The 268,717-nt window shown below is 38.8% G+C and overlaps 12 protein-coding genes and 2 long non-coding RNA genes across 19 annotated transcripts; 7 read left to right on the top strand and 7 right to left on the bottom strand.

Annotated features, from left to right (window-relative positions):
- Nucleotides 1–48,737: 48,737 nt before the first annotated feature.
- On the bottom strand, nucleotides 48,738–50,166 carry LOC138131782 (uncharacterized). The gene is made up of 2 exons (XM_069048987.1): nucleotides 49,649–50,166; nucleotides 48,738–49,601 (listed from the first exon to the last, which is right to left on the bottom strand). Exon 2 carries the CDS (start codon nucleotides 49,594–49,596, stop codon nucleotides 48,835–48,837), a length of 762 nt encoding a protein of 253 aa, XP_068905088.1. The 5' UTR covers nucleotides 49,597–49,601; nucleotides 49,649–50,166; the 3' UTR covers nucleotides 48,738–48,834.
- Nucleotides 50,167–85,474: 35,308 nt separating this feature from the next.
- LOC138131703 (carboxypeptidase N subunit 2-like) lies at nucleotides 85,475–104,855 on the bottom strand. Its single transcript, XM_069048878.1, has 2 exons — nucleotides 104,000–104,855; nucleotides 85,475–89,839 (listed from the first exon to the last, which is right to left on the bottom strand). Exons 1-2 carry the CDS (start codon nucleotides 104,615–104,617, stop codon nucleotides 88,688–88,690), a joined length of 1,770 nt encoding a protein of 589 aa, XP_068904979.1. The 5' UTR covers nucleotides 104,618–104,855; the 3' UTR covers nucleotides 85,475–88,687.
- Nucleotides 104,856–137,313: 32,458 nt separating this feature from the next.
- Nucleotides 137,314–186,655, bottom strand: LOC138130385 (uncharacterized). 2 transcript variants are annotated; one of them, XM_069046829.1, is made up of 2 exons: nucleotides 186,495–186,655; nucleotides 137,314–138,598 (listed from the first exon to the last, which is right to left on the bottom strand). In XM_069046829.1, the coding sequence occupies exon 2, from the start codon at nucleotides 138,595–138,597 to the stop codon at nucleotides 137,371–137,373; it is 1,227 nt and encodes a 408-aa protein (XP_068902930.1). In that variant the 5' UTR covers nucleotide 138,598; nucleotides 186,495–186,655; the 3' UTR covers nucleotides 137,314–137,370. The 2 variants fall into 2 exon arrangements, with proteins under 2 accessions (XP_068902930.1, XP_068902929.1); XM_069046828.1 differs by lacking the exon at nucleotides 186,495–186,655 and adding an exon at nucleotides 138,649–138,823.
- Axs (Abnormal X segregation) lies at nucleotides 159,803–179,622 on the top strand. Of its 2 annotated transcripts, none has more exons than XM_069046827.1 (10): nucleotides 159,803–159,927; nucleotides 160,544–160,696; nucleotides 167,198–167,409; nucleotides 167,464–167,857; nucleotides 171,810–171,985; nucleotides 172,930–173,088; nucleotides 173,435–173,642; nucleotides 173,697–173,917; nucleotides 173,967–174,581; nucleotides 179,365–179,622. In XM_069046827.1, the coding sequence occupies exons 1-10, from the start codon at nucleotides 159,861–159,863 to the stop codon at nucleotides 179,431–179,433; spliced, it is 2,274 nt and encodes a 757-aa protein (XP_068902928.1). In that variant the 5' UTR covers nucleotides 159,803–159,860; the 3' UTR covers nucleotides 179,434–179,622. The 2 variants fall into 2 exon arrangements, with proteins under 2 accessions (XP_068902928.1, XP_068902927.1); XM_069046826.1 differs by lacking the exon at nucleotides 179,365–179,622 and adding an exon at nucleotides 175,481–176,551.
- Nucleotides 186,656–191,463: 4,808 nt separating the features above from the next.
- LOC138131000 (periostin) lies at nucleotides 191,464–214,375 on the top strand. Its single transcript, XM_069047749.1, has 5 exons — nucleotides 191,464–191,782; nucleotides 210,395–210,889; nucleotides 210,939–211,148; nucleotides 211,830–212,315; nucleotides 212,368–214,375. Exons 1-5 carry the CDS (start codon nucleotides 191,611–191,613, stop codon nucleotides 212,682–212,684), a joined length of 1,680 nt encoding a protein of 559 aa, XP_068903850.1. The 5' UTR covers nucleotides 191,464–191,610; the 3' UTR covers nucleotides 212,685–214,375.
- LOC138131003 (PITH domain-containing protein GA19395) lies at nucleotides 213,167–214,203 on the bottom strand. Its single transcript, XM_069047754.1, has 4 exons — nucleotides 214,021–214,203; nucleotides 213,848–213,969; nucleotides 213,693–213,797; nucleotides 213,167–213,643 (listed from the first exon to the last, which is right to left on the bottom strand). The coding sequence occupies exons 1-4, from the start codon at nucleotides 214,201–214,203 to the stop codon at nucleotides 213,433–213,435; spliced, it is 621 nt and encodes a 206-aa protein (XP_068903855.1). The 3' UTR covers nucleotides 213,167–213,432.
- LOC138130999 (ankyrin-1-like) lies at nucleotides 214,287–218,807 on the bottom strand. 2 transcript variants are annotated; one of them, XM_069047747.1, is made up of 2 exons: nucleotides 218,657–218,807; nucleotides 214,287–218,602 (listed from the first exon to the last, which is right to left on the bottom strand). In XM_069047747.1, the coding sequence occupies exon 2, from the start codon at nucleotides 218,595–218,597 to the stop codon at nucleotides 216,261–216,263; it is 2,337 nt and encodes a 778-aa protein (XP_068903848.1). In that variant the 5' UTR covers nucleotides 218,598–218,602; nucleotides 218,657–218,807; the 3' UTR covers nucleotides 214,287–216,260. The 2 variants fall into 2 exon arrangements, with proteins under 2 accessions (XP_068903848.1, XP_068903849.1); XM_069047748.1 differs by having other exon boundaries at nucleotides 218,653–218,793.
- Nucleotides 218,784–219,243, top strand: LOC138131006 (uncharacterized). Its single transcript, XR_011159690.1, has 2 exons — nucleotides 218,784–218,866; nucleotides 218,977–219,243. It is a non-coding gene; the product is annotated as an uncharacterized lncRNA (long non-coding RNA).
- A 315-nt stretch (nucleotides 219,244–219,558) lies between these two features.
- Nucleotides 219,559–223,283, top strand: SP555 (SPRY domain-containing SOCS box protein SP555). 2 transcript variants are annotated; one of them, XM_069047752.1, is made up of 3 exons: nucleotides 219,559–219,701; nucleotides 220,347–220,457; nucleotides 222,105–223,283. In XM_069047752.1, exon 3 carries the CDS (start codon nucleotides 222,172–222,174, stop codon nucleotides 222,922–222,924), a length of 753 nt encoding a protein of 250 aa, XP_068903853.1. In that variant the 5' UTR covers nucleotides 219,559–219,701; nucleotides 220,347–220,457; nucleotides 222,105–222,171; the 3' UTR covers nucleotides 222,925–223,283. The 2 variants fall into 2 exon arrangements, with proteins under 2 accessions (XP_068903853.1, XP_068903852.1); XM_069047751.1 differs by lacking the exon at nucleotides 220,347–220,457.
- Nucleotides 223,284–223,411: 128 nt separating this feature from the next.
- Nucleotides 223,412–224,742, bottom strand: eIF3h (eukaryotic translation initiation factor 3 subunit h). Its single transcript, XM_069047750.1, has 2 exons — nucleotides 224,614–224,742; nucleotides 223,412–224,503 (listed from the first exon to the last, which is right to left on the bottom strand). Exons 1-2 carry the CDS (start codon nucleotides 224,689–224,691, stop codon nucleotides 223,565–223,567), a joined length of 1,017 nt encoding a protein of 338 aa, XP_068903851.1. The 5' UTR covers nucleotides 224,692–224,742; the 3' UTR covers nucleotides 223,412–223,564.
- Nucleotides 224,743–225,004: 262 nt separating this feature from the next.
- Nucleotides 225,005–225,950, top strand: SelT (selenoprotein T). Its single transcript, XM_069047755.1, has 3 exons — nucleotides 225,005–225,163; nucleotides 225,213–225,342; nucleotides 225,389–225,950. The coding sequence occupies exons 1-3, from the start codon at nucleotides 225,009–225,011 to the stop codon at nucleotides 225,710–225,712; spliced, it is 609 nt and encodes a 202-aa protein (XP_068903856.1). The 5' UTR covers nucleotides 225,005–225,008; the 3' UTR covers nucleotides 225,713–225,950.
- Nucleotides 225,951–226,106: 156 nt separating this feature from the next.
- On the bottom strand, nucleotides 226,107–257,644 carry vkg (viking). The gene is made up of 11 exons (XM_069047746.1): nucleotides 257,486–257,644; nucleotides 232,174–232,368; nucleotides 232,073–232,117; nucleotides 231,740–232,024; nucleotides 231,437–231,688; nucleotides 230,610–231,390; nucleotides 230,070–230,553; nucleotides 229,900–230,015; nucleotides 227,205–229,851; nucleotides 227,044–227,158; nucleotides 226,107–226,991 (listed from the first exon to the last, which is right to left on the bottom strand). The coding sequence occupies exons 1-11, from the start codon at nucleotides 257,567–257,569 to the stop codon at nucleotides 226,536–226,538; spliced, it is 5,460 nt and encodes a 1,819-aa protein (XP_068903847.1). The 5' UTR covers nucleotides 257,570–257,644; the 3' UTR covers nucleotides 226,107–226,535.
- On the top strand, nucleotides 247,273–250,248 carry LOC138131005 (uncharacterized). Of its 2 annotated transcripts, none has more exons than XR_011159688.1 (2): nucleotides 247,273–249,716; nucleotides 249,772–250,248. It is a non-coding gene; the product is annotated as an uncharacterized lncRNA (long non-coding RNA). The 2 variants fall into 2 exon arrangements; XR_011159689.1 differs by having other exon boundaries at nucleotides 249,766–250,248.
- Nucleotides 257,645–257,833: 189 nt separating the features above from the next.
- On the top strand, nucleotides 257,834–268,333 carry Col4a1 (Collagen type IV alpha 1). The gene is made up of 12 exons (XM_069047744.1): nucleotides 257,834–257,986; nucleotides 258,394–258,436; nucleotides 261,181–262,056; nucleotides 262,106–262,348; nucleotides 262,402–262,623; nucleotides 262,677–262,979; nucleotides 263,026–263,493; nucleotides 263,546–263,929; nucleotides 263,981–265,955; nucleotides 266,010–266,528; nucleotides 266,576–267,297; nucleotides 267,347–268,333. Exons 1-12 carry the CDS (start codon nucleotides 257,967–257,969, stop codon nucleotides 267,602–267,604), a joined length of 6,033 nt encoding a protein of 2,010 aa, XP_068903845.1. The 5' UTR covers nucleotides 257,834–257,966; the 3' UTR covers nucleotides 267,605–268,333.
- Nucleotides 268,334–268,717: the final 384 nt, after the last annotated feature.

Here is a 268,717-nt window from a genome sequence, read left to right as displayed (position 1 = left end):
AGATGTTAACTGTTGAACAATCCGAGTTGCTTAAGCTGGGAGGGTGCGGCGGTGTCACGGATTGTGCCCTTTTGATTTATTAATCGGCGGGAGGGTGGTTTTGATCGAAACTGAAGCCGCGTTCACACGGGCCATACAATATTGCTAAACCATCAGATAAATGGGACGCGCAATCACACGAAATTAGCAATCTGGGTGATGCGATAAAACGCCCCAGTCGATGCGCCCCCACTCTAATAAATTAATAACCGACGAAATATTATGTGCATAATGAAAGTGGCTCCGAAACAGATTTGGCCGAAGCTGGCCTCTAATTGGAGGTAATATCGCAGACATTCCTCGACGTGGCCAGAATTTAGCACAAAAGCTGCCCAGGCATAAATTTACATGTTACGTATTTATTAGTCGGAAAATAATGACTTTAAGGCAATAATGCCCTGTTAATTAAAATTCTAAATTAATTATTGCCGGGCGAAGCCTTTCGTTCATTTAGCTTAAGGTATAATAAATAGAGCGATTAAATTAAATCGTAATTAGTTATAAATGTTAATAACGGCCGTATCGATCCGGGGGTAGGTCGAGCACCCCCTTAAACCCGATGCATGTCTGCATTAACCGTTAACTTTATATGCGCTTTAACATAAACGCCTTGATACCCGTATAAACTTTGGCGTAATCTCAAAAGAAGAAAGCTTTGGAGCTTAAAGCTTCGACGTTTCGAACCGTTTCGCGCGAATATTCGGCGGTGCTTATCTTTATTCATCTCGTTTTCGGTGTTTTTGTTTTTCGGAGTAACCGGAAGTGATGGGTTCGTCTGTTTTAATGATTTATCGCCATGAGCGTGCGTCGCTTGAAGTTTGACCAAAGTTGGGCCGCTTTTTATGGCAACTATTAATTAGTCGGGAGTTGCAGCCACATAATAAAGTAATGTAATTTTCGACGGCAGAAGTTGCAAGCTAATTATCTACTTCAACTTCGCAACTAGCGCAAGTGAAGGGTGGTGTATCGCACTCGGTGGACCGGCAGATACTTCAAGAATTATTCGCTGGCTTAAGCGACCGAAAAATTCTAATTAGCACGAAATGAGATTGTGTTGGGGTGGGCTGGCAATTAGGGGCGCTTTGTGTTGCGTCCGCGGGGTAAAATATTCGCCCAATAAAAATCGTGTTTTTGCTTGCTTTTTAATGAAGGGGAGAGTAAAACGTGCATGATGTTTAAATTAAAAAAGTAACACAATTATTTTTGGCCCACCACCGAAGGAGAAAAGGTAATGTATGTTTCTTGTATGTTTGTGTTTCTCTCTAGACTTAAATATTGAACACAATTCTACTAGACTTTCACTGGTGTATAAATAATGTATCCAAAAGTGATGTAAGATATATATTTTCACGTTATCTTATCAGCAACAGGTACAAAAACTAAGTATATGAGGAATGGAAATACATTTTTTCGCGTGATATCTTCAGAGTTACAAATAGACAATTTGTAAAAAAAAAATTATAAGAATTAGTTGAATCATCACTTGCGGAGGTATTTTGTAAAGATGCAGTTCCTTTCCGTCCGGATTCCGGAATTTTCAACCAAACCATTAAATTGTAAAACACAACCAGATGCAGAGATTCAAACCTAATTTGAAAGCACTAAGCGGGTAAACTGTTATGGATTATTATGGAAAAGATTGTTTATTCTTTTTTAATTATACTTGTTTGTTTGTTCAGTTTAGCAAAGGTTTGTTTATTCCTCTTCATTCCAGCTGTTCAGCTTTTTATTTTCCTAATTTTTTCACACTCGCGGGTATAACGTAAGAAAAATCTTGTTCTAAATTTAGACATAAAAAGTTGCTCTTTCGCTTAAAAAACAAGACAGACGCTTTTACATCACTGTATAGTAACTACATAATTATCATTGCTTTCAACTGTGGTTTTGTAATAGAACTTGTTGTGAAGACTATAAACCGTTTGAAAGATATTGTACAGTTGCGGCCGTTGAAAACTCAGACACTTTGAAAACGCCAAACTTTCGGCTTTGTAAATGGAATTGAAAGTGACGTTTCTCAAAATGTCGCTCAAACATTATCCACATTAATTTCTCTCGCAATGGCTCTTATACTCACACGCTCCCTCAGTCAAACACATTTTTGCAAATCAGATAATTGCGGCATTTCAAAAGTTACGCGCGATTGTGCCCTAATATGTCAAATACTGACACTGACTTTATAATCCTTGATGAAAATCCTGTTTACGCTAATCAAATTTCGGAATTTATACAGAGGTTTGAATCTTTCCTGTCTGAGATTTCAACGGCCGCAACTGTACATAGGTACAGTCTGATTTTGAAAGTTTGCAGATATTTTAAACCTAAGGTAATACGTGTTAAAAGAAGGCAAAATAACCCAACTTTCATTATTACAGATATTAATGGTTTACAAATGAATCAGTTTGTTTGAGAACCGCTGAAAATTTTCAAATTTGGCGGGCAACCTAAAATGTCAAGTATTTCTGTCATTCGGGGTTATGTTCCATTTTTATCGTTTCATCATGAATCTTATTTAGAAAACAACAAAGGCTTAAACAACAAAGTAAAAAGACTGTAAATGTGAGTAAAAGCATAAAATGAAACATCAAAGAAGTTGCTCAAAATGCCTGCCATCGTTTGCAATGGAAGCTTCAGCACGACGTCTCCAAGAAAGGCGAACTCGATTCAGAGTGCCTCTATTTTGACGAATTTCCTGAGCGGCGTTTTGAACTCGCAGCCATACCTACTGCAAACTGAGAAACTCTCAGGTGATTTGAAAGACGCCGAGTAGTTGTTCGTGGCTGATTTTCAATTTCGTGAAGAATTTCTTCTGCAACTAAAATGCGATCTTCTCGCTGGCGGCCGAGATCGCGCTTATTCATTTCGAAACGCCCGAAATCGCGAAGATGCTGCACAACGTTTACCTATAACTATAAAGGTTCGTGCGTTTGGGAAGTATTCTTTGAGGAAACCTTTCACTGTAGAGTTGCTGTGCCATAAATCAAAACTATATCGGTTTTCTCCAGGTTGGTGAAAGCCATTTGTGATTTAATTTGAGGTTAAGATTGAGGTTCTTGTCAATGTGACTTAATTGTGAATTAAATAACAACAAAAATGTCTACTGTGATTTTTTTACACATTTTTTCATAAAATTCAGTGGCTCCCAAACTTTTTCTATAAAATGTTTAGCCCCTTTCCTCTAAAAATGTCAAGGTTTGTATAAGGCTCAATAGTTACCTATTCTGAAGTTCAAACACTGGTTAAAATATCTGGACAACTTTCAAATTTTGTATTTTGTATTTATTATAGACATTCAGATCATTATTTTACGGACCACCTGAAGATTATCTGAGATTTTTTTTTGCAAAAAATACCCGGTTTAAATTCTTTTACTAAAAAAATAATCAAAGAAATATATAGATTTTTGTTCTCTACATGCTTTTTTATAGTTTTTTCTTCCAGTCAACCAAAAATTCATTTCATTTTACAAAGTTCCTTTCCACAAATATCTTTTACAGCAATTTTTGGTAGACTATTTTATTCTTTGTGTTTTATTCTACCTAATCCTTCTTTTTGTTCCTTCTTATTTGTTTTGTTTTCCTAATTTTTATACGAATCTGACAATAAGTATGTAGAACTTATTCCATCGAAATGTACACACCATAAAACTGTGTCAGAAACCGCATTGAGCTGGCGCATGCGCATTACCTTCCCATTCAACAGCGGCGTAATGTATGTTTTTGGTTGTTTTCATTGTGTATCATCTGAATTGTTCTTGGTTTTTAAATTTATTCAGGTGCTATTAGTAAAAATCTTTCAAGTTTGCTTTGAAAAAACATTTGTTTTGTTGCCGCATTATAAAGTCGACAATTTTTTGTATAAACATTTAATATTAAAAAGGTACGCCCTCTATTTTTTACGCGCAGTTTTCTAACTCCTCCCCATGTACGGTCGGTGGACAAATAAAACTGGGACACTTAAAATTTAATCTATGTAAATCAGACCATTGAATTGTCAATATATTTGTCAGTGTCTATATAATATGTCATAGCAAAGTTAACCTATTTGTGATAAAGCCGTAATTAAACCATGCAAATTTGTAAATTTTGACTTATGTGATTGTCATTTTTGTCCCAGTTTTATTTGTCCATCGACTGTACATCTCGATGAAACATCTGCTTTGAAAGTGCTCTTTTTTACTTTTTTTCTGGTTATTTTTTTCATCTCCTAACTGTATTGGATGTGTTCAATAAAATACTTTTTAATTTATTATTTATTACCTATATAAATTTGTATTAAGTTATAATAAATCAAATATGTAATACAAAGTGAAAAAGAAAACCAATTAGAGCAGGCGTTGCAAATTATCGATCGTGTCGTAGCGGAATCCTATGGAAATAAGCGTTCAAGGCATGGGCTTAGACATTTAATTTACCAGCTATATTGCCTAACGCAACGCCACTGGTAAGCAGATTTTGCGTTGAACTGTCAAAAAATCGTCAGTTTTAAAGCAAGGGTGTTGATGTTAACCTTGAAAAAAAGTTTTCGATTTCGGCAAGTTTATGGCCGTTTCCTGTAATTGTAAGCAACGATTATCCCGGAATAAGTGGTAAAATGAGTTTTACCAGTGAAGATAAAGCATTAATTATTAATAATTAATTAATTAATAGTAGATTTTTCGAGAGGTAGGCAACCAATAAAATGACTGTGTATAGCAATATGTGTGCGATTAAGCCAAGACAGACGTTTCGATAAAATAAAAGATGAGGAAGCACTCTTGATGATTTGTTTTCTTGTTGATCACTCTCTACAATGCAATAATAAAATGCGAATAATAATTTTGTTTCTCCTCAACTTTTTCCGTAATTTATATTGCTTTATTGTTTTTATTTTCTCTTGTAAGGCTAGTTTTATTTATTAATTTTTTTAAATTTTTACCGTTTACCAATAAACACTTTGTGAAACGTAGTAGAGTTATCCATATTTAAACGAGAAAGAAATATGATAGATACAGAATTTATTACTTCTCTTTGTGTTGCTAAATTATTTTATTTGTAAGAGATATCTCAATTCAAATGACAAAGAAGAAAATCACATAATTCTTTCAAGTTATTTTGTGCAGAGAGAGCATCTAAGAACAATGACACTTTATTCCAACACACTCTTTGGCGTTTTAAGTCCTCTATCTCAAACGCATCCCTCTAGCAACAGCAGCAACCCCAACCGGCCAGCAGCCCCAATTAGCCCCTGAATCGGACGAATTGATGAACAAAGAGACATCTCTGCCGATCCTGACCCGAACTCGGTGCAGATTAAACGTTTAAACATTAAAACAACACCAACTCGCAAATATAACCCTCCACTAACAGAATTTACAACAATCGCTCTCGAAACGTGCGCACCTCGCATCCGGTAAATCGCGTCCTTATCTTTAATTAGCCGTTTCCGGTCGATCCGGTCTGAAGTATCGGAAGGTATTTTCAAATTAGCATGAAAGAGCCATAAGCGAGCGTCGTCGAGGACCGAACGACGCGCACTTAAACCTGGAAGACGACCGTTCCGGAGTTTTCGCCAGCGCTCCGGTCCGATTTGCGGCCGGCGCAAAAATCCACGGCGAGGCGCTGCAATCGCATCAATGGTATCCGTGGGGTTCCCCTAAACAAACACTTCGCGCCGGATTTGCTAATTAATGAACGAAACAAAGCGACCCGTCTGATTGGGCGCCGTTCACAATAACTGATTTCTATTTGGGGGCGTCTTTAAATAGATTTCGAGTGGGACAGGAATAGGTGGAGAGGCTCGAGTGGTTCTTCCAGAACGAGCAAAACTAAATATAAGTGGCGCCGGAAAAACGTGAACAATTATCTTTGTCGGGGTGATAAATTATGGACGTGTGCGAAAGCTCCCTCGGGATTATCGAGCAAATATTGCACGCGGCTGCTACAACCTAACGGTATTCTAATTACCGCATCAATTAATCCGAAAGACACCAGAGTAGTATCTGCAAGTGCGCAAATTCCGGTCCAGCCCGGAATTGATCGCGCCCCTCCGGATTAATCACGATTCCGGTTAGTTTTCTGTTTTGGGGTAGTAGAGTCGGACGTGATGGCGTTAAACGTGTTTACTTCTTCGGCGTAAACAACACGTTTAAAGGTAATATGGGCGGAAGATTTATCTGGGCCACGGGGTAGAGTGAATAATGGCAGTCACGTTCAGGACTAGTGCCTTGTTTAAGAAGTGATCAACTAACACATTTTGCTAATGCGCCCTTAAAGTACGTCAAACCTTAATGACTCGTTTTAGGAGACACATTCAGGGCCATCGTTAACACCGAACCCGTTAAGGGTCACGATCAAATGTACTCAGAGGGAAATAAAATAATCCGGTTGATAGGCCTGAAAAACGGCACGCATTACCGGAATTTTTCCGGAGTTATGGCGTGTCGCGCTTGAGTTATCGCCGCAGAAGAATTGTTCGCTCCGAATGGATAATGAAAAAAGTAACAGAATTAATTGGGCGTCGAAGAACGCCGAAATATCCATCCCGGATCCCTTCCGGATCGCGTCCGACTGTGCACATAGACAAAACGGAAATTAATCGCGGAATATTTCTTCAGCAATGTTAGATTAAACGAAAAGGACAATGCGGAACTTCCGGTCTTTGCGCAACATCTGGCCGACCCCATTTTAATTAACATGGCCGGCCAATATTTATAATGATTAGCCCGAGTTAAACGCGCAACTGACTTAATTAGAGTCCGGAGCAGGTGCTCGCCTCGATGAAGACGTCGCCCGGATCCGGCCGGACCCGAGACGGATAAGAATCCCCGGAATTTCATTTCAATTAATAAACCGACGACATCAAAGATGAAACAATCTCGACAACGGAGCACTCCACCTCGTTTGACGAAAATATCATAAAACAAATCCGGGAGCAGTTTAAATTAATTTGGAAACAAGAGTCGAGGGACGGAAGAAACTGGAACAAAGACGGACAGAATTAGAAGGAAAGTCTCGACAGGCGAGACTGGAACTTTAATTGGGGCGTAAGCAAGGCCGATCGGGACGATAATTAATTGCGATTAATTAGGGGCGCTAATTGCTGCCTCTGATTGGACTCGATTTTTCACACAAAATACTCCACGAGATTCGGGTGCACCCACGTCATCATCCGAGGAAACACTCAGATATAGTGTCTATAAATGAATGTGGGATCCTAGTAGGCGTTGAAAGTTTGCCGACTCTTCGCAACCCTCAGAACAAATTGGTTTTACTGATTGCCCAGCTTGACAAAATAGGTGCTTTACGAAGAAAATGAAATAAAAATAAAATTATGAAACGCAGTAGCTTCACCAAAAATTTGGCTCCACCTCTCTTTCATTTGCTTTGTTTAAAAAATTATTTACCTATAATGCTGTTACCTTTGATTAAAGAATTTTTCTTTTGTCTGGAGTAATTAGCTTAAGTTAGATTTCGTCCATTTTTTTCTATTTTCTGTGTTTGTTTCTTTTGCACAAAGGCATTATTGTTATTATTATTATTAGTGGTGGCGGCATGGTGCGAGTGGTGTGAAAACAACTTTTTCTTTTGTTCATTTTAACTAATGGTAATGGTAACGGTAATGGGAGCTCACGCCACCGAAAGTCTCTGAAAAAACGATTCTGTGGGGATATAAAGACTAAAATCTATAATTAAGATGCCTTTAAGAATGTAAAGAAACGACTAGAAATAATTGTTACAATACCTATGGTAATAGCAAAACCCGCAATGAAGTTTTTCCCATTAAAAAAAATATAGATCTGCGCAATTCACTCTCATTTTTTTTTTTGTGATTTGTGCCAGTAGTGTATTTTTTATTACTCTTATAATTAATGCAAAAAAGAATTTAATTTGAGTGGGTTAAAAATTCCCAAAAATCTCCTCGTGGAGTTTTGTGGCTGAGTAGCCAGTGCCGGTAGCGCTGCAGTCGCGATGCGTTCCCGACAGCGGCACCTCAGACACCTCCCCTCTATCGCCAAACGAAAATGACATTTCTTTCGTTTCATTTAACAAATAGTGTTCCAGTTTTGCGCGAATCTGGGCCAATCCCGCGAACCTCGCGCAATAATAAATCCCTTAATAACCGTAAATCTCCATCTTGTAATATCACGCTTACATCTGTCCGATTCGGAAATGCGATCGGGCCCCATGGGCCGCGAATATCGAAACGGAATCGTAATTGGATGAAGTTTTTTATATCTCCGCTCTCCCGCGCCCCCTCCGCATGATTAAATTACTTTTACCCCATCATGTAAATTTGAAGAGCGGTGTAGTTGGTGTTCTACCCGCTTATTTTACAGTTCATAAAAAGAGAGGGCGGCGGCGGGGCGGCGGCAAAAACAAATTTGCGAAATGGACCGGCGGCCGGATGTACGAATTTTTCCCATTGCAGTGACGGACAAGAAGCTGGGGACAAATGCGTTTTGCAGATTGGGAGTCCTGTAGGTGCGACTCGCCGGATTAAATTGTGTCCTGGAAATTGGGGCGGCATCGGTGTCGATTCGAACGGGCGGCACACGCGTGGCGGCGGAGATGAGCCGAGTTAATGACACGGTTTATTACGAGACGCCCCCGCAAAAAATCGCTTTCGTCTCATTTGCGATTAGGGGCGAAGAGCTTTGGGCATATGGGAAGGACAAAAATTATTTATTCAGCAGTTTCTTAAGCAGGAATTGGGTTTGAGGTTTGGTGCGGACGAGTTCTTTGAGAGTCAAGGCAGAGATATTAAATTTCAATTAGACTAATCCTTGCGATTGATCAAAACTTTGCGAATCTAATTAAAAATGAATCGGAAGATAAAATATTACTTGCTTTGAGCAACGAGTAATCCCTAATCGATATCTACGTCAGGTTTCAGGTCTCGCTTGGCTGGAAAAATTCGGTATTTTTTGTTTCTTATTACGTCGTTTCTCCATTTAATCATTTTTGGATGAAATCGAAACAGTGCACTGCGACAACTTTTATGATTTGTCGGTTTAGCTTGTTAAAAACATAATTTATTTACTCTGGACGCTAATAATTTAGTTTTAATTAAATTTTACCTTGTGAAGCATTAATGGAGAACTATTATGATGCATTACCGATGTTTTATGGCTGCAATATGGTTTATAAAATAACTAACATTTTGTTTGATGTACGAGACAAAATTGAACACGATTAAAATAAAAAATAAAAAATCTTTGAAGGTCTTAAAAAGGATGGAGATGTAGAGGTCTTGGATTTTCTCATGGGCTATGAGTCATATCTGCGCCACAAACCGACCGGAAAACATCATCATTCATTCATTAATTTCGTCTCTCTCTCATCTATTTGTATGTATTTGAATTTGAAAGTAGTCGACGTTTTCTGTTTTCATTTACAGATTTTTCCAAGGTCACAGCCCATGAGAGAATCTAACACATACTCGTATGGTACATAAATGAAATAATGAAAAAGTAATTAAAAAAGAATTGAAAAAGTAAATACAAAGAGCAAATAAAAATAATGCTGATGGAAAGAATATGTTTATTTTTAAAATATAAATTTTTAAGGACATATTTGATTGTAGACAGTCAAGACAGGAAATTATAAACACCGTTAAAAGAGAGAAATAAATGGAATAGACAGGATATCAAAGACAAAAAGACAAGAAAGATATTAAAATGTAATTAATATTAGGCTGAATATGACAAAGATAAAGGAGTTTTACAAAGGAGATTAAATTAAAAAAAAAAGAAAAGTAAAGGAGATAAGGGAATAAAATTGAATAAATTGAAGAAAAAATAAAAAATATACCGAGACAAAGAAAAGAAGATGAATTTAAGAAAATTAACAAACTGGGATAAAGATAAGAATTGTCAGAAGGAAATATAGTAAATAAAATACTCGACGATGATTTGTTATAATTTTTTTAAGACCAAGGCAAAACGAGATGAAATAGATATAGCCCTGTAGAAGAAATGGAAAGAAAAAAATCTGTTTAAAGAGAAAGAATAAAACATTACAAAAAGAAAATGTCAAGAAATGAAAAGTGTTATTAAAAATGTTCTATTTAAAGTTCTCTTTTTGAAATTTCTATAAAGATCCACAAGAAACATGTTAAAGCTAAGAAAAGAAACAAAATGTAGAATAAGAAAAGTAGAAATCCAGAGAACAACTTTAAAAAGATAAAAAAGTATCAGAATAATAATAATTTGAAATAGATTTTGTGAAAAAAGAGTGTATAAAAAATGTGATAGAGACTGTACAGTCTAAAGAAGGAAGTAAATAGTGTTCATATGTAATAATTAAGGTATGAAGGATATGTGTGTTGGTAAAAACGTAGAAATTAGGAATAAAATTAGAAGATATAAAGTACCAAGAAAAATAACAGTAAGGAAGGAAAAGGAATTATTTAAATCAAAATTACTTTAACTTAAAATGTAAGATAAAATAAGAAAGAAAAATATCCATTTATCAATTATTATTATTCTATTGATAATGGATGGTAATATGTAATGTATAGTTTTCCCATTTATAATTTGGTTTTATGGCAGTGCAATTGTAATTATTAGGGGCTGGAGTTGTGGTTTTGGCAATAGTGAAGATATTGTAACCTGGTCAGACAACAGACCTTCTTTTACAGTTCTAGGATTTATGGCGGTAGTTGCCTATTGTCGGGGTATTTAACTCCCTGACAACAGGGCTGGTAGTAAAACCAAATTAGAAATGGGAACACTATAATATGAGGGCCACATGCTAATTTACTTATCATTACGGATATTTCTAAGTGGTGATAATTCCTTTGAAAGGCAATTTTTTTAGATTATTTATTTTTACTCTAGACCCACTTTTACATAACATTTCGAATGACAATGTAACGGGAATTCCCCTGGGCGGTCACCCAACAATGACTGTGACATTGCTTAGCTTCACTGATGCAATGATAATAGTGTTTCCATAGCAGTCCGGCCGCCGTATTGTTGTTAATAATACTATTACTACGTCTGCAATATGGTTAGAAAAACGAAAAGGTAAAATGTTGTCACAAGACAAATTAAATAAGTATTTCAACAGAATAAAAAGAAACAACGAAAAGAATATAAGAAGAACTTTTCGAGATAGATGTTTGAAGAGAACAACTATACCGGGTGATTCACCAGTAATGAGCCCGACGGAATTAAAAATGCAACCCACAATACATTTGAACCGCGTCCACATCCAGCTTTACGTTCCAAATGTATTGTGGGTTGCATTTTTCAAATCCGTGGGGCTTGTGATTATTCGTATATTATATTCAACGCTAGATCTATAAAGAAAGGGACAAGAGAAATACAAACAATCAAAAGGAAAAATTGTATTATGTCATGTAAGAAGAAAAAAAGAGGAATTTTTGGTTGAAAGAAAAAAATATCTGTAGGAGAGAAATAAAACCGATTCATTCGCTAAGAAAAAAGAAAATAAAACATTTTCAAGAAAACGGTGTTAGGAGTTGACAATATTCATAATATTTTTCTTAGTACAAGGAAATACCTTGAAAGAATTAATTTTTTCTTCGCTGAAACATCTTATATCGCGCGTTCAAATGAAATCGTGGGCTGGAAAGGCGTTGGACACCGTCAATAAAAATTTATTTTTATTGTTCTGCTTTTTAAAGCATAAATTAATAAATTGGAGCATGTTGACAACTGACCCATTGCCATCTAGAACACAAAGCCTTAAGGCAGCAATTGTTTTTGATCGTGACGTCACAGTAAAGGCTTCATCGAAAAACGAATTAAAATTTAATAAAAACATTAAAATTTTAAGTCAGCACTCTTTTTTTTTTAGTAGAACGATGTGTTTAGGCTTTACAATTACTGCCTCGTGGAGTAAAATGCCATTAATGACGCGAAAATTGTCATTTACAAGTGAGGTTAAGTTTGTGTATTTATTGTTTTTGCGTAATTTTTACTTTGTGAATCATTTAAACAACACCAAATCACAACAACTGCCTCTTACATCTCTATTACATGTGTAGCAAATATTTTTTCAACTAAATTGTGGGTACTTGCAACGACTTACATTCTTACAATCACGGAAATGTTGATAGGGTTTCAACGTTCGATGAACAGTAAATACTAAATACCCTAGTATCAACTGAAATTATAATATACTCTTGCCACCAAGCTTTTACTTATCTCACAATTTTCAATCTTCCATAAGAATGATTTAAAACACGGTATTTGATACTTTCTGAAAATGTAAACAAATCTTGACGTTTGGTCTTCCTCGTGACGTCACACGCTGTCTGGCCTGGTTAACCTAAAATTTAGAGTCGAATAAATCTTTCTTCTTTTTCTTTCTTTGCAATGTTTTACATTAAAAATAGGATAACTTAATGATTCCTATTCTCGAAACAACTATCTAAGGGCTGAAAACAAACATGTTCAATTATGTCCCGATTAAACATAAACAAATGTCATTCGTGTCAAACGGCGGGAAATTCAAACTTTGCACTGTTCTAAACGGCTTACTTTTTCCAATGCTTACTCAGCCCAGGATTTCATTTTGCTCATCTATCAAATGTTGGCATCAATAATTATCCGCAGCAATGACACCAACTTTTTAATTCCTCCCTCTGTCCATTCCCTCCTGTCAAATTAGTTTCCGCGGTGACTCTTCATCCCCGAAAAAAATAACGTGAAGATGAACGCGAACGCGATGACGTGAGGAAGGTGGTTCGCGGTGAAAATGAAGTTGGTGGCGCGGCCCGCATGATTGATGCGTCGCCTGTCAAAAATGGCCCGGTGTTGGCATAAAATTCGTTGTAGTTTCGCACGGATTAAAAACCGTCATATTTGAAACTGTGCAAACTCCGGATAAATCCGGGGAATTATTTATGCGTCGGCGGTGATCGCGTTAAGCCAGTTTCGAAACAGAACAAGGAAACTCCGTCGGCAATTAAGTTTTTTCCTTTGGAACTAGTGTCCGCGCTGCATTTTTATCGCGACAATTCGTGCCCCGAGTTCATTATCATAAAGTCGCGACGTAACGAACTTTGAGAGCTTTTTGGATATTGTTTTGTTTTTAATTGGGGCACTCCCAGCCGATTCCATTACGAATGCAAGGCGGCTTCTTCCATTTGGAGCCGGATTGCATCTGCAGGAACTCCTTTCCGGTGACTTACGGCCCGGAGTTCCACAAACGACACACTCTAAATCACATTCCGCTTGATTAAAATATATTATACGGCAGGTTCTCATTCAAAACAGTCATCATTCATAAAAGCTGCAAGGAAAGCTCCGTCTTCCACGCAGATGAATATATCTCGCGTGATGTATCACCCAGAGGTCTAAAAATATTGCGAAATAGCTCCAATTTCCAATAAGTTGGGCACGTTTTGATTAATGGCGCGCCGCTTTTTCTTGGACTCATTGTTCCGGCGCTGTTTTAATGAGTTCACTCGACTAATTCGGCGGATGCGCGTTTGTCGCCATTAAATTAAACCCAATAAAGGCGTCACGTACGGCGCACTAAATCGAATTCGATACGTGCATGAATACTGCAAAAAAGGCAAAGTTATAGCGCGCGAGGCGTGAATAATGGCGGTGCCGGGCGCCCCCCCTGGACGACTCCATCACCAGGCAAAATCATAAACATCGATCCGGACCTTTCGATCCGGTTTTTGAAAACCACCGTTCTACCGGATTTTTCCGGTGTCAGCGGCGCCACGTCTCTTTTTGGTTAATTGAATTTCTTGTTAATTAAATTAGAGAGACGTTCTCGACTCTGGAGATTTATTAATTCTCCGTTTGATTGTTTTGTTTGGTATTTTCTCGAAGCAGTCTCATCGAAAATGTTTAATTAAGATTTCACGAGCGTTTATTCTTTAATTTCCCGGACAGGAAAAGGCGCTTTCCGGGCCACTTTCGGTGGCGGCGGACGTCCCTAATTCCCCATTTTCCGCCCAAATTATTCAACGCAAGAGTTGCCACCGCCGATTCTGCTGCGGTTGTTGCCATCTTGAGCAGTCGCACGCCGCCACCGGAAATTAACTTCGACAGATCCAACGGCGGGATGATCCAGGGATTTTCTTGGGCACATATTTGCAAAAGTTTTCCTTTTTCTTTTCGACAATGCTTGGTTGCGCTCTGTGCTGGATTGCTCACTTGCCCCAAAATCAATTACCCGTCGCTGCTAACCCTCAGCATCTATTTGTAGAGACATTCCGGTCCCGACAACTGATAGGTTATTTGTTGAGTTCCGAAATCAAACACAGATGAACTTCCACAACAATATCGGGATCGAGTCTGAACTCCATTTCAAACTTGACGGAAACTATCCGATGATGAATGTTGCATAACGTCTTGGCATTCGATTTTCGGTGTCAAGATCTCGGACCTCAAAGGCATCGTCTTTTTGGGTTTCCGCATCAGGTCGCGCTTCACGGAGGTTAATTTTTCCATCGGGTGGGATTGCTTCGGTGATGCCGCCCCAGTTACAACTCGGCGATTTATACAGATCTCGGGATTAATACGGCAGAGCGAGGGTCTTCTTCCATTCGCTTTAAAATCAACGATGACAAGACCTACTAACAACGAGGCCTCCCTCTTAAGATTTATAACCTCCGCTTCTGGTGTGTACTCGCGACTACATGTACTCGCTGTGTATTATGTTCAATTTCGAGCGTGTATGTTGCCGGATATAAATTTGTTGGGCTTTGTTCGGGACGGGTGAGCTAAGCACAAACGAGAGATACAGGATGGCCAAGATTGTTGCCAAATTTATCAGCAATTGTCGTCGCTGCCAGACGACACGAAGTTTAACATAACAAGAGATGGAGTTCAAATTATTATTTAAGCTTTAAATTGCCCAGCAGAAATAAATTCCAACATTTATACTTGACGTAAAAAAAAAAAAATAGGAACTGAATGTCTCTCTGGAAGAAATTTAAAAAAGCGTTTTATAGAGTTTGTTTTGGTAAAAAAAGGAGAAACTGAATGTCTCTGTTTTTTGTTGCCACCAGGAAATTTTTTTGGGAAAATGGTGGATGCGCCCGGAAATTTTAAAAAGTTTAGTTTCTTTATAAACTAGGAAAATCGAGAAACGTGTTCTAAAGTATGTTGCATTAAAATCGATCCAGACAGTTTCAAGTTTCTGTGTGTTTCTGTGACTGAATAAAATTTATGAAGCTATTTATCTACCAAATAATAGAGATACAAGCTACTCCCATTTGAAATAGACTGTCTGATTGTTTTTTCTCTCAAATTTAAATAGTTTGTTGTTTGTTACAACCGAGAAAAAAATGTCTATTATTTAGTTAATAAATGATGATTGATGAGTGTCATAAATTTCTATTTATTCATAAACTAGAAAAATCGAAGAACTATGTTTTCTGGAGAAATTAAAATAAATCAAGGAAATTTCATGTCGTCGTTTCCAATAATAATCGTAATGATAATTCAATATCACAAAACTGGTGAAGCGTCGAAGATTCTTTTGAAATTAGAAGCAATAACAAAAATTTTGTTAAGTAAATCTCAAATTAGCAAAAACAGCAAAAACAACTTCACACTTGTAAGTAACAATCGTGCCTTCAAATAAATTCGGAATTAGAGTAGGCTGTGATTTACATTTTTTATCTATTAACGGTTGGTAGACTGTTTAGTATTGACAGTTCTCAATAGTTTAATGTTACGATCAGAATAAACACGTGTACTGTCCTGTCCAAGGTCACTACTATATTGGGTAGTATGCATAATAATAAGCATTTGCTTATACTATATATTTGTCTTTTTCTATCTAATAGAGTCCATGTATTTCTATCTCTCACAAATACAAGTAAAAGCATTTGCTAGTGGCTTATGCATCTGACCCAAAGTCTAAAAATTGCATGTTGCCAACTTTACAATAAAATCACAGCCTACTCTAATTCCGAATTTATGTGAAGGCAGGGTATACAGGTGTATCAGAAATACGTGTGTTAATTTTAACCAGTGAAGGAACTCGGAACTCGCCAATTTATGAAACTTTTCTCTATAAAATTTTGCAAAATTCGCAAAAGATTTCCACAATTTTTTGTGTAAATAATTAAAGTATGTCTCAATTCTAAATTTTCACCAATATTGCATTTTACGTTGGAAATACAACCGGCAACACTATTTGGTGAAAAATGCGTCAGATTGTATTTGTTAGGTTATCTGTCAATTTCCGTTTTTACAACTCAAAATTTTAGAATAAAGGAATAGAACGAAAACCTTTTTTAAAATGCAGCAAGTAGGTAAAGTCCATTCAAAAAATAAAAAACAGGTGGTGACCTGTTGCTTTAGGTGGGTAAAATTTAAAAAACCCTAGGTAGACATTTTTTCATATACTCGAAATGTTTTGGATATGGATTGTCAAACTCAAGGTCGCTTAAAACTTATGATTGAACTGTACATTACTGAGATCTGTCATAAATTCCAATAACCTTATTGGCGCGCCTAGTTACTTTTGCTGGTAGTGCCAACTTAACGACAAGTCCCCAGTCCACATCCATAACGTTCCGACTGTACTATGTTAGTAACTATAAATTATGACATTTATTTGATTCAAATTAAAATTCAATTGCTTTGAATTTCGTTCATATTGTTTTATTAGCAGCACGTTTCATTTATTTATTGATTCTTATTTTTACTTAAACAGGCCCAGAAAAACAAGACACTTAATAAACATTTAACCTCAAAATTACAAGTGTCACCAAATTTTACACTAGACAGCGCTGCCGATAGTAATTATCGAGGAAAATGCGACGTTGGTGGTTTTTTGATTTTTGAATGGACTTTACCGTGTATTTATTCAGAGTTTAGTTTCATCACAATGGATTCTCTATTTATCTTTACCTCTTATACAAAATTTAATTCTTTTTTGATTATTTTATCATAAAAGTTGCCTGGAAATATTTTTTTGTTTAAACATATTTTGTATCCACGACAAATTACCAACCTAATTCATTTACATATACAAGGTGATTCACGAGGAATAATGAATAGAAAATGCAACCCGCAATTCATCAGGAGAAAAACCCGGACATTTACCGCTTCGATGTCCGGCTTTTTGTTGCAATGTATTGTGGGTTGCATTTGCTATTCATTATTCCTCGTGAATCACCCTGTATATTTTTTAATTAAATTTATTTCAGTGTGACTGAATAAAATTTATTACGCTATTTTTATCTATCAAGACAAATACACGCTACGCCCATTTAAACTAGACTCTTTTATTGTTTGTTCTTTGCACTGAATTTAAATAATTTGTTGTTTGTTGTAACCGAAAGATGGTTTATTATTTAGTCCTTAAATAGCAAATGTGCCGGGAAATTTTCATATTTTTATTTCTTTGTAAACTAGAAAAAAGAACGGCGTCTCCTAGATTATGTTATCAATCGAGAAAAGTTCAAATTTCTGTTTCCTATAATAACTTTGTTATGAAAATAAATAGACATGAATAAAATGATTTCTTATATTAGTTGGTGAAAACGCTTTTTCGTTCTTGAAATCGTATCTGAACGATAAAAATTGTCCGACGTCTTTATCTTGCCTGGTTAAAAAGTTACGAGAGGGGGAATTATTTACGTCCTCACTGTATGTAGAGTATGTGTAAATCTACTTGTTGCAACAATGTACCAACTTAAGTGCTGGGATTTCATTTTTTGTGAGGATTTAATTCCCGATCGAGAGTCCATTTTGCAGCTCTTGTAAAGCTCTGTTGACATGAAAATTCGATCTCTCAATTTGCACGCTGTACAAGTAGATTGCACTTATTTAGGAAAATGTATGGAATATTTATTCGTAGCTTTTCTTTGTGGAGGTCCAAGATCAGGCTGTATGTTTAGTTGCCTACCCATTCAGTAATATTTTTGGTGACATATTTAGTGACTGATTCCAAATTGTTTTGCAAAGCGTTCATATCAATTAACTATTGGCTGCAGTCTAATGACCACTTTACAAATGACTTGAATCGGTTTAAACGGTATGAATAGGATTTACAACGCTTTGACAACGCAATCACCAGATAGATAGGCAACCGAACATACAGCCGAACAAATGACCTTGACTTCCCTCGTGAACCTCCATAAAGAAAAACATGGGACTGTGTGGTGGAAGTGGCGCTGGGTATCGTCCAACGTTGTTAAATTATTGTGCATCAGCATCTTGCAAGTTTCATTGGAGGCAGCTCATTTCTGAAATAATTTGAAAGTTTCCATTCTATTTCTATGTTTTTCTAAGTTGTGGAGAAACTCTCTTCAACAAAAAACACATCAATCTTACTCCCAAACTACCGCACAATACCTTAAAACTTCGCCGTAACCCTCAAACGAACTATTTAATGCAAAATTTCCACTTTACTGTACGGTGTAACTTTGGGTATCTACAATTCCTAAATTATGCATATCAGAATATAACCAAGTTTCCAGCAAGGCAATAACATCAGACACACATCTTCTCGAGACAGAATAAAACTTTATACCTTAAGTTGCGCCACCGTTTAGATCTAGATCAAATAAAAGATGGAGTACGAAGTGCAAAATCCTGAGTGAAAAAATCAATTTGCGTTTTATTTTCCTTTTGTGTTTACCAGTTCTTGTTTTTTCAACTGGCCAGTCTTTGTTTTGCGTCGTGTTTCGTCGACAATTTCCATTAGCTCGTGACTTTTAACTTATGCTAGTGTAAACACGACCGTATCGACATCACTGACCAGAACTAAAGGATTAGCGGAAGTGGTTGGTGCATCTGTATCGCGTTTCCGCAACCGCAATTTAGCTTCACATCAATTTTATTGTTTATTTCAGTTCATAACACACGGGGGCTTTATCCTCTGACATATTTGTATCTTCAGGTTTATTTTGTTTTTCCTGCAAGTTTCAGCGTGTTTGCGTATTTCGGTCATTTATTGCCTGCTCGGTTCATTCTCGTAGAATTTATACTCGAAGACTTTTGAGACATCCTTTTGCGAGTGCGTGGATTTTTTCTTTAATTTTGACCTGGCCGGCGGTTTTATTTATGTAAGTTATGTAAGAGATAAGTTTTTGAAGTTTTCGGGTAACAAGTTTCGGCCCTGGACGATACCTTCGCCGAAAATAAGACGTCGAATCTATAATAAATTAGGTGTTTGCCCGGTCGGACATAAATTCCACTTCCAAGGTCATAAAACCTGGGTACTAAACCGCGTTTCAAGACAAGGCAGGTGATAAAAAGTGGGAATATATGTACGTAGGACATGAAGACGTTAAAGTCCGGCCGAATGCGGCCGGAATTTCCCAAGCATTAACGAATATTTGATGGAATTTCCCGGGAAATTACAACGGGAAAAATTACACTCCCGATGGAGATAACGGGCTTTCACGGCTGCACTCGGAAATTTTATGCGGCCGGAGTTAATGTGCAGCATAAAGTTCGACGGTGTCTTTTGTATGCTCTTCGGGATTAGATCGATAGTGGATGGAGAGCACGTTTGATTGGATAATCGCAAGTTTGTTGTTTTAGGCGGGGATCCGGTAAATAAATTTCACGGCGGAAATCTGAACCGACTCGAAAAAGTACACTCTTAATCGGGGGCTTATCGGGATGGGGTAGTCGAAAGGGTTGTACGCGGCGATAAGGGCTGAGTAATTGTCGCGACGAGTTCCGCTTTTTGTAGCTAACGAATTAGGATTCTTGAATCAAAAAGTACATCCCTTACGAGTACAGCCAGCGAATTGTTTAGTTATATTTTTGTTTAGATCTCTGTCACGAATAAATTATTTCTGCTATCGGGAATCTATTTTCCCAATAATCAACTTTAAGTATTGTTATTTAAGTTTGAAGCAAATACTAAATGAAGCGAAACAAGAGCAACTTGTTTAGTTTGGATGAATGTGTTATTTTAGGTTTGGAACGCAGGGCGTTGTTTACTTTGTTTGAATCAAAAATGAATTTTTTCCTAAACTTTTGTTGCATTGTAATGTAAAAAACGAATTGTAGATTGAATGGAATTAATAAATGAAAAAAAGAAGTGTTTTTTTTCTGTGATTATACAGGAAGTGAATTGGGGAGCTCCATCATAATACATTCCATATTTGTTTTTGTCACAGAATTCGAATTTGAAAAATAAAGAATAAAGAGCAATTTGAAATAAAGTTGGGTGGAAGCATTTTTGGTTTAAAGACACGATAAATCTTCAGCCTGAAGTACTGACAGTTACATTTTTCTTCTAATTTCTTTCAGTGGGACGGAATAAAATTTATTAAGCTATTTATCCATCAAGTTAGACAAATACAAGCTACTCCCATTGAAAATAGACTCTTTGATTGTTTGTTTTTTATGCTACATTTAAATGGGTTGTCAGACCAAACAAAACCCAGAGTATTTACGCTTTTCTCCAGGTAAAAAGCAATAGAGATTTTTTTTTTTTTTTGATGTAATGGAAGAGAAATTTTCCATAACTTTATTTATTAAGCAAGGCAAATGAAAAAATAAATTTGTCAAGTAATACAAATACAAGCTACTTCCATTTATTATAGACAGTTTGATTGTTTGTGATTTGTAAAATCAAACGAAATACAGATAAAAACATTCATACCGTTCTCTATGTAAAAACGTCGAATTGCAAATGGTAAATGTTTTACAAAGGTTTTAAAAATACTTGTTAGATTATTATTGTGTAGCGAGCTGAAAAGAGATGCATGTTGTAACTGCAAATAGTGTGTGAATATTGTTCTTTGGCGAGTAACAAAAATGGTGGATGCGCCGGGAAATTATTTTCACGTAATTGTTAATAGAAAATGAGAATTCGTAAAATATAAAAGTGTGGATTTTATTAAAGTTGAGATTTTATCGATTACTATATCAAAAATATCAGATAATCAAATGCCACTAAGAAAAATTGGCCGAGCTGCTGAAAAATCTTTAAAAAAGTCCTTTTGTAGATTGGACAAACGGTCAGTTTTTTTGTGTTGAACAGAGATGTGTCACTTGACAAAACATTTCTAGTTGCCACGTGCTAGAAAGTGGTGTTGAAAGTTAGCACCACCACAAGCAATATACAGACTGTCCATAAAAGAATGTAGGATCGCAGGTGGCTCTGGAATTTGAATTTGCCACCTCGTTTAAATTCATGAAATACTAATCGCAAACTGTCAAATATTCACAAGCTGTCAGTACAAAGCCAATTTAACCTCATTTCCGCTTTCGAAGTCCTGCTTTGTCGTTTGTTGCATTCCTGGTCTGCTTAGTCTTAAAAAAAATCAGCATGATTTTGTAACCTCGCAAATATTTTAAAAGTAATTGCTAAAATGGTAAGATAATTTCGAAAATAAGAAAGTGAGAGTGAGAAAATGTTTAGGGCAAAATGGAGCACACTTCGAGCCATTGGGTCATATGCATAAACCATTAGCAAATGCTTTTACTTGTATTAGTGAGAGATAGAAAAACATGGACTCTATTAGATAGAAAAAGACAAATATATAGTATAAGCAAATGCTTATTCTTATGCATACTACCCATTGCTTTAATTTTCATTGTTACTTTTTTAACTGAGTCACTGATGTTATCTTCTTCTTAAGTGTACAATAAATACCTAATCTGTTGAGAGCGTTGAGACCTATCAATAATGCATTTCATTATATTGTTTTTATTCCATTTTCTTTATAAAGTATCTATTTTGTCAAACAGGCAACCATTAAAACCAATTTGTACTGAGGGTTGCATATCGTAGATCATACTAACATTATTCGATTTCTGGTGCAAGAGTCGACAAACTTTCAACGCCTACCAGGATCCCACATTCACTTATAAACACTCTGTTTTATGTATTGATTTCACAAAAATGTTTTTTTTTAGAAAAAAATTAAAGCTGATATGTATTTACTTTATCCAAGAAAAGCCTCCAATTTTACTTTGTAAAAAAATGTGTGATGTACTTTTTTGTTGTTTATTTTAATCAGCGTAGGTTTATTTTTAGATGCCTCTTGGTAAAACTGTTTCGTGAAGCTTTGTTATGATACTCCCACACTGAATCACCGGTTAGAGTGCCCAGAATATTTTTTTTTTGTATTTATTACTGACACTAGTTTACACAAGTGCTTTCGTGCTTTTGTGCTTGGATCTACCAATGTTGCAGCTACACCAAGAGAATGATTAATGTTTGGATAAATAATGAGATATGTAGTTATAATTGCTCTAATAACAACAAGAAAACTCAAATTATCTTCTCTGAAGACTGGCAGAGCGGTGTTTATGTATTGGTATAATTGGATGCAAGTTTCATTAAGTCTCCTTGAATAACTCTTCAGTAAAGATTTAATCGATGATAGATGTAGAATGTTGCATCAATAATTTCTACGTTTAGGGTATTGGATGCAAATAGGAAAAGTTGGTAGTTAAAATAGACAAAACCGTCTGGTAAAACGGCGTCATAAATTTGCTTTAAACATGGCTTTCGACACTGTTTGCGAAATCCATTGTCGATAGAAAAATTTGAAAAGGGAAATAAATCCGCGTCGACGACACTTTGATTGGAAAAACGTTCAGTGAAGTAGTAAACAAAAAATCAAAACACAATAAACCTTGCAGCTGAATAAATCAAAGACGGACCTAAATCATCCACGCAGCTGTCCTAATCTCCGCTCGAGGATCGATTAGCGAAGAGTTATGTCGCAGGATTACATATCTGGACGTAACGAGAGTGGAACAAAGCGTGTCTGTGGCCATAAAATCGTCGATTTAAAGCGAAACTTTGCCGAAACTGAATGAAATAAAACAAAGTTTCACGGGGGCAAGCCGAAACTTCCCCGAATTGATGTTCGTGTTGACAACGATTTTACTTGGTTGCGGCCCACGCGCTCACCGTGCGGTCTAATCATCGACTCTCCTCCGACCGGCCACGTGTGCGCTTTTTGCAAAAAATCCGCCGACGGCGAGCTGTCGTGATTTGCACAACTTCCAGCGAGTTAATTGGGGAAAAATGGCGGGGGAAGATTAACGCACGTGGAATGCCCTCCGGGATTGCGAAAGTTTGCCCTTATTCCGTCTCTGATTATTGCGAAATGGCGTCCTGTTCATATGTGTGGTAAATGGATTTGGCCCGGGGCGAGGCGCAGAGATGTTTGGAAAAATTGCAAGCCGGGACGATTCGCTGTCAAGGATAATTAATATAAGTAGAAGCCGCACAATAGCTGCACAATTAAAAACGAATTTAACTGTGCGCTGGGATTGTTTTTGCATTAAACGGAGTCGGTGTGTTTAAAGTTAAATTGGAAATTTTTAAATTATTATTTGAGTTGGAATTGTAAAAGTTTCGAGGAAGCGAGGCGCGATTAAGGACACCTGGATTTTAGCATTGTGACTTGGAGGCGAACCGACGGCCACAAATGGGCTCCCGATACTCTGAGAGGTATCGGCTATTTGGAATTGAAAGTGGAAGCTTCGCGGCATTAAATTAAATGTTTACAAGAACTAATGAAACATTTGCGGAAGGAACAAAGTGATCGCTGTGTCTTATTTTTTCAATCGTAATCAAGCGATGAACGCACTCCAGAGTCAGTCCGACCAGAAAGAACATCACGACTGTGTTTGCAATGCAAATACAATCTTTCTTTTATTGCCATTTTCAAAAAACCTCAATTAATACTCGTATTAGAGAAAAAGTATTTCTTAGACACCCTTAATGAAAACGGTAATTTTACGTAGACAAGTGCACGAAAAGTAACTCTTTTTCGGACGCTGACCGTGACGCCATCTGTTAGCCTGTTTAGTAAGTTAGCAGCGCAACCGACAAAACCGATAATTGTCACCATAAATCACCTGAATAAGCAATTGTATTGCAAATAGTAAATTTTTAGTTTTGTTGGCAAACTGATAACAAACACTATAAAAAAATTGTTAATATGTATTAATAAATTTATCTATTTGAAAAAGGTAGATACAAAATAAATTTGTAATTTTTCCAATGATGTCTTTTGCTTTGTAGTTCGTGCGGTCGCCTAAAAAATTTAATGTGAACCTCTGCCAAAAAGTGCTACGCCTCGGCGAGAAAACGCAGACTCGGACAAAAAAAGATGCACTTTTGACCTTGATACACAAATAACTATTTTATGGATATGAGTAGTGACAAATTGAATTTAAAAAAATCGGCATCATTTTATCTTTAGCGTTAAGTAAATTGCAAATAGCGCTAAACTTTGTTTTTGGTGGAGGCGCCGGGATATTTATTTACGAAAAATGGTTATTTCTCTCAGGGTTTCAGTGAGATTATTATCATCGTAGTGTTTTATGGATTTAGTAGTGACAAATCCAATGCAAAGAACCGGATCTCTCTCTCGAATTGGTTAAGAAAATTGCAAATATGTTTTGCAAACACGCTGGAAACGACGAGATATTTTTGTCATCAAAAATAACGATATACTTGTTACTGTTTGAAGTAGATCAAATTTAAAGATTCTGTAATAACAACTTGAATGCATGACAAGCTGGAAACATACAGGGTGTAACAAAAATAAGTGCATTTATTTTAACTGGTAATAGTAGGTACTCATCAATTACAACTTTTCTAAATAATTTTTTTTCGAAAAAAAATTCTGAAGGGTTTTAAAAATTAATCTAAACTTGCAAATTCCAAGAAATTTTATTTAGAAAAGTTGTAATTGATGAGTACTATTACCAGTTAAAATAAATGCACTTATTTTTGTTACACCCTGTATATTTTACAAAAGAGGTGGAGGCATTTTTTTTTTGTAAAATTGACGGTATCTCTCTTAAATCTAGATAGGTGAATTGAATACAAAAATGTGTACAACTTTCTCTCCAAAAAATTCGTGGAGAAACCGGCAAATATGCTCTTGGATATTTAAAAAAATTAAAATAGCAATATATTTGCAACCGCACGATAAGGTCCAGAATATTACCGAGAGAAAGTAAGTGCAAAAAACTGGACGTCTTTATTCTTGGGATTTAAACAACTCCAAACACGTATTTTGCTAATTAGCAGAAGCAGAAGAATATTTTTTCAAAAAAACAAGCGACATTTTTATCAGATCTAAATATATATTGTGTTTTATACATTTTATTGTGGTGTATTGAATGCTGAAAGCACATGATCCTATCTCTAATACTGGTGAAATACATAAATATGTTTTGCAAAAATGGTGGAGGCGCCGGGATATCTCAAAAATATAATTAGCGACATCTGTGAAACTAACCAACTGCAAACACGTATTTCTAAATTAGTAGAAGCAGAAAGATTTTTTGTTTTTTTTTCCACCAGACTGGCTGATCCTATCTTGAATGGTGGTAAAATCTTCAAATATGTTTTGCTAAAATGGGCCGGCGCCGGAATATTTTTTGTGTTGGATTCTCTCATGGACTATGACCTTGACAATATTTGCGCTAAGATATGCGCAGATATGACTCACAGCCCATGAGATAATCCAACATATCTACTAATGGTGGGGCATCATCTCCAAGGAGAGAATATATTGGGAAATGTATTGCTGCATTTAATGGCCCAAGGTAAATGTAATATGTTTAATGTAATATAGAAGGAAGAAAATGTACGGGCTATTTGTTATACTATCTATAAAATGGCGAATTTATAAATCATAAAAATGGCGAGTGCATCAAGTAAAGGTGAAAAACTTGATAGATGTCTTCGTTATTTAATGGGTGAGATGACATCTACAGTGTGTTATGGCGATGTTGACGACACACAGCAATATTTTATTTAGACTTTTAACAACCATTAAACGAAAAATGGTGAATGCATCAGAGAATAAAAATTGTTCATGTTCAAGGAAATGAAATGATCTCATTAAAAGTAAGCTCAAGTAACATTTAACCCCGAGATATTTTTACATTTTTTTCGTGAAATACGCAATCAAGCCGTCGCCAGACAAACCATCCCACTCGATTTTCCAGTGGCGTTAATTTGAAATTCCCAATTAAATTCCGCAAGCACTCGACTATTTGCACACTCGTTAATCGCTTATCCATCTAATTGTTAATTTGTTGTTCATGGAAGGAATTTTTCCGTCACACCTCCACATTTCGCCCTAATCAAATTTCCCATTGATTACCCGATCGGAACATTAAAAAACACTATCGAGAGCCGAACCGATCCATCACCCTCCCGTCTGCTCACATCTCGCTAACTTTTGAGTGATGCGCGAGTCCCGTCGACGCAAAGAAAAATAAATAATAGCGAATGATTCAATCATCATTTGGATGTTATTTTTGGGAATCGACGCCTTACAAGTCCCAACTTGTCCGCCTCTTCGGGGACGGGTTCTGTTTGTTGCAGAAGGAGAGCCGAAAGCAACAAGGATGATGAATGGATGGCGGCGTAAGTTGACGTTTGTTCCGGCCCTGGCGGCTTGTTTGTGCCCCAGCTTAAAACTTAGACAGCCACTAATGAAACGACTACTTATCTAAGATTTAAGCCCCTAGTCCAAATAATAATAACTGATCTGGGGATGTGAGAGCTAAAGGATATAACCGGATCCGGACGAAAAACCCCGCCCAGACGCTTCCACACAAAATCCTTTTTCATCCTTGATTATTTCCACTCATAAACGAAACTCGCACTGGAAACGCGTCCTTTTCCAATTCGAAATGTATCAGTCATGATGAAAAACAGGGCGCGAAGCGAACAGCAGGATAAATTTCTAATAGCGCGCCTGCCCACCCTTTACTTGTTTGTACCCTATGGTGGGATTTTATACTAATTCGAAACATCCTGATTGAATTGCCGATAGGCTCGCTTTGTGGTGGTGCTTTTTTGTTCCGGAAAAAACAAAGCATGTAACGCAATAACTGACGAAAAATGTAACAAATTTGGCCCGAAGCTACACCAGATAAATGCGGATGTGGACGAGTCCAGCGCTGTAACGAAGGACGAATTGACCACTGAAAGTTTAATTGGGAATTTCCAATAAACAAATCGATGCACCACGCAGACCAAAAATTCTGACAGCTTTTTCAACATTCATTTCCAAAAAGTTTTCCGATTTTACCTTAACTGCGACCACGAGAATGTTTTCATTTAATTAACATTTTAATAAATAGAATTAATATTTTTTTGCGTTTGAAATCCTCCTCTCTTAATTAATATTTTAACAAATGGGATTTTTTATCGCTGGATCCATCCACCTGATGAATAAAATTTTATAGGGACGAAGGGAAATTTATCTCGACGCTGAAAATTGTTTCTGTTTTTCTACCTTGAGCCATAATAAAAATGTAATTAAATTTCCCATCGTTGGACGCATAAAAGAGAATTACAAAGTGATATTTTTCAATAAAATAAGCTTCGACGTCGCGACACCTTTTATGACATCGAAATAATTTTCCTCAGTGTTTTTTGATGAGTTTTTCAATCTCATCGGATCCGTCATTCGCAGAATTCAATTATGTATCAGCTCCGCTCTTGAAATACTAAGCAGGGTGGCTTTAATAAATTATAAGCTTGTAGTAAAAATTTCACGAGATATATTTTTTGTCGTGAACATCATTGGTCCTAACAAGCTTCCCTGTTTGAGTCGTCAGTTTCAATTTCTCTGTTGTGCTCTGTTATTTGGGAGACGTCTGTTTGGCTTCTTCATTTCCGTCAAATCAACATTTATCGCCGTGTATATATTAGCGTCACGTGACGGCGTCTCGCCGCCTCCGCCGCAAGAAGCGTTTCCTTTATTACATCGGATAAAAAGTGACAGATATGACAAATCGTTACCTAGTAAGTTAATCGAAGCAAAAAACGGTATGCAAATCGAAGAGTTGTAAGCTTTTAATCCGGTGACATGACCTAGTTTAAATCCGGCAATAAATCACCCCCTAATTGTGTTCTTGGGCGAGTCTCTCCTTGGCGGTCGAAAAACCCCGAAAACAAACCGTCCCTCATCAAAGGGATGATTGATCCCGCGGCGGCCGATTTTTAACCGCCACAATAAACAAAACTACCCCGGCCGAAAAAGAGTAGTTGCCTTGGTTACGTGCTTTATTACACAGAGAGGGCTGTCCTTTTTGTTGGGAGCGCAGCGAAATAAAGGCAAATGAAGTCGGACGAGCCAACAGAAGAAGTCGCGTAATATGGGAATTTGTCTTTATTACAAATGCCTGGGGGGCAGGTCTAACGGATGGTGTCCATAATGCCGACGAAACCGGATTAATTTTTGCCGCACGCAACTGTTGCTCCGGACACGTCCGGACAAGGAGCATGTCCGGAGTTTACGTTGCGATTTGAATAACGAAATTACCAAGTTAAAAGATTCCGAGTTCAGGTCGGGCTCGAGGGCTGCTCATCCGTGCAGGGATTGCGAAGTTAAAATCATCGAATTTAACTCCGGGGATGGCGTGAAATTAATTTCATACCCGACTGTTATTTACGTTTAAAAGGGTGTACGTCAAAAATAAAATTCAGAGCTGGCCCGCGGATAAGGATTTTACGGGAGGGTTTGGCCAACTTTTTCAAAGCGAAAACTGTTTCTTGGCGCTGCGATTCGGTATCAAACAAAATTTCGAATGATAAAGGGCGATTGGAAGGCGGCAGCAGGGAGGGAAAGGGAAATGTAAATAGGGTGTTTTTAGATTAATCCAATTTTAAAATAAAAATTTAATTCAAGCTCCGAATGCGAAAAGTTTAACACAAACATTAAGATTTCAACAGTGTAATGAGTGAATCTAAAAACTGGCTCACATTTTAAATGTGTCCAACAAAAGGCACAAATTGTACGGTTTTAGCTCTAAAATAAAAAATGGTGGATGCGCCGAGATATTTTGAAATAAAAATATTGACGTCCCTGTTATGATTTGTGGTAGATCAAATAAAAACTGCATTTTGTACCTCCAGTTTTGATAAATCTACTAAGCTGTAAGATTGTATTTCTGGTATTTCTGGAAAAAAGTACAAATTCGTACATACAGTCGCGGACAAAAAATGTAGGACAATGTTTTTTCGCTAATGTAAATTTGCTTGCCCTTTCTATGGTTACTATGAAAATATTTATTTATTTATTATAGTAACCCCGGGTTACTCAACTGAATTTTGGCTAAATTTCTTAATAAGACTTGTCCTACTTTTTTGTCCGCGACTGTACATACCTAGTTTCTTCTATAATAATTTTTTTGTATCAGATTAAATTCACAAGCTGTTTCAAGGATTTTATTTTGATCAATCGAATACAAAAAACTGCATTACTCTGTTTCCAACGCTAATTGAGACATTTGCAGATTTTTTTTTGGAAAAATGGTGGATGCGCCGGGATAGTTTTTACTACTATGTACTAAATATCTCTCTTATTATTCGAGTTGGATCAAGCGGAAGAACTGCATATCATTTGTCAAGTAATAAAATAATACAAGACCTAGTTTTTTTTATAAAATGTATCTTGAGCCAAATTAATTTTAAAAGTTAAGTTTCATAGATTTTATTGTGTCGAATCGAATTCAAGAAACTGCGTGACTCTATTTCTATCATCAGCGGAGAAAATTGCATAATTGTTTTGCGAGAATGGTGGATGCGCCGAGATATTTTTAAAAATAAAATTATATCTCGATTACTATTACAGTTAGATGAAAAAAATAAACGCGTTTTATACATCCAATTATCACAAATCTTATGCCATGTCTGTTTCTATAATTAGAGAAAAAATTTACAAAAATGTCAGCACGTAGTTTTTTTAATAAGATTCGTTTTGAGCCAGATTAAATCTAAAAACTGTTTTATAAATATTATTGTGACGGAACGACTGCTAGAAACTGCGTGATTGAATTTCGACCATCAATAGAGAATTGCAGAATTGTTTTACAAAAATGGTGGATGCGCCGGGAAATTTTTTAAATACAAATATGAACTGACGTCTCTGTTATGATTTGAGGCAAATCAAATAAAATAAACGCATTTTGTACGCCCAGTTGTGATAAATCTACTGAAAAAACTGTAAACATTGTAGTTCTAGTATTTCTGTATTTAGTTTCTTCGATAATAATTTTTTTATATCAGATTAAATTCACAAGCTGCTTCAAGGATTTCATTTTGTTCAATCGAATACAAAAATCTGCATTACTTTGTTTCCATCACTAATCGAGAAATTTGGAAAAAAAAATTAGAAAAAGGTGGATGCGCCGGGATAGTTTTTACTACTACTAAATATCTTTCATAACTAAATATCTCTCATATTATTTGAGCTGGATCAAGTGGAAGAACTACATATCATTCATCCAGTAATAAATCTAGTGCAAGAACTAGAAGATTATATTTTTAGCATTAATGGAAAAAATTACAAATACCAAACCTAGTTGTTTTTTTTTAATTTATTTTGAGTCAGATTAAATTTAAAAGCTAATTTCATAGATTTTATTGTGACGAATTCAATACAAGAAACTGTGTGACCCTATTTCCATCATCAGCGAAGAAAATTGCATAATTGTTTTGCACGAATATTAAAAAAAAAATCCATATCTACCTTAGTATTAGAGCTAGCGGAAATAAAAAAAAAACGCGTTTTATGCATAAATCTGATGCAAGAAACTGCAAGGTTGTGTTTCTATTATTAGTGAAAAAAAAATACAAAAATGTCAACACCTAGTTTTTTAAATAAGATTCATTTTGAGCCATAGTAAATCTGAAAGCTGTTTTATGAATTTTATTCGAATGAATGCTAGAAACTGCGTAACTGAATTTTCACCATCAATAGAGAAAATTGCAAAATTGTTGTACAAAAATGGTGGATGCGCCGGGATATTTTTCAATACAAATATATATTGACGTCCCTGTTATGATTTGAGGCAAATCAAATTTAAAAAAACCCATTTTGTACGTCCAGTTGTGATAAATCTAATCTAATGAAAAAAAAACTGTAAGATTGTATTTCTAGTATTTCTGGAAAAAAGTACAAATTTGTAAATACATACCTAGTTTCTTCTGTAATATTTTTTTTTGTATTAGATTAAATTCACAAGCTGTTTCAAGGATTTTATTTTGATCAGGAATACAAAAAACTTACTTTGTTTCCACCACTAAACGAGAAATTTGGAGAAATGTTTTTTTGGAAAAATGGTGGAGGCGCCGGGATAGTTTTTACTAACACTAAATATCTCTGGTTTTATTCGAGCTGGATCAAATGGAAGAACCGCATATCATCAGTCAAGTGATAAATGTAGTGAAAGAAGTATGTATAAGAATAGTATTAGTAGAAAAAATTACAAATTAATACAAGACTTAGTTTTTTTTTGAGTCATATTAAATTTAAAATCTAAGCCTCATAGATTTTATTGTGACGAATTCAATACAAGAAACTGCGTAATGCTATTTCCCTCATCAGGGGAGAAATTGCATAATTGTTTTGCACGAATGGTGGATGCGCCGCGATAGTTTTTAAAATAAAATTTTAAAAACATCCAATTAGGGCAAGAAAGGTTGTGATCATACATATTATAAGCGAAAAAAAATACAAAAATGACAACACCTATTTCTTTATAAGATTCGTTTTGAGCCAAATTAACTCTAAAAGCCCTTTTATAAATTTTATTGTGACGAAACGCATCCTAAAAACTGCGTGACTGAATTTTCACCAGCAATGAAAATTGCAGAATTGTTTTGCAAAAATGGTGGATGCGCCGGGGTATTTAAAAAATAAAATTATCCTTATTTCCAAGAAACAGAACGACTCTGTCATTATTTAAGAAAACTGCGTAATTGTTTTGCAGACTTGGTGGATGTGTCAGGATATCCTTGTCACCATTTGAAATATTTTTTGAAATACGTCATCTTTGTTATTGCCTTTATGAGCTAAATTTTTTCTGAGGTTTATTAAATCATACAAAATAATAAACATAAATGTTAAATGTATTTTACGCCATATCCAATTTTTTTAACAATAAGTGTGAAGGTTTGTAAATCACCAAGCAAGGAATAAAAAGTTGGGAACATTTTTTGGTAAGGGGCGTTGGGCGAGAGAGATGAAAAAGTGTAGTAAAAAAGCTGTTTAAGTTGGTAGTAATGGAATTGGTTTCCTGGTTCAGCAATTAATCCGAGCGCGAAAGAAATTCCCCCTGAAATGTAATTGTAGTAAATTAGTGTCAACCGCCATTATCTAATGCGTTAGTTGTCAGTTTTTGAAGTTGTGGGGCAATTTGAAATTATTTTATTCGTAAATGGCGTCGTTCCGCGCCGCCCCACGGCAACAGCGCCGAGCCTTCAATTACCCTCTCGAGTTTTTCACGTTTTCCGTAATTAAACAAATCGCGACATGAGACTCCGGTAATATAATTGACTGGAAAGCTCCTAATTAAAAGTAACTTTTAATGACGGCGTCGAGACCTAATATCCAGAAAAAAATCTCTCTTCCAGCCGGCGAATTATTACAATTATTACGGCTCGAACTTGGAGGCGGCAGAATATTTCTCGGCGGCCGTCCCCGATGAATAAATAAAAAACCTGGAAATTAGTCCGTGTACATCCACATTTCGTCCAATTTTATTTGCAGCTGAAACACTCGCCATAAATATTCATCAGCCGGTTAACATTTAACGGCGGCGGCGGCGGCGGTATCGGCGCTTCGAATTGTTCCTTTTACTGGTGATTTGGGCGAAGTTTACCTGTAATATGGACGTCTAGCTGGGGCCCTGGTGTCGTCTCAAGTCTGCTCGTCGCCGAACTGGCCCATCGGGGGCGGCGTGACCGGAATCCGGCCGGGAACTAATATCGAACAAGATGCATAACTCGCTTCACAATCGCCGCCCCCAATTAAAATTCGGCCTGCCTTAAATTTAATGCGGCCTATTAAGGCCGCCGTCGTTTCTTTTCACGAGCCGCTTTATTTGCCTAAAGAGACTCCGACTCACTCCTTATATGATAATTTTTCTTTTATTAGCCCCCATTCGGGTGCAATATCCGCGCTGACAGGGTGCGTGTGTATCCTTAAAGGAAGTAAGAGTCCTTCAGTGGAACTCTGCATACACAGCATCCACGCACCACTGTTTTAAAGTATCCTGCGGGGATTCCTTAACAGCTGGATTTCTCCGGGAATGCTGTTATATCTCTTTTTATTCCGGGGGATATTGTTTCGAATAATGCCCCAGAAAGAATATTTCGGTGATTTGCATATGTTTCGGGACCCTCCCGGAATTCCACCCGAGACGTGAGCGCGCCCCGATCGCCGTTTAATGAAAAAAATCCGCTCGCGACGAGTCCTTTTGTTTTTTTGCTGCTGATGGGGTCCGAATCTAATTTGAATGTGAATGAAACGTAATAACGTCAGGAGCGGTCACTGTGCAATGATTTAGATTGAATTCTGAGAGATGACACATCGGGTTAGGCCGGACAAGAGGGATTTGGGGAATAATTTCAACAAACCCTTTGGTGTGACGTCAGCTCGAGGACGCTGTATTACCATATGTTTGCGTTAATCCGACCTAAACCGGTCGTTTTGGACGCGTCAAAAAAATTCAGACCTACAGACAGGACGAGGGTAACGAGAAGCGAAAGATCCTGCGACCGTTTTTGACTAATTCCCAAAAAATAAACCGACTGAGTTTTTAACTGCGAACGAGCAAGGGAGGGAAGGATTATTTTTTTCACGGGACTGAAGCAGACGGAAGGCCGCGAACCTTGGAAAAGATCATTTAGAAGTCGTGAAATGCGGGCCCCAGACGGTCCGCTTATTTGTCTAGGTTCCGGAGTGGTCTCACAGGCGAGACTGCCGTTTCTTCTCTTTTTTAAATATTTAATGTGATTTAAATTATTCTCTGCAAGTTCGACCAAATCTAAAAATTGCCTTTTATGCCTTAAAATGTGATAAATTAAACGCAAAAAAACTGCATGACCCTATTTCTACCAATCTATAGAAATTTTCCAGAAATGGTGGATGCGCCGGGAAATTTTTTAGTAAAACTGACGATGTTTAGTGGTGGAAAAAAGGAAGTACATATTTTTTTTTACGAAAGTAACGATATTCTTGTGACCCTTTCATCCAGATCCAATCAAAAATTATGTTTGCAGGATTTATTACAAAATACAAGACAGCTGTAAAAATAGTGGAGGTAATTTCGTGTCCATACATTATGTTATTAATTTTTTTCACATATTATATCCCAAGTGCAAAATTTCTTATCGGAAAATACCAATTATTAGCAAATAAGAGCACGAGACGAAGTCGACGGCTTTTATTTGAGAATAATTGGTCTTCTGACCGAATAATTTATGGATGTTTGAGTTCATTAGCAAAAAATTTGCCGATATTAAAATTTTGCACGAGGGGTATACGGCTGATTATTTCCTGAATAGAATGAAAACAAACGCATTATTTCCAAAAAAATCAGGTACCGACATTTTTTATCCGATTATTGCACAGTGTGCATTTTAGAGAAATTTTATCGGGTTATTTTTTGTTTTCTCGTTTTGATTGGTCAATATTTGTCACGCAATTGGTAGCTAAACATATGAAGGAAATAATCTGTAGAAATAACATCTCTCTCATTTTTCCAGATAATCTTAATCTACTGACTTTATTGTAAAGAATCAAATGCAAAAACTTCATTTCTAACATCAGCTGAGGAATTTGTATAATTGTTTAGTGAAAATGGTGGATGCGCAAATTTTATTTAAAACGAAATTTCTGTTACGATTTGAGCTAGATCAAGTCTAAAAACTGTGTTATAGGTTTCATTGTGACAAATGGAACCAGAAGAAAAGAAAAGAAAACCATAATAGACATATATTTTGTAAAAATTGTAGAAATGCCAGAATATTTTTTTAAAGTAAATGATATCTTTCTGTGTTTTTAAAATTGATAGCAAGAAACGAGAATACTTTATTTGTAGCATTAGTTGCGATAATTCAATTTATTAATAAAGGAAAAATTGGTTAAATTATAAAACGTAAATTTCACCAAATTTATTAATGCTAATCAAAAATGGAATATGATACTTAATAAAGCGGCAATGGTCAATCAAACTTGCAAATTTGAGCAAAAAGTAATTGTTTCTATTAGTTTTCAAAATTTTTCTCGAAAACTCAGGGTCTGACTTTTATACACCAAAAAAAGCGTCTTGAAGAGAGCAATCCAACTGTGTAAAATTCAATGGAATGGCAATGCCCAAAGAAATCTGCAAATTTAAGCAAAAAGTAACCGTTTCTTTTCAGTTTTTTCATTTTTTTCGAAAACTAAGATAGTTGGAGTCTTGAAGAGAGGAATCCAACAATGCAAAATCCAATGGAATACGATACTTAATAAGGGAGCAATGGTCAATCAAGTTTACCAACTTGAGCAAAAAGTAACCGTACGTTTTCATTATTTTTCTAAAAAAAATTTGTTTTCTTAGTAAAAGTGACATTTGTATTAAATTTAAAAGGTGTGTTATATAGATTCTATGATGATGGAAGGAACACGCAGGATTACATGACACTATTTCTGTATTAATCGAAAAAATGAATGATAAATGAATAAATAAATGTTATGTAAAAATGGTGGATGCGCCGGGATCTATCAAATAAAATTATCGATATTTTAATTAAAATTTGAGCTAGATCAAAACGGGAAACTGTATTTTATTGATCTAATTGTGGCGAATCGAATGTGAAAATTCCAAAAAAGTAAGAATACGTATTTTACGAAAGTAGTAAATGCGCCAGAAGCTTTTTAGATTAAAGTAGTGACATCTTTGTGACTCTTTGAACTTGAGCAAGCCCGAGAACTGTGAAAATTGTGACGAATGCATTGCATTATCTGTATATGGTGGTTATGTATTCTTTTATATATAAGAGTCTCTGTCATTTTCGAAGTCGTGGTAAATCTAAGAACTCTATTTTACAGGTTTTATCGTGATGAATTGAAAAAGAAAACTTCATTTCTAACATTAGCTGAAAATATGATTGTTTTAAAAATGGGGGATGCGCCGGGATATATTTTTCTAAAAGTATTGATATTTTTATTACAGTTTGAGCCAGATCAAATCTAAAGATTGCCCTTTGTGAGTTGAACAATCATAAATCGAATGCAAACTACTGATCAATTTTATTTCTAGAATTAGTGGAAGAAATTAATTATATTTGAGTTGCCAGAAAATTTATTTCAACGAAACTAACAATATCTCTGTGGCAGTTTGGGCCAGGTCAAAACCAAAAACAGTATTTTTAGTTGTGATTAATGTGAACTCATTGCAAGAAATCGCATAATTCTGTTTCTAACATTAACTTCGAGCATTGCATAAACATTGTACGAAATTGGTGGAGGCGCCGGGATATTTTTTTCTAAAATTATTGCTATTTTTGTTACACTTTGAGGTACATCAAATCGGAAGGCTGAGTTTTATAAAGTGAATTATTACAAATCGAATGCAAAATTCTATAATTAGTGTAAGAAATTTCAAATATATATTTTTCTAATTCAGTTACGAAAAGTAACCATTGTGATATGTCATTTTAGTTGTCAAACGTGCTTCATTTAATAACTCGTCAAAAAAGTGACATTGTATTATCACTAGTGTTAAAAAGTGACATTATATTATCACTAGTGTTAAAAAGTGACATTAGTATTATTATCCCGGAAAATTATTGAAATAGCAGATTTAAACAGGATTTTAATTAGAATGTGTGCTTTTCGTAACTAAATTAGAAAAAAATTTGTATGAAACACGTAGCAAAATGGCTATTTTTTGCACACGACATGTTGGATTACGAGTGTCAACGAGTCATGTCTAGTGCAAAAAAGACGCTCATTTTGCAACTCGTTGCATAAATAGCTATTTAGTGGTCAGAAAATGTATCTCAACGAAAGTAATAATAATATCTTTGTGAAAGTTTGAGTCAGATTTAAACCAGTAACAGTGTTTTTAGTTGTAATTAATGCGAACTAATTGCAAGAAATCGCATGATTTTATTTCCAACATTAGTTTACAGAATTGTCAAGTATTTTACAATTTTGGTGGAGGCGCCGGGATATATTTTGACTAAAAGCAATGATATCTCGTTTCTCATTTGAGCTGGACAAAATGTGAAAACTGTGTTGTAGAGATCTAATTATGATAAATCGAACCCAAAAATTGACATGAGTACATTTGCAGTATTAATTGACAAAATTGTGTAAATGTGTTTCAAAAATGGGGGAGATGCCAGGATATATGAACGGGAATAAATTGAAACAACTGGATTATCTGACTTAACGGACCACATTTTGGTTGCTTCGTTGTGTGTTTGTTACAAAATTTTTCAAACTGAGAGTCAAGATGCTCGCCTAAGAATCAATTGACAAACTCCCAGCCCTCTAAATGCCACTTTATCCTCCACCCCCCCTTTAATTTTTAGCGTCCCGTCTCCCCGCAAGAAAAATATTTTCGCTCTGTTTCAGCTCTTACCAATCGAAATAAAGCGCTTTGAAATCCACTTACCACTGTGGCGTTAAACGTGCCCATCTCTTTTGATCAAATTTTCATGTCATCTTGTCGTCAAAGTGTTTGGCTAAAGAGTCCTTCTCCCACTTTTTAAGTGATTTGGAGTTGACTCTTGAAAGTTTCACACTCCCCTAGAATAGTAATCGTAATGTGGCCAGAAAATATTGGAATTTTGTGCAAGGAGGCGTACACGCCATGCAGTCTCCTCCTGTTGCATAAACCATGGCGCAATCTCTTCAACCCTCTTGTATTTCGTCCGTGTCCTCATCAGCGCCGCGACATTATTTAAATAGCGCCTCGACATGTGTCTGTGGAACCGTTCAAACACAGCTAACGCTCGCCTCGATTACGCCTGGAATAAATCCGGAAATCCGGGATGATCCCGTTTTGGAAAAGTCCACTCGCGCCCCAATTTTAATCAGCGTGCCGAGCTGCGAATTGCGGTAAATCCACCCCTGTATGAACAGCTGTCGTCGCGCGACGTTTTAACTTCATTACACGCGCTCCGTTGACATGTATTCCCGGAATAACTCCGGATTGTTTATTTTGCACGGAATCGGAATTAAAAGTTGCGAATTCCGGGCCAAGCCGCAGCCCCCGAATTCCGGGAGTTTTTCCGGTGCAACAACACATATTACGTGTCGAATCGACAAATGCGAATGTCGAAATATTTCAGAAGGGGTGCGCTATCAATTCTGCACTTCAAGAATTCGCTGCACGTCCGTCACGCCGAGCAGCGGTCAAATAAGCCAAAACCCTGACTGTTCAACTACAATAATAGAGCCGTCTCGGAATTTAATATCACCATAAAAATACCCGAGCGCACCTGCACCCCTTCAAAATCGAAACCGACGAAGTCAGAAACGAATTTCAAGTAATTAAGACGAGTGGATGGGTTTGGAGGAGCGGATGCAGAGGCGGTGGGGATTTGAAACCGCCCCAGAATTGCACTCAACACGTCTGTGGTCTTGGCACTGTTGAATAAACCTCTTGCAGTGTGTTTACGACAGTGCACTGCACTGTGAAGACTTTATTGGGTTTAGGGCTCAGTAACTGTGTAAGGTGGATTACAGGTTTTATTGTCGTTACCATTTCGAGGATTTGGATTGTCACAACTCGCTGGATAAATTACACGTTTAATTAAAATTATTTCAACCTCAAGCCGGGGTTTGCTGTTTCAAAGGAATTGAATAAAAATGGTGGATGCGCCGGGAGAGATTTTTAACACCACGAAACAATTAATTTTTTCCATTATCATTGCAAAAATTGCAAAGATGGCAATTGAATCACTAGTGAGGAAAAAAGATTTTCTCACTAGTGAGCAAAGTGAATGTTTTGCGAGTTTGTCGATAGAGGGCGCCAAATATGTTGTACTGAGAGTTTTTTAAATCTGGTTTTAAAATACTCTTTGAATTTAAATAACTAAAGCTTTTCTTATTTTTGACTTATTTAAAATTTTAACCTGTTATTTAGATTTCAATTTTACGTACTCAGAAGCGGACGAAATGTAACTTTTTTTCGGACGCTGACCGTGGAGCCATCTGTTGGTCTGTTTAGTAAGTTAGCAGCGAAACCGACAGAACCGGCAATTCTCCTGTCACCATAAATGATGTAAATAAGTAATCGTATTGCAAATAGTATATTTCTAGTTTTGTTGGCAAGCTGATAAAAATTACTATAAAAAATTGTTAATATTTATTAATAAATTTATCTATTTGAAAAAGGTAGATAAAAAATAAATTTGTAATTTTTCCAATGATCTCTTTTGCTTTGTAGTTCGTGCGGTCACCTAAAAAATTTAATGTGCACCTCTGCCAAAAAGTATCTTTTGTCCTGGCCTGTTTTCAAGCCTCGGCTGCGCCTCGGACAGAAAACCCAGACTCGGACGAAAAAGATGCACTTTTTGGCTTTGATATACAAATCACTATTTTCAAAATCGCTGCAATAAGTTTTTTTTAGGAAACCAAGCTTCATCACTAAAAAGTTTTGTTTAGGGTTGGATATAATCATCATTCAGTATGCAGCGGGTTTAAAAACCCTTTCTAAACCTGAAGTCTTTGTGCCGGACCACCAGCTAATTCTTCCAATTCAGAAATCATTCGGTAAGGATGTAAATGTAGATTCTTTTTTGATATTGTGGTTTCCACAGAATGATTCACTTGCTGAGATAAATCCCGAAGACAAGTTTTTGGATTATTCTTCATAATTGCTTCAACTGCATTGACAATTCCTGGAGCAGGTTTTGTTGGCTTTCCGCTACCTCCATTTCTTGTTATGCGTCCAGTCCGCCGAAACAATTTCACAATACGATGTAAACACTCCAGAAATTATTTGTAATTAACGATAACTTCTGGAAACTGAAGCTGAAACTGTTGCAAACAATGCTGCACTCCTCGATCGCTGTGAAAATAACTTCATAAACACTTTTTGCTCAGTTGAGTAAATAATTTTACTTTTGATAAGAACTTGAAAATACGACGCTGAATGAAAAACAATGACACTGACACGATACCTATTAAATCTAGAATGTTTACTCCTTTTTTCTCACTCCAGGACGGTGTAAAACCTGGATTTTGTTTAAATTAAAATTAATGTGATGGAACTGGGAACCTAAGTGCAATCAGTTGAGGAGCAGAAGAGAGAGCTCCTTGTCATGTTTGTTTTATTTTGGAATAAATTCGGTGCTGCATAAAGTAACATACACGTCTTTCATATCCTCTCAGGCGGGCACATAAATCGCCTATCTATTTGACTTTCAACTTATAAAATGCAGAAACGTCTCGGTCGTAATATGGTCGGAACAAGCAAACCGACGTTCCTTATGAGCTATTTCTTAATCGAGATAAGGATGGTGCGCCTCAAGACGTCCATATCGAGACGTCGGCTGCATATTGTGCATAGTTCGGATTCGCGAGCAAATCTATGAAATTGGACGCATCGCCCGGAAAATAGCCTGGCACACTAACCCCCATAAACTTATATCTAAAGACATAACCTCACATAAAGTCTCATGAGTGTCTTTGCAGGTTATGTTTATGTCATCCGGCAGGATCATCACGCGAAAATATTACGTGTACTTTTACATTTTTCGGTGGAACGGTGATAAACGAGCCAACAACTGAAATTGGATTACGGAAACGTACGTAGGTACAACGTCGGAATTTACCTTGCGCCAAATAAAAATTGTAAACAAGTAAATCGCGTTTGATCAGACGGTTTTTGCTCAGTTTCCTAGGTTGCCACCACTGTTCTGCAAGAGATAACTTCATTGCGAACAGGCAAACTAACAGAAAAAGAGAAAACTCAACTGTATTGACAAGAATTACTTTTTTTTTCTTTTAAATGTAATAAAGCAACTTTTTTTTTCTCGCGAAAATAGAAGGAAGGAAGCTAGTCCTGTCAAATTAAAATTCTGCTGGCATTAATTATATCAGTGCCGAACAAATATGCAACTGATACAAATATTATACATTTATGCACTCATAGGATTGCCGCACTCGCCTGCAGCTCATGCGGTCAAACTTCTCATTCTTAAAAATTGTACTTTATCTTTAAGCGGTCGAAAATCACGCCTTTGCGGCGCGAAACGGTTCAAGTGGCTTTTTTTTGTGAGCGCAGTAGAAATACACAGTAGGTCTTTTTGTGCTTCGCCCAGTTGCGACCTTGATTTCGTCTCGGTCTTCAATCTCTGGACTTACCACAAAAAGACTCACTTCTACTCTTAATGATATAATCTAGTGTATTGTAGTTGTGCTAATTTGGAGGTCAGAGACGTTCAAAAAGACGCCGCGAAATGTTCCCATTTCAATTGATTTACAAATTCGTAATTTTTGTGTACTCTTTGTACAACTAGATATTATTTTGTATTTTTTGGGAGACAATCCTTGGCGGTCAAAATTTCCATCTGCCTCGATTTCTTGAGCCGAGGCACATTAAGTACAAACTGGCACTTCACTATGCATCATTTCGCTGCATGAGCATCCCATAAAAGCTTGTGTAAGGCGAAGACGGGTTTTATTGTAGGTAACGCGACAGTTTTAACTGTCTCGAACATTGTTGTTGCATGTTCCCGGGGCAGAATCGACTAGACAAGCAAAAAGACGCCAGGAATATCCCAGTTTCTATATAAAATTGTGACAGCTTTATTCCAGGTCCAGGCGTAGGTCAGTCGAGGGCGAGAAACTCAATATTGCTTCAATAATTCCATTTCCGACTACTTCCCGTCTGTTCTTCTTCATATCCATTCAGGATGGCCACATTATATTTTATTTCAAAAGCGCGGTATTGCTTTTGAAATATTACATCTGGAGTGTGAATGCGCGGGGATAAACTCGCCGACACGATTTTGTTAGGGCAACGGGGGCGGCGTAATTGGGGGTCGGAGGTCGGTTGATTTTAACGCTGCACTTTTAGTGCAAATGGACGGAATTTAAGTCGAGGCTGGCACGTGACTCGTTAAAAGGGGTGACATGTGGACGAAGCGGGATGCGAAGACGCTTTTTAGGGTGACAAGACTGGGGGTTTGCTGACCTGTTTTAAAGTCGCACTCAAAGAATAAATAACCAAATGACTTTTTTTTTTTGGTTGTGTGTTGTAAATTAATTGTATGAGTAACTAAGAATAAAAAATTAGATTTGTCGGTTTCGTCGCTAACTTACTGAACAGACCAACAGATGGCGTCCATAAAAGTGCGTCCGAAAAATTGCGTCCAAAAAAGTGCGTCCGAAAATGAGTTACTTTTCGTCCGCTTGCGAGTAAAATTACCGATTTCATTAAGGGTGCCTAAAAAATATTAAAAATTCACAAATAAATGTTTGCAGGGGAAGAAGCAAAGAAGAAGCGAAGCGAACAAACCGAGAACTGTAAAAATTGAATTTAGTATTTGGGTTTGAAATTTTGGTTCGAGAAAGATAAATAATTGGAAGATTGTTATTAAAAGTGACGATGTAAAATATTTGGGGGAACAGAACGAGAAGTATTTTAGTGGAGGTGGCACAAATTTAGAAATTTTTTAGGAGAGACGAAACCGTAAAATTTTCTGTAGCCGTGGGCGGAAAACAAGCAGTTGTAGACATTGCAAATCTGATAGAGATAAATGTAATAAAAATTCTTTTTTTACTTTCAAGAAAACATCACAACGGAAGCGGATCTTGACATCCAGTTTGTTTTTTGTGTCAATTCGGAATAAATTGGTTGAATTTAGCGTCGACAATCCGTTTTTGTAACTGTTTAATAAAAGTATAAAAACTGAACGTAAAGAGTTTTCGCAGTAATAAGCGCTTTATGAAAATTATAAAACAGAATGAATGGAAGTTTGGGTTATTTAAGCGACAATCACGCTCATATCTCTGTTATTAAATCTTGATGTCATCACAGTTTCCATCATCAATCAGCTTTAATAAAAACCCCCGGAAGAGCAACGACGTCGTTTCCTTATTTAACAGTCAATTTAATTTTAAAAGAGACAATAAACAAGGAAATTGAAAAATTTTCATAAATTTCCTGCAACTATTTTTCGATGGGATTTCACACACAAGTCCTGGAGCGATCCGTCGATAATTCCAGACGAACTCGCCGTCTTTTTGTGTCGCAGCATACTCGTGTTTAAGTTGGATATGTAAGCATTTTAAATCAGGAACAGGGTTCACCCTTCTGCAACAATTCCGCCCCCGGAGACAGCGGCAAAGCCACAACAAACGATTTTTTCCACCCACATTTTCTTGTCGCTCTTTGTGCGGCCGCATTTCACAAATTCCCTCTCCGAAAATTATAAAATTCTCAAAAGGGGAAATTTGGACGCCACATCCATCACGTCCGTGCCATCTTTTTCGCAAGAATTGACACCGGCGGCTAATTGACGCGCAAGACAAGAAATTAAATTTGGCCCTGGCAGATGGCGCACCACGACAAAGCCCACCCCCCCGCCCCTTCGATTTGTCCGGGGCCGGCGATGAATCAAAATTTTTAATTACCCGGAGTTAAGGAGCGGCGCGGCAGAACCGGCATTAAGCCTTTTAATAACTCGGGAAAGAACATTCCGTATAAATTCCTCCGAGTGCCACGTAAATAAGTGGGGCGGCATAAACTTCTAATCTTCCGTTATAATTTTTCGGGAGAGTCTTCCGAATTGGCCGCACATTTTAATTTCCTCCGGTATCGCGCATAAAGAGGTTAAAAATGAGTTATTGTCTCCGTGCTCCGGGCTGAAAGCTGTGCTGCGGCTGTATATTCCATTATGCTAAATAATGCAACCCCACCGTTCTGTCGTAAATAAGGGACCTGTTCGTGATTTAGTGGTTGGAAAAATGTCGCCGCTTCTGTCTCGATTTTTTCGCCAATCGAAGTTGCACTCATGCGCGCTCAAACCGCCTGCATGGGGGTGCATCGAGTCAGCGCTGAGGCGGCGTTCCGGAGAAATCCGCTTCCCGACTAAGCCCATATCGGTCACACGTGTCCCCGCAAATCTTTAAATATTTAACAAATCTTCTCCGGCCTTTGTAAATCTTGCACAAATCTCGGCGGGACCGGCAAATACATAAAAATAGAATCGGACGGCGAGCTCGACAAATCTCGCAAATTTGCCCCGGATCCCTCTGTTTTTCTCCGGAGCTGCTCCGGAGTTAATTTAGGCGAGTGGAGGATTATTACGGCCTGTCTGGCGCGTCTCGCACCGACTTATTGCGAGATTCCGGGCGCACCTATTTTGCTATTTTTAATTTATAACGACTTCGTGCAGCACCTGAAGAAATGAGAAATAACTTAAAAACATGCAGAAAAACGTAATATGACAGGAATTTGTAGAGAAACTAATATTGAGGAACAGGAACGGTGGGATAGGGGAAGTGTCGGTTGGAACAGCTCCTGCGGAAGTGAGCTGGAGAAGAGAGGGAATCTCGGAATGGATAAAAATGTTGTTTTTAAATATTACATTACAGCAATAAAGGAAATGTGTTACTTAAATAAGGTTATTAAAGTGAATTATTATTGAAATAAAACGTGGAATCTCAAGGAAATTCTGGTTCAGATTTGACAGTTGTAATTAGAGCATGTTGACACCTAACCTAACATTTATAAACAAACATTTTTTCAGTTTTTTTCTTTCTTTGCAGTCTTTTACATTAACAATAGAATAACTAACGACTCCCATTCTCGCAGCAAATACCTAAGGGCACCCCCCTTTGCTGAAAACAAACATGTTCAATTATGCCCCGATTAAAGATAAACAAATGTCATTGGCATTGCCATCTAGCTAGAACACAAAACCCACAGACAAAACCTTTATGCAGCAATTGTTTTTGATCGTGACGTCACAGTAAAGGCTTCATCGAAAAACGAATTAAACCTCCAGAATTTAATAAAAACAGTAAAAATTTTGGTTAGCACTCTTTTTTTTTAAGTAGAACGATGTGTTTAGGCAATTACTGCCTCGTGAAATAAAATGCCATTAATGACTCGAAAATTGTCATTTATAAGTGAGGTTAAGTTTGTCAATTTATTTTTTTGCGTAATTCTTACTTTGTGAATCATTCAAATAACACCAAATCACAACAAATGCTTCTTACATTTTAATTATATGTGTAGCAAATATTTTTTCAACTAAATTGTATTTACAACAATTTACAATCACGAAAATATTGATAGGGTATAAAAATACTTGCCAGGTTTCAACGTCTTTTGCGACGTTCGATGAACAGTAAATACCCTGGTATCAACTGAAATTATTATATACACTTGCCACCAAGCTTTTGCTCTCACAATTTTCAATAAGAATGATTAAAACACCGTATTTGATACTTTCTAAAAATGTAAACAAATTTTGACATGTCACAAGCTGTCTGGCTGGTGTTCTAGTTGGCAATGTCATTGGTATCAAACGGTGGGAAATTCAAACTTTACAATGTTCCAAATGGTTTACTTTTTTTAGCGCATACTCAGCCCAGGTTTTCATTTGAACGCATGATACAGGGTGTTCCACAACTGCCGCCAAAACTTTTAAGAACATGATTAAACATGCTATACTGAATAAATAAATTATATTATCTAAGTAAGTCATAAAATTATTAAAAAGAGAAGAAGGCGTTCTGAACTTGAGATGTCTTATTTTTAACATTTTTTCTGTCATCAGAATGGAAAACTTTCGTGATAATTTACTTCTCAATGTTAACACCATTTAAAAATTAAAATTCAGCTCCACTCTCTTTGTTTTTATTCGACTCAAGTGAGTTGCTAGATTAAAAAAGAATATTGTGACAACAGCTCCCTCGGTGAGGTGTTGCTTTGTTAAACGATTTTTGTTTTGAAGTAGATGCCATCAGTGCCTCATCATTCCCAACTTGTTAACCTTTGAAACCCTGACAAAACCTCTCAAAACATCAACTCGCTGTTATCAAAATTGTTCAACAACAAACCGAACTAGTTCCAGTTCTAGTTCCATTGCCACAACGTCGATCGTGCATTGAAATCCAGCATTTGCATAAACGACTTAATTACATCTCTTGTTGTGAGAACAGAACAAGCACCACATTCCACCTCATTGGAAATTATGTAGCGCGCAATATTAGCGCAACCAAATACGAGTAGAGGGGGCGGCGCACATTACCATAAAAATAACTAGGACGAGACAAAACTTAATTGTGTCTGGAATCGAGTCAGGAACCGGAGCGGTAATTAAGGAAAGTTTTAAAACGTCTCAACTGCCCGGAGCCGCACCTCTCCGCGCTCCGGAGCGTTTTGCAAATTCGCAAAAAACCCGGAGCGCGGGTCTGTTTGCACATATGCCTCGTTCGCCGTATATTTACGGCGAAATTCGATTTCGCATTCCGGCCGGATCAAATCCTGTTTAAACGTAATGGCAAAAAGTGTCTCGCATATTCGCCATCGATATTTCCGCTGGCGGAGCTTTGATAACCGGAGCCCGGAACGCCGAGCGGCTTCTCACGTGTCCGAAATATGAGCATGTTTAATCCGGCTACGGCAAAAACAGAAACACTGTCGAGCGTGACTTCGGAGTGGGTGGTGGGAAAAGATTCGCCGAATCCTGACGGTGGAGTCGAGCCGGAAGAATTCTCCCGGAGAAATGGAAAAATAATGTTTGCTCTTGCAGATAAGTCGGAAAAAATGCGGAGGGCTGCGGATATGAATTGCGTCTGACTGCGGGGCGGTTGGAAGTATCACCCAGCGGCGATATTTATCGGAGTTTTAACTTTAACAAGATTATCCGGGAGGTTTAGTCAAAGGAGCGTTCGAAACGGAACTGTCAATAAGCTCAAAGAAGCGCTATCAATCATGTTTTTAGTGGCGGACGCAGATAAAAAGTCACATGAAGAAGAAAATAAAGAATATCGGGGTAGGGCACGGGAAAAAGTGACGGACCACGGCGCAGATTTCGATAACAGAAACAAAGTTTTTCAACAGGACACAGAGAACTCCCCCAGGACGCTACAAATGCGATTTATTCCCCCTTCAAGCTTTCGACTCTTATCGTTTATTACGGTTTAAAATTACACAAGTGGTCATTGTGCTAATGAAAATTTGAAAAAAACGCCAAAAACAAATACATTACGAAACGAGACAAAAATACAAAAATATTTAAAAAATATTAAAACAGAGGATCTGAGTGAACATCAATTATTCTATTCGCACAGAACACAATAATTCTGTTGACTCTCATCTATCCACACAAAAAATTCCTCATTGACGCCACACTTCTTTCGAGACTCGTCCACTTTACTCCACTTTTCTTAGTCTCTTGCTTCTACGAGGAGTCTGTTCCTGTTGTTCTGCAGCGCCCTCTACAGTCACGTCTTGTCCATTCGTTCCTTGGGTACTGCCGGAACTGTACTGCTCAACATCTCCTGTCTTACCACTAGAATCTGGACGCTTTCTACTAGAACCTCGACGGGTTCTACTAGGGCCTGGATGACGCCTACTAGGGCCTGGAAGCTCCTCGCCGCTCTCCACATTTTCTGGTTCTTCAACAGCCTCGGATTGACTGGTACCAGCACTGGTGCCTTGCTCAACGTCTTCTACTGTGCTACTAGGACCTGGACTACTAGAATGTGGACGGCTCGCGCTAACACCTGGACGCTTTTTACGAGAACCTCGACGGTATCCAGTCGGGCCTGGACGTCTTTTACTAGGACCTGGACGGCCTTTACTAGAACTTGGACGACCCCTACTAGGACCTGGACGACCTCTACTAAGACCTGGACGCCTTCCACTGGAACCTCGACGCATTTCACTAGGACCTAGACGGCTCCCACTAGTACTTGGACGGGTTCCGCTAGGACCTGGACGGCTTTCACTAGAACCCCGACGACTTCCACTAGGACCTGGAAGGTCCCCGTCGCTCTCTTTATCTTCCGATTCTTCGACATCCTCGGATTGACTGGTACCACCATCATCAGACTGACTTCTCTGGGCCTCCTCCTCCATCTCTCTCTTCTTCCTCATTCTCTCTTCATATGCATCAACGATTCGCTCAGCCTCCAGGTAATGCTGGTAGAGACAATATAAACAACCCTTAGCCTGACAGCGTTGGCAGTAATCTCGACGACAGACGTTACATCTGCAAGATCTTCGACCCAATCGTCTGTTGCAACGAGTGCAGCGAGTACGTCGTGGTACATCTTCTTCTTCTTCCATCTAAATCTACAAACTTTCTTGTACCAAGACTAAATTGCAGAAGAGTTTACTCAGTGTGGACAGCTGTGAGTCGACTGACGGAATGGCGACCAAATAAGGTGAAAAACTTGCACAAAAAGAGAGCCGAAGAGATTTGTTTATCAACGTCTTTGTTTAGTTCTTAGAAAATAAAAAAATAACAACGAAATGCAAATGTAAGGTATAAAATATTTAATTCTCTGATAACTCTAATTTAGTGAGGAGTAGAAAGCACGTTTCTTCAAGAATGTTTTGGTTACGTTATTGTGGAGTACTGGTAGTACTTGGATGAGAAATAAAATCGAAACGCAAATGTGTAAAATATTTTATTTAGAGACGAAGGAGTCGAAGAAGCGAGTTTCTTCACGAGTGTGTTGGTTTAATTTTTGCGAGGTACTGATAGTACTTACCTCGGAAAAAATAAAAGAATTGCAGATAAGTTACATAAAATGTTTTATTTAACTTAAGTGGAGTAAGAAACGGTTTCTTCAAGATTGTTTTGGTTACTTTTTTGTAGAGTACTGGTAGTACTTGGATTAGAAATATAATCGAAACGTAAATGTGTAAAATATTTTGTTTAGACAAAAGAGTCGAAAGAGAGACTTTCTTCGCGAGTGCGTTGCTTCATTTTTTGTGTAATTTTTTTGAGTACTGATGGTACTTCGGAACAAAGTAAAAACGAAATGCAAATGTATAAAATACTTTATTTAGTCTAAAATAGGGAAAGTGATGGTTACCTTTCACTGACAGTAACGAACGCTTTCGGACAAACACTGACTAAAATGTTAGGAGTACCTAATAGTTATTTTGTAAAACAAGTCGCTACCCGTGCAAAATTTGACTAGATTATGCAAGTTAATATTCACTAAATCCACATAATAAAAATCTTGATCCCTGAGTAGTTGGCAGGACGACGTCACAACAAATATGTCTGTGGGGTCACTGGGGTTCTTGAAAGACACTTCATAAAAGAATTTACGAACGAATCTCCTGTCACCATTGTAACACACCTTCCACTGTCCTACACAATCCCTATAGTCGAAGCACTGGTACACTTGAAAGAAATGATTGAACACATGAAAGAAGAAGAAAAACTTGTACTTGACACCACTGTAGAACCTCTTGTAAAAATCCTTCTGGTAGAACTCCTTCCTGTCGATAGTGAACACCCTCCCCGGATGCCTCTTCTTCACGTGCTGGATCTGCTGGCTCTGCGTGTCGCCAACCCAGCAACACTCCTGGAGGTCCCTCAACGGACACAGCTTCACCCTGTGAACGCACTTCTCCTCGTGTTGGCGCATCTTGCATCTCGGCACGTCCGTGAAACACCCCTCGAACCTGCACGGCACCTTCGCCGTCAGTATGACGGTCTGCTCCGCCCACACGTCCCGGTAGAGAGTGTCGTTGCGGCCGCAGTAGGGGCAGCAGCTGAAGGGGCCCAAACACTGGGTGCAGATGAAAGAGCGGCAACTGCCGCAAGCCAGGATGGGGCAGGCCATGAAGCGGCCGCAGTTAACGCAGCACACGCTCCGTGGGGCGACCTCCATTTTCTCTGAAATGTATCTTTTATTAAAGTGTTTACACCATGAGGGAGTTTACCTTCGGGCGAAATCTGCGGTCGAGTAATCGGAATTATTGGACTGAGGGAAAAAGTTATCTCGCGGCAAAAACGCAACGAAAGAAGTGTTTAGGAGTGAATGAGTCGGGGTTTTTGTGGGGACGTTTCATTTTGTAAATGCCCTGGCTTCAAGAAGGAGCGGGTCACTCCAGGGGGGGCTCAGGGAGGCAAAAAAATATATTTTCACACAAAAACGCCCAAGAAATGAAGCGCGTAGGTATTTAGGAATATTCCTATTTGTCCTTGGGGTGAAAATTAAATCTGTAAGTTGCATTTAAATGCGACAATGGGAACGGAAAATGGAAAAATGTAGGGTTGGAATTATAATAAGGCTTGTCTTAGCAGATGCAGGCACTAAAATGACAGATAAAACCCGTGGAATGTTTGTGTTTGTTATACCATTTACTGTCAGATTAAGTCGTGCAGTTCTGGTGTAATATTTTATTTGTCGTGAGTGTATCCAGAGCAAATAAAAATTTGGAGCGTTGTTTGCAGAGTTAGAACTCTTAGAAGTATTGAACTTGTTTCGTTTCACTAAAATTTCAAATACACCAGTAATAATGAGCCTAACGAAATTTGTGATGCAACCAACATTACATTATGTAGATTATTTCATTAATTATTAATTATAACATTAATTATTACAAATGACGTTTGGTTGGTATCAACTAAAATTACTAGGTGCGCTTCTCGGGATTTTTGAATTTTTTGTTCTGGCGCCAATCGTCAAACGTGACAGGTAGATTTATACAAGTTATAAATTCAAACATTTTACTGAAAGAATAAAGAGTTCACAAAAGAAACGGACATTGCTTTCGGCAAAAGAAAAAGTGTGTGTGGTTAACTGCTACAGTGAATTGGAATTTAATAATTATTATAATCTTTTAACAATGTTTTCCATTTTCTGGAGTATAACCTCACTCTTGGCATTTGACATACGTACAGTCTCAGCAAAAACAGTAAATAGGTATTTTTTTACATTTTTTAGCGGTAGTCACTGAATTTTTAAAAAATTTGGAACTGACAATTCACATCTATAACGATTTTACCTTAAGAATAATCAATCAAGACACAAACTAAAAAATGATGAGGCACATGTATTGCTGGTTGCATCACAAGTTTGTTAGGCTCATTTATTATTCGTGAATTAAACAATGAATGCACAAGAGATTGGCTTGGAAGGTTTTAAATTTTAAATTGAAGAGTCAGTACCAGCTGTTCAGAGTAAAGAACGTCGTAAAGAGGATACAGGTGGTTTATTATTAATTTTCTGTCAAAATTAATGTCTGGGAGGTGTTATTTATCAAATAATGGCCGTTCATTGGCCATTATGTGGCATATATAAAATTCAGTGAAGTTAAGTGATAAAATACCTCAATAAAAAGGGTTTGTAAGAAATTTGTGAGGATGTGAGATAAGGAGTAAATGGGGGAAGTGTCTGAGATCTCAGATTGTTGTGTTACAGCAGACAGTTCACTTTTGTGAATTTATTTTCAATCTTAATTTTCCTTTCTAAAAGATACAATGAAGGTAGGAGGAAAATAATATGACCTTTAAAGTAAAATATAATATCCTCTGTTCGGAGCTTATTGCCCCCGGCCATTCCTCTTGTCGGAGGAAACGAGACACTTTCCTCCCTTGTCATACAAGTACATATTCTATGGGCAGCAGCCCAGACAGTCGCATAACGAGAGCGAATGTTCTCATTTTGTCTGTCCCTCATTGACTTACTCCTCTCAAATTCAGTCTGGAGGAAGCTGGAAAATGAATGAGTAGACGCCAGCGCTTTGAACCAACTGATACAAAGATAAACGGTCTCAGAGACACTGTCAGACCAAGAGTCATGTTTCTCTGCAAGATCTCCTGTCTTGGAACGATAGCGTTCCTGGCGCGTCAACACCACAGCGTGACAGTCTCAGACGAGACACTTCGTTTAAAAACTAGCTCCTCGATTGAGTCGTTTGACATTTGTGAAAGGAAGTCCCGGACGAAATCCGGGCCTGGAAGAGCCGTCTGACTAAAAGCTGCAATTAATCGAATTAAGTGAGCATTCGTCGGATGTCCCGAAGATAGTTCTCACAGAGGCGGTCCGTTCTGATGGCTTAGAGCTAATTCCGAACATGCACTGTGCAAATAGATAAAATTGACAGATCCCCCCCGGGGAGCCGACCCCGCCGCCGTCTCCATAACTCACCGGGCAAATCCCTATCCGATCGGAGGATGGTATGGGCAGCAGTGCAGCCGCCTCTGACTCTCATATGATTTATATTGGCCCATAAGCCTGAGCCTCGAGGGCGGCTTCCTGATAACAAGTCACCTCGACAAGTCCGAGAAGGCAACAGAATCAATCGAAAACAAAATTGATTGGGGTAGGAGAGTGTGAATTTTTTCGCGATTAGCATAAGGGTGGATCAATCCCTTTGATGCCTTATAATAGCTCATGCGACAAACCGTTCTTCTTAGTAGCGAAGTTGAGACAAAAGGGGTTGCTAAAAGGAATCGCAAATGTCCCGAGGGACCTCATGCGTGGCGCGGTTTGACTCCCGCTTTGTCACAACCGAGGAAATTTTGTTAATTAATTAGCGGCGGACAGAGCTTTTGTCCAGAAAAATCTGGACCCACTTCGAGAAAGACGTAATTCCCACTCGAATGGGGTAAGGGAATCTTTAGGAACAATTTACGCCCCCGAGAAGTAATCGACTTTTATTAGCCTGAAAAGATTCCGTGTATTGCGATTTTGTGCTGGGAAAATGCGGTTTTGATTGAAAATGTCACAAAAGAAAGAGATTTCCTACGTCTGAAAGAAAACAGCGGTTTATATGTCAAATACAATCTTCGACTCGATGAAATAAAATTTTTACTTTTTTCCGAATTGTGCGACCGGATCGGGACGGATCAATCGCTGAATATTTTAAAAACGGAATTGGAGTGTTTGTTGGCAATTGATTTGCAATTACTCAGGAATCCAGTTCTCTCGACAGATCCATTAAAGTTCCTGCAACAACGACTGCAGGATCTGAGGCCCACACAATCTGTCAGTTGAAAAACTGAGATTGCAGCTTTGGTTCCTACGAATAAGAGTCGCAGGAAGCGCATCTTGTTATCTCGGCAAACTATGCTAATATCCTGCGAGCGGCCGTCCTTCCGCCCGAATTAATTTGGTCTTTTTAATGAAAACACAAAGAACCATTGGAAAAATTTACACGCACGTCTAAGACTAAGATTTTTTGGGAGAGGCGAGTTAAGAAGAATTTTATTTGTTGCCGCATGACAGCGTCTGAATACCAAATAGTTGAGAAGCCGGGCTCGCTACTGCGGCTGAAACTTATGAAAAAGTCCATAATGCCCGTTGAATACGAATTTTCAGTTTCTTCCCTATTGGTTTTTATCGGCGTTTATTTGTTCCGTGTTTCGCTTTTAATTCGGTGAATATTCAGACGTGGCGGTCGCCGGGGAGTTGTTGCCGATAACGATAATAATTATTTGTTGATGGACGTCGATTATCCGGGGAGGTGAGTTGGGGACACGTTCTTGAGAGTGTCTTCGAGCTAAGACCATTTCGTAATATTGCAATCGGGTCAATTACGGTGAGTTAGTTGGGTATCACATTCACTGGGGAATCATTAGAGACGGACGGGACGCTGACCACAGGATCACTTAGGACGAGGACCTTTGGGAAGGTGACTATTGATTACATTCATATCGAGTTACCCGACTGGAGCGACTAACTTCTCGAGAAAACATCAATTAAAGGGTATTGTCGCAGGGACAAAGACGAATCTCCGACGACCTAAATTTTGTTACCATATCACGATACAGTGATTCCTTATTGAAATAATCAAATGATTTAGATATATAATATAAAGATAATAGAGATGATAATGATGACGTTGGAAGATAGTAGATAATACAATTTCCGCATTTGGTGGCTAAATTTGCGCCAGAGCCGAGGAATTTTTTTTCCATTTCTCCACCAAACACTCTTTAACTGTGGTAGAGCGAAAAATCATGATCTTATGGAATCTTCGTTCGAAGATGTGTCATGTAGACCATCTGTGATGTGAACGTTCCATATTCCGTTCTCTTTAAATCAGAACTGATTGATAATGCTTTAAAATGGCATTTCTCCCATCCCTTTCTTTTTCCATTCTGCCCCTCCTTTTCCATATCTCTTTCATCCATACTATCTTCCTTCCGTCCTTATTCAGTATTTCTCCCCGTTCAATTGTCTCCCTCTCCTCAGAGCACATTCTCCACTTTCTTTCTTCTCCTTCCGTCCAATATCTGTTTGCTCTCTCCTCGTTCCCACATCTAAATCTCGCCATCATTTTTCTCTCTTTTGCACTTTTCCTCCCTGTCAGACACTTCTCATACTCCCTGTTGATTCTCTCGCTTCTTTCTTGCTTGTCCGTGTCTTTGTCCCTTTCACTCAGCTATACATTCATCCATCTTCCTTTTGCTCTCAATCTTTTCACTTCTTCACTGCATGCCCGTTCCTCCTGCAGTAATTCTCTCTCTCTTGCACATCCGCGCTCTTTTTCTTTTCTCTATAGCACTCTATAGCACTCTTCCCTTCCATCCATTTTGTCCTCAAACATTGCCGCTGTCTTTCCCGCTTTCACTATCAGCCTATTCCTCATGCACTCTTCCCTCTCAAATATTTTTCTTGCACTCTCTCTATCCTCTTGGTCCTTCCATCTCAAGATCTCTGCCCCGTACATCAATGCACTCGCTATCATGTTCTCAAACATCATAATTCTCCTCCTGAAATCACCTCCACACTTTCTCTCTCCTTCCACTCATTTTCTTCACTCTTTGTCTTTCTCTTGTTATTATTTTCGTCTTCGCAACATTCACTTCTAGCTTTTTCTTCCTCGCATACTTTTCCAGACCCATCACCATTTCTTTCATTCCTCTCTCACTCTCTATCACTATTACCAAGTCATCGGCAAACTCCAGGCTCCAAATTTTCTCTCTACCTGCCACACTCCCCCGGGCTCGTGCTTTCTTTAACATTTCATCCATATGCGCTATATATTTCGTAAATAGCAGAGGGCTAAGCAGGCAGCCCTGTGTCACTCCCTTTTCATTTTCTAATCGACAAATTTATTCAAACCGTAAGCTTCTACCTTGAACAACAATCCAGAAATAAGAATCATTTGAATTGCAAAAAATGGTGGATGCTCTGGAAAATTTATAAAATGAATACAATATCTCTGTTGTTTGTAGAGATTTGGACATTTTATTTCGTAAATTGGCTTCTTGAGGAACATAACAAAAAAGAAGAAGAAACCGCTTATCTCTATCTAGAATGGCATCTCAAGATCTCTGCCCCGTACATCAATGCACTCGCTATCATGTTCTCAAACATCATAATTCTCCTCCTGAAATCACCTCCACACTTTCTCTCTCCTTCCACTCATTTTCTTCACTCTTTGTCTTTCTCTTGTTATTATTTTCGTCTTCGCAACATTCACTTCTAGCTTTTTCTTCCTCGCATACTTTTCCAGACCCATCACCATTTCTTTCATTCCTCTCTCACTCTCTATCACTATTACCAAGTCATCGGCAAACTCCAGGCTCCAAATTTTCTCTCTACCTGCCACACTCCCCCGGGCTCGTGCTTTCTTTAACATTTCATCCATATGCGCTATATATTTCGTAAATAGCAGAGGGCTAAGCAGGCAGCCCTGTGTCACTCCCTTTTCATTTTCTAATCGACAAATTTATTCAAACCGTAAGCTTCTACCTTGAACAACAATCCAGAAATAAGAATCATTTGAATTGCAAAAAATGGTGGATGCTCTGGAAAATTTATAAAATGAATACAATATCTCTGTTGTTTGTAGAGATTTGGACATTTTATTTCGTAAATTGGCTTCTTGAGGAACATAACAAAAAAGAAGAAGAAACCGCTTATCTCTATCTAGAATGGCAGTGAAGAAAATTAAAAATATTTGAATTTGAAAAATGGTGGATGGCTCTAGAAATTTTTTAATAAATATGACAATGGCTCAGCCATTTATTGAGCTAAGTTGAATCTAAGATCTATCTCTTGTACATTTGTTTTTGACGAATTTATAGAAAGAAAACGGAAACCGGAAAAGAAGCCCAAAGAGGAAAGTCGCTACCGAAAGAGTACAAATGGGTAGGCCAATGGGCAAAAAGAGAAAAGAAAAAGGGAAGAGCTACCGGGGGAATAATAACAGGGGTGAAATTGGGGATCAAAGAGAAGCGACAAGAAAAGGCAGAAGAAGAAGGATGCATGGAAAGGAAAGTTCACATAAGCAATAAATGGTGGAAAATAATGACAATATAAAGTAAAGAGGTGAAAACAACAAGAACATGTGTCGAAGACGCAACGAAATAAAACAGGGAAGAATGTATGCTCATGGGAGGGGACTTCCATGGGAGAATAGGAGAAAGAGGAGTAAGAAATTGAGTAGAGGAGAGGGGGGAGGGCAAATAAAATCCAAAAACCAGCTGGAAAATGCAGAGGGGAAGAGACTGATGGAATGGAACGAAGAAAATGGATGGAAAGTGTTGAACGGGGGCAAACAAGGGGACGAAGAAGGGGAATAGACCTATATAGGTAGCAGGGCGAAACAGTGATAGATTACGAAATAGTGAACGAAGAAGCATGGGAAAGAGTAGAAGAATTCAGAATAGGAGAGAGAGGAGAGTCGGACCATCTCGAAATTGCTTTGAGGAAGCGAAGGGGAGGGAAAGAACAGAGAAGGAAAGGGGTGGGGGATACCAACAAAACTGTTTATTTTTATTTTTTTGGAATTGCTGTTTTGTTTAGAGAAAATGTAACCAAGAATCGGAAAGCCAGTAGAGCAAAATAAAGCATTCTACTACTATTATAAAGAAAACGTCTCTGCTTTTGTTAGTAATGGAAAAAATAAAAAATTGAAGAGAAAAAATGGATCATGAATGTTTTAAAGATTATTTCCTTCATGTGCTTAGCTTAGGATTGGAAATAATGCATTTGGTTTCATTCTATTCAGGAAATAATCAGCCGTATACCGCTCGTGCAAAATTTTAATATCGGCAATTTTTTTGCTAATGAACTCAAACATCCATAAATTATTCGGTCAGACCAATTATTATCAAATAAAAGCCCTCGACTTCATCTCGTGCTCTTATTTGCTAATAATTGGTATTCTGACCTCATTTATGCACTTGGGATATAATATGTGATAAATATAATGTCTCCGTCATTTTTCGAGATATCTCAGAACAAAACTCTGCAATTATAGATCTTTTTTTGGTTAAACCAATGAAGGAAACCGCAGGTCTCTGCCTCGAATAACAATCGAGAAATGAAAACTATTTGAATTACAAAAATGGTGGATGCGCCGGGAAATTTTTAATATAAATCTGAGAATATCTTCGTTGTTCGTTGAACTCTGGCAGAACTAAAAAGTGTTTCTTGTTGACTTTTTTATGACAAGTTTAATTAAAAAAACAACACGTCAAGGACTTTGTTAGTAATCGGAGAAAAAAAAATCACAAATGATGGCTGCGCCAGGATCTCTTTTTTTAGGAATGTAATATCTCTGTTAGTTATTGGTGTAAACTAGCCCAAGAAACTGCACTTTCAGGTCTTTTATTGACTGATCCAATCACGTGAGCCGCAGGTCCCTGCCTCAGAAAGCAATCCAAAATAAATATTATTTGAATAGCAAATATGATGAAAGCGCCCCGACATGTTCTGTATAAATACCGTAAGAGCAAAAAAATGCCATCAAGGATAGCTGTGAAAAAGAAAGTGCGTGTCTGTGATTAAGAAATTCGTCATGCATTTGTGGAATAAACAATTACTCGTATAGGTATTATTGCATTTTTTCCCTGCAACTTACAGTGCAAAAGCGCATTATGGACTGTGTCATAGCTATCCTTGATGGCATTTTTTTGCTCTTACGGTAGTATATCACTATCTTCGTTGTGTGTTGAGCAATATCTGATCTAATCTGCTTTGCTTCTTGACAAATTTATTAGAAAAAATCAGGTCCATTTGATTATTACTTAATTGTCGTTTGGAGATTAAAAAAAAAAATTAATTTATTACTTCATGTTTTAAACGATGACAAATTTTTCACATTGCACATACCGCCACAATACCTATTGTAGCTTTTTTGCTTTTCTTCTTTTCAAAAGCATTTCAAAACTCCATAGTTTTATCATCGAGCCAAGCTATGTATTTTGTTTTTCTTGAAACCACTTTTTAAAGCCTAAAATTGTATGGTTATCGTATTGTTCTATCCCAACGTCCTTTGGTCGTTAAAATTAAAAATTCTATTCCTTTCCGTCAAACTTAACGCATAAAATGGTTTAAAGATCATTCTCTCGTGCTTTTATTTAATTTTTTTTATTTTACCAATTTTTTATAACGCAAAATTCATAAAATCCTCAACAAGAAACAGTTTTCTGATTCGTATTAGCATTTCGGACACTGTCCTGTCCAACGCACTCAAATTTTTTATTGTCCCAATTTTCGCCGAAAATAAATCTGTCATTCCCTTATTTGGACGTAGTGACTTGAAGTTTTATTTATTGGAAGCGATTTTCCCGAGCAATTTTCATAAATAAGATCCACTTCTTACCCAGATATCTATTTTTTCCCCGCACCAGTTAACCTTCCTAGCCGCAAGCCCTTTGTCTCATCCCCTCCAATAATTTTGTGATTTTACATTTAACTGGTAATCTTTATGCACGCCGGGTCGTAGTAAAAAATTCGGATTGTGTATTCGCAAACGGCGCTATTTAATTAAGTGTGAATTTGTGTATGTCGCACACAGCAAAAATGAAAAAGCACTTAACTTTCCGCATAAAACCGAGTCGCAGCATTTATTCTCCCGGAAATTCCGGGCGCGTTTCTTATCTCCTTAACACTTTTCTTACATGATCAAACAAAAACTTTAAAGAGTCCTCGTGCAGCGCCTCGCAACCTGCCCCTGTTTAAAGACAATCAAGCAATTTTGCACGTTTTTAGTGCGAGGTTCTGTATTACAAAGTGGATATTTAAGGCGGACGGGCCGTTTCCAAAGCTCCCAAATTAACTAATTAACAGCGAGCCTTGTAAAACGGCGACTTAAAATTCCGACTGTGCCCCCGTTTAACGCCGGTGCAGGGGCGAGGACGAGGAGGGTCCTGCGGAAAGGATAAATTCGAAATATATTTTTCCGGATTGATGGGAGAGACGCAGCGGCGCCTTGCAACTGTACGAGGGAATAAATAGCCGGCGGTACGGAAGCGACACCGGATGAGGGTAGCGAGGCTAAAGACACGAATGCACAGAAACAAAGTAGTTGTTGGAGGATGGTTGGATTTATTCGCAAACACGGCTCGCTGAAATTGCCAAAAAATTCCGATAATAAGTCAGATTTATTGGAGGCCATGTCTGGGACCTCTTGCGATAAACGCGCGCTATTTTACACCAGACTGCTCCATTTCGGGAGCTACGTGGCACCGATAAAGTGAATATGAAGTGGTGGAGATGCTCCAAGACATCGGCTCCATATACTACCAAATATTGCCTCTTTCGTGTAAAACCATGATTTACTGGCCCAACAAAAATTACTTCAACTATTTTCCTTTGAAAAACGCTAAAAGGTCTTTTATCTTGCTCTCGATGTGAAAATAAAGAAAGCCATCCCTATTTTCACAAAATAGTCTGATTTTGGAAGTTGTGCAGATATTTTAACCTGAGGTAGTACGTGTTAAAAGAAGGCAAAATAACCCAACTTGCCTTATGATGGTTTACAAGACAATCAAAGGAACCACTGAATAATTTAAAATTTAGCGGGCAGTTTTGACGTACCACCAACCTAAAAAGTCAAGCTTTTATGTCATTCGAGGTTTGTGTTTGACTTTTACCGTTTAACGCTTAAAACAACAAAGCAAAAAGATTGTAATAAAACTGTGAACGCCCCACTCGTCAGTCTGCAGAGTAAAAGCGCGAACAACACAAAAAGTGAGGTTAGATTTAAACAGCTGATCCGTGATCTGTAATCCGTGGTGCATTTTAAAAAATGGAAAGGGCATGTTTACATGTGATGTTTTATTATTATTCTGCATGTTTGCACTTAGGAAAGACGAAAGAAAACTTCAGTACAGTATGAGTAATATATTAAGTTTTATTAATACAGACGGAATAAAAAATGCAACCCACAATACATTTTCGAATTTCCGAAAAAGCTGGCTATTGAAATTAAAATATCCAGCTTTTTTCGGAAATGGCTAAACACAAGCAAGAGATTATTTAATATGTACTCCTATTTAATGCATGAACAAAAATTACCTCTGTATCATTTTCGATGTTTGTAATTAGATTCTTGAGGCACGCACTCACTTCACAAATTAAAAAAAATCAACAAAAAATCGCAACGGAACAGATCAAAACAGCAACACGATCAAAACGAATAACTTTTAAAACCAGAGAATCGCAAAACAAAGATGAAAAATCGCAAATCTAAATGCTTAAACCACTTTGACAGAACTGACAATTTCAAATTTGAAATGTCATATAATTTATTTTTCACGTGGGTTTCATAACAACCAATGAGAATCAGTGGCGCGAATGCTTCAAGATATTACCAACACAATCTATGACACTTTCTTAATATTTTAATGTTATGGTTTGGGGATTTTGTTATCTAAGGATATTTAAAAAAATGCATTCTATCAGTGGACGTAGTCTACCTATGTATTTTATATTTATAATAATTAATGATATAATTAAAAATGTTTGAATGTTTTGTTATACCTATAATACAAAAATTTCCGATAATAATGCGGAATCTGGAAAAGTGCCCCGGACGCTTGCAGCGTTATATTATTTTAAAAATTAATGAGTGATGTATTTTAAGTCTTTGATGTTTTAAACACAAATTTCTGCTTTCCATTGTGTTTTATTTCCACGTAAATTAATTCTTTTTTAAAATATGAAATAGGTAGCTTTAAGTTTTTACTGCTATTGCGCAACTTTGGTGACTAGCCAAAAGCTGTGACTATGTTGAAGTGTGCACATTTAGAGTTCTTTTGCAATTATTTTCTTAAAATGTGTGAATACAGTGGTGAAAGTGACAATGAAGACCACCAAATATTTTACCAGAAATTCATTTAGCACTTTCTTTATTTATTGCGAATGTACATAAGTGTGAAATATAATTTCCAAAACAAGCCCATAATATTGATAAATACCAACTAGTAATAAGGTAATAAAGATAGTGCAAAAGCAATTTACAATCGTTCCTCCATATCAAAGGAAGTAAAGATGTAACTGAGTCTTCGACGTATTTAAAGTTTTTGTTAATACAATTTTCAAAGAAGCAAACTCCCCTCAATTTACTTTGGTTGATTTTTTTGTTCCTCTTGTATTTGCTGTATCTACTTCCATAAAGTAATTTGCTACTCTTTCTTAAATATATGCACTAGTAAATACGTTCTTTGTAAACTGCCATTTCATTACTTCGTTTTAGTACTTTGCCTCTGTTATCCAGGAAAATCGTTACTTAATGGCAACGTAAAACCAATTTAAATTTCCTATTATTCATTTTTTAGAAGTTAAATATCTTGCCTCTCGATTGTCGTTAAATTTATAATGTGCTACTTGTTTAAAAGAGTATTCCAAACTGTTTTCTTTTGCGCTACCTTTCTTTTAAGAATTTTTTATTAGATATAACATCAAGTTTTCTCTACATTTTTTATATTTAAGAACAACTACCACCTTTAGAAAAAAATCTTTTGTTTATATCTCAATCAACTTATTAACTTCTTTCATCACTGCTCCATAGTCTGGAAAATGAGTATGTAAAATATAATATTTTTAAACAGGTCTTAAGGACAGCAGTCTCTTGCAGCAGGAGCGTCATCCTCATAGAACAAACTCACTTCATCTTGATTTTACACTTTCTAAGCTATCGTATTAGATGATAATTCATCGATAAACAGTTTTTCTACGACAGGAACACAATCATTCACCGAATAAAATTAAAATTGAAACTCCTCACTTTATTCACCTCCTTTGACAATATTCCATTTCCTGTAGTATTGTGTGCCGCCTCCTCGAAAACCCCGCACAGACTAATTCTCCTTGCCTTCTACTTTCTCAAAAACATCCGGTTCCTAATAATAGGTATGCATCTTGCCCTAAAGTTGGAAAGTAATTTTCAGTGTTTGAGAGTTTTGCTAATGCAATTATACCACAAAGTTTGAATGTATCGAGTCTTCGACGTATTTAATTCTTGGCTTCAGATTTCCCCGAGCCACTTAATTGATAGCACGTGATTTCCTCCTGTTATTCTAAAGCAATTCAAATATTTGCTTTAGCCATCTTGAAAGCTTCCCATACCTGAGACGCCCTTGATAACCTTGTCACCCTTGTCACAACAACCTAACGAACCACCCGATAAAATAATCACGCCACATACGTCTCCACTAGACCCGGCTAGACGTGACACAATTAAGCGAGATCAAAGCGATCGCATTGCTCGGTCGAGCGAACCTGCAGAATTGCTGGTTGCATAAACCCATTTAAATTTTATTGGCGACGATTATTCGCGATTCTTCAAGGGATTTCGCGCCCCGGGCGATCCAGATTGATATTATTTAATAAAGTGTCGACGCAATAATCTACACAAAGCGCCGGTTTTCGCGCACTTAGGGCGAAATTGCGTCTAGCCTAGAGTGAATTCCTGAAACGGCTTGAAAATTCCTGATGTGTGATTAGTTCTGGAAGTTATTATCAACCCGTTTCCAATTAGATTTGGCGCGGAGCAAGCAAACACATAAATGTCTGCGATTTGATGGTTCCTCCGGAATTATTACATGTGCTGTATCAGTCTAGTAGTTGGCAAATAATTCGGCTATAAATATTCATGAAGGAGTGTTGTTCGGAGATTCCCTCTATCAATTAAAGTACACGAGGGGAACAACAACCTACACTGACCTCCGAGGAAGGCTTATTTGTACCAGAAAATTCAAATAACACAATGCAAAACAGTAGCACAATTAAAAATACAAATTTAAAAAATGTTTGATGGGTTTGAGGTAAATCATTTAATAGCAAATAACAGTTTTTTGATTCATTTGATGCAATAATAAGGAATTCCTGGGAAGAAAATTTCACAAAGGCAATTTTAACAGACATGACAGATAAGTAGGGTTATGGTGAAACGGCCGTGAAAACCACAGGTGAAAACCTGCATTCGATTATGACAGATAAGTACATTATTTGCACACCAATAACTTTTGAAATTATAAAGCAATTCAAATTTTGCAGCCGCCAATTCAAAGATAATTTTATTCACTACAGAACCGCACATCACAAATTATAAATCTTATCATGAATCTCGCACTAGGCAGCTTCAACTCTGCGGCGTCATCTGAATTATTTGTCTAGGTGGCGTCGCGCCATGACACTTTCTAACGTCAGTATCGCGAAAACTATTAGTCTAAACGAAATCTTGGATATGACAAAATTTGTTCAGAATTTAACAAGCTACAAAAAACATTCAAGTCTTTTTCACGTGCGTAATTTTTCCATCAGCATCGCCGTTTCTTAGATTTGTTGTTTTGCGTTGGAGCATGTTGACAGCTAACCTAAAATTTAGAGCCAAAAAGTTCTTTCTTGTTTTTCTTTCTTTGCAACGTTTTACATTAAAAATAGAATAACTTAACCATTCCTATTCTCGACGCAAATATCTAAGGGCACCCTTTGCTGCAAACAAACATGTTCAATTATGTCATTCGTGTCAAACAGCGGGAAATTCAAACTTTAGACTGTTCTAAACGGTAAATTTTTCCAACGCGCGATATAAATTTGCAAGAACACAAAATAACCTCAAATGAGTTTTTAGATGGGACGTTATAAATCGACCTTGTCCTTGTGGCGCATTTCGCTGCCCATTCCAGATGGACATCGATCTTGCGCAACCAAGTGTTTCAAAATTTTGCAACTCTGTCTTACTTCACCAGCGCAATAAAACTCTCCGTAAACATTTCCCGATTTGAAACGGAACTTCCTTTGCACTTTGAGCCGGCGTTTAATGAAACATTCCCTCGGCTACATTTGTCAGCGACTCCTGAAGACTCTGGGATTAATTGTCGAGTGGCAACCATTCAATAACTCAATCTATTAGTCAAATTGGAACGATAAAAATTGTGGTCGGATTGGACCGGGCATTAATCACCGCCTCGAGTATAAAGTTGGACATTAAAGATCGTGTAAATTTCTTCCGGGCCATTAAAATTCCCCGGATTTTTTGTCCGCACATGCACCGATCGAAAAAAGTTCCGATAATTCGTCTAGTTTTACGCTTTAAACACGCTCATCGCCGCGATTACGGCTCCGGGAGCTTTATTAGCCCTTGTAGGAGTTAGCGATGCTCAAATGGGTTTTTTGAATGGAGGGATTTCGGTTTGAAAGCTCGACGAGTTGGAAGTCTTCTTGAAATGATTTCTGGCGGGCGGGGCGGCCGAATTAATTAACTAATTAAACGGGAAACAACACCACTGCAAACGGGAAAGGGTTTAATCTCAGAAATGCTGGATAAATTAAAATATGTCTCTTTATCATAACATTCATATCTCCGGAATTGCCAAAACGGTTTAACACCGAAGAGAGAAAAATTATAAATTGAGCTGGGGCTAAGCACTAAAGAGAATGTATTTAATTAATTTTAATATAACAGGACGCCAGTGAAGAGGGGAAAGAATACATACTGCGGAAATAAAAAAATTGCGAAAAAATGAAAGTATGTGTAAAAAATATTATTTATGACTGAAATGGAAAGTAGAAATAAAGTTGAGAAATCTTGTTCGGGTCGGACTTAAAAAATGGCAGCGGCAAAAAACGTTGTGATATTTATGCGTCTATAGAGAGATAATTTCTTTGTTGTGTAAAATTTGATAGGGGAGACTTGTTGCGTGGTTTTAACAAAGGAAAAAAAATGTGTGTAAGTTTGAAGTAATTTAAGATTTATGAAAATGTGCGTTAGAGTTTTCTGGAGCAATTTAAAAATCTATTAAAATTGATGACGTATCCGTAGCCGGAGCCATTATTTACCATCCCGTGACAGCCCATTCGTAAAACAAACGAGCAGATCCAGCCTAAGCGCCCCAAATGAAGTAAAAGCCCAAAGAAACGTAAATTATTCATTTTAATAATAATTGTTACTGCATAATTATGGCCGGGAAAAATAATTCGTTGCCGCCTCTGTCCATTAATTTAATTTGAAATTTGCGTGTACACGAGTTTCCGCAAGCCCCTCCGTCCATTTTTCATTCTCCCCCGTCATTATAATAATCTCCGGCGATCATCGGATGTTATCATATCAGAGGATTGTTGTTTTTTCGGCGAACGTTGCGCTTTGTCCCGCTTGATTAATTCGACGAGCCTGCCGAAATTCTAAATATAAAATCGTTCGAACGGAGCGAATCGGCAAACGCTGCAGCCCCAATTACAAGAAACAGAAGCGGGGACGCCGCGGTGGGATCCTCGGGGTGGGCGCAGGAGATAACGACCCACGAGGCCCTACCGTACCATGCATGAGAACTTAATAACATCGAAAGAAAATTGAATCTTGATTTATGGCCTTATTGATTCCGATTCTATAACTACATTAAACTAATGCAAAACACGAAACGAACAACACAGAGGACAGAGGTTCGGGCTGTTGGTAATTTATGGGCGGAAGGAACGATTGGCGGGTTTTAATTCAGAGGAGGAGGTACAGCCCGCGGTCTCCGTCATAAATTAAAAAACAACATCAGCCTAGCTGTTTGAACATATTTACAAAAGGTTTACAACGAGGCAATTTTCTTTGTGTTTCCGCCCTGCCACAACAACATCATCAAAGACTATTTGATTTTTTCAACAGGCGCTAATTTTGTAATTACAATGCGAAAATCTTTCAAGAGATGCTGCCTAAATGGAAACGAATGCTTATTTCGTTGCCCTCCGGTTCTCCAAGATTCCCCCAGCAATTTCCACTAATTTAATATTCTAAAGCGATGATTCTCGAATAATTCTCGCTTCCTTTTTCTTGGATTTCTATTATGGTGTAAAGAATTTTTTTACAAAAACGAAAACACTTGTCAAAACCATTAACCTCGTTAAAACTTCTACTCTTTTCACTTTTCGTCTAGCACTTTTTAGTGTTTGTTACATTCAAGTGCTGCGGAATTTGCCACCTACAATACATAGTGTAACAATGTTATTAACGTGATTACTTGGTTGCCTGAAAACAAGGGGCTTCCGAAAAATTTAAATTAAAATTTAAAAAACATTAATTTTGTTTGTTCATTCGATTAAAATTTAATTGAAAAATTAAAAACATAAAACATAGCACAAGAAAAATATACGTAAAGTCTAATCAAAAAACATCTGGGCTGTCAAAATAAATTGCAGTTGTTAGGTTGGTTAAATGACTAATTATTTTCATATTGCCCGGCAGGTATCTATGGTTTTTTGATATTTCAAACTAGGTAATCATTTGTTTAAATTAACATTCCCACTGCATTGTGAAAACCTAATTAAAACTGATTGGCTAACTATGATGGGTATTAGAGATGTTCCACTCAGAAATATTATATCTTTAGCGGAATCTGACTCAGATATAGAAAGCGATTTTCAATTTTGGCTGTTGTTTAGTTTGTTACCTGTTTTCAGTTTGTCGAGTATCACCTTCTGTTCTTCTTTGTGTTTTTATAAACTTTATTAAATTGCTCTAGTTCTTTTAGTTGCCGCATTTCGCTTCAAGTGTTCAACACATTTTAGTTCAATGATTCAAAAGGAAAACATAACCTAAATATATTTTGTAACTACCGGGTGATCAAGAAGGACTGTTTAAGTTGGCAGTACAATTAAGAAAATTTTTTAATTCGGTTATTTATAACACTGCAACCGGATATGTTTTGTTGGTTTATTTGACAAATATCTGATGTAGGTATAGCATTAACAACGACAAGCCATCAACAACCGAAAGTTACTGCTGTTATACGATTTAAAATACAATTCAGTGTTACCAACTTAAACAGTCCTATTTGATCACCCCGTAGATATTGACGTGGGTACACTCTAGCGAAACATGTTTATAGCAAAGTACAGTCAAAACAAACATTTTATTTGAAATTTAATTTTGACAGTCCAAGAGTTTTTTGAATTTACTATGATACTTTTTTAGTCAGTGATGTCTAGTTGATGTGCATTTTTTTTTACACCTCCTGTTCGAACAATTCTATTGATTGTGCATCTAATGCGGATCACCAAAAACGTTTCCAAGATTTTATCGTCGGGATATGTCACAAGGAATTCATTCTTGGAGGCGACACTGAATATCTTCACTCGTTATTGTTGAATGTTCCATTTAGATAATAGGACGTTGTAATAGATGTATCCTGTTTCAGGGAATAAACCATTTTTATTATTGCTAAAGCAAGAGGGTGTTAATGTTTAGATGTAAAAGAATACATCCTTCTTGCTACCACAACTAATGTTTTGCACAGGACGGTATTAGAAAAACTCTTTTGCTGCCTTGACTAGCTCAGAAAGAAAACTGAAACGCGACAAGTTCAAGCTGTCAAATATCAATTTTACAAATCCAAAAGAGACCCCAAATTCATACGTATGTCATAACCTAGAGGAAACGACGATGTAACAATCATTTATGTAATTTTATTGTGTCGAACTATGTCGACCCGTTAAAGCCGTCAACTGTCAAGTGTAAAATTATTAAATGTTAGCGTCAGTTGTGAGTTTGACGTCTGTTAGTTGTTTTGTTTCAGATTTTCTTCACTTTTTCTATATTCTAGTTACTTTTCATCTTACAACAGTCTTTATTAAGAACCTGTCATTAACAGACTTACATAACCTCTGTTTTTCTATTTGATACCACAATATACTGCAGATCGACAAAAACCAAATATATTTGAATTCCACGGGACTTTTAATATACGTTTTTTTATAGACACTTTGTAGTTTTAACATGATTGTGGCATTTGCATTTGGAAGTGAAATGACTTTTTAGGCCCCCAAAATATTAGTTCGGTAATAATTGTAATATTTATGCCAGTCAGACGTGAAAGTGAATTGTATTGAAAATCTTTTTTTATGATTTTGTCCTACTTTGTTCCAGTTGTTTACTTTTTTCGCTCCTCTAAACATTTCTTGTGCTATCAATTGCCATCCTTACAAATGCTCTTTCACTCTGGTTTGTTGACCAACAACTTTACTGCCTGTAGGGTAGTAGAAACTACGCCAAGAACAATAAACGATGAACCACCGTTTTATCTCTCCCGGCGCATCTACCATTTTTGCAAGCAAAGGAAACGCTTTACAATTCTTTCTTCCTAAAGATTCAGAATAAAATTTTCTCTGCAAATTACGATAAGGTTTGTAACACATTCTTTCAAGAGAGCCCTTAAGTAAATAACATAAAGCTAGATATTGACGCAGTAAATATTCAGATTTACCTTCCCAGTGTATTGTGGGTTGCATTTTCAATTCCTTCGAGCTCATTATCACTTGTAAAAACCCTGTATATACAAAATATTTTTTTTACAATACAACAAATTGTTGTTGGATACCATACATTTCCTTAGGCGCTAACTACTTCTTTTTTAATTATATTTCCCAAACACTTAACGAATAAAAACCACCTGGTAGGAAATTTGGTGCATGAGAAGAAACCACATTTAGAATTAACTAACACTCTTGTTAGAAAATACATGAGTACATATAATTAACAAATTATATTTCTTGACTTTAAATGCTTTATCAAATAATTTGAAGAACATAGTCTCGCCTTATTCATCTTTTTTACTTTTCACCGGAGGAGATAACGTCAGAAGTTTTCCCAACAAAGTCCGCCACCATTCAACCTCACTTCCTTGCAACTTATCGGCACAATAATTCTTATCACCGTTTCACTACAAAGCTTCCCTCAGTCTTTCCAAAGCTTGCACTTCGAAACAGAGATGAAAGAGTAAAACGGCATGAATAAGTAAAACATTTGATTTGAAGCAGTGTCAATCTTTGTCCAGTCGTTAGCAATCCCGTCGATTTTCGCCTTTGCCGTCCACCCGTTTCGATTCTTTGAAGTCGCGCCAATTAATCAGCAGGATGCGATCCTGCAGCTGCATCGCAGTGCATCCGAGTGAAGCGAGCGCTCTCGCCTAATTCCGATCCGAGGAGTTGTGCAAACACTCCGATAATAAACTCTAATCCGGATCTTTCAAGCCAGCGTCCCTGCGTAATAACGGGAGCAATTCCAGACTCCGAAATAAATAAGTAAATAAGGAAGAGGCCGATAGAGATCGCGGGGTCCTGTTTATGCTTGTGTGTCCTGCCAGATAAAGGTCCTGCATTTGTTGCGTCGTCAGTCGGGAGACAATCGATAGTGATAAAATTCAGGGGCACGCGGCGCTGGGGGTGGCGAAGGCCGATAAAAGCGCGCAATTTTTCCCGGCCCATCTGTGGAAGTCCTCGACGGAGCGAAGCATTTCTTGCGCCGCATAAATAAGAGTTTCGCGGTAGCGGTTCCATTACGGCGACAAATGGGCCCCACCCCATTCCTTCTGATTCTCTTAGGATGATTTGTCGCCGGAGGGGTTATTATTCGCCGATGAATTCGAACACCGCCGGCGACTTTTTCAATTTTCTATTGGCTTTTGGCGACGGCCGAGACCATCTTGTTTCGTACATTTGCAGCGTGCACGGCATCGGAGAGCTAAATCAAATTTTCGAATGCGCGTTCGTTCCTTGCGAATATTTCTGCTTTTCACCGGGACCGAAATGATATACGGGCGAATTCAGATGTATCCAGGATTTCGCGACGGGAACGAACTTGCATCCGGGGCCGCAATCGGGCGCATGCAGAGAGGACGGCGCAATATGGTGGTTCCCGAGATACGAAATTAAATGGATTGTTTGCTTTGCAACGGGAATGGCGAAATTGATCAAAATTTTTCCTGGGGACGCCGGATTTGACGCTTATTCTTTCATACTCGAATGTTTAGATTTTACGTCTTGCGTCACATCTTCCACTACCCTCTGATCCTTAATCTAACTAAACCACAATCCAATTTTATTTTGTCGGTGTTGTAGATCCTAATAAAAAATCCTCCAAAGAACCTTTACTACCTCGAGAGAAAGTACAGTTGTGTACAAAATAAAGTAGTAAATGTTTTTTCGCTAATGTAAGTCTGTCTGAAAATTTACTCTTTCCTTGGTTACTATTAAAATATTTATAGTTTATTATGTATTTTGTGTTGCATAATTTTATCATATTAATTCAGTTTTTTCTTGCCAGTGTTGGCCCTTAGTCCTCACTTAGTGCAACTTTATGTTGATTTTTCTTCAGACATCCCCGCTTTAACTACATCACTAATACGTACCATGATAATGTTATGACTTTTTTGACAAGTGTCATATTTAAACTTCACATTTAGAGCCGGTTGCAATCAACTAAAATTTAGCGAAAATGTGGATCAACACTTGTCCCATTTTATTTTGTTCACAACTGTAGACATTTTCTTACTCGTTTTGGTTTTTTTTTCCGAAAAAAAAAATACATTTTGAGTAAAATGAAATAATATTAATCGTACAACATTATTAAAACTGGTTCGAAACCATGATTTATTTTGACTTATGAACTGCCATGTTTGAATTTGACAGTCAAGTGTACCAACATAGAATCGTAAATGTGTTGCCAACCGAACAAAAATATTTTCAATAATTAAACATCACCCAGTACACACTCTATTTTGATATATTTTCAAAAAGCTATTTAGATTCTGTACGTCATGACCTCATGACAAATCCAAAATCATCATTAATTAATATCGAGAATTAAAATAACTACATAAATCGATTAGCTGTGTCAGATATACGACGTTAAACCTAGAATGACCAAATCAATAATACCAACTGATAAATTAATGTGTCAGACAAACGGTATCATCTAGATTAATTATGTTAATGTATTTGTTATTCGTTTTTAAAGTAAATTCCCTTTGTGTTGTAAAACTTACTGTAAATTAATTAGTAGTGCAATGTTTGCGTTGCCAATTTGTAATGAATTTATTAAATTATTTTAGAATTAACCAGCTTGTTCTGTGATTATATGAATGAATATTATATTGGGTGTAAATTTAAATTTATCCTCAAAGTAGGCGTTGAAGAGTTGATTGTGATCGCACCACGGATTACAGATCACGAATGAGTTGTTTAAATCTAACCTCACTTTTTGCGTTGTTTGTGTTTTACTCTGCAGACTGACGAGTGGTGCGTTCACAATTGACTTTCAAGGCTAACTTTGAGGAGCAATTTAAATGAACACCCGATATGAATATTTTCTAAATTTGACATGATGTTCTGTAATTCTGGTTCTGGATATTTTCTGACATGAAGTGTAATAAATAAGAATTAATTTGGTACGATTGCAATAAACCACTTTATATAAAAATATAACGACGACGACAGAAAGCTATTAGAAAACAATCAATCAAGTTCCATCATAATCGATTAACAGAGAAGAAAAGACATTTCAAAAGAAATCTCTTAAAGCCGAACAATTCTTCAAGAATCTATGATTTGATAAAGAAAAAATTCGCAACAAAACAGTTGGATATTGACATATTTTTTTTTTAATTAGGCAATTTGTGAGTTCTATCGACGAAAATGGAATTTTTTCAATGTAGGTATATTTAAACAAGGTTATTATTACTATTTTTCTATTTTGCATTATTTTTGACACAAATATCGGGCATTGAAATGAAATCCTGGGCTAGGAAGGCGTTGGAAACCATCAAGTCTTTTGCTTTTTTAAAGTGTGATAGCTAACCTAAAATTTATAAACAAAAAATCTTTCTGTTTTTTTCTTTGCAATGTTTTACAGTAAAAATAGAATAACTAACGATTCCCATTCTTGAAGCACATATCTAAGGGCACTCTTTGCTGAAAACAAACATCATGTGCCGATTAAACATAAACAAATGTCATTCGTGTCAAACGGCGGGAAATTCAAACTTTACACTGCTCCAAACAGTTTACTTTTTTCAACGCCTACTCAGCACGGGATTTAATTTGAACGCATCATATTTATTTTACTGGCGTTCCCTTAAAAGCATCAACAAGAACCTGTTTATAAATTCCTAATATACATTTATTACACAACAGAAACCTAAATATTTGTCTTCTTGACAAAATACAAGTTCGAAAACAGGAGTTTCATTTTTGATATTCATAATTTTTTAACTTGCAATTTTTGATTTCGTAATGGATTTTAATAATTTAAATATTAATTATAATTCCATTTTTTGCTAAAATACCATTTTTGATTTTTAATTTTATTCGGTTTATTCCCATATCATTATTTATGGATTACCAATTTTAAGGGAGAATTTACCCTTAGGGATTCATTTGTTATTTACACCAAGTGCGTACCACAGACTTAACCAAATGTCTTTAAACGCATTTCGATAATTTGAAAGTTGTCCAGACATAAAATCTTTCGAAAAGTTTCAAACTCGTATTTTTTTAATGAATTCTATTCCATTTCGTACTTCTCTGACATTGTTTTGATAATAAATCCAATTATGCCGTTTTTGCCTCTCCGAGGATATTTTGGGGAACGTTTCCCTCCGAATCACTACCGGAATCCATCCTTCCCAAAGTCGTAAAAAAACACACAACCCGGGAGTCTAAATATAGGGTTTACACAATTTTGGTAACGGCAAATGTGCTTACTTTCATGTTCGAATTTTGAGAAACTGATTCTTCAAATAAACAAATACTTTTGTGTTAATATCTGAAAACTAACACTTGATTGATTCATTTATTATAAATATTCACCTTCAAAAAATGGTTTTTACTGTGTTTGAAAAAATGTTTTCATTGTTATTTAAAGAATTAAAACAAACATTTTCCTAGTCTAATGTATATTTTCAATTTGTTTGTGTTTTGCAATGAAAGTTGGAATTAAATAGATATTTATCAATTGGCAAAAACATTTTTTTTTCATTTTTGTAATGACAAATGAACGTAAATTTGACAAATATATTTTGTGCGCCTGAATAATTATTTGTCTACTGAAAGCTATAATTCACGATAAAAATTTATTGCTATTCGATCATACAAAAAGTAGCAAATTAATTAATGGCTATGAAAAAATGAACAAAATATTTATAATAAAGCTCCCACGGGATAATAGTTCGGAACAGCGCTACAAACAAGTGCGAGGCAAATAAATAATTTTTATTGAACAATTTTAATTAGGGCGTGGCGGTTCGAGTGTTATCAAGTGAAAAATTCCAACTCCCAAATTTCTACTTTAATTGACAGCAGGTGGAGTCTTTCTGTTATTTCAACACAATTCAAACATTTATTCAACCCCTAAGCAACCAAAATTCTTCTCTGCTGTTGATTAGCTCCAGTCGAGGGCTGCTCTTGGCAGAAATACAATAACATTAAAAGGAAATAGAAATTATAAAGAAACTGACAGCTTTCCACTTCCAGTAGTTTAATTAATGAAGTTTAATTAAAATTAATCCCAAAGTTTCTTCGAACAAATTTCACATAGGTAAATATAAAAAGGGGTAGTGAAAAATGCAAGAGAAAAAGAAGAGAAATAATAACAATGAAGAGTAAAGTTTAGTGTGTTGCAGGATGCGTCCCCAACTCCACCATCTTGGTGGTTTCGTGCACACGGTTCAAGTAACGACTTGCATTAAAAATTACTGAGCTGAATTTTAATTAACTCTGGTCCAATTACGAGTCTTGTCGGTGCAGTGCAGGTGGGTACGACAGTCGCAGCGTTTATAGTTCCTCGGGGAAATCCCCGAATCGGCAAGATGTGATCGCTCAAGTCGGCAAACTTGCCCCATTTTCCAAATTCAATAACTCAAAAATAGGCCCATCATGAGTCACTTAATTTCGCCGCGAAAATAAAATATATCAAGGCTGTAAAAACCGGGGGCGAATTTTATGAATCGTAAAGCTAGCAAATAACGACCGAGCCAGGTGAATTTGTGATCTGCCGCCGATGCGGGGGCGTACATTGTCTGGAGACGACTCTTTTACGCCAGGGATAATTTCGTGTTTACCACGTAATAATCTAGCGCGGGGGCGCCCTGGTTATTTAAAAACTCTGGATTATCTTGACTCGGAGTGGGGCCCGTTAAGACTTAATCTGTCTGGAGAGGGTGGAGTGTCAGATTGTTGTCTTTATCGGCGTTCTGTATTCAATTATTGCGCGAGATGGCGGCGGGATTTCCGGGAGTTTATTGCGGGGCTCATTAAAATTGTAAGGCGAAAACTGCGACACGTCTTACCTGCTGCCGGGGTTAATAATTTAGGCTGGACCCGTGCCAGGGTCGTCTCGGGTGGAGATAACTCGGGACAACAATAACAGTGAGAGATTGGGTAAGCAGGAGGGTGGGGCAAAAAGAAGGAGTCTTCTAGGAGAGAAAAATCGAAGAAAAATTAAAAAGCGATTGAAAGGCTCGTTAAGTGTGGAAGTTGGGGGGAAATAATGAAATTTAAGTTTTAATGAAAGTTTGAGGAATTCCAGAAAAATTTTAAGTTGGCAAGATTGCGCTGCTATAATTACATACTTTGCATTATAAAGTTTTAAAAATTTAAAAATTCTTTACCATATTTGAGTCAATATTGTTCTATGCATATCTACAGTTACAACATAATATGGTAATAATTTTTTAATAAAACATTTCTTAATGTGGAATATAACATTTCTTGTCAATTTTACTGATAACGGGTGTTTGAAAATTTAACTGGCCAACCAAGAGTTCTGTGCCAAAAAAAAAATGCGAATCAGGGGAGTAAGTACTTCAGAATATGATATACAGGGTGTCGCAAAATTAACGTATTCCAAGTCGGGGGTCTTGTAGGGCAAAATCTCAGGAATCTCGAAAAAATAAAATAAAAAATATAGGGGGGGTCTTTACAAAGATATATGGGTCTGAAGGTTCAAACTTTTCATCATGTTTTCTTCAAATAAAAAATAGAAATGGTTGACATTCATTTTGAAATATGGTGCGGATGATTATGTAAAATATTAAAATATAAATGAAAAGACATTTCTTGAAAAAACAGCGCTATCTCGAAAAAATAAAAGTTTTATTTTTCCAATTTTTGTTCAGAAGGGAAGTACAACATAGCTAGAATATTAATCAGGTTCTTTTGAACAAATATTGGCAACTTTGATATTTTTTTCAAAGTGACAGCAATTTTTTTAAAACATTTTTACTTGGTCAACAGGATGTCCCCTACTAAGCCCCGAACTCGGAATACGATAATTTTAAGACACCTGTATTTTAGCAAAGTGACAAATAACAAAATTATTACCAACTTTATTTCATTGATGTGAATTTTTATCTTCAAAGAAGGTTAGTCCTATTGGTTTCCTACACATACACCAAGTTTCTCCGCGTGTAAAAAGGACTCAACTCAACACAACTATTTGTTTCCTGCACTCCATATTTGCATGTTTTATGAATTCAGACGTTCTGTCTTATAAAACCAAGCTTCATCAGTATAAAAGTTTTGTGTAGGGTTCTGTATCATGATGAAACGTGTTTAAAAGTCATTCACAAAACTGAAGTTTTGTGTCGAATCCATTTAATAGTTCCTGAATAGAAGTCCTGCCGTAAGGATATAAACATAAATCCTTTTTTAATATTGTGCGGCACGTTTCCACAGAAAAATTCACAGGTAAATGACGAAACAATTTTTTGCTCAGTTGAGTAAACTATTTTAGTTTTGAAAAAACAAAAATAAAATAAAACAAACACATTTTTTGAGGTTACACTGGAGAATCGACGCCCTCTAAGTTACGACATACGTGACAAAAACAAAAGTTTTGTCAGAGGGTTCTTCAAGAGAAATTTATTTAGACGCACGATATTATTATAAATGTTCATGTGAGAACTTTGTTGATTTACTTTTTCTTTTCTTTATTTCTTATTTTATTGGTAATAAAAGAGTTTTATGTTTGTCGTCGATGTTTTCCTACTCGAAACTTTTTTGTCCAGCACACTTTATATTGCATGTGGTGGTTTATTTAAATTCTCTATTTTTAGAGTACTTACGTAAAAGAATATTTTTTCGTAAATGTCTAGTAACTTCATACAGAATGACGAATTGTGCTGAATAATAAAGTTATTTTAGTAAAATTTTACATATTTATTTTTTTACTTTTATCTTAACATCTGTTCTGTTAACGAAACAAAAATTATACCGTAATTGTATCCTTTTCATAATTATAATGTAATAATGTGATTAATTAGACAAAAATTTAAACTTTTAAATGGTAGTAGTCATTTGTACATCAAGGTCGCGAAATCATTCTTTAACGTACTGAGGGAAAAATTGTCGCCGAGGCCACTTGCGGCCGAGGCAGACAATCTCGAGGATGTTAAAGAATTTCACGGCCAAGGTGTACACAACATTTTTTGTGCAATGGAAAATTTATAATTATTATAAAAGGAACAAGCAAATTGTACTTCACAATATTTTCAATATTTCTTTTTAAGATTTTTTGTTTTCCTTCTATTTCTTTTATAGTTTTCTCTTTTTCTATCTGAGTCTTTTTATCGTCGACAATTTCTTCCATTATTTTTTATCATTCAGTCGATAAATTTCCATCACCGCCTCTTGTGTTATTTTCGTCGTAGTCACCTCTTTGTCGCTCGCCCTTCCATTCGTCTTCTTCTGCCGTTTGCTCCATTTTTCAGTCCAGACCCGTGCAAAAGCTGCATCAATTAATTCTCCCCGACGAAGGTGCGGTTTGACTCGTTGCCGCCGCCGATGCAATCTGGCCGCCCCCGTGAAGGTGCCGAATTTGTGAGTCGGGAAGGGCGTGAAACATGAAATTCTTTCCATAAAACAAAGGATCAGGCCGTTTTGAACGGATTAATTAGTGACGCTGAATTCTGACGTGAATACAGAAACGTCTGCGGAATGAAAGGGGACGCGTGGAAAAAATGGAAGGGGTCGGCGGGCGGCGGGATGCGGGCTGACAAAGCCCCGGATCGTTTTGTGACGCGAATATTCGGAACATAATGAAATAAAAATCGTTTGAGTTGAATAATTCCTCCGGTATTGTCCTACAAAGGCCCATTGTGATAATTCCATTCCGTCGGAATACAAATTATCGTCGGCGGACTTTTAAAAACAGATCGACGTCGCTCTTCCGCCGTTAATTCCGGGATCTTTGGCCCGGAACTCGCGATCCCAATTAATAAATCGCGCCCTAACGACGTCTGTTTGAGATTTTTATTAACGGATAATAAAGCTCGACGGCGATTTTTCAGGAGGGGCCGCCCCTCGCAGCTTTTTCCCGATGTAAGTAAATAAAGCGCCTCCAGGAAATACATTCCGAGTTGGCAGTTTATCTTTGCGCATCCAGCTCGTCGGGTGTTACTTGTACCGTGAAGAGCTGGATAATTTTTCGAAGGCTTACATTTACAAGCGAAAATCCGGCAATTTACAGCCCCGTTCGGTCCTCATCTGGCCTTTGTGCCGTCGCCGCATCTCGAAACGATCATCGTTTTTTATGTTTGCAACATTCTTACAACTTCCATGACTTATGACGACGCTACGCAAAATAAAACGACAAGATCGTTCGACTTTTTATTATCCGAAGACTCGCACGGGGGTGGATCGCCCGGACTATTATGGGGCCGGGGGGATCGCGCCCTCCGAGCAATCTGACGGCGACAACTGAATTTCATTCCTACATTTGTTATTTTGTTTATGAACTGCACTTTTCGCTTTGTGCAGCTCTTGCTTTTATCAAATAAAATCTTCACTTGCAACGTTCTCGCGAACTTGCTCTCGCTTGATCCCAGCTTGTCAAAAAATTATTGGCCCGGCGCCTCCACCATTTTTCACAACTTATTTTTCATTTTTAGCTTATTTATTTTTAACATGCTACTCTAGCTCCCAAAATAAAAATCCACTACCCTCGTGGTTAAATTCAATAAACGCTCATTACATTTCTGTACCTGTCACCTTTGAATGATCTCGTAATCCAATTGGTTGACAATATTTTAGAATATCTAGAAAACGGAAATTATTATATTGCGGTCTTTTTAAATCTGACTAAAGCTTTCCATTTTCTCAACATAAAATTTTCATGTGCAAACTCCTTTTATACAATTTTCATATCGACAGAGCAAATAGGATTTCGCACGGTTTGCCTCAAAGTTTGTTTGCTATATTTGTTAATTAATTATTTGTTAAAATGTCTTTGAAACTGTTAGACTACATTCTAAGCAAGTGACAGAGTGTGAGATGAAATAGAGCAAGGAGGATGCAACTGAAGTAACTTAGTCTGAAACAGGAAATGAGTTCTAATTAGGAAATTGTTTCTGAATAGAGGTAGATTCTAAACTATTAGGTTTAGATACTTAGTGGTAAGAAATAAGAGTGAATACGATTCTTAGATGTTATATGTCAAGTACTGTGGCATGAGCATGCCAATATGATCAGCAATAAAATCTCGAAGAATATCTTTCTTGTACCTAATAATTTTGTAAGCGGTAATAAAGAACTGAGAGAATTGAAAAGTACCTATTTAAATTATTATTTTTCTTAGATTGTCTTATTTGGTGCTGAAATGATTAACTTATCACTATTTTTTTTTCTTCAGTTTACCACAAATATGCTTGTTTATATTAAATATCTTAATACAGGGTGATTCACGTAGCCTGTTCGTTAGAAACTTTCTCATTTTCCAAAATCCTATGAATATGAAAATTGGTAGCCGACCGTAATGGACTGCTCCTACTTCAAATAAAATATTTTCAAAATGGCGACACTTCCAGAAATCGACGCCATCTTTGTTTTTTTAAATGGAAAAGTCCCATTTTGATTTCAAATTTCGATTCTAAGTTAAATTTTGAGTTTAGAACGTCCTTTTGTCAACACTTATCTGCCATAGTTTTTGACCTATGTCATCTTTTTCGCAAAAAAGCGGGGTTGGAGGGCTTCATTAAAAAATTTATAACTCCTGAACCATTGGAAACGCAAAACTGATTTTTTTAAATTGAATTCTTAAAGGTTTGGCCGATCTTCCACGCCACTAGTGACATTTTTTTTATGTTTCATATGCCTACTGCAATTTTTCAAATTTGGTAATCAAAAAATGTCGAAAACTTCATTTTTTCAAATGGCAACTACCATTTCTGATACCAGATATGAATGTAAAATTTAATTTTAAGGCCACTTTTATTAACATTGTGTAGGCCTATTTCCAGCCGTTTTGGCGTAATTTCTATTTTTTGAATAAAATATTCTTTTTTTTTATTAAGCAATTGTTTTATTTGAGTTTTTATTAAAAAATCGCATTGCGATAAATAGTAAATATGTGACAACAAAATAATAAAAAATAAGCAAAATAACAAAAAAATACATTGAGGATTTTCGTTAAAATATTTTTTTGTTAGTTAATTTTTTTTATTTGTTTATTGTCTTGCTTTGCTTTTGATTTCTTTGGAAGGAAATCAAATACACAAGTGTAGATTTTACTTTATCTTTTAAATATTAACTAAATATGTTAATAATAACAAAAAATATTGTATAAATAATTAATTATTTTAATAATTAATAATTCCTCAGAGTTTGTTTGAACTATTCTGAACATATCCTTGTTTTTTTTTTCCTTTTATTTTAAAACTTTGTATTTTATTTACTTTTGGTTCCTCTATTTTATTATACCACTAGAATTATTACTTTTTTGACATTTAAAATGTGTCCTATTTTATTTTTCATTTCCAAGTTCTCAGTTTTTCGTTATTCCTTTTCCTACGAAAAAATTTTACTATTTTATAATAAATATTTCATTATTCCTTTCCTTTCTTTATTTAGTGTTCTTTCAGGGCTTATTCTGTGCTACTTTACAATTTTTATTACGCCCTTTCATTTCATTTTTTTAAATTGTCTTTGCTGCCGAGAAAATGCCTTCCTTCACTTTATCGTAATCTCTTTTGTATTATCTATTTTTTATTTCCATCATTTTTAACAGTCCATTTTGTTCTTTTCATTTTCTTTTCTACTGATAGAGTTTTATTTATCTTTTAATTATGTCAATGCAAAATTCATTTTTAAGTAGGTATTTATTAATGTTAACAACAATGAAGGACTAAATTCTGCAGCATTACTTTCTTATAAATCACTCAATTAGTACAAAAAAGTTTTTGTATTTTTTTTTCCTGTTTGTTTTTTCTTCTTTGTATATTATAATTATTTAATTATTCCGATTTTCTTCATTTATTAATGGTTTTCTTTCTTTCACACTACTTATTTTTTTATCTGTACAATATCTATTTATTCCTCGTTTTAATTATTTTATTCTTGTTTTTTATTATATCGGGTGTTCATTTAAATTTGCTCTCCAAGGTGGCGCTGAAGAGTCGATTGTGAACGCACCACGGATTACAGACCACGGATCAGCTGTTTAAATCCAACCTCACTTTTTGCATTGTTCATGTTTTAACTTGTGGTTAAGTTGGCACTACCAGGAAAAGTAACTAGGCACGGTTATAACTTATAAGGTATTTGGAATTTATGACAGATTTCTCACTAAAGTACAGTTCAATCATAAGTTTTAAGCGACCTTGAATGTGACAATCCACATCTAAAACGTTTTTACTATATGCAGACTGACGAGTGGTGCGTTCACAATCCACTCTCCAACGCCAACTTGGAAAATACATTTAAATGAACACCCGATATTTTGACACTGACAATGATCAAAACATTTGGCAACAGTCCAATAAACTTTCAATTGTTTTTAATAGTTTTTATTTTGCATCAAGGATTTTCCATCTTTTTTAATAATCAATTTTGAATGAATCAGTCAGACAATTTACATTTTTTTTTTCAATTCTTTCTCCTCCACATTCTTATTTTATCTTCTTTATTTCAGTGTTTAAAAAATTCATTTCCTTTTTCTGTCACACTATTTTTCAATAATCGTCTGTTTTCTTGCTTTCTATTTTTTTTTTGTTGCTAAACATTTTTTTTCTTGTCTCTAAATTACTATCTACTTTTCCAATCTTCCAATCCCATTTTGTTTCTAACCCCCTATCCTATTCAATTCTCGTTCCCATTTTCAACCATTTCACTTCTCCATTTAGTTAAAATTTACAAAATAATTTTTCCGACTTTATATCAACTTCAAAAAAAACCTCTTCAACTGCTGGTTAAAATGAACAAGCTTGTTCCTTTATAAAGCAAAAAACACAGCGAAAGCAATGTCAACACGTTTCAGTAAACAAGCGGAAAGTAATCAGAGATATTTGTAATTCTGTTTAAAAGAGAAATAAAGAACTGGCGCAATGAAGTTTTATTTTGCAAATTCGTCTCGACTAAAATTATATTCTGCTTCGTGCCTAACGAACTTACTCCGACGCATTGTTGCAGCTCCGTGATGCAAATATTTTAACAGCTTTGGAGAAATGCAACACCGAAAAAAAAAACTGATTTACCACATATTTAAAATTATCTATTCTTTCACCGCGATTTTGTACATTTATGTGGCTTTTAGTGAAATTAATCTCAAAAATAAATTGGGCTAAATGTACAACAAAAAAAAATTTTTTATTAAAAAAAAGTTTCGTTCGACTGATAAAAAATATATACAGGGTGTATCTGAAATATGTGTGTTAATTTTAACCAGTGGAAGAACTCGCCAATTTATGACACTTTTCTCTATAACATTTTGCAAAATTTCCAAAAGTTTCCATAGACGGGTATACATTTGATGATTTTGATTGCAAATTTTCAATCTTTTTGTGACGCTTTTTCGTAAAAAAATCAAATAGAAAAACGTTTCATTTAACAAGCTCCGCTACGTGTTAAAATTAACACACATATTTTAGACACAACCTGTATATGTACTTGTAAATGAAAAATGCACTTTTGCTGTGTGCAATATTTTTCTGACTGTCCCATAAATATTCCATGAGATGCAGGTGCGGACTTCCAGCTGGCACGTCCATTACTCCAATCCCTTCTTTATCAGAGTGCACTTGTGAATTTCAATATGACCTTTCAGCTTCATAAATAAGAAATCATCGCAAATGCAGTTCTTACCCCCTTCGAGAAGGATCAGAGCAGCTCGTCATTTTCGTTTCAAAACCTGGGACTTAATCACGTTAGAAGATTTTTCGTTGCGGGAGCAGCGTCACCGCCCCTTTCTAAATATTTTCAGGGAGCGGCGTCTGTAACAATAATAATTATAACTTCTAATAAAGCCATGGCGGGCTCAAGCTCCGCTTAGTATGCATAGTACGTGGTCTTCTGGCTTGAGCGCCTCTAATGAAATTGTCACCAGTGTTTAACGGCTCTGAACCCTTTTCCGGACACGAAACTTTCCGCTCCGGTCATATCTAAGAAGTTCCGGCCGACAATAACATTAATTAATATTCCCCGGACAAAAATCTGGATTGTTTCAATTACGCTCCGGGAGCGCTTATTACTTGACGATTTCCATAATAATCGCGTCCTGCGGCTTTTTTCCCTGTTTCGTCCTGAGCCCTCGTAAATCGACCCGAATATATTACACCGTTAATTGCGCAATTAAAAGTTTTTAATAGTTAGTCCCTTGATATATTTTTATTGAGAGACGGGAAATATCCGGGGCCGGGGCGAGGGAAGAAGAGGCGGGCTAAAGTAGTAACAGTTTATTCGGACCTCCTGTATAATAGATACAACTTATGTTACAAATTGCTATAAAACAATAACGTTACAATAAACAATGAACATTCATTTAATATAAACAAACGATGGTCCCATTGAAACAAATTGATTTGCATGGGGGCAACAAATTCGAACGACGTTATATATTTGTTTAAATAATAATAATCATCGCTGGACAATTTATTCGTCCGGTTTCGAATCGGAAACAATTTCGCTTTGTGATTAAACGGAATGATTTACGCCACGTCAAAGGTAATTTCGTGTGACAGTTTTTGTTGCGGGGTTTACTGCGAACAGTTTGTTTTAATTATTTATACTTGAACGACTGTTGCAAAGCCCGGCGATAAAGATAAAACAATAGGAATTTCCTGTTTATAGATAATAAAAAATAAATAAAATCTAATCCATCTGTAACGTTCGCTTTGCAGTAATATATTCTTCGCTTTTTCGAATTTAGACCATATTGTTTTTTTATTGCCTATAAATTGCATTTAGGGGTTCTCGACGGAAGAATTTCAGATGCTGCAGACGTAATGGTCCCTCTAAGCTACCTCCACTTTATCTCCAAATTAATAAATTATAACAGAGTTGCAAAAGAAGCAACGAGGCGATTCGAATCCCAAAATTTATGTTGGAGAGGGGTCGGATTCTCTCATGGGCTGTGACCTTGGAAATATCTGCGCGAAGGCGGAGCGATAAACCAGTGAAAACTGAAAACGTCGACTATTTTCAAATTGAAATACAAATAGACGGTTTGTAGCGTCTACTTAAGACCGATATGACTCATAGCCCATGAGAAAATCCAAGACCTCCACCAAATTTTTAACAGAACAACAATATAATTTCATAACTATTTAGTGTAAAATGAATAAATTATATCATTCAAAACAAGGATAAAAATCACTGTAGGGCATTCGCACAACAAATTTTTGTTGTATTTATAACACGTCAGGAAGAACGAAATATTTTTCAGAATTTTTGTCAACATTAATTAAAAAATCAATTTGAGACGAACAAATAAGAATGTTTCGGCAAGAATCAATAGTGAGAGAGAATTCTTATTGAGAAATTTTGTCTGGGTTGAAACTTTATTTCTTGTGTAACTAAATTACTGCAATGCGTTTTTCCAACTTCCTTGTTCGATGAAAATATTTGAGAAGTTTCAAGTACTGCAGCTCTCTGGAAAAACATCAAAGGTTTTCTTTAATTAAGAACAGCAGGTCTACGATATCATTTACATTCAGTTAACTTTTTAATGTAGTTTTGTAAAATATAAATAGTCTTTCCAGAATTGTAGATTGGAAATACTTTCCAAATAATTTTAAAGTGACAAGAAGTTGTCAAAATTATTCAAATAATTCTTTCGCTAGGTTGCAGAAAACAATGCAAAGTATACTCGAAATATTTTGGATATGGATTGTCAAACTCAAGGTCGCTTAAAACTTATGATTGAACTGTACATTTGTGAGATCTGTCATAAATTCCAATAACCTTATTGGCGCGCCTAGTTACTTTTGCTGGTAGTGCCAACTTAACGACAAGTCCCCAATCCACATCCATAACGTTGTAATTAAAAATAATTAGAGACTAAACACCATTCACGTTGTTTTGGCATAATGGGAGGCTATGATTTATTTTTTTAACGTTGGACACACTGTTTGATTTTCGTCACTAAAATGCTTGACATGAAGACCTATCAAAATTGTTGCTGAATTTCCGATGTCTGAGTATTCTTCTAGTAAAACTGGCAACAATGCACTAGACATTGACGCTATTTATAACCTCAAACTTTTACTACCAAATTAATTGCAAAATTTCCATGGTCTCCCAAAATAACGTGACTGCATTTTAACTGCAATTTATTCTGACTGTAAAATAAAATTGATTTATAAAAAAAATTAATTTGAGCTTTCAAATGAATGTGATCAAATGCACTAAAGGAAATCAACAGTTCTTCTTCTTCCTAAATCTTGAATCAAAATTAAAAAAAATAACAGACAAATTAATTTCGAATATTGATCAGATCTCCAATATCTAAAATAATATTCCAATAGATAAAGTTATTCCTGTTAATACCAGAGGAGTTGGCCATGGGAGAGATTTTCAGGATGGAAGATCTAAGGGAGATATGGGGGAAATATAAGGATATTCGGAATGGGAGATTCAATGGAGAGCTATCTGAGATGCAAGGAGATCCGAGGGGGATAGAAGGAGGCCAGGAGGAAATGTAGAGGGAAGTAGAGGGAAATCCGGGAGAGATACAGGCCCAGAAGAGGTAGAGAAATATTTTGGAAAGATACAAAGAAGATATAAGAAAATCCATGTCAAACATTAGAAGATCCGGGAGAGATACTTAAGGCATTGGAAATCTTGAGGAGACTCAAAGAGATCTAAAGAGGTAGAGGGAGGTCCAGGAAAGATACAGGGACATTAGTGGAAGATACAACAAGATTCGGGATAGGAGAGGAATGGGAAATAAAGGGAGATTTGGAATGAGAGATGTAGAAGATATATAGGGAAACCCAGATGAGAAAGCAGATCCGCGAGAGATAGAGGAAGGTCAAGGATGGAAGATTTAGAGGAGATGCAGGATACAGATACAGGAACAGTGAGAACGGTGCAATGAGTTCTGGAGAAAATGCAAAAAATTCCAAATGACATACACGGGAATCTATGGGAGACATTTTAACAGAGGAAATCTCCGGTCCTGAATTTTTTTTCTTCTAGATAATACCTACATATTTAAATAAATTTACAACGAGAAAATTGCTTTCTAGCGAAATTTTATTGAATTTTTCCTTAGAATTTAATTATCTGTCATATTTTTCCAGAATTTTTGTCTTTTTTATGTTTATTGTTTATAGTACATATTATTCTGTAGAAATCATCACATACTGGAATCTTTCCAATTGATATCAATCATGAAATTGCAACTCTTCTTTATTTAACTTTAGTAAATAATATCTAGATAATATTATGAAGATCAAATTTGAATAAACTTAAATTTTTCCATAAAAAAAGAGGAAAATTTTATTTAGCTTGGCAATAATTTCCTGCAATACTTTGTTGCGTTCGATTTAAATTGTTGCCATCCTAGTTTTGTGATAAAATCTGGATCAGCCGTGGCACTAAACGAGCTCTTTTCCGCATGTTCCTCTTTATCATTAAAATCAATAAAAAAATTTAATAAAAAGGAACCCTGAAATAAAAGTATCAAATTTGTTAAAATTTCTCGCTGGAAGCTACGAGACGGCTTTGTTTTCCTTTTGTCTTGAAAAAACAGCGGAATTTTTATGTAGGAAGCGAGTTTAAAATTAAACCGTTGTTCATTCGGGGTTCGCTTAACCCCAATAAAAAGTATACATCCTAATAAAGAATAATGTTTACAAGGACCATTACGTCTGAACACCGCATTACATCCACATTACGTCAGCGAATCCATCGAGGACCTGCCAGGCCGCAATCCCTTCCATATTTTTTTGTTTCTTTATAAACAGCGCGGCGGTGGCGTTGCCAAACAGACAAAACCCACCCTGCAAATATTGACAGTTCACGTGACTGACAACCGCCATGTTGAAATTTTCGGGATGCGGTTTCTTTGAACCGGGATCAAGTCCTGGCAGGCAAGGTGGGCCCCAGATAAAGAAACAAAAAGAGAAACGGGAATTCGGTTTGTGAATGAAAATGTGCTCCAAATACCCTTTTGATAATGAAAGGGATGAAAAAACATGGGAGTTTCTTTATAAAGTAGGAATAATCTTGATCAGGCCTCTTATCGTCTTCTTGTAAATCGGCAGTGGAGCGGGCCCCTTTCGGGGTATGTAATTTCCCTTCGGCTGCACACGTCTGCCTCGGAGGCGGCGCAAATCCTTCCGTTGCAAAAATTAATAACGCGCGGGGGCGGCTTCGACCACCAAGTTTGTAAGCGACGACGCACGCCGTCGTATGTTATAAATAACACAGTTGGAGAACATTGATATCTTCTTACGGTATATGTACAAGTAGGTACTTTGCGATCATGCAAAAATATAATAGGGGGCGGGCGGGGGCGGTCGACCGACGGGGCGGGTTTCTTCGCCGCAGGTTGTAAAAGCTGCAGCGTTTATTATGGGCGTAAAATGGGGATGAAACGGTATTTCGGACAAAATACGTGCCAAAATTTTACTATTTAACACAATAAGTTGCTTAATGTGGGAGGTAACGTGGTTTACGATGCGGATTTGAATTTTTCCGGTGGAAATGCGATTTCCCAAAGGAACGGGACGAGAGTTTCGTTAATGTATTTTTGGGGGGCTCTGACCACGTCAGCAACATTATTCAGGGAGTAGCGATGCTTGCGAGAAAATTTTCTTTTCATGGAGGTCGGCAAAAAAATTACATTTGCCTCAAAATTCAACACAATGAAATTACCCTTCAAATATTTAAGTATAATTTTTTCATCTAAGAAGTTTACACAAACACGAAAAAAAAATTAATTAATAAAAAAAGGTAATTTTACGTACTCACAAGCGGACGAAAAGTAACTCTTTTTCGGACGCTGACCGTGGCGCCAACTCTTGGTCTGTTTAATAAGTTAGTAACGAAACCTACAAAACCGATAATTGTCCTGTCACCATAAATTATGTAAATAAGTAATTGTATTGCAAATATGTAGTAAATTTCTAATTTGCTTGGCAAGCTGATCAGTGATAACAAATAACTAGGTATAAAAAAAATTGTTAATATGTATTATCTAATAAATTTTATCTATTTGAAAAAGGTGGATACAAAATAAATTTGTAATTTTTACAATGATGTCTTTTGCTTTTGTAGTTCGTGCGGTCGCCTAAAAAATTTAATATGTGTCTGTGCCAAAAAAGGCTTCTTGTTCTCCCATGTTTTCAAGCCTCGGCTGCGCCTCGGCCAGAAAACTCAGGCTCGGACGAAAAATATACACTTTTTGGCCTTGATTAGTTTTCTCACACAACAACTTATTTTAATCAAAATATTTTTGGATCGAGAATACATTTCTATTTATTTAAGGTGTGTCGGAAAACTAGAGTAAAAACATTTTCTGAGATAACTGCCTCGAGCTATGTATTCCTCTAATAAAGAACAGGATCAAAGTAAGGAGAATTTGTTATTACAGTTGTAAAGATACAGAAGGGTAGTTTGTCGTTTATTGTCTGTTGCGCTGAAAGCTTTCACTGACAAATGAAAAACTGTTTATCAACAAATGTAGCTTCAGTTCCTTTCAGCAGTCTATCTTAAGAAGCAATTGATAGGATCGAGATGAGAAGTGTAATAGTAAAAAATATCGCGCGTTCAAATGAAATCCTGGGCTGGGAAGGCGTTGGAAACAGTCAATTGTTGTGTTTTTTTAAAGCGTAGATTAATTGGAGTATGTTGACAGCTAACCTAAAATTTAGAGCCAAAAAATCTTTCTTTTTTCTTTCTTTGCAATGTTTTACATTAACTTAACGATTCCTGTTCTCGAAGCAAATATTCTAAGAGCACCCTTTGCTGAAAACAAACATGTTCAATTGTGTCCGGATTAAACATAAGCAATTGTCATTCGTGCCAAACAGCGGGAAATTCAAATTTTACACTGTTATAAACGGTTTAATTTTTCCAACGCCTACTCAGCCCAGGATTTCATTTGAACGCAGGGGGAGTCGGGGTGACGTAAGCACACGCAAGCAGCTATTCAAGGTGAAGCGGTGACGGTCAGTCGAGGTGCTCGGCCCTAAGAGTGGTGTTTTTATATGAACAAGTGCACTTTTTTGCATTTTTTTTTCGCTTAATTTTTGACAACACTTTAATCTTAAGACATAAAAAATGTGTTTCATCAAAAATCTGATTTTTAATTTTTTCACAAGTGTCATCTGGTGAGATAGTACTTGTTTACCTGTTTTTAACAAAGAGCTATTTGAAAATAAAGGTCAGAGTTTATTTTTGTAATTTTTCGCCAAAATTTCAAGCGTAGCGTGCTATCTCTTTCGAAAGAAATTCTTTAGCATCTGAGTGGTATTTTATGCGTCCCGATTTATCCCCTTCGCCTAGTTTAAAAAACTGTGCCACCCGCGCTTGGTCCGCATCCGCCCGCCCTTAGGCACTGTGATTCACTATGTTTCGTCAATAAAAAATTCCGATTGATATGGTCGAGATGGCGCCATCTCAAGCCGATATGTTTTCACCATTACGAAACACACGTCAGTTAGCACAGACAACAACAAACACCACCACCACCGCCGCCGCCTCGTCCCCAGGGCGAAGTTTCTTTTATTGCGACCGGAGATTTGAGTAAACTTCAAATTCCCGTCCCGTTCGGCAAAGTTTGTGTATCTTTCTTGATCTCGTCTATGGTCGAGACCGACACTTTCCTCTCGGTCAGGTCCAGCGGAAACTTGAAGCTGATCTCGCCCTTGGCGAAAATGGCGATGGGGTGGTCCAGGCTGTTCTCCTGCATCTCGGCGATCCTCTTCTGCTCCCTTACGGAATTTCTCGCACGTCGTCGCATACACGAGCAAACTACGAAGATTATGCAAACTATGAGGAACGCGAGCAAACTCGTTATTCCCACCGCCAGACTCACTTTGTTATCGCTTAAGGAGGAAGCGGCGTCTTCATCCCCCGAGTTTTTACAAGCCGTTAGTTCCTCCGAGCGGAGGGTGGATAACGAGCGGCCGCGGAGCTTCCTCGGCGAGGCACACGTGAGATTCTTGAGCGAGTCGGTGCGGTTCGCCCGGAGCACCGCCGCCCCCATCCGGCACGCGCTGCACTGCCACGGGTTCGCCCCGAGGATCGCCCGCCGCAGGTCCTCCACCCTGAAGACCAGCGCCTCCTCCAGGCCCGTCAGTTTGTTGTTGCTGGCGTCCAGCTCCGTCAACTGCCGCGGCAGCGCCGCCACCCCCAGCTCGGTCAGATTGTTCGACGAGACGTTCAGTTTGCGCACCCTGTCTGGGACGAACCCCCGCGGCAACTGTCTCAAGTTCATGTGGGCGATCCCCAAGTCCCGCACGTTGTACGCGGTGGTCAAGATGTTCTTTATCACGCTCGAGGTGAAGGCGTTCCCGCTGATCACGAGCCTTTGGAGGGTGTCGGCGACGTGCTGCAACGCCACCATCTCGATGCGGTCCAGCTTGTTGTAGCCGATGTCCAGATCGACGAGGCTGGACAGGTTGAGGAAGGCCGTGTTGGTGATCTTGGCCAGGCGGTTGCGCGCCAGACACAAGTATTTTAGTTCTTGTTGGCGAACGAAGGTCTTCTCGAGGACCACGGGCAGCTGGTTGCCGTCGAGTTTCAGCGTGTGGAGACGCTTCAAGTCGCGGAACTCGTCCGAGGCGATGAACTGCATCTGGTTGTTTCCTAGGTCGAGGTGCGCTAAGTAAGGCAGCAAGTGGTAGGTTTGGGTGTTGATGCGGCGCAGGCCGCAACCCCGACATTCCAGAACCCGCAACTCCTGCAATGTAAGATACGGTTTAGATCATAGATGCAGAACGTGAACGCTCAATGTAAATGTTTTATCTAACATTTGCCACTTATACAGGGTGTCTCAGCTAAGACTTTCCAGCCTAATATCTCGGTTGTTTGCCAACGGATTTTTATCAAATTTAAAATGCAGATATTTTAGACCGTGAAGTTTCAATAAATAATAATAAAATTACCTCAAGTTAAAAAATGTAATTTTAACTCATGTTTTCTTTATCGAAAATTATGCGCGATTATTATTAGATTGTTAAACATTAAAAAATAGGGGTCTACACAAACTATTAAGTAAATCACTTGTCTGATTCAACGAAAAGATTAGATTTTGTCGTTAAAAATTTAATGTAAAATTTGAAGGTATTTGAGCAGTTACCTTTTGAAACAATTGATGATTAATTGCCAAGCAACATTTTGTACACCCTTTAAAGTCTGTCAAAATTGGGCGCGCTCTATTAGAAACGTCAAATTGTGAAAATTTATTGAAAATACTCTAAAAATAGACTACAGCGGCAGAAATTTCAATATTGTTGAAAAAGGAAAAAAAATTTGCCTATGGAGAGTGTCGTAATAACTTCAATGACACAGTTCGTTTTCTCGTGGAACACTATCCAAATGTAGGCTTTACAAAATGTAAGGTTAAGAGAGTCGTCAATTTATTTGAAGACACAGGAAGCGTACCCGAACTAAATTACCTTGCTAAAATATCCCGATCGTGTTTTAGTCCTTTATGGAAGAATTAAAGCATCCAGTATAATAAATTACGTCCAAATGTTGTATTTAACTTTGTAAGTGTTTGTAAGGTTAGCAAGATAAACGTCAAATATGTCACCTGCGCTTCTGCGAAAAGGGATGACCAAAATTCTGCAAAATTGCGCGTTTGTTTCATACGCGTCTACGTTTTTACATTTGCAGCCACGTTTAACACAGTTTTTTGCTTTTTTCTTGCAAACCAGATGTCTTTCAAGGGCGAGTTTTTCCCTACAGCATTTTTTATTGACGATAAATTTTCTATGTAAATCTTAATTGATTCAACATTTTAAAAAGGCATGTAAAAATTACGTTTTTAAGACTTGGATGATTGCATTAATGGGATTTTATTCTTCACCGTCTAAAATATCTGTATTTTAAATTTCACAAAAATCCGCTGGAAAATAACTGAGTTAGTAGGCTCGAAACTCTTAGCTGAGACACTCTATAGAGTCATAATTGTTCTCATTTCAGAACAGTAAAGTGGTCACGCGTGCGTTATAAGTCATAACATAACTCACGTGTGAATTATTTACATACAGTGATCTATAAGTCACGCGTGAATTATAATTGCAATTGTTGCAGTTGTTGGATAAAATTTTCTATGCCACTCATATGTCATGTTCTATAAGTTTTATACCGTGAGATCGAAAAAAAAATAGAGTTGGCTGTGACCAAAAATTTCAGTTGGCAATCAGATGTCAGTCTTAAAAGTTAGGTTAGTGATTTTGAGAACGTTAGAATCTTGATTTTCATAAAGGTGTGAATTATGTGTGACCTGTCGGTTGTAATCTTTTACATGATTACATGATCATTCTTATTATGAGGAGCTCCAATCGTATTTACGAACTAGAGTAAATTTTCGAAATGTCTGCCTTCAGCTTTTGTTTTTTATAAGACCTCATATTTGCACTTTTCTTAATTCTGATATCGGAGATGCTGTTTTCTTGCATTCGATTCATCACTATAAAACATGTTGTTTCGTTTCGACCTAGTTCGAGCAGTATTAAATGTTGATATAACTAATTGGATGAAAAAGTTTCCACGCAACTACGATTGTTTCATTTACAAAACATATATTTGCAGTTTTTATAAGCTGATGTTAGAGATTCATCATAATAACACAATTTTAAAATTTTATTTAGCTCAAGAAATAACGAAGATGTGGTCGCTTGTAGTAAACAACTATCCCGGCGCCTCCACCATTTTTAAAAATATATAATTTATATTTTCGGGATAAAGCAATGCAGCTTTTTCTCTTAGGCTTGTCATATTAAATTAAATAAATATTTTATTCCTGTTCCTATACAAAAGTATTTAAAGTCGTCAGAAAAGAAAACTATATAAATAAATGACACTAATACCACCAGAGACATTAAATGTATTATGTTGTTGATTATACTAACAATTACACACAGTTAAAACGTCGGAAAAGTTATCATTCAGGTATTCCTCCACCGAGTAAAATGATTTCGCAAGTAAGTATTTTTCAATTTTCATCTTAAACAGGTCTGGAGACATCTTTCTGAATACATGAGGTAACACATTATAAAATTTTATTGAATAAAAGTTAAGACCGTGTCTCGATCTGTTCAATCTGAAAACGTCGAAACTGTAGTCGCTTTTCCTTGTGGAATAGTCATGAAAGGATTTTAACTTTTTATATTGATCAGGATTGTTTTTGATATATTGCAGACATCTTAATATGTATAAACAAGGGAGGGTAAGAATTTTTAATTTATGAAAATATAGGCGACAATCTGTGCGATATCCTGTATTTGCCATTATTCTTATTGCTCTACGTTGGAGCTTAAACAAACGTATTGAAGCGGGAGAATGGCCCCATAAGGTAATGCAGTATTGTAACTGAGACTGTATTAAAGCAAAATATGCACTTCTTAGCGTCTTTTGTGAAACACAATTTGACAGATTCCTCAGAAGAAAAATATTTTTACAAATTTTGCTTGCCAGGTAATCAATATGTTTATGCCAGAGTAAACGTGAGTCTACGAAAATACCAAGAAATTTAGCGCTTTCAGTTTCATCATTTGAGATTTCTGATTTTTTCAACGTAAAACTTACGTTAACTGTTTTTTCATTATTCAAATGCAATTTATTTGACAATAACCAGTCTCGTACCTTGGAAAGAATGCTATTTATTTCTGAATTTAGTCTGACAGCTGATGCCTCTGACAGACCGAGAGTAGTATCATCTGCATAAAGAACTGTATCAGCTTGTGGAATATAAGATGGTAAGTCGTTAATGTATATCAAAAAAAGAACGGGACCGAGGATGGATCCTTGCGGAACCCCGTGAATTATTCTAGATTTTTCTGAAAAAACACCATTTACTTTTACTTTTTGAGTTCTATTACTAAGGTACGAAGTCATCATGGAAATGCTACTAGAAGAGAACTTATAGTAGGTATCCAAGTTTTTTAATTAAAATATCATGGGACACCGTGTCAAACGCTTTACTTAAGTCCAAAAATATTGCTTTATAATGATTGTTATTTTCAAAAGATCTGACAATATTATCAATAAAAGAAAGCACTGCACTGGATGTAGAAAGACCTCTTCTAAAACCAAATTGAGCATTTACGATTTGCAGAAGTAAGAGTTTTTCGAAAATTTTTGAAAACACTGGCAGCAAGGAAATAGGACGATAGTTTTTGCAATCATTTCTATCACCTTTTTTAAAAATCGGTGTTACAATAGATCTTTTCAAACAGTTTGGGAAAATATCTGTTCGGATGCATTAATTCATTAATTTAGTGATTGTTCTTCACCATCTGAAGTACACCACCATGGATATGATTGATTCTTGTAAAAGAGGAGATAGTATTGAAACCAGGTAGACGAGCAGTGTTCATCTGATCAACAGTCAACCAATGTTCGCAAAGACATATGCAGTCCACTTTTTTATGGTTGAGAGAAGCTTCTAATAAGTTCATTTTATTTCTGAGACACTGTATGTTGTAGAAAATGATTTCAAAATTTTGATCACTTTTTATTATGCTGCCAGACGATCCGATATTTGTCTGTTTCTCCCTTAATTGCTATTTATTACTAATATTCGCAAACTTCCTTTTCTGTGTTTCAAGAATTCTAATAAATGATGCACAATTTCTATCCCATGCTTCGTGATCAGTGTTTAGTTTCAATTTTAATTTCTCATTCGCATTTGTACAGTTTACACATTTTTTTGTGTTGTTTTTACATTCCTTCAACACGTGTTTTTCGCTGCATATAGGGCAAGTTACTTCACCTTTACAATCATTCGCCTTGTGTCCATATTTATTACATTTGTAACATCTAAAAACTCCAAATTCCTCATAGGCCTTACATCTGGACCATCCAATATATACTTCTCCTTCAATTAATCTCTTATATACAAGTTCATTGCTTTCCAGAATTATGCTAAATCTCTTGTTTGAAATTTTGCTTCTATATATTATTTCCATTTCTGAGTTTTGTTTATCTAATTCATTTTGATTAATAATTTTTTCAATTAATGTTTTATCCATCTCACTATTCTCCTGCTCATGAATTCCCACTATTTTAATTCTGTTCCTATGCAGACGTTTTTCCGAAACTTCGTAATTTTGTCCCATATCTTCTTGAATTTTATGCACTGAGTGCAAATAAACACGTCGTCACCCATGGCGACTCACTCACTTAATAATTCAGTCTACAAGGTGTAATTTTTGATTTAACTTTTAACTCTTACGCAATAACAGAGATACTGGTTTTTTCATAAATAATATTCTAATGCCACCACAATTTTTACAAAACATGCATTTACATTTTTCTCAACTTCGATTTGTTATGCTTAATTAAATCTGTAAGTCACCTCTTTGTATCTACCTCACGCTGTACACTGTAATTGGAATATCGATAATTTTAACACAACGAATTCCTATGCCTTTATCCTTTTTACAAAATATACAGGGTATTTCACGAGTGATAATGAGCCCGGCGGAATAGAAAATGCAACCCACAATACATCAGGAGGAAAAGCCGGATATTTATCGCCTCCATGTCAAGGTTCAGGTTCCAATGTATTGTGGGTTGCATTTTCCATTCCGTCGGGCTCATTATCACTCGTGAAATACTCTGTATATTTGCAGTTTTCTTAAATACAGCTGCAGATACAGTGTTAAGCAGGTCTTTGCATAAAATTTGTTACGATTCAGTGTAGAAAGGACAGTTTCTGGTGATGCTTTAACTCAAACAATAATATAGATTTTTAGTGGAAAAAATATCCCAGCGCTTTCACCATATCGCAAATCATATTTCAGCTTTCCAAAACGAATCCTAGAGCTAGAGCATTGCAGGTTTTAGCATTCGATTTGTCATGATTCAATCGATGAAACACAGTTTCGGATTAAATATTGCCGAAACAATAATAAAGATATCCATATTTTTATTAAAACAAATATTCTTTTGTCTAGAGCACAAATAGCTTTACTAGTCATACACGTTTTTGCATTACAGGTTTCTTTAACTGATGATAGAGATAGAATCATATTTTTTTTTCGTTTCATCGCTTTCAAATTTATGAACCGTAATTTTCAAATTTTATTTAGCTCCAGAAATAATGAAAATGTAGTCACTTCCATTTAAAGAATATTCCACTGCCTCCATCATTTTTGTAAAACATAATTTATACCCTATTCACGCTGGATCCAGCATTACTAAATTCACATTATGTTGGTTCACTGGATGTCACTATTTACAAATCATAATCACGTTGGCAAAAGTAATATATTATGTTATTAGGAGCAAAAATGAAGTTTTATATGCTGAGACCAAAGCACATACAACCATTTTTGCTCCGAATAACATACAGGGTATCTTAAAATTATCGTATTCCGAGTTCGGGGTTTAGTAGGGGACATCCTGTTGACCAAGTAAAAATGTTTAAAAAAAAAATTGCTGTCACTTTGAAAAATATATCAAAGTTGCCAATATTTGTTCAAAGATACCTGATTAATATTCTAGCTATGTTGTACTTCCCTTTTGAACAACAATTGGATAAATAAAAATTTTATTTTTTCGAGATAAAGCTGTTTTTTCAAGAAATGTCTTTTCATTTATATTTTACAATATAATCATCCTCACCATATTTCAAAATGAATGTCAACAATTTATATTTTTTATTTGAAGAAAACATGATGAAAAGTTTGAGCCTTCAGACCCATATATCTTTGTAAAGACCCTCCCTATATTTTTTATTTTATTTTTTCGAGATTCCTGAGATTTTTCCCTAAAAAACCCCCGACTCGGAATACCCTGTATACTATTTTTTCTTCAAACGTTCATAACAAATTATTGAAGAAATGTTAAGAAACCAGATTGGGTGGAATGATAAATTAATGTAGCTCGTTTTGAAAAGCGTCACTATGTCAGTTTTAATTTGGATAGATTTTGTTTCTTGATTAAATTTTATTGATTCACTTCAGCTTTCAATATGTGAGATCCAGAAAGGATTTTGTTAAAATTTGAGTTATGAATAATTTCAAATGATTTAGCTAGTTTACTTTATCTGCTGCTCGTCAGCGGAGATAATTACTTTATCTGCCGCTCGTCCGCTCGTCCGCTCGTCAGCTCGTCAGATGGCAGATGGACACTTTAGCATTATCACTCCAGCAGTATGTCATATTTTACTGACGTTTGAAGAAAAATAAAATTATTTTACCTTGAAATACCCAAGCCATCCTGAATTTATTTTATATTTTCTCAACTAATCATTGAAATAAGGCGTTGTAGTTTTTTTTTATTTGATTTGACTTGTCAGAATTCATTTTTTAAATTTAGTTTTTAGATTTAATATAACTGAAACAAAAACAGAGACATTGTTTTTTTTAATAGAAAGATATTCTTGGGATTACACAGTTTTTACAAATCATATTTTTGCACTTTCTCTACTAGTACTAGAGACAAAATTATATGTACTATTTTCTGGATTCTATTTATCATTTCGTTAAATCTGTAAAAGTTATCTCTTTTTATCTAGCTTTACGTTGATAGAAATATTCACTATTTTTACAAAATACCTCTATATTTTTCAGTTGTCTTAAGTACTCCTGGAGCAGATTTTTGCAATAAATTAGTCATAATTGAGTCCACAAATGGCAGTTTCTTGAATTCTTTTAACTTGAAAAATAACGAAGATCTAGGAATTTTAAAAGAAAAATATCCCGGCGCCTCCACCATTTTTGTAATTCATATTTTAAATTTTCAAAATTGATCCTAAAGCTTTGATTCGTCATAATTTAGTTTATAAAATACAGTTTTTAGATTTGATCTAGGTAAAAAAATAACGGAGAATTATTCAATGTTAATTATAAAATCTCCCGGCGCCTCCACCATTTTTGTAAATTATCTTCCAATTTTCTCGGCTAATCCTAGCAGTAAAGCGGTGCAGCTTTTTGCATTCGATTCATCATCATTCGATTCATAAATTGCTGTTTTTCTATCTAACATATCATTACAGCGATATCGATAATTTTAAAAAATTATATATTTCTACATTAAAAAATTAATACAAATTTGTAGGAGAATATTTCTTCTGCGGAATTATCGAAACGAAGCAAACATGTTCGTGTTAAACTCCTCACCGTCCCCATTGTGATTTATTCAAATCGGCGGGGTTCCGGGGGCGGCCATCAATCAACAGTCAACCGTCGACGTCTTACAGCTAAATTTGTTATTAGCAAGTCCAAGTTTGTAAATAAAGCGACAAACTTAGACACGTTTCGATTGTTGTGAATTCTTTCAGGAGCTGTCAGCTCGTCGGTGACGCCGTCGCGCTCAATTAACGCTCCCTGGAAACTCGGGGGGTCGTATTTAGTTTTATCATCGCCTGCTTTGCAAACTTGGAGGGGCGTTTTAATCCGCATTGGGAAATTCCCGCGATTCAGGTATTCAACGCGATGATGAATTAAAAGCGATCTGATGAAGCCTCGATGAAAAGAAACCCTGTTTTGTCCCGGCCACGCGATTTTTCCGGCACGGTGTCCAGGCCGCTCCCTGGGGATTAATAGCGCAAGTGGGGTTGATGCATCACTCTTCCGGACAGATATCATCAGTTATTACAATTACTGTTAAAGTGTGTTGGAAAATGGATGGTCGCGGGAATTTATAACCTGCATTAACTTAATAACTCCACATAACGAGGGCTTTAAGTAATAATTAGAAAGGTTCATTTACGTGGCGGAAGTGAACGCATCGGTGGCGGCGAACCTTGTACCCCGTGGCATTAATTTTTAAGGCACGCGGATAATTCGATCCGAAGGCGGCGGAGAATGCGATGAATAAAAAATGTCGCCGCCGGTAATGAGTCGATGTTTGGCGAGTAATTTAAGGGTCCCGGAAAGGACGATTTTACACAAATTAAAAAGCAGCGACTCGATTTTTATTAAGATGGGGACGAGCAATTACCCCCGAGAGGATGAAAAGGATGCGCGAGGATTCTCCTGCACACGGATGAATAATTGACGAGGAGCGGCTAATCTCAGGACGTGAGAGCAACTTTTTCCTTGGGAAAGTTGCCGACAGGAATAATTAATTTTTGTTTGTTTATTGGAGGATTAGCGCGATTTATGCCGCAATTTTCGGCTGCGGAGCCCCTTCGTGGGGATTTTATGAAGCTGCGGATTGTTCGATCTGTCAAAGGTGGTCCAGCCCCGAACTCTGATTTATTTTATGTGGGATCAAAATGTTGCCAAAGTGCCAGTTTCAGTGATTCCGCACACTTTGTCCGGATCTCTGTTCGTAATAAATCGCACAGAAACGATTCAATTTATTTTATTAATGCCGGTTTTGTGTATTATATCTTCGATTTGCGGCGTTTACGCGGGGCGGAACCAGATAAGGGTGGGAGACGCCGTTTGTCGCCTTTTTTAATTTGGAGAGTAATTGGTTATGGGACGAATAACGGGGGATTGATGAGGAGACAAATGTTTTTGTCGTTTGCCAGCGCTGACGCATTTTTCTCCCACATTCCCGCGTAAGCCTGTTTCATGTCATTTGTACAAATGAGATCAAAGAGGATGTGTCGAACAAAGGAAATATTGACCGACGCCGCGAATCGCACCTATTATTGAAAACAAAATGTTTTGTTATCGCATGAAAAATTCCCGATGGCTTTTATGTCTGTTGGTGTGAGGCGTCGTAAAAAAATATTGTTTTATCTTAACGGTGGATGACTGCTTCCATTACTGTTCGCTATCGCGGCTTCAAACCTTTCACTCACATCAACCGATGTACAAATCGCAAAAACTGCGCTCCCAATTTATTTGCCATAATTTTTTTTAATAATACACTTGCTAAGAGATTTTCGTCTTTTTCCTCCTTTTCGTCCCATTTCAGATGAAATTTACAATGCGCCTCGTTCAAATCTTATTGTTGCAATATTTTGCCTCAACGTTTTCCCTCAAATCCGGCACTTTTGCAAAACACAATTTGTCACAATTTTTGCGTTTGATGTGGAAGAAACACGCTTGTGTTTGGTTTATTACCGCTGTCACAGCGAATTGTCGTGAACACAATTTCAGATTTGATCTAGTTCACAAGTAATGAAATTTTATTCAGCTGTTTCTGATACATCGTCAGAGTCAGTCTTTTCTGAAACAAAAACAATGTTAAAATATCTTTTTATACATGGTGATTCACGAGTAATAATGACCCCGACGGAATTGAAAATGCAATCCACAATACATCTGGAACGTAAAGCTGGATATCTACCGCGTCAAAATACAGATTTACGTTTCAATTGTATTGTGGGTTGCATTTTCAATTCCGTTATTACTCGTGAATCACCTTGTATATTAACTGATATGATCGATGCAGTTTATTGCATTCGTTTTATCATAATGCAGAATATGAAACGCAATTTTTAGACTTGCAAAGAAAGAAAAGAAGAAAGATTTTTTTGGTTCTAAATTTTAGGTTAGCTGTCAACACGTTCCAATTAATCTACGCCTTCCCAGCCCAGGATTTCATTTGATAAAGCGATGAAACTTTCTTGTACTCAATTTGTCATCATTCAAAGCAGAATTGAAAATGCAACCCACAATACATTTCCAAAGTGAACGTGGCTAATTTAAATTGTTTTAAAAATAAAATTATGAATCCATGATGACTTTGCTTCCAATAATTTTATTTGTTACAACTGACATTTACGAAAACGTTGAAATACGTCGATTGGAACGATGAGAAAACAGACATGATCCTGATTTATGGCGAATGTAATAAAAATGCTTCTGTCGTTGCGCGTTTATGCAGACAATAAACAATTTACGAAACTGCACAGCTAACTATGTTTTATGCTTTTTAAATTAAAAGAGAAATACCTACGTTAACTTTGCAAATGTATTGTGGGTTGCATTTTCAATTCCGTTGGGCTCATTATCACTCGTGAAATACCCTGTATATCTTGGGATTATTAAGATAGAATTTACAAAATTCATTTACAACATGGATATTTTTATATTTTGTTTGAAATGATGGAAATACTAAACATTTTCCTCAATTTTTATTTTCATAGATAATATTTATTGCCATAAAATGCAATATTCTTTATTGCATAATAAAATTGATAAAACACAGTTATTAGTTTTTTAGTATAAATTTCCCGGCATATTTTACATTGCATTTAAATATTTGTAAATTGTATAAAACTTCGACTTAAAAAGAGATTTGTTTTTATTTAATTTCAGTAAATATAAAGGGTTTAAATTTATCAATTAATTAACGAAAGTTTATTGCATAGAACTATATGTTTTTTTTTTTGTCAAATTTGCCTCTGTGCTCGTCTGGTTGTTGGAACGCAACGCATGATATTAAAACGCGATTTGTTGAGCAGCAGTGTTTTATAGAAATTTTATGACATATTATATCTTTAGTGTTAGGTTCTTAGCATCCAGTAAAAATTTTTCATAAACGAGAACATCCATAAACGAGATGTAGTCAAGGTCTTTTATTTGATAATAATTCTCATTTTGGCCCAGCGATTTAGTAAGGCTTGAGTTAGATCACACGAGGTGTTTATCTCAGATTAATTTCCATGTACATCAAACGTACGTGTTCAGCCAATCAGAGCGCTTGATTTCATCCAATCGAAAATGTTTATCGTGATAAGAACGTCCTACTACTCATCTGTCAAAAGTGATTAAAATTGCATGCTACTCCTGTCACAATCTCAAATTGTTTGTTTTTAATAACTGCACTGTAAATAAATAATTACCTAACGTTAAAGTTTGTATTCTGGAATTAATTTACCAAAAATAACACGACCTAATTTTTAATATTTGTTAAATTTTCCAATTTTCACTTAAACATTTTTGCTTTAGAGAATTTTACTCGTTGTTATTCAAGGTTAAACCCTCAAGCTAATGCTCTCGGGCCTAACCAGAATAAAAATACCAAAATTCAAAAATTGAAAAATTTATCCGTTAAAAAAATTAGGTCTTGTTATTTTACCTAGCACGAAGGATATACCTACTACTGATTATTTATTGAAAATATCACAGGTTAAAAACTACGACACATTTCACTTCTTTTTAAGTGAACTAACGTCTTTAATGTAAACTATCTTTTTAACGTAGGAATTTATATTTCATAAATTTAAGATATTATTTGACAATTTATTTTGTCCCCTTAGCAAATCCTGATGGTCAATGGAGCCGTAGAGCAATATTTTAGCAAATCCCATCTACAGAGCATTTTTTATCAAATTATATCCTCGCTCAAATTAGTTTGATGTGTCATTATTTGTCTTGAAATGCTTATGACTATGAGTTAAATAAAATGATATATCGGTGTTCATTTAAATTTCTCCTCAAAGTAGTTTGAGAGTCGATTGTGAACGTACCATGGATCACGGATCACGGATTGACTATTTAAATCTAACCACATTTCTTGAGTTGTTTGTGTTTTTACTCTGCAGGCTAACGAGTGGTGCGTTCATAATCGACCTTTCAAGGCCAACCTTGAGGAGAAATTTAGATGAACACCCGATAGTTTATTTATTAGAAAAAAATTAAAAATTTTAATTGGATATGTCAGTATGAGCTCTGTAAAATATAGTTTTGAGATTTTATTTATTTGGTTAAATACTTGTATTTGTCTATTTTCAGTTAATACAAGATTTTTTTTTAGATCTGATTTATCACTCATATCCCAAGTGCAAAATTTTTTATCGGAAATTTTTTTGCTAATGAACGAAAACTCGACTTCGTCTCGTGCTCTTATTTGATAATAATTGGTCTTCTGACCTCATTTATGGATGTTCATTAGCAAAAAAACTGCCGATATTAAAATTTTGCACGAGGGGTATACGGCTGATTATTTCCTGAATAGAATGAAACCAAACGCATTATTTCCAATCCTTTTTATTCAAAATAATTTAAAAAAAATTCAGTTACCGACATTTTTTATAAGATTATTGCCCAGTATGTATTTTAGAGAAATTTTATCGGGTTATTTTTTGTTTTCTCGTTTTGATTGGTCAATATTTGTCACGCAATTGGTTGCCAAACACATGAAGGAAATAATCTTACTAAATAAAAATAACTTATTCTTGTTAATTGTTTTTGTACATTACCATTTTTACGATAACAAAGAAATATTTAAACACTTTTCTTACACTTATTTCTCATTCTCTCATTTATCCTCTGATCAGTTTATTGCGTTTACTGTCTGCAAAATGCAATTTCACTTGATTGCACTTAATAAATGTAAACGATTTTTTCAACTGAATTCTCCATCATAAAGCTCGTAAAACAAGGTTATTAGACTTGACCTAGTTTCTCAAGCAGATGTTTCTCGGCGCATCCCTATTTTTTGCAGTTCATTATTTATAAAATCTAAGCCTTAGCAAGGTTTTTAGTTTGTAAATTTATTAATACAACATTTTATTTAAGTTTATTTTAATTTATTACTCGATTGGGGTGATGCAGAGGTTCGCATTAAAGCGAAATTTTAATTATTTCTTCGCTTAAATTTTCCGTAAAAAATAAAGGGCCTTCAAATAAATTTATATTTAGAGCAACCTATGGAAATTCAATTGTTTGCAACATTTTTCCAGCGTAGAAAATGACAAAAGAAACGTCTGACATTTTAACGAAATAAAATTAGGTTAGAAAAGATTTTTAATTTTTGTAGTGCATTCTCCCTATTTCCCCTCCACGGAATATGACAAAATGAAATTGGGAAAAAGCTTACTATGTAACCTGTGTAACTCCGGAGAATAATTGGTTACCTACAAAAATTACTTTACACTGTTAACAGAATTAGAATGTCGCCTACGCCTACTCTAAATATATATTTATTTGAAGGCCCGGTATAATATGACCATTTTTAATTACAAACAATAAGCTTTATAAATTATTGTCTGAAACAATTTTTACCACAGCCATTTCACTATAATTGTTTCAGATTTTCTAAACTGACGTAAATACCAAAAACAAATTTTCAGGAATTTTTATAGACTGATCCTTTCCTGATCGTTACTGAGCGAAAGTGATTCAGACAGATACCACTTATCGATTTGTCGTAAGTTAAGACAAGATTTGAATTGGCAACAGTCTGGCTCTCTCCCTTAAAAAGCAACTTATTGGAACCAATACCGTTCAATTTTACGAGCTGAGCTAGTCGGTCTGTAAAATAAATTCCCCCTTTTTATTAAAATCCATAATTAGCATGTCGAAATATATTTATGACATTTTTTCCAGACCGAAATTAGTTCCATTTGTTAGCCGTTGCCATATTTTATCCGCTCCGAATGAATAGATAGCTTTATGTCTCTTTCACATTCGATAATTAACACAGTTATCTGGTAATTTACGGAGCAGATAGTTGATCATTAAACCGTTTTCAACGGACACAGAACACCGCTCGGAAAAAACGTAACATTTTTCCCTCTCCTCATTTCGTTATTTTAATTTCAGTGTTTACTGTGCGCATTTTGAAACGAAACGTTTAGTTAGACAAAACGTGAAATAAAATTCGTACTAGTTTCTCTGGAGGAAGAATTTGTTAGGACAACTTGTGCATCGATGCAAAGTAAACTGTTTTCTCTATCGCTCCATTGTCAGTTTCATCGAGCTTCATTTTAAAAACAGTTCCGTTTCTGTGCGTTGTTTTGTACATTATTGACTGCACAAAGCCTTTCTTGGCAATTGCCATGCGGGACTTTCATCCATATTGCATTAAAATAACAGAAGGGGAACCTCAAAGGAAACAGATTCCGGTTCGCGAGTTCGGAGAAGAATTTACGATAACAGTGTCAGGTGTAAACAAAGCATTGTGTGCCTGATTCGTTTTCCTTGTTCGGTGAGTGATTGACAGTCCCCAACAAGACAACCCACTGCCCACTTACTGGAACGTCCTTGAACACTTCTGGGTCGAGTTCTTCGAATTTATTCCCACTAAGTTTGAGCACGTGAAGCTTGCCGAGCTTCAAGAACAACCTAGGCACTAACTCATCGAGCAAATTCCTCTGCAAAGTCAATATCCTTAACTCGGTCAAATGCTTAAAAACACCGGTCTGCAAGGTCCGTATCCTGTTATCGTCCAGATTCAACTCCACTAGATTGACGAGGCCGCGGAAGTTGTGGTCGAGCACTGTGCCGATGCTGTTCGACGCCAGGTCCACCACCTTGAGCGAGGGCACGCCCCAGAAGGGGTGCATCCCGATCTGGTGCACGCTGGACCTGCGGATGTGCAGCTCCTCGAGCTTCTTCAGGTGCTGGAAGATGGGGCCGATGGTGAGCGAGTTGTGGTCGGAGGGGGGCGCGCTGATTTCCAGGATCTCGGTGCCGGGGTCCAGCTCGGACGTGGGGATGGGGTCCACCATGCCCCCGCGGTTGCACAAAACCTTGCGACGGCCCTTCTCAGTCACTTTGCACGTGCAGATGGACGGGCACAGAGCGTTGCTTGGTGAACACAGCCATAACAGTACGAGGCACGACGACAGCTGCAGCCAGCACAAAAGCATCCTGCGACAAACGACACAGTCAAAGCAAATCTACCGTCTTCAATACTTAAGATAATTATAGGAGTTTTTTAAAAATGGTGGAGGCGCCGGGATAAGTTCCAAATAAAAATTACAATTTCTCTGTTGCCATTTCTGTTAGATCAAACAGTGAAAGTGTGTCTCATAAAGCTAAGTGTGGCAAATCGAATGCAAAACACGGCATCGATCTGTCAACTGTCAAATTTGTAGAGCCGTCAGTAAATTTTTATTAACACGAATGACGATATCTTTGTTAATTTTTTAATTGGATTAAATTTAAAAACAACATTCTGTAGCGTTCGTTGTGACGAATCTAATACAAAAAACCGCATGACCCTATCTCTGACATTAATTGAGAGACTCGTTAATATATTTTGCAAAAATGGTGGAGGCGCCGGGATACATAATTAATACAAATGGCGATATCTCCGGTACCGTTTAAGCCAGATCAAATTTAAAAAGTACAATTTGTGGCTTTAATCATGACGAATTGGGCGCTAGCAATTTCATAACCCTCTCTCTACCCCTATTTATGGAATAAAAAATTCGACACAATCCTCGGTAATAAATGTATGTATTAATATAATTATTTTCAGCTCTGCAATTTCGTGCAGACGCCTTCGGCATTGTCAGCACCGCATTCAACATGCACTCGCTGCAGGACGCCATGTTAATCCAATTGATATTTCAAGAAATCAAAATTTGTTCGCAACGCTCCGTTTCTCCTTCCGCGCCACGAAAGGGTTACAAACGTCAAATAAATTTAATATAAATTCAATTCCGATGGTTTCGCTCGACATTTCTCGTGCAGCGGAAAATTGGTCGCACGACTCCTGTTTGCTTTGTGCAAGTTCCAGGAAGGGCTGAAATAATGCTCATGCTAATTCGATTTCGGCGGCGAATTTTTGTTGGAATCGGTGAATGGTTGCGGCTTTCATATTTTTTTCAGTCCGTTATTAAGTTACCGTCGAACTTTTATATAATAGAGTTCCTGAACCGCGACCGAGAATTCGTTCGATAAAATTTTCTCAACGAATGAAACTGGAAAGTGTAGTTAATCTAGACTTGTCTGCGCTAGTTTGCCAGGCTAGTTATGCTGACAGGAACCATTCGATGAATTTACAAGAGGATCTTGTCATTTTAAACTTCTCAGTGGTCTTCGTTGCAAATCTTGACAAGAAATTCTCAACTAAATTGACAAAAGGACTTCAAGCTTCTTCTTATTTTTAAAAAACACTTTACACTCCTATTACGACGTGATTCACGTCCACATATCGAGTCTCTCTCGAAGATTTAAAAAGAACTTGTTTCCACCTTGGAAGAATTTCAACACTATTTTTTGGTCTCGTCTCCACGTAACAAGTCTTTTGTGTTACCGTCTCCGCTTTAATCCAACCAAACTTTTGTAATTTGCTCTGAATCGAACCGATTCTATTATCCATAGTTTACAAAAAGTCAAAGTTTATTTCAATTAGATCACATCGATAGGAACATGTGCCAAAAATCCAGAAATTAATTTCTCCGTTGAAAGAAGTTACATATCTTTAAAGGGTGTGCCAGCCAAGCAGTCGAGCAAACTTATTGAATTGGGTCAATCGCTGTGCTTTAAAGTTTGTCTAGTCTAATAAAAGCAATGCAAACCATTTGAACTTTTAACATTAGACTTCTCTATTAAAGACGCTTTTGATTCATGCACTTTAATCAATGTTTTCTAGAGACGTTTGTCACGAATGTGCTCACTGTTCATTAAAGAATGTACCAACAGTGCTTGCAACGTCACGAAAAGAACAAATAATCCAGAGGGAAATATAATTGTGAATTTCTGCACAATCGCCTGTTTTACTGGTTGCCTATCCATCAAAAGTTATTTATCAAAGTAAACATCTAAACCGACTTAATATTAACTTTTTAAACAATGTGGGTTATCAAGTAAGTAGACCAAATGTTAGCTCACTTGCGCTATTCATATTTACTTTTATTTCACCTCGTAAATCGCATCAAACATCCTGTAGAACATATCCCAAGATGTAAAGACAGGTTATGGTGTCGAATTTAATTCACATGAGAGAGTAACTGGAGAGATCTGCATTACCGGCTGTTTCATTGGTTGCCTATCTCTCAAATATAACGTGTCGAGTGAACATGACAGATTAATTTCTCTGTCTTAAACAATGTGTGGAGCAAATATTACTCGTTGCAATATTTATACCTATTTGTAATTCGTCTCGTAAATTCCCTGATAAACCCCTCGACGTCTCACGCCTCAGATTATCGCATCAAACGCCCCTCAGCCAACTTATCCCGTGATGCACAGACGGAATATGGTGTCAGATTTAATTCAGGCGTCGCGATAGCGTCTTTATCGTCGTAGCGGGCCCAACAATTTTGCCAATCACCTTAAGCACCTGCCCTCGTAACCTCCCCCAGATCTTAATCGCGCAATCCCGCGCGCTGTTTGTTCTGTTAATCCGACTATAAAGCAAGGCGCTTAAATAATGTAAACTCGTGTATTATTTCGCGAATTTGTTGGCCGACCTAGAAAAGTCGTGCCGTAAAAAATCGCCTCTCATTGTTCTTCCTCATGTTTACTCCCAGGAATTAGGCAGGCGTAATCCCTCGCCGTCCCAGAAAGACCGCTGATAAAAACGCACCGAATTTGTGCAAAAGCAAAGGGCGCAAACCGCTGCAGTCAGTGCAAGATGTTGACGATTTGTGTCGTTGTCGCTTCGTTTTTACCGTTCCTGGTCTGCGGCCGCCACATCACGGGCCAAGTGACTCTGGACCCCGAGGACGCAGTGCGGTTGCTCCAGAACGGGACCCAGAGTCGAAGGTACCAGTCGTCCTGTGCCCCCAGGACCTCGTCGGTTCTGGACTACGGGGGCGGCTACGGAGATCTGTGTTGCAACGAGAGACAGTACAGCGATTATCAACTTGTCAACGAATTGATCATGGTCGAAGAGGTGACTTCTTGTGACAGTTACGTGAAATGGTACGCCAGTTTGGACGCCGAGACTATCACATCTGTCAGAATTGTCAACGTGGGACGGGACAGAGGGTACTGCGAACAAGTGAATTACTCAAGAGGCGAGGTCTTGGTGATCGTGAAGGTGCCGGCGTACACCTATCCAGTAATGTTCATTGAAATTTATGGTTATTAAATTGGTCGCTAATAAAATGTGAGCCCGAATGATCAAGTCTTATTATCCTTTAGCAACGAATAAAAGAAACACCGCGGGAAGTCTGAGAGTTGGATTAGCGCATTTATCACAATTTACGCCTGTTTCGGACTGATTTGCCGGTTTTTTTTCATTAGGTTGGCGGAGGCGGCTCTTTAAACTTGCCAGAATTGGGGTAATTTATATTAAAAAATTCGGGGTGATTAGTCATGATCCTTCCGGCAGCAAGTCGCAATTAAAGGATGAGCAAATAAAGGTTTAAATGTTTGGGAGAGGTTCAGTTGGGCGTTTGGAGTTATTTTTGGTTACGAAATCCTATCGGTAATAGTAATTTTTGGCCTCTTCATCTCTAAATGACATTTTTACACATTTTAAACAGCTACGGTATCTTGATTAACTAATCAAACTATCTGTCATTTTACCGCACGGAGTGTGTCTAAAGTCTAAACAAGGTTGGTAGAACTGGAATGCGTATAATAGGTTGCCTCGTTGAAAACTGGGGGGCTATGGCCCCTACAACTACGGTATGGTACTGACATCGTGGTCCAAACTTGGCATTTAAAAAGTAACCAGCAGAGTATAGTTGGTTGCATATATGTGCATTAAAAAAATAATTTTAATTATGGCCCCTACAACTACGGTGTATAAATCAATAAATCAACACTTACCTCGCATAAAGTCCATTCAAAAAACATCTGGACTGTCAAAATCAAAATTGCAGTTGTTAGGTTGGTTAAATTACTAGTTATTTTCATATTTCCCAGTTGTCATCTATGATTTTTTAATTTTTCAAACTATTCATTTGTTTAAATTGACATTGCCAAATCAATTGCAAAATTATTTAAGTGTATTTTGTAAAAAGGTTAAAATGGAAAGTTCAAAACGAACTAGGGTGGTTCTATTGCCGCGAGAGAAGAAGGAAATAATTATGAGGAACAAAAAAAAAGTGATATTACAAACTTGTGCCAAATCCGCTCCAGTATTGTTAACTAATAAATTGGTGTTCGTTCTTGTGATACACAAATCAAAATTTTGCAGATAAGTGATAATCAAATGTTAAATAATTTTCCTCCGATTCTGAATAAATGAAACAGATTAGTTTATTATGGATGATTTTGGTTGTTGTTTAATTTGTTACCTGTTTTCAGTTTGTCGTATGTCTTTTATAAACTTAATTAAATTGTTCCAATTCATTTATTTGCTGCATTTCACTTCAAGTGTTCGAAGCAATGAATGATTTAAAACATTTTTAGTTCAATAATTAAAAATGAAAACATAACCTAAATATATTTTCTAACCAGATTTTGATGTCGGTACACTCTAGCGAAAATTTCTTAAGCTAGTGTGACACGATACTAAAATTTCACAGAAAATTCTGTAAAAATGACAAAGACAGACTATGATCCTGATCGTTCATTGGTCTTGATCGAGGGTCTCTCTCATTTTGTAACAAATTTTCTACAAAATTTAGCATCCTTTGGCAGCATTTATACCCAAGTACAGTCAAAACAAGCATTTTATTTAAAATAAAATTTAATTTTGACAGTCCAAGAGTTTTTTTAATTTACAATAGGTATTCTTGTATTATTATTTAAATTTCTTTCTGTAAGTTCCTTGTGTGGTCTTATTAATTCTAACCACGATGCTAAGGAATTTTCGGGATTCTGTATAAGGTAAATCCTTTCTCATTTCTATTTTTACAACTAGTAATGAAACGACTGCGGATTTTTATTTAGAATGAGTGGTTTTATTATAATAATTATTTTACAACGCAATGACAGTATGAAGTGACAGAATAAGTAATCAAATTTAAATCATAGCCGTCTTTATTGATGTCATAGTAACTTCAGCGCTACCAACCATATTCTGGGTCAGCCAGATATCGGTACCGTAGGGGCCATACTGGAGGGCAAGAGGAAAAGTAACTCGTTCGAATAGAACACAAGCTCCGTGGGGTTTATTAGGCGGTTTTTTGGGTTTTCGTTTTATTCTAGTGAGGGAAAATCTAACGATAGAATCTGTCGTCAAAATTTAGTGTATTATGACATCCTCCTAAACGCATATCAGTTCTACCAACCTTGAGTCAAAAGTTTGATGGCGCCATCTTGTGGTGGTGTCAGTTATCGGTGTAATAGATAACTTTCTGCCATTTCATTAATCAAATGTCAGTCTTTGACAGGTTTTGCAAAATTATTGATTGCAACAAATTTTTGTTACATTTTCTTAATCTTCGTATTTTTCATTCACCTTGACTCTAATCCTCTGCTATCGCATTTTCCAAGTTGTTACGTTTATCTTATCTCCGAACTGAACACATGAAAAGAATATCGTGCAGCCAAAAGACCCAAAACAGGACATTCAAACACGGAAAACCTGTTGCTTGAAAATTTTCCGCTATTAATCATCGTTTGCTTTACAGTACGTGCAAAAAACCTATTGTTCTTGTACAAGTTTGCTAAGCAGCGCATTCTTAATCTCATATGCCTTTCAGATTAACGCGAGAGCTTACATTATAAGCACATTCGCAAACTTGGCCCTCGACAATCAGAACAACTCTGGAATTTGATCTCTTCCGCTGCATTTATCAGAACCAGAACGAAACAATTTGTTGCAATTGTGTTTGTTTGAGCGCCCCGGTATCAATATTTTGTGGAGTGATTAGATAAATTCGGTTAATTGAAATGGCGTTTGGGGGAATTTGGTTTTTCGTGGAGGCGAGGCCGACCGCCCATAAGAGCCGGCGCTAATGGAGCGATTACAATTTGAAATAATAGTTGTGCGTTTAAAACAAAGTTATAAAATTTAATCTCGTGCATAAAACTAAGTTAATTAAGCGGGCTCTAAAGGGGCTACACAGTTATACTCCGCGATTATTTTCGAGAGTCTGGAATAATTACTTTCGCAAATTTATCGTCAGTGCTGGCGTAAACAAGTTGATTTCGATTGCTTCAGGCGGGATAGTTGCGTATAAATATTGACGACCAACGGGAACTCGCTCCGTTTTATATTCCCTTCAAACTTATCGAGTTTGCTTTGCTGATATCGTAACTGCTTAAATGCCTGATTCTGTTTTTCAATTTATGAAATTCATTCGAACTTTTACATATTTATGGGGGCGTTTAGCGAGCGCACGAAAGGGTACACTGCACCCCTAATGCTTTCGCCGATCACCCCGAGAGCCTCGATGGCTGCACCCCAGGTAATTCAAGAGCTCGATTGGAAAGCTAGATGTGTGACGATCGCTTTGTTAATGGCGACTGATAAAACAACTCTCTCGATCTTGATGGTATCACTTCGTTATCAAAATTTCACAGCGAGCGGTGGCGGTGCTTACGGACACGGCACGCTTCCTTGATTACACCGACGGGTGGCGGCGGACTTGACGCACCCTCTATTATAATCACGGGAACTGCGGAGTGCTCGTAAATTTTCATATCGGCGACCATCGTTACGAAATTATAGGCGCAAGATGTAAAATTTACTGACACATGTTAATAGACCTATCTTTCGTTATTAATCTGGAGCGGGGTTGTAATAATGGGGTCGTAAAAATTTTACTTTTTATTGAAACGAGTTTTATTTAAAATGGCAATAACGGCTAAATTAAGAGATACTAAAAATAATTAAACGAAGATTTATTAATTTCGCCGGAGGGTTTAGGCGAAATTTTATTTGGAATTTAAGGGTGCACATTGAGTGTCCGCGCTTTGGGGTCGCACAATATTTTTATTCAAGACAGTGGAGTTCGATTTTTAATATGAAATGATAGGGCAACCGAAGGACAAGATATTATTATAAAATTAATAGTGTGAACATAACCTACAAATCTTTGCCATGTAAAACACCGTTTCGGGCTCGAATTTCACCTCAATAATTTACAAAAAACAATTGTTTTCCCCCGTTTGACATTTCATTCTTGGAATTTATGACACAGTAGCAACAGTTTATTAATAATCTAACATAAATTTGTATTTATATTTCGAGAGTGATTAAATTTAAAAATAGCTATCGCCTGTTATTAACAAACAAGTCTGCTCCGAATTAACATTTTAATGCAGTTTAGTGTATTCACAATTCTGAATTTACTGTAAACAGATAGAATCAACTGTGTGCATGATTTGCATGAATTTGCAGCAGCAATAAGTTGCCAAAATGAAAAATCCCTGCATAATCAGCTCGATATCGGAATTAATTTGTAAAATTTGTTGGCGGAAAATCGCATCCATTTCTTCCGCAAGACGTGCATTCCCGTTCTAAATCGGCGAAACTCCGATAAAAACCCTCGCCTCATTACCCCCGTCTGATTTTTCAGAGGGAATTTCACCGGATCGACTACAGATGATTAATTAAATAACTGTTTTTCGTCTGGGCGCATCCACCACCCCCACGCCATTAGCCCCCGTCGCGTGTTCCCGCCGATAATCCACTCTTCCCCGGCAACTTTTAACACTCTCTCATTTTGCGGCGGCGTAAGTGATAACCGAGCCATCCCGTTAAATCAAACCGTGACCCGCTTCATTATTCGTCACGATTCAGATGAAGTTGTCGTGCTTCGGCTCAACTAAAGAAAGTTAAGACAACAGCAATTATATTTAATGGCGTGAAGTTCCGCCATCGCCGGAACTAATGGGACTGCACCTGCCGTAAAAAGCGGTATCGGAATCGTAACTTTTATTCGTTCGGTGGCGGAGTGGGGAGCTATTTCAATCGAGCTACTTGAGGCGCCGGAGGCGGCGGAATTTCCACATTCTAATGAAATTCCGTTAATAATGAAGGTGGCGTCTCGAATTCGGGCCGACATGTAGGCACTTGTTAAGTTCGGTTATTATCATCTCCATTTGCGAGCACTGATCTGGGAAAAGGTTCGGCTTGAAGTTGCCGTTTGAAATTTCATCCCTCTTCGCTCCATTTTTTTATTTTAAATACATCAAAACGACGCTTTCGTGTCTCAGGTAGAAATCTAATTCTCATACATTATCATCCGCATCTCACCAGTTAAAAGAAACAAGCCTCGAGCAAATGTTCGCTTCACGATTTAAACGCCGTATCTTGGGCCTGAAGTGAAATAGTAATAATAGGAAATGGGATGTAGAAATTTTCTTCCTCAGTTAAGGGTCGAAGATGTGGCCTAGGGACTAAAGAATATTATTTTATTATTCTCTTAATGGCATTGGACCTCGTTGTGCAAACTCCACATCCCTGCGAGAATAATGTCTTTATGGCACTTGTTGCGTCATCAAATGTTACGTTTATTTGTAGAGTAAAAACGTACCAGACTTATGAAATTAAAATTACAACACATAATGTTTTTTAATTTGGTAAATAAACCAGGTCAAGTGTAGAAGCTGTGAGGCCTTCAAAGGTAAATTACAATTTTAAATATTATCGTGATAAATTTATGTGATAAGAAAGAATGTAAGGAAGAGTATACAAAACAGAAGAATTTTGTTTGAGCAGCGACGCAAATTTATAGCTTTCTTGAAAAAATACTTGAGGACAAGTTTTTCAAAGCAGCTTTAAGTTTCTTATAAGGATTTATGGATGTAGCGGAATAGTAAAACTTGGGCAAAGTTTGTGATTAGTGTCTCTCAAAATGACATTATAAAGATTAGGTTTAAAATCTCGGTTTCTACATCGATGATAAAGTCAGGCAATAAATGTCTTACGATAAAATATCGTAGAAAAATATGTTTTCTAATTTGAACCAATTTGAAATGGAATTATGATGATTAAGGTGTGCGAAAATAAAGATGGAAGAAATATCTTCTGAGTTTTACATAGCGGTTGAATAATTAATTAAATGGTAAAAAGAAAAAAAAAAAGAAATGTAAGTAGGGAAGCAGTTGAATAAGAACAAAGGATCTAATAAGAAAGAATTGTCTCGTCAACTGTGTACATTAATAAGAAAATCATGAATAAGATTAGGAAACACTAAAGCCCGAAGAGTTTTCTCAAAAAGAAAATAATTCTACTTTTAGACAAAAGCAAATTTTTAGAAGAAGGTAAAAACCTTGCAACCGAAACTAGGGGAAATTGCATTGTAAGGTTGGTATTTAATGACGTAGACAGACGGAAACGTCAACTCACTTTAAACAAAATGGACGTTTAGTCATATCACATTTGCAATTGTAACATAAATTCTCATCAACGCAATAAATAAGTAATTTTTTTATAAAACGAATAAGAATACAATGCAAAGAGGTAAGAGTAATAACAGGACCCTAAAAATAATAATTATTGTTGTTTTTCAAGTAAAGAGGACGAATTTGTTCAACATGTTGCGTGATCGTAGAAAACGCAACCGACGCTTTAAATTTTCTTAATCTAGTAATCAGCGCGGAGGGTGCTACCAACCCAATAGTAAAAAAGTTACCAGTGTTAAATTATTAACTTTTTGGATTTTATCTTTAAATATTTTTGAGTTATCCATTACCAAATATATTGTACAATGAGGGACATGGAATCCTGGGCAGTCTGTTATTGTCATTTCAAAAAGTGTCAATGTAAATGCACCTTTACCGTCATTATGATTGATATTTTCAAAAAAACTGTCAAATTAACTTAAGCTTGGTTATGAGTAGCTAAGGTATGGTTTAGAAATTTTGACAACTGAATGACACATCTGCCCAGTTTTCCGTGTCCCCAATAGTAGGTACCTTAACTTTTGCCGCATACGTTAGGTAAATAACAAATTCTGTCCTCCGTCTAAATTTACTGAGTTTTCATTCATCAAAATTGTCTGAAAACAGTGAATTCCTGCCTAGGTAAGAATACCGAAACAGGAATTTTTAATGAATGATTTTAGGTTGGTGGCACTGAGTGTCAGTGACATGTGCAATATTTGTACAATTTTCTAAGTGTGAAATATTGATGTTGGGCAAATTTATATCCTTTATCGACAGCGATTGGGGTAAGGGTTAACAGCCCGACTGGAGTCCTCGTAAGGACCAGGTCGACAACCCTCATGGACAACTGGCGACGAGTTAAGAGTAACAGCAAGAACGACGACGGTTTTGAATATTTGAAGATTTCATTGACTTTTGTGGTGTCACAGTCGCTTCCTGGATCCTTTATGATGCCAATGGAAGAAAAATAAATTCCCTATCCGGTAATATTTTAACAAGAATGATTATGTTTTTCTTTGAAAAAATTGTCGGACATTTTGTGTATTACACGACCAGAAACTGTTTTGCAAGTGATTGCACTTGCAAAATGACAGTTTCTGACCTTGTGATAGTTGGATGTCAGAATTTTATGGCCACAGCAAAGATAAAAGAAAGGAGCTGCCAACTTTATTAATTCAGATTAATTTTTCGACACATCTACAGAGGATTTAGTTTATTTAATAATTTAAATAATGTTTTCGAAGTAAATAAAAAAAAATGAGCCCAAGGCTAAGAACAAAACAAAATTTGGCTGTCAAATTTGTTGCGTCAGTTACGTCACTTGAATCTTTCTTGTGGAGTCCATAACCTCCAATGAATCGAATTTCTAAATAATATTTTATTTAAATGTGGATTTATTGATCCATTGTTGATTTGCCGACATCATTTTGTTTTTATAAATATTTATGAAAGAAATATGTATTTAAAATGGAGCAATTTTTCTCGAATTTATATTTGTTTCTTAAAACTTAAATCACAATCAAATCAGAATTTGAAGTTTTTTTTGCAATTGTAAAATTAATTACATTTCAATTTGTTCCGTTTTTTCGGTTTAATATAAGCTTATTTTTTTTAGAGTTATTACACAAATTAAGTTACAATTTTCTAATTATATTTATAAATAGTTTATAGGAAAAATTTCAATCAACGCAAATGCTTAATAAATTTCACATATATTAACAAATGTCGATACAGGATTATTACAAATGTTTACTTCATCGTAGCAGCCTGTGATTTGTGGCCTACGTATCGATTTGCCGCCTGTTCTGAATATATAAATTTGACAGTTGCCAACTCGTACTTGCAATTTTGCAGTGGTCATTATTTGTCAGTTTTCAAAGTGTTAATTACGGTCAAGGCAGTAAAAGACCTTTTTCAAAACTACCTCTTCCAGCACATTACTTGTTGCAGTAAATATTTTTTACATCTAAACGTAAACACCCTCTTGCTTTAGCTACAATAAAAATGATTTATTCCCTGGAACGGGATACATTTATTGTAATGTCCTATTATCGAAATGGAACATTCAACAATAATGATGGAGTTATTCGACGTCAGCTTGCAAGAATGAATTCCTTGTGAAATATCCCGACGTTCAAATGCAGAAAACGTCTTTGGGGACCCACATTAGATCAATTCGAACTGGAGGTGTAAATAAAGAAGTATCGACTGGAAGGGCTTCACTGTCTGAAGAAGTTGTCGGGAATTCAATCAGAAATACAAAAATCAGAAAACAATTTTCATTTCTTCCTGTGAAAATGAAATGAAATGCGATTCTATTTCCCACTTAAACTGTCACCTCCAAATATGTGAACAAGTATTTCAGAACTTTTGTACATATTAATTATTAAACACAACTTCCTTCGAATTTATCCTCATTTCACAACCCAGACAACTGGAATCTTCTTTCGTTGTATTTTCGCCCAGAATGACATCATTTAAGCTCATTAAATATTTTACAAGCTTCGCATTTTTTATTTAACTTGTAAATTGCTTTCTTAACACCTCACTGCTATTTCAAAACCTGATTGACCTAATTGCTCATAAATAAATAATTCCAAACGAACATGACGTGACAACACCTGGGAACATTTTGCTAATCCACCTTGACAAGGAAAATGTGGCGTCCCCACTCTCCTTGCACCAGCTCCACTCCGAAAACAAACACATGTTGTAAATACCTGATAACCAGTCCTGTAGTCGCATTAGCAAGTCAAAGTTTTCCAGTTGGTAATTTTTGCGACAGCCTCCCCTGAATATTTCTCTTGGCAAAGCAAATAAAACGGCGAGAAATTAAAGAGGTCGCGTTTTGTTATAAATATAGTATAAAACTCGTCTGGCTTATTTCAACGCGAAAAAGTTTAAAGGAAAAGACTTGTTAAGAAGCAAATGCTCTCCGAAATATCGCCAAAAGGAGGAGGTGTGAGTCGGAAACATATTTGGGGCTCAAGAGTCCGACAGACCGCAGAAGAATGAGAGATTATGAATGTGAATTAATACAGAATTAAATTGCGTCTTTAATTAAATTAAAAGGAAATGTGGGAAATTTTAAAGCCGTTGAGCTGCGGCACGCCTTGAAAAATTGTAAATTGGAAGAAAAGGGAAAGAGTGGCGCCGAAGTTATCTTTTGAATAAACAGCGAAAATCTGAAGAGATTTGGCGACACTTTGTATCAAAATCTGTTGGGTAAATATTGTACTAAGGTATTATAGACATGCTTTGTGATAAGTAAGTACGTAAATATTTTATTTGGAGTGACTAATTTGTGCCCCACATGTGCATTTGGGAAGTGTTTCCGATCCGAATGACAATTAGATCTTCAGTTGTGTAAAACATGACCCCTCGATACAGTTTTATTTGAAAGTTGGGTCAGAAATCTTGGAACTTCGAACTATAAAAGATATTTATGGCACGAGAGCAATTCGGAATTTTTCGCTCATGTTTGTTCGCAAAGTTCATCTGTGAAATCGTCACGAGCAGTGTGAAAATGAGACGGTCATAAATATTCCGCGGAAGTAATCAGTACATGCATATTAAACCGTCCGTCCCCTATTACATTTTACATGGTGATAGGACACGATTAATACCGCGTCGTGGCCGCAAATCAGCAAATTCAATTCCAATCTGGACAATCAATTAACCGGAAAAACCGAACCGGAGTCGCGTGACGATTTTTCAACCGGGGCCGCAGTACGAGTACGGGATGAAAGCGCTCTCGTTGTAAATAAGGGGTTAAGGAGAGGCTAAACACGGCTGTTTACACTTCATTCACCCCCAAATAATGAAGAGTTTTCTTGATCCGGGCGAAGGAGAGACGCCGAGAAACCAATATAATTCAGGCGAAGGACTATTTATCAGTGCATTAATTGAAAATACGGGGGCGCCTCTTAATTCATCCGGGTCTTTTCGCTTCTATATTTACCGGAGTTATGTGATGTTCGTCTGTTCCCAACCGGAACTTCGCCAATAAAGAGGGAAGTTTGCGAGTTAGGCAACCAATAATACAGACCCAGCCACGATCTCATCTAATTTTCAAACGGCCGTGTTTTATTTACCGCCCCTCACGCATTCTTATTTCGAATCGATACAAGAGGCGGCGGAGTCAACAAGTCGGCCCCCAAGACACCGGTACGCTAAACCCAATTTGGCTCGGTTTTATTTTGCCAGGTCCGAGTTTATGAGTTCACCTCTCATTACGTTTTCGCCGCCCCCGGATATTTTTTTGGAATTATTTTTAATTCGTTTTATCCGCGCGGAAATCCGGATCATCTCCGGAATCGTGCTAGTTCTCAAGCAAGATGTGTTTGCTCTGGATGTATTTATTCGATGCAGCTTTAAACGGTTAAAAGCTGAAAGAAATGCGGTAAATATTTAAATGTTTCATGGGATTTGCGGTCGCGGATGCGAGACTTGTTTGTTCAAAAATGAAATATTATGGATTGATCGGTAAATTTTAAATTCATAGCTGAGTAAATACCGACTGGTTCATAACCTGCGGCCCCTTTCAGGATTTTATTTCGGCGAAAAATTCGCTACGCATGAATTAATTACGTTTAAAAATGTATTGTTATGATAATTCATCTATGAAATGAAACAAATCACGGTTCGGATTTATTTGCACAATAAAAACGTGTTTTGCGTGATTGGCATCGATCACCCTTCCAATATTTTTATTACATTTAGAACACTCGGCAAACGCTCGTTGTTTGGATTACGTAAAAATCCAAGCGGGCAATTAATTCGCAAAAACTGGTAATTGGATTGTCGTAATGCTGGGTTTTAGCAATAGCTTTCAGGTAAAAATAAAATATGCAAGTTGCGAGTGTAAAAAATTTAGGAGCGGACGAACTACGGAGAAAAATGACGAAATTAAAATGGGTTGATGTTTTATGCAATTTCAATAGAGCAGCCTGTATAAAAACAAATTCAACTGAAATGAAAATAAATGGAGCTTCCATATCTCCAAGCAGCAGGGAAAATAATATTTTTGGTGTGACATTGTCTGTTGAAAAATTAAACTGAACAGTGCGAGTTTACTGTTGTGAAAGAGTAATCTTGGGGAGAAGTTCTCCGGTAAAGTAATAATACGAGTATCTTATTTATTAATTTTTTTAATTAATGGTGTTTAAGAAGTTTGAATTTAAATTATGCATAAAATCATTAACATTTAATCCTCGCCATTTTTACATGAAGTGAGATAAGCTGAGGCAAGATTTCCTTAATTTTCAAAGTTAAATTTTACACTTGAGAAATTTAAAGTTGGTTTAGGCGAATCTGTAGATTATCAGCTTTTTCAAAGATTTAGACGGTGAATTAAGTTTCGTCTTTACAAGTTCGCTGTTTCAAAACTGAAACTTCATTATCAATTGTTTTGTAGCGTAATTATCGATTCGTAACACCGCTGCAAAGTACAATGAAAGTTTTGGGGGGGCGCTAATCCCGGCGCATCCACTATTTTTCCGGATCAAATTCAAGAAATTAAGATTCTTCGGAGATTCGTGAATTTTTTCTTGTACATTTGACCTGATGTCGAAATCAGATCAATTATCAGAGACATTGTTTGCTTTGGGATTAGTGTAAATAGCAGTAACTAAACAAGTCTTTTCTGCCACAGAATGTAATAAATAAGAATTAGTTTGCTAAGACTGCAATAAACTACTGTATATAAAAATATTAACGACGACAAAAGACTATTAGAAAACAATCAATCAAATTCCATCATAAGCGTGAAGAGAAGACATTTCAAAAGACTCTCTTAAAGCCGAACAGTTCTTCAAGAATCGATCATTTTATAAAAGAATTTTAACAATAAAACAGTCGGATATTGACATATTCTGTTAAAAACTAACAATTCGTAATTTCCACCGAGAAGCGAGATAAATCAGTAAGATGAAAAAGAAATGCTTTAGGAACCCTTAATGAAAACGGTAGTTTTACGTACTCACAAGTGGACGAAAAGTAACTCTTTTTCGGACGCACTTTTTCGGGCCGTGGCGCCATCTGTTGGCCTGTTTAGTAAGTTAGCAACGAAACCGACAAAACTGATAATTGTCCTGTCACCATAAATTAAAGTCCATTCAAAAATCAAAAAACCACCACCTGTTGCTTTAGGTTGGTAAAATTTAAAAAACCTAGATAGATATTTTTTCATACTATGTTGGTAACTATAAATTATGACATTTATTTGATTCACAATAAAATTCAATTGCTTTAAATTTCGTTCATATTGTTTTATTAGCAGCACGTTTTATTTATTTATTGATTCTTATTATTTTTACTTAAACAAGCCCAGAAAAACAAGACACTTAATAAACATTTAACCTCAAAATTACAAGTCTCACCAAATTTTATGTAAATATTATCTATTCACTTTGATTGTGACCGCAACGGAAAAAATAGTAGGCGCTATTTAGCTGTGTGCTGCATAAGTTTTACACTAAATTTTTGTCTGGTGGGGTGAATGTGATGTGAAAATGTCAAAATTGTCAAAACTTGACTTTGGTGGTAAAGCAACATCTCAATAGGCCGTATCACACCATTATTAAATTTAGTCATGACACTAATTACGATGGTGACGCATTTATCTCTTTCTAGCACGTTATAATTGCATAAATCTATATCGTTTTATGTTTATTTTAATCACGATTTTAGTTATCGGCAACTTTAATAACGGTGTCGTGATACGGCCCAGTATTTATCAATATTAATAACGGAAATTAAAATTTGTACTTGGAGAAACTAAAAACATCTGTTTGATTCTGTGATCACGTCTGTTGAAAAGTGAGGTTATGTCCAGGTACACATCATTCAATGTCAAAACCTCAAAATCACCTAATGCAATACTCGATATAAATGAAGAATGAAGGTAAAGAGTCAATTTGGCAGTTAGAGAAACGTCTGTCTGATTCTGTGATCACGTCTGTTGAAAAGTGGGGTTATGTCCAGGTACAGATCATTCAATGTCAAAACCTCAAAATCACCTCATGCAATTCTCGATATAAATGAAGAATGAAGATAATGAGTCAATTGGCAGTTAGAGAAACGTGAAAAATACCTGGGAATTACTAAAGGCAGAAGGCATGAAACTGTTACAACACTAGCCAAAATGTACAACAAAATAGCACAAATAGAGTTAATTTTATTGGCTTTGTGAGTTGTTTTCCGTTGGTTTCAATAAATGTCTCGAAACAAGTGAATATTCACCGTTTGGCCTCAACTTTGGGAAGACGACGTGCATTTTCTTTTTGAATCCAGAAATTTCGTACCAAAACTCAATTTTGTAAATATGCGCACACAGTTTACGTCGAAAAACGTTTGCCCCAGGCGTAATGTCAGCGAGACGTTTCTGCCAAAATGGCGCCTCCGAGAGTTGCCAACTGCGATTGGATTTAGTGTTATCTAAAATTCCCTATTACTAACCTACCAACTGAAAAGTTACTAGGAACTGGTCACAATCAAAATGAATAGATATTAAGTAATTGTATTGCAAATAGTAAATTTCTAGCTTTGTTGGCAAGCTGATAAAAAAATACTATAAAAAAAAATCAAATATGTAAATTTCCAAGGATGTTTTTTGCTTTGTACAGTCGCGAGCAATAAATTTTGGTCGTTAAGGTCATTCGTTGACGCAATCGAAAATTCTCCATTGTAAAACAGTCGTAAATGTCATAAACCTATCATCATGTTGTATGACATTAATTGTCATTTTGTTCTCATTTTTTTGACACTTTGTTGACATGGGCATAATCAGGCAGGGAAATTTTTTAAATTTGTGGCAATCTAACCAAATTTTGAAATGACATTGACGACCAAAATTTATTGCTCGCGACAGTAGTTTGTGCGTTCGCCTAAAAAATTTAATGTGCACCTCTGCCAAAAACTGCCTTTTGTCCTCGCCTGTTTTCAAGCCTCGACTCTTCCTTTTCTTTTAGAAGGAGACTACTTAACTCATTGACTTCTTGACAGAATGTCTTGATAACTTGTTACCGCGTTTCCCAAAGAACGTTTAGGATGTCCGTATCGAGAAATGATCGTCCTTGTTGTTTAGCCATTTTAGAGCTCCCAGCAGACCCTTGTTGATTAATACAACAGGAGTGAGATAATCCCGAATTCTGTGTAACTCGTTCCGTGTTAATATTTTGTGCAGATCAATAACCCCGACCGTATTTTTGCTGAGTCCCATCCGATTCCAGCAACTCGTCTTTAAGCAAACACCACCGTCTCCACCATCTCGCGCTCCCCCAAAAAATCGCCCCCACCGGATCCAACCCCCGATAAGCGAGTGCGACATCACAACAGGCCGAGCTGTTGGTTTACGACTCTTCGGTCGAGCAAACAGACCGCGATAATCTTTCTGTAGGCGGGAACTCGATGGATGCGACCGCCGGGACAAAACTGGCGCTGACCGCACCGCCGTCCTGTTCATATTTAAAGCGGCCGCCCCCATTCGTTACCCCGTCCGTCGCCTATTTTTCAAAGCGTGTAAAATTTCATTACCGCCCGCAAAAAATCGCACAAGCAACTTATTAAAAGTTCACCCCTTGCAATTAAGCAAGTTCGCGCTCACGCGTGATTAGAGCGGGGCTGCCCCGGGGGCGGCTTTTTACATTCATTGCTCCGGAGTTATTGGCGGGCGAGCAGGTTTAGCATCTTTTTTGGGCGCTACAATATAATCTCTATACCGATTTGCTATAATTTACTGGAACGCCACACAACTGAAATTGCGAAAATTTACTAAACAACCCTCGCATCTCTCTCTAATGGCCTTTGAAAAATGACGATGTTTTAAATTTTGTTTTCACGGCCTCGCATGCTTTTTCCGGCTTGATGTACTATTTAAATTTAAATAATGCTCCCCCAAACTGTTCAGACATAAAAGGAACGTTCATGGATGGGAATTCGCCATTTATAAATTTATTAACTTCTGTGGGGGAAATTAATTTCCTTTGAGCCTCACTAGTTCGAAATTCGTTATTTCCCAAAGTTTTTCTAGACAACCCACCGAGATAATAACAAATCCACTTTTTCCTCCTCAAAAACCCACATCGCTAATTCGCATAATTAGCGTCAAACCCTCAAAGCTCCTACCTTTACCTTCGCATTCCGCGATTAAAACCCTGAAAAGATCTTTCAGCCGGATGCATTCGTGAGTGTCTTTCAGTCAAAACGCGTTTCATGAGCGGTTTAAATTATTCACGTCGCTTCTAAATTTTGTTCAACGACTCATCTCGCGGTTGTTTGAGTGTCCCGTAATAAACTGGTCGGCAATCAGACCACAAAAAATTACATCCGAGGCAGGGTAAGTGTCCATAAATGTCGCCGAACAAGAGGTGGAGTTGTAATTTTTGATTAAAAGGCATAACGCGGATTTAATGCGCGCCACTAAGATGATTTTTAAGTGTCGTAAAGCGCGCTTTCAAGTGGGCACTAAAAGGTTTTATTTGACCTTTTCGCGATTTATATTTATCACGGCCTGCGAAAAAATTCATGACGAGTCCATTCGCGCTTTTGCAATTTTGCAAATTTATAAACGACGCTGCTGACTTTCTTTTTGCTACTTCACCTTTGTTCCCGACCTATTCATCTTCCAACTCCAATTTATTCCACGTTCAGGTCACTCTATTTGCTCCAACTAGCACAAAGTCTCATGTTTTCATAATTTTATTTGACTCGCGTGTTTGCCCACTTGGATTTAATCAACCGTGCAAATATAACAACAAAACAATTTATTTACTAATTAATTAATTAATTAATAACAATTTCAATTAGTAGGTGAAAAAAGCTTTGTAAACTCGCGAACTGTTAATAAATACGCCCTTAAGGGGACCCGGTCCCAGTTTTACGATTTCCTGATCCAATACCGTAAAAGATTCACCGATGGGAAGTTGATGTCTCTCCCGTAAAATGCGTTAGCGCCGAGAAATTTTATTAATACATTTATGTAGATTCTTTGGCGATTTTACATAAGAATACCGAAGTGCAGTAAAAAAGTTATTGTCGACAGTAAAATTCATGAAATTTTAGTTATCCTGAGAGCCGGGAAGGTCTACGCATCGGAGTTGGTTCGAACTCGTGCGGTTCTTCCATTTTCCGTGACTAATTGGGTGGCAAAGTGCTCCACACAATGGTGCCTCTTCCCGGCTTGGCAAAGATACGGCTCAAGTGCGTTGTTTTGCAAAAATACACAAGGTTTGATATTGGCTCGAGAGTGATGTGGAGGAGTTGTTCGATGCAGATAAAATAAACTGTAGTGGGACATTTAGGAAAATGGGGAGAACCTCGTTATGCAAAATCTTTAAGGGCGAGGATCGGCTTGAACAGGGTGTAAAACACATCAGAGGTAGATTTTTTGTGTGCAAGATAACGGCGCAACTGACACTGGAAAAGTGTCGGCAACTCGATGATGCCAAACTGATGTAGTTTCGTAGGTTCACTATTTCGCAAGTTAGGAAAGTTGGGAAATTTCTGGTGGGTATTATGAATATGTTATGTCGTCGCTCAAGTACAGAAATTGTTCGATAGAAATATCGAAAAGTTGGTGCGAAAAAAACGCGGCAAGTGTTGCCCACAGCTTCTGCCCGGTCCTTAACAAGGAGAGTCCTTTAGCAATTGTGTTCTGAACAAAATTCTGCAAGAGGGAATTTTTTGATCGACCGAAACAAGAACTTTGCTCCGCCTAGAATATACAGGGGTCTTAAAATTATCGTATTCCGAGTTCGGGTCTTAGTAGGGGAGCAAGTAAAAATGTTTAAAAAAAATGGCTGTCACTTTGAAAAAAATATCAAAGTTGCAAATATTTGTTCAAAAGTACCTGATTAATATTCTAGCTGTGTTTTTTTACTTCCCTTTTGAACAAAAATTGGAAAAATAAAACTGTTATTTTTTCGAGATAAAGCTGTTTTTTCAAGAAATGTCTTGTCATTTATATTTTAATATTTTACATAATCGTCCTCATCATATTTCAAAATGAATGTCAACCATTTATATTTTTTATTTGTAAAGACCCCCCCTATATTTTTTATTTTATTTTTTCGAGATTCCTGAGATTTTTACCTACAAGACCCCCACTTGGAATACGTTAATTTTTCGACACCCTGTATTATTGTTATAAATAAAAATAAATTTACAAAAATTCAAATGGCATTATTTTTATGTCTTAGGAAGTCTACCAAATAACGGATTTAATTATTTTTCTCTCCTTAAGGGACTGCTTCTATTCTCCATTTGTAAATTCAACCTCTTTTGAGATTGTTATTACGACTACAGACACGCGTTTTACTTTCTTAATTGCGTCATGAAAAACTTCATAAAAACCCAATTTTAAAACATTAGGTAATCCTCCAAGGAAGAGATATTTAATTAGTTTTCCTGTCTTTCCCGGCGCCTCCACCATTTTCAATGCATCGTTTTGTTCAAACGAAATCCTGGATTGAGTAGGCGTTGGAAAAATTAAACCGTTTAGAACAGTGTAAAGTTTGAATTTCCCGCCATTTGACACGAATGACATTTGTTTATGTTTAATCGGGACATAATTGAACATGTTTGTTTTCAGCAAAGGGTGCCCTTAGATATTTGCTTTGAGAATAGGAATCGTTAAGTTATTCTATTTTTAAAGTAAAACGTTACAAAGAAAGAAAGAAAAGAAAGATTTTTTGGCTCTAAATTTTAGGTTAGCTGTCAACATGCTCCAATTAATCTACGCTTTAAAAAAGCACAAAAATTGACGATTTCCAACGCCTTCCCAGTCCAGAATTTCATTTGAACGCGCGATAATTTGTTCCATTGTTGTTTCAAAGTCAAGGCGCGGGATTTTTTTATTCGGGTATTAAAGGATTATAATAGTTATTTGTGTATCAAGGCCGAGTTTGAGTTTTCTGACCGAGGCGCAGCCGAGGCTTGAAAACCGCCGAGGGCAAAAGCCATTTTTCCCCAGAGGCGCACATTAAGTATATTTTTTAGCTTGTAAAATCTTTCCGTGTAAAAGATACAAGAAAAGTCCCAATATTTTTCTACTTCATTTGGCAGCTGGTCTATAAATCTGCAACGTAGGCCACGAGCAGATGTATCAACTTTCGCTCGAAGCTCGTATAATAATGTCATCAGGGCCGCTTAATTTTTGCGTCTATAAATTCTTCGTCGTGTTATCTGGGAACGTTGCCTCCTAATACATCTTGTACGGCGCGCGTGCGAGAAAAAATTTCCATAAGAGGCGCCCCCTGGAAACGCTCGCTCGCCTCGGGAGTGTATCGGCATTAAGGAGCTGTTACGGCAATTTAATTTTCTTTGAGCGACGAAATCGTTATCAAAAATCAATGCGGCACGTAGACAGGAATAGATTCGTTTTAAAAGGAGCGGATAAGGAGCGTGTCCTCGCCCCGATCCCCACTAACCCTATGATGGATTATACGTCCCGCGAGTACGTAATTCCCTTATCGAGAGGACATCTTCCACCCTGCGATCATATAAAACTCGAAGGAATAATGTTGTCGCGGCGAGCGAGCAATAAAAAAAAGGAGGAGGCTACCGATCCGCACGCCACTCTTCCCTCTAATAAAACAGGCGATTTTCCTCGCCGGATTCGGCTACGACACGCCCATTTTTGCCCAAGGAAGTCGAAACGTCTGTCCGTAACGAATTTCTTATTCATATCGTCGCGACCATTATTATTATTGTGACGGAGCTTTCGCTAATATTGCCACAATCGACAAACTGCATTATGCATAAGACGAAATATTAATACACGACATGCTCGATTTCCGGTAAACGCGTCGAGACGGCTCCACTTCGATGGACGGTGCATTTTTTATTACCCCAGAGGATCGGAAAAATTCAAATGCGCACTCGAGCGATTGATATTTTTAATAGACGACGGAGGGACCACTCCATCGCGGATACCTGCTGACGCAACGCAAACCAATCGAATTCGGGGGCGGCGAAGGCCACAGAAACTCACTTTTATTAATCGCACCCCATCAGTCACACATTCCTATTTTCGTCATTTGAACAATCCCTAATGGGGACGCCGTTCCATTACCCCTTCTGCTCCACGTAAAAAAAAACAATAAAATTAACACAATGATATTACTCAAAAAGGAAGCTCTTGCGTCGGAATTCCCCTTCCAGTTATTTAAAAAAAAATAAAAAGAATTGATATGTATGCAACCAGACTTGCAAATATGGTGCGAATTGCTGCTGGTTTCTCTAAATAGAGCTACACTGTGAGCAAGTGCAAGACGTGCGTTATAAATAACTTTAAGGACAACTTTTACGAGGAAATGTTTTGAACATACTGTATAATACTTATTTTAAATGCAGGTGTTGCGAAATGAAGCTCTTTAGATAACGTAGCCACGTCATTGTTGTTATCATAATGGATTTAATAAACGTAACTATCAGGAATAAATAAGAGTCAATATTATTATTTAAAAATGGTGGAGGCGCCGGGACAATTTTTGTTTAAATTTTTATTTCAAAACTAAAGCAATTATAATTTCAATATTTTATTACGTTTTTGAAATGAAAACTTCTTTAGGCGCACCACATACATTTTATTCCCGGGCAGTGAATTAGTTTCATGCGACACAGTAAAATCGTTCGCAGATCAGCGAAAATCGTTCGCAGCACGACACGGCAAGCTAAAATCAAGGGAATCGAGTTTTTGGCGGAGCGAGCGAAAAACAATCGACTGTGCGTCACTTGTCAATTTTAAATTTTCATTGTACGTTGTGTTGTGACCTGATTGACCTCAGTGCAGAGCTGCAGGAGTAACTGTATATATATACAGGATATTTCACGAGTGATAATGAGCCTGACGTAATTTAAAATGCAACCCACATTATATTTCCGAAAAAAGCTGGCTACTGTCATTAAAATGTCCGGCTTTTTTTGAAAATGTATTGTGGGTTGAATTTATTATTCCGTCAGGCTCATTATCACTCGTGAAATACTCTGTATAGTTTTATATAATATAAACGCTAAAAACACGACGAATATTGTAAGTTTACAGATGAATGTAGGATTTAATACGTTATTCTCAATTATATGGCTTCAACAATTCATCTATTGGAAAAATTTGTGTAGCAAAATGTGAAGAGGAAAATGGACAAATTATTATAATACAGGGTATTGGTATTGCTATGAAAACTTGTGTTGTGTTCAATATCATCGTCAAGAAAATCAAACTTAAACATCCAAACCTAACCTCACAAATTTTGCTAGAGTGTACCTCTAAAACCGGACGTATTTGCAGTTTCTATTGAAAAATACAGATTTTTGATGTTTATTTAAAAACAGCATTGGATTTAAATAATATTAATTATTTATGCCTTGCTCCTTATTCCTCCTAGTCGTCGATAATGATATATTTTTTGTAGAATAGGTAGATACACATTACCTACTTAAAATCAGTAACGAGCATCATAGAAGTTTTCTTCTGTCGTGCTGTCTTAAACACACACTCTTTTTTTTATTAATTTTTCGGTAGATATTTGCATGGACAGAAGAAAAAATTAATTTCATATGTTTGAAAGCAAATAAATTAAATAAGGATTACTTTACGTCGTTCGCTTTTGGCATGCCATCAAGCTGTACTAACCCCGTAAGAAGTAATGTCAACAAATCGTTATTCGTTTACTCTGAAGGCTGAATCTTTCGCAAAACCCAACAGAGAAAAACACGTTTTAAACTGATCGAATCAAAACGCAAACACACGCGAGCGCCAAAACAAGCGAACAAGCGGCGTGAATTTGATGGTCGTTAACAACAAACGCATTTTCGGAAAAGCACAGCTGCACCAAAACACACACCCATCCATGAATTATAGATATGGAGCAGCAATTTTATGGAGTGCGTCGTGTATAAATTAAAATCGCCTGTTTTAATCGCGCACTTTTAACAATTCAGCAAACGTTTCATAAACTAGTTAGAGAAGTTTTTAAATTGGATTCAGCAGCGGAGCGCTTTCAGTCAACTTCAGCCGAATAGTCATCCTCTAATTGAGTTGGTAAAGGTTTCAGCGACCACTGTAAAAATATCAATTGGATGAGTGAGCGTTTCAATTTTTCGCCGGACTCTGGGGTAATGAAAAATGCACCGCCCGACAACGGCAAAGTGCGGGAACCCTCCCCTGAATTATTCTCCGTGTCCGCGTCAAAAATTAAACCGCCCCAAAAATGTCGCTGATTCGCAATTAAAACCGCACTCCAGACGGTTACGACCGCGGAGAGCCGCACAAGTCTCTGATTTGTGGTGCACCGTCTTCGTTAAACCTGTTTTATAGTTTTCCGTAATGACTGAACATGTGTCAAGTCCCAACTACTTAATCTCTATAATTCAGACGCTCAAGAGAACTTGCCGCAACTTCGTCACGTCATTAAAATGCAAATACACTCCTCGAAAATTTTAATTTATCGACGAAAACAACCAATCGGTTCCGGTCTCGCGGATATTTCGGGACTAATTTCGGCGAATCATAGATTTCACAATGAGGAAAAATTGGAGGAGCTCATTTCGTATTAAATTCGTATCGGGACGGAATTATCCGGCTATCGGGACAAAGCGAATTGTTCTTTGGGATCACAATCTGAAATAATTTCGTCTGCTGCACTCATCCAGACGCTGTAGTGGTCTGGTAACGATGCAGCTCCCGGAAATTGCATGGCAATTTATTTAAAGTGAGTTTCTGATTCTCCACTCGAGATCCATTACGAGATAGCAGAGAAAAATTCTACGAAATTAACAGATAACACAATATATAAACGTCAAACTGCTGTCAAATTTGGATTTAATTTGATATGTATGCAACACAATATACACACACTGACGTTGATTTTATTTTCATGGTTTTACACTGGGATTAACGAATTGTAACAGTCTTTGGGTCGTAACAATTGAAGCTACGGCTTTGTTATGGTGTAGTAAAAAGAGGGAAAACATATTTGCTATTTTTCTTTGGGCGATGCTGCAACCAGCAATACACCCTGCTTTGTCAATATACACAGTGAGTCTCTCAGCGTACGCGAGGCGGCCAGCCTGCCAGCCCTCTTTATTAATTCTCTCTTTTGTTTGATTAAATTTCTCGGAACTAGACAGAATGCCAATATTTATTTTGCAAAGAAATGCCGACTCAATGGGATTTTATGAATTTCGCTTAAGAAATGGGCTGAAGACCGAGTGTCTAAATTAGAGCCGCTCAAGACATTAATTATTTATCGGCGGCAATTTTAACGCAAAAATAACAGTTTTGCGGTGGATTATTCCAAATTCCTTCGTAAGATAATATGTGGAACTATCCAATCGGGCCCACAAACAATTTAATTAGCGAGGGAAATGATGAAGTTGGGAAAAATCTAAACAGGCGGAGGCCTCCCGAAATTTTAATTAAAAGAGGATATCGAGAAAACTGTCTTGGAAGCTATTAAAACTTTGCGAGATCCTTGAAATCCTTTCTACAACACTAACTTGACCGTTTGGATTTTTTTTAACGATCAATTTTTAATAAGCGGCGGCGTAACGAGACTCCAGGATTTTGTTGTCGCCGCCCCTCGGGATAATGAGGATTAGTGTCGTTTAAAATGTAGTCGCGCCTGGAGCTCCAGGAGTTTGTAAAATTGTCTGGAGGGGTCCAGTTTTTTTGGGAAAAATTCTGGCGCCAGGGAATTTATTGTGTCCGGAAAAATCCGGAGCATGGGGTTACTTTTTGGGATTGTCGTTACCTTATGGGTAATTTTTTGAGCCGGTCAGCGCCGCCAAAGTGTCCCCAAGTCGTCCGGTTCGCCGCACTCGTGCACGCACATTTTCCCAGTCAGCCACTGAAAGTCACATCGCGCCGTTTTCAGCACCCGGCGGTCGCGCGAGGGGATGGTTTCAGGGAGGCATCGGACATGGTTGGCGCTTTCAGCAACACTGAAACTCTTGGCCCGTTTCAAACAGGTTCGCCTGAACTAGGCAGTTGCAGCGCGCAACCGTTACCTGCGCGTTGCCGCGGCTGTCGGAGAAAAATTTTTGCAAAATTTTTGCTTTAGACTTAGTTTCGCCTAATTGGGATCAGCTCGCGATTAGGTGATGTTGTTTACACGGCGCACTTGGCTGAATAATGCGGCTAAGCGGATCCCTGCAGGATTATCCAGGATCGGGGCGAGACTTCTTTTGCGTTCGTGATTAGAGGGTTTGTTTATGGATGGAGATGGTCGGTGTCGGGATGGGCCGGGGCTTGTCCCACCTTGTTCGACAAGATTGATCGATTCGCCCGAAATTTGCAAACAAAGTTTTTGTCTCTGACAATGAGATATGAACTTTCGAAACAAGGGGAATGGAATATCGGTTCGGCTGGAAAAACTTAAAGGTCGGGTTTCGAGGGCTTAACGCTGTTTTGTAATCTGAAGTCGTAACTTCGGATAAGCATTTCAAAATATTCGGAAAAATTCCTCACGAACGCCAGTTTTAAGCGCTACAAAATAAACGTGTTCCCCAAACAAACAATCATTTTTTACAACACTGCACCCCAGGATTTGTCTATTTTTTCTCAGCTACTCTGAATATTGTACAATATCAAAATAATATGAAAAAACAAATACATATTTATTTATTCATGACAAATTTAACATGATTTTCTGTTGAAAAAAAATGTTTCCAAACAAAACAGTTCTGAAGGAAATAAATTGAGAAATTGTTTCGATAAATTCTTTTTCTTTGTTATTAGCTTTCTGATTTACAACAGTTAATTTTGCTTGAATGTGTAAACAATTATTGTAGCAAGTAGACAAATAACATCGATACATTCTCTAGATTTATAAATAACACGCGATGTAAATAAATTCAGTTGTGATATCCTTTTGTGATAATAACCTTCGTTTTTATTGACAAAATCACATAACCTAAACAGTATGTGACGTCACATATTGTTTACCTTCAAGTGCAATACATGGGAGTAGCATCGAATCTTTGTATAATCTGTTTTTTTATCAAAGAACCACCAACACCGCAATTCACACGCAAAATAGATCTGGCAACATTATACACTTTTTACCAAGGGTGAAAAATCTCATCATATAAAAATTGAGGTTATGTAGAGATATTAGCAGTCTTGATTTGAGAGTTTAAGGGTCTGTTATGAACTTATGACTTTGACAGTGTCAGATTTTTCGTATCTTAGCTAATTCAGCTAATAAACGTCAAACAACTGTCATTATTAATCAATTTCTAACGCAAAAAAAAAACAACTGATTCTTCATTGAATCATACTTTCGTAATTGTGTTTTTAATAACGGAGAATGGACATACAGCGCTTTTGTTTTTTTGGTCGAGTTTCGCCAAAATTTTCTAAATTTAAATTGAAACAGGTATATGCAACCAAAAATACTTCAATGTATGCAGAGCATCTGAACATCTAGATTTGGAAAAATTTTCAAAGGCTTCTGTGATCTAAATAATTGTTGATCGCACGATACTTTCATTTATGAAGAACTTTTCAATAATCGTAGATTGCTCGTGGAATTAGCATTTGTTAGAAAATTGAAGGGTGCTGGAGAAGTCCTGACGACGTTTTTCGTAAGCAAAATAAGTACCTACCAGATGAATGCCAAAAATTTTGGCATTGCTGAAGCAAGAACGTCGAGTCAAATGTTGACGCAAATTTCTTGAACTGTCCGAATGACCTGGAAGCTTTTTCCTTGAAAAGTTGCCAACTGGGATGAAACCTGGAAACATCAGCATGATCCAGAATCCACACAAGAATCGGTGACCATCAAAGAAGTTTAGGTTAAAGCAAAATTTTGGGATTGTGATGGGATATTATGGATTAATGGTTAAAGGCAAATGTTGCGCGGTGAGTGGCAATTATAATGAAAAGCTCATTTTTCGCTTGAGGGAAACTATAAAAAAAAACTCCAGGGAGAGATTTTGTCGCTTCGCGATGTCCCAGCTCAAGTTGCAAAGCGTAAAATGGAAAACAGGATTTTGACAAATCAGTCATCCACTGTGCAACCCTGATTTAGCCCCCAGCGACATTGACTTATCATAAAATTTATGAATACCTTCGAATCGGAAATGTTTTGCTTACAATGAGCACAAAAACTTATGTATGTTGTACTAAATAATTTTTAACTTTTTGAATTTTGATTTTTTTCCAAAATTTTCTCATCAAATAGTTTTCCAATTTTCTTAGTGCTACATGATAGTTTTTACTTTAAATCAATGATTTAAGGATAATAAAATAATAATGAAAGTTAGGTTATGTGTGACAAAAAGCATATACTAAACTAAAAAGATGATATACTTTTGTAAAATAGAGAGAAAACCTCGATCTGCTTGCCAAATATTTTTGAACGCCCGTTATTTCGACTTGTGATACATGTAAAGTTCATTGGATTTTCCTCGTCAAGGTCAAATTATTTAATTTTTTGGCAGTGTGATATTTACTTCAAAAATATTTTAGTTGTTAGAGATATTTTCATATTTCATGGCGGAAACAAAAGATTGAGAAATGTCACAAATTTGTATTGTCAGTGTCAAATTTCTCAAAGACGTTCGTGATTTCGACAGAAATGTAGCAAATTGGCAATAAGAAAGTTATTGATCGTCGAACTAGAGAAATAATTTGTAATACGTTTGATTATATGAGAATAACTTTTCCTTTTGAGGCACTGACAAAAATTGGTTTCCTTAGAATTTGTTTTTTCAATCTATTTAGCGAAAATTTAAATTTACCTAGACATTCCTTTTTACGACGTTTATGAGAAATTTGACACTGACAATACATTTTTGTGACATTTCTCAGTCTTTTGTTTCCGCCACCAAATATGAAAGTACCTCTACCACATAAATTTTCGTACATAGTTGCCACACTTATCCACAATCATTTTGGATCACCAATATAATATACTCCTTTCAGGTTAAGTTATTAACTTAAGCTTTATTACTTTTTCCCACTACGTAATGATCTTCAATTTGTCGTCATTGCATTGTAATTGCTGATCTATTGATTACTACTTAATTAAAAGCAATTTTTTGTGTTATTTGCTTGACTGATCAATACTTTTGTAATCTAATCCATCTTTGTTTTATTTATTTGCATTACCACTTGTATTACTTCCGTTCTGTTTGCAATATTTAATTTATTTACATTTACATACCTAACAAAGCTATTGAACAAAATTTCGCTATTTTTACAAATTCTCATTGAATGTTTATTTTAAACATAAAACATGCTACACTGTTTATGTTTATTGGAATAATCTATTTATTTTTGCAATGCAGTTGTGGTTTTTGCACAAATCACACAATCATATTGACTCTTTATCGTAAATATGACAAATGAGAGATTTACTTTTTTCGAATCCTTTATTTTATTGCCAAACGCTTCCTCTTCACACCTCGATTCAGCGTAAAAAATATTAAAACCAACACCCGAAACGTCATGATTTTTAATTAATTCTCGCATCCAATTAAAATCTGTTTCTTTTTCATTTCCGTTTTCGCATTAAAAATAAAAGCATTATATATGTGACAAGGCACTAGAGTGTGTCGTTTCATTCCGAATATAAATCTGCATGAACACAGCGAGGGCAATAATTACACGAGGGACGAACGATTTCCCCAGAATCACTACCGGACTACATTCTTTAAAAATTCGTTAAAGCAAGGGCAAGCGTGCTTACTCTGACCTCTTGATTTTGAAAAAGTGTAATTTTTATTTTAAGAGTTTTTTCTAAAAAGTTAAAGAAAGAAAGATATGTACACTTCTGGAGCAAGTGGTCAGGAAATGACATTTTCTTCTCTTATCATTCAAACAATTATTTTTAAATTTGACCATATTGTATTTCCAGGTTTCATTCATTCATTTAATAATGTGCTTTTAGCCTCAGTGTTAATTATATATTTCGCTTGAAAAGCCGCAGACCTAGCATTTATTTATTTCGGTGAAATTGTATTCAAACTGGCTCAAAACAGTACTGGAGTAAATATTATGCCAAGAATTAAGTTAAATTATTTATTATTTACCCAAATATTATTTTACTTATTTATTTTTCGTAATTTTTGCTCTTTGATTCTTTTTTCAACTTAGCACCCTCACGATTCCACGATTTCCCTTATTCTCATAAATAAACATTCGGCTCCTGATAACCAGCGAAAAATTTGATAGATCACCTCATTTATTCACAAACTAAAATTGTTTTACATAACATATTCGCACGTCCACTCCTTATCTTAATACGGTGTGACAGCGCCATTTAAAAATTAAAACCGACTGGTAGAACAGAATGACGTGTTGTATTTCGCCCTCACGCGAATCCCTTCCGGTGGAATTATTTTAAAATTTCTCCCCGCGCCGCCCCCGGGCCACATTCATTAACTTAAACTCCAATCTAACTTCGTTAGCCGCCATTAATATTTATGGGAGTTGCACAATAGCTTCGATTAATAGAGAAACACTAATCAGCCCTTGGAAAAAGCGGACTGAGGGGCAGATCAAGGCGAGTTAGCGCCTTTCTTAATTAGTCACGTACATACGTCATTTCCGCCTCCGACGAGAAAAAATAGAATTAGATGAGATCTTTTTTTCTATTTTTGCTCGTTACGATTTTGAATGGGGACGATTTCGGTTATAATGGGGTGATTACGGGATGAAAGAAGACGTTAAAGTGGGGGCGGTTCGCCCATAGCTAAATAAAATTAATGGAAGTCCACTCGACTCGAGTTTTAAATTACTTTCGGGGTGGGACAGGTGGGTAAAAGTGCATAAAAGCGTCGGAAGTAGTAATTATGCAGCAGGACTGAGGGCGTGATTGCGATATCGAAGGACACGACAGGATTCTAATTGAATGGGTTGGGGCAAAGGATAATAAAAATACTTGGCGGGGTAATATCACGGAATTGCGGTGGGTGGGGTGGTCGCTGCCACGATCGGAAACTTGCACGCAATTTCAACTTTTAAACAACAATTTTGGCGTTTATCTAGGAGAATGCGCCCTTATCGGGGGTTGGATTTAATGGCGCTATCTCCGTTGGTGTCGCCGATTTTGTAACAATAAACCAGGAGTCGGTCGTTATAAAAATTATCCGATAGCGACGTGATTACAGAGGGAAATAAATATGGGAGGGGCGAACACTGCAATCGGAAACTTGTCCAGGATTAATGTAGCACATGTTTTGCTCGCTGATTTTGCTGCCGCGAGGCACTCGGCTGCGCCTCGCGCTTGTCACCAAGCATGAATGAGCTTATGAATTATTTCCAAAAAGTTTTCCGAGCTCATGAATATATTTTTTGTGTTGCGAATAATAATTGCCTAGGCTGTCTTTTGAAGCATTAGGCAGGGAACAATTTGCAAAATTGTAAACAAAAGCAATCAATAATTATCTCTTTACATAATTTATGGTGACAGGACAATTATCGGTTTTGTCGGTTTCGTTGCTAACTTACTAAACAGACCAACAGATAGCGTCACGGTCAGCGTCCGAAAAAAATACTTTTCGTCCGATTATGAGTCCGTAAAATTACCGTTTTCATTAAGGGTGTCTAAAATTGTTATTTGTGTATCAAGGCCCAAAAGACCAACAGATGGCGCCACTGTCCATGCCTTGAAAAGTGCGTCCGAAAAAGTGCGTACTAAAAAGTGCGTACGAAAAAGTACGTCCGAAAAAGTGCGTACGAAAAAGTGCGTACGAAAAAGTGCGTCCGAAAAAGAGTTACTTCTTGTCCGCATGGGAGTACGTAAAATTACCTTTTTCATTAAGGGTTCTTAAAAAATGATTTATCGTTAGCGTGCCTGACCGAGCCATTATAATGTTTTATTAGTAGAGGTTGCGGTAGTTTTGGAAAAGTTGGAGCGTACACATTGTAAAATGTATACATCAGAAAGTATACACTTGTTAATTAATCCTCACAGAACGAAAACAGTTACAAAACAAGTTGCAAAATTGAAATGTATTGTTCAAATTTTTTACCTGTGAAACACATTCACGCGCTGTCTATTCTCGGTCAGTTATTTAATTTGTTCCAGTGGTTTACTTACCGTCAAAGAGCAACAACAAGCTGGCTTGGGGCGTACTTACCAAAATAAGAGGAAATAGTAAAAATGGTAATCGTGAGCGACTCGTGCCAGGAAGCAAAATATGAAGCTTGTAAGTATCGATTGGTCCTTGTCACGTCAATTTCCATCATCGGAAAGAGCATCCCAACAAGGAAACGTTTGAATACAATAAATCCGGAAGCACTTTGACGCGAAACGAATAAATCCAAACACACCGACTCGATTACTTCCAATTTGCGAAAACCCAGTAATTAATTTATCTCGGTCAAATGCGAGAATAAGAACGAAGCGAGAGTGTTAGAAATCGGCAAATGAAGCGTGCACAAGTTTTTTCAAGAGAATTTATTGTCACGAGTACATGAAATTCGTCAATTCGAGAACAACAAGTCCCTCAGTTCGAGCACGTCTTCGCGGAGGACGTTCCTAAACTCCTCGTTCGTGTTATAAGATTCTACGATGCATCTCCCCCTCTCCTCGAAGACGAATTTCCGGAAACTTTCCTCCGACTTCATCGCATCTCCATAAATTTCGTCGGCCACGAAAGTAAAAGAATGATCCACAATCGCATGAACTTTTCCAACCAACTTGAAATTATCGCAAGAGCGAACGAACTCGCTCTTCGGGGGGAGTATCTCAGGATCTAAGCCGGCCCTCACCAGCGCCGCGCCCAAGCTGTCGAAGTAGTGACGGGTCAAGGCCGCGTAGTGCTGGGCGCGCAACTCGCGACTGCTGTTGGTCATGAGGAACTCCGCCACGTCCAGCTCCAGAGGGCCGTACTTGATTAGTTGGAAGTCCACGAGTTTGGTCTCGACGGGGATGGTGTCTTTGTACTGGTGCAAAAAATTGCTGGTCCACAGGTCGTTGTGCAGCAGTCCCGAAATCAGACCGACGGTGGGGCTGTCGTCGGCCAAAAGCTCCAAAAGCTTCGATTTGAAGGAGGCGTGGGTTATGTGGGTCTCGGGGATCAGGTCTATCAAAGCAAACACTCCTTCGATGGAGCTTTGCATCCATCTGGTAGCGATCGTTTCTTCTTTGGATGCGAATTTGTCTTCGAGGATCTGGGCGTTGTCGTCGACCAAAGAGTACTTTCGCCCCAGCGCTTTGCTTTTCTTTGTCTCGTAGATGAGGCCGGCTGCGTGGAGCTTGGCCACGGTCTCCAAGCAGCGCTGGCAGTGCTCTAGGTCTAGAAGTCTCCTCTTGGGAGTACCTTTGTAATGTGCTTTGGACAAGTCCTCCAAAACCACCACACCTGGTTTGAAGAAATAACCACGAGGGGCGAACGAAGTGTCGATACCCTCCTTCTCAAACTCCTCCAAGAGATTATAAAAGAAAACTTCCTTCTCGTAGATTTGGACTGTTTTGGAGAACTCGACCATCATAGGGTTGGTACTTAGAGTCTTGACGAAGAAGTCGCACTCGTGTGGTTCGTCCTGGTAAATGTATTCGACTCGGAGGGTGAAGTGCTCCCCCACAAGTCCTTGCAAAGGATTGTGGAACGGCAACACTCGGAAAGAACTTATTTGAAATGATGTCGTTTTGAGGAGCGCCTCCAAGACTTTTTGGCAGTCGTCCTGTTCCAGGATAGCGTCGGCCATGCTGCAACAAACCAAGCCAACTTACTCGCCTCGTCCAAAAATGCAACTTACTCGCGCAGAAAAATTGTTCGCAGGTTCGTCAACCACTGAACCGATAAGAAATCGCACGATTTACTATCGAAAATCCGATATTGACATAATGATAAGTCTTGGATTAATCTTAGTGAAAGTGTGCAGTACAGCGTTGTCTGTTTTACGTCAACTGGTCTCGGCTAAATGACTCGTGAAGAGTTAATGAACGAGTCTTGGGGTTTCCACTCTTTGTTGTACTTCTGCGCTGCCAATTAAATTGTTGCTGGCGCGTCACTAAAAAACTATGTTTATTGGGAATCATTCGATAATTTTTTCAAGCCGATAAAGCGTATTGAGTTAATCATTCGTGCCAAGGCCAACCACAGGTGGTCGCAATGTATCAATCCAAGTGATTAATTACATTTTGTTCACAGCGGTGCCAACACGAAGTGGGTAAAAAATTGTGCCATAGATAAGATTTTTAGATTTGATGTGTTGATGTTTACGCAATGTGACGAATAACAGCGAAATCATGTTTATTATAGATATTATGATGCGATCTTTATCTTGTTCTGTTACGTTATATGCAATTGATTTAAATCAATTTAAGGTGAGTCTCATTTACTCACTGTAAATTCATCACAGACTTGTCTTTCTTCCAAATCTCTTTAAGACTAATAAATTGCGTGCTCCAATGCCAAAGTATTGTTCAGCTCTGTTTTGTTCGACCTTGACCTTTTATGAAGTGATGTTCCAACAAACTAGATTAAATTAAATTAAAATAAATAAAATATCTACGAATAATTAATATATTGAAGTGATCCCTAATTGTTCTTTATTCTTTTACATTTCATGAGTTATTTATCAAAGATTTCAATTTTTTCTATTCCTGCTTTGAACGAATTATTTTCACTTCCTTACTGGCAGCCTATAAGGACAATATTGCACCTTGTAAGCTCTTTCTTTTCTACTCTTAATTCACTGAAAGGAAACCGTTCGACAATAATTTTTATATTTTACTAAGCTAAACCTTGATACTTGTAACTTTTTTTTTTTTATAAAATTGTCTTCCCCTTTCACCATATTGGCCTATCAGGTACCTTGCGGTCGACTAATTTTTTTCCCTTTTCCCTTTGGTGGTGCGGCGGGGCTCTGGGGTACTTTAGTACTAAAAAAAATATGTGTTCCCATTAAAAAAAAATTTTTTGACAGTTCAGCCTTGAAGCCCTTAGGGCTATACGGGAATTTATTAGGCCTTTTTGTAGCCTATTCATAACCATTTAATTTGGTGTATAAATAATTAAAATCCTCCAATAAATAAGAGACTTATGGACTCATATTTTTTTTTGGGGGACACCCTGTATATTTTGTTAAAAGCAAATTACTTCCTTGCAATATTTTTTCGTTTTAAAGAAACACAAGACTAAAGACAAAAATGTTACATGTGAAAGGGTCTCAACTGGGAAGGTGCTTAATCATAAAGAGTTGCAATAAACATTTTATTTGTTCATTTTATTCCATATAATATTTTATCGGCAAATATAAAGCTGAATTAAATTATAAATAATTATTTAGTTAAGCAACCCTAATTTTTAAGAAACTTCTCAATGTATCAAATAATAAATATAGACTGTCTATAAAAGAATGTAGGATCGCAGATGGCTCTGGGATTTGAATTTGCCACCTCGTTCAAATTCATCGCAAACTGTCAAATACTCACAAGCTGTCAACGCAAAGTCAGCTTAACCTCATTTCCGCTTTCGAAGTCCTGCTTTGTTGTTTCTTGCGTTCCTGGTCTGTTTACTTAAAAAAAAAGGTTTTTTCCAAAGCTAGATAATTTCCGATGATGTTACAAAGGTATTGTCTGTTTTTATATTGAAAATCAGCATAATTTTATAACCTCGCAAATATTTTATAAGTAATTGCTAAAATGGTCTTCGCACTTGAACAGAATAAGTTCATTACAATATGTTATTACCGCAAGGGTGTTAAAAGAAACGGAGAATGGACAAACAGCGTTTAAGCTTGCAAAGAAGAATTTTTAGCCAACTACCCGGACCAAAATGTTTTAGAAAAGTCCCTCGCAGCTCACATACATCGAATTTTTAATAGTTTTGTTACTACCGGTAATGTTGAAAATGGGAAATCCAGGTCGTCACAAGGTGATTGAAGATGTAGTTGAAAACATATAAGATAAATACGTAATTTGTTGAGAGTGTTGAGACCTATCAATAATGCGTTTCATTATTTTATGTTTATTTCATTTTCTTTGTAAAGCACCTATTTTGTTAGTTAGGCAACCAGTAAAACAAATTTGTTCTAAGGGTTGCATATCGTAGATCATACTAACATTATTCGATTTCTGGTGAAAGAGTGGGCAAACTTTCAACGCCTACCAGGATCCCACATTCATTTATAAACACTCTACAATATCAATAAAGAATTAATTCATAATGTCGGGAGATATTTTCATAAATTGACGGCTTAAGAGAAATAGATAAACAACTGTAAAACATGTTTGCTAAAAATATGCTGTACATATGAAAATTAATGAGTTAAAGGAAATTTTTCTAATTATAAGTAATTAAACAAGTTGCGATCTATGAAAATAGATGATAATTTATAAATAATTCCTCTTGATGACATAATTGTATTTTTTTGTTCCTCAAAAACAAATGGTTCAATGTTTTTGTACAAAATGTTTTGAAAACATCCATAACAGCATCCCTAATGATGGGGGATGTTCTGTTTTCTTTGTTTACTTATTTAAAGATTTCTCTTGCTTTTAATAAACATACATTTTTTCAATTTCAATTTAAATCGATAAAGGCCAAGTTATTAAAGATATTTGTCAGATCGTAGTTGCCTCTGATTTGTGGTAGATTTCACAGACCATCAACAGAATTAAGACTTTCAAAACCCGTATAAAACATGGGAGACACTGACAACACTAGCGCTGCTCTAGCGTTAGGCCAAACTAAATTACCGAATCTACTCCTTAATCCGATCGGGAATTTCCGTTTAAAAAGAAGGTTGATTTGAATATTAATTAATAATGTCATCAGTAATTTTGACTTTTCTAATTTCTGTCAAGGTTTAGTCAATAAATTTTATAAATTATTCTACAAAATAAATTACTCCAAACCAGTACCTTGAGATAATTTTTCGTTATCTTTTTATTTGGTAAGTTATCTTTTTTTTTTTGAAAAAGTACGAAATATGGTTTTTCAGATCGCAATTTTTATTTTATTTATTTGGATATGGGAAAAATTAAACATAAATGCTTTGTAAACAACAAGATCGGCGATAAAAAATAAACATTTTAAATATCCAAAATTAGAAGAACAAAGGAAACTATGGATAGAAGCTTTAGGTAAATGTTGCACCACCCTTCAAAACAGATAATGCCTTTATTTGCGAGAAACATTTTAGCAACAATTTCTTTGCTCAAAAAACAAAACTTCATAAATACGCCCTGCCGTCGATTTTTCTTCGTGAAGACAAACAAACTTCAATAAATAATGTTAGACCAGCTGAACAAATTGAAAATTCTACGATTACTGAAAATCCCACTGTAGAGAATCTAATCCTTCCTGTTATGCCCAAGGCCCAAAATAGACACCCAACAAAATCTTCTAGTGTGTTGCAAGTACATACTTGAATGCAAGAAAGTTAGTAGTCGTACTTCAAAAGGTAGAAACTTTTATTATATGGACCGATATCAGCGAAAAACAATTTCAAAATTAAAAAATCTTTTGCACGATTCTAAAATTATCTCCAGAAATTTTAGAAGTTAACGCAAAATCAAATTATTGAACTAAATCCACCCTTCAATTCAGTTTCACTCGCCTTAAACTAGCCCACTCATGCCCAAAAAATCCCAATTTACACACAAACTCGTTTAATGAACTACTAATTTGTTGTATATGTTAGAATTTGTATTAAAATGTTTAATACTTATTTAGTCGTTTCTATTTTTTTTAAATAAGTATCAATTTAAATCAAATTGAAAAAAAAATAGGCAACTAGGTATACAGAAAGTCAGATTATGCAACTTGTTATACATTAATTTGGCCTAACGCTCGGGCAGCGCCACTTGAGCGCGTCTCCGAAAATGTAATCCCACTTGACAGTCTTACTATAGTTTAATTGTCTGTGGTAGATTTGTCGCCTCTCCTGGATCTGTAAATTTGATGTTTTACACATCGTACTCTTCTCATTTTGCAGTTTTCATTGTTTATCCCTTTTCAAACTGTTAATTACAGTGTCCTGAATTGATCAAGGCAGCAAAAAAGTCTTTTTCAAGACTAATCGTGCATGACATTTATTGTTGTAATGAGAAGTAAATATTTTTTACATCTAAACGTAAACACCCTCTTGCTTTAACGATAATAAAAATGGTTTATTCCCTGGAAAAAGATACATTTATAGTAATGTCCTGTTATCGAAATGAAACATTCAACAAGAACGAGTGCAATTATTCAGTGTCGATGTGCAAGAAACGATACCTTATGAAATATACCGATGTTCGAATGTCTTTTAGTGGCCCACATTAGACGTGTAATCAATAGATTTGTTCGAATTGGAAGTGTAATTAATGAAGAAAATATTAACTGGAAGAAGTTGAAAAAGTTGTCCTTGGAGAACACTAGGTACAGTTGTTTTTGTAACATGTCTTAGCTTTTGGCATTTTACAATAAAATTGAAAATGCAACCCACAATACATTTCCAAAGTTAACGTGGATAATTGTTTTTTGATTTAGAAAACATAAAACATAGTTAGCTGTGCAGTTTCGTAAATTTTGACATAAACGTCATTCGCTTGTTTAAATGAAATTGTGAAAAAACGAAGAGTTTTTGGGAAAATGTTTATTGTCTGCATAAACACGCAACGGCAGAAGCATTTTTAGTACATTCGCCATGAATCAGGATCATGTCTCATCGTTCGAATACATTTTAATTGGGCATTTTATCATTTTCGTAAAGGTCAGTTGTGACAAATAAAATTATTGGAAATCATGGATTCATAATTTCATTTTAAACAATACGATATTTAAAATAGCCACGTTAATTTTGGAAGTGTATTGTGGGTTGCATTTTCAATTCCGCCGGGCTCATTGTCACTCATGAAATACCCTGTATTATTTAGAAACCCCTTGTTTTAGGCAACCAAGTAATCATACCAACTACATATTTATATTTTTCTATTTTTATTTATAGGTTAACTTAGTGAGAATGCCGTTTAACGTCATTTGAAGCAAAATCAATTCCGTTCTAATTTTCTTTGAGATCAACAAACAATTTTTTTTGACACTTGAACAAAAAAAACATATTTTTCAATTGCCATTTCGGTTTAAAAAACGTCACTTTCACGCGCTAATGCGAAAATAACTTTTCTTTTCCTACAAAGGAATTTGATCCTTTAAATAATCAAACGAAAATTTGGAAACTTATCAATAATTAAGAGCGTTGTTTGTAAACAAACAATAAAAATAAACGTTCATTACCTTAATTAGGACTTTTTTACGATTTCAGAATCAGATATCCTTTGACATTTTACAGAACTAATTATTCAAGGAAACTTGAGTGTTCTTTAATAAATATTTGAACGTTCGTAGAAAAAATTTCGACTTCGAGAAAAAAAAATTTAAAAACCTTTCTGAAGGTTGTAATAATTATTTGATTGTTTTTGTTCGCATCGGGCGTATCTGTTGGCTGTAGAGAAGTGAGAATAATAAAAGTAAAAGCGAAGCGTATGGAAATAATGAGTTAATTGGAAATTTTCAGCATGACGGTGTCTTTTTCCCAATTCCCAAAGTTCGCAGTGTGGGTTTTGAGCCGGGTCTGATATCCACTATAAATCCCTTATAGATTATGAGATAAATGAGGATACAAACACAAAGCGATCGTGTACATTAACTTATAGCCTTAGGATATTAATTAGCGTTTAACGTGACTTTAATAACTGAGATAAACCGAAGAGAATCCTCCAAACTCGAAATGTTGCACAACAGCCACTTCCGATAATTTCGATAAATCGACGTCGCCCAAAAAACGCTTTTCCGAAACCCGGACCGCGCCCTCGACAAATGAAAAAAGTGAAAGCGGGAGACAGCGCGAAAGCTCGCGTTCCGAAGCTTTTTACAAATTACTTTTAATTCTTGGAGATAATGGAGGTATTAAGAATAAAATTCTTTAGGTTTGTCTGGGCGCATCATATTCGCCACTTTATCTTTCACGCTCCAGAAAGAAACGGGACCTCCGAACGAATGTTTTATTTAATTTGAAAAGTTTGCACCGTTAAATCGCGCCGGATTATTATACGGCATCACGCTTGATAATAACTAAGTGGATGCGTACAATAAACGCAACCTTTTGCGGTTGCGTTAACACACCCTATAAAATTACAAACTTCCTACATTTACACGTCATAATCCTTACACAACCTGAACTAATCTGGGGGAGACGCGTCGACAAAGGACTCACAGAGCTCCCCTCCGACAGGAACGCCGGAATTGGACTCGACGTCCTTATTAAATATCTGCGGCGGGACGGGTCCTGCGGGTCGACGGCGGGTCGGTGCGCGTCCTGCGAAAAAATCCGCCGCCTCCGGGGGCGAATAGAGCTTCCGCGCGTCGCGATCCCCGCCGCGGGGGTGTTACTTCTGTGGGAGGACGGCGGGAATTGTAGCGTTTGAGGTATAATAATTGTTTGGACCCTTCGGCATTCACGGACGAAACAAGGGGTGCGCCCAGATAACACTAGATGTAATTGCCGGTACGCTGGATCTGTCCTGTTATGAAATCATTTGAATTAGGGGGAATAGATTCGGCTTTGTCCTGATCTAGCGCGTGGTTTTTAACAAACCGCGCCGTTTCTTTCGTGACAAGTGAAATGATTAATAGATCGCGTCGGGGGAAAATTTTCTTGTGTGCTCCCACAGATAAGCAATTCGAAATAAGAGGAAAAGAAAGCGCGCTTCAAATCATCTCGGCAATATCTCTTATTTTTTAAATAGGACCAGGTTTGGGGCTTTGTAATGGAGCAAAAGCGAATTTACGATCGCAACGGATTGGGATGTTTTGTTCGCAAATTAGTGAACGTCTTGTAGTTGCTGAGGATGCTGCTTTAGTTGGAGGGGCGGAGATGCGATCAAACAACAATAAACGTTTACTTAATAATAACAGGGATAACAACAATATACATTTCATGGGAGCTGGATTCGGTTGGGAATGTATCACTTCTTCCGGAATCTGGAGGGAAAGCAACGAAGCGGGTTGCTAGATGGGAACGGATATTTTCTTGTCGTTTCTTGTTACAGCGACCAGATTTAAAAATTGTGTTTTACAAAGTGTGTTGTCGCGAGTGCAACAAAAAAAAAAAATGAATGTGTAACTGTGACACTTTACGAAGAAATGCACAACACATGTCTTGCAGATTGCTTTGCCATCACCCAAAAGACAAAAGTGCTTGTTGCCGTAGTACTAAAGTCCATTCAAAAATCAAAAAACCACCAACGTCGCATTTTCCTCGATAATTACTATCGGCAAGGCTGTTTAGTGTAAAATTTGGTGAGAATTGTAATTTTGAGGTTAAGTGTCTTGATTTTTGGGCATGTTTAAGTAAAAATAATAAGAATCAATAAATAAATGAAACGTGCTGCTAATAAAACAATATGAACGGAATTCAAAGCAATTGAATTTTATTTTGAATCAAATAAATGTCATAATTTATAGTTACCAACATAGTATGAAAAAATACGTTAGTAACTTTTTTTTTGCAAAATGGTGGATGCGCCGGGAAATATTTTAAACAATCCTAGAGTCTCAGACTATCTAAGGACTGTACATATTTTATATTCTTTGGTAAATTATACTTCATTGGCTTTTCAATCCACGGCCACGTCCATGTCAGTTCTGCAAATGTATTGTGGGTTGCATTTTCAATTCCGTCTGGCTCATTATTATCACCCGTGAAATACCCTGTATATTAATGCACATGCACAACATCCAACACCAGCAACAACACCGAAACCAGGAACACGTTAAGCCGCTTTCCTCATTCACTATTTCCAACTTTACTATGCACATGTCAAATTAACCTGAGTGATTAAATTAACATAGTGGCCAACAACTTTCCAGACAAACACAATATTTGAAATTTAAATGAAATTTTCGCCTGCATTGGAATCGTGTTCAATTATTATCGAATAATATCAGGCGTTACGACGCAAAATGAATTACAATGTCACTTGGAAAACAAAAACTTTAATGTAACGTGTCTTTCCTTTTCATTCTTCCCACCAAACCTGTAATCATTGGGAGCACGCGATGTCGGAACCGTGCACAAGACATTTTTATGCACGATAGAACAATATTTTTCATTAGTTTTTCCTGTGCGCTGATGCATCGATCATTTCCAAAGAAAGTAAAAAGTGCTGTCGCCCCAGTCGTATCTACCGAAGTTTTATTGCGTGCGATGGGCAGACTGCATGGATACGTCAATCAGAAATAGATGCTCAATTCAAATTTGCATGTTGTACAGTCGCAAGCAATAAATTTTGGTCGTCAAGGTCATTCTTTGACGCAATCGAAAATGCTCCATTGTAAAACAGTCGTAAATATCATAACCTATCATCATGTTGTATGACATTAATTGTCTTTTTTTTTGACACTTTGTTGACATGGGCATAATCAGGTTGGGAAATTTTTTAAATTTGTGACAATCCAACCAAATTTTGAAATGACATTGACGGCCAAAATTTATTGCTCGCGACTGTACAATATGGCGAACAGTAATTTTGGTTTATTACATTTAGCGCAGTAGTCAGGGAATCCTGGAATTAAGGATTAAAAGTAAATTTGCATTTAAAAAATATTGTAAAAAGTATCAGACCTATCTGATAAAAATAAATCCAATGAATTCGCTAAACCGTTACAATATTATTTTATACTGAGCCAGGCGGAATTGAAAATGCAACCCACAATAATTATAAATCCATGATGGCTTTGCTTCCAATAATTTTATTTGTCACAACTGACATTTACGAAAAAGTTAAAATGCGACAATCAAAATGTATTCAAACGGTGAGAAATTAAGCCGAATGAATAAAAATGCTTCTGCCGTTGCGCATTTATGCAAACAATAAGCGTTTTCCCAAAAACTTTTCATTTTTTCACAATTTCATTTAACCAAGCGAATGACGTTTCTGTCAAAATTTACGAAACTGCATATAATAGATAACCATGTTTTATACTTTTTAAATCTAAAACAAACATCCACGTTAGCTGTGGACATGTATTGTGGGTTGCATTTTCAATTCCATCGAGCTCATTATCACCCATGAAATACCCTCTACAATGTAAGAATGTGACAAAAATATTTAAGAAATGATACAGTTGGCTGTAAAAAAAACGGAAAATGAAAATATGTAAATTTCGTTTTGTCAAGGCGGTCTCTATTTTAAAATAGAGAGCGCCTTGGTTGTTTCCATTTGTCAATTAATTGTCTACTTGACAATACCTGTCAAATAATTTTTTTAAATGTCATTGAATTTTTACCATAAATCTAACTTATCTCTAGTAAACAGTTTTCACTCTACGAAAAAATTGATTGTAGAAATGTGTCAATTTCAAGGGCGGTAAGAAGAATTAATCAAGTTCCGTTTCGCTACGATGCGTTAATTGAGCGTGTGGAAGTGCGGCAACGTTGAAATCACCTGTACAAGTGAAACCACCCTCTTATTGAAGCGTTCTCTTGTAAAGTCACATTGCAAAACCTCTTCTTGTTTTCGTTGTTCTCATTTAGATATAGTCAGTGAAAATGAAAAAAGTGGCCCTTTATAACCTTATAAGACGAACAGAATTAACCTCAAACTGTCACACATGACGTTTCTGTGCATAACTCTCAAGCTGTGAAAAGTGTTACAGTGTTGTCATGTTTAAACTCTCTAGAGGGACTGGAATGTCAACGTTAATAATATATAATATTCGTAAATTATAATATACATAATACATACTTCCGTTTTGTGCCGATATTTTAATCACATTTATTAATTTACATCGATGAATAATGGTGCTAATATTTTCTTTTAATTATTTTATTAAATAGAATTCTGAGTACGTTCACTAACACAATCATGTTTTGTCACATAAATGAATAAATTCCGAAATAAATCTAACAAAATGTTGGCAACATAGAAAATACCTTCCTGCAAGCAAATAGACAATTTTGTGTCATTTGTATTTACGTTTAGCACACGTAGAATTTATTCACATTGAGTTTCACCTGTCAAATTTATGTCACGTTGCAAACCTGTGCCTCCTTTCCTAGTAATTTTTCGATTGTTATGTTGAAGCAAACAATTTGACGTCCCTAATTGTAAATGTTTGACGTGTGAAATAAAGTTTAAACCACGAAAAGAAAGGTGAAGATTTTATTAAACGCTTATTTTAAAATTACGCTAATTAAATGTAGCTAAAAAGTGAAAAATACCTATCCCGATTCTCCTTTGAAATCTGTCATAACTCAATTATCATAGCATCCTCTTGGTAAAATCTACGTAAGACGTGTTTACTCAGTTATTATTTTGCTCTCGTAAGTTTGAATTAAAATAGTAAAATCAATTTTTAAGCGCTCAAGGAATTACCGCTTCTAAGAACAAATAAATGTAGACAAAAATGTGATATTTTTTAGATTTTTGTCCAAAAAGTTTACAGTTTCTTTTTAGAAAAAACTGTGATGTGTTGCATCTGCCCATATCATTGTCAGTGTAATCCAATTGAACTGGAATTACTCGCTATTGAATTCGAACTAAAACAGATTATTCGAGTCCCAAAGCTCCTATAAATGACTGCTGATAGTTTGCACATTAAATCCACTTAAAAACTATTCTAACTACAGACAGATCCTCATTAAAAAAAAATAGAAAGCAGCCAATACTAAAAATGGTATGTTTACCTTTAGAGTAAAGTGTAAAAAAATTTGATCCTCAACACGAGTTGCGCGATTTTTTGTATTCTTCAAAAAGACAGAAGAATAAAAAGAAGAAACAGTGATTTTTAAAAATTTTTCTTGTTTCCTGTAATTGCATTTTTACACTTGATGGCCATCAATCTAGGCTTTCACCTTTTCCCACCCTTGGTGAAATTTTAACGACGAAAGAATAATTTCGTGGTCTTAAGAACTCATCTCCCGATAAGGCAATTTGCTCAGTATCAAGACCGCAACCTCCATTATTACATTTGTGTTTTTGCACGAAATGAATTAGACGACAGCGGCGCCCATCCCAAATCCTCGTTACATCTCCGTCGATCTCCAGATAATCCAACGGGAACAAAACTGAAAAGCTGAGTTGATTGGTTGCGTTTTTTCCTTGTTGCGTTCGGGGATTAACAGGAAACGGGGTCATCGTCACGATATGGTGATGCGTTTGAACAAGACAATGGCCCGCGCCAAATTTCCACAACCCTCGACAAGAACAAGGAAATGCTAATAACCGTGGACCGTTATCGATTTTATCAGGGGGTTCCGCTGGATCGCTCCCGAAGTGCGATTCGACCTCCTCCAAAGACGGATAACGTGCCCACCGTCCGGATCACGAACAATCACTGATAACCGAACACAAAAGATTGATTGTGGCGTCCGCATTGTGAAAACGGCGCTGTTTGCAGACGTCGGAGGTATGCAATACTAGCTCTGTTCGTTATTGTCGACGAAACAATGCTTAATATGCTGCCGCAGACGGTATTACGGATGATATTGTTCGGACAAGTTCACGTGTGCTCTTGTTATCACCGCAAATGCAATCGTGCGGTAATTGCGCCGCGTTCTTCAAATAGCACAGGTGCGGGACTAAATTCGCTTGTCCAACTCCTTTTGTGACTGGCTGACTCTTGATATGCAAATCCGCATCGATCGCACGCGGGGGGCGGCTCCAGTTAATTAACTTCTTAATAACAATAACTCGATCAGTGAAGTTAAGCAGTGTCGGTTGCAGTCAGTGTTTGGATGGGTGGTCGCACCGTTGCAAGTCAATACTTTTTATTTTTCGCTTTTTTCGGATGCTTGAACTGCTAAAAATTTTAATACGCCAATTGGAACATGCTTCTAATATTATTTTCAAGTTTTCTAGTCAACATAATATGACAGATGAATATTTGCTAAAATGCAATGATATTCAAGAATTTCATTTAACACGGTAAGAATAATTATTAATCAGTTATGCAAATTTTAAAAATAAACACGTTATTAAATTCTCTAGAAAATGTAAACAAAATATGGTGGAGTTTGTTAATGATAAATAATGTTCGTGTGTTTGTTTTGTTGGTTTATAATAAATGACATACCCATTTACATAAATACAAATTCATTAAATGTAAAATGCATACATTTGCTTAAGAAAAATTATGTAATTATGTAAATTTGTATGCAATACATATTACACGTACAAGCCAGCTTTTCATTGGAAATGTATTGATGGTTGCGTTTTAAATTCTGTCAGGTTCATTATCACTTGTGAAATACCCTGTATACTTAACCCAAGGAAAAAAAAACATAGATGACATTTTGGAACAGGATAGCGCTCGAGCCCACATTCCCAGCTTTCGAACCCTCTTTAGCGCCCTTTGGCAGGCTTATTTTCGCAGTAAACATGGAAGCACGCCATCGCCATCTTGTTATGCTTTCCTGCTTAATAATTGATAGGTAGTGCGCGCCTCGAGTGTCGAATAAAATACGGCGAAATATTCAGCAGCGCTAAGCCCCCCTGAATAAGACGTAGCAGGAACATCTATTAAGGTTTATCTGCGTCTTTAAAGCTCGACGGTAGTTTGTTGTAGCGTAAAGTTGTGGTAATTTTTCCGAGGTTTACAGTTACAAACGTAAATCCAACGATCTCGCAGGCGTCTCGAGTACGTCCTCGCCGAACAAAATGTACGTACGGCGGCGCAATTTGAATTTAATACCGGCACCGTTGGAGCTTGGCGGCCACTCGAAAGCTCGGGGGAAAAATGTGCAAGCGACGATTAATCATTCCGGCGGTGATGCCGCCGTGATTGTGGCAAAAGGGAAACAATTCCGCGTCTTGATGATGTCGTAACGCGATGCAGCCGAGAATATGTTCGCTGTTATTAAAAGGAGAAGTGAAAAGTGATGGTCGGTGATTTACGCGCGGAATTAGCATAATAATATGCCGGCGAGATAGGGCGATGAAGACCGGAATGTGGGGCTGGAGATACGGCAAAAATGTGGAAATGTGTTGCCGAGATTGTTATCCGAAAAAATTCAAATGGAAGATTTCTCGCGGATTTTCAGACTTTTGTTTTTCAGTTGGGACGCTTCTATTTACCCCAGCTGGTGGGGTAATGTATTTATTTCTCTAATCATCCTCAAGAAAATGTCAAAGTGTTTTGACAGATCAGGCGGTCACACCCACTGTAGTGTTTTGTTGGTTGCATACCCACAAAAATCCAAGATGTCTCCCTTGTTTTGAATACCTTTACTTGCTCTCCATCGTGTCACAAGTTTCCACAGTCATATTTAAGTACAACTGGGCCGTCCCCAACCATCCGCCGCCGCCGCCGCCCCCGTCGTCAAGACATATTGCTTTGCAAACTACACCCCATGAAAAGTTGATCGTCGTTCGAAGTTGTCTGTGTCCGAACGGCAGTTAATAAATAAAATCCGTGCTGGCACCCTTATAAATAAATCGTGCGAGTGTTTTTACGGTTTTTCCTGCTGATAACCCGACTTAATATTTACCTTGTAGCTTTTTTATGTGTTTGTGCAGCCTCGTCGTTTGATCGAGTCGCTTGAATCCTGTTCCCAATGAAATCAGCTGGATTAGACTTTTTCATCGTGTGTCTTTTTTACGAGTGCGTTTATGACGGCATATTTCGTTGTTTTTGCGCCGCACGGAAGCCCCGCCGTCCCCGCTCCGAAGCAGATAAATCGGTTTATTTTGCAAAAGACGAGATTAACTCGGGCGCTGATTACGCCTCCTGTATTGTTTGGTAAATGAGCTGATCAGCATAAACGGACGCTTTGTTTTCTTCTTATAACGGCTGACGGATAGTTCCGATAGATAATTTCGTCGGGGGGATTACACGTCGGGAACGTGGTAGTTTTTCTCCCGTCGCTGAATAATATACGAGTATACCGCTCAGGGCCTGTATATTTTGGGATTTATCTCGATGGGGGCGCCAGGTGCGCCACCCTTGAAAAAATTTCACACAATCAGTTTAATTAATATCAGCGGAATTTGTTTACGAAAACTCCGATAATTGGAGTCGGTTTTAATTGAATTAATTAAGCGCTGAAGCAGCTGCGGGAGTTGGGACTTGGCATTTTTAACCTAACGACATAATCTTCACAATCCATCCGGAGCTTTCTTAGATTACGACAACACTTGTCGACTCGACTATTTCTCATTTGAGATAAAGGCGGCATCTGAAAGACGCTTTTCCGCTCCAACAATCAAATGCTTTTAATAGATTTCACTTGGTTTTTACAACTTCCGGGGAGATTTTTCTTCTATTATTTTTCCGGGAAGTTTGCGTCCCGATACACCCAAAGCTCGAACCGTTTGAAATTTTTAAAACGGTAGCGGTTGTAAAAATCTTGATTGGAGCAGAGTCAAAGCTCGTATCGGCGTGTTTAAACCGGTATAAAAAAGTTGTTGCTTGTTGGGCCAAAAATTTACAGTTTCTGATTAAACTGAATGGTTGCTGTTAAATCGAAGCTCGTAAATAAGTTTATCGATTGGGGGCTGAGTCGGCTTGACGTGTATTAGCGGATTAATTAAAAATTTACTAGTTTTCGAGAGAATTAAAATGGACGATGCGAAAAGCTGGATGCGCCGGAAAAATCGCTAATGCGGTCGCTGCACTTTTGCTCTTGTTCGGGCTTATTTCATTACTTTTTGTTTTAATTTTGACCGTAGCGTTTTTACCGCGGTTTTGTTGTAGACGAGACGAGATAATTAACATGATTTGCAAGCCAGAGAGCTATTTGTTTTTAATCTGTGCGGAGAGCAAAAAATTTGGAAAATTTCATTTTGCATAAACGATTAATCGGCGGCAAAGCGGCCAAAATTTTATGCAATAAAAGCTCGTAAAAATGTCCCGACCGGCAAAGGCCTTAATTGATTCATCAGTTTTCACATCGAAGCTAAATTAATCTTTGGCGAATTTTGATTCATTTCCCCGATTGAAAAATTTGTACTTTTTCATCAAAACAATTTGGGCGAATGAAAATGAATAAGCCGATGGAAAAAAATCTCCACGCAAAAAATGGAAGCTTTTGTGGGATTTATACATTAATGTTTTTACTCAACTATTTTGTTATGTTTCTTCTTGTTTCTATTCACATGTATTTGATTTTTTTTCTTCTTTTCTGTTAATGCTTTAACTACTCTTCTTTCCTTCCTTCTTTCTGAATGTAAAACTTTTTTAAAACAAGTCGATCAAAAATGGTGGATGCGCCGGGCGCAAACCATTGCGCACCAAAACCATCAATTAAAAAACTTTAACTTGACATAAGAGCCCAGACACAAGTTTTATAATGTTGGATGCACCCAAAACCCATAAATAATAAATGCGTGGGGAAAAAATCTAATCCGCTGTGGCATCCCCTCCGCCGTGCAACCCTCCCTAATTACATCTCCAAATTTACAGCAGCAACCCCATAAAAAGTGTAAGGGTGAAACATAGTTTCCCGGAAACTTCCCACAAACACGATCCCGTTTAAGGACGAAACATCTGCGGACGATTTGTGACAAAATGGCTTCAAGGGAAATTACTCTCGGCATGAAAAAGCAAACAACTAGTTCCTTGCGGGAAAAATGTATCTCCGGAACGCTGACGGAATCGAGGATTCTTAATTCCATATTGTCTCCCTCGCCTAATGTCTGCGTTTTCATTTGATTATCCTTGTTGTAATCTAGGCCCAAGTGGCAGGATCCTGCAGGTAGTGTAGTCACGTTGGGGCGCTTAGGCGTTCTGAACTGCATCAAATTTATCTCGTCTTAATTTAATGGTAATTATGCCGTTGTAATCGGCCATTAAAGAACGCCGAGAAGGTAATAAGGCTGAAGGGGATTTCGGCGGAACCGTATTTTGCTCCGGTTCGGGATCTTTGTGAATTTTGTTTGGGGTGGATGCGCAACATATGTTCGTCGATCGCGCGGGGAAATAATGTGGCATATTCCTCTTTGTCGAATAAACATTTTGATGGGTGTTTCGGCCCCACCCCCATAAAAACAAACAGCGGAGGGTCCGGTAAGACTCGACCGGATCTCGTAAAATCAAACGTAACCGGCTTAACCTGTCGAATAAAATTCGTTCGGCGGCCACAATTCGGCCCCTCTTCCAGAATCACACGCTCCATAACCGTATCAATCGCAGTTCGGTAACCTAAACCGTAAATTGAGGGGTCATATAGGCAGGCATCAACTTTACCGGCTTAAGTGGGGTTCATATTACTAAAATGAAGCGTCTCCTGGCCCACTTTTGTCCCGGAGAAAGAAGTGATTGAATAAATGAGATTTTCACAAACGGTGCGGTTACTATAAAAGCCGATGTATTATTCATGGTGGCGTACTTTTTTTTCGTCGGGGGGATTTTCTGTCTCTCAACTTCTACTTGCTCCAAACACTTTTCGGTTTGTTTTATTTATGGAGTTTTTCCACATTTTAAAGCCGTTTTATTGCGATGGATTACTTGTACGGGGCAATTTATTACCCTTCCTAATCATAAAAATTTACTGGTCTGGATATTGTTTAATTTTATGGCCGGCCAACGGTGTGGTTGTTTATCATTTCTGGAGGGAGGCGATCGATGGACCGACCTCAGATGCCACAATACGCGTACTTCACTGAAACATTTCTTAAAGCGAGTAAGCGACTGATTCGTCATTTTTAAAACTAAAAAAAAAGAGTATGTGCTTAAGACCGCACGACAGAAGTGAAAACATCTATGATGCTCGTTACTGATTTTAAGTAATATGTACCTATTCTATAAAAAATATATCATTATGGATGACTTGGGGGAATAAGGAGCAAGGCATAAATAATTAATATTATTTAAATCCAATGCTGTTTTTAAATAAACATCAAAAATCTGTATTTTTCAATAGAAACTGCAAATACGTCCGCTTTTAGAGGTACACTCTAGCAAAATTTGTGAGGTTAGGTTTGGATGTTTAAGTTTTATTTTCTTGACGATGATATTGAACACAACACAAGTTTTCATAGCAATACCAATACCCTGTATTATAATAAATTGTCCATTTTCCTCTTCACATTTTGCTAAATACACAAATTTTTCCAATAGATGAATTGTTGAAGCCATATAACTGAGAATTACGTATTAAATCCTACATTCATCTGTAAACTTACAATATTTGTCGTGTCTTTATCGTTTACATGATATAAAACTATACAGGGTATTTCACGAGTGATAATGAGCCTGACGGAATAATAAATTCAACCCACAATACATTTTCAGAAAAAGCCGGACATTTTAATGACAGTAGCCAGCTTTTTTCGGAAATATATTGTGGGTTGCATTTTAAATTACGTCAGGCTCATTATCACTCGTGAAATATCCTGTATTTATATACAGTTACTCCTGCAGCTCTGCACTGAGGTCAGTTAGGTCACAACATAACATACAATGAAAATTTAAAATTGACAAGTGACGCACAGTTGATTATTTTTCGCTCACTCCGCTAAAAAACTCGACTCGCTTAAAACTAATTCACTGCCCGGGAATAAAATGTATGTGGCGCGCCTAAAGAAGTTTTCACTTCAAAAGCCATTGTGACTCTTCTGTAAAACGAAATTCAGCGAATCAAATATCTGAGTAAAAACAACCAATTTATTTTGTCTTCAAACGAATTGTTTAAAATATTCATCAGAGTAGACAGTTATAAGAAAGTGAAAAAAAATCAAATAAACTAAACCACCACAGTAAAGTCCATTCACGGTGGATTTTCCTCTCAAGGTCAAATAATTAAATTTTTTGGCTCTGTAATTATGTTTTGTAAATAGTGACATGCAGCTAACCAACATAATGCGATTTAGCAATGCTCAATCCAACCTGTACGGTGTTTACCTGCATGTCACTATTTACAAAACATAATTACAGAGCCAAAAAATTTAATTATTTGACCTTGAGAGGAAAATCCAACGTGAATGGACTTTACTGAACATGAGAGAAAATTTATTTTCTGATTCAATTTCAAACATAGCTTTGCCATTCTCGTAATAAAGAAACCAAAAGACCGAGAGAAGTCGTAGATCAACGATCACGTCCCATCATTTATAAACTGAAACATAAATATTCCACGCAATCTGACTTGTCCTCAAAAAAGTCCCAGATTAATCCTGTTAGGATCACCTAAAAAATGAATAAACAAATACGTTTTTCATCGTCTAAGAAATGCCGCTGAATTTGATGAAAAAATTACTCAAAAAAATCATAGTAGACTTGTCATTTCATTCAAAATTAAGTCATTTTGACAAGAACCTCAATTTAAATCGTAAATGGCTTTCACCAACCTGAAGAAATCCCATATGGTTTTGATCTATGGCGCAGCCCGTGGACATTCAGATAAACATCAAACATAAACTCGAATGACAGAAAAACTTGACATTAGTTAGTCGGACGTCAAAACTGCCCGCCAAATTTGAAATTTTTCAGCGGTTCCCAAACAAACTGATTTTTTGGTTCTGGTTGTGAACCATTAACAACAACGTAACATTTTATCTGCCCCGCCCATTTCATTTTCTTAGTTACCAATCAAATAGGTTGTTAAGACGATCTGATTTACACAGTAAAAATTTCTGACATTCGAATTGTCTTAATGACATTTTATTTTTTAGAACCTAAAACAATAATTGTGGACTTGACAGCAAAATTCTAACCTTAACTTTTTTACGTGGCAAATGTGATGAAAAATTGTACAGATTGAATCTGGCTTTGATTCTGATTGGTCAATTTAGTGGGCGGAGCAGATAAAAAGTTATAACGGCAATACTATAGGAACATTTTTCATAAAGTATTTTGGCAAACTTGATACCTTAATCAACACATTGGCGTACGTACAGTCGCGAACAATAAATTTTGGTCGTCAAGGTCATTTTTTGACGCAATCGAAAATGTTCCATTGTAAAACTGTCGTAAATATCATAACATAACCTATCATCATCTTGTATGACATTAATTGACATTTTTTCCATTTTTTTGACACTTTGTTGACATGCGCATAAACAGGCAGGGAAATTTTTTAAATTTGTGACAATATAACCAAATTTTGAAATGACATTGGCGACCAAAATTTATTGCTCGCGACAGTACGTCATTTTGACATTTTATGTATTAATAAATTGTGTCAAACAGGCGAGGACGCCTATGTTTATGTCAACTATCACATTAAAAAGTAGAATAACCAACAATAATATTACCAACCTATGAAAAAAAGTCACATTCATTTAAAATCACCCAGTATAAGGCAAATTAGGTAATTTTCTCTTCTTTTAACACTACCTTACGTTAAAATATCTGCACAACTTTCAAAATCAGACTGTATAGACTCTTGAGACAACAAATTATTTGGTGTAAATACAGTGAAATGTTTTATTATCTTTGAATAAATGTTTTCTTCTGTGCCTCTAGCTATTTATCTAGAGGCAAGTCCTTACTGGAGTGTACATATGAGAAGTCACAATATTTTTAAATAGCCTGTTATCGACAGCAAAATAAATAAATGAAGCTCTTCTTAATCAAAATCACATTTTTTAACCACTTAATACAAACTAACCTCACTTTATTCTCCCTAATTTCTTGTGGAGGCAAACCCTTTTTATTAACAATTCAACTGAAGAGTTGATCAGTTCATAATAATTAAACGCAAAATGATGCACGAACCCAATTTCACAAATGTTATTGTCAATAAATTACGAATTATTGCTAGTAACAGTTCTGCATTGTCATTTAACAGTCAAAACTACTTTACTTTCGACATTCAAATATTGAAACAGTTATTAAATCCGTTGTTACCAAACTTCAATTGAGTAATTAATTTAACTCTATTATGTCGCAAGCGCAGCCTGCATCGGTGTAAAATAATTTTACCCAAACAAAATGTTAACACTACGAGAATTTTTATTTTTTTTTGAAATGTCTTTCTTAGAATGCAATGAGCACAAACTATATTATCAAAGACCGAATCCTTTTCGTTATTTGATTCCTTCAAAGACTTTGAATCCCCTCATTATTTTCCGACGTGTCTCAGCTAACAAGAACGGCGAGAAACGATAGGTATTCTTCAGTTTTGAAAATAATTTGAATCGAAGTGTTGCAAAAGTGGCGATATGCATAAATTGAAATCAAGTGTAGATTTCGTTTGAAATTGGTTAACTTGAGGCGTTTGAGGAACAAATTCAGTTGTGAAAAAATAACTTTTGTAAAATCAAATTATAAGATGGCCTGGTTTTAATAGGACCGGGTCGGATTCCCCTTTCGAATTCATTTCACAACCTTATTATTCTCGGGATTATCTCAAAGTTTAAATTCATCGATCTGGAGTTAGCGGAAGATGAAGAATAGATTAGCCAACAAAACAAGTTTTAATAAATCAAGATGAAAAGAAAGAAAATTAATGTAATGGAACACCCTTGCCAGCGTTCATTCTCTTTCTGCCAACAATGTATTATTAAAACGTAAAATAATTCAGCGGCGGCGACCGCTTCGTCTCTTTTCAGACGCACGCATTTTGGAAAAAGCCCCAACGTCACTCTCTACATCCGTCACTGTCGCGCATTCTAATCTAATCGACAAACACTCGGTTTATAAATTTGGAAAATTTAATCGTTTTTGATCATTTGGGTTTTGGGGTAGTACCCCTTGCTCCTCTCGTTCTTCTTCAAGCGCACGTCATACTCCAGCTCGTCAAAGTTCCAAACGATGTCATCGAACATCGCCACTGCCAAGTCGGAAATTCTGTTGAACAAGTCTGAAACAGTCACTCTGAAAGGGTGCACCACCAGACTCGCCCCTACCTCTGACGTTCACGTAGAAAATCACCAGAAACATGAACACCAAGTAGCAGAAGAGGAAGCTGAGCCAGTTCCTCAAGCTGAACAAATCCGCGAACGCCATGCCGCTGATTAATTAACAAGAAATTTCATGTGGCGAGACCAACAGCCAACAAGTTTCGTTGTCGCATTCTAGGCCGAAGACGGAAGAAAAATGACCTTCGCTCCTAGGCTACGATTATTTGACAGTTTCGCGGTTGACGTACGTCGAGGAATTCGTGGTGAGTACCCCAGCTAATTGGTTTTCCCGCGGAATTAAAAATGGCGCTTAATAAATACCGCTAATAACGAGCCTCTCTCCTCGTGTTTGTGTTTAATTTAATCTTTGGGAGCCTTTGTAAACATCTCGCTTTGAGACGAATTAATTAGGGGTGGTTTTTGAAGGGCGGCGACGGGTCCATCTGGCGGCGACCAGCCGAACCGGAGCGAAAGGTAGAGTTCTGCACGAGGGCCGACCGGTGACGCCCTCTCGCCGGCGTGTTGACATCGCCTCCGTGTCAGTTTTCTTGGTTAGAAATTATTTATAAGTCGCCCGAAATTAGTTTTTGTCGGTCCTATGTGATGACGCTTTCTAATTTTGAATTTTTAATGAGACGGCGCTCTATTATTTATGTAAGCCGTAAACATGAAGTTTGCTGAATTAAAGTAATTTGAATAGTTCGAGTAAGTAATTCAGAAGTTTGCACAACACTAACTTGGGTAATTATGGTCTTTGCGGTTGGTGGTGTGCCCTAACAATTTAATTTCCAACTTGCCTAACCCGCATAAATATTCATAATTAATTTTTTTCCGCGATTAATAATCCCCTCCGCTGACGTCCCTTTCTTGCCCTTCCAGATTCCTGCCTCACCATGTCCAGTAATCGCTCGACTTTGTCACTGCCGGCGCAACAAATGCCCCCAGAGTTTGACGACACCTGGCCCGATGAAGAAAGCGACCCCCACATCAGCAAGCTGTGGGCCATACACAGGACCATACACAACCTGAGGGGTAGGCGACGAATCTCTCACCCCATTTTGATTTATGGCCACCGTAGATTACTTCCGCTTCGATTCTAATCTCGGGAGCGAATTCACCTTTTTTAATTTTTTCTCATGCTTTAATCATCCTAATCTGCTGTTTAATATTCATCACACGTTCGTGACGCACGTACCTGTCGTTGGGCGAAAATATAACGAGAGTTGAGCATCGGGTCGCAGTAATTATTATTTTTCCGCCGGCCGTGATTGATGTATTTGCATTTCTGATGCATTTGCGCTATTTTTAAAAGGTGACAAGTAAGTGGTAATTGCGTCGAGGCGCTCCGATTTAGAACGGATGGGTGAAGACTTCGAAAAGTATTTTTAACTCTCAACTTCGAGAGATGTGATGTGATTTTGGCCCATTTCCCTCGCAATAATTTTTTAAAATGCTTTGAAATCATAACTATCTTTCATGGCCCAGTTTCCAAATAGCCGAGATATTTTATCCATAAGAAATATTTTAGCATAAAGCACACTACTCACTACGTAGCAAAAATAGTTTCATACATTTTATTTCAAACACCTTTACAGTTAATTAGAATAATTCTTAATTAGCGAGTTTCAGTAGGATGTTTTTATCGTGTTGCACTCGTATGGCGAGCAATTTACTGCGCTAATTAAGCTTTGATGCTGAAAGTTAAGGTGCAGTTAGTAAATAGTGGAAACGAGTCCAGTTAAATTTAATTATTCCCTTTGATCGCATTTTTTATTTTAAAAAAATTGCACGAAGAATTAGACCGTTGCAGAAGACTAAAAGTCGTCTTGCTAAAATAAAAATTGCCAAGTGGACTTCAGTTTCTGATAAGAGAAAGGCTTTTAAGCAGATTTCTGGGGAAACTGTTTTAACGAAGTGGTGTAATGGCAAAGACAAATAATTTTCTGCCACAGATACGTCTTCTTCACTGGAGAAAAATTCTTCAAGTGACGAAGAGGCCAGACTAATAAAAAATATAAAGTAGGTTATTGTAAAAGAACTAGAGCGATGTGGAAGCCGATTAGGAAATCGTGATTAGGAGGATGCGAAAGAAGATATAAAATCTTTCAAAACTAAGATTCGGTGATAATTTTTTGTTGAACTTTAATCAGGTTTAAAGATTTTCTTTTATTGAGAGATCTTTTGACAATTGATTACCCACTTTAATAAAAAAAAATAATAGCAGTAAAAAAATGTCGATACATTTTCAATTCCCCGTTTAAAAATACGTCAACTGCGCCCTTAAATTTCATAATCATAACATTCTTTTTTTTTCTTAAGCTTTTTTTATCAAACACAACCAGATCTTACGCTTGACTTTGAAAAACAAAAAAATATCTTGGTTTATTAAGAAGTAGAAAAAGTACATACATAACAAGTAATAATAGAATGTCCTCATTCCCTCAAAGAAAATGAGACCAATGACTTTGTAGCCAATCTATTCAGTATGATACAATATTTTTTTTAGCAGAATTAACTTAAGGACAGTGACTTTTATCAGCATCAATCGAGAGCAAATTAGTTTAAAAGTGAAAACATTTCTGTTGTTAACAAAAATCTGTCTTATTTGTTTTGTGATATTAGGTGAAAAAAAATGTCAACAATAAGAAAACACATACTGAATATCAATAAAACAACTTTAATGACACAAATAATTTAAAGGTCCAAGTTTGCTTTATTTGAAGTATCAACTTTGCAGGATTACGGCCCTGGAAAGACCACCAGAAATCACGAATGTCCACTTTCCTCTGAGGGGTGGACCATAAACCTGCTTCCCGCGGTGGCAAGTCCCATTATCGCATGGATTTATGACCATGAAAGTCCCTAAATTATAAACAACAAACATTTTTGATTCATTACGTTTATTTAAAATCCAATCAGTATTTAACCAGAAATCTATTCTAAAAGATGTTTGTACAGAGTTATTCACAGAGACTTTCGATGAAATTTTCGTTGTATGCAACCCAAAATACAAGAAACCCATAGAACTTGATATTTTGTTTAATTCGAAATAAGTTAGCAATCCAAGTAGCTTGGCGAATAAAGTTAATTAATCATGACAGTTTCTCTTTATTGAGGTTATCAGCAAAAGTTAATATAAATGTGAAAACTGACATGACAGACACTAAGGGCCAGCAATCGTTGATTTAAGTATTATTACTTTATAAATTTAAGAAGCTAGAAACCATTGAAAGTTGTACCGTGTGAGCAACAATTACTGATTGAGTTGGCAATAAATTCTAGTAACTTTTGGTGACTTTTTACCATTTTATTAATAAATATTACAAAAACCGAGACGTTTAAATTTGAAATGTATACCATCTGTCAATAATGTCAATAAAACCAACCGAAATGGGTATAATTCACAGTCTTGAATATTTTATGTAAAAAATTTTATTGCCAACTGAAACAGTTATTGTTGCTCACCCTGTAGTTTCGGTTGCATATAAAGAAGCCTCTCGTGAGTAACCCTGTATATTTCATCTTTTTCCTTTCAACTCATCGTGGTTAAAAATTTCATTCAAAATGTATTGTTTGCACAATTATTGAATTAATTTGTGGGTATTTTTGCACAGCGCCAATTAAGGTGCTTTATAAACATAATGACACACTTTACCGCACTAGAGTGGTAAAGTGATATTACCCAACTACTGCGGTAAAGTGTCATGCAAGGTAAATTTTTTATATTTTTTGTCGTGATTGCGCTGATATCAAAGTTGCAACGGCTTCATTTGCTGTAACATCTCTGATCAAATATTTTCTTGGTTTGAATCGTTTACTTCATCTGCATTTTGGCAGTTGTGATAAAAGCGTAACCGAAATAAAAAATGTTGCTTTATGAAATACTATTTTTCGTCATTTAATAATTACATATTTGGTTCAAGAAAAAATTAGTGCGATAATCGTGTCGCAACTTTACATTACGATACTTGATCAGATATGCTATTTTCCCGTATCGTATCGTCCAAGGACACCTTAGGATTTTTATATCGTGAATAACTATGATTATACACTTTGAGTAACTTTATTTCGCAATGTATACACAAGCACTTAACCAAATTTAGCTTAATTTGCTACAAAGAAATAAGGAAAATAGAAAATAAATGTCTGATAAAGTAGTTGGCAGTGTTTCATCATGCAAGATTTTGTTTTTTGTTTTTAGCTGGTTACTTAAGTTACGCAATGGCCCTTAATTCATAGCTTATTGATTTGATAAACTCTAAAGCTCGTAAACTACTCTGATGAAAACGAATAGGTGGAAGAAACACTTGTGATTCAAAAACAATTAAAAAAATACACCAGACTCCATTTACATCTAATGAACTGTTGTGTGTTTCACAAAAGTTTTAAAAAGGTCCTTCTGGCCTTTCCAGTTTTACAGCCCTTCTCGTACTGAGTACATATGCATTAAAACTTTTAATTAGAAACACGAGCGTTGTCGTTTCAAAAAACAACGAATCCACCGCGAATTCTTAGCAAAATAGAGAATTATGTTTTCGATGCAGACGAAACGTCTCCACCGGCACACGTCGCCTTAAAACTGTTCTTCCATCTGATTGGCACATACCTAACAAGATGAAATCGCTTTTCGTGGATCTGTCAGTCAACCGGAAAAGTCTCGCTTAAGACAATTTCTCGCACCGCCAGAGTTTATTGTTCCGGTCAAGAATGTAAAACGTTGCACGATTCAGCGTTGCCACAAACAAGATTGTCCCAATTGAAATCTGACATTTCACAGATGTTCTCCTCTCGTTGGCAAACAATTAAACCTGCACTCGTGCAAACTCGGATTTATTTAATTTTATTCCGGCATTTACGGCCGCCGTTAAACATACTGAATAGGTCGTAAACGTAAACTCCTTCACTTCCTAACGAACACACGGTTCACGTTAATTGCGAACGAGTAAAAGTGTCCGGATCTAGAAAAATTGTACTCGGATCCAACCGTTGCGTGCAGTGCTGGCTCGTGAGCGCCCACCTTTACGTCACAAACAGGGGTACAATTAATTGTGCATTTAACAACCGCAAGCTTTCCCCGCACGCTTTTTGCCGACAACACCACCGATCTCCTATCGCCTCGATTAATTTTTTCTTTCCTCGCCTCTATTAATTTTCCTTAGGTGTAGATTTATTAAGTTGCATAGTGGATGTGACCGGCCCCGTAAATCCACGCCAGAAATGGTGATTTATACGCTGAAAATGTCAACGCAGCGAAACCACCACAACACTACATAATCCTATGAAATCGCTGCCCTCAGCGGTCACCGCAGTTATTACGTTGCGGTGTGTAAACGCACGTAAAGCGTCAGTACATTTTATAGCACATAAATACGAGAAAAATCAAAGAGCAGGTGACAAATCGGCGACGTGTAAAGGCGGCTTTACTCGCAGCGCGGGTGACGAATCGGCGACGTGTGAAGGCGGCTTCAGTCGCAGCGCGGATGGTAAATAATTGAATGGAATAAATAAAGGGACAAAAGATCCAGACGCAGCCAGAAATAGAAATTGGTTTAATCAGCCAGGTTAAGTTCTAGGTCAGCAATAATGTGGATCATTCGCTGAAATAGAACTGGAATGAGTGATTTTTTTATTGTTGATTCCGGCGTGGGTTTATGTAGAATTTTGTTTGCTTTTTACGCACAGGAATGACAGAGCGAAACGAACAGTTGTCCACATACCTAGCGAGCGTGTTTAATCGTTCGTACATTTCGACTGACTTTACGATCGTGTAAATAAGTTAAATATTCGGTGCTGCCGGATTTATGGAGTTCGGACAAAAAAATTATCTCTCAGGCGAGTAGAAAGGTGAATAGTTAGTACTCGACCAAAGAACAAGAACAAAATCAATCTCAAGTGTTTGTTTTTAATTAAGTGTTGATAAGGTACAGTGACGAACATAAGTCGCGACGCGACCAGTGACAGATTGACTTGGTGGGTACAAATAATGTTGTACTGTTTTTTTTACGGTCTTAAGAATCTACATTTAGTCCGGTCGAATTAATTCTGAGAGTACAAAAATATACAGGGTGTCTCAGCTAAGACTTTCGAGCCTAATATCTCGGTTATTTGCCAACGGATTTTTATGAAATTTAAAATGCAGATATTTTAGACCGTGTGGGTTTAATTAGTAATAATAAAATTACCTCAAGTTAAAAAATGTAATTTTAACACGTTTCCTTTATCGAAAATCATGCGCAATTATTATTAGATTGTTAAACATTAAAAAATAGGGGTCTACACAAACAATTAAGTAAATCACTTGTCTGACTCTACGAAAAGATTAGATTTTGTCCTTAAAAATTTAATGTAAAATTTGAAGGTATTTGAGCAGTTACCTTTTGAAACAATTGATGATTAATTGCCAAGCAACATTTTGTACACCCTTTAAAGTCTGTCAAAATTGGGCGCGCTTTATTAGAAACGTTAAATTGTGAAAATTTATTGAAAATACTCTAAAAATAGATTACAGCGGCAGAAATTTCAATATTGTTGAAAAAGGAAAAAAAATTGCCTATGGAGAGCGCGTTTTCTCGTGGAACACTATCCAAATGTAGGCTTTACAAAATGTAAGGTTAAGAGAGTCGTCAATTTATTTGAAGACACAGGAAGCGTACGTGAACTAAATTACCTTGCTAAAATATCCCGATCGTGTTTTAGTCCTTTATGGAAGAATTAAAGCATTCAGTATAACAAATTATACCCAAATGTTGTCTTTAACTTTGTAAGGTTAGCAAGATAAACGTCAAATATGTCACCTGCGCTTCTGCGAAAAGGGATGACCAAAATTCTGCAAAATTGCGCGTTTGTTTCATACGCGTCTACGTTTTTGCATTTGCAGCCACGTTTAACACAGTTTTTTGCTTTTTTCTTGCAAACCAGACGTCTTTCAAGGACGAGTTTTTCCCTACAGCATTTTTTATTGACGATCAATTTTTTATGTAAATCTTAATTGATTCAACATTTTAAAAAGGTATGTAAAAATTACGTTTTTAAGACTTGGGTGATTGCATTAATGGGATTTTATTCTTCACCGTCTAAAATATCTGCATTTTAAATTTCACAAAAATCCGCTGGAAAATAACTGAGTTATTAGACTCGAAAGTCTTAGCTGAGACACCCTGTATAAGTGGTACAAATTGGTTCAACACAACCTATTGTACATTTGCACCGAAGGAAATCCTGAGGAAATTGTTTGAATAATTCGTAGAAAGTGTTAAAATAGAAAATCCCGTTTTTAGAGTCATTCAAAGCTTTAACACTTTCTAGAAATTGTTTAAACAATTGTCTAAGTATTTCCTCCGGGGCGAATGCATGACAGGGTCAAACGAACCGATTTGTAGCAGCCCTATTTTTTTTTGTGATTAGATTGTATATGGTTGGGTCATAATGTGTCCAGAACTAATTTGGTGTACTGTTGGTTGCCTACACTGTCTAATTTAGCTCGCCACAACTGTCGCTTTCTGTACTCCCATCGATAAAATGTTTTTTCCTCAGGTAAAATGAGCAAACAGCAGTTAGACGCGTCTGATGTGATGTCGGACGAGTTCGACGAGGGCACGTCCTTGCCCCCCACCTATCTGGTGCTGAAAGTGGCGTCCGACATCAAAGAGAACACCTTGACATGGCTGATCGACAAAATCCGGGGTAAGCGTCGCGACGGGGGCGCCGAACTGATCGTGATGCGTCAACCGACCGACCCCGAGGACGTAAGTGTCGCTTGTTTGACGCGTCCCCGTCAGGACTAATCCGGAGCATCGCAGGGCTGGGTCCTGCACCTGTCCGCCTCCAAGATCAAGTTCCTGGAGACAGCCGAGGAGATGGAACTGATGAAGGTGGACAAATCCGGGGTGATCCGGGAGTTCACGGTGAACCAGCTGGAGGACTTCGTCCCGGAGGGGATGCACGTCGACGACCTGCTCACCCTCGCCGAGAGGCAGACGATAGTGAGGCACGAGCTGGAGAACATCAGGGCATTGGCCGAGGACGAGCACATCCCGGGGTACCCCACGTACGCGCTGTACGAGGGCCAGTCGATATTTCAGGTGTGCGTCAAGTGGAAAATCATCATGAAGGTGTATCCGTTGCACGACCAGGAGCACCTCAAGAAGCTGGGCAAGAAGTGGTATATGTCGCCGTTCGGGGAGCAGCCCATCGGTGAGTCCACAAGAAAACTGTGTTGTTTGTTTCCGCCTTCCAGTTTGATTCTTTTGAGTCGCTCCAGAAATAGATTATTCTTCGCGCCCGGAGCGCTCCCAACCCCCGGAAAATTCCGCCGCCGAAAATAGTAACAACAACAACGCAGCAAAAATCCCCCCGCGGCGATAAGGGCCGTTAAGGTCGCGTCTCGGCGATTAACCGGAGATAACGAGTCCCATCAGCGACCGACATAATGACGTGTTAACACGCGTGAGCTATCGCTGTATGGGGCGCATGGCGTTCATTAAAGCGGCAATTAGAGGGCGAGAAGGAGTCGAGCGTGTCGCGGTTGTAAATGGCGATCTTAGTGCGGGAATTAGCGCCGCCGCCACCGCCGCAGCCAACCCTTCCGCCCCGATAATGCTAATGAAAGTGTCCGACGGGGGCGCAATTACACGGCACTCCGCTGTTTGCGGACGTTTGAACCGAATCAATTTGGTAGCGCGTCTGCGGCTTTTCAGCGGTGCTAACGGGCTGTGAAAAAAAAAGGACGAAGAGGAGGAGGAAGAGGACAAAGACCGTGAAATTTATTCGAGAAGTTCGCGGCGACGTCGAATGCAAGGGAAATCGATTTATTAATCGGGGGGCAGGACATTAGCGGGGACCGGTCGTGGGGATTGTGCGGTGGCGGCGAACGCCGGCGGATTGTCATGTAGGGATGGATCTGCTGGCGCAAAATAAATTCCCCGGATGTGGACAGATACGTAGTATGAATTCAATTAATTTTGATTAAATCTAGTGTTATCTGCATTTCTTATAAATTTTATTTTGATGGGCGTGAAAGACAAAGAAATTGCGTTCCAAGGGGTTCAGGTGTGATAGTGTCGAATGGCAACGGCTTTATTGCAAAGACGTCTCTATTACGATGGAAAGAGTTACAGCTCCGTGAAGAGTTTTATTGAAATTCTGTTCGATTGCTACTAGACCTGATTTATCCCGCTTTTAAGATTTTAAAATGAAGCATTGTGTTCTTTTTTAAAAAATATTTTTTCTTGTTGGTCGGACGCGTGGCTCATCCAGCCTGATTTCTTTTAGAACGGAGGTGTCGGACACAGAAAATATGGAATTACTGATACGGGGTAGTTTATCATTTATTGACTAATTGGAAAATCGTTAAGCATTTGATTTAAACCGTGATAGTGAAATTTATAGCAGAGTTGTAAAGTTTGAGCAGATAGCGCAGCAAAAATTTTGGCAATCCAAAATCATAACACCAAATCAGAAGTGTGTTTGATAAATATCTAAGTTTAGTCGTCATTGTTCAGGATTCAGATGGATTTTATATTAAGTATTTACAATGAATGAAACTTGAGTTCATCAATTTGATCCAAAGTTAAAATACTCGTATTAAATCGATATCAAAATATTAAAGTATCTATAGTAAAAACGTTTTAGATGTGGATTGTCAAACTCAAGGTCGCTTAAAATTCATGAGTGAACTGTACTTTAGTGACAAATCTGTCATAAATTCCAAATACGTTATAAGCGCGCCTGGTTACTTTTTCTGCTAGTGCCAACTTAACGACAAGTCCCCCCCAATCCACATCTATAACTTCCCGACCATAGTAACAAAAATTTAGTTCATTAGCAGCAGTGACTCCTTTATCCGCCAGATCTAACTCCGGTGATTGTTATTGTTTGTTGTAAAAAATGAAAACGACATCTTAGTTGCATTCATAGACGTTAGAGCGTTGGCGACAGAATAAATGAGAGTCTCGAGGAACAAAGAACTTTTTTCAAAGGAGAGTAAAGCAGTTCAACATCGTTACATAAAATATATCAGTGTTTTATGTGACTGTGTCGAGGAACAAAATTGTTTCCTAGTCTTTTGCTGTGACAATCTTTCGGAATAAAGATGTCAATCATAGAAATGAGCGTTTTTCAATTCGAATCAAGCGAGATGAAGCTCTTTCAACTAAAAATTCACATGACTGCCCTTGTAACTAAAATATGTGTGATGCAATTTTGAAATGGACATAAAAAGAGTTATCTTTGTGAAAAATGAGTGTTATTGTATCAGTTGGACATTTTTTTTAAATCCTAATAGTATATTATGCAACAAGCATTTAATGATGGCTATTAAGACACGAGTATGAGAATTACGACACGACACGAGCCGTAGGTGAGTGTCGTAATGAATACGAGTGAGTTACATACACTATTTTTTCTACGACCGGGTAAACAGTAACTATGAACTGTAAAAATTGATAAATTTTATATTTACATCTATGTAGTTGTTTTTCCATTCGTAAATGAAACTAAATTAAATTACAATTTATCCTTGTACGAAAATGCTAAAAAAATTCGCTTTTGATGTTAAACGTACAGAGTGATCAACAAGAAAACAAATCAAGAGTGCTACCTCATCTTTTGTTTTATTGAAACGTCTCTCTTAGCTTAATCGTACACGATGTATGTATACTTGCTATACAGTCGTGCTATTGGTTGCCTACCTCTCGAAAACTCTATTATTAATTAATTAATTATCAATAATTAATGCTTTCTCTTCAATTGTAAAACTCATTTTACCACTTATCTGGGATAATTGTTGTTCACAATGACAGGAAGCGTCCGTAAACTTTGCCGAAATCGAAAATTATTTTCAAGGTTAACATCAATACCGTTACTTTAAAACTGACGTTTGTTTGACATTTCACCGAAAAATCTTCTCACCAGTGGCGTCGCGTTTGGCCATAAAGCTGGTAAATTACCCATTCTTATGAATGTACAATATTGCTCTTGTTTATTTTCTAAATTTTCTCCATTATCAGATGATAATAATAAAGTGCACAATTATAATTCTAAAATTCACGGTTTTCAATGGCAAAACACAGTAAAAGACCAAAGTGTATATTAAAAAATCACTGACATTTGGTCTAGTTCTATCTCAGTTTCACCCTAGATTTTCTCTAGATCATTATTGAGGTTATGTTGCATATGTTTATGAGTTTGAGACACGTGTTTAATTTAAATTTAAATTGTCAAATGTGACAATCGGTGACAATTTCAAAAGTCACTGTTCCAAACGTGATTTATAAAATTCAGTGTTTCGAATTTTCTGCCAACTTGACAACACTTTGACAATTGATTACAAAAAAAACAGACTTTATGATCTATTATAAAGTAGCGTTTGAGACCACAAATTGTCTACGCCCCTGCATTGCACGCTTATTTGCATAGGATTCCGCTACGACGTGACCGATAATTTGCAACGCCTGCTTAGCTTTGTTTTCTTTTTGATCACTTTGTACCTATTACATTTAACTCATTTAAGCATTACTAAGTGTTTCATTAATGTTTCTTCAAGAATGGCGTTAAAAAAGGAGACATTGGAAAACATAACCTTCTGTTTTGCGAACGGTTCCTATACGAATGACTCACCGTTACCAAGATTTGACCGAGTCGCCGTGCAAATACGGTCCAACAACACTGTAATTCGCAAATTAAAAGTCAGGTCATGTGAATCTTGACTCTGTGGCTATGTGTTAATGATGTAAAGTTGCGCAACACGTTTTCGATGGGTTTGTTTTTCACGGCCACTCTTGATCGTATATTTTTTTTAAACATACGGTACCTTCAAGTTCAAAAAATAAAACCCAACGTACGTTACCAAGTTAATGGTGGTTATTGGTAGTGAAAGTAACAAAAGGGGATATCAAGGAGAGATTAGTTTTTTGTTCGGTCTAGTTGAAATATGAAGACACTTTGTTGCCAGTGCCGTCCTGACCTGGAACACGCCAGGACCGGCCTCCGTTCCCCCCGGGAATTTCGCCGTCCATAATTGGGAGAACTCCGGGAATATCCCCGAACGGCGGCCAATTAAAATTCTCCGGGTTAATTTCAGTTAGCGCTATCCCATTACGGACACAATTACGAGATCCCGCCGCTGATCCACCTTTTTCTTTTCCAGAGGAGATCCGTCTGTACTTCGGCGAGGCCATAGCCCTCTACTTCACCTTCCTCGGCTACTACACCGCCACCCTCATCGTTCCCGTCTTGTGCGGCCTCCTCCAGCTGATGGTCTACTCCGACACCATGTCGCTCTTCTGCGTCTTCAACGTGGTGTGGGTGACTCTCGTCCTCGAGGTGAGCCCTTGACGTCGTCGCTTTTCACGCTTCAATTTATGCGGAAGTGCGGCTCGGGTCTTATCTCGCCAAACTTTAACGTCCTCCAGCTAATTTCGTCGTCGGGAAGTTTGGGGGCGGCGACAGAATGTGCGGGATTTTCGCGGGTTTTTCTCGAGGACTGTCGGCGATCGAAGGGTGCAGACGCGCGTCACATGTCGGAAAATTCATTTTTAAAGGGTGGAGGAGGGTGGGGCGGCGCTCGAGGGGATTTAATGAAAACCCAACATGACAAGCTGTAATGGCCACTATTTGATCAAAGCGAAGATCGATAAGGGATATTTCTTTGGTCGCGATGACTCTTCAAATAAAATCTAAAAACGTGTTCTTTTCAGTATTATGTAAGGTAAATGCCGGCGTTGGGCGGCGTTTTGAGAATCGGGGTATGAATGGAGGCCCTCGCGTGGGGTGCGAATGTAGATGTGCGAAGTTGATGGCATTTCCATGCAAATCTTGGGCGTCGCGCGATCGGTCTACCTGGTGCACGGCCCCTAATGGATATGTCGTGTTAGCAGTCGCATTCCAATTACGCCTCCTCCAGCGGGTCCGCGCTCCGAGTAAGGTGTCGCGACCCCCGCCCCCACTCGAAATAAAACGGAAAGTGATCCATTATGGAAAGTTTCGAAATGTGACGTTCCGCCGAAACGAATCCCATTTATCTCCGAGACGCCGCCGCGTCATCCATCCATTGTAGTCGTGCGACGGGGGCTTTTTTGTATTTCGGCCTCTCAGTTTAGACACTCTTATTAACCCTCGACAAAGACGCCCTTCCGATGCAGCCGTGCCGAATTATTTTCGCGGATTAACCCTCCGCGAATTATAAACGGAGCTCCCGAACAGAGTGTCGGATTTTTGTCCGGAGGTCGCTTAATTAATTCCCGCCCGGTTTTTCCTTCTCCTCCCAGATATGGAAGAGGAAGAGCAACGAGCTGGCGTTCAGATGGGGCACGATCGGCATGACGAGTCTGGACGAGCCCCGGCCTAACTTCAGGGGCTCGATGGGCTACGACGCCGTCACCGGGAAGCTCCAGCCGCAGCATCCGAGGTACTTCACGTACATGAAGGTGGGTACGAGGTGCGGCCGCCTCTTTTCTAATATCGCCCCTTTCATCCAGGCGCTTCTTCCGGTGAATGGGGCGGTATTTACATCTGTAATCCACTTTTCGACTTCAATCTGGCTTCCATTTTCTAGCTCCCCTTTCCTGATAAAATATCGTTTTTCGCCACTCGTGTATATCATAATCTTTTTTTTTTTTGGAGGGGTTCGAACTTTTACCACCTCGTAAATTTCTCCACTGTTCATTGAATATCACAACTCTGACACTTCGGATTGCCTCGCTCGTCGCACATAAACAATCCTTCGAATCCTCACCCAGACAAAATTCATAATAATAAAACTCCTGAGCGCAGATGTATTGTGTGTCGATCCCCATCGTGTTCCTCTGCTTGGTGGCAGCCTTCGTCATGATGTTGGCCTCCTTCTGGGCCGAAGAATACCTCAAGCAGACCCGCGCGTCCGACGATTACGTCATCCTCGTACCTAGCATAGTCTACTCGATTCTAGTCTACGTCGTCAACTGTTACTATCGAGTTTTGGCCACTTTTCTCACCGAGTGGGGTAAGCTCAACACTCCTCGATCTCGTCCCCCAAGTCACTGACCCACTCCTGCAGAGAACCACAGGACTCAGTCGCAGTACGACCGCCACCGAGTCACCAAACTAGTCCTCTTCGAGTTCGTCAACAACTTCATGTCTTTGTTCTACATCGCCTTCATCATCAGAGACATGGACATGCTTCGGAGCCAACTCAAGACCATGCTGATCATCTTCCAGTTGATCAGCCACCTCCAAGAAGCACTCCTACCTTTGGCCTTCAAATACTACGGATCCAAAGTGAGTGGGTGTGGTCTGTCGGTCGACTTGACCCAACCTTGTTTTCTAGTTTGCCGCGCTGAAGAAGCGCTTGTTCTCTTCGAAGAAGCGCCCCAAGTCCAAGTTTTACAAGTTCCCGACTGAAGAGCAACTCGCTCCTGTCCTCCAGTCCCTACCCCAGATCCCCATAGATGACTCGAGACTCCCGGATGCGACCAAAGAAGGCGAGATGGAGGACTACGAAGGCACCTACGACGACTACCTGGAGCTCTTCATCCAGTTCGGTTACGTCTTTCTCTTCTCTCCGGTGTATCCGGTCGCTGCGTTCTGGGCTTTGTTCAACAACATCCTGGAGATCCGAGCCGACGCCTTCAAGCTGTGCAAGATCTTCCAGCGGCCGATGAGTCGCCCGGTCAAGGACATCGGAGCTTGGCAGCGCTGCTTCGAGATCTTGGGGGCCATGTCCATAATGACCAACTGCGGGTTGTTGTGTCTCAGTCCCGAGCTGAAGAGAAGCGCCCCGGACGTCGGCCAGGTGGAGTGGGTGCTGTTCTTCGTCTTCCTGGAGCACTTGCTGCTCGGGGTGCGCTACCTGCTCCACATCACCATCTCCGACAAGCCCGAGTGGGTGAGGGTGGCGCTCGCCAAGAAGAACTACGACTCGAAGCAAGCCCTCAAGTTCGAGGTGAGTTGTCGGGGGCGGAATTAGCGTCGGGGACGGCGGTTGGGGGTGTTTGTGCGGGGAGCGGCGGGCCAAGATTGTTTACCCCGGAAACAAACAGGGGACGCTATCGATTTCGTCTGCGATATTTTGATTTCGCCGATACTTGTTGCTCGGATGAGGGTGCGTCTGCGGGGGTGTGGGATTGCCGCGAGCCGTTTCCATTTTTTTTTTGCCCGAGCACTCAGAGAAAATCGTCACCTGTTCACGGCCTCATGAAAAGTTCAGGGGTTCGCCGAGAGTTCGCCGATGCAATATTGAAGCGGAATGTTCGATGTTTTCCTGCGGAGTTTTTCCGAATCGGAAAGGGTAGGCAGTGGCGTAGCCGGGTTCAATAATTTGCGGCTTGGCACAGGTCCGGGTGGAGCAATTTCCCTAATAGGTGGTACGGTGGATTTTGTGGAAATTCAACGTTTTCCGGGTAATTGGCCTGTAATTCTTCCGGAATGATGGCCGCGCCAAGATGGACGTTTTCGAATGGTAGGTTCGAGGCTAATTTAAGGGAAGAATTTTCGCTGCAGGTTAAATAAATTCGTCACGAAAGATTTTTTTTTAATTTCAGGCTTGACATTGCAATGGCCCTAGTTATTGTCTTGTGAATTAGGTGTTTTGCGTTTAAAAGTGACAAGAATATACCGATTGATACAAGTTTTGTTGAAAACTCGATTGTTTTCGTTAAAGTGAAGGAAATTTGACGACAAATCAAATTTCATTAAACTAAACTAAATACTGATTTGTGATTTTAGTTTTGTTTCTTTGTTTGAAAGAATATATTGAAAACTATTATTTTACACCTGCAAAATGTTCCTTCACAAGATCTGACAAAGGTCTTCATTTTTAATATTTGGTAAAAATTGTTCCAGACAATATACAGGCGAGGCAAATTTCTCCGTCACTTGATCATCCTTAATAAAAATAAGGAAAATGAAAATTAAAATACACATCATAGGACATATATGCCGTTCACGATTATTTTAAACACGCAGGAGGCCGCGATATTTTTTTGTTAGATTGGCGTCAGGTCCTGTCATATGACGTTTCGTTTTTAAATATTCGCATTGTTGTCAATTCCGTCATTAATTTAGTTAATAAGAATTTACCCAGAACTGCCCTACAAATATATATGTTTCATTTCAATTACAATTTTACGATTATTGTTCCTAATGCGTTCAATTATTTAAAAAATGTAACAACTTGGGAGCAGTGTTCGGTTCATTTATAACCTAAAATAGATTTATTAAGACAAATCACAATATTGCCAACTAAAATGTCAGATTTTCATAGATAGTCCGAATTTGAAATAATCGTGAATGGTTTATACTGTCGCGAGCAATAAATTTTGGTCGTCAAGGTCATTCTTTGACGCAACGGAAAGTGCTCTATAGTGTGAAACGGGCATAACCTCTAATAAGTTCTATTTGTCTTGTCTTGTCAAGATCTTGTCAGCTTTTTGGAAATCCCAACTGGGTTGCCACCCTAGCTTCTGACACATCCCTCTCTATCAGCGAAATAATTTTTACTCTGTTAAAATATGAAATTGGGGTTATAATTTTGAATGTTTAGAATAAAACTTTGACAATTTTTTTTTATTGACGTTTGATTGACATTGGCCCTAATTAAGCAGGCAAAATTTTTAATTTGTGACAGCAGCGGGAAATTTCAAAATGACCTTGACGACCAAGATTTAATACTCGCGACTGTACATTAAAGAGGATGAATTAGACCGTCTTCTTTAAACTGACAAGGTATTTTATTTACAAAAACTATTTATTTTTATTATTATTATATTATGAGTCGATAAGTTTTTCTTGACTGATAAAATTAAATGTTAATTTAATTAGAGAAAAAATGAAGCCTTTACCGTTAAGTATTAATATTTTTCTGTACCTCTAATAATAATTCTAAAATAAAAATAAAATATACTTGGATTATTATATTTTTTTTTATTAGATTAGTGACCCTAGCTAATTCTTAGAATAAGTACTTTATTTATTTATAATGTTATAAATAGTAAATTCCATGAAAATAACAACATATTGCATGAAACAGTATCGTTACGCTTAAAATTCTCTTGATTTTTTTTTTTTTTTTTTGGAAATTAGCCAAAGTGTAATAATTGTGTCAGGTGTCTAAATAAAATCCTTTCTCACAAATTATATTTATAGCTTATGAAACCTCGTAGCTATTGCCTGTCACTCTTGGCAAGTATAACCTCAAATTTGAGGTAAAATTTTTTCGATTTTCATTTTACGCTCCTCTATTTTTTTCGAAAGTTTTTTCAAGTAAGTAACTAAAATCTCATATTACAAAATGATTTAAGCAAGTGGAAATAAGAGATTTAAGACGGAAAGTCAATGGTTTGTCACTTAGCTAAATGTTAGGTACTATGCTAGATAATGGGCGTTTGTAAAATTTGTCAACGTACACTTGACCACAGTTTTATTTGAACGCCCCATAGTTTCAAAAATAAACAAAATATTTGTTTTTCCTTTAAATTAATGATTAATGAATTAATATGTATTAGAAATTTGTGTTTAGGAAATTTGGTTAAAGAAATTTTTATTAACAAAAACAATTATTCTAGTCCGAAAAAAAGCTGTTCCAGACAACATATCGCGAGAGAAAAAAATTGTTCTAAATGGTGATTATGTATTTTTATTGAAAATAAAAAAAAATAGAAAAATCTACCCTTATTAGACTAATGGTTAGCAATAATTAACATTTAGCAATGTCAAATTCATTGGTATAACCACTTAATAATTAAATATTCTTAAGTGGTACACAATTTCAATGTTTAAAATAAAAATAAACTGTCAAAGTAAAATAATAAATTGCGTCTCACAGAAGCGTAGTTTTTTCCCGCTCACGATCGAAAAATCACACTTTTCGGTTGTCATTTCAGTTTGATAAACGCCACTTTAACGCACGAGTGCGAAAACAGCTGTTCTTTTCGCACTAGTGTAAAGAAATTATAAGATATACAATCAAATCAAAAATTCTTCAAATCTTGGAGACATATTAATAATTAAGGCTGTTGTTTGTAAAAAAAAACTATAAAAACAAACTCTCGTTACTTTAGTTAGGTACAGCAATTTTTCAGATGCTTTGATTACAAATTCAAAATTTAATTTTTTAATAGTTTAACGTTCGTAGAGAAAACATTTTGTACGACCCTTGGGTGAAAAGTACGATTAAAGCACTTGTATGTAAACTTTCACAAGCTTGTCTTTTCACACTAGTATCATAAATAGGTATTATAAAACAAGAAACGAAAAACAACAGTCATTCCGATTGTTTTTTTTTTCTTAATTTAAAAATATGAAAATGGGAAAAAGTAAACTTTTCTTTGGAGATTTGTGGTATTAATATCTGGAGAATTCCATTTTTAAGCAATATTGCAAAGCAACTCGTTTAAAGTTGACAAATAATGTAAAAAAAATAAATCAGATCCAACCAGAAATGATTGATTTTACGTGGTGGTAAAAAATAGTATATTAAAAAACAAGTTTCATAAGACCATTCTTGAAGCACCGAATTCAAGTTTAAAAAACGAGTGGCGTAGCCACGAGTTATTTTAAAGAATGAGTGCTTCAAGATCTGATGAAACGATTTTTTTATAGGTACTATTTTTTGTAATTTACCCTTTTTAAGCCGTTTTTAAACAAAAAATGTTCACTTTAGTCGATTTAGGGATTTTTGTGACGGTTGGTAATGTCTTAATTTTAAAAGTAAAAATTTGATTTAGTCGCCTTTTGTTTTCTCCAAATTCTGTCACAAAACACGAATATGGAAGATAATCAAGTAAATCTTGCATGTACGCCGCTTGAAATACCTGAAATTGCTAAAAATACGGTCAAATTTTTCCACTGGACACTTCCTGTTCTTGACACATTTTCTAATTTAAACTGACATGCATGACAAGATAATTCCGCATCAAGCTTTGACAACCTAAAAATTTTCGTAAAATATGCCGTGAATTAATGGCTATAACGACATCGCAGATGATGACGTCGCGTTCGTTAATATGTCTACTAGAGAATCAAAATGGAGGCAAATTACAAAAAGGATTTTGTAACACAACTGAAAGTAAAAAATCAAACATTTTTCTAACATCACCAATTCCCAACGTACAACAGTAATTCAGAATTACTATTGAAGCGCCAGGCCACAAATTCAGGAGCGTTTTCGAGCTTTGTGGAGCTTACAGATCTCTTTTAAAAGAAGCGTCACTTAATCGCTTTAATGAAAATGACTGCTCTCAATGTAATTACAAAATTAGCTAAATTAATGAAACTGCACCGAAACTACCCAACCGGGAGCAGAATAGTTCTTCACGCGAGCTTTTGCCGCTCATAAACCAGCGGAAAGCCCGGTGGTCGGTGGCGCCACTGATCCCTTTAAGGTTGGCCGAGCGCGATGACATTATTGCGATTTAAAAGCGGCGTTATTTTCCAAAACCGCCACCAAATAAACGCCCCGTAAACCATATTTAGCGTGAGTTTTTGAAATCGCAGGACGGGCCCCCAAAAAGCGGATTAGGTTTTATCAGAGCTGCAACTTATGTCCGCCGTAAAAGTTGTGCGGCGGATGTGCTTTATAAGAATCTTTTTTGTGTGTAACAAACTTATTGTCGTTTATCGAATCCCGCCCGATGTACACATTTTAGACAAATTGAAAATAAACAAGAACAAAGTTAGTTTGAAGTTTCGCGATTTGATTATCTGTTTCTCCTTTTCGTCTGTTCCAGAGGTCTCAGAAAAGTCGACGTCTGCTAACGAGAAAGTTCAAAACAATACACGGGACCCACAGCCGTTAATAATTGAAGGGGATGGAATTTTTCGTATCGATCGTCACGGTGCGTGTCTGGGTGGTGTGCCCGCCAGGACGAATTATCCTGCGATATCGACGCACCTGTGGAGCTCCTGGGTGGGACAGTGTCTACATTGCGTGTAACATTTTTGTACAGTTTTGTATCGCATAGAAAAAGTAAATCATTCGGAACGTTGCCAAATTTATTGCAGGAAACACTCCTGCCCCCATTCCCGCATGCAAATCGCCAAGGCCGGGGGTGGGAACCGACTCGGCGAAAATTTTTCATATTTAATTAAGCCCAGATCGCATCTTATCTCATCGCTACGTGAAACAGCGCCAGCCTCAGATATTTTTATTATTTGTTTGTTAATTAAAAAAGATGACCGGGCCCGAATCGTAAAGTTCAAAGGCGGCATAAAACGAAATTGATGCGGCGAAAAAACGGGGGAGAAGGAAATAATCCTTGATTTTAATTAAAACTGCGTCGAAAAAAATATTACGGTTCGGTTTTAACGATGCGACCGGAACGCATCCGATACTTCTACCTGGCGTATGATAATTAAAAACGCCCTCTATAAATCTTGCGGATTAGAGGGCGAAAAGTGAGGCAGAATGCTAATAAATACCGGAACGGGCTGGCCCTCTAGCTCTAACTCTCGCGTGCAGAGCGCCAACTCAAGAAGTAAAAATCTGATACAACGCGTGATGGAGTGCGGCGATAATCCCCAAATCATAATTAAAAGTGGGAAATTAGTTGGGATCTAATTAACTAACATTTGCAAAGAGATTAACGCCGCACAGATTTCATTTGCACTCGCGTGAAACACCCAGAATTGTCATTCCTTCATCTCCCGGCCCAATCTATCAGCCGCAGCCAGCGAATTCCTGCCAGACAATTAATTCGAGTGGAAAAATGTCTGCACAATTTTTGGAATTGTCCCACTAGTTAAATACCACACCACACCTCTACAATGACTTCCGTTAGCCACGAATTTAGAGAAGACCTTGTGAGTCACCGCCTTCAATGTCGCGATTTTACGCTATTTAGTCGTTGTGGGAGCCGAGGATGAATGTTAAAATGCAAATGCGGTATCGGTGTCTTGACTGCATTTTAACCAAGCCCGTGATGCAATTAGGAGGTAAAAAACCGGATGAAATGCAAATCGAGTGGCAGGAGGAGATCGATAACTTCTTAAAAATCAGAAAATTTGTCATGGCGAGTGTTGTTGATTAAGGTGTTGGAAATTACACTGACAATAGTTGGATTGAGCTGAAATGGGTAATTAGTGGTTATCGTTATGACCACATTGACAATTAATCACTTATTTATTTAAATGAGAGTTGGTGGAAGATTTTCAACGTGTTTTTGTGTAAAAATATTATTACATAGTTGATTTTTAGACACACTCACTGTTTTTTTAGCTCATCTTGAGATCTATCTATAGTTGGCGCGGCGAACCAGTGGAGCAGTCACGAGGTGTTCACGTGATAGTTCCTAGCTAAATATTTTTTAAAGGATTTTTTTCCAGTTGTGTCCCTTTTGACAGGACTAGCAGTAAAGGACGAATATCCAACCGTCCCATTTAGTTTGACAGTAAATAACAAACATAATTAATTTTGTTACCCTCCAAATCTTGTTTGTTTGTGGAGGGTCTCGACCAAAATTCAGTTCAAGCGCTGATGCGGGGTTAAGATAAGACTTAAGTAATTTATTGCAGTTTACACCGCACCAAAAACTACCCCCACTAACCATCACACTGTAGGATTTTTCGTGTATTTTTTTGGAGGGTTTCTTCGAGAGAATTTGTATTTTTGTGTTCTGTCTGATGTTATTAAGGGATGCGACGTCTGAAGGGCGATCCGCCCATCAAGCAGCCACAAGAGCTCGTTTTCCTTCCCCTGTCATATTTAATAACCTGTAACATTTTCGTTTGCCGGGATAAAAGGGATGGAGATAAACATCCGAAAAATCTCATAAAATTTATAGGGGTCGGTCGTCCGTTCTCTTATTGTTTTACATTTTTACCTCTGAAATATGGTTGCGATTACTGAAAAATCCTTGCTATCCGAACGTGGAGGAGATATTGGCAAATTACAAGAAGGGCTGCATGTTATCGTCCAGAGAGCGGCGAGTTTCCTCCTGCAAAGGGATATCCGGGCCTCCTCGATTATATGTAAATAACGCGGCTTTGCATACCAAGCATCGGGATGTGTCCACTTTGATGAAATAATGAGGCTTGACCCCGCCGCCCCCACTTTTCTTCCGGGGGAAGTTTTCTCGTTTGCGGTCGAGATGAACCGTAATCCGTTTACATTTCTCCGATAATTAAGTAAAACAAATTCGAGGGATTTAATCGAAAATCGAAAGAAGCCATTTCCTGTTCATTTCCTGCAAATCCTGCCGCCGCGTTCCTGCATCGAGTGTCGCGTTGCTGATTCGCCACCGGCCGCATTCGCATTCTCGACGGGTCCGACAGATATATATTTCTAAGAAGTTGATAAGTCGTCACCCCGCACTCGATCCTTTGGATCCCGCCACCACAACTTTTCTGAACGACAAACTTTCCACATACATGTGCGGAATTTCCAACTTTCCTTAAATTTGTATCGTCTCGTTGAAGAAACAAATGGCCAACTTTGGCTTTATTGATGTCGACTCTCTCGACCCTTCGAGGACCTGTCAGGACCTCCGAATTATCAACACCGCAACCACCAAAAGGATTCGACACTTTCTCTAACTCAAATAAAAAACTGACACGTGGAGTACTGCGAGCTCAACGTTTAATGATGCTCACTTTTGCATTACGACGACAGAATTAATTAAATATCTTCGGAAGCAAGACGACCACGTGATTTGACGATATTCGAAGAAGTGAAGAGCGATAAGAGCTTGAGCATCGTTGAGTTTGTAAAAAAATGAAATTTTTAATAAAATGTTCATTTTGACTGTACTTGGCTAAGAAATTTTCTCTCTAGAGTATACATGTGTCAAATCTAGTAGCAATAGTAAAATAAATTTAGGTTATGTTTTGATTTTGATAATTTTAAAGCGAAATGCAACATCTAAGAGTAGAAGAATATAATAAAGTCTGTAAATGAAAGTGAAAAACTGAAAACAGGTAACAAAACTAAACAACGATGAATAATTTAAAATATCATACGTGCCAAGCGAGTAATATGAAAATGACTAGGGAATTAAACAACCTACAAAAAATTATTAGATTTGAAACTGGTTGTCGACACAGTTGTCCCTGAAAATTCAAATTTAAGTTGGCAGTACGGCCATTTATGGTAATTTTACAGTTCTATGGTTAACATTTCAATTGTCAAAAAAACGTCAAGGTCAAAAAGAACGAACGCCTTATGATTTCCTGTTTTTAGACTTAGGCATTCATTAACTACGGAGTAGATTCACGAAACCCAGATAATTTGTAAATCGTTAAAACGGCAACTACCTACAATGCAAAAAATACAATATCATCGTTTTGAATTTGCAATGTCTTATCGAGCCTTACCGGATTTCGTGAATGACCCCCTTAATAAATACGTCTTCTAACCAAAAAATATCTGGTAACGTCAGGGAATTTGGTGATTATTATAAACAATTCTTATTTCTCACTTTTAGATCATAACCTCAAAGTTGATATTTAGTTACTTTTTGTAACTAAATCTAAAGGCCGGTGTGCATTTTCATGACCAACTGCATCGACAACCATTTTCAAATCTGATATAGGTACGGTTCGTAAAATTCGGAATAAATTCGATAAAACTCTAAGTACATAGGTACTAATTTCTGGAAAAATCCTCGAAGACGTCAACTTTGTTTTTAAAAAGTGTATATTCTTCAGTACATACTTTACTTATGTTGACAGCTTTTCATCTCCTAATTATGACGTCATCAATAAATTTTTTAAATGACAACGCCCACTTTTTCTTCTTTTTCTGATAGGCCTTCGTACTGGCTAAACGATAAATGAAAAAAATTGGTACCTTACATAACAATTTTTTGTTAAAGAAAAGATTTCCGCCTGTCAAGTCTGTGAACGCGACGTTGCCAAACTTCCACGTTGTTACCAGCTAATTGAGTTTACAACGTGGCAAGCAACGATTTCGACGATTTATAATAATTCTAACTTAAAATTATAATTTACAAGATTTAAACAATATAATTTTCAGGATTGCTTTGAGGTTTCGGTGAGTCAGTTTTTCCATTACGACTGCTGAAAGCTTTTACTTTCTTGATTTATTGGATGTTAATGTATAACGTGATAAAAGTTCAGATTTTTATCTTGGGGTATGTCTAGTAATCGATCAATCTTAAAATTCTGTGACGTATGTTGTAAAAGTTAAAAACATCCTCCAGCAAATTACGGAGAGATAAAAATGAACGTGAAGGAAGAAAAACTCTTGGAAGGAGAGAAGAAAGAACGCAATAAAGATAATTAAGGATTAAGGAAGACAAATTAAGATTCTTGGCTGAAAATTACTTTGTGATTGGGTAACAAAGGTCTAAAGTTAAAATAAAATTATTATTACATTGTTTGTAATGTAAGCAAAAAAATTGCTATATTATGCCACGAGTGTGTTATGATGGCTATTACGGACGAGGTGAAGTGTGCGACACGCGCTTTACGCTAGTCCTACAATCATTTTACTGAGTAATTGCCTTTATAATGGGTAAATACTGTAAAATTTTATCATTGTCAAGAATTAATAATATTTGATAAGAGCTGATAAAGGACCACGTTGTAAATTGAAATGACTCGCTTACTTCAAAACCGGATTAAAACAATTAAGATTTTGCGAAAAGTCGCTGTTTTCTTAAAAACCCACATTTAATTGCCACGATATTGCAAGGAAATTACTAAGCAGTACTTTACCACTTGTAGGAAAATATGTATTTAAAATAGGACAACCGCAGAACTCTTCGAAACATAATTTCCAATAAAATATTTAAATTTAACAAACTCTCATCAATAGTTGAGTTAAGTAATGAGAGAAGCAAACAAGATCTGTGTGGAGCACTTTAATTAATTTAATTCATTAATAGTCGACAAATTACTAACCCGAAAGTTGAATCTCTATTTAATCACTCTTTAGATCAAGTGCAATTTCCATTAACTTTATTCAACTAAATCTGACAGCACCCACGGACATTTTCTATTCAATGAACCTGAACAAAATAATTTCTGCAAAAATAACTTCAAGGGTGAATTGTACAAGGTTATTTCACAGTTGCATCGAATTCATGAAGAATTGTGTTCTTGAAACAAAGTTCGTCAAAAACTAACGTTGCAATAAAACAAAACTGCAGCTTTTTGTGTTTATTCTCCAAAGAAAAATAATTATTAACTTAAAGAAAAATTTTCGCGTAGAAATGGAATTTGAATACCTACTACTAAAGTTTCAATACCAATGAGCTAAAGAAGAAGAAGAAACTTCTGGTTTAATGGACGAAATATAACGAGTGTTTTTTTAAATTTGGCTTTTGTGAACGCACCACCGGATTACAACTCTAATCAGCTCTTTAAACTTAACCTCACTTTTTGCGTTGTTTGTGTTTTTGCAATTTAAAAACGTTGTGTTTTTAAGACGAGTGGTTCATTCACAATCGACTCTTCAACGCCAAATTTAAAAAAATACCCTTTATCTACGATCGTGTAAAAAGTAGGCACTTTTTGCACTAAAAATCGTTGTCAAAGTTGACATTTAGTGAACTGACGGAATCGTGCCATAAAACTTTTAGTACACGCTTTTACGGCACAGAACTGTCAGAATAGAACAATACAATTTGTTGGAAACATTGTTTAGAAGTAGGTTGCTAAACGACGTGGTTCTCAAACCACTTTGGTTATTCATAAAATATTGAATCAATAATAATTATTTTATACAAATTTATGTTGAAACCGGTGCGATGATCTCACGATCGTAGATAAAATGTTGTAAGACATACGTGTAAAAAGTTCCTTTGTTGCACTCACATCCTTTAAAATACTCCCTCGAACCAAGGTCGTATTTTAAACCCGTTCGTGCAATAAATGACAACTTTTTACACATATCTTAAGTAACTATTATGTACTTCGATGTTTCGTTGAAAAGATCTCTTACATCTTTCGATGTGGACTGTTGTCAAGATGTTTCTAAAAATATTAGAAACATTGAAGTAGGTACTTTTTGAATCAAGAAATAGACTCGAGAGTCAAACTACAAATTTTTAATAATCTCTTATTGCAGTTATAGATATTACATCAAATAAAAAATTTCCCGCCACTATCTTGGTTTTATTTTTATAATCCTAGCAAATTTAGTTGTTTTCCCAGAAGAAGCTTCCCATTGGAATATTTTCCAATTTTTATCACTTTACTTTTTGAATCATCGTCCATTGAATACTTTTCCATGACTTTAACAAATGGTAGTTCGCTATGACGAAGTTAAAGTTTTCGCAATGCCACGTCATCAAACAAGGAACTTCAAGAAAGACCACAAACGTTATTAACGTACGCACTTTATAGAGTATACTGTACATATGCATTATGCAGAATATGCATAGTTGTTAGTGTTTGATAAAACTATTTGCAAAGTTGTTAAAAACGAAAGATAACAAAACCAGGTGAAATCGTTCGGTTTTGATGACGCTGAAATATCGTCTTGATTCGTTCAATTTAGCAAAATTTGCGGCGAATAATTTCGTATCGATAGAGTAAAAAAAAAACACGAGAAACACAAAAGCTGGTCATAATCGCGAAACGCAAAGTTTGTAGAGGCAAAATGGAAGTCGCCTCACAATGAGTTGTTAAAGATCCCGATTAAAAATGACAAACCCGTTCTGAAATCGATAGCCCATCCAGCCAGTCGAGACCCACTCCACGTGATCAATCGCTTTGAAAAAGCTCTCCGAATTCCAGCCTACTAAAACTGGAACCGAGCAAACACCGATGTCCATCAATTTAATCGAGCGACGCGAGCAAACATTCTTTTTAATTATTCACAAATCGCTTATCTCTTTTATGACAGCACCTCACTCTCACAATTGATCTACATAAAATCGACTCGAAACGGACTTACTTGAATGTTTGCACTTCCTCCGCAGGTGGGACTCACCGACTGGAAATGACTGCCGCTTCCACACAAAAATTTTGTTTATTTTCGGCGAAACCTTGACGATTTTGTTTAACGATTTCCATCTTTCCAACCTGCGAAGCGCTCCCATGATAATAAAATCGCCGGACAGCTGCTCAGAAAACTTCCAAAATCGAATGGACACTTAAAATTTATACTCCGCACCTGTTTTATTTCCATTTCTCTTGTGAAAGCTTTAACACGTTTCATGGTCAGCGTGGCTCGTGAATAAATAAGCAACAATGTGCACCCAGTGTTCGCAAATAATCAAATACAATTGCTGAAGGATCTTTTAACTGGGCAAACAATGCCACCTGCGTCTCTGCCCCACGTTCGGTTTGTGACAGTTCATTTTTCAATTCCACTGTTTTGTTTTTATTATCCGTCATTAGACCAGATCGAAATTGATTGCCTGGAATTCTCTCAACATCAAATTGGATCCTACTCGAACTTTAACAAGTTAACGCTTTGTTTACCGTGTTAGGGACGTTTATCGCAAACAGATGTCCGCAGGCGTCGAGTGGAGACAAATCGGTTATGTAGAAAGGTGCATTCTTTTTCTGGAGGAGAAGAGTAGAACGCTCATTTTTTATCCAGGTGGAAATTGTGCCATTCTAAAATTGATAAAAAGATATTTTGAAAAATACTGAAATAATGTAGTAAGTGGTAAACAATCTCCGATTTGATAACACCTTCACCATGGGTGTTGATACAGTCAATGTGAAGCAACCTAGAAGAAAAAAATGATGGGTTGTTCTTTCTCAAGATCTGGACCAGCTGGATTTGTTGCTTTGGAAAATGCACAATTGATGCAAAATGGAAAATGTGTACATCCTGGACCATTTAGCAAAGATCAAACTGAAGAAGAAAGGGGGAAGATGTATGTACTGTTTGTAGACTTCAGGGAGGCGTTTGACAAGGTGCACACAGAGAAAATGAGAGAGAGAGAGAGAGAGAGAGAGAGAGAGAGAGAGAGAGAGAGAAAGAGGAATAAGCGAATGGCTGGTACGGAAGATTCAGGAGATACACGCGAGAACAAAGAGCAAGGTGAAGGTGGGAGAGAAGGAAGGTGAATGGTTTGAGACGACAAAGGGAGTGAGACAGGGCTGCCCGCTCAGCCCTCTGCTGTTCACGATATATGTTCAGGAAAGCACAAAAAGCGGGGAGTGTGGTAGGTGTTTGCGGATCACCTGGTAATAGTGACAAAGAGTGAGAGAAAAAAGAAGAAATGATGAAGAGCCTGGGAAAGTATGTGAGGAAGAAAAAGCTGGTGAAAATAATGGTGTTCAACAAGAGAAACAGGATGAGTGAAGATAATGAGTGGAAGCGGGAGGGAAGGAAGGAAAATAGAATGAATGAGGGAGATCAAGTACTTGGGCTACACCTTCAACGAGAAAACCACGGACAAGGCACACATGAGAGAGCTAGTGAGGAAGACGAACAAGGTAGTGGGATGTGTATGGGGAATAAGAGAAAGAAAGTGGAGAAGTGATGTCAGGAGGAGAATGATGATATTTGAGAGCATGATAGAGAGGATATTGATGTACTGGGCAGAGATCTGGGGATTGAAGGAATAAGAAGAGGTAGAGAGACTGCAAGAAAAGTATTTGAGATGGGTGCTAGGAGTAAACAGAAGAGAAATGCCAGGTTACATAGTGAGGGAAGAATGCAAGAGGAATAGGCTGAGAGTGAGAGCGGGAAAGAGAGCGACAAAATTTGAGGACAAAATGGATGGAAGAGAAGAGTGCTGAATAGTGGATACTAACGGAATGCTGAAGAGAAAAGAAAAAAACACGGAGAAGAAAGAGAGAGAGAAATACTACCAGAGGAACGGGTACGCCAGTGAAGAAGTGGAAAGATTGAGAGCAAAAGGAAGATGGATGAATGTAGAGCTGAGTGAAAGGGACAAAGACAGATAAGCAAGAAAGAAGGGAGAGAATCAAAGAATTCAGGTACAACAGGGAGTATGAGAGGTGTATGACCGAGGAAATTCCGGAGAGAGAGAGAGAGTGCAAGAGGCAAAAAAATTGATGACGAGAGTTAGAAGTGGGTACGAGGAGAGAGAAAACAGCTATTGGATGGAAGGAGAGGGAAGAAGGTGCAGAATGTGCTAAGAGGAGAGAAAGACGATCGAGCACATGTGGAACGAATGTAGCGAAACGAGAGAAGGGGGGGAAAGGAGCGGGGAAAAATTCCGAATGAAGACGGAAGGAAGATAAGATGGATGAAAAAGATATGGAAGAGGAGGGAAAGGATAGAGAAGAAGAGGAGTGGGAGAGGTTATTTTTGGAACAATCCCTTCATTTTGAACTTGAAGAGTAATTGCAGGAATTAGACTGGCTCATCGCTTCTAGGAAAATAAAAACGACTTGTTTACTAACCTTTCAAATTTTACCGCAAGAACAGATAACAGAGCTTATCTTGTAAATAATAGGTTAATTATGACGAATCATTTGACGCAGTTATTCTTCAACGTTGATAAATAATTATATTATCTAACCTAATTTTGGTTTTCTCAAGAATTTTTGAATTCATCTGGTCAGAATGCGATTTTTTTTACTAAATTATATTACTTCAAAAACCTACTCGTACATCAAAAGTATGATACTCGTAATAAACATTTTTAAAAATCTTCCATGAAAAAAAAAATGACTCAGCATGAACTGCTTATCACCAATTGATTCTTTTCCACCAAGTTTTTGACGTCTTTCTCCAAAAAATTCACATTTCCTGAAATTAAACGTTGTAATAATAATTTTAATTGTAATATTTTTTATCTACTATCAATACATAATCGCAGACATTATGACATTCATTTGAATATTATAATGACATACTTTACGCCACTAGTGCGGTAAAGTGCAATGTAAGGTAGAATTTTTGTGCTCCATAGAGTTTTTCCTATCTCGTATCGTAAAAAGTCACGTTACAATACTTGTGTCATGAATAAAAATTAGATACAGATATACTTGCAATAAAAACTTTGTCCAATAAATCCTACTTTGATCGTTGCTAAATGGAAAATAGAATACTTAATTTTCCAGAAAACATTTTTAATGCAAGGATACAAAAATATTAACTAAGTGCTGCAAAAAATGCATTATAAAGTATACTTATTAGAAAAAGAAAACACATTTTCTTGATATGTTCTTTCCTTAATTTAATTCAATTCGCAAGATTTTACACTTCTTTTCTTACATTTCGTTCAAGATTCTTTTTTTTTAGAAATTTTTACTAAAATGCATTCACGTTGTTTTGACATAATGGGAGGCCATGGAAAATTTGTATTTCATTTGGTAGTAGGCAAATCTGTTTGTTGAATTAGGTTATGTTTTTCTAAGTTTGAGGATATAAATAGCGTCAATGTCTAGTGCATCGTTGTCAGTTTTATTAGTTTACAATAGAAGAAGACTCAGACATCGCGGGAAATTCAGCAACATGTTATGTTCATTTCGATAGGTCCGCATATCGGGCACTTCAGTGAAAGAAATCAAACAGTGTGTCCAACGTTAAAAAACATAAATCATGGCGTCCCATTATACCAAAACAACGTGGAAATTTACACTTTATACAAATTTTTAACTTCAATTTTTACCGTTCGTTCAAACTATTGAATAAACCACCACCGCAGCCCTTCCTGTATCAAAATGCATTCATTCTCATGCACTTTTCATGTCTACCAAAAAAGAAATCAAATTTGATTTGTCTCAATCCGGAACCTGAAAAGAACGAACGTCGACTATTTGGTCCTTGTTCATCCCACTGTCCAATTTCCGCGATACAAAACCGTCGAAAAACGCAATTCGACTTATTCCTCCGACTAATCTAAATTGAATCAGCAATCCTCCAGTTCTAGATAATTCAAGACCCCGATCGGACTCTCCTGCTTTAAAAAATCCCCTGAACCCACTTAATTATGACCACGACCCCTCGTGCATAAATCCACCCCCAAACATCATCACATGCTCATAATCAGATCCCCGCGAGTAAATTAGATTCGCGGCGAAACACCGTGTAAAAGTTACCCCCAGGGGTTGTTCTTAACCCGGCCGGCGTCACTTTCCAGGCGGATCGGTCGCAACAAGCAGGTGAGTGTGCCAAACACAAGAACAGTTTTAAAAGTTCGCGATAATAGTTTTTTGCGAGAGCGAGCAAGCCGTTGTATGGAAATGGAGGCGCGTAGGTCGGCGCGGTTTAAAATCTTTCAAACAGTCGAATGGAAGAAGACGTTCGATCGATTTATGGGGTAGAATCGGGTCGTAAACTTTGATTACCAAACCTTGAACTTCTGTCCCGGCCGCAGACCGCAGTCGAGGGGCCAGAAAAAGCGCAAAGTGGTTGTCGCTGAAAAAGATAATTTTTATTGGTCTCTGGTGAGCGAAAAATTGTGCACAAAACAAACAAGAAATTATGACAGCTAGTGCTAGTAGGTTCATTCTTCGAATTCACGTCTTCCTTTAGCTTTCTGGTCCTTCTCTTCATTTTCTTATCTTGCTTTCCATTCCGCACTTTCCTTGTCTCTTCCAATTCGCGGACGTACACGTTTCGCCTTTTTTTCTATTGTTTGATCTGTCAAGAATGTTTTGACAATTCGTAGACACCAGTGCAGCTTCAGCTCTTCTCTATTTGTCAGAACTGGGGGAAAATGTCGGTGGTGTAGCTAAATTGGTCCAGATTTGGCCCCCGTCGCCCCGTTTTGGACCGCGAGTCTTCGCGAGTCCATTAAGTGGTGGTCCACAGAGGTCAGCGATGACGCGCCAACCGTTCGGTTGATGTCGCGAATGTAAAAAAAGAGGAAGAAGAAGAAGCAGAAGAAGAAGAAGAAGAAGAAAAAGAAGAGAGACGGTGTCGGAGCGCGTGTGACTGCATGTATACACACATACCGAAGGTGTTCCACGTCCTCGTCCACACCGCCTCCGCGGATCGATTGTTGCGCGTTGAGTCCGTCCGCCGTCTCACCGACTGTCGACTCCCCAATCCCATCGCCGTAGTGTGTTATGTTGCGCCGCCATCGACGGTTCGTCTGCCGTGGCCCCAGTCGTGACTCGCGCCAAGTTCAGTGATGCCGACCGGCCTGTTCGCGCTCCTCGCGGCCGCCCTCGTCGCCGCCTGCCACGGCCTCCTGGAGCTGCCCGACACCTCCGGCATCGACGGCCAGCTCACCGCCAACCTCGCCGTCGACCACTTCTTCTCACTCTGGCTGGTCTTTAACAATGAAGACGTCAGAACGTCAGGTCGGTAATGCAAATTGCGCTGCTTCTTCGCTCATTCGCACATCCGGTCCCTTTATTGCCAGCCGGACTTTCTTCGGCTCACCTTTTTCGGACGAATTGCCGCCTTCCGGCCCCCACCCTAATTGGTTATGTGTTATGTTTGATGCGGTTTAGATGCGGCGGCCTTGGAGGCGAAATTTGAATTTGCGTATCCGGCGGCTTTATTGCGGAGTTACGGCCATAACCTAACTCTCGGGACGGCGGCCGCCGACGCCGCCACCGACAATACTATTTTTTATACCGGAACAAAAGGGAAAACCCCTACGTGGGCGCCATATTTGGATCCACCAGGAAAACTCACGGAGAAACTTTTTTAAACACTCTTGACAAATAAGCAGAGAAAGTCATTTCTACCTCAACAAATCGCATAAATAAATAAATCGTTATAGCAAAAATGCTACACTACAAAATATAAGTAAACATAAAACGTGCCAACTACATGTGTCTTACCGACCACTTAAGACAATCTACTTTTCTTACTCTGTATGTGCTAAATTTGTTCTGAAAAATTATATATTTAAATTTATTTAAATTAATATCGTCAATGTCGATCCCTGTTTGTTAACGCTTCTAACATTGTCATTACAGTTGATTGCAAAAAAAACGGGAACTGTCAGAATAAAATTGACACATTTTTACAATTTTTCCATAGTGTGAAACGTTCTTCTAGCTCTCTAGGTTAGAATTAACGTCAAAATTCAATGACATTTAAAAAAATTATTTGATAGGTATTGTCAAGTACACAATTAATTGACAAATGGACAAATCAAATTTACATTAGGAAAATTGTCGTTTCCCATTTTTTTTGCAACCAACTGTACTATGCCCATCGCAAAATTTATTCTTTCATAAAATTCTTAACTGTTTTGTTTTCCCTAAATCACATTGACAAACAAAAACAATCCAAGATGACCGATTTGTAAAATAGAAAAGATAAACAACTTTTATTTTCCCCTTAAAAATCAGTGATGAAGAATTATTCTGTTTACGAATTTATCTTAATGGTTTTCCCCTCTGAGAACCACTATTTTTTCTAATATTTGTCAAAATGTCACGCTTGCATTAAATGTCCAATAGAAATCTTCCTTTTGGTGGTATTGTAATGGCAACAAAAAAATCCGTCAATTTTGGTTATTGCTTGGAGCGGTGTGAGATTTTCTTGTATAATTTCCCACGTGCATGTAAATTATTTTTCGCAAATTTCTCCTCGCTTTTCACTCAGCTTGCTTTTCACTCAGCTTTTGTTGCTTGGAAATAAGCACGAGTTGCAGATGAGCACTCGTAAGCTCAGAAAAAAATCGAAAATAACGTATGCACCAGGGAGATTATAACTGATAATTTTACTAAAGAATTTCTATGTTTAGTAGTTTAGTTTTTTAATATTTTCCATCGTCCTGAAGGAAAACGTTGGATTTCTTATTTTCAGGTGAAAAACGAAGCCCAAGCTTACTGCAATGAAAAAACTCCGAAATTAATCCCATCAGGTTTAATAACATGTCTGTGAGTCATCTTTCAAAAGAACGTTTTAAATATTTTATCAATTCCTAAATTAATTCAGGATTTTTGCGTAATTGGGAAAAATTTATGACATTTGCGAAATACAATTTTAAGAGATGTTTTCTCTGATACATTTTTACTTTAAAAACTTTTAAACGCGAGATGGACATCTCTCAAAACAATGAGCTTAAGTAATAAGCTTAAGTAATTATCATTAGTGTAATGGAGGCCCCAAGGACAAGATCTAGTGTCCAGATTGTGCCATGAAACTTTGAAAAACAATCAAGGCGAGACTAAACAAATAGAAAATGTAGTGTGAAACTAAAAAATGAAGTTGTTTTGGACTAGTTCGCTTAAAAGAGATAACGACGCTTTCAGCAATTCAATCGCGATTGATTTTCCGCACAGAGCAGCGAATTTGCGCGCTTACGCAATTATCTCTTGACACCGAGTTGATTGGTTAATTCTCTCGGAGCGGACAATGTTATTGGTGATTGATTAACACGTGACACTACTGCACCGCGCTCAGCGCCAACCTTGAACGCTTACTCTATACCGTATTTTTTTGTTGACTCACCCTGTGATGACCTCACAAAACCCACAGACCTGTTAATTACACTTAGAACAACAGAAAGCGCAGATTTCGATTTTTCAATCTTCTATTTAAGTTGCCGCTTTCCACCCCAATCTCGGCGAGGTGCATTAAACTGTCGGCGTTCATCTCAGGCCCAAATTGCGACGAGCAAATCTGGCCAAGAGAGGAGGGTGCGAAGAATAAATCATCCCCGTGTGCATGTTTAATATGTTGTCGCGAGTGAAGGGTCTGCGCGATCTATTTAAAATGCATACAGAAGTCGCCCATCCTTCAGGAGGATGGATGAGCCAAATTTAAAATTTAATTTGGAGTGTCAGCACTGCAACAATGTAAAGTACCGGTTTCGTGCATCGAAGGAGCAATTTTAAAAGTGATTCGTCTCCGGTTAAGAGGCGCACGACAAAATTTACAGTGCTGTAAAGTTTTTATGCAACTAAGAAAGGCAAACATGATTGGTTGTAAACCTAGATGGGGTGGTGTGCGGTTTTTACTGGGCTTTTCGGTTAATTAACGTTCCGATAACTACCCCCAACGGGTATGAATAAAACAACACGTTCTGCCTTGTTCTAGCTGCAAAGGAGTGGCCTAGAGAATTTTGTGGCATTATGTTTTTGCACCGCGTTTAAAAAGTTGTTAGTTTTGTGTACGAAATCCTTTACCATCCTCGAGATTGTGCTGCCTCGGCCGCAAGCGACTCCTCGACAATTTTTCTCTCGCTACGTTAAAGAATGATTTCGCGGCCTTAATATACAAATAACTATTATTTAGTTCATTATTTTTATTCTTCCTCCAGTTTCTATTACATATTAGCCTGTTCCTCCTTTACTCCCGTTTTTCTTCAACTGCTTCGTTTACAAAATACCAAGTCTCACGCGTGGGATTACTGTTTTCTCAATTTGGTTGTAGGTCGTAAAATTTTATGGTACTTAAGTCAAAGATCTTGCGGGGCTTATTAATCCTAGTTTACTGGCAGGAAATATTTTAATCAGGGTTGTATTGTATATTCCCAACCTTTTCAAACCCAACCATTGTTAATCACTCATAATATGCAATAAAATTTTACGACCTACAACGAAATTGAGAAAACATTCGCTGCGTTCGCGCCCGTAAGCTTCCCACTTCCGTAAATAGTGTAACAATTCCTGCCACAGACCTTATCAGCAGGAAACACCAATTAGAGGTCGGTCAGATAATGCAAGGTGCACTTTGTGGGGTCCGAGATCTCGGAATAAATGTGTCCGAGATTTGGGCTTTTCTAATTTGGCAAATTGAAAGTGGCCACATAAATATACCCCGCTGGACTTTTTATTGAAATATTCCGACTATTAAGCCCGAAAGTTTAATCCTCTTAGCAACTACGATCCGTTTATCAACTTTCACGGTATTAGCACCGGCTCGAGATAAATCTGCGAGTTCATAACGGGCATTACTTCGAAAGAAAATTCAATTGAACGAGCTGAAACGTGATTACGCTCCAATAATAAAAATCCTAATTGTAAACAGGCACGCGATAAGGCGACCTCCCAAGAAAATTCCGTGATTAAGTGGAGAATGCGTTTTATCTCCAGACAAGTGCACTTGCTCGACGAACTTAGGTAATTTAAGTTCCCACCTTGTAAACTTTGAATGCCCCGAGAATAATAATTATCGAGATGATTATTCACCTTTGTGCTAAGTGCACGGAGATGGTGACTTCAAGGTGCAGAAGTCACGCTTCGGACGGCGGTTTTCGCGCTTGCACACCCACGAAAACGCGCTTGATAAGAGACTACTCCCGCGTCTATTGTTCTCAAGTTAAAAATAAATTTGATTTGTTGTCGCTCGCGGTTTTGGAGGTTGTGCAAACTGCGTTTGATTGAGATTTAGCGACGACGAAGAGTGTTGTTGTTGTTTTCAAAAATAAATGAATCAAGGGGAGTGTTCGCGCACAGGTTAATTCCACTGATCCTGCGTTCAGCCGATTTTAATGAGGAACAGGATTAGAGAAAAAATACATTTAGATTCTGCCAGGGATTTTGTGCTTTATGTAAAGCTGGCCTTGATGAAAATTATTATTATGTTGCTGCACCCATTGGTGTGGGAGGAAAGTTAGTCCAACAGCGGGAAATGCTGGAAACTCTCAATGCAGGTGGGGAAAACTATAAACAAATGGTGAAAATTGCAATGCAGTAAAGAGAAATTGCATTTCAAGAGGGTCGTATTTCTGCTTTTGCAATTAATTGCAGTTTTCATAAATAAAAAATTCTACTTGAATTCTATCGGATGTTTAATTAAATTTATCCTCAAAGTAGGCGTTGAAGAGTCGATTGTGAACGCACCACGGATTACTGATCATTGATCAGCTGCTTGAATCTAACCTCATTTTTTGCCTTGTTTGTGTTTTTATTCTGCAGACTGACATTTTGATGGCTAATTTATTCCAAATTTTAAATCAATTTGTAACGCTTTTTCGTAAAAAATTCAAATAGAAAAAACGTTTCATTTAACAAGCTCTACTACGTGTTAAAATTAACACACGCATTTTAGATACACCCTGTATATTCCAACAAAAAAAGAACTAAAGCAAAATCCTATTTGATCTAATCTTACTTCGCAATTAATTTTAGTTTTGACAATAAATTTATTTCTTACTTATTTTAAATTAATATTTAATTTTTTTTTTTGCTAATATCTGTTCACGTTGGAATGAACATCAGTGGTGCAAATGACCTGACCTGTTACTATTACAACTCATATGAAAGCTAATGCCAAATGTGTGCGATTTGCACCACTGATATTCAATCCAACGTGAACAGGATATAGATTCTGTATTAACAGAAAACATATTTCTTTAAAACGAGAAGTTTCGCTAATGATTATAGCAAAAAAAAGGGAAAATAGGTTTTTACCTAGGTAATTATGTTTCACAAAATAGCCGCAACAGATTTTTTTCAATTTTTATTGAAACATAATTAAAAGAATTGATGAAATAAGACAAAAAGAACAAAAATTATTATGAAATGTAAAATTGTTTGTATTGCATTATTTTTCATAAATAGTCATAATTATCTTATTGTTGGACATAATATCTGTTCACGTTGGAATAAACATCAGTGGTGCAAATGACCTGACTTGTTAATATGACAACTCATATGAAAGTTAATGCCAAATGTGTGCGATTTGCACCACTGATGTTCAATCCAACGTGAACAGGATATAAAATGATTTACAAAGAAAAAGTTCTTTGGATTTTTCTTCGAAGGTAAAATAACAACACTTAATTTTTGCTTTGACAATTTTACAATTTTACCAGTTGAATTTGGGCATTTTTATCCTGGTTAGGCCCGAGAGCTTTAGCTCGAGGATTTAACCTTTGAATAAAAATATCCAAATATCAACGAGTAAAATTGTCTAAAGCAAAAATGTTTAAGTGAAAATTGGGAAATTTATCAGATATTAAAAATTAGGTCGTGCTATTTTTGGCAAGATTAATTCCAGAATACAAACTTTAACGTTAGGTAATTATTTATTTATAACACAGTTATTAAAAACACGATTATTAAAAACAATTTTAGAACCTGACAGGAGTAGCATGCCGTTTTAATCACTTTTGGCAGATGACAGAGTAGTAGGACGTTTTTATCGCGATAAACATTTTTGATTGGATGAAAGCAAGCACTCTGATTGGTTGAACATACGAGTACACGTCTGATATACGTGGGAATTAATCTATAAAAATATTCTTTTTCGGATAAAAAAAATGCACATTTTTGTAAACGAAAGAATCAAATTTAAAAAAATGCAATTATGCCTCCTTAGCTTCTTCGAGAATATCTAACTAGCGAACTGTTATAAAACGCAGTCTCGGCAACGGCAAGTGTGCTCACTCTGATGCTCTGATTTGTGAAGAAGTTTAATTCAAATTATAAGTTTTTTTTCTCAAATATACAAACAATACAGTAGAAAAATTATATGTACCTCTGGAGTGAAGTGTCATTTCCTCTCTCGCGTGATAATTTAAACCGCGAGAGGAAATGATAATCAATATGTATATTGCAATAATATAGTCATCATGAATAAACAGTTTAAGATGCATTACCAGTTTTTATTTTGTTTCTTAAATTTGTTATTTTGTCTCTTCTATTTTTCCCTCTGTTTTCTCTATTTGCAGATTCTTCCTTGAATTGATCTCAATTTCTCGACACTTTTCAATCATTTATCTAGTCGCTGTCATATCTACAACCTTCATTCTTAATTTCCTTATCTTTGCTAGCTTCTCCTTCACCCCTAAAAATAAATCTGGTAGTTAAATAAATTTCTCTTATTCATTTATTTTTACTGTTAAATAACTTCATTCTCAATTTAATCCACGTCGTTTTCACGGTTTAATTCTTCACGATAATTTACCTTTCATTCCTCCAGACCAAGTAATTGTAATTTTTTATTACCTAATAAAAGCCAATTTCCTACAATTATTTATGATAATGTTTTCGAAGCATCACAAATCTGAATTCACGACGGACTTGCAATAAAAATTACACAACAATCGCTCCTCAAGTCGGCACTTTTAACCGACCGGGAAATATTTTAATGAAATCATTAACTCCCAACAACCAAAAAGCTTCCAGTTTCTCGTAAAAGCGCCAACCCGGATCGCAACTGCCAAAATATTTGGCATTCCAGTCAGATCGAATCACCCAAGACCGTTGCGCAAATCGGCGAAATTTCTAATCTTGACGGCAAACCGAAATCAGTTCCGTTTTATCGAATAACGTCGTAAAACTCGTCTCAATTACAATCAGCCGTCAATCATCCTGCCGACAGGACCCTTGCAGGAAATTTGCAATTTGGCCGGAACCGACCGGAGAAATTTTTACTTTCGCCCATAAAGAATAGCAGATAGCTACTTAGCAGTAATAAATTCGTATCGACATTCCCAGCCGGAGCTTAACTACCCTGTACTGTCAATAATTCACGGTCGGGCGACTTTAATACGGAATTTATCCCCGTTATACTTCGCCAGGAGCAAACTTACAATTGTTCCTGCAATTCCGAATCCCCGGCCGCTTGTCGGATCTTCCAGCAACAGCGATTTCCTTTCCTCGATCGGCATTAATCGATTAATCGGACTCGCGTCCAAAATGCAAATTCGTCAAAGCTGGCACACGTCGAGAAAACCCGCCGGATTTTCCACCGCCGTCGCTGATGGGACTCGAGGTGGGCGCAGTTTTCTTCTAACAAGAAGTGGAGTCTGACCGCGTCCACAATCAATCATCTCATCTTTGCTCAGTCAGTCAGGAGCACCAGGAAGTTTTAATTTAATCCGTTAAGAGATCAGCTGGAGCTCATTATGGTACATAGTCCTATCAGAGCCAGACACTGTCGTTTTACACAATATTTATTGCATTATGTAAGAAAAACAAACGCAGCGCTGGAGCAAATACTTGCTCCGGAGCGGATTAATCCAATTAGGATTTGCGATTGGTTGTTGCGCAAGATTTAACGGCCGACTCCTGCGTTAATTAGTCGCGTTAATGCCCGTCTTAGAGTTAACGAGGCACTTTACCCCGGAAGGGCGGGGATTTTTGCCTAGGAAGATCCGCACCCGAATCTCGCAACCAGTTGCGTTTCGCGCATTTTTTTTCCGATCATTCCAGAACTGATCCCGCGGAGTCAACGCACTTATCGCTTTCTAGTTATTTAACGCTAATTATTGTTACGTCTGTGTTACGCGCGCGATAACGGTAGTGTGGTCAGTTGAGGTCATACGATTTGAATTCGAAGCAGGTAAAGGAATTTCTTCGTTTCAACGCGACGCGTAATGATGAGGCACCACCGAGTCACGTCGGTGATTGGGCTGGCGCGTGGTGGAAATTGACGGCGAGCGATTTTGCCTTATGCGTCAGGAAAAGGATTCAGTGGAATCTTGAATTTATCTTCGTCAGGAAACCACAACAAACCGGATAAATCATATTTGTCAACGTAAAGAAATCTGTAGCTTTAGCCAGCTTTTAAATACTCTTTTTTACATTTAATTTTTACAAGATTTTTTTTTCTGATGAAGCCTGGTTTCTTATTCTTATTATTATAGAACTTGGTCAGATTTAATCCCCGCAGTGTTATCGAAGTGTCACTGCAACTAATTAAAATTGGTGTTTGGGTGGCAACGTCGTGATGGCAAATCCGTGGTCCAATGTTCTTTAATTCAACCGTCAACAATATTGATGCTCAAAAATACCAACGACTCCGTCTTGAACCATTCAGAATCAACTGGAACTAAAAAACGACTATTTTCAACAAGACGAAGCTACTACTCACATGGCACGAACAACAAAAAATCCTGCAAAATGTTTAGTAGTGTTAAAAAGTTTTCATAACTCACGTTATATTGTGTAAATCGTACAAAAACGACCACAGTCTTCTTCTTGGGGTCCTCAAGCCTCCCCGAAGAACTCTGTCTTCGGAGCTCCAGCTAATTGCACATGTCTAGACCTAAACACCATAAATTTTACGAGCGAAACAAATCTCCCATCCTCAACCAATGAATTTTATTTGTCTTATTTGCAACATTAAAATTCATCCGGTGGCGAGCGATTCCTCCAGTGTTGCAGACTCCCAGCTGTCAGCATGTTGCCTTCGTTTTGGTTTCTTATTTCGCACAAAACGTCGGAAGTTTCTCCGACATTTGAATTAGATCTGACACGACTCCCGTAAACAACGCTCCCGTTAATTCTGGATCTGGGAAAAAATGAAAAGCCACCCGACAAAACCATCAAACTCAATTTTCAAATGGCAAGAGTAAGCATAAGCGATGGTTTGCGAGAGAGCTGAATATTTCACGCATATTGATCCGGACAAAAAGGATGTTCCCTCAGAAGGAAAAATATGAATATTTTATTGGGCGGGTTTTAATTCCTGGATGGGGTTCGCGCTGTTTACGGCGTCCTTGCGAAGAAGTCGGCGGATCCGGAACGGATCCCGCCGAGGGTTTAATTATTCGACGCCAACTCCCGCGATTAATAATTAATAATGAATTATCGCCGACGTGATAAGGAAACGGTACCGTCGAGGGCGCTAAATTTTTTACTGTTTACATAAGACCGAAATTTATGATTGCAATCAAGCAACTGGGACCGAATCCAGACAAAGAGGACACCGTCCCGCGGGACCCCAAAGAAATTAAGACACCAAGTCTGGGGAAATAAACAGGGAACGGGAGAGGGACGGACAGGTGCCCGCTCTGTGAGCATTTGGGCCACTCAATACTTGTCATTAAAAATGTCCGGACGGTAATTAGTGCCTCGAAAGCAGGTCAAAATGACCAAGTCTGCAATTCGACTTTCCACGCAATTACCATGATGGGGGACACACCACATGCACCGGGGGCCATCCGAAGGACACGCCACATGCACCACCGCATCATCTTTATTTGCGCGTGATGCGAGCTGTTATGAATTTATTGCAAAAAACCAGTGCTACGGGAAGTTCCGAGGAATTTTTGCGCAATTAAAACGTGAGTCATCGATGATGGCTCAGATAATTATATGGGAAGTGTTACGGAATTAGTCATGGTAAAAAGTCGCCATAGATTCTTTACCGACAGTCCACTCCTCGATCAATGTCCATAAAAGGTAAATGGCCTTCTGTACGCTGATCCTAACGAGCTTCTGTCAAAACCGGTACGAATCACACAGGTAGATCAGATCTGTTAACGATTTGGAAATCTTGACCTTCGATGGGGTTTCCACAACAACCAATAAAACGCAGGAACGGTAAATGTTTTGTTATGCACTTCGCGTTCATTCAAATTTGACAAATCTATCAATTCAGAAACCGTTTTTCTTTGGCATTCCTGCGGGGAATGTGTTCGGCACAGATTTGATATCATAACGATGGGTTGAATCATGATAAGAGAAGCGTTACGACAATCATTCACCACACGTAGGAGGGATGTTTGATTTCGTAGCTTGACCCCGAGAGAGCAAAGATTATTCCAAAACTGGTTTTATTTTTCCAGATAGTCTCCTCGAAAATCATGCATTTACAACAACAGTGCCGCAATCTTTTATCTTGTCCTGAAATCAAATACAAGTATTGTAAAATATTCCTTGGTAATTGGAATAACTTTCTCGTTTGTTGAAATTTCCTTTGCGAAGTTTTCCAGTTTAGAGGAAAATAAAAAATGTTTAGCGGAGTTGTTGACGTTTTACCACAGCAACCTCCGCTGCGAGCAAAGCTTCACCAAACTTGAGGGCAGGTGACCTAAGACCTTCTTCGCCATTCGTGGTCTCTTGTGAGAACATTTTTCTCTTAAACTGGTTCAAAAGACTCGCATGATTACGAGTATTATCTCCAGTGGTGGGGCTGGCCTCTTGGGAAATAATAAATCGTTATTAGAAGAAATCCTAAATACTGACACCATGATCTTTCCAGAAACTGCTGTTATCTTTTTAGCAAAATATACTTCTTCATTTTTCCTTCTATCACACATTACTCATCTCATCTTTCCTTCTGTTACACATTCCTCATCTCCCAGTCATAATAAAGCCAGTAGCTACCTTTCTTTATTATTTCTTCATTTCCTCTCCTTTCAATTTTGGCAAAAGTCACGTTAACTCAGCTCTTCATTCAAAATAGCTATTTTCTAACTCCTGTTGCTTCACAAAGGTAGGGGTCTTGGATTTTCTAATGGGCTATGAGTCATATCTGTGCTACAAACAGACGTTTTTAGTCTTCATTTACAGATTTTTCAGTGATTCATCGCGTAGATATTTCCAAGGTCACAGCCCATGAGAGAATCCAACACCTCTAATTACGTTCTATTGCATCTTCACCACTCTTCCAGCTACCGCACTCTTCAAATGACTCTTCCTTTCCTGCCACTCCCTTCCATTTTTTAACAAACCAGCATTTCCCCTCCGACTGCATCATTCCACAAATCAGGAATTCTAATCGAACGTCGCAATTAATCCCGCTAATTCACATCGGTGTACTTTTTCAATTACGCCCCGCCATTATTGGGCGGCATTTGTTCCATTTCGTGCATTAACCCGCCAACAGTATTCTAATCTAAAATGGCGACTAATAGGATAATAAAATTAATTGTACCAACATGTGGAGAGAGCTCCATAAATACGTGTCGTTTGGTAAAATAAATCTATCCGCACTTGTGATGGAACCGGAAATGCTATTCCGTGTAATTAAAACATTCCGGAGTTTCGTTTCCTCTGCTAACAAAGGGTGGCTAACGCGCTCGGCTAACTAACATCGCCTGTTCTCCCAGATTTTCCAACAGCCAACGCGACAAAGTTAATTATTGGGAACGGTGGGACATGTCTTGCGAGGACGTCGCTGATGTATCTGGCAAGTTGAGCTTTGGACAACAAGTGGAAATAATATCCCGGAGTTTGTGGCTGATCAAACTCCAAAGCTCAGATCTCCAGTTTAATTTTATGCTTCTCGTAGCGTTGTTAACGTTGCCAAAGCCGATCCCCGACGGCCCTCGAAGAAATGAAAGTCGCCATTCATACAAGACGCACAACCCCTATAATTCCACCCCCGTTCTTATCTCCACGGCGAAATTGAGAAACAATATCGCCGGCGGGGCTCTCGTAAAACGTCAAATCTCCCAGCCTGATCGCATTCCAGGACAATTATTCCAGCCTGATCGCATTCCAGGGACAATTATTTTTTGGACCCCGTTGACATTGGGAACTTGGCAATCGTGACTGCTCGATGATTGATGACGGTAAAGCCGTGGCCATTGTGGGATCCCCGGATTATCCCGATCGATTCCGGTGACAAAACTTTACTATTTAATCTTGTGCGCCCCCCTCGTTATTAAGTGGCGGGATTTTTTACGGTGCAACACGGCGAGATTACCGCAATCCTCTATGATAAATTCGCGCGATTTTTTCAACGGTGTAATTACAAAACGTGCAGTTCCTTTCTGGTCGGTCATCAATCACTCGGGCACTTTTCAATTATGAGGCTCGTCTTCGTCTGCATTCCCCCGGTCCATTATTAGCAGGACCGGTCAGCGATTTTTTGCGAGCGACGGACAACGAATCGCAGAGTACGGGTTTGATGAAAGGGTTGGTGGATCGATGCGGAGATGATGGCTTGGACGGGGGCGCTGCAGGTGGAATGACGGTGCGAAAGACGCGAAGGACATCGCCGTACATAAATCTGGCGGAATTTCACGTGGGCGGTAATAGAGAGAGTGGGAGTTAAGGGTGGCTCGAGGAATTCGGATCAAGTGAACCTGCAGATCTTAACACTTTTCAAATATGTAGTCCCACTAGCAAGAGACCTTCTTGTATAATTTTTTTCGTGATCAAAGTCGCCACAAATTATCAAGATCAAGAAGCATGACAAGGCAAATTAAGCTTTCGCAGCTTTAAAAAAAAATTGTCATTATTTTTACAATAATGATTTGTCTACACAAAACCGATTTGGATATCAGAAAGGTCAATCAGCAGTGAACGCAGTACTGTCATCGATTGACAATATTATAGAATGTTTGGAAAACAGAAATTATTATACGAGTGTAATATGTTTTCTCAAACATAGTAAAGCTTTCGATTCTGTCTCTCATACAATTTTAATAAGCAAGCAAGCTTTTTTTACAACTCTCTAATCACCAAAGTGCCACACTTATTGTACGATATTTGCATAATAGAGCACAACTACTTTCTGTTAATGATACATTATCCAAGGACGGCCGTATTATGCAGGGTGTGCCTCAGGGTTGCGTTGGAGTACCTACTCTATTCATTATATTTGTCAACAGTGACCCAGCAGCATCGAAAAGTGATTCCTGACTATTAAATTTGTGACTAAAAGAATCTAAAACCATCATGTTTACGTTCAATAAGTAAATATGGCTGGTTAAAAAATTGAGATAATCATTTTTTAGGTTAAAAAGCTAAGAGAGACGTTTCGATAAAGCAAAGGATGATGTAGCACTCTCGATTTGTTTTTCTGTTGATCACTCTGTATACAGGGTGTCTCAGCTAAGACTTTCGAGCCTAATAACAGTAATAACTCAGTTATTTTCCAGCGGATTTTTGTGAAATTTAAAATGCAGATATTTTAGACGGTGAAGAATAAAATCCCATTAATGCAATCACCCAAGTCTTAAAAACGTAGTTTTTACATGCCTTTTTAAAATGTTGAATCAATTAAGATTTACATAAAAAATTGATCGTCAATAAAAAATGCTGTAGGGAAAAACTCGTCCTTGCAAGACGTCTGGTTTGCAAGAAAAAAGCAAAAAACTGTGTTAAACGTGGCTGCAAATGCAAAAACGTAGACGCGTATGAAACAAACGCGCAATTTTGCAGAATTTTGGTCATCCCTTTTCGCAGAAGCGCAGATGACATATTTGACGTTTATCTTGCTAACCTTACAAACATTTACAAAGATAACATTTTGACGTAATTTATTATACTGGATGCTTTCATTCTTCCATAAAGGACTAAAACACGATCGGGATATTTTAGCAAGGTAATTTAGTTCACGTACGCTTCCTGTGTCTTCAAAAAAATTGACGACTCTCTTAACCTTACATTTTGTAAAGCCTACATTTGGATTGTGTTCCATGAAAAAACGAACTGTGTCATTGAAGTTCTTACGACACTGTCCATAGGCAAAAAATTTTTCCTTTTAAACAATGTTGAAATTTCTGCCGCTGTAGTCTATTTTTAGAGTATTTTCGATAAATTTTCACAATTTGACGTTTCTAATAAAGCGCGCCCAATTTTGACAGACTTTAAAGGGTGTACAAAATGTTGCTTGGCAATTAATCATCAATTGTTTCAAAAGGTAATTGCTCAAATACCTTCAAATTTTACATTACATTTTTAACGACAAAATCTAATCTTTTCGTTCAATCAGACAAGTGATTTACTTAATTGTTTGTGTGGACCCCTATTTTTTAATGTTTAACAATCTAATAATAACCGCGCATAATTTTCGACCTTCACGGTCTAAAATATCTGCATTTTAAATTTCATAAAAATCCGTTGGCAAATAACCGAAACATTAGGCTGGAAAGTCTTAGCCTGTATTTGCGAAATTGTACAAAACATTTTACTTTACCACCTACCTATTCAGATTTTCAGAAAACTGTTTCCAATAAGAAAAATTATTACCAATAATTCACTTTCTTCATTCTTCCCCACTTTCTGACATCACCTCTTCTTACATTCATCAAATCAAACACTTCCTTTCGCATTCTACTTTTTTTCCAGTGTACTTGCAGATGTTACGATTTTCCTTTATTGCTCCCTTTTTACGCCTTCTATCTACTTTCTTTAATATTTCAATGTATTTTCTGGTGATTTAACAATCTTCAAATATTTTTATCGCCCTCTTGCGTCCTTTCATTCTTCATTTGATAGGTGAGTCATGTAAAGAGCGTTCAAAATAATTTGTGGTCAAGTACCTCGGTGCTTCCTTTTGTTATGGCGTAGCATCATCAGCTGTCAAACTCTAGACGTCAAATGTCATTTGTTCAGCGAACAAGCACTGTGTGATTTATTTTGCAAAAAATTATTCATTTGAGAACTTAATGAAAGCGTTTTCTAAATGTTCCTAGTGCTGCGTGGTAGTTTTTAATTAACAATGAAATATTAATCAAAGTGAGGTTATGTATCTCGAGAGAATGTCAAATCTACCAGGTAAAAAGGCAACCTAGGTTTGTAAACAGAGAGAGAAACGACGGCACAATTTTTTTAAACTCTCGTTAGGTGAAAACCAAAAATTATTTAATTAATGTGCGAAATCGTCAAATCATAATTCGGAGAAGACCACCATGCTAAGAAACGATATAACTAAAAAAGGATCAAACTTTAATTTTATGTTAGCAGTTGGAAAAGTCTGCTAAAATATTGAGTACCTAATTTAAGTTTTAGTTCAGCGGAAAACTTCGAAAATTAGGATCATCACAAAATGAGTCAAGCTAAATTAGAATTAAAGAACTCTTGTGTTAAGTAGATCCACAAACCGAAACTGCACCGAAAGTTTTAACATTTCGTGGGACTTAAGGATTGGAAAAGAAATGAAAACTTTTTTCGCGCAAGCTTCGTCTATCTCATCTAATGTTACATCATAATGGGAATATTTTCTTATTTAAGATGCAATAAAAATTTTACTGTTAAGCGTTTTCCTTTGGTAAGACGACAACGAACACGAATTTAACAAATCGTTTATGATTTTGCAGCGACGAAACGTGGAAAGCGCTTTCATAAAATCGTCCCTTGTCAAAAAATGTCTCTGTAATGTTCTCGAGGGCGGCGACGTCGCTCGAGGTTACTCCTGCGGAATTCTGTTCGTCGGTCGTGATTCCTTCCCGGTCACGTTTCGCGCCGGGAATCCGTTTAATATGTGGCAAAAATTCCCGTAAAATTACAACGAACGACGAAATTCCACGGCGCCGCCAAAATTCCTGCAAAACTTAAACCGAGCGGCGGCGGCGGAGTGGCCTTCCGTCCAATTAGTCGGTTGCGACGTCCTCTCGAATGAAAAATCATCGGATGCTCGTCAAGATTTCTCCTGAAGCGCCCTCATCGCGCAATAAAGGCAAGAAGGCGTCTTCTGCGACTCCCATTATACAACGATATCAGCGCTCCTCTTTCGATCCGTTATGAGGAATTCCGCTCAGGTATCAGACACGTTAGCACGTTCGCGATGGACTAGTGCAGAATCTTAATTGCCACTTTTAATTGAAACTACTAAGATGTTGGGACGTGAGGAACGCTTCGTTTCCGACGGGGACGCCACTTAATGCGGTTAGTTGATTAACTTGAACTTCTTCAACTCGATTTGCAGATTCGGCGAAGAATCGCGACGGGGTAGGGTGACCGAGAGCGGAAGGCGAGGCTCCGGCTGATCCGGGAGGCTCCTCTTCACCTCTGCAAACAAAACAATCATCTCGGCTTCATTTTGTATTTGTATAAAAATTCGACGGTTTACAGTAAGCCGTTTTTGGATCCGCAATACGCAAACATTCTTCCAGGAAAAACGTGCAAGTGTTGATAATGTGCTTGCTGCTTTTTACGAACAATTAAATTTTATTTGTTTAGGTCTGTTTGGTTTACTACACCACATTCTCGACAAACAAGTGTTATGACTAGTTAAAAACAATTAACGGTACGAGGAGAAAGACGCGTCTTGAGCAAGTCCCACGGCTTTGAGGATTTAAGCAAAAAGAAAAAAAAAAGAAAATGATTTTGGCTTTACTTCCAATATAATATAAAGATTCTCCGGTGTTAACGACAATAATATCTCAACTATCGGTAACAATAACAGCGATTTTCAGTTGTTATTCTTTATTGTTTGGAACATTAGGCCGAGGAAGAACCAGAACATATAAAATTGAAACATTCTCCACCTTTTTGAATTCCTCCAGCATTTCTAATTATTTTCCTTCACGACCACTTTCTATTTCTAATTTATAAATATTATCTAACCCCGGAACTGATACTTTTTTAACTCTCCTTCTCCTTAAAAAAAATCACTGCTGACAATTGTTCAACAGAACTACAACGAATGCCTTGAGTTTATTTAGTTACCCTTCTGAGGGTTTTACATAAAATTTCCTTCCCTTACAGTTTGTATTTATTTATCTGATTTGAACCAATGTCTTAGGTTTTTTCGTAAACATCCAATAAAAGTCAATAAGCTCGTTGAAAAATCATTTTTGTGCGAAACAAGCACTTCGCGTACCTAAGACAGGCCGCGAAATCCAACTTCGCGGCCGTTGCTTTTAACGACGGCCGTTAAAGTAAACGTCATTTTAACATTTGATACAAATCAGAGTTTCTATGTAAGACTGGTTCGTTTTATAATAACTACAAGTTTTCGGTTGCACAAAAAATGTTGTGTACACCTTGGCCGTGAAATCCGTTAACTTCCTCGAGATTGTCTTGCCTCGGCCGCAAGCGGCCTCGGCGAGAATTTTTCTCTCAGTACGTTAAAGAATGATTTCGCGGCCTTGATATACAAATAACTATTAAATTCGACGTTAGATTATGGGGGCTCTTTCTTGGTTATCTTTTTTTTTAATATAATATCCACACCGCTGCTGACAAAGCAGTTAGAACGAGTTCGCCTAACAGATAAATTATATAATAAGCAAATAAAGAACTTGCACTAAAGTAGATTTGCATTTTAGAGTGTAATGGAATGTCATCCGAATAAATAAAAAATAAAAAGCTTGTCCGGTTTGAGAGAACTCTGTTCGTTTTTTTTATAGACTGCAGGTGAAAAAAAGTCAAGGAATGTACACACGCGTAAGGATCAATAAAAGCTTGAACGGTAATTTCCAAAAAAAATCTTGAAACCATCGGTGAGAGTGGTGGCATAGTTTGGCAAACAAGTTCGAATTAAAAACTGACGCAATACCAACTGCGAGGTCTGTTTTAGACCATTTCGGAGATTTGCAATTCATGAACTTTTTTCCGGAGCACGCATTTTAATAGATTTATAAATAGCAAAATAAAACAAATCTGCAGTCTTGTCGCAATCCATAAAAAGGTCAGCATTTGTCGGTTCCATCGAACGCGAAAAATGGGGTGACATCGTGACGTCCTTTTTAAATCCATTTACCACATCTCCTGCGGCGTCTCCCGCAGAATGTGGAATACTCGTTGCAGCGTGACGACCCGGGAGGGGCAGTCGAACTCCTCTTGTAGTGTCTTTCGTGCAAACCCTGTTGTCTGCAGATATTTCCGTTACTTTTCCATATAAATTAACTTGGATGTTGCGAGGCTTTTGAAGTTAACTGTAACTTCTGGAGCTGATTTCCTTTATACGTGGAACGACCGCACGTGTGCGCGCCGACGTCAAAACGAATCTCTTTGGCAAACTTTAGTTTCTAGCCAGACTCGCAAACTCCGCTGAAATATTTGCGCCCCATTAAAAAACAACAACGGGATTTGAAAGTTGGCGAGGGTGGCCCCAACTTCGCCATCACGCCGATTTTTGCGGATTTGCAGATCGATATCGGAAACCTGCACTCACCAACACGAGCCGAACAATGATAAAGCGGCGTGTAAACGTTGGAAGTTAAATGAAAAATCGCCCTGTTGGGACGCTCCTCGCCTACGGTTCGCTCTTTTGGGGGCGGGGGCGACCCAGTGCCCGTTCGGTTCGAAAATCGGTCAGTCGCCGCCTCCGGTCTATAAAAATCCCGGCGATTGCCGCGAAATTGAGTGAACTGTGCTGGAATCCTGGTTGACGTCACCAGATAAAGCCTGTCCATTGACACCGAGCTGCTTCGGCTTCAAAATAAATTCAAACACTTTTCAACGGTGTCTTCTCAGCAAACCATCATCTAAATCTGGTCCAGTTCTATTTATTTATTTATTTTCGTGATTACGCTGCGCCAGTCGATAAACTGTTGGTATTATTGGGGGAGCTTCTGCCGCGGGCGCGCCCCACTCGAGCACTAAAACTCGGAAACGGCTGTAAATAAAAAATATTTGTTGTCCTTTCAGGTGAGCCCTTCACGATACTGGCGCCGCAGAACTCTGCGACGAAGCGCGCCGAGAACCTCCTCCAAAAACCGGAGCTCGTGAAGAAGCTCCTCTTGGACCATGTAGTGCTCGGCTCCCGCATCGACCTGACAAACGTGACAGGCGACACCTCGTTCAAGACGCTCGGGGGGCGAACGGTCCACGTGCGCCGCACAAAAGACGACAAACTGAAGGCGAACGACGCCAACATCGTCGAGCGCAAAGTGGAGGTGCCGAACGGGCTGTTGGTCGTCTTGGACAATTACCTCTTCCCCGAGGAGCAGGTCACGAAGGAGAACGCCACGCAGGGAAAGCTCGTCGACATCGCCGCATTCGCGCCGAGCGAGGATGCGAAGAACCAGTCCAACACCACGTTCGTCGAGAACGTGATGGAGGTGCTCGGGTTTCTGAAGAGCGGCGTCAGGGTCTTCCAGCACTTCCTCTCCAGGTCCAACGTATCCAAGTTGTTGGATGATGGTTCGTTTGGGGGGCTAAAGTTGGGGTGTTTGTTGAGTGTCGCTTGCAGGGGAGGAGTACACTGTGTTTGTGCCGACGGATCACGCCTTCCAGAGGTGGCACCCCATCGATTGGGGTTTCTACCCCTTCAGTGTCCCGGAATTTACCGAGAGCATCATCATTAACCACTTCGTCAAGGGGCGGCTTAAGCAGGACACGATCAAGGATGGTCAGCTCGTCAGGACTCTGGGTGGACGCGAGATAGTCTTTAAGAAGACTCGTAGGTATTTCCCAATTGGGAACTTGCATGCATTGCCTAATTAAACTCTCCTCCGGCTCCCCTTAAAGACTCGAGCACCAAAAAGGGACTCTCAGCACTTCTTTTGAACAGTTAATTCAAAAACTCTTGGTTCCGTCCTCTCTGACGTCATACAACAGTTAGATTTGAACGTTCAATACGATTCTAAACAGTTTGTCGGTTTTAGTTCGCCGGTTTTCACAAATGCATTGTAAAGATATTAACATAACCTCAAAACTTCTGATTTGAGGTTATGTTTTTTTCTTATTTTGTATTTTTAAATCGTTTTCAGCCTCTCAGACGGATTCGATTGCTCTTTTATTTGATCTGGTCTACTCTTGGACCGCTTTTAACACAATATAACTCACCAACCTCACCGACAGTTAGTGTTTAATAAAATGTAAATTCCCCAAGTCCGCGTTTCAGATACAACGTAAAGTCTTTTAATTAAAATTCTTTCGAGCATCCGGGCGAATTTCTAATTTTCTTAATTCCAGCCCAGGTGGTTGATGGTTGCAATTTAAGAACTTAATTTGCCATTAGCATCCACCGAGTCGGTTCCGATATATCGTGACTCTATCAAAGCTAACTCTGAAATACATGCGAGTCCCCAATTGCCGCCCCTCTGGTGCGCCACCCCCGTAACCGCCCTTTACTCCGCAGCTAATCTGTCCGTGAACGGCGCCATGGTCGTCAAGGGTGACACCCCCGTGTCCCGCGGCAACATCATGTTCATCGGAGAGGTGCTGTTCGTGAGCGAGTCCGTGGTGTCGAAGCTGCACCAGCAGCACCGCGACAAAGAAACGCCGCCGCTCCTGGCGTTCCCCTGGTTCGGGGCGCAGTTCCTGTCGCACGCCTTCCTGGCCCTGGAGCGGGATAAGCGCTTCACGCACATCACCAGGTTCCTGAACCTGGCCGACTTGGCCCCGCACGTCTCAGGCACCGGCTACACCTTCTTCGTCCCCACCGACACCGCCTTCGAGGAGCTGGGGCTGGACAAGATGCCCGACAACTACCTGTCGACAGGGGACGGGCTGCAGATCCTGCTCAACCACTTCGTGAAGGGGCGCCTCTACGACAAGGACCTGAAGGACGGGATCGAGCTGACGACGCTGGGGAACAAGACGATCGGCATAAAGCGGACCAAGGGTTAGCGCCGGAGAGATGCACGCCCCCCCGACTCATCACTTTGTTTTCGCAGATAAAGTCAAGGTGAACGACGCCACCATAGTGGAGAGCGAGGTTTTCGTCTACAATTTGGGCACGATGTTCTACACCGACAAGGTCCTCTTCACGAACGTCAACAATCTGCCGCCCACCAGCACGGAGACGGTGATGACGATCAAGCCGACGGCGGCCAACGGTTTCACGACGGCATCCGAGATCGAACCGGTCCCCGACGAGATAGCCGAGGAGGCGGGCTCGCTGCCGGACGTGCTGTTCGCCGATGGGGCCGCCACCACGGACGAAACGTCGCCGACTGTCAAACCGACCACTCAGAACGCCACAATTAAATGAATATCCGACACGTTCCTAGACTAATAAAATATTCTTAACAAAAACAAAAGAAGACAGTTTTGATCAGTGTGCTGCAACAGATTTTGTCAAACGATGTGATTGTTTTATTAGATTTTTTATCGTAGCTCTAGCTCTCTTTTTAACACATTTACGTTATCAACAGACTATATAGACATAGGACTTTTATTTTCGAGTTTTAGTGTAGACAATGTACAATACTATGTGTATATAGTCCTAACAAGATATTTATGTATTTTAGACAGTGTACAGGGTGTTTTGACGGGACCACTCCGTCCAAATCTCCTGTACAAACTAGCAAAAAAAAAACTGACTGATGAATGTTAGAAGAGACAATTTGCAAATATTTTGCGAGTTGATTTATATTTCTATAAAATTAATATTGAAAGATCTGTTTACTTAGTAAATAGAGATTATATGTTGTGTATTTAGAAGCTTTATATTTGGAAAATAAAAAATACATGTTTAGTGATAGTGGAAACATTCCATAATAAGTGTAATGTTTATTCATTTGTATAAAAGTCAATTGTTATTTTAATACAGAATATTGTAAGAATATATTGTTAATAACAGGGATCCCACCAAGAATGCGTTTTATTCAGGTTCCAGGGACCGATCTGAACAAACACCCACATTTTCTGCTTAAATTAATTTAATCATCTCAATAATGGAAAATTTTAAATAAATTATTATCAACAGATGTATCACAATTCAAACAGACCAACTCAAATCATTGTATCTGATGACTAACATTGTCCTTGAGTAGATTTTTGTGATCTGAAATATTTGGCTTAGCTTCATAAGTGCATATTGTGACTCCATGATGATGAGCTTCGCTGTACTCCCCCCTCAACCCTATATAGTAAATGCGAGTTGACTCGGCCCCGAAATTACTCGGAAAATGGAGCGTTAAATGATGAACGTTATTAAAAGTAACGATTCTGCAAAACAATCAATCGATACAAACCCAAATCTTTTGACACAACTTACTTTGTTGCGTATTCGAGCGTTCCCAGATTGTCAACGTGCAACTGAAACTCTTGATCTGCGGCCGCGGTGACGTCGTCGAACGTCATCGAGGGCCGATTCTTAAACCTACAACCGCGAATACCGAGTCAATTGATTTGTTTGTGGGCACAACTCACAGTCTAATTCTTGAAGGATGGGTGTCCGAATCTTCCCCGATGACGATGATCCCTTTCAGCTTTACGTTGCCGGTGAAGGGGATGTTAAACAGTAACTCTTCATCGGCGTCCGACTCCACGAACTGCAAAAACCCGAAAAGTTTCCCGTCATTCTGCAACCTAACCTCACTTACCACTTCGAAATTCAGGCGTTCCTCCCAAGGCTTGAACACCGTTTTTCCCGAACCTTCGACCGCCTCGTTGAGACACTCCAGGTTCTCCTTGTTGATTTTGGTGTAGAGACTGTACTCGACCCCCATTTCGGGGGTGTCCCGGTGTTGATGATCCCCCTCGCAACATCTTCCATGTGGTGACATTTTTGTTTTGCGTCTGATAACTGTCAGAGCGTAAACCGAATAAACAATAAGGTGAATTCACACGTGTTATCAAACGACACGAGTACTCCAGGCAATCATTTTATTTATTGTTAAAATAAAAAAAATACAAACAATTACAAAACTATTGAAAAATTAAAAATCTCATTAAAAATGTGTTCTGCAGATGTTGTCACTTTGCACACCATTCGCAGATTCCTGTAAAATGTTAAACTTTCAATTTTCGTTCGATTGTTTGCGGTCAGCTCAATGGTCAACACAGCCATTCGTTACATTTATTCTTCATTATAAAAAATTAATCATTAAAGGGAACATTTTTCAAAAATTACTTTGGCAAACCTGATATCATAATCAACACATTGGCGTAGTTAGGTCAAGTCAGGTCTATGTTATGCGTTCCCCTACAAGATGACATCTATTGCTGCAAAGACTGTTGATTTAAATGATTTAGAGCGAATGGAGAGTTTTACACTACGCGAATGCATTGAGGAAGAGTCAGGATCTTTATTTCCTTCCATTTTGGATTAAAGCTTACAAAAAAGCCTGAATGAAATCATCTTTCCTTCATTGTCTAAATTAATGAAAGCTATATTTGTATCGCCTCATTTTTTCGCTGTAGCGGAACGAGTTTTTTCGCAAATTACTTAAATTAAAACTAAGACTTCAAACACGTTAAATGTATTTTTTTTGTACTTACGAGTAGAAACCTGTGATAGAATATTACATGCCCAAAAGCTTTTAAAACATGAAAATGCTTCATGTTATGAATGGACACCTTCAAAACTTTGCTTAGAAAAAAACCTAAATAGGTATACTTAAGTTTTTTGTAATATTATTTAATATAGGTATTTATTTGCCTATCTGTGTAATTAACAGTGTCCGGACGAAATAGTACCGGACAAGTCGACCAGTACAACTTTGCGTAATACCCCACTCACATATAAACACGATTCAGCTGGTTCGTTTTCAATAACAGGGAGCCAGCTGAATTGTGTTTATGTGCGAGCGAGGGATTACGCAAAGTTGTACTGGTCGACTTGTCCGGTACTATTTCGTCCGGACACTGGTAATTAACTTTTATTTTTATTTAGAGAATAGAATTTACATTGTGTTTATTTCTTGTTCTGTTTGTTTTGTAGCATTTATTATTTTTTGTTTGTTTATGAATTATTCGTTTATGTTAAAGTATTATTTCATCGGTATATATTTTTTTTTGTGTGCTCAGTGGTATTTATTTCAATACTAGTAATTATATCATAATCACACTTGGTCAATTTTATCAATGGCGTAATTGTCATAATAAAACATAGGTACTGTAAAACTACAAAGGTTACGTTTTGAATAAAAAAAAATTACGTTTACGCATGTTCGTAAGGACGAAAGAAATTTTTGTTCTGGCAACACTGCCAGATAGGTAATATCGGGTGTTCATTTAAATTGTGAACGCATCACTCTTCAGTTTGCCGAGCAAAAATACAAACAACGCAGTAAAAATGCAAACAACGCAAAAAGTGAGGTTAGATTTAAACAGTTGATCCGTATCTGTAACCCGTGGTGCGTTCATAATCGACTCTTCAACGCCAACTTTGGGGATAAATTTAAGTGAACACCCGATAGCTTTTTAGACCATTCCTTGTTACATTTCCAATGCGCACACAAAAATCACTACAAAATGAACTGCAACGAATCAGATAAATTGATTTAATTTTCCTAATTTTCCTAATTCGAGAAAAAAAGAGTTATTAGCAGTATCCGTTCCACACGGGCGCACTTCACACTAATACAACTTAGTGGCAACGCGTGTCAATCTTTACGTAATGACATAAATAATCTCGACGAAGATCTACAGCTGCACAGATTTGAACTTGTTTGGTTCTACCCGTAAATATACTGCACTTGAACACTCTGGCGATGAACGGCGCCTCAAATATTACTCTGGAGGCAAAATCCGCTCTCCACCTCCATATTTTCGCGCCGTTCTACAACGATAGCTGAGTAAAAAGATACAAAATTAGTGAACACAAAGATAATCTCAAAACTTATTGATACTTTGATAGGAACTTAATTAAAATCTCGTTTCCGCTGCACTTGGCCGCTTGCAGAGGATCAGCCTTCCCCACTTTGACAGCGTTCACCTCCACCAAAAACTTCACGACCTCCACGTTGCCCTTCTTCGCCGCCAGATACAACGGTGTCCAACCGTCTTCGTTGACGACGTTAACGTCCACGCGATTCTCTACTAAATATTTAACAACATCGAGATGGCCGTTCTGTGATGCCTGATGCAGTGGAGTGTCCCCGTTGACGCAAGCCTCTCTCAACTCGCCTCCGCTGGCGTTGAGAAACTCCACCACCTCCAAGTTTCCACCGACTGCAGCGCCATACAGCGGCGTAAACCCGTTCACGTTTGCGGAGTTCACATTAGCTCCGCTCTCGACGAGCAATTTGACAACTCTCAGGTGTCCTTCTCTTGCAGCCAAATACAGAGGAGTCAAACTCTTCTCGTTGACGACGTTGACGTCAGCCTCGCTGTTGATTAAAATCTGAACGACATCGATGTGGTCGTTGAGTGCCGCCACGTGAAGAACAGTGTCGCCGTCTGTGAACCTCTCATCCACTTTAGCCTTGTATGAGATCAACTGTTTCACGATTCCAACGTTCCCAACGGAAACAGCTCCGTGGAGCGGCGTAAAACCGTTGACGTCACCGAGATCCACATCTGCTCGGCTCATGAGAAGAAAATTCACAATCTGGGAGTATCCCTCTTTGGAAGCTAGATGCAGAGGAGTCGACCCCTTCTTGTTGGTGGCGTTGATATTGGCGTTGTGTAAAACCAGCGACTTTACGATTTCAAGTTGGCGACTTTGTACGACTTTGTGCAGTAAAGTGTCGCCATCTGGCAGCGTCTCGTCAACGTTAGCTTTGTTGGCGATGAGTTCCTGGATTATCTCTATATTGCCGGTCATTATTGCACTGTACAGAGGACTCCAACCGCTCTTCGATTTCAGATTGACATCGGCGTCGTTTTTTATCAAGAATTCGACGACTTTCTGGTGTCCCTCCTTGACGGCGAGAGCCAAAGGCGTGAACCCTCTCCTGTTGGTCACGTTCAGCTGCGCCCCCGACCAGAACAGAACCTTGACGATGTCGAAATGGCCGTTCTGCGCTGCCGAATGCAAAGAGGTGTCTCCGTTGCCGTCGAACTCGTTCACAATCGCCTTGTTGCTGACCAAGTACTTGACCAGGTCGGTGTTGCCGCTCTGCGCCGCCACAGACAGCATCACCACGCTATCTCTGTTGGTGTTAGGTCTGACCTCGATCTTGAGCATGTTCCTCAGGAACGTCACGATCTCCCAGTGATTGTTTTTTATGGCAAGCATCAATGGCGTGTCTCCTTTTTTATTGACGACGTGGATTTTGGCGTTGTTGTAGACTAGGAGCTTCACGATTTTTAGGTTCCCGTTTTGGGAAGCGACGTGCAAGGGAGAGTGGCCGTTTTTGAACGGCTCGTTCACGTCACCCCCGTGCTGGATTAAGTAATCGACTATTTCAATATGGCTGCCGGATACCGCCCCATACAACGGTGTATAACCCTCTTTGTCAGAATCTGTAAGATTTATCTTGGCGCCGCTTTCTGCCAAAAACTTCACCACCTCTAGATGTCCGTTTATGGCAGCCGCATACAACGCGGTGCCGTTTCCCTTCCATATCGCGTTAATTGGGGCGCCATGTTGGATCAACAATTTGACAATCTCCCTGTTTCCCTTTTGCGCCGCGTTATACAATGGCATTACGTTACTGTTGATGGTGGCGCTAGTGTCGCCTTTGACCTCGTTCACCAAATACCTGACAACACCAACTTGACCTTGTTTGCAAACACCACTTAAAGGGGTACATGTCCTTGTTAGTTTGCTGTGAGTGTCAATTCCTGGTACATTCTCCAAGAAAAACTTGACGACGTGATCGTGACTTTTGGACGCGGCCGCATCCAGAACTGTCTGTCCCTTCTTCGTGATGACATTAACATCAGCCATACTCTTGACTAAATACTCCACCACACTCAAATGACCATTGTGAGCCGCCACAAACAATGGCGTCCAGCCTGCAGCAGTTTTCGCGTTCAGATCTGCCCCCTTGTAAATTAGGTACTTTACGACGCTCAGATGGCCGTTTTGGGCCGCCACAAACAGCGGGGACTTCCTTTCAAGGTCACATTTCTGATTGACGTTGACTCTGTCATTTTCTAGCAAAGTCTTGATCACAACCAAATCGCCGTTGTAAGCGGCGTAGTGAAGGGAGGCGTACGGTTGACAACCAACCTGGTTGCGATCGGGGCTTGCCATAAACATTTTCACACAATGTGGGATTAATTTCATGCCACCTATAAGAAAAGCTTCATGGAAGCGGTTCGCTACGAGCGAAAGGACTTACCTACATTAAAAATTACGAACCTGACAAATTATACCGGTCAAGTATTATTTGTAGGTTCAATATTTTTTAAAAACCATACAGAAATTATCCATTTAAACAATACATAATCAAAACAAAACATTAAAAAAATAGGTGCTGTCAAAATCATTGACAGACTAGAGGCCGCTAGTGGGCGATACAGTGGCGGATCAAGCAAAAGATTGGTGTGGGTTAGGTATTACATATTTGTATTATTTATAAATTCGGTACTGTAAGAGGTTATAAAAAGACTTTTTTATATGATGCGTAGTTAATAGGAAACAGTAAAAACTTAGATGCTTTCAGAGTTGTCGATGAAGACGACGGAGCTGGTGGCGCATACAGTGGCGGAACAAACGTAAGAGTTGTGAGGGTTTTTCGTCTTGCATGTGTTACTTGGGGCCCATTAGGCGAAAAAGCTTGAGTGTTTTCTTCACGAATCGTTTTAGATCCAACTCTCTTATTTATTTGATGCATACTTGCACTAGTGTGCACATAACCTCACATTTGAAGTTGTCAAAAATGAAATGTCCTGGAGTTTTAAAAAATATAATAAACAGCAATGAACTGTGACGACTTTTTTTATTGTAGAGTTTCCTGTTAATAGAATGAAATAACGACGAAATGAATACCTAGGTGGGAATCACAGGAAAAACGCCCGAAGGTCTGTGCTGGAAAAAATGAGGTTTTCGTTTGTTAGTTTGCCTTTTTGTGAATATCTACACGGCGTAATCGTAATTCCCCTCGTTGGAGGGATCTTAATTGCCAGGTCATTGAACTAAATAGTCTTGGGGTGTTTTCCACCCCAACCCTCGTGTGTGGTAGGCATAGCAATTCGCGCAGATATCATCTGGGTTACGTCACATATCGGCGCACCCTCGTCTACGCGTCGCGACGTCAGTTCGACATCGGCGCAGTCGACTCAGTCCGCATAGTGTCCTAAATCATTAATTGTTATTGTCAAATAAATCCATGAAAATGACCAGTGTGCGACCAAGTAAAAATATGCGAAGGGAATTCAGAATCAAACGGTACGTACGACCCCCGCCGCCTCCAACCTCGATTTTGGATTTTTTCCAAATTTAACATCCGCACACTTTTCGTTATCGCTCCTGTAATCGATATAATTCGCGTTTTTATCGGTGGCAGGTTGTCGTTACGCAAATTTAAACCGATATCGGAACGGTGTTTGTCGGCGATTTATTTTTGCCAGGTTTCGGGGGAAGGTCTGGTCGAGTGTCACAGATGAGGGGAGGTGTGGACGTTTGGCAGGTTTTGATTTTATTTTTTTTTTGATGAGTGGGTGTCGAGTGGTGAATTTTGAGTGGGTTTGTGGGGTTAAAGGCGCTTCTTGCGAGGGCAAGGCTTCGTCTTCGTCGCTGTGTTTTCATGTTATCGATTCGGCGTGACTCATGTAGTTGCCAAGGGGTAAAAATTATATTGCTTAAACAAAATCCTGATTATTATCAGGGGATGGTATTTGGTTAGGGTAAACAGTGGCTGGCATGGAAGCAAGTGTAAAAAATTGCAAAATATGTTGGTAAGTGCAATATCTCCAATAAGTTCCCGCTGTTCACCTGTTACTAGTTTTCAATATCGTTCTTTTCCAAGTGCATTTCTTGTACTCTTTTTCCCATCATTTCCCACTATTTTCTGCATCTTTCTTTCGATTTCAGGTTGTCTCCAAATTAAACAAATGTTACGTTGCTCGGGTAACCTGTGAGAAAAGAGGCATCCGATACACGACTTCTGGTTCTTCTGGTCCATGATTCAACAATTTTTTGACAGTAATATTAACAATTAATTATTCCTCACAAGTCATTTTTCAAATTTTTGTTTATTTCGTCAAAAATCCACTTATTTGCATTTTTGCTTCTTATTCTTGTTCTATCGCATATTTTTTTAAATGCCTACGAATTCCTCTGTAATTTGGGTATAAAGACTTCCTGAAAGATCTTACATGGTGTAAATTGTTTATTTGTTTTTTCTGTTCGAAAATCAATTCTGTTGACTCAAGGTTACTCTTCATAATTTAAAGTTTTCTTTTCGTTGTAGTTTTGTATTTATTCCGAATTGTTCAATCTTGGTCATCACGATCTTCTGACAGATGTTGAAATCTTGATCTTGGTCTTAATGATGGCACAAAGTGAATAAAAATGAACAAGTGTGTTTCAGATGCACTTCAAGGCTTCCGCCTAGGTTTATTACATTTTCAAATTTTCAAGTCCAGCAATTCTGCTGTTTTCCTTAAGTTTAAAGGAGGTAATTAAAAATAAGGATCTGTATTTAATTCCGAAAAGGTTTCGATGGTTGCACCTAAAGGCTCTCACTTGAGTTCATTCTTATTTTCAATTATTATACGGAAAATGTTTTTTAAACTTTTTTTATAGATAATTTCTTCCATAATCTACGAGTAATACAAAAAATTCTATCCAATCTAATTATTGTTGTTTTTAATTCAGTTCAGTTTTTTGAGATGTGTACCAAGTCTTTTGACATTCTCAAAAGGTTTTAATTTTTCTTTTAATACTTGAACAGGTGAAAAAGTACCAATTATTTTTTAAATCCCAAGAGCTTCTACCTGCAATTATTTTATTTTCATTTTTAATTTGTAATAAAATAACTGTATCACCCTGGCCTTTTTAAATTTAAAATGTTTGCTTTTTTTAACAGATTCCTTTATTGTTTTGGTCTAAAAAAATATTCATTTTTTTCTTGAACAACCTATAGAAAAATGTAGATTTTTTCCTTCAGGTTTGCTTCAAGACTGATTTTTCGAATTATGTTTTTTGTTATTTTGTTGTTGTTTAGTTTAAATTATATCAAAACGTTCCTTCGGCAAATGTCTAATTATGTTGTAATCTTAGAAAAAAAACTGTTTTGCGTTATCATTAAAGAAGTAGGTAGTTATTTTTCAATCAATATTATGCGTCTAAATTGGATTTTTTTTCACTTGTGGAACAAAGCAGTTTGTTCCGTACCTCACCCCTAGAAAGTGAGTCAGTATCCATCCATAGTACCAGTGGGTGAAGGTTTCTCTTTCGCTCATCGTTTTTCGCTCACTGGTTTTCATTCACTCGTAAATTTTTTCCAATTCTTTCTGATGACGTAATTTTGATTTTTTCAATATTTAGTACCTCGCGACACTTGGCAGTGCTTCATTATCACTTTTTATGAATTTATTTTTGTCGTAATATTTGATTTTGCAAAGAATTATGCAAAATTATGTATCCAGCACTTTTTATACGTGAATTACAACACTCGCTACACTCGGGTGTGTAAACTTCCCACTTAAAAAAAGGAATTCATTACAGAATAATTATTTCGTGTCTACATCTGAACGAAATAAGTTCTGCCACTTCATCTCAAATATGTATTTTGGCGCTTTGCACTTTGTCAGTAAACGTTTTCCTTATCGAGGCTATCTTTTGCAGGCTGGCGAGCGCGCCCCCGGCTTGGGACGGCCCCGCCGCATAGCAAACGGAGCGTTCCGCATCCGAAATGGAGACGGAACCGTACACCATCCCCCTGCGGCACGGATGCGAGGACCTGTGGACGTGGGACCGGCACCACCGGAGCCCCGAGGTGCGCCTGTACGGCAACAACTTCCGGATAGCGCACTTCCACCCGAACTGGAGCAGCGGCACGGCGGGCGTGCGCGGCACCCGCGTCCTCAACAACGGCCGCTTCTTCTGGGAGCTGCACCTGTCGCGCCGCATCTTCGGCACGAGCATGATGTTCGGCGTGGGCACCCAGAGCGCCCGCCTCCACGCCGACTCCTTCACCAACCTCCTCGGCGAGGACAAGAACGGCTGGGGCCTCTCCCACAAGGGGCTGCTCTGGCACGGCGGCCGCTGGACCCACTACACCAAGCCCTTCAAGGAGAACGTCCCCACCAAGATCGGCATCCTCTTCGACGGGATCAACGGCACGCTCAGCTACTACAAGGACGAGAAGTACCTGGGGGTCGCCTTCAGGGGCCTCAATGAGATCAAAGACCCGCTTTTTCCCATCGTCTGTTCCACTGCCGCCAAGACTGAGATGTGCTTAGGCAAGATGAGGCGCGATTTCGTCAACCTGCAAGACCGCTGCCGGGCCGTCATCGTTAAGAGAGTTAGGACGAAGCACGACCTCGAGAAGCTCTTCATACCGAAGAAAATCAGAGGTTATTTAGCCGAAGTGGTCGCCGAGAGTGGCCTAACCTATAAACAATTCAACCGTAAAAATATTCTGAATCGTATTGGAAACATATAGTCATTCCCGCAACGCGCGCATGTATATTAAGCAGTACTGACAAAACATTTTTGGTCCTTCGCGCCGGATAACACGTTTTGTGGTACACCTGTAGATATGTCTCTGAACCCGTGGATTTATTCCATGTGCCATAAGAAAAGGTGTAAATATTCCATGTACATGGGGCGAACATGCCAGTGGTGATTGTTACCTAGATCTAGTCCTAGAACTTAAGATATTTTATCCGATGGAAAAAGTTCTTTTTTCGACAATTTAAAATAATCAACATTTTTATACTCATGACACGAATTTTTTAATTAATTAGGCTAAAACCGTTGACATTAGTATTTATGAGACAATTTGTGATTTTCTAGTCTTGTTTATTGATTTTTGTTGTTGTGTTTTTTCGTGTGTTGACTTTGTTGTCTGTCCTTCAGTTACAAATTTGCACAACAAAAAATGTGTACATTTTGGCCAGTTTGTGCAATAGAACTGTAAATAAATAAAATTATCATAAAATTATTATTTTATTAGAAGCGTAAGTTATACTAATTTAAACAAAAAAATTGGTGTTTAGGGCAATTGAATACATTATTTTTTAAAGTTGAGCGTTTTATTTTACAAAAAAACAAACACACAACAATGTATTAGAAAAAATAACTTAGGGATTCGCGTTGGTCTCCTTGGCGTTCTGTAGCGCCTGGGTGATGTACAACTTGGCCAAAGATTGCGAGCACAGTTGAGAAATTGCCTGACTATAAGTATTAATCTGTCCAGCAATGATCATTGGATTTAACCTAGGAGGCACAGGATGTGGCCTGAACAATTTGCTAATATCCTCCTCTGGCAGTGGAGGCTCATCCTTTGCAGCCCTTGACGCATTTTCTTGGGCCCTCTTCTGCAAATATCTATGCTTATCCTGCTGTTGTCGACTGACCAACTGTTGATATCTATTAAATTTGATGGCTTCTTGATTCAGCTCATCAACTCTATCCATGAGACACCTCAGCTGACCTTCTAATACTGAAGCTGTACCCAGATCTAAGAACTTGGACCCTTCTTCCTCAGGAACCAACTCAGCCAATTCTGACATCATAATATTTGTCAAAGCAGAGTTCTTGATGATAAATGGGACCTCAGTGAATAGATTTTCATAACCTACTTTCAATTTCAATAAAGCTTCAGGAGTAAACTCTCCTTCTTTGTACATCTCAATTGCCTGAGGAGTCAACCTGTAGGCTTTCAAAGTCAAAAAGCCTCTTGATGACTTTTGGGTGTCATATATGACTACCACTGACTCTTCAATCGATGTCTGATAGTGAAATTGAGACTCTAATAGCGGAAGACTTAAGAAATTGCCAACATCGGCGCTCTGGTACCACCCGACGTGGAAATGATCGACGTTGACGCGGCGAAGTCGTCGCATCATCGCCAACTGATACTCATCTTCGTCCATAGTTTCATCATTTTGTTTAGGGAATGGAAAGCAGTTGGTAATTTCTAAACGATTTTCTACTACTAGACCCAAAAGGGCCCCCTGAGCGATGTCCATGTTTGTTGTCGATTCTTCATGGCAGTGCTTGACGATTTTCATGACGGCCTGAAAAGAGGTTATGTCACCTTATGTTACAATGTTACGCCACCACCGAGACAATTAATAACAACAGAAATTTGTACTTGAGACACAATACTGTTGTTTGATGTACTTACCAGGCCATCGGCTTGCACGTATGCGATAGTCGAGTCATTTTCCGGAACACGCCTTGAGGTTCCTGCACGAGACGCCATTTTCACAACTGTCACAAATTCGAACGTCACAATTGTCAAAAACACGTACCAACTGCTACCAACAAGACAAGAAATTCACCAACGAGAGAATTGAATCGTTAGATAAAGCTTAAATTGGCTTAAATTGTGTTTATCTGAACAAAAGTGCAAATATCAAAGCGAATTGTCGTGATCTGAGTAAATATAGATGTTTTTGCGCAGTTGAAAAGAATTATTTTATCACTTTGGGGATCTAGTGAGCTTGTCAAAATTCCCCAATTCACTGACCTGTCATTGGAAAATTATCAGCTGACGACAAGCATTAGAAAGCAAAATAAATGGCTCGGCTCAAGCAGTTATCGTGTTTTTGGTATTTATTAGCATTTGCGGGACTTTGTTTTTTAGAATCTCACAACAGTGTGACAGCTGAAGATGTCCTTCCATCGAAACTAAGCCAAAACGTTGGGGCCCCAACTTTAAAATTTTTGTATTGGTAAGTATCAAATCACTAATCAATTTAAACTGATGATCGACGTTTGCAGTTATTCGTGCGGCTACCGCAAGACTTTTGACCAATATGTGACAATAATCCAACAAAAATATCCATTTATCGTCATAGACGGCCAAAATTATGACCCCCCAGGCTTCAACATGTATTTAGCTAGATTAATTGTAAGTAGCTCAAGTTGAGTCAACAAACATGACTTGTCACTTCCAGGGTATTGTTAAAATGGTTGTGATTGTGTGCATCTTGGGGGCCATCAACATTTTTGAGTACATCAACCAGCCACAACCTTCTTGGTGGATTTGGTGCACAGAGAACAAGCTGTATGCTTGCATGATGCTGTTCTTTGTCTGCAACATCATTGAAGGTCAACTGATCCAGTCAGGGGCTTTTGAGATCTCACTCAATGATGTTCCGGTGTGGTCCAAGCTAGAAACAGGTAGGATACCACAGCCAGCTGAACTGTTTCAAATTATTGAAAACCATATGCAATTCACAGATAGTAAAATTGAATTGAATAATGGATTTGCAAAATAAGTTTTTTTTTTTCTTTTTTTTACTGTTAACTTTTTTATTACCAGTTATTCAATTTCATAAATTGGATGTATTTTGTTAATGAAATTTATCTTTCATATTGTTTGTCTGAAAAAATTCTTGTGCTGCATATTAGGTTTGTGATCCTCACAGTCTCCATCACCAATTTTCAATTGTATTTGTATGTATGCGTTATACATAGTAATAGATTTGTAATAAGTAAAAGTTGTACATACCGTAATTAGCGTTTTATTTAAACCAAATCCAACACCTTCAAAGTTTATGATTTGATTGACATTTATGACGACGTTTTCAAATCAAGCGTGCGAGTTTTCAAAAAACTTGTACCAACCGTGACAAAAAAAGTTACCATAGAAAAGAATTTAAAAAACTGAAATGTATTAAGATTATTTATTTGATTGTTACGGTACAAAATTATTCTGGCAGTGTTTAATGATAAGGCACACATACATTATGAATCACATATTCTGTCATAAGCCTTAAAACTAAGTAGAAATTAGCACCTTTGATGTATAAAATGTCGCAACAAATTTAAACCAATTACTTTACGTCTAGAAGCTTGGCAGCATCGTCGATTATAAAAATAGAGCTCTATACATATTATTTTGATTAAAGTAATCGTTTAAATTACAAATCTAATCTCTTACAGGTAAAATAAAAAAGTAGACTAATAGGAGCTGTGGTTGAACACAAAGTAATCCTTTAGAAGGACTTGTTAACAGCGAGCATAACTATTATTTATACACATTAATTTATACACATAATTACAAAAGAAGTTAAGTAATAACTGTTATGGCACGTCAGATCACGTGGTATTGGGTTGCACTAAGTGATTTTGAGGTCTGCGTTGTCGCACCCTTTGCCTGTAGCGCCTCCTACGATTGTCCTCCAGATTCCTGTAGCGCAAGTTCCCTTGTGGGTTCCTGGGAGGATAGTACTGACCCGGATAGTAGGGAGGTCTGTTGATTTCGCTTGGTGGTGTCGGCTGCTGGTACGACCTCGGCGTGTACCTCCTTCTGATGCAGACCGAGCATCTGCTGATTCTCGACGTCAAGAAGCCTGCTTTCAAGGTTTCAGATCGGGGTTTTTGGAACATGGCGTAGTCCTCGATCGTCGCTAGCCAATAGGAAAGCGCGGTGGTGAAGTAATTGCAACGGCCGTGACCGTGACACTCGATGAAGGGCTTGGGACGGAACTCTTCCAGACACGAACCCGGGGATGAGAGGGACTGACCGGCGCCCTCCGCTCCTGCATCCACGTGCTAAAAAGACAAACGTGGTTCAAAAAATCAACGCTTAAGGTCGCGAGAGTACCATGATGAAGCTGTAGCCGACCCAGAGCTCGTCCCAACCGCTGGGGCACTGAGGAATGGAGGTGGACTGGCTGTGCACGGCGATGAGTCTTGTCGGGGCCTCGCAGACCGAACATCTAAACGGAATTTAAGAGGAAGTGTTTTGATGGGGTTGGGACTTACCTGGATATGTAGCGTCCCACTTCTGGTGCAGGGATGGGGGTCATCATCGCCGGCATCGGTTCCGTAGTAGACAACCAATAGCTGTAGCCGTTGCTTTGGGCGTAGTCGCAAACGTCGTTCAAATTGCAGAACAAGAACGGCATCGTGTTGAACTTCCGCAGACAACTTGCCGGGGTGCCCAAATCCTGTCCCAGAGCTTTGTCGTTGGCCATGATGTGTAAGAGCGAGAATCCGTCCCATAGCTTGACCGTGTCCTTGGGACACACGGGGATGAGTTCCGACTGCGAGTGTCTGGTGAAGAAGAACCCTCTGCTTTTGGGTGCTGGCGGAGCCGGTGCCGGCTCTCCTCTGAATCCTGGAGCTCCTCTGGGACCCTGAACACCGGAAAGACCTCGCAGACCCGGCATTCCTTCCATGCCTTTCGGTCCCGCGAATCCGGGAAGACCGGCACTTCCCGCATCGCCGGCCATGCCTTTGCGTCCAGGCAGTCCGGGCAGTCCTGGTCGGCCTTGGACGCCGACCAGTCCGGGTAATCCGTCAAAACCTGGCAATCCGGCGTCTCCTAGACGCCCAACGGCGGCGTCGCTCGCCCAGTCGCCTCTGTCACCTTTCGGTCCTTTAATCCCGGGGTAGCCGTCGAGTCCTTCGGGACCTTCGTCGCCGGGGAAACCTCGCAGACCCTTGGCGCCGTTCGCGCCCGGCAAACCGCTCAAGCCGCTGTCTCCGCGTTCTCCTTTGGTCCCGTTGTAACCTGCAGGTCCCTGGAACCCGGGCTCGCCGCGTTCGCCTTTGAAGCTGTAGGAGGCGGCGCCGGGCTCTCCCGTCATTCCTTTGAATCCTCGGACGCCGGGGAGGCCGGGCATGCCGGGTCGTCCTTCGAAACCTGGAGATCCAGGCAGACCGGGGAATCCGACGTCGCCGGGTTCTCCCTTGATGCCGCCTATGCTAATCCCGGGAATGCCGGAGATTCCAGGGGGGCCGTCGTCGCCGTAGTCGCCGGGAGCGCCCTTTTGTCCCGGTCGTCCTGCTCGGCCGGCCTGTCCGGGGAAGCCGGCTCGTCCTGGTTCCCCTGGTTCGGGGTTTTGTCCTGGCAAGCCGGGACTACCGGCCTCTCCTGTAGCACCGAATTCGCCTTTCAGGCCCGGGTATCCCTGCTCTCCTCTGAACCCTGGTGCTCCCGCATCGCCTGGAGGACCTTTGAGTCCTGGGGCACCGTAGTACCCGATGTCACCTTGTATTCCTTTGATACCCGGGGAGCCGTAGTAACCTGCTTCTCCGTAGTCACCTTTTTCGGCCTCTCCGTAAGTGGCGTCTCCTGGTGGGCCTCTGTTGCCTTTCGGGCCGGAACTTCCAGGCGGTCCTGCCAATCCGGGGAAACCCACGTCTCCCGGCATTCCAGGTCTGCCCATGCGGCCTGGCTCCCCTTCCATTCCCCGTTGCCCTTTCGGACCATCAAAACCTGGCCGTCCCTCGTCTCCTCTCTCTCCCTTGGTGCCGTTCGAGCCGTGCCAACCTGGGCTTCCGGCGTCACCTTGAACGCCTTGGTCGCCTCGCTCGCCCCTTACTCCGTCAAATCCATCATCTCCCCGTTCTCCTTTCAAGCCAATTCCTCCGTCTCTCCCCGGGAAACCTGGTTCTCCATCGTCTCCTCGGAACCCGAGAGGGCCAAATATGTCCTGGCCGTGATCGCCTCGCATTCCTGGTGCGCCCGGCAGACCTGGTTCCCCATCCAATCCAGGTTCTCCCAACCGACCGGATACTCCGATTTCTCCCTTGGGACCGCTGATGGCGCTGTTACCCTTCATTCCTTTAACTCCCGGGAAACCGTTGTCCCCTCTTGGACCTGGTAATCCTGGGACGCCCCCCTCACCCGGGAACCCTTGGGGACCTACGTCACCCCGAAATCCTTTGGGACCTCGTGGTCCGAGAAGACCCTGTGGACCGGGAGGACCACGTAGACCTGGAAAGCCCATGTCGCCTCGTTCTCCTATCATTCCTTGAAGTCCGGGTAAACCAGCTCTGCCATTGTGTCCTGGAAAACCGTAGGGTCCTTCATCTCCAGGTTGACCCCTTGGACCCCATAAACCGGGTGCGCCCTTCATCCCGGGATTTCCGTTTGTTCCAGGAAGTCCAGGAGCTCCTTTGATTCCAATATCTCCGAATCTGCCCGGCAGTCCAGGAAGACCTGGATTTCCAGATCTGCCTGGAAAACCCGGACGACTAACGCCTTCTATTCCTTTAGCACCAGCTTGACCCGGGAATCCGGAAAATCCGGGCGCTCCTTTCGGTCCTCGTATTCCTTTCCCTCCTGGTATTCCGGGTAGTCCTGGGTAACCGTCGGGACCAAAATCACCAGGTTCGCCTTTAATGCCTGGACCTCCTTGCAATCCGATTTCTCCGTTCAAGATTCGTCGTCCTGGTTCACCTCGAGCACCTTTAGCTCCGGGACTTGCCGGAATTCCTGCTATGCCCGGTAATCCAGGCATACCGGGACGGCCGCGCGGTCCTTGATCACCAGGAATTCCGGGATATCCCTTCACGCCGTCAGGGCCCTGCAAACTAGTTCCTGCGGGGCCTGGATATCCATCTAACCCCGGCCAACCCCATTCGCCTTTTTGTCCCTTGAAACCCTTGATACCGTCAAAACCTGGAAATCAAATATTTGTCAACACTACCAACACTCGTCACTTCTTACCTGGTGCCCCTGGTACTCCTTTCTTTCCTTTGTTACCTTTGGTGTTAGCTATCAATCCCACAAATTCACCGGAGAGTCCCTTTCGACCAGGTTCTCCTGTTCTACCCTTGATACCACTGAAAAAATCGAAATTACAAAATCATCCCGACTGGGAAAGGTCTCAAGCCTACGGGTAACCAGTCAGTCCCGGCTCTCCCCTCATATATTGTTTCGGTATTGGCGCGGGCTCTCCTTTTTGTCCCAAATAACCATCGTTACCCGGCAAACCATCTCTTCCTTGCCGTCCAGGATTACCATTAGGCCCTCTTTCCCCTTTCGGGCCATTAAATCCTGGCACACCTTGTAGACCTTTAGGTCCAATATTTCCATCCGGTCCCATCAACCCAGGAAAGCCGATAGGACCTTGATCTCCAATTTCCGGTTTCAGTAAAGATTCACTGGGATAGATTATTCTTCCCTTGAGACCCTTTAGACCGGGCGCCCCTTGAATCCCCGGAGTTCCAGGTGTTCCATCTAAACCTTGTTCTCCCTCTTGTCCTTCTTTCCCTGGTGGTCCTGGTGGTCCTCGTGGTCCTGTCAGACCTGGATATCCGATGGTACCGGGTCGACCGTTTCGCGCTGCATCACCTCGTTCTCCTTTTTGTCCAGGGAATCCTAACGAAACATAAACAATAACTAAATAATGAACGAGGTAGACAATCAAAAATTACCTGGTCTGCACACTCCACAATCGTCGCCTCTTTTACCCTTCAAACCTGGAAATCCGTCAAATCCTGGTATTCCCGCGTCTCCTATTATACCCGGGCGTCCTCGCGGTCCCGGATCTCCTGGGGGACCTCTGATAGACACTCCGATCCCGGGATAACCTTTCAATCCTGCATCACCGGTGGATCCGCGTTCTCCTCGACTTCCCTTCTCTCCTGGTCTTCCAGGGTATCCGAAAATACCAGGCGGTCCGAACACGTCTTCTCCTTGGAAGCCTTTTTCGCCCATGACCCCCATAGGTCCAGGCAAACCCGGTGGGCCAGTATTTCCCGGATTGCCGGGCAATCCATCCGAACCGCGTTCTCCTTTTATCGAAGTACCTTTCAGTCCTGACAGACCGGGCAAACCCGGAGGTCCTGGATTACCGGGTGGACCGATCGGACCAGCTTGACCAGGACGACCCGGAATCCCGCTCATCCCGCGGTCTCCCACCGGACCCGGGGGACCTTGTATTCCGGTAGGTCCTTCAACGATTCTGTCCAAAAACGGATCGTATATTCCGGGCAGTCCTGGTCGACCTTGCAATCCGGGAATTCCACGATTTCCATCTTCTCCCAGTTGGCCTTTATCCCCGTCGAAACCCGCCGAACCTTCGTAACCTGGCGCTCCTTTGTCACCCTTTTCCCCTGGGGCTCCCTCAGGACCCAGACGACCCTGCTTCCCACGCGGACCGTCCTCTCCTTCTTCTCCTTTGTAGCCCCGTTCACCTTTCCGTCCAGGCCTTCCCTAAAGCGAAGGTCAGACTTTGTCATTCTCGTTGGGAAAAACTCACCGGGAAGCCTCTTTCTCCAGGGTATCCTTTAGGTCCCCGTCCGCCTTGATTACCAGGCATTCCTCGCGGTCCAGGCGGTCCCTGCAAGTCGTACCTGGGGGGCGCCGGGTCCTGTCCAGGCGGGTCTGGATTCTCTCCGGGTTCCCCTTTATCTCCCAGATCGCCCTGATCACCGGGAAGACCAGACAGACCTCGAGTCGAATCACCTGTGTCTCCCAGAGGACCCCAAACACCTTGCTCCCCCACGATTCCCTGTACATCTCACTGTTAAAATACTTCCGACGATTTTAGACGCCTCCCTACCGGATATCCTGGTGTGCCTTGAGCCCCAGGCGGTCCTGGGGGACCTTGAAACCCCGGCAAACCGGGAGCTCCGTCGTATGCGCTGTCGCCTCGATCTCCTTTCGTTCCGTTCGAGTTGCCACCTCCAGATCCAGGTTCTCCCCTGAAGCCTTGAAGACCCACAGGTCCTGGCAAGCCTCTTCTGCCTTGCAAACCTACTATCCCCTGCGCTCCTTGAGCGCCGTCGGTGCCGTTGCACCCGTCCAGACCTGGGGGACCTCTAGGTCCAGAGTCTCCAGAATATCCCTTCAACGAACGATTAGAGCGGACAAACAAGATTCAAAGAGTACTCACAGGACGTCCGGCTACTCCCGGAAGGCCTCGCTCCCCATCGTCACCCTGCAACAACCCCACCATTTAAAACATCTTAAGTTTTGATCAGCGACACGTCTTACTCTGGATCCTCTTTCTCCCGAACTTCCGTATTCTCCACCTTCCCCCTTTTCTCCTTTGGGGCCCAAAGGGCCGGGAGGACCTATGTCTCCGTAATCTCCAGGTGGTGCCGGAAGTCCTGGGAGGCCGGTGGTCCCCAGCCGTCCCTTGATTCCAGCGCAGTTACATTGGTAAGCGTTGGCACAGCCTTTGCACGACTGCAAAAGAAAAGTCTTCGTTATCCTGTCGAGGTTTTATTGCCGCCAGTACAAATTGCTCGAGTGGGTGGCGCATTATGGAGCCGCAAATAAATTTATTTCCGTCGTTAATCCCGTTCCAATTTTCCGAGAGATGAGAAAGTCCGGATAACGAGCGTAAACATCGTTGGGACTTGTGGAAATCGATTTGGACAAGATTAAAAATTGTGCGCCAATCGCGTAACCTCACGCACTTAATCAATGGACGGGTCAAGCGAATTTATGTCATCAGAGTCCTTATCTGGAAGATGGCACAAACTGGATGTTGTAATCTCCAGTCAAGGGTCACCACAATCCTCTGCTCTAATTATTATTTGTTATGAAACGGCCAAAACAGAGGCAAACGATAACGTAGCGACTATTTTCGGCGCGGTTACGTTACGAAAATCTTATTCCTTTAATCGAAAATAGCTCGTCCTTGACATCGAGTTCAGATTGGCGTGCAACGGCGGGTCCACGTTTTCCCCGCATTTTTCGCCTGCCTAGACCCGAGAATCGAACGTTTCGCGCGACCAAGGGGAAGTCCGCGGGCGGTCCGCTGGCCGCGCGACCTTCAGAGCTTGGCCCGCGAAAATCCGCGGTCCCAGCGCGCGCCCCGGCGGCGAACCGCCCTCGAAATGGGTTAATGCCCCACGTTTATCGGCGCACAATTATAGAATAACGACGGCGAAATCCGCGCGATTCTGCTCGGATAAACAAAGAACTCGTAATAACACTTCACGTTTACATTTCCGGGACCGTAAAAGTCGTAAATAAATCGGTGAGCCATCGACGGTTTCGGATGGAGGAACAATGCCGAGGTGGCCTCTCCATTGATAAGCGCCAATAGGTCAAAGACTCCGATCGATCCCGCGCGGATGCTCCGTCTAAATATTTACGCTCGGTCGAAACGGAAAGTGTTAATTGATAGAGACAAGATAAGAAAATTGCGGTGATCTTGAAGCGGTCGGAAATATTTCCCGAGTTATGAAACGCTAATCCAAACAGTGCGCCACATGGTCCGTCAGAAATAGCCAAACGGACGAGTTTAAAGTTTTCGTGGCCGATGCAGGAACTGCTCCAACGATAACCTCCCCTAATAATTCGTGACCTAAGAACTATGACCACGGCCAAAAAGTTTGATAGTGACGGCGTTAGACCGACCTCGATGGTGTCCGTTACAAAACGCTTATGTCACTGGACTCGTATTCGCAGCGATGACGGTGAACTCCTCCCGCAGAACTTTTCTAAATGTCACAAGTGATTTCACGCTGCACTTGCCTCAACAGAGCCATATTTGGTAATGAGGTCGCCCGATTATTAAATTCACGCGGTTATAACTCTTTTCGCAGACGCTCCAATTCCTCCTGCTCTTTGCATCACAGGACTTCTTCTCAAGACGCGCTACGCGATCCCAAGAGCTTTCTTGCTAATGCTAGATTAAGACCGAGACAATCGAAGATAAACCGGATCAACCTTGAACCGATCGATTTCTTCTGAGGCGATTCCTCTTATGGAAAATTCAGATTGGGCCGGGCGCTTGTTCTTAATTCAAGAGGTCCAGAAATGGAAACACCATTCAGAAATAGAAAGGCGAAGAACTGTGACTTGGCCGAATTTGTTTGCTGTTGCTATGACGAAGAAGACAAAGCGACAGTCGATTTGGCTTGCCTAGACGGAATGAAGATGTAGAAGGTTTCGTCACGGTTGTGTAATTATTAGAAAAACTGATTAGCACCAACCATAATATTTTCTAAAAATAGCAAACACGAATTAAATTATTTAGAAATGTTTGTTTTCTCCTCAATTTCAGCGTAAACTGCGTTCTTGAAAGTTTTGTCTGCGAGATAACAACATTGCATTTTACTACTTGGTTTGTTTGTGGTTATTAATAATAATTATGATGTTTTGTGGTAGAGAAAAGTAAATTGTTGAATTCCAGTTCAGTGTAGATTAGATTGCGGTTTTTCTTTTGGTGTCCTCTTTGTGAAACTGAAGTCACCGTCCTTTTTGACTTTGCCGGACGTGAAATTTAGACATCATGAGAAGGATAATTAAACAAAATTAAATTTAATAATGATGGACGATTTGAACGAGCTATCAAGGTCTCGCTAAATAAATATAAACTTTAGGCTTGTTAATTTGTCACATTTTTATAACCCAATACGTCAGGTCTTTAATTTCATTCGACAGACAGAAACATGTGTAGTAGACAGATGAGAATTTATTGTTTTATTCAGCAGTATTTTGTACCTATTTATTTTAATTAAAGCTGTGACATATCGCTTAAATCCTAATAAATCATATGACCGTAACCGAAGAACAAGTCATTTTCTTCTTCTTTCAGACGAGACAAATTTTTCTCTGACTGAGAAAATGTCTTCGTGGCTCTTATCATTCTGGTACGATTTGAGATCTGGTTTCGCCGGGAGCGTCATCAACTTCCGTGTTTACATGACACCTCATCACATTTCGCATTTTCGGCGTAACAAAATTCAATTAATCTTGTTTGAAAGCTTCACTTGGCACTCTTTCCAGACTAGTGGAACGGTGACGTTTGCTAAACATCCTTTTCCAGACAAACTGAATGAGTGTATTCAGTACTTGTATGGGTCACCGGGTTATTATGCAAGCCTCCCAAAAGGGTAAATCCTTGCCCAAGAACGAGTCAAATTTGGTCAATTACGGACCACCAACAATCCAATCAACTCGACTTACTTGCGGTGGTCAATCATAATCGAACGTTTTGAACTTAACATTGGAGTTGCGTAAGCTTTCATAATCCCAGGCTGCCAGACAGGCTAATGACCAACTACTCGAAATCGAGCGAGAAATTGCCGCCGCACCTGCCAGATTTGCGCCCAACATGGTTCTCTGTCACGGTGTCCGTCAACTCCGCCCGATTTGCATCCAACACAAAACCGTCTGCGCTACTCCAAAACGGATTAATCGGTTTTAAGTAAGTTGATAATTGCATCTGGCAGATCTGTCCATCAAATTCGCCTGATTTGCGTCTAACAGAAAATTGCGTGCACTACATCACAGTCGAGAGAGACAGTTGGGGTCAGTTTTGGGGGAGTTGGAAATTGCTTGCGCAGCGTTAGATTTGCCCCCAACATGTTTCTTTGTTTGGTGTCCATTAAACTCGCCTGATTTGCATCCGACAGAATCGTGTGTCCAGTTGCAGGACTCAGAGAGATAATCGTCTCGTTTTTAATCAATTTTGGGTAAATCGCAAATTGCACTTGCCAGATTGGGAGTCAAGGTGTCTCTCTATCAAGGTGTCCACCAAACTCGCCTGATTTGCATCCAACAAAAAAATCGTGTGCGCTATTGCGGGATGGAGAAAGATGGGGTTCGTTACAACACAATCAATTTTGGGCAAATCGTCAATTGCACTTGTCAGATTTAGAATGAAGGTGTCCCTCTGTCCTAATGTCCGCCAAATTCGCCTGATTTGCATCTGAGAGAATCGTGTGAGAGAGATAATCGTCTCGTTTTTAATCAATTTTGGGGAAATTATAAATTGCACAATTGCACTTGTGAGATTTGGACTCCAACATGTCTCTCTGTCGCGGTGTCCACCGAATTCGCCTGATTTGCATCCACCGGAAAAATCGTGTGCGCCTTTACAGGATGAAGAGAGATGAGAGACGTGAGGTCTCGTCACCTTTGGGTAAATAGTAATTTGTACTTGTCAGATTTGGACTGAAGGTGTCTCTCTGTCATGGTGTCCACCGAATTCGCCTGATTTGCGTCCAACGGAAAAATCGTGTGAGCTGTTGCAGGATGGAAAGAGCCGCCAGATCTCGTTTTTAATCAGTTTTGTGTAAATTGAAGCATTTCCGATGGGCAAACCGTGGATAATTGGAGATTAGTGCTTAGCACGTGTAAGATTGTTCAATTTTCGTGCGGCCACAGTCGAATGATTCGAGCGATTTCTCCTTCGTTAAGTTGGGATGAGTCGTCGAGATGAACGAAATTATAGCCCCAAATTAAAAAATTCCTGTGTCAATGGTGGCGCGCTCGTAAAACTTTTATCTGGCAAATCCTCTCCAAACCAGTCTTAAGGATGAGCCGCACAAGAAAAAAAAACAATGGGACGCGGGCGCGTCTGTAGCAACAAAACCAAGAGGCCAAGAGCTCTGGTGCTTGCAACGAAATGTGTTGCGTCATCTGTGCAGTTTTATTGGCTCGCAAAAGATTCGAGAATTTACGGCGAAAGCTCGCCCAACAAAGACATATCTTCGATCTATCCCGATGGATAATCAGATTACGCGTGTTGAGCGTTAATTGAGAAATTGTCTCCCCCAGTGAAGGTACTTAATATCGATTATATTCGGCGATGGCAGCATCCATTGCTCCAATTGCCACAATTGAAGAGGTTACGTTAAATTGAGTGAAATGTGGCACCAAACTCATCGTTTTAACTGGCTGCTATTACATCTCCGATTGCATCACTCTCGGGCAAAAATCCGTCGAGTGCACATTTCTCGCGATGCGATGACTCCAGACGAAACGTTACTCTTCCCGGATGTGCGATTGGCGCAACCGGAGCGCGTAATCCGCGGCACGCGTACTGTTTCGTGCAGAGCGGCGGCCCACGCGCGGCCCCGGTGGCGCTCCACCCCGCACAGCTATGCGCTGTATAAATTTGAACGCACCTAGAGCACACCGAAGAAGTGAAGCAACCTTGCCTCGAGCCCGGCGACTGGGCAAAGACTCTTATCTGAAATCGCGAGATTTTTTTTGGACGTTTGTTCCACTTTATCTGGTTAGTTGGAATAGTGCGCAAACAAAAGGCGATGGAAACCGCAATTAAACACGATAATAACTTGTAATTTCTATAAATAACGCGCGGGACCATTAAGTTCGTTGCAAGAACGGTCCCGGAACATATGGCGGGTGGACTGTGTCGTAACGACGCCTCTAAAACCGAACGTTATTGTTTCTTTATCGAATTTAGATAGCGTAATCGATTTGGCGCTCCAGTTACCAAGAATCGACGCAGACGACGCGCTTGACAACTGCCCAACTTAACACTTCTTGGCCAACGGAGATAAACCGCTCAAATTAGTCTAATCTCTAATAAGAGCCATAAACTTGCTCGTAACACTTCCATCAGTAAACAATCAACTGTGATGGCAACGCTTTTTCCAGATCAAAATCTCGATCTCTCAAACCTCCACACCCTGACCATTAAATCGGATCTACGACGAGCCGAATTGGTCTAAGCCTTTAATGGAGACGAGGCCGAGTTGCAAATTGGTCCGGTTGGATAATATCCCATTTTGGTATCGCATAGTAATGCGTCATTTTCCTGCATCTTTCGAGGTTATTGTAACCGGAAGTGTTATCTGTGCAGTTTTGTAGCCAGAAACGAGATTATTCCAATTCATGCGCGTGGCCGATAATTGTCATTCAAGTTTCTGGACTATTCGAGTAAAATGCTAAGGGGACAAGCACAGAATGATACAGTATGGAAACTGACACGAATAAAAGATGCATATAAGTTTAGATTTGAAGCAAAATTTTGTTTATCAAGTAGTAAATGACAAAATTTGGACATTTTTTAAACAAGAAGGGACCATCTGGCATCTGTTCTGAAGTTCTAGAGAAAATGGACAACCAATAATGTGATACGAAAATCTTTAGAGACCAAAAACTGCTAGAACTCCTAAATAGTGAATGATGTGTCGTTTTGTCATTAGTTTACTGATTAATCGTTCAATTGTTAACAAACTAAGAGAAAAGCTATCAACAATAATTATTGTTTATGAGGATGCTTGCCTTGAGAATTTCGTCATAAAAGAATAGACTAAACAATTGTTTGAAGTTTATGTAGACAAAACCCATCAAGAAATTCTCTAGCCACAAAAACGTAAACATGATGAAGAAAGAAGATTTAGATCAAAAGAATATGTAACCTAATAGTAAGCCAAACGTCTTATTAGACAGCAAGATTTCTTGGTGGTGAGGAAGATATCTTGATGGTGAGGAAGATATCTTGGTGGTGAGGAAGATATCTTGGTGGTGAGGAAGATATCTTGGTGATGAGTAAGATATCTTGGTGGTGAGTAAGATATCTTGGTGATGAGTAAGATACTTTGCTAGTAAGTAGTAGGATCTCTTTCAAACAGGAAAGTGTCTTCCAGTTTTTGTCCTTTTGTGACGGTTGGAAGAAAGATGTTACTGAATCCATAGAATGTTTTGCTTATTAGCGAGAAAGCAGAAGACCATGCTGAAAAGAATTCTTTTTGAAAAAAGAATTTATCTCGGTACGAATAAAATCAGTGTCAAAAGATCTTTCTGCCTTTTTTTGCAAAGAGCAAAGAGTGAAAGGAAGATGTTGCTAAATCTGCAGAAAGTAAGCGGGACATTCTTTTGCAAAAATAATCCTTCTTGGTACGACTAAAATCTGTGTCAAGAGTTTTTTCCACTTTTTCTTGTTGGGGAAAATTAAGAGAAATATGTTACTGAACCTAATTACTGCGTCATCTTTTCTCAAAAATGTCATTCAGTTCACCACGCCCTAACAACTCCCTTCTTACATGTTAGTTCCTGCAAAAATTCAAGAACTGAATCATCCACTCTATCACTCTGATTTGAGTCCAAGTGGCCATTACTTCTTTTCAAAACTGAAATGGTTGAAGTTTTGGTAAATTGACATAGAAGAATTTGGTTTATAATAAAGAAAAATATTACTACTGAAGAGATGGGTTAAAATTTGGAAAAATGTATATTTAGAACTTTCTTTGATTTTTTTTTGTAATAATTTTATTTTACAGCGGCAGTGATTTTACAAAAAATTATTAATACTTGTGTATAAATCGCTATTTACGTGTGCTAACTGCGTACGTGCGTGTAAATTTCCCACTTAAAAAAATCGTTTTTTTTTAATTTTTTATTGTTCCTGGTAACTCAGCAAACCGTTTAGACCTTATCATCTTCTCTGTTATAATTAACTCCTTAAACCTTAACGGCGCAGTTTTATAACCTGATCCTTGGGCACCAATCAAGTAGCGTTCTTTACGAGGACCTCTGGGCCCTGATCCTTAACCCCATAAATGACTGTATTAATTACCTCACGATTAACTGCCCCAACGACTTCTGCATAACCCAGCCAGATGGGTGTGAGAACAATAAAAAAAAAGTGTATTTTTTGGATGCAGCAGATGCTAGACCACATTCGGTGCACAAAATTTATGTAAGTGTGTCACCATTGCCATAACTTTCGCATTAATAACAATGGGAGCTTTGTGATGGACAGCGTTTTATGGTCGCGTTTACTTGATGAGTTTCTGTTATAAAATATTTTATTACGTAAAGAATAGTTCTCGTTCTCCGCCTAACGGTGCAGGTTATAAACTAATGTCCATGTTAAATTCGAAACACGTTTGCATCTCGGCAAATTTAAACACTGCACACCACTGACACTTCATTCGACGAAGATAAATCAAACGAATTTACGACGCTGCAGATTTACCGAAAAATCTCATGATTCACGCCGATTCTGATTGAATCCTGCACACTACCAATTACAAAAAAATCAAACAACAGAATGCGAGCTGCACTTTCATTGACGCTCGTTGTGGCTGATTTATCGACCAAATGTCACGTACGATGACACATCTGATAACTGATAAGACTGACAGGTCGAAGCTAATCTTCACGATCACCCTGTACAGGGTGTTAGGTAAATGTCCTGCAAACTTTAACCGCGAGCTACTGGCTTTATGTAGAACTCGGAAAAAATATTTTAAAAATTCTGTCAAAAAATAAATTGACATTTAATTTTTGAGGTAAAATTTATTTTAACTGCTTTTAGTCTTCTACGTTGTCCCACAACCTCGTAGGTAAAATTTCGGCATATTTTTAAAATACACCCTGTATATCATATTTTATAAAACGTACGCCAATGCGAAGTAACCTCTAGGAAATATGCTTTAAAACAAGAAGACCGCCAGTAGCTCGCGGTTAAAGTTTGGCAAGACAAATACCTAACACCCTGTATATGCTCGATTGAGTTATTTTTATTGGATCCGGCAATAAATCAGTCATCCACTCCCACATCACGCCCCAGCCTAATGGACAATCAGCGCGCAGTGTAAATACAGAGCGACGTAAAAAATCTCGATTCCCGTGTGAAATCACCCTGTATCCCGTGGAGAGTCTCGGGGCAATAACTATTCGTTATTAACTGGCACGAGACAAAGCCGCATGCACGCCCATCGATTTACGACCTTCTTGCGCTGTAAAGTGGAGGACCTCTTTTCCTGGTGGTCAATGACGGAGTGGTCGTTCAGACAAAAGGTGTCGGATTTCTTGGGAAGCGTCGCCACCCACGAGACCCGACGACAAGTCTAGTGAGACATCATCATCGTGGGTAACCCACGTCACTCTAATCAGGAGTGTAGATAGGAGCGACAGTTTTATTTGGCAGGTTTGGTCGCCGCTCCCGCTGGCGTAACGAGGAATGCTTGCCCCCGGGTGACGGCGAGTTCCTTGCCCCCGACTCGGTGCTCTGGTAGCACCCGTGAATGTAAATCACCGAGATGGTCTTTATTAAAATCCCGCCGGGCAGCATAATGAATCTAATCAGGAGTGTGCTTAACGGGCGTCAATCTCACATTTTTAATCTCGGCGAGACAAAAGACGAGAAAAAAAAAACGGGGGCAATAATAATAACATCAGCAGCGGTTCGATCCCGCGTTGTAACTCGATCCGGAGCTGCACTCCTGGACTCCTGTGGGTGTAGCGGCTATCGCTGCTTCCTACGGGCACCACCCACGCTATCTTCGGCGGCCACGTGACTAACACAATTTCCCTGTGTCGTCTGTGGCGGTGCTGGAGATGTGCCACTTTACCATCTTTATTTGGTGAACTGGTTTCCTTTATTATCGCGACAGTGCGGAAGTGGCGAATGATCTAATGCGCGAATTTTATCGTATTTTGACGGTATGTCGAGGACGGAGTCCCACTTTATTTTTGTTGTGCCATTGACGATTAGATTTTTTGTTTGGGATTATTTCGGCCTGATGCGCCACCAGTTTAGCTTCCTGTCTGGCGCTGATGCAGCAGGAATGGAAACGCGCGAAGATGCGAAACCTCTTGCAGAAAACCTCGAACCACAGGAATTACACCCGAAGAGGAAAGTGGCACGATTGCGGTCACGATTTACGACAATTCCAAGTTTGTTTCAAGTCGAAAATCGAAGATTTGATTTTGTTAGACAGAAACCAATCTGGAGAACCACGATTGAAATTTAATAATACTTACCTAAAAGGGGAACTTCTCCAATAATAAGATAAATTTTATCTCTTCACCAGCGAATTTGATGTATTAACATGTTATATGTTGAAAAAAAAATCAAAAATTGCGACAAGAGTATTCAAATTTATGACAAAAAGAATAAAACAATCAAGAATTTTCTGTATTCTTAATTTTTATATACATAACAGAATCAGTGATTATTTTATAAATCAGCAATATTTTAATGCACAAGACAATTTTTTCGATTTATATTTGGATTCTGTTCATTAATGTCCAAATGAATTTGTCATTTAGAAGAGAAATTACACAAAAAATGTACGATTTTTTTTTATTATACAGTCTGTCCAAAAAGTCTGGAAACACCCAAATAAAATAGAAACGAACGATTTTCGAGAAAAACGCAAAAACAGGTGAACTAGTGTTTTCAAAAAGCTTTCTGCTGATGGTATCTGCTTACTGTTTTTGATGACCTTGAAAGAGTTATGACGTCATCAGAGTTTTTTTTTAAATGGCAACGTCGCATTTTTACTACCGTTTTTAATAGATCTTTTAATTGTCTATTGTCAAAAGAATTTTCAATTTACATAAGAAATTTACTAAAAAAACATAATTGGTTAGAAAATAAAGAAAACTTTAATTTTGAATAATTCTTACAACAAATGTTCAAAATGTTGTCCTTGAACATCTTGACAATATTCTAAACAATAATAAAATTCGTTTTCGACGTTCTCTATTATTTCAGCAATTTTTTTTTAACATAACTTTTTCAAGGTCATCGAAAAGACCGAACAGACACTAGGTATCAGCAGAAAGTTTTTTTAAAACACTAATTGACTTGTCTAGATTTTTTTCAAAAATTATGCGTTACGTTTTCATTTGGGTGTTTCCAGACTTTTTGGACACACTGTATGTATTCAAACATTTGTATCAAGAGAGAAAAATGTCTCTGAAAGTTTTGGGCTTTCTTGCAATAGTTATCGAATGAAGAAACATTTTTAGTTTTAATTATTGAATAAAATAACCTGCGTTCAGAAATTAATCCGTTTGGAGTAGACTGTGCATTTTTGAATGCACCTCTGATTAAGGTTTTGTTAATATTCGTAAGTTTGGTTTTAGGTTGTGTGGGTTAAGAAACGACAAGTGTGTTCCAAACCACAGCCAACTCCAAACTTGCAAGTTTTTGAACATCCGTTATATCAAGGTTATAGTTTTAGATATGAAAATGGTCGAGTAGTAATTAAAATAAGCTAGGATTAAAAAAATGTTATTGTGCATTCTGTTGCTTGAGGTGTCCGAAGAACGAACAGGAAAAAAATTCCTGCGCAAGTAAGTACTTCATTGTTTGACAATCACTATCTACAAAGGGAGATTTTCACCTTTAATTGTTCTTGAAAGCAACAAATTATTGAATAAAGTATTTTTAGATCAGGTTTGAATGTAAACAGTCTATTTGTAATTAAAATGTATTACGACCACGCAGATTTTCTACAATTCTACAAACCACAAGAATGTTATTAGAATTATGGAAAAAAAAATGTGGGAGGAAGGTTGTTTAAGATTCTAATGCCATTTAAAAAGTGATAGAATAATCCAGAATTTAATACATTTTAAATTCTATTCTACGTAACAAGCTCATTTCTGATCTACGGATTTAAACTAAATGTTACAAAGTCTCTACTTTTCTGATGATCTTTAATTAATGTCTTCGATCTTCATAAGATTTGAATTCTTATTAAATGAGAAATTGTAAAAAAAAATATATCACTTAAACTCTGTAACCTACTGCAGTAAAAATTTTAAATAAATCTTTCATTTCTATAAAGAAATATAAATTTCAAAAAATGTATCAATTAATGTCTTCAACGAACAATTTAAAAGTACACGTGCCCCAAAATTCGCAGATCAGATTAGCAGTACGTTGTTAATGTTAAGTAGTCATAAAAACAGTCAGTCATAAACATCAGGTAAAAATGTTTTTTAAAAATGTTTCTTTGACACCCAGTATACAGGGTGTCTCAAAATTCGCGAAATCCGAATTCAGAGCGTTGTAGGGGATCACTTCAGTAGTCCAAATATGGAAATAAAAAAAAAATCGGGACTCCCCCCACAAAGATACATTGGTCTGAATATGCACTCTTTGAAGTGCGTTTTCTTCAAATACAGGCTGAAAAGTTCAGTGTCTATTGTTATTTATGGTGTAGATGATTGTGGAAAATAATAACGTAAAACAATTTTTTGAAGAATAGCTTTACTTTGGAGTAAAAAAATCTTACATTTTTGTAATTATTTTTCGAGCTCCACTGGGTCCTTTCCTACCACGCTCTGAATTCGGAATTCACGAATTTTGAGACATCCTGTAGGTATATCTTAAGTATCACATGTCTTAATTATTCTTCCAAATAGCTAACTAACATTAGAATTTAAAAAATCTGAAAATAATGCGTCTACAGGTAAAGAAAAATTTTCAAAAGTAATACCACAAGGGCTGAAATTTTTTTGGGAACACTTTGATACTTCTTTGCAAATTAGCATATACATTTTTTGGTATTTCTGCGTGGCTGTGATAAGTGAAATGCTCATAAATTATAAGAAAACTAGAAAGTATCTTAAAAAAATTCTCTCCTCACGTGGTATTTGGAACGATTATTAAATTTGCAATAATTCACATGGACGTTTGGACGACAGCAGTCATTGGTTACTTACTGATTTGAATTCATTCCAATCGCAATCGACTGCGGCATTAATTGTGCTCAGTTACATTTAATTTTGATTGGCGTTTGTTGTAAAAATTATGAGTGTCATTGGTTTGTTTATGACAGTATTGTATAATCATTTGTAATTGTTCCTGGAAGCAAGAGATTATTGAACGACATGAGTACATTAAAGTAGATTAAAATAGTACATTTGTGATTAAAATATGTGACGTATAAAAATATTCCATCAGGAAAAAATAAAAGGTATTCAAGATCTAGAAATAACACTAATGAGAACTTGATAACAAGATCTAAGTATTATTTGATTTATAATTTTGTTAAAATTAATTTTCTTATTGTGTTAATCACTGTCTTCAAAGAATTAAAAAAAAACTTCTTCAAATTCTTCAAACAACCACAATTGAAATAAAAATATTCATCTGAAAGTAATCATGATCTGCAAAGAGAAAATTTTCAATTTTTTAAATTGTTTTTCTATTTTTTTTTCCCTTTCGAAAAGGTTTTGTTACTACTTTAATTCTTCCTGGACAATAAACGAGCTGCGATAAATCGACAAAATATAAAAAAAAATCTGCACCACTTGTTATCGCACTCCGAGTCTTCCTTTCATTAAATTGCGCAATTTAACCAGACATTTAAAAATTCCAATTTGCACCTTCTCAGAACCCATTCCTTTTACAAAATATTTCGACAGAATTACAACCCAACCTACTTATTCCCGCAGTAAAACTAATTAATTTTAGATTTATCTGGACTGGTATTTTTTCTGGTAGCAATTATCCGCATTAAACAGGATTTTATTAATGTTTGTACCGGATTATAAACGAACCTACATTTACCGCAATAAAATTAATCAATTTCAGACATATTTATTCGTGGAGGCCGGTCCTGGACGCACGTAGAAAATCGCCGAATCCCAGACGGCAGATGTTCCATCTGCAATAAATTTCACGCGACCGGAAAAAATAAAACTCCCGATGTCGAACCTCCTGGATTTTCAGACTGCTCGGGTTTATCGGCCCCGCCAGAGAAAAATAAGAAAACGTCTGCGTAACCCAATAAATAATATCGCAAAGCACGCCATAAACCAGCCTTATGTGTACGGCGTCGGGCACTGCGTTTACGTTCCGCTTGTCGTTTTGTGCCATTACGTTAAGTGCGCAAACAGGGGCGATAATTCATCCACGACGAAACGTCATGTCAGCCGCTCGCACCGAATGATTTGCGCGTTCACCACGCGCGTTACGCAACGCGCAATTAACGCAACCTCAATCCGGCACAATGCCGCTCTTTCATCGGCAGACGAGCCGATTCGGAGAAATGGGACAATAAAAACGGGACAAAGCCGCCGCCACTTTCACCGCCGCCAAAGCAAGGTCGCCCGCCGCGGTACCGTCAAAGCAGGAAAGCGTGTACCGTTGATTTGCGAACCGGAGGCGTGATTGATGACCCCGGACTAGGACAGACGGGGATGGCGGAAGATGGTGCGCGTTGGTGGTCCGCCGGCGGCCACTCCGATCGCTTATCAATTATTTTTCGCATGTCGAACAATGCCTCTCGATTTTAGACGCACGTGCGCAAAATCCATAAAATGGAAATAGCCGAGGCCAGATGGGCGCGTTACGCAACGGTTGGGACAACCGCGGTCCCGCTGGACCTGGCGAATTCATGAATGGCCGAACAATGGCGCTGAATGGAGGATGCAAATGACGGCTCGATGGTACCGACCCATCGCGGACCAGATGGTCGACGGTCGTAAATCGCGCCGTCTGCACTCGCCGACGGAGTTGACCTGCTAGGTATGCATTACCTGATCTGTAGCATTGTGCCAGGAGTGACTTCAACGGTGGATCAGGAGGCGAAATCGAGCCGCGGATCGTGAATTGACGCAAACATGTGTTTGGAAACGCAAACAGTCGCCGAAGACATCGCTTACTAAAAAAGAAACGTCATGTAGGACGTAATGGTGTCACGGGTGGTGGGCGGTTGGTTAAACACAAGGTGACAATAAATTTCAAATATTCTACGTAAACAATGTGCCGCGGTGGTTTGGCGCCCATCGTGCCCATGCGGGTACCATTTGGAAACGCTTGCTGTCGTAATTAGGCGTGACATGATCCCAATTGAGAAGAAGGATCTTCCAGACACGTAGGAGTCGGGGTAAAGACCGCTGGATTTGCGCCATAACTCGCCACATAATCCTGCCGTCAGTTCCTTACAAGGATAATGTAAATATTTCATCCCGATCGTGTCGCTATAACGGGCAGAGCCGCATTTGCAAGCGATCATTATAAATGCGGCTAGAGTGCATTCATAATTCATAAAAAGCCAAGGTTGTTCACCCTTGGGATGGTCACGCGATTAACCCACTTCTGGGGGTTCCACAAAACACACCATTACGAAGGCGTTAACGACGCGTTGGGAAATTCAGACCCAGAAGAAGTCTCCAAATCTTTGGACAATTGCTGGCTGCATTTGGGCAAAACGACCGAGCGGATGTGAGCTTGTGAGTCACATTCCTGCAGCACACTTCGAAAAAGTGCTGAGACTGCTGCGACCCGAGCTGCTGACTGCTGAATGCACCTTTTCCATCCCGTTCGGACTGATTTCAACGTGCCATGCTCGACAACACATCGAATGGTCGACAAATTCCCTCAAGGCTCAACTTTCGTACCTTTCCTTTCAACGCAAAGAACCACGCACTGACGTTTTCTTCTTATCGATTGATCGAACGCTACTCCTGGCGGTCCTTTTGATGTGAATGATCACCTGTTCAGAGAGGAACAAGCGACATCTTGTATCCTTGTGTCACAGACAAATGAATGATCTGTAATTACTGTTCCCGTCAGGAGATAACGTCTGCAGCTCCATTCAACGAAATGATCAGTCTTGGCAAATATTTGGGCGTGGGATGGTGCGTCGATACTTGTGTCGAATTTCCAAATCGTCTTGAATAATTGAAAAGGTTACGAGTTTTTGTCAGGTCTGAATCGCAGGTCCCAACCTAAACTAGTTCTGTCTTTGTGATTCTCCCAGAGATACCAAGACATGAATTTGAATTTTGTGTTGCGGAGGAGGTTCCCCAGATACCAAAAACCCACTTGGTGTGAAGAACCTTCGCCTGCGCGGTGCAACTTTCGCAAAAAATTAATAAAACTGTTTGGACAAGGTTCGAAGCGATAATTAATAAAGAGTGAGATTCCGCTATTTTTGCACTTGTGATGTCCCATCGTGGGCAGTGAGAGAACAGGTTCCGTATTGATCTACCCAAGTTGGATTGCTCAATTAAGCGAAGAAGCACCGAAGCACGACTAAAAAATAAAATAAACAGTGTAGGGCCGGCTTCATTATCCACATGGTAATTAAAATTTGTTCCCTTCTATTAAATTGGTGGGTGGTATGGTGCGCCGGCCCCAGCTTCGTCTCCATCAACACACCAATTTGCCGCACCGTAATAATTATTCTCAAGGTAAATTTCTTTATTTACTCACCGACACGAACACGATTTTTCACGCCCGAAGAGAGATTACCATCTCGGAAAGGACCCTTGTTACAAGGGCATTATTGTATCCCGCACAATGCTACCACAAATAGAGATTTCTATCGGGTGTACCCAGTGGCGCACCAAATTACTACCATCTGACGTCACCGAAGAACAAACATTGGGAGAAACGTGGCCACAACCGGAGATGCACGGGAAATGCACAAAACGTGTGCGAAGCAATGACAGATTTTATAGTTTGGAGAACAAACAAAACACAGGATGGAGCCAAGAAAAATATTGTGCAACGGTCAGAGGTATTAAACGTACCAGAAGATCAGTTGGTCAGTTGTTGTATCAATTACATATTACGAAATGATCACGGACAATCTCCCACGTGCCCAGTTATACTCGTAATTGCAGTTATAAAGGACAGCTGGGACGTATTAGGTGATCTGAAAATTATTTGTACTGTTTACTGTAATGACGTTTTGGTTCTCACTTCTGTCACTGCCTGGTGAATTATTTTTGGGAGCCTCTGCACGCCACTGCGCCCCCGAATTTCCCAACAATGTCTGCGTCCAATCTGTCACGTTCTTCTTGTGGTGTGTTTAGGCGTCGGCCCCTCAGACGCTCTTCACCACCGAAATGACGCCACGCGCACCTAAATCACGACGTGCCTAATTAGAGACGACACAAATCCCTGTTTCGTGGGCCCCCCTAATGCCCATTTAATTAGGTCTCTTTGTGCGGCCTGCCATCGCACAGTGATTCATTGTCCATCGGCGTTGATCGTAAACTCGAACAAATCACCGCTCGTAATTTATCAAATTAAACATGTCTTTACGGGGGGAGATTACGGCGAAGAGGTTAGCCGATCACCATTTAACACGGCCCATTTGTAAGGAGAAGCCGTCAAAGGCGATACGGACAATCAGTTGACCGGCCACGTTGCTTATCGCAGATGGCCCAAAGTCGTCTTAGCTGAGGCCTGAAGGCTTAATTGTGCCAGAGCAAGAAGAACGAGGCATTGTTCTTCGTATATCGAAGTTGCGATTTCGTGTGAGATTCGGTGAAGAACATTTTCTTCTTCTGTGGTCGCGTCTCGACACTTTACGACGGTTTTACCATTCACGGAGATAATAAAAATCTGAACTGAATGAACTGAAGTGCAAGAGACGGAGATGTTTACGGTCTAATCGTGTCAGGAATGCTTTTCAGATTACTCTATCATTGCCAAGGCAAATCGGGAATTTAGAATTTCTTTCTTTCACGCTGAAACTCCAGAAGGGAAATAAACACACGTTAAAGCGACAAATCGGGTAATATATGACTAAACAGGAAGCGACGAGGCAGGACTTTGTAGGAAACCGAACAATTAGAGCGTCTTCGAAAGTGAGGTTAAGTCACCGGTGCTGTCAAGAGTTTTGCGGTAAATCTCGAGAAAACAGCTTTTATATCGCTTACCACAGATTGTTCTGGTCGTCTTGCCCCAAAATAATTGCAGAATAGTTGAGGAATTTTCAAAAAGTGTGACAACAATGACAGATGACGTTTATTTATTATATTTTATAAAAAGCGATAGGTAGTGAGAGATATTTGGATATTTTGCAAAAACTGATGAAAATGGTGATCAACAAACGTACGAAGTAGTTTTCTGAATAGAAATAAAGTGTGTTGCCGCAACTTAACCTCACTTTCGGCTGGAGAATGACAGGTGACTTGATGCATGTGCAAGAAGTAGAAGGGATCTGACTCACTGGCGATGCAGTTTGATTAATGGCAGCACATTTAAACCAAATTGGGTAATAAGGCAATCATTCACCGGGACCACACCACTGAGCCCATTCACTCTGCATACGGTAATGAAAGGAGCTTATACGAGGAGACAACTCTTGAAATTTTATGAAGTTGTAGACGAGTTGGGAATGGAAATTAAAATAAACAAATACGTTCTAATTATGGACCAAGGTACTAGAACTTTGCTGTAGTAATCATCAGCTACTGAGTAAACTACTGAATCACTCCAGACTCGAAACCAAATAACCGTGGAAAAGAAGTTCAGTTGAAAATTTGACCGTCCGCAAAACAGTTGTAAATTAACTGGATCTTTGTGTTTGGTGCCAGGTTAGTGATGTTTATTTTACTACATTGTTTGTTTTACAATAAATTAATAAATCGATTCCTTCCGCTGTTGCAACAAGTGTGTCGCAACAAATTCTAAATGTGTTCTCTGCTCAGTTTCCAGAGAATCTCAAACATGCACAGATTGACGTGTAGGCGACTATTTAATCATTATATGAAAAATCGAGAACATTTTTAAATTAAGTCAGAATTATAAATCATTCCAAATGAATATGTAACAGTTTTGAGTGTAATAAATTATTTTTTTTTTGATTAAGAAAGGTCAAACGGTTCATTGTTAAGCCTTGAATCCCACAAAAAATGTAATCTGTAACTGTGGAAGTAAACAGTTATTGAGTTTGTGCATCGCAAATTTAAGCGCAAATTTACCAACATCCAGCTAAAGGTCGAAAGTCAAGTGTTCTCTTCAAATAACATCAATTCATTCATTAATTAAATTGAAAGAATCTTTGCAGATTAAATATTTGTGATTATTGGAGATAAACCCTGAACTGAAACAAATTGGAAGTGGAAACTTATTCATGGTTCTACGATGTTTTCTGGTATTCTGTATTTAGTAGAGGTTTTGGATTTTCTCATGGGCTATGAGTCATATCTGCGCAAACGACGAACATCGGTTTCAAGTTATAAAGTAGTCGAAGTTTTCAGTTTTCATTTACAGATTTTTCACTGATTTATCGCCTTCGCGCAGATATTCCAAGGTCACAGCCCATGAGAGAATCCAACACTTCTACCGACAATGGCGATTTTAGGTTGTTTAATGATTCAAAATGCAATTTGAAGCTGATGGGAGCTTCTCAATCCGTACGAAAGACAAAGTTTTTTTGACAGACGATTGACAAATAAATTCAGAAGAATTTAGCCATCACAAAACGAGTCGGTCAAATATGCGGAAGCAAGGATGAACTTTTCGAGTTTGAAACTGAAGAACTCGGCTAATTGAAAATTGAGACCTCTTGAACATGTGTCAGTCGCTCCGTAGGTAGTGAATTTGGATGACAACCGTGAAATGCTTCAAGTGTCAATGTTCAACATTTGCTCTCCGAAGCCGACAGCGACAAACAAACAAGTATTAAATTACACAGCCAATTAGAATCTCACGCTTTTTTGTGGACACGCAGTATTCGAGAATCGAAACAGAATCCAGATCAAGATATTAATTCTTGAAGCTCGACGAAGTCTTAAAAAAGCTTGAAGAGGATAAGTTGGCGGATTATGCCAGTGTTTTTGAAAGGAAAAACAAAGTTGTAACTACCAGGAAGAGTTGAACACATTTTATAGAGGAAATTCGAACCGGCGATTGTTTTGCAATAGCAACAAAGCGATTCGTGTTTCCTCTCCAAATACATCCATCACTCTATTTCTTGTTCCTTGTAAACACGAAAATACCAGAAAGCTCCAGCTTTGAAGTCGACCCACATCCTGAATACCAAGAAGCGATTCGTCATTACCATTGCACCAAAACAGAGTCCCATAAAGCGAATCTCGTGACTGGCACTCGCAAAAAATGGATTGAAAATATGTTTATCGGCCAACACATGTGGTTATGTCATGTGTAAACAAATAGATGACAGAAAAGAATGTGAAAATTATGTCATCGGTCCGCCTGAACGTGACCGATGACGTCAGGTGATAATATTATCTCTCGATAATGATTACCCCGATCTAGATTGCCAGCAGTAATTGGACGCAAGTGATTTGTTGCGAATCGCGTGAGGTCTTTTGGGCAATTTGTCACGATCCTTTCTCCCCATATACGTCCCGTCATCTGCAGCTCGGGCCCGAAATCTTGCATTTCACACTTTAACAACCGCCATTTAGCCAGTAATTGGGTCAGTTTGTTCACAACTTACACATGTTCCGCCATGCTAATAAATCTATAAATATGCGCCGCATAAACAAAGGAATCATCACAGGAAATAGGATAGCTCTCTGGATGTTCCGGGCGTTTTTGCGCGCCACTGACTAAGGGCTGATTCACCGTGCGACGGTCGTGACCGTTCGCAAAACACGACCAAACAGAGTCGATGGGTCGCGAATCGGGCCGGCCGGAACACCCACCGAGCTCGCCGCAACGGAGCCGCGGGGGGGGGCTGACGTGTGATTGCACCCTGACGCTAAACAATTTAGATTTTTCAATCCTCGACGGATTACTTAACCGTATTTGTTTGGAATTCTCGGTTTCATTCAAAAAGGAAAGTGTAGAGTAAACGCCGTCTAAAACAACAAATAGTACATGTTATTACACTTGTCTAAAGCAAATATTTTCGTGCGGGCCTGGCGGCTTTGATGCCCCCCGATCCGATGCGATTTTACGCAAATCGCAAATTTTTGCGGCGCCTCAAGGTTCCCCAACCGACGGAATCTCGAGGGTGGTTTATGTTTCCCGTGCGGTGGCCCAACAAGGACGCAGGAATTTACGAAATTGCGACTTTTAGAGCTTGTTCGGCATATTTTGAAGTCTTGTACATTATATTAACGACGGTGATGGTAATTATGTAGAAATTTTATTGCCGGAATTTCAGCGTTCGCATTTGTCGTGTTCAGGCGGTCTTTTTGTGGAATTTTGGATTATTAGCGTGGCCAAAAACGCCGGAATAATAGCGTCGATCATTTTATTTCTCTTTTGTTTTATTTTTGAGTCAATGACTCCCATTACGACACCTACTTAAGAAACTGTAAATAGAAGCTAAGGTATGTAATGTTCCGGGAAGAGCTACAACAGGGGTGATGCACTGGGTCTGGTTTATTCAGATCGTGGTGTGTTTATGTGTTTTTGGTTATAACAAAAGTGGAGTGGAAGATCTTAAAGATAGAACAATCGGGGAAAGTGGTTTGACTGGATTTACTAAAGTTTTTACAGTAAAGATGTAGGTAGTGAAAATTGTCACAAAATATTTCATTTACTTAAAATATGTGGTGTGAGAAAGTGACGGGAATTTTGAAAAAGCTCAAGATATGTGACCACCACTCAGAAACCAGTACCACACGTTTCAGAAGCATTTTATTAAAATAATAAATACATTCAACAACGTTCCCATCTTGAGGTCAATTATCCAAGAAACATCAAAGGAAGCTGCAAAAGAATTGACAGTCGAAAATGTTTATGTTTTCTAACATGTGAAGAAATATCTTTTGAAGTAAAGTGGTACTAAGAAACTTTATTAAAAAAGTAGCAAACTTTGTAAAAAATTACTTTTTGTGCAACCGTACGCGAAACGAGCACTTTGCGTACTTAAAACATGCCGCGAAATCTTTTCACGTCCTCGAGATTGTCCTGACCGGCCGCAAATGGCCTCGGCGACAATTTTTCTCTGTGTACGTTAAAGAATGATTTCGCGGCCTTGATACACAAATACATATATAAAAATAAATTTAGTAAATTAAATTTAAAATTAATAATAATTCATATTTTGAAGCTGTGTTAATTTTTTTTCTCGATATTTGTATTTTACATAGACACTGATGCTTGAAAAAAGTATCTATGCAACTTGTGTATACGCGTAAGATTACAGTTGCTGCGCTCGTGCGTGTAAGCTTACTACTCGCAAAAAAAATGTGTTTTGTACACAAAACTGTTCCATACATAACAGTTTTATAAGAAAACTATACTTGCGATGAAGAAACGTGTATCTTCTTTTGAGAATAATAGAAAAAAATTGCGCTTGATAATATTATAATAACTAGTCTTCAACTTGCCAATTATTTTAGAATTCTTGAATTCATTTTAGACGATCTTTAAATCGCTTTAAAGTTTAAACAGTTGAGTGTCAATATCAATCTAAATATTTGTTAAATTGGACAAGTCAAGGTTGCTGAAACTATCCCGAGAGTGTAAGAATCGCTTTTCACACTTTTTTGCAACAGACGTACATGCAAAGTTTAAACAAACAGTAATAAAAAAGCATTCATTACAATCACTTATCTGCTGTGTCAGCTTGAGAGGCATTTTCCTGTCGTGAAATCAAGATAGTCACGGTCGATTCTTTGTTTCATTTGTAACAAATCGCAATCCTCCGGAATGCCACTCGCTCGAATTATCTCCGGGTCAAAACACCACGAGAAAAAAGCAAATCCAGTTGGTCCACGATGAACGACCAGATCTGAAAGGGTGACACGATTTTTCCGGTGCAAGTGCGTCGAGGGCAAAAAATACAAATGTACAATTACCACGAGAAAAAATACAAGTGTCTCACGGGTTATGTGTGAGAAACACATTTCCGGTCTTTAGCAGCATATTTCATCGAGCACAGCCCAGAGCCATAACCACACAACAACCAGCTAACAATTCTTCGTGAGGAGAGTCTCGGATGTTCCAGGCCGTAAATAAAGCGCGCTTTATGAGCTTTTAATCACACGACCGCGCACCGAATAAATTATTTTCGCGTTAATGAATCGGCGGTGCATTTTTTAACTGGGGCGGAAATGCGGCGGTGCACGCGTGGGCGGCGCCTCCGTCCGCAGGTGCTAATTGTGCAATTCGACGAAAATAGAACGAGGGGAGTCGCGCGGACGTGCCGCCGCTGGTGGCTCTGATAAATGCGGTCCGCTCTTATAAACAACAATTTGCTTAATAAGTTTTAATTTGGTTTAATGATAGTGCATGTGTGGTCGGAAACGCGATTCGGCGAAGAGGCGCAATGAAGTAATTATCTTTTTCGGGAGATTGCATGCCAAATTCGGGATAATGGGATTTCGTGGGAATGGTTGTGACGGAGTGGCCCGGGTGTGGATGAGGAAACTTTGATACTGTGAAGGGTGATTGATGGATGGATCTGTTGCGGGGTCGGGTTTCTGCCGGAAGGGGCGATGCCCTAATTGATTTTTCAAGATCTTATCTGTCTAATTTGACCGCTCCGGGTCAAAGATGCAATGGTGAGGGTGCCTCACGCCAAACGGTCGTTAAAAATGCCCAGCGGGACCGAAAGGGGTCTAATTAAACCGGGAATACATATTTTTAATTCATATGCAGTGAAAATATTTTAATAATTTTTGATATATGGATTGTTTCATCTTTAATTAGTCATTTCAATTCAGTTCACTCAAGTTTCTAGAAATAAAGCGTTTCGAAGTTCTAATTTGAGACATTGGGTGTCCATAATCAATTAATTAATACAAAAACACACAAACACGATTTTTAAAAATGTTTGCTACAATTTATTAGATGTGATCATTACGCACCAAGTATCGTAACAACGCATTTCATGTCGGAATTTCCAAAATTTTACATTCTTCCCGTTTGAATTTGATTTAATAAATACATATTACATTATATGCTCTACAATTGTTTTATTTTCCATTAATATTTATGTGAATAACATCATTTCCTTGAATTTTTTCACGACATCTGAAGCAAATTTTTTGATGAAAAAGTGTCTGCATATTGAGTGATAATTGCAGGAGCGCAGCGAGGTCAAGAATTGCACGAGGGATGAAAAGACTTTTATATCGTCTTATATCACGAAATTGTTTTTATGTTTCCAGAACGTTCATAAATACAAAAAGAGAAGAACTATTTTTTTTAATGTTTGTTATAATTTCTTAGATGTACATCATTTTCTTCATATTTTTTTTTGCCGCATTTGAAGCAATATACAATAATACATATTTCTCTCAAGTTTTTAAAAAAAGAATATTTACCAAAGTTCTAATTTAAGATGACTGCTCTGTCAATAAAAATAAAATTAACCTCCTAATGTTTAGGAATTTTTTAAAATAGATTTGTTTAGAAATAAATTATTTTACTGATTTTCAGAAAGATTAAATCACATATGACGACTGAAAGAATCAAAAAAACAAAATTTATTTGAAATATGTAATATTACCACATAAGTTTTACTCTTCCGGATTAACTTTCATTTTTTTTCTGATTTGTTATTGCATAATTTTTATTTCTGATTGAAATTAATTTGTTTTCACCCACTTCTACATAATAAAACATGTTCTTTTCTCTTTTCATTATTTATTAGTTTATTTATATTTTCAAATTGTTGCAAAATATTTCAGTTTTTTTGAAAACTTTGTCAAATATTAACTCGTTGAAGAGTTGTGGTACTGACAATTTCATCAAAATTATTGTTTACCTTCAGAACTATTTATAACAGCTGGATTTTCTGATTGCCGACCAGAATTACTCAAAGCTTATTTTCGAATAAGAATGTACAGAATGACATTCTTGTGCCTTAATTGATTTCCTCTGTTTTGTTGCTATTTTATAGCGGCTATTAATAGCTACTTTTATGAACAATTACTCGAGGGAGTAAATCAGCTTCCCTCGAAGCACTAATTGAAATCTTGGAGTTATCGCCCTGAAAAGTTCCCAAAAAATTCTAACGTCCACCTCACAAAATACAAATAATAAATCTGCAAAATTTGCCAGAAATCACATACATATACATATTTTTTTTGTTCGACACTGTCAGAATTTGAGAATTTTCTCCTATGTGAACGGATTTTGATAAATGTCACAACTTGTCAAAACGAAACGTCAAGCTAATTTTAAAGGTTTTAAGCGATTTGGAGCCTTTAAGGGGCTTGTCGAATAAAAAAACGTTGTATTCAACTCGTTCGTGTGTAAATTGGGCCTTTTTTGGCACTCGTGGGTCTTTAAAACTCTCGTTTCACTCGCGTTTTAAAATGGCCCACTCGTGCCAAAAAAGGCCCAATTTACACACAAACTCGTCAAATAAACTACTATTTAAATTTCTAACTAGGGCATTAAATCATTAAAATCTAATTGAACTGAGATTTAGGGCTTTTATTTATTTGTCCAAAAATACAAACATTTATCAAAATTAAAAATAACAAAAATTGTTCCATCGCCATTTTCTTTTTGATTTTTCTTTGATTTTGTTTTTATATTTTTGCTTTATTTGTTTTTTTTTTAATAATAATCAAAGTAGAAATGGAAAAGTCTGCAGATTTAAAAATCTCAATTGGCAGCTCCAAAAATAGACATTTTTGAAGAACGAGGAGCTTTGATAAAAGACAATGCGCTGCTGCAAAAAGTTGTTCAGAATCGCACCGCGTACAAAAACTGTTAATCGTTGCAACCCGTGAGCTTTTACAAAAAGCTCGCGAGATTCGCGTAGATGGCGCTGCTGTAGAGCGAGCCGGCGCGCGTCACCTGCGAAAGCTCCGAATTTCAGGCGAGCTTCGGACAATCGAGCTTCGAAAAAAACCCGTTAATGGGTTCATTTCCTCCCGTTCCCGATAAATTCCTGCATCTGATTTGGTCGAAGCTCGCTCGGAACCATGACAATGGTCCCTCGACCGGGTAATAAAACTATGTACGTCCACTTCATTAGTCGTTAACTAAATGGCTAAGTGACACATGTTGACACAACAATTAACCAAAACCGAACATTTGACAGCGAAAGATGCAGCATGTAAATTGAGGGCCGAGCGTGGCCGCTCCGGCGCGCACGTGTCGCGAAAGCTGCGCTTTTCGCTAGCCTTGAGGGTTGGCAAAAGAAAAAAGACTTACCGAAGACTGGACGCTGTGCACTACGATGCAGACGACGAAAAACCCGAGGGCTAACGCCCGGCAACAGCCCGGCCGCAGCGTCATCGCCTACTGCTCCATGTTCTGTGCCATCTGAGTCTGCTTGACTTACCCCCACCACGCTGACTTAAGACGTTCCGGCGGGGTCCGCGGAGCGATCGCCCGTTCAAAATTTGCACCCCTCTCGGGGGTCCCAAGGGGGTGTCGCCGCGCCACCGCCCAGCAGGACCCACTGTCCACCCCTGGGCCGAATTTCAGGCGAATCGGGGCCGTCCAAGCCGAGTTAAACGGACTTAAGTCTGTTCTATTTTGTGGCGCGCAGGAAGCTGGACCCGAGATGGTGGACCCATTCCGCCTCGCTGAAGCAAGTTCTTGTAGGGGTTTTCAGTGACGCGCGGACACGCGTGTGTGCATCACATCAAGAAAGTGCTAGTGTACTTCCCCAAGTGGGGAAGAGGTCGCGATGACCGACCGCGCTGTTGGGTGAGTCCCGCAAAAAAAATATTGTACACATTTTTCTCTCAGCTTTCGCAAAGACGCATTTTTCTCGTGGGCTGCAGGATTTTTCCGAATTTTTGCAAATTCGCTCCAAGCTCAAACGACCGGAACGAGCGAGCTTTACCGTGTAATTTCCCTCTGGATAAATCCGGAGTAATGATAGAGTCGACGAGAGTCGATAATGCCGGTGCTGCACCACCCGAGCCGATTAAGCTCCTGAAAAATGCGATTTTTTGCGAAACCGGAGCCACCCCCCGGCACGCCGCTATCGCCGTCAGAGGAAGTCGAGCTTTTGCGCTTTGGCGGCGATAACAAAGTTCAAGAATCTCGGATTCCGCCGGCGTGTCAAGTTGTGTCAGCTGGAAGCTGAAATTCGAGCTTTACTTTTGCAGGTTCGCCGTCGCTTTTCTGGGTGTGTGGACGTGCGTCGGAGGGGTAAGTCTCACCACCTGTTGCATCCCGAAACCACCCCCGTTCGCGTAGACGCGACCGCAACCGCAAACATCTGTCAAAACAGGAACGTATAATTGATTTGACTGCGTTGCGGTCGCGCTTATTTTAACCGGTGACGGTAACGTTATGCAACGGCCAGTGTGTGCACACCATGATTCATCCAAGCCGAGCTTTAGCGCTTTCGGCCAATTAATTAATCCGGGACGGGTGACGAGAGAGGCTCATTACGACCAGCACCATCCGATGAATGAAAAAAAAACACATCAAACTCTACCACATCTGGTTGAGGAACTCACATTAACGTCTTTTCCGCTTTCCCGTCAGCTGGGTCAAAACTACTGATTTAGTATCGCACCGAACGCTGATAACGTCTGATAAAAATTGTTTATGGAGATTTCGGTACTAATCCGTCTAGTGTTTTACGAATCTGGAACATAAACACCTAATCCCACGGCCGACAATGCGACAAGAACCCATAAAAATGATGGGTTATTAATGCAAAAATTCGATTATTGTCGGTTTTACGGTCCATAAAATCGAACTTGACCGACATAGTCTGGTCCGAAGACGCGGAAACGCGTCTGGTTCTCCACCCCGGCAGTACCCAACAGTACCACCGCGACTGTCGCCACTCCGTCTAAAATTAGCGAACGAGTTTGACGCCTTGAGAGTACCATTTGCGTGCCCGGACTTTTCGCTTTTCCGAGTAACCTTGCGAATTCAACGGGACGAAAATCGGGCGGGGGCGGTACTCTCTGCAAATGGAAACGCAGATCGCGGTACTGCGGTAGTCTTGACCTGATCGCTTCTCGGTACCATCAGTACCAAAATGGGACGTTTAATTTGTGCCGTCATCGCAAACAGCTGGAGGGAAATTAGCAGCAGTTTAACAAGCGCATAGCTAATCGCCTGTTTACGGTATTGGAAAAGGAATTGGTCCCGACCCACGCTCCGGGTCCCATGGGTTTGCGTAAATCGTACCGATGGAAACACACCCGTCGCGGTACCATCTCGCGGCCGTTAAACCCTCGCTGTTTGCTTTTCTTTTCTTCTAGGCCACCTCTCTTCCTGTTACAGTTATTTAAAGTCCTTCACAGATCTCCGATCTCGAACGTGGAGAACGTGACGTCGATAGGACGGATTTTTTCAATGGGAAAAAGTCTGCCACGCCACTGGCTCTAATCGACCAGTGTGCCCACATTTTAATATCGACCCACGTGATCTCGACTTTCTCGATTTCAATTGTCAATCTAGATTATTTCGGATAATTTCCGATTAGGTCCAAGGACGGTGGTACTTGATGGGCGATCCGGCCGGCGCTAATTGATGCTAACTTCCAAAGCAAATAAAATTTGTCGTTTTGCAAAAATCACACAAAACTCCACCGAAGAGGTGGTTTATGTTTTGTTTTCCTTCGAATGAAGATACTGACAAGTTTAGGAGATAGCTGCAACAGGCGACCATTAGACTCGGGACTAAATTTAAATCTGCCTCGTTAAAACTGTTCACACAAGTGACAATTTACGTGATTATTTCTCCATAACTTTATCTTCTATTACCTCAAACCGCTTCCCTTCTCTCTCTCCCGCTACACTTGCTGTTTATTCCTATTAATTCAACAAACCAAGTGATTAACACTGAATCTTCCAGGAAGAACGAGTCCAGTACTATTTATAGCACTACTACTCCATTTTGGTTATCACTTTCTGCTTCCTATCAAGTTTTGCTAGTCTTATCAGTGTGTGCAGTTGCATTTTTCCGCGTATCATTCGTTCGTGTCTCTAATAAAATCTTCTGGTTGGAGCTTTGTTCCAGCTTCCTCCTAGCTACAGCAGTCACCCCTCCAGTAGCGGACCGATTGGTGGAAAGAGATCCGAGTGGGCGTTGTTGATTTTTCGGTAATCAGTACAAACACCACGCGATCTTAAAATTTTACGGCCGGTGCGAAAATTCGAATCGGAATTGCTTGTTAATTTTAGTACCGGTAGGAAACTGGCAGATCCAGACGCTTCTGGAGGCTCCGGCGTTCCAGGCGACATAAAACAGAGCACTAACAGCGTCTTGTTTACTCAAGGAAGCTCCTGATATAATATTTGCCGTCATAATAGACTCTCGATGGCATGTGCATTTCACCGTATTGTTTACACGTTCGGCTCCTTAATTCTTTTTATATCTTTGGCTTAAATTAGTGATTGGCCGTTGGCCAAGACTTTCCCCGTCGCTCCGGAATAAAAATGGGCAAATCGCGGTCGTACCTCTTGGATCTGTCGGCGGTCGTACCGTGTTGATCGCTCGCAGATTAAGCTTATCATGTACGTGAGTCTGCGTGATTTATGGGGTTGGTCGAAGTTGAACGAACTGGTTCCGATTCGGAAAAATCAGGTTGGAAAATGATCGTCGGTACCAATTGTGCAACGCTAATGGTACCGCCTCTGCGCCATCGAAAGGAACCACCTTAAATTGCAGCGCTTAATCAAAATGAGTTGCGGTTCTCTTGAAGACCCCCTCGACGATAAATTAAAGAACGCGCAGCAATTCGGACTAATTGCATTTTGGAAAGCGGCACACACGTAAGAGAGTCATTTTGGTCATTTTTCTGCGCACTTTGAGAGTTGCGATCAATTTGCGAGCTGGCAATTTAAAATCTGGTTCCGAGGTGCAACCCGCCGATATAAATTTGACCGTACCAACGAGTCTCTCATTTGTTGTGTTTTTTTTCCTGCCAGCAATTTGTTAGCAACAATCTGGCGGTGAATAGGACGGGTTTGTACGGGAGGAATGACCCATACTACGAGAGGAATTACCCCACAGCGGGGAGCTACAGGCAAGGGAGCGGGGGATACTACGGTGCAGGTTACGAATCCAGCGAGGGCAGAGACGCTGGAAGGCCCTATGTCTACAATAGGAGTTACACGGTCCAAGGAGGACAACCTTCCAGAGACCCCAACAGAGTTGGGTCGTATGTAGACCCCAGACAAACTGAAGCCCCCCCTTATGAACAATCAGGTGGACAGTACAGACAATCCGGACAGTCCAGACAGTATGAACAGTCAGGACAATCGGGACAGTATGGACAGTCTGGACGGGCGCAATCATCAGGACAATCAAGTCAGTACGGACAGACAAATCAGTATGGACAGACGGGACAGTCAAGTCAGTATGGACAGACGGGACAATCAAGTCAGTATGGTCAGACGGGACAGTCAAGTCAGTACGGACAATCTGGACAGTCGCAATCCGCAGGCCAATCAAGTCAGTACGGACAATCTGGACAGTCGCAATCCGCAGGCCAATCAAGTCAGTACGGACAATCTGGACAGTCGCAATCCGCAGGCCAATCAAGTCAGTACGGACAATCGGGACGGTACGATTCGTCCCAAGGAGGTCAGTACAGACAATCAGGACAGTCTGGCCAATCTAGCCAATCCGAAAACTACGATCAGTATGGCCAGCCACGTCAGACTTACGGGTCAAGTCCATACAGAAGCAGCAGGCCATATTCCAGCAGTTACGACATTTTCGACGCTCCGGGAAGCGCCTACGGTCCGAAGAACGGCAGCGAAAGATGCATTCCGAAATGTTTCGCCGAAAAAGGAAATCGAGTATGGCTTCCGCTTGGTAGTTAGAGTGTAGTACTAAGACAATTTGTAGGGTTTCCCCGGTGTACCAGGTATATCGGGAGAGAAAGGGCAGCGCGGTTTCCCCGGAGAGGAAGGCTTGATGGGCCCCAAGGGCGACAAAGGCGAAGCCGGTCCCATCGGTCCACGAGGACCCAAGGGAGACCGTGGCAAAATCGGAGTTCCTGGTTTTCCTGGTATAAATGGCGTTCCTGGCTTGCAGGGACCCGCAGGTCAACCGGGTATTCCCGGTTTGGACGGTTGTAACGGCACTGATGTAAGTACCATCGGTGGGTCTCGTTGGTCTCTTTCGTTGAAAGTGTCATGTAGGGTCTTCCCGGTCTCGACGGTTTACCCGGAGACCAAGGTCCTCGCGGCTTTCCCGGAACTTCGGGTATTAAGGGTGAAAAGGGTGAAGCGGCCCACTGCGAGATCAACCTGAAAGGACAAAAGGGTGAGCCCGGACGTGATGGAGTGACTGGACCGCAGGGCAATCCTGGACCGCAAGGTTCCCAAGGTTTGCCAGGACCGCGTGGTGAGACCGGTGCGGTGGTAAGACAATCGAAGATAAGGTGACTGGAGGGTATTGATTGTGTGCTTGATAGGGATTGAGAGGACCTCCAGGTCCCAAAGGTCAGAAGGGCAACACGGGACTTGGATTCGAAGGCGAGAAAGGCCAGAAGGGAGATAAAGGACAACAAGGACCTAAAGGTTCTTCGGTGCAAGTGCAAGTGAGCAATGGTACTGCTACTAGAGGGCCTGTAGGAGAACCAGGACCGAAAGGTGATGTGGGACCGTGGGGACCGATCGGTCCGAAAGGTGAACCCGGAATTGAAGGCGACTTTGGTATACCCGGAGGCATCGGAATGAAGGGAGAAAAGGGTTTGCCGGGATCGCCAGGACCTAGGGTACGAGTCATGTTACCGTTACTTGCGACTTATCGAGTGGTTTCAGGGTAGAGACGGTTTCGCGGGACCTCCCGGTCCTCCAGGACAAAAAGGCGACATTGGTACAGAAGGGTTGCCCGGTTTACCAGGGCGACCAGGTTTGAAGGGAGAACCGGGAAAAGATGGACCGCCCGGTATTCACGGACTGGACGGACCACCGGGACCACCCGGTGGTGGGAAAGGACGCCCTGGACCTCCTGGTCCGCAAGGACCTAGAGGTTATCCTGGCCCGATGGGGCCAAAAGGAATGGACGGTTTTCCGGGAGATCCTGGACCGAGAGGACCTATTGGGCCGCAAGGAGGGCCTGGTATTAGCGGTAGGCCGGGAGCTGAGGGTGCACCAGGTGATAAAGGTCAAAAAGGAGAGTCCGGATCTATCGGTTTTCCGGGTGCAGACGGAACTAGAGGTTATCCTGGGCCTATTGGACCTCAAGGTCCGAGAGGATTTCCTGGAGAAAAGGGAATTTCCATAATGGTAAGCAGACCTGACGGTGGGATTTGTCTTTTCATGATTGTTTTTGACTCAGGGTCCTAAAGGTGATAATGGAGAACCTGGAAGGGATGGCAGACCCGGTGAAAAGGGAGAAAAGGGTTTTGCTGGGCCTCGCGGTGCGCCAGGAGACACAATTCACGGTATTCCTGGTTTATCCGGTCCAACTGGTCCCCAGGGTGAAAAAGGCAATCCGGGTAGACCAGGTATCCATGGAAGTCCAGGAATACCAGGAGAAAAGGGTGACATCGGTGGTCGATGTATCGACTGTTTGCCCGGAGTTAAGGGCGCAAAGGGTGAAGCGGGAATCAACGGTAGAGATGGAGATGTAGGTCCTCGTGGTCCACCTGGAGCACCAGGATTTATGGGTTTACCAGGATTAGATGGTGTTCCTGGCCGACAAGGTCCACCTGGACGTCCTGTAAGTAGTTTGTTTTTTGTACGAACATTTTCGACAACTTGTTTTAAATAGGGAAAGGATGGTACGACAGGTTTGCCAGGAAATCCAGGAGAAGCTGGAGAACCGGCATTCGTCTCACTTAACTTGGTTAAAGGCGATAAAGGAATCAAGGGAGAAAGAGGATTCCCAGGACCATTAGGACCTAAAGGGTTACCTGGTCCTCCAGGAATTGTAGGAGAGCCTGGACTAGCAGGATTTCCTGGTGTGAAAGGTGACCGCGGATATGATGGGTTCCCTGGAAACGACGGAAAGGCTGGAGAACCTGGAATACCAGGTGTAAAAGGTGAACCCGGTGAAAGCGTTAAGGGTGAACCGGGGCAACCGGGACAACCAGGACGTGAGGGTCAGAAAGGCGAACCAGGATTTGACGGAATAAAAGGAGACGCAGGAAAATGTCCCGAAAATTATGAAATGCTATTTAAAGGCCTTCCTGGTGACCCTGGACCCAAAGGAGAACCAGGAGTTGCCGGTTTCCCAGGATTGGCTGGGATAAAGGGAGATCAAGGCAACACAGGGCCTAGAGGTCCCCCTGGGGCAGTAGGTCCTCCAGGACCGGTCGGAAGAAGAGGGCTTCCCGGCCCGAGGGGCGACAAAGGTGACGTTGGTCCGTTGGGTTTCCCCGGTGAGAAAGGTAGAGATGGTTCGGCCGGTTTCCCAGGATTATCGGGAGCCAAAGGCACCAAAGGAGAAGCCGGAATACCAGCGATCGGCCCTCCAGGCCCTCCAGGACCCATTGGATACAAAGGAGAAAAAGGTTTACCCGGTCTACCGGGAAAAACCGGTTCACCCGGCCAGCCAGGATTGCAAGGATTAATGGGCGAAAAAGGAGATGTCGGTGTTAACGGATTGAACGGTTTGACCGGACCACCAGGACAGAAAGGTGAACCAGGACCGTTCGGTCCTCCCGGGACAGCGGGAATACCAGGAAGACCGGGCACTGAAGGATCAAAGGGTGAACCAGGGCTCAAAGGCGAACCAGGGTCACCCGGATTGCCAGGATTCCCGGGACTGAAAGGTGAAGCAGGGATACCCGGGTTAGAAGGACTGAAAGGTTTTCAAGGTCCAGCGGGAAGACCTGGACCTCCGGGAGAACCAGGAATGGACGGACTTCCTGGACCAGTAGGCGAAAAAGGTGACAGAGGCTTTGTCGGACCACCTGGTCCGGAAGGATTAGTCGGAATGCCGGGATCGATCGGCTATCCTGGCGAAAAGGGAAATGTTGGACCCGTAGGCCCTCCTGGTCTAACCGGACCATCAGGACTGATAGGTTTTAAGGGAGAACCAGGTTTGCCAGGAATGCCAGGAGAAAAAGGTAGTCAAGGAGACGTGTCCGAAAAAGGGCAGAAGGGAGAACCTGGAATACCAGGACTGAGAGGCGCGACTGGCTTACCTGGCACACCGGGTTATCAAGGGCTCAAAGGAGATAAAGGTTCCATGGGGCAGAGCATTCCGGGACAGAAAGGCGACAAAGGAAGCCCTGGGCTTGCTGGAATTGACGGCCGTCCTGGAATTCCCGGATTGAAGGGTGACTCTGGTCTGTCAGGATACCCTGGCCAGAAAGGCGATAGAGGTTTCCCTGGTGAAAGAGGTGCTCCTGGAATTGACGGATTACCTGGCGAAAGAGGAATGAAGGGTGACATCGGATTCCCAGGACAACCAGGTTATGCCGGTGAAAAGGGAGACATGGGTGCACCCGGTCAAAGCGGTCTAGACGGTCTGAAAGGAGAGAGAGGTCCGGTCGGTCCCATAGGACCGGTCGGTTTCCCCGGTCCCAAGGGAGAATGGGGAGAGAAAGGTCTACCAGGTGTCGCTATAACAGTGAAGGGTGACAAGGGAGAAGCTGGACCACCTGGACTACGCGGTTTGGAAGGAGAAAAGGGAGATCGAGGGTACCCAGGCCAGCCGGGATTATCTGGAGAAAAGGGCAATTTAGGGTTCCCCGGTGTAAAAGGAGAACCTGGTTTCGCCGGTTTGTCGGGCGAAAAAGGTCTGTACTCGCTAAAGTTTGCAAATCACTTGTTACTAAAAGAATCTATATTAGGTGACAGAGGCTTGCCGGGAGTACCGGGACTGCCTGGAGCAACTGTTAAAGGTGAAAAAGGTCTACCAGGTCTACCAGGCAAACAAGGAAGGGAAGGCATCAACGGTATCCCCGGAGAAAAAGGAGACCGCGGTCTTCCAGGATTACCGGGTAGGTCCGGATCACCAGGTCTTCCAGGCGTCGACGGCGTCAAAGGTGAAAAGGGCAGCATAGGCTTCCCCGGTCCTGTGGGCCCGCCCGGCCCAGAAGGTCCTCCAGGACGAGATGGTTTCGCCGGCACACCCGGTCTCACTGGTGAGAAGGGTGACAGAGGTCCACCAGGTCTAATCGGAACGCCAGGAGAGAAAGGAGACCGAGGTCTAACCGGCTTGCAAGGTCCTCCAGGATATCCTGGAGAAAAGGGCAACCGCGGTTTAGACGGTCTCCCCGGAACTCCCGGAGCTGTCGGTCTCATCGGAGAAAAAGGCTTTCCAGGACCAGGCGGTCGTCCAGGTTTACCAGGATTGGCCGGATCTAAAGGTAATCATCCCGATTGTCGTAGATGAAATAATGAGTGTGTTGCGCAGGTGACAAGGGAGAAGCGGCACCACCTGGCTTCCCCGGCCCCAAGGGAGATAAGGGCGTTCCAGGTGCTCCCGGTCTTTCAGGAGCACCCGGCCAACCCGGACCGATCGGTCCCCCAGGTCGGGACGGCCCTCCAGGTGAAAAGGGCGACCGCGGTATCGACGGATTCCCGGGACTAACTGGTCCTCCGGGTCTGAAAGGTGACAGAGGTCTGGACGGCTTAGTTGGCGCGACGGGTCCAGTAGGCGAGCCCGGTCTCAAGGGAGAACCTGGGGCTCCGTGCGAACCAACCGGAGACTACCTCACCGGCACCCTCCTGGTCAAGCACAGTCAAAGCGTGGAGATCCCCCGATGCGAAAGCGGACACATCAAGCTCTGGGACGGCTACTCCCTCCTCTACGTCCAAGGGAACGAAAAAGCCCACAGCCAAGACCTCGGCTTTGCAGGATCGTGCATCAGAAAGTTCTCGACGATGCCGTTCGTCTTCTGCGACTTCAACAACGTCTGCAACTACGCCAGCAGGAACGACAAGTCCTACTGGTTGTCGACGAGCGCCCCCATCCCGATGATGCCCGTGGAGGAGTCCGCCATCCGCCAGTACATCTCCAGGTGCGTGGTCTGCGAGTCTCCGGCCAACGTCATAGCAGTCCACAGCCAGTCCCTCTCGCTACCAGACTGCCCCAACGGCTGGAGCTCCCTCTGGATCGGCTACAGCTTCATCATGGTAAGTCCCCGCGTCCGTTTCGTAAAACCCTACTAACCCCTTCGTCCAGCACACCTCCGACGGCGCCGAAGGCGGCGGCCAGTCCCTCGTCAGCCCCGGCTCCTGCCTCGAAGACTTCCGCGCGTCGCCGTTCATCGAGTGCAACGGCGCCCAAGGCACCTGCCACTACTTCGCCAACACCCTCAGCTTCTGGTTGGCCACGATCGAGACGAACCAGCAGTTCCAGAAACCGCAAAAGCAGACGCTCAAAGCCGGTAACGTTAGAGATAGGATCAGTAGGTGCCAGGTGTGCATCAAGAACACGTAATAAACACCGCCGCACTAGACCCTCTCCTATTATTTGTTTCGATGGGTCAGTCGCACTCCGGTGCGAATGACCCATCCGATTATGTGTTCAACCTCATAGTGTTCCTTGATTTTCGACCGAGTTCTTGCCCATCCGGAGGGCGCGCGCGGGCGGAAGGCCAAGAACTCGCACCCTTTTGTATCATAAGCTTTGTAACTTTTTAATACTGCCGTGCCATGTTTGTATAACATTAAAAAGCATGTAAAGAATTTTGTATAGTACTTAGTTTAAGATGTATGTATGTAACAATACCACAACGCTATAAATTGTATGTTAAAAAATTATCAGTGGTATAGAAAAATAGAGCGGTCACAGTTCTTCTTCTTAAGTTTCGCTGTGATTTTTACTAGCATTTTTAGCAAAATAGTTATCTTCTAAAGAGAATATTTTTGTAATTAATAATTTTAATGGTGCTATGTATCCCTGTAATAATAATTTATGTGTTCGCTTTAAGTCTGCAGTGATTTTTATAATATAGACACACGAAATTCGACCAGCGTCTCCCATTTCTACTTTTGTATGTACTACATTCCCCACTTCTCGTTCTTGCTAAACTTCTAGTCAACGACACGACTCCAAAAATTAACAAATCAAATCAACCGCTGTCGGTATCACTGCATTTTGTAATTCAGCTCTTACACTTTTTTATTAAAACACTGCCATTGTAAAATAAATATTACTTAAACAACATCGTTGTGTTTTATTTTTAAAATGTCATCCCAACAAAACTTCAAAAATGACAGGTCGCGGTTAGGCAACCAGCTATACACCAACCACTCCAAACAACATGAATCCAAACAGTAGTTGTAACTGTCGTTCTTATTTAATCAACTTAAACTTGTACCAAATTACAAAAATTGTGTACTCTTGTAATTCATAATGTACCTTCGATGCTTCCAGTGTTGGTCTGTTATGCAACACACAATACACCACAAAATTCTTCCTGCATACAGTTGACTTTTCAATTCAAAGATAACTTGAAGAACTTCTGTTTTTTTATATTCAGTGACAATTATGAGTATGTTGTTCGCTGGTGTCTCGACATACGTGACAATGTCTCTCCGTGACAGCTGT

The sequence above is a fragment of the Tenebrio molitor genome, chromosome 5 (genome assembly GCF_963966145.1).
Source record: "Tenebrio molitor chromosome 5, icTenMoli1.1, whole genome shotgun sequence".
Taxonomy (NCBI): Eukaryota; Metazoa; Arthropoda; class Insecta; order Coleoptera; family Tenebrionidae; genus Tenebrio; species Tenebrio molitor.
This window is presented reverse-complemented; position numbering and strand designations above follow the sequence as displayed.

What these genes read in the sequence shown, in the direction of transcription:
- LOC138131782 (XM_069048987.1), bottom strand. Translation starts at nt 49,596, where the DNA reads ATGGAGGTCGCCCCACGGAGCGTGTGCTGCGTTAACTGCGGCCGCTTC.
- LOC138131703 (XM_069048878.1), bottom strand. Translation starts at nt 104,617, where the DNA reads ATGCTTTTGTGCTGGCTGCAGCTGTCGTCGTGCCTCGTACTGTTATGG. An exon ending in AAGTGTTCAAGGACGTTCCA is followed by an intron (nt 89,840 to 103,999) that starts GTAAGTGGGCAG and finishes CTTACATTGCAG; the next exon opens with GAGTTGCGGGTTCTGGAATG.
- LOC138130385 (XM_069046829.1), bottom strand. Translation starts at nt 138,597, where the DNA reads ATGGCCGACGCTATCCTGGAACAGGACGACTGCCAAAAAGTCTTGGAG.
- Axs (XM_069046826.1), top strand. Translation starts at nt 159,861, where the DNA reads ATGACCTTCGCTCCTAGGCTACGATTATTTGACAGTTTCGCGGTTGAC. An exon ending in CGTACGTCGAGGAATTCGTG is followed by an intron (nt 159,928 to 160,543) that starts GTGAGTACCCCA and finishes TTGCCCTTCCAG; the next exon opens with ATTCCTGCCTCACCATGTCC. An exon ending in CACTTTTCTCACCGAGTGGG is followed by an intron (nt 173,643 to 173,696) that starts GTAAGCTCAACA and finishes CCACTCCTGCAG; the next exon opens with AGAACCACAGGACTCAGTCG.
- LOC138131000 (XM_069047749.1), top strand. Translation starts at nt 191,611, where the DNA reads ATGCCGACCGGCCTGTTCGCGCTCCTCGCGGCCGCCCTCGTCGCCGCC. An exon ending in TGAAGACGTCAGAACGTCAG is followed by an intron (nt 191,783 to 210,394) that starts GTCGGTAATGCA and finishes TTGTCCTTTCAG; the next exon opens with GTGAGCCCTTCACGATACTG. An exon ending in CGGCATAAAGCGGACCAAGG is followed by an intron (nt 212,316 to 212,367) that starts GTTAGCGCCGGA and finishes TTGTTTTCGCAG; the next exon opens with ATAAAGTCAAGGTGAACGAC.
- LOC138131003 (XM_069047754.1), bottom strand. Translation starts at nt 214,203, where the DNA reads ATGTCACCACATGGAAGATGTTGCGAGGGGGATCATCAACACCGGGAC. An exon ending in AACGCCTGAATTTCGAAGTG is followed by an intron (nt 213,970 to 214,020) that starts GTAAGTGAGGTT and finishes GGGTTTTTGCAG; the next exon opens with TTCGTGGAGTCGGACGCCGA. An exon ending in ACGCTCGAATACGCAACAAA is followed by an intron (nt 213,644 to 213,692) that starts GTAAGTTGTGTC and finishes ATTGTTTTGCAG; the next exon opens with AATCGTTACTTTTAATAACG.
- LOC138130999 (XM_069047747.1), bottom strand. Translation starts at nt 218,597, where the DNA reads ATGAAATTAATCCCACATTGTGTGAAAATGTTTATGGCAAGCCCCGAT.
- SP555 (XM_069047751.1), top strand. Translation starts at nt 222,172, where the DNA reads ATGGAGACGGAACCGTACACCATCCCCCTGCGGCACGGATGCGAGGAC.
- eIF3h (XM_069047750.1), bottom strand. Translation starts at nt 224,691, where the DNA reads ATGGCGTCTCGTGCAGGAACCTCAAGGCGTGTTCCGGAAAATGACTCG. An exon ending in ACGTGCAAGCCGATGGCCTG is followed by an intron (nt 224,504 to 224,613) that starts GTAAGTACATCA and finishes ACCTCTTTTCAG; the next exon opens with GCCGTCATGAAAATCGTCAA.
- SelT (XM_069047755.1), top strand. Translation starts at nt 225,009, where the DNA reads ATGGCTCGGCTCAAGCAGTTATCGTGTTTTTGGTATTTATTAGCATTT. An exon ending in ACTTTAAAATTTTTGTATTG is followed by an intron (nt 225,164 to 225,212) that starts GTAAGTATCAAA and finishes CGACGTTTGCAG; the next exon opens with TTATTCGTGCGGCTACCGCA. An exon ending in TGTATTTAGCTAGATTAATT is followed by an intron (nt 225,343 to 225,388) that starts GTAAGTAGCTCA and finishes TGTCACTTCCAG; the next exon opens with GGTATTGTTAAAATGGTTGT.
- vkg (XM_069047746.1), bottom strand. Translation starts at nt 257,569, where the DNA reads ATGACGCTGCGGCCGGGCTGTTGCCGGGCGTTAGCCCTCGGGTTTTTC. An exon ending in TGCACAGCGTCCAGTCTTCG is followed by an intron (nt 232,369 to 257,485) that starts GTAAGTCTTTTT and finishes TTTCTTTTGCAG; the next exon opens with TCGTGCAAAGGCTGTGCCAA. An exon ending in CCGGGACTGACTGGTTACCC is followed by an intron (nt 230,016 to 230,069) that starts GTAGGCTTGAGA and finishes CGATTTTTTCAG; the next exon opens with TGGTATCAAGGGTAGAACAG.
- Col4a1 (XM_069047744.1), top strand. Translation starts at nt 257,967, where the DNA reads ATGACCGACCGCGCTGTTGG. An exon ending in ACGGTTGTAACGGCACTGAT is followed by an intron (nt 262,349 to 262,401) that starts GTAAGTACCATC and finishes AGTGTCATGTAG; the next exon opens with GGTCTTCCCGGTCTCGACGG. An exon ending in AAAAGGGAATTTCCATAATG is followed by an intron (nt 263,494 to 263,545) that starts GTAAGCAGACCT and finishes TTTTTGACTCAG; the next exon opens with GGTCCTAAAGGTGATAATGG.